Source organism: Pagrus major, chromosome 23 (assembly GCF_040436345.1).
Source record: "Pagrus major chromosome 23, Pma_NU_1.0".
NCBI classification, from domain to species: Eukaryota; Metazoa; Chordata; class Actinopteri; order Spariformes; family Sparidae; genus Pagrus; species Pagrus major.
In genome coordinates this window covers 17,692,759-17,977,986 of record NC_133237.1, presented here as the reverse complement: position 1 = coordinate 17,977,986, position 285,228 = coordinate 17,692,759, and the positions used below count along the sequence as shown (strand labels likewise).

The following is a 285,228-nucleotide window of genomic DNA, read 5'->3' as shown; positions in this document are numbered from 1 at the left end:
CAAGTAGTCACTAAAGAGACCAAAAACATTCACCTGTCTCTAGGTAGCCCCGTAACCCCAAATGTTGGACACACACTTAAACATGGAGGTAGGCAACAATTACTGTAACATTAGAGCAACATTATGTGACCTGTTTTTAAACCTTACAATAACAGCTTCAAAGTCATTTTGATGGTACAGTGTCTTGTAATAGGGTGAATAGTGTCTCTGTCTCAGCCACTCCGCCCCCCCATCACTTATTTCTGCATGTAACCTCAGAGAGAGGTTAGGATCACAACATTACATACATGTTTACTTCAAGATACAAGTTACAAGGGCACCATATCGCACAAAATGCCTGTTTCAGCATGTTTATGCCTTAACATAATCCTCAACCAGGGGCGAAAATCTGATATCAACTTTGGAGGGGACAACTACATGAAATTTTCTGGAGAGCAATTCCTGATGGGGACACAGAAAGCAGTGCTGATATATTTGTGGGACAAATCATATTTTTGTCAGGATTGGGGTGCCGTGTCCATCTTGTCCCCTCTGGGGTTAATGCCTATGTCCTCAACTAACATGACTGCTGTGTCGGCCATAGTCCAAACCCTTTTCTTCAGAGATTTTTCTGTCCTCTTCTGTCCTTAAAGGACACATAAGGACAGCACACGATCACACACAGAATGTAATCTGTATGTATATATTGGGGCACACAGTGTTTCTAATATGACAGACCACAGTGAAACTGCCATCCAGATGTGTCTCCAGACACTGCATTCCCTGTTCTCATACTGTTCTCTGGCTAAATGAGCCAACACGGTTTGCACCGCCTCTGACAACATTGAGCTCCTCTTCAAAGCTCTCACATCTCCTCTTGAAAAATTGACCCTCTCCTTATGGATCCTCGTCCTTAGGCACCTCTCAAACATGCAGACAGACAAATGTTTAGAGGTTAATCATGGTTGAGGGAGTCATGAGTCAGACGTGGGTTATGTTATTGTCTTATGCTCAGTACCACCAGAGAAGACGATGTGGTGGTCTGCCCATGTGACTTCAGTTTTCCCCAGGTAGCAAAAAAACAACCAACTGGCTTCTTTCACAGCGTGACCATCATATGTGGTTCTCCAGTCAGACGTTTGCATTGAGTGCTGCTGTGCCTGAGGTTAAGACATAAACTTGAAACATTACATTAAGAAACAGCTGTTTTACAAGGGACCTCCCACACTATATGATATGAGGGTGATCCTGGAGCTTGATGATGATGCTACCATGGCCTAATGCTTCTTGTACACAGCCTCAGCAGACTGTAGTAACACACTACGTCGCCCCAAAGAGCCTGTATTAAGTGAGATTACAAAGCTCCTCTGTAGAAAAGCGTTGGCAACTCCTTGAAAATTACGATTTAATTGAGGTGGCAGCCTTGAGGGCTATTTCTAAGTGTGTGTGTGTTTGTTGTTTATTGATGAACACAAAAAGGATGAAATGTTTACTCTAGAATTTCCAGTCTACGTTTTTTTTTTTTTTACGAGGATATTTACACAACTTGAGTAGATTCTGTTTGCTTGCTCTCATTATTTTCACCTTCTTGTTTTAGAAGGTGTAATGTTTACTCTATTAACAAAACCCAAGAAAAACACGTCTGTTTGTTAACAGTCTTTGACGCAGCTGAGTTTGTTTGAAGGATGGATTATTTCAACCCATCTGTCAGACCATAATTTCTCTCCAACAAAATCATAATATAATTTTTCTGTCTTTGTATTAACTTTGCACAAGTTTATTTTTGGGTGAGGGCAGTGTATTTTCACTATGAGTATGTCTGTGATTTATGTTTGTGTGTGTAAATGTCACTGTGTGAGTGATTATGTACACGACATCATCTTTCTTTATAGAGCTGTTAACTGATGTTACCGGTGCTTTTCCATCCTGACAAGAATGCACATTTTGAGAAAACAGTGTTGTGTGTGTTTGAAGAACTTCGACTGTGAAAAGCATCTTAAACAAGAGGCTTCACCATCTGGTCTGGGAACTGTTCTGAAGGTGAACCAGAAGGTGCAGAACCAGAGCCTGTAAGATTATAAAGCATCCTCACCACCCAAGGAACAAACTTTGGTGAATGATTGGCACACACATTAGAAAGTTTTGGCCCGGATATCTGTTATCCGGACATCCACTGGCTACACCAGAAGCCCCAAAACATGTGATTGTTGTTGACAGGATGGTGAACTTTGTCGACAAACCTGCATTCCTCTGTTGTATCTTTGCTCTCATCAAACACAATACATGTTTGTACGTGTGAGATGTGCCAAAAAGTAAAACTTTCTCCTCCACATTTCTTTTTTTTTTATAACCTATATCTTTTTAGCACAACCTTTGGAGCACACATCCCTGCATTTCACCACAAACATTAGCTGTGTACATGACAAATAAACTGCTGAATCCTGAAAGCTTGAACCCTTTTGTGTCACTCTGTTAACAGTGCAGTGAGAGGTAGAGCAGATTTTCCTCTCAGGCTTATTTTCATCCCCACACTTGTTATGGTGAAAAGGCATTTGATCTGCTGTAGTAACATCTGACTGAAACAGAAATAAATAGTGCATGTCTGACTTATGCTTTTAGAAAAATGTGAATGAAACTATGACAAACCATTTGCTCAAATGCAATCTGCCTCTTTCAGTTCTTTTGGGTGCAAAAATCCAAGCACAGAGATGGTTAAGAGAGGGTGGATTTTCAGGTGCTGGCGAAAGCAAAAAATCTCAGTTCCAGTGTTTGTGTGCATTCTCAGCTAATGGAAATGGACCAAAATGGGCCTTTGGTTTTGCCCAATCAGACCAGTGTGTGTGTGTGTGCAGAGGGCAGGACTGGACAGTGGGAGTGTATCAAAGAGAATATCGTATATAAGACGTGAGGCGTAGTCGTCCTTTAAGCATCCATCCATCCGTTGATCTGTCCATCAGCTGGTCTCTCTGCTCTCTGTCTGTGCTGCTCAGTTTTTTTGTAACCGGTCTCCTCCATCATGCTGGTCCGAGCTCTACTCCAGACCTCGCTGGTTCTCTGGTTGGCTCAGCAAACTCTGCAAGGCGGTAAGATAAACATAGAATTACACTTCTTGTACACTAAAATCACAGTTTTTCAAACACAATGTCAGTGATGAGGATCATTTTGGTTTTCTTCACTCTTTTTGAAAAAAACATCCAAATCGTGTTTTATTCCTCTACTTGCATCTCATTCTAATTAAGCATTATATACAATCACTAGATCAGAGTTTTCAGATTCATGGAGACTATTAATCTTATTGTAATAATATTTAACTGAGGTTATTGGTTGAAAAAGATCCAATCATCAGGTTAAAAAAAGATAATATTGTTACAGAAACAGAATTAGAAAAATAACATTTTGACATTATTCAAAATGTAAAGCACAGTCACACACATGTAATTATTTTTGGTAGATTTTCATTTCCATAGTTGCTTTGTTACAGTTAGTATATATGCTGTTGTTGTTTGTCATTTTGAGTGACAAATTCACTTCATCACAGAGCTGACACATGTCAAAAGCAGTATGATTTCACCTCTAATGCTCTGATGGATCTCCAGTGACTCCCTCTCACCTACTTGTTAGATATCATGTCTGTGAGACTGAGGGAGAAAAAAAACTGCTGAACTACGTGGGCTCCACATCAGCGATCCCGCCAAATCACTGCGGTTTATATCATCTAATTTCTTTGAATCAAAGGATGGCAGCATGAGAAGGTGGCAGTGGAGAGTAAAATTTGACGACCAATCGTGAGATGAACTAACAGGCTCCACACAGTCGCTCCATGTCATCTCCTCCTCTGTTTGCATCAATGGATATCTGTTCCTCTCTGCTCCTTTCGACCAGTCAGGTTACACTATTCATGAAACACTACAGTGGCAAATGTAATACTTGGTAGTTTGAGATGACTCATATTGTCATGTTTCAGCCTCAACCACATCAACTTAACTCCAAACTAGGCTACTTTTGCAGCAGAAAAAATATTTCTGAAGTATAATTAATCTAATAGACCTCTTTACACCAGAATTTACTCCAAAAAGTGTTCATTTTTGTGGCACATTGCATGTTCACTGTTGAATATTATCTTAAGCGTTTATTATGCGTGCTATACGTGCTTCTGTCTGGTCTGTCTGAGTACAGAGCAGCTCCTTTCCTCAGGCTGTGAGGCTCCTGAACTCATCCTCAACACTTCACCATTAAAAATGTATTACATTATTATTTATCAATTTGTCTGTAATATATTATTTTTGTTTTTTGTGTATATGTAGCTTAAGGAAGTAAAAAAAAAGAAATGTCATTATACTGTCTGCATAATGACAAATTCATCTCGAACCTTGAATTAATCTTAATTATCTGCATTACTGTCATTATTTCCATAGATGGATGTTTATCTGTTACTGCATGAGCCGTTTTAAATTATTTCACATGATAGCTTTTTTAATACTTCTGATTAATTCAACATTGTGTTCAATTTTTCAGGGGTTAAACCTCAGAGTGTGTCCTGGGGGAGAGTACTGCCAGCCCGAGGTAAGTCACAAAGATTTCTAAATGTATTTAACTAGTGTATGTCAGTTTTAATGACTTAGAAAACTGAAGAACAGTATTTCCCCCCTTCATGACCATGTAACTTGTGACTTTTGAATGTTAACTAACTTAGTTTGAAAGTCTGTTTTGGGTTAGTTAGCTTGGAACGTTAGCAACAATAGCTAGGCTACTAGCTAGCTAACAGCAAATCCGCCATTTTGTTTAGTTTGTTGCCACAGAAGTAGGTGTCCTGGTGTTATTAACTCCTGAAAACAACTTCTCTTCTTTTTCTTTCTGTGTTTTGTTTTTTTGTCAGGTGTTGGCATTGGCGTTAAACCAGGAGGTGAGTGGATTTGCTAGCATGTCTTGTAACCATGATACCAAATGATTTAAACTACAAATATAGCTGATGGATATTAAATGGTCTAGCCTTTTCTCAGTTGCAGGTGCCCTCGGAGCACTGGGGAGCCGATATGGCACCAAAGCAATGAAGACCGGAAGTATGTTTAACTTTGTCTGCAATTTTCTGCTCACAGCTTTGTCTTATTTCATCTGAGATAGTAATGTTTGTGTTTTTGCTTTATTCAAATTTAAGTCGGACGTTATCCAGGGGCTCAGCTTGGTGTTGGTAAGTTGTTCTACGCTTGGATCTTTACACACCTACCTGTACTTATGTTGTAGCCAAAAACATGGCTTTAGTTTTATATAGCACAAGTTTTCCAACAGAAAAAGCAATTAATTAAAGTATAAATACAAAATATAAAAGTCCTTTTTTCCATTAATGAGCATTAAACTCCTTGGAGTTCAGTGGGACCATTAAACTTGAAAGAATGATAGTTTTCCAGTCTTGATGCATAGAAACAGTTTGTGTATCTCAAATGCTTGTAGTTTTTGTGAAATGTGCTCTTTTTTGTTTTCACAGGAGGTTACAGAGCTCTTCCATTAGGAGGTAGAGCAGGCCTGAAGCCAGGTGCATATGGAAACCAGGGAGCCTATGGTACATCAATATGACCACTTGTCAAACTCTCACAGCTCACTTGCTTTTGATGATCTTCCCTTGACTACTGATTCGCTTCATGTAGATAAAAAATAATTCACATAATCCTTCCTGTGATTGCAGGGGCTCATCTGGGCACAGGAATGGGTCTAGGGGCTGGACTTACAAATGGACTCGGATTGGGTATGGGCCAGGGACCAAAACGTGGTAAGACTGACATATTAAAGTATCTGCCATAATCCAGTTAATAAATTGTAAAGATATTGATTAAGAATAATCAAGTTTAACCCCGGTATGTGTGGCTGGGTATTGGATCCTTAAAAGCAAAGATAAAATCACGAGCAGAACAAGCAAATGCAGTGGATGGCAGGCAGGAAGATCAGTGGATTGAGTTTTACTCAGGATCAAGGCATCACAAGGAACAGGCAAACACAACAGCAGGATCAAAGAGACGACAGATGACTCGACAAAGACTGAATTAAATACTGGACTTAAATACAAACTAAACTTACAAGGGGGTGAGGTGCAGGTTGAGTGAGGTGCAGGTGAGGGTTGTCAAGAAGAAGTGTAACGTCTGAAGCAAAAAGATGGAGATGGGAATGAGGACAAAACTTACATAAACAGTTGGGTTTCAGCTGCAGAGCTCTTTGTAAATGAAAATGTAATTTATGCTTTTGTGTCTTTGCAGCTTATGGTGCTGGCCTTGGCACTCTGCCTGGTATGTATTCACATGGTTTTGTTCTATGATTTCTTTACATTGTTTGCCCAAATGAGAGTATACACAGTCTCTCTCTGTAAGCGCGCTCTTTGTTCGTTTGTTTGATAAGTCTCAGCTAAGTGGCACTCTGTCATTGTCTGTGAACCTGATATACAGGGCAGATTGCATCTCAGCAAATAAATTATGTGTCCTTGTAAAACAGAGAAAAAGCCCAGAGCACTAGTGATGTAATCTTGAGTGCTGGTCAGATTTATAGATTTGCTCCACCTCCTCTGAACCTGGCTTTTTGTTTCCTTGCCAGGATACGGTGCTTTAGCTGGCATGGGCTACCCTGGAGCCCGACCAGGTAAGTGATGAATCGGGTTTTAACCTCAGAGCCCCATTACTTCCTCAGATTCGTATGCTGAAGAGTATATTCTCATGTTGCATTGTGCTTGCCACAAACACACACTTACGCTGTCAGTCATGTTTTAACAGACTGCACACAAGAGATATCTAAGGATGCTGGGTAGTCTTGCAAAACCATATCTTCTTTAATATAACCATTTGTCCTGTTTCACTGAACTTTGAGCTTGTATTTTATCATCCCCCTTACCTTTACAGAGCTGCTTGTCTTTGCCTAACTACTAAAGACCGTACGCCTGTATGGCCATAGTGTCGGCCAGGGTTTCTCTGTCAGTCAGTATGTGAAGTGAAATCGATGACAGTTCCCTTATCTGCTATCATTAGGAATTGGACTTGGGTATGGCGCTGGACAGAAGGCTAAGGCACAAAAACCTGGTAAAACCTTCACCACAGCAACCTGTGTGGTCTTTGTGTTTGTTAGTCTGCGTCTGTCTTTGTTCTGTGTTGTGTTTGTCTATAACCTCACTGAAGTCGAGTTCATGCCAGCTTTTGTTTGCATGAAATCTCAGCTATCTACTGTAATATTACCATCAGATCCTCCATTTTATTTTGCGTGCAGAGGGTAGATTCACATGCTGATGTTTGACAGTGTTTTTCTAACAGCGTTTTATATGTGTTGCATGATGCATGAGTTGCCCAGCTCTTATTACCACTCTTTCAGTCTGAGGTTAATCAGAGTTAATGAGCGTTGATGGTGTGGAGTACTTAATGCTGCAGTTTGCAAGAGCTGAAGGGGCTACTGGAAAATAGATTATGAAAACTGAATACACACTAACAACTTGATTATAATAATCTTGAGCTTTCAATCAAGTTCTGCAGAATCTTACAAAGAATTTGGGTCACATATTTGATTTATTTGGGCACAAAAGTGAATTTTTCACACACACTGGTTCGCTAAAGTATGCATGTAAAAACTTGATGACTGAAACTGTGCCGTAAAAGCGGAATTATTTCAATCTGTTGGCAAATATCTTTCACTTTTAAAACTTTCACCCTGTTCTGTGGGTTTCTGCTTCCTTGTCTGATCAGTGTTTCACTAAGCTTTGTTTATCTGTTGTCTTTGTCACACACTGACGCTGTCTGAGTCAGCTGTTGTCTTGTCTCTGTGCTGTAACACTGGTGTGTTCTATGGCATTCAACATTTTGTTGTCATGTCATGTTTTATTTGTTGATGTCATTGCTTTGACTCAACGAGAAGTGGCCTCAGTTGTGTCTTTGTCCTCTTACTTCCTAATTATGGTGATGATTCTGTCCTTTGAAACGGGACACATTTCAGGCCATAATGGATTTTTTATTGTGTCCGTATGGTCGTGATTGACCTCCATTCGAGTACTGATTACACTGCTGATGATGTGTTATATTGCATTGAATGCTCTGATACACACATCAATCGAAATACAGATCAGTAAATATGTGCCACTGGCCACCACAGTGTGCCGTTGACCCTCAGAGAAGCACTGTTGTCTCCGAGCCACCAAGAAGTCACGAATGCATGATGATATTTCTCTGCCAGGTGCATCGACAGCAGATTTGGGTGGACCTGAGATGGCCCATCTGGGGCAAACTGTTCAAGATCTGATGAGAGAAAAGAGCAGAGCACTAGGTCCATCGTATGGAAAAGGGGACAAAACTCTTGGACCTGAAATGCCCGGCATGAGGAGAACCAATATACTTGGAATTGGCTTTAGACCTGCTGTACTCCCACCTGGAAGAGAGGTCAAAGGCCTTGATTCAAAACTCAAGCCACCAAGTCTTGGACATATGACACCCTTTGATAAAGACAGTGAAAGTCTTGCTGAGGTAGGAGAAAATCATGACAGTTTGGTCTCATTAAAAAGGGGCACAGCAAGCCATGGAGCCACACTGGGCACTGGAGGTGTAAGACAGCAACTGCCTCTTGAAGATAACATCAGAGGTCTTGGTCATGTTCCTTCACAGGTACAAAGGGCACAAGACTATGATTTATCTCACCAACAAAATCAGTGGGTCAAAAACTGTGGATCCACTCGTGGTTTGTCAGATGTATTGGGAATCAATCGCCATCAAAGTTTAGTGCCGCAGCCTCATGCTGGTAAGGACAGCAAACATCTTGGGCCTGCATCTCCACAAACTCTTCCACAGACTCAAGATGTCAGAGGCAATATATTCTCTCCTCCACAGGGTCAGGCAGCCAGAAACTATTTATCTGCCGTAGCAGAAAGGCAGGGTGTCAAAGACCTTGGGCTTGTGGCTCAAGACACAAGTGTGCCTAGAATCCGTGGGACAATTGCTGTAGACAACAATGGTCGTGGTTCTCTTAATCATCAAGTACAAGGAGGAGGGAACTACGCACCAGTGATCCCAGGTGTAAGTGGAACCCAAAGTTTAGGCGTCCCCTCAGCAGAAGGGCAGGAAGCTAAAGGCTATACTGCTGAGGGAAAGAAGGCAAAACACCTTCCCCATGCTGAACATGAAGGGACAAAGTCTAAACCTCTCAGTGTCCCAGGACAGACTGGGAGGAATACCCAGGCATCAAGTAAGAGCAAAGCTTTGTCTTTACACACCATCACAATGTCTTTTTGTTCATTCTTATCCAATTTTCATTCATATATGTGTGTGTGTAAAACCTGCAAACCTGTAATCAGTTAACACATAACTGATTATTACTGTGCCGGTCAATAATTCTTGTTGTGGCTTTCAGGATCTGCTAATAAGCATGTGCAGTGCATATGATGCTTCATGGTAGTTGTTGTCTCTAAAGGTCATGGGCCAGCAGCTGCAGTGACTACGAGTCTATAAATAGTAAATCCATTAGCCTGTATATGTATTGCTTGGCATGCTGAGTGCTGTCCTTGAACTGTTTCTCCTTTGCATGGATGGAGAATCATAGCAGTAACCAAGAAGTCCTTTCTTTTCAGAGTGATGATTGTTTTTTCTGATATCAATACATAGGCCAGTATACCCACATTTTATGCAATGATCCCTCAAATGGAGCACTTTCTTTTTCTGTTGTAAGATTTGTTTGCTTCTTGGTAACAGGATGGATGGTTCTGATTGTATTAGATCAACAAGCTTGAGATCAGGCTTCATCCAAGACTTTTTCATAACCCAGTTTCATGTGTTGTATGTGAACACTCCTACACTTGTTGTAATTTAGAAGGATTTTGTATGACAAGGATGTCGCATCCTCCTTCAGGAGCTCAGAGTCCTATTGTCAAAAACAATGGCGCATTTCTTTTGTCCTTGGCACATTCGTTTAATGGAGGAGTTTTGTTGTATTCACTGACACCTTCAGCTGTGTATTGTATGGCTCATATGTTTGCTTACACTTGATTCAGGTGGTGAGCTCTTAATGAGTGAGATTTCAGGACAAAGAGTATTAGATCAGAGTTCATGAAGTCATTGTTGGTCCATCTCTTTTTTTTTATCAGCTTGAGGGATGACAGGAAATGGGATGAGAGAGATGGGGATGACATGCAGCAAATGGCCACAGGTTGGACTTGAACCCTGGGCTGCTGCAGCGAGGTCAGGGCCTCCGTACATGGTTCACATGCTCTACCAACTGAGCTATATAGCACTTTTCAGAACATAAATTACAAAGGCTATACAAAAAATGAAGAGGGAAAGAGGGAGATATAAGAGATAGTCAATAAGAAATGAGATGATGAAAGACGGTTCAGCATCTGGTGTTCAGGACAGTCTGTGTCGGATGGAGAAGGTGCTTAGACCCACCCAACCCAGGCAAAGATGTTGACATCTGTTCTGTGTGTGCGTGTCTATTTTTGTTCCACTGTCAGCTGCACATGTTGAACAGTCTGTTAACAGCAAACCTCTTCTGTATATGGAAACACATGAATGAGACAGAATATTATGTCCCATCGTTTAAAATACGATTTCCACTTTGAACCACAAGCAGAGCTGAGCGATTGTTCCTCGTGTTTTTCTCTATAAATATTGGCACTCATATTTTATGTATATGACAGGTGATTTGGCTGAGTGTGTGCTAACTTCCTCCACAGGTTATGGTGGTGGAGCAGGTCTGGGAGCAAGCCTGGGCGCTGGGGGCTATGGAGCAGGTAATGTTGACCACTGACACGTAACACAAGAACAGTTCTTGCTAGCAGATGTAGATGTCGATAGATTTTACACCACCTGTGGTAAAGGATTCCCATGTGCTGCCTGCAGGTTTGGGGCAGGGAGCATACCTGGGTGGTGCAGCTGGGAAACATGGAGGTAAGGACGCACATTTTTCTTCAGTTTTCTTTGTTTTACTTTCAGGTATATTTTCTCATTTTATCACTTTTGCACCATGTCCTAACTTTCTCTCTCTAAATTAAATCTCAGCTGCTGCTGCTCTTGGACAAGGTGAGTATTCCCAGGGTGTTGAGGGATGTCTTCTGTGGAATAATTGTACTGTATCTGTCTCCTTTATAAAGCTTTTCAATCTCAGTTTGATTCTTTATGTCCACAGACTCACTGACTGTATACAAATGTAGAAGCTTGTCTGAGAACACAAACTTATTCGAATCAGGATTTCACTCGGGATGCATCGATTTATCAGCTGAACATTGGCATAGGTCCATATTCGCCTTATTGAGTATCAGCGTATCGGCAAATAAGATGATGGTCACTGATGGATAAATTGTATGACTGAATTTGTACTCTTTCAAAGATAGTTTAATGAAAGGCTCACTGAGTTTAAACTGTTCAGTTATTTTATATATTGAAGATTTCTGTTTCCTTGGCATGAAAGGGCGAATAAATAACAACAAAAACAAAATAAACAATAATGAAAAAAACATCAGCATCATTTTCTCCACCTGAATTTAATCTTGGACGCAGAGGAGTTGATGCGTCGCACAGCAGAAAATCAGCTGTTGCTCAGACTTTGCCTTGAAAACCAACCATTTGCTTTTGAGCTGTGTCTCAGTTCTTCTTCGCCTTTCTTTAAAGGTCACAAGCAAGGCTGTTTCACTCTCCTTCTTGCTGGTGAATAATTGATGGTGCTTTTAAAAAGTAGAAGACAACAACAACAACAGCAGCAACGAAGGATTACTTTAAAACCATTCCAGTCGTCTCCAAATTGTACCCCTGTGGATGTCTTTTCCTCTTGTTTTGTATACAAAGTCAGAAAGTCACAGCATCCACATATTGTTTTTGTAGCAGCTTTCCATTTGACATTTTTCTTCCAAGTTAAATATTGATGTCTTTACAAAAGTAGTGAGAGTCTGGTTTGAATGAAATTGGTTTTGAATGTGTGTTATCACAGGCTATGGTGATGGAGCAACAGGATACCTGGGTGCTGTGCCAGGCAATGGATTTGGTAAGAGGAAACTCCTCAGTACATGCACCGAGAAAGACAGATTATATCAGTCAAATTAAGCACTCTGAGTCACAGAGAGCAACATGGAGGACGATTTAAATTCAGAAGCCAGAACTTGAACCATGAAACGTGAATTGTCTGCCTGCAATGACTGAAGATCATTCTTCATTCTGTTTGGTGTCAGAGGGAATCTGCATCAAAGCCATCACTGACATGAGTGATGATATCCAGTTAAGACAGGCTGATCCTTTGTGCTGTTGAGTGACTTTCTTCGTTCTCTTCTCACTGTAGGTGGAGATGCTGCAAAAGCTTTGTCCACAGGTATTTCACATGCATGATGAAGACTCTCTCGAACATTTCCTTTCCATTTGATACAGTCAGAAATGTTCAAATACAGCACTTGAAAAGATACACTTTGAATTCAGTCTTTACGTGTTAATACAGCTTTTAAATGTTTTAACATACAGCCCCTTCTCTTAACAGGTTATGGGAATGGTTACAGTGATGGCTACGGGGCTGGTGAGTGCCATTTAAAGAAAAACAACAGGGAGGATAGGAGGAGAAGCTCAGTGAATGTAAAGAGCCATTAGCTCACAGTCATAATTAAAATGCTAATTAGAGCTATGTTTCAGGGCTTGGTTACCCTGCAGAGTTAGCTGATGTTGCTGAGAACAAAGCAGGGAAGAGTGGAGGTAACAATTTTTAGGCCTTATAACCTGCTGAAAACCATAACAGGTGATGGCACTAACCTGTAGATGCCTTAAAGGTCTAGTGTTTAAACTGAACTGAACACCCCTCGTCTCACCTAGGGGAGCCCTATGGTGGCTACTAAAGTTGTGAAAAACGTGAAGGGCCCTCTCTAGAGCCAGTGTTGGGTTTGTCCCTTCTGGGCTCCTGTAGAAACATCGCGGTGAAACATGGTGGACTCACTGGAAGATGACCCACTCCCTCTGTATGGCTATGTTCAGACTGCCAGCCCCAAACTGTTTTTTGGCACATCCAGATTTTATCCAGGTTGAAGATATTTAGGAAATCTGGACAGTAAAAACCACATGAAAAGTGTTTTTTGCAAATCAGATCCAAAAAAACATTTGGACGGACGCACTGGTCTCTCATATCAGATTTCAAAGTGTCTGCTCCGCGTCTTGACACTGCAATTGTTTGGAGAACGAGATGATGGATTTCCATTTCTCTTGCTTCTGTTTTGGAAAGCTGCCTAACCAGCATACATAGTGACTCATGCATATGTCTCACTTTAGCAACCCATGCAGATATATTGGTTGGTGCCTTTCAGATCTGGTTTGAGAAACAAATCTGATTTGCCTGCAGTCTGAACATACCCGTAGCTTCAGATGATTATACATCAACGAAAATATAATTAGGAATATTGTGTTCAGTTTCTGCCAAAAGACACCCCTAAAGCGTACACACTGGACCTTTAACCTGCATCGTCTGACAGCTGACCAAATAAGAGGCCGTCAAGGAAACACACTTCCTCTGCTGAACAGCCAGTGTGGTCTTTCATCCACTGGGTGTAGCTATTGTCTCTTATTTATAGAAGCTGACCAGTTGAATCTGGCGGTTTCTGGCTCTTGTAGAAGCTTTTCACACAGTTTCACTGAAAGATGTTAGTCAGTTAATGGATGAACATTATCTTACATGTTTGTTTATGTTTTTTTTGTTTAATATTCCCAGCCCTCAGTACAGGAGGCTATGCTGGACCGGTCCAGGGGGCATATGGTAAGAAATTTACAGACAGAGTTGATACTTTATATTTCTCTAGCTACCATACAGTGGTACAAATAAAATGTATTACATTTAACTGAGAGTGTAAATGCTTTAACTCAGGCTTCACAATCCAATTCATTCTATTAAACATTTAACAAGTGGAAAAGACAACATAAACAAACAACTGTCCTCTTCATAGCTTGCAAAGTTGCAGGCTCTGTACTGGTTTAAGAATACACATGCTGAATTAGAGCTACAGCTCAAAATATCTGACACATTTCAGTCAAACTTTCTATTACTCTATTCCATTACAAATCCTATCAAACCAGCAGATAAGCTGGAGAAAAAACAAACTCCTCCAATTCACCAGCAAGAGCTCTGTATGAGTATATTTTCTGTGATGTTTGAAAGCTTGTCACTGAAGCCCCTCTTGTCATCTTTCAGGCGCACTCGGCGCAGGAGCGCTCGGTGCAGGGGCGCTCGGTGCAGGGGCGCTCGGTGCAGGAGCGCTCGGTGCAGGACTCGAATCAGCTGGTGGCAAATATGGTGAGCAGTGCTGACATGACCTCATCCTTCTGTCACAGTATTAGTCAGGCTTTTGTGAATGTGGCTTTCCACACAAGAGTCAAATTCGAATAAGTGGATAGCACAGAACTGGTTTGTGGCCTGTGCATGTGAAATGGTGAAAATGGAGAAGAAATATGAGTCAGTTTACCCAAATGATTTCTTTTTCCTCTAGGGGGAGGGGCTCCTCAGGTTCCTTATGGTAATGCTCCAGTGATTCCTACTGGACTGGAAGGTACGAGTAAAGTAATGTAATTAATTAATAACTAGAACTTTAGTCGCGTCTGTTTATTGGTGTAGTCCTCAGTCACAGTTTCAAATAAAGAAAGTAAAGTCAACACCTCCAGCCTGAGGCCCTCAGTGCTTAAGTGGAATAAACTCCATGAACTAAATACAAAGAATAAAATTTTGTTACACCACAATAAACCATCCTGTTCATCACAACGTCACAGCTACCAAAACACTTGTTGTCCCTTTAGGTGATGGTGGCTACCCGTATGCTCCTCAGCAGCTTGCTCTCGGAGCTGAAGGCGCCAAAACCGCCAGCAAATACGGTGAGAATGAGGGTGAGAAACTGTGTCTAATGGAAAAAGTGCTGTTCAGTTGTTCAACCAGAAAAGCCCCAGTGAGGTTGGAACCCACAGTAAAACAGATTATAATGATAACTGTGACCAGTGAAAATGTGTGGTATGTGTGTCTATATGATTCATCACTGCTAGGTCAAGTGAAGTCTGAGTATCTACATGTTTTGTGTTGTTTCAGGTGCTGGCGCAGGATATGGAGTTCAGCAAACAGGTGAATTTCCATAACATATCCTTTCACATAATGTGCCATTCGTCACACCAGTATATCACATTGCAATACATGAGCATGACAGTAAGATGTATTTTTAGTACCGGTATGTCTTGCATAATTGAGAAATACACCCGTTTGCACCCTGAAGTCCAAAACACACCAAATCATAACATAAATGTATTTTGTGTTTTTGTTTTTTGTCCAAGTCAACTTCTTTGCTTGTATTTGATAAGGTTACGGTGCACAGCTGGGAGCAACTCATGATGCCTTGGGTAAGCAAGAAACCCGAGACTTCCGCATTTGTGATCAATTTCCAGTTACTGCGCAGTTGCTGGTGACATTATTAGCCATGTCTAGTTGCGTAATAATGACAGTGACAGCACATAATGTACTGCATATTTTGCTGTGCTACAAAATAGCTTTCGTATCTAATCATTGTGTAGTTTTGCATGCGTCTAAATAGTACTGTGCTTTTAAATACATTTTTTTGCTGACTAAAACAAACGAAGCAAAGCTATTTTTGGACTCACTGTTCTTTTCACATGCTCTGAACATGTACTTTAACTTAAATTGCTTCCACACAAAAAGCACAAGTGCATGCATTATGGATTATTTTCCACTTAAGGGTGTAGTGTGTTGGCTGAGTCCTCACATACTGTAAAAGTCAAAGACCTTTGTTGCAAGGTTTGACTTGGCTGTCAAACCTTGTTTTCTTAATGCTGCAGTTTCTCTCTGAGCACATTAATAACATTGAACTGGGTTGATCCTTTCACAGGAGAGCAAGCTGGCAAATACGGTGGAGTGAACGGTGCACTTGGAAATGGATACAAAGGTGAGAATGAAGGGAGGTTTACGATTGGTGTAGTCCAGTTAAAACATCACAAAACTATTTAAAATTCAAAAACAGACTTGTGTTAGTCATCAGCCAATCAAATTCATCTACGTATATTTCCTGATTCATTATACTTGTGTTCTTCCTCCCTGTCCTCTTTGTCTTTAACCAGGCTAATTCAAATGACCTGGACTTCAAGTGGATCATTTCCATAATGCGCTCGGTGTAATGTGTTTTTCAAGCTTCGTGTGTGTTTCTCTCCATTTTGTCCTGTTGTGTTGTCTGTTTTGCCTTGTGTTTTATTTTCCTTAACCCCTTTGTCTTTCTCTGTAAGTGGACATTTGTTATCCATGTCTGTTTGTCTTGTTGGTCCCAAACCTGCGGTGCCCCACCAGTCTTATTTTATAACAACACTGAAAAAAACTTGGTGGTGATTGATGAACATAAATAGATGCAAGAATATTGTCTCTATGTTTTAAAATGAATATTAAAATGGTAATTTTACAGTTTGAATCCAATAAATTATATGTCAAATGATGCTGAATAGAAGCCTCTCAGTTAAAAACATGTTACATAATGGCTACCTGCACACATTGTTCACTTTACTGATGTCAGCAAAGCCTCATCCGTACACAGGAAGTTTTTACCACATCCTTTCTCAAGAAAGCAGCACTGCCTGAGCCAAACCTGAATATTCAAATCAAAACTAAATGTCATAAATGAAACATCAGACACTACGAACAGTTCAGATATTATGCTTTTATTCATGATACACAAACACAAAATAGTAAACACACCAGTAAATGTTATAAATGATTGCATCGATAAAAAAGTGCTACAGAGTGATTACACCAGACATAATGTCTGAATCTACAAATATAGAAGCATGTAAGAAATAAGGTATAAATAAGTCTATGAGTAAAAGGTGCATTGAATATAACATTTTCACAACTGGAAGAACTTTTACATGATCTACTGCATATGTTTTGCCAACTTGTGAAAGTAAAATGGACACTTTATGATGTAAATACACGGATACAGTATATAAAAACAATTGCATCTTGTCTGCCACTGCTTTTATTCAAATTTTGAATATGTTTTGAAACATTTTAACAATACATGTCAGTCATCTAAATCTTTCACTCATCTTTTAAAGTCAAATTAAAGTCTTCACTCCAAATTAAACTGAAACAAAACTGATCATACAAAATATTAGGGACATTTTTCATAATTGAGCTGCAGCTGCTTTGTCAACACATAAAACATTCTTCCTGACCTGACATCCTTTATGCTCACTAGAGATTTAATAGATCAGCGTCATTGATTTACCTGATTAAAAGAGCAATGTTGCTTTGTAAACCTCAGTAAAGCCAAGCATGGGTAATTATATTACATCAAACTTTTCACTCTGGTTTCTCCCTGAGCTTGTTTCGTCCACAAACACACCCATCCCTAACAGGATGGCCTTTGGAACAGGCTGGGCATGACGGGACACATACAGACTCTTCAGACTCGAACTCATAGGTGAGGGTTTGTAGTCAGTGCATGAACCTCCACTCAGGCTCGGAGCACATTTCACGTCAAATTTGTAGAACAGCTTACCATGCTGCAGGACACAGACGTCCTCCCTGACTCCAGCAGACAGAATTTGCTCACATTGTCCCAACAAGTCGTCGTCCCAGCCGCTGTCCTGATCCCACACTTCAAATCTCACGATATGCCCTGCTGACAAATCCTGGGTGCCCATGTCAACGATGGTGCCCCAGTGTGGGTTGTTGTTGTTGTGAATGATAGGAGAACGCCGGACCAGCTGCCCGTTGAATGACACCTTCACATAACCATCCGTGGCTGTGGTGTGGTCTCCCCAAATACCAGCAGCCCGTTGTACAGTTATGACGACCCGTGCCATGCCCTTGCGGGTGGGGCAGCATTCTTGGTTTACAGCTGGGTCATTGTGGCATTGGCAGACGCAGGGATCCCTCGAGTCACTCTTGATGCCGGTCTGACAGCGTTCACTGCAGTTCTTCCACAGGCCTTTCTCCAAAATGTAATGGCTAATGGCCGAGCGCAGGTTCTTTCGGGCAGGGTTGTTAGTAGGCAGTAACTCATGAAGCGATTCCAGGGAATATGAGAATATGTCTGGATTCTGTGCGAGTGTGGTTAGCCATTCCTTGTAGGCCGATGGGTTTTTGTCAGCAGAGAAGAGAAGGTCTGGCTCGGTCGTGTGGCCCCCCTTTATTTCTGTGAACCTGTAGAGGAGAGAGTTGCTTAAAATATTACATTTGGCATTTCTGTTGCTGAAAACTGTCATTTATAAGGGTTTATTCCATCAAAGTATGCAAATGAACAGAAAACGTGGTAAATAGGAGAAAATATTCTATACCTGTCGTTGAAGAGGCCAGAGAAGGATGTCTTGCTTTCAGACTTCTCCATGTCCTTCTGGCAGTGTTTTACTTCAGTTCCAGTTTTTACGGCTTTGACGCTGGCGGACGCCTCAGCTTCCAGGCACATCCCCACCTCGTCCACACTGAGGCCATTTAGGCTTGCTTGGCACTGCCTGATGCTGGTCACCGATTGGACGCTTCCTCCCAACTTCACCTAGAATGATATATTTTAAGACGTGCCGCATTAGCAAATATGGTGTATAATTTTGCCGATGCTGTCATTTTTTACGATGAAATGGCTTTTTCTTTTAATAATTTGATTCACCTTGGTGATGTAATGGGTGCCGAAGTTATCAATCAGTTTGTAAAATCGTTGCTTGTATTCAGGGCTGTAGATTTTGGGGAGTTGTTTCACTGCTTTGCGAAATTCTTTGTGCAACTTGGGAGCGCTGGACACTCGGTAGCTGTTTCCAGTGAGACACCAGACAATAAAAGACAGACCAGCATGAAGCAAATGTATCACAGTATTGGAGTCATTTTCAGAACTAGGCGAGTGTGTAGAGAAATTCCAGTCCTGATGGTCTTACCTGTAGTACTCACAGGACATGCTTTGGCTTGTGAAGCTGAACTTGTCATTCTTAGTTTTTTCTAAGGAGTATTCAGCCAATTTAGAATTGGTACCAGCTAGCATTACCGAGCCGCTTTTTTCAGCTACATCAACATCTAGATTGGCCTTCCAGTTGTTGTCCACAGAAGAGGTGCTGGAAGTGACCAGAGCCTCACTGGATCGGTGGATTGTACTGGCCACTTTCATACTGCAAGAGTGCTGTGCCCTCCAGTCCACCACTGACAGCGGGAGCTTTTGCTTTTTGTTCTCTAGATAGGGGTTGCTACACAGGGTGCATCTCTTGTCCTTGCGTTTCCACAGATTCATGTCGATCACAAAGGCCCCCTTACGTTCCAGTTTGGTGATGTCGAAACCTTCCCCGGCCAAATTGGTGCCTGGAGCAAATTCTGCATCCAAGCACTCTTTGGGTTTCCCCTCCTGGCAAGATTGATACGTGCACTGAGGGAGGGACAGCATGAGACCAGCAAGGACGCAAATGTTCAACAGAAACATGTTGCTGTTAAGTTGGATGATGGATGCAAACTGATGGTTTATCCTGAAAAAGAAACATTTTAGACATGAGAAAGTGAAGCATACACCACTACTACTTGGTTGTTGAACACACCGACTATAAACTAATTGAACATCTCTTTAGTCAATTGTACCAATTTCAAAACTGTCATTTTTGTCTAAGGTCTGGGTAAAAACCTTTCTTTTCAGGGCTTCTCGTTTGTAGACAAAAATATTGTAGACACATTCCTGTTCACTTAATTTGCTGTAGGTGACAAATTACTTTGTGTGTTGGACCCCTCTGCTGCTTTAGATAAAATCAACCACTCTGTTCTCTTAGGCAGTGTCAATCATGCAGTTCATACTCATGATAACATCATGTGGTTTGAGTCTTATCTACACAGTGTACCAGTCTCAAATATAAGTGACGATCTTTATCTTCCTTTGATTCTTTCTCTTGTGGTGTACCTCAAGCTGACATTTTAGGAACTATTTCATTACGCTTTCACTTTGATATACTTTTAAAAAACACGACATGGTCTTTTGCCGACCTTCTATGAAGAAGGAAATGCATTAAACCCGGTTGTTAGACCTCAAAGATATGTATAGAGTTTTGTTGAAGAACACAAACTGTAAATGAAACAAACCTTGCAGGACCATTTTAAGTCTCTTTTCCGTTTCCACAAGAGTGTCAAGTACTGGATGGGCAAAAACGTATACAGCTAAATAAGAGTAAGTTAAAACCCCTTATTTTCCGCTCCTCGGTTGCCTTCAGTGGCCTGTGCCTAAATGTACCAGAAATTTGACAAACTCTTTCAGTATAATACTATTTTCCACATTAGAATTATTGTGAAAATAAAACCATATCTGTCTTTTCAGTTTTTATCTTCTCATATCTTGATTGCTGACTTTCTTACTGTTAGTAAGTCTGTCATTCTTGTCTCGCTTGGGGTTTGTCACATATCTTCTTACTCATAAAAGGAAACCACCATAATACATAATTGATTGTAAGAGTCTTGCATAACTTCTTAAGCACTGCAGGCATTGACACGATTATATCTCAGATCTCTTCTAATCAATCTCTCCTCTTTATTCTACATTCCTAGTCAATATCCAAAGGCAGAAACTCATCTTTTCAGTCAATTGTTATTTTATAAATCCACTCTTAAGACCCATATTTTTATAACGGTTGAGTTACAACAACAATCACAGCTTCATTTATTGCTTTGGCCAACCTTTGTTGTTTTTAAATAGCTCTCACAAATGTGACAAAACTAAACTATCCTAAACTATCACTGGTAGAAACAGTTTATACTAAACTAAGTAGAACTAAACACTATATCAAGCAACAGATGGTTAGTATATTCAGATAAATTGAAAGCATATTTGAGTATGAGCACATCAGCATAGACTCACCTTCGTCTTGCCTGTTCAGGCTGCGTTTGTGAAACTGAGTGAGCGCATGAAGACCAGTGTGTTTAAAAGTATAAGAAACAGGGCGGGAGGTGGTGAGGGGGTGAGGTGACAGTGGTCTCAAAGGCAACAGGGGAAAAAAAGTATCATCGACGTTTAGCAGACCGAGTACTGTGGGGGAGGAGCTGGTGGTCGGTAGATAAACTGAAATAGTTAGTGACAATATGAAAGTCAGGCTGGCTTTCCAGTCAACAACGAACCAGAGACCACAAACCTATCATTTCTCTGAAGTGGTGGTGATGGGCTGTGGCCGTCCTCACTGAGAACAAGTCTGTCACATGAATGATTGATTTTCAAGTGTTATCACGATAAAAGTAACTTAAAAGTTGCATATGATGATAGAATTGGACTGTTTCCACGTAAAAAACTGTGCAGCAAAGAAAATTAATCTAAATAAAAAGATATACAAACAGTCAATAACCATATGAATGAGTATATGACTTTTTTATTTCAGAATAATAAAAGGTAAAACCCAGAAGAAGAAATTAACATATTTGAAATTAACAGAGAAAAACACACTCGATTACAAAATAAGAAGAAACCAATCAATAGCTAAACTGATAAATGCATATATTAAAATCATATATATAACAGCACTAAGGAGATATAAAAATAGTGCAAGAGGAGAAACTGACTATAAAATGCATAAGACATGTATTATATGGTGGCATTACATGTCTAATGTACTCTTAAGCTGTATTGTTCTATTCGTCACTTCTCTGTTCAAAAATCAACAAGGCAGTAATGTGATTAAAATGTATGAAACACGCAAGTACAACATGTTATAATGCCTGCATAGAAACATAAAATGCCAAGATAAAAAGCTGGTAAAATATAATGCAAATAGATGAGGGACTACATATGCTTTGCTGTCCCGTTAAACACCAGGCAGGTGTCTACAGTACATTAAGACCTTTATGATTCAATTATGGAGATATATAAAAATATTGAAACGATGATGCTCTTCTGTCAAATACAAATCTCATTTCGCTTTAAGTCATAAAGACCTTAATATAGATTAAACTGAACACACAAAGTGTAACAGGAATGTTTTCTGATTTAAGTTTGAACCATTTTGTCAGTTCTTCCCAAACTGATGTACCTCTCATCTTTTGTGATCGGTAGAGATTTGATAGGAGGACGATAACAGCATCGGTAAAGCCAAACATGGCTGTTTATATCACAACTATCTCTTGACTCTCTGCACGAAGACTCTGGTTTCTCCCTGAGCTTGTTTCGCCCACAAACACACCCATCTCTAACAGGATGGGCTTTGGAACAGGTCGGGCATGACGGGACACATACAGACTCTTCAGACTCGGATTCATAGGTGAGGGTTTGTAGTCAGTGCACAAATCTCCACCCAGGCTTGGAGCACATTTCACTTCCCATTTGTAGAACAGCGTACCATGCTGCAGGACACAGACCTCCTCTTTGACCTTCTCTGTTGCAGACAGAAATTGCTCACATTTTCCCAACAGGTCATCATCCCAGCCCTCATACCAGATGTTGTCCTGATCCCACACTTCAAGTGTCACTTTATTGCCTGCTGTCAAATCCTGGATGCCCAGGTCAATGGTCATGGCCCAGTGTGGGTTGTTGTTGTTGGGAATGACAGAAGTCCGTTCCATTTGATGGTTGAATGACACCTTCACATAACCATCCGTGGCTGTGGTGTGGTCTCCCCAAAGACCAGAAGCCCGTTGTACAGTTATGATGACCCGCGCCATGCCCTTACGGGTGGGGCAGCAGTCTTGGTTTACATCTCGGTTGTTATGGCATTGGCAGACGCAGGGATCCCTCGAGTCGCTTGTGTGACTCTTGGCCTGACAGTGGTTGCTGCAGTTCATCCACAGGCCTTTCTCCAGGATGTAATGGCTAATGGCCGAGCGCAGGTTCTGGTGGACAGGGTCTTTAGTAGGCAGTAACTCATGCAGTGAGTCCAGGGAATATGAGATGATATCTGGATGCTGTGATAATGTGTTCAGCCATTCCTTGTAGGCTGATGGATCTTTCTTAGCAGAGAAGAGAAGGTCTGGCTCCGTCGTATGCCCGCCCTTTATTTCTGTGAACCTGACGAGGAGAGACAATCAATCAATTAAACCATCAATCATTATTATTATACTGCGTACGAAAGGTGCTATACAAAAAAATTTGCCTTGCCTTCCTTGCCTACTATTATAATATTTATATAGAGCAAGTCAATCAACTGAGCCAGACCAAACATTTGGGCCATGGAGTGCGATCCCACACTGCCGCACAAACCTGCAGCTAAACGCCGCAACACCAGATTTGGTCTGAATCCAGTCTAACTTTCAGGTGTAACTGACCTTGTTGACTTTTGTTGTTCTTAAATTATTTTACATTTTAAAAGCATAGAGTGCTAAAAAAGTGCCCTTCTGTGGGCAACGCCAAAAGAATATTTGAAAACAATCAGTCTTTAATGCTTTCTGAGGCTAATCAACGAATCAACAAGGCAAGATTCAGGATTTGGGACAACTGACCTTAATTCAGGACTGTTTGGAGATTGGAGATGATTTGGAGGAGCTTTTTATATTCCGAATCAATTCTTGCATTTAAGAAACCACAGTTTGGTCTTAACAATGTTGAGGTTAATACATTTTATTTAGAAATGCAGATTATCAGAAAAGGTGACAAAATATATGAGAAAATGTTCCATACCTGTCGTTGAAGAGGCTGGAGAAGGCGGACTTACTGTCCGTCTTGTCAATGTCCTTCTTGCAGTGTTCTGTTTGAGCACTAACTGTAATGTGGACGCTGGCGGACGCCTCAGCTCTCAGGCACATCCCCACCTCTTCCACACTGAGGCCACTCAGGCTGGCCTCGCACTGCTTGATGCTGGTCACAGACTCAACACTTCCTCCCAACTTCACCTGGAATTATATATTTTCACACATAGCTCATTAACAAATGATAATTAGATGTTTGTTTGTTGCATTTCCTTTTGTTACAACCATTCCATCATTTTGGTTCACCTTGGTGATGTAATGGGTGCCGAAGTTATCAATCAGTTTGTAAAATTGTTGCTTGTTGTCAGGGCTGTAGATTTCGGGGAGTTGTTTCACTGCTTTGCGAAATTCTTTGTGCAACCTGGGAGCGCCGGACACTCGGTAGCTGTTTCCAGTGAGACACCAGACAATAAAAGACAGACCAGTATGAAGAAAATGTACAATATTAAATCAAAGTTCATTGATTGTGAGTGTGTAGAGTAAACTTACCTGTAGTACTCACAGGACATGCTTTGGCTTGTGAAGCCGTACTTGTCATTCTTAGTTTTTCCCATAGAGTAATCAGCCAGTTTAGAGTTGGAACCAGCTAGCATCAATGAGCCTCCTCTTTTTCCTACTTTAAGATCTAGATTGACCTGCCAGTTGTTGTCCACAGAAGAGGTGCTGGATTTGACCAGAGCCTCACTGGATCGGTGGACTGTACTGGCCACTTTCATACTGCAAGAGTGCTGTGCCCTCCAGTCCACCACTGACAGCGGGAGCTTTTGCTTTTTGTTCTCTAGATAGGGGTTGCTACACAGGGTGCATCTCTTGTCCTTGCGTTTCCACCGATTCACGTCGATCACAAAGGCCCCCTTACGTTCCAGTTTGGTGATGTCGAAACCTTCCCCGGCCAAATTGGTGCCTGGAGCAAATTCTGCATCCAAGCACTCTTTGGGTTTCCCCTCCTCGCAAGATTGATACGCGCACTGAGGGAGGGACAGCATGAGACCAGCAAGGACGCAAATGTTCAACAGAAACATGTTGCTGCCGATACAAACTGATGGTTTATCCTGAAAAAGAAAATTATTTGTTGATCAAACATAAACATGAACATTACTACACCACTTTAAGCTGCATGTTGGACAGGCCTAAAGTACTATATTACTATATTGCCAGATATAGCCATAATTAACTGCTCTCAATCTACCAGCATTTTCTCCATTTTAAACCTGCCGCTGTTAACCCCTTCTTGAAGAAAACCAGCTGGAGCCCTCTGTTTTAACATATTTTCAACCCATTTCTAAAGCTTAAAGTTATAAAAACCCAAGACTAGCTGAAACCAAGCCACTCAAAAAGATTGTTTCTGCCACATTGCACAAGATTTTTACTCTTCGACAGGAACACAAACCCTATGACTGAGGGAACAGGGAGACTCGGACGTGACCGACGGAGACAGCAGAAGGTGTCACAAGACTAATATTTGGCTGCCTTGCGAGCTAACTAGTCTACTTGTGTGGTAGAAGAATGTAAATAGTAAAAAAAACGCATCACATGACTGCCCCAAATTTTCTACATAAAAAAGAAAACGTAGTAAGGCTGTTAATCAGTCAATATTCTTTCACCTCCATATAGTTTGGCAAATTATGATTAGAACAATGTAAAACGTGATGATCAAGAGAAACAAATTTAATACTTCCAATGATGGCCCAGCCATTTTGCCCTACAACGGCTAATCGCAGTAACGACACTAACTATGAAACTGAGAAAAATGGTTTCAAAGTTTTTGACTGTCCTGCATTAATGCATTATAGTATAAAAGAGGTTATGTTATGTTGCTCATCCCAACTCGTCAAATACTGACACTTTGGATTGTACGTCAGACTCAAAAATCTACTTTAAAAAAAAAAAAAAAAAAAAAATTACAAATAGGACCTTTAAAAGTCGTCTTTTTTTTGTTTGTTTTTTTACCTCACAGCTTTTTCTCAATGGATATAACTATTTTATCTTAGGTTAAATTTCATGTGTTATTGTCAAGCACTGTCTAACATTGTCCTTTAAGGGTGCTTTATTTTAAAAAGTTATTAATATTAATATTACATATAATTATGTTTGATAACCCAATAAGGTTATGTGTGGATAAAGTTTGAGAATATTTCAAAATTAGCAAATCTGTATCGACTCACCTTTGTCTTCTGTGTTCATGCCACAGCTGATTGTCTGCATCCGTATCAGTACTTTTTAAGACAAGCAAGACAGGAAGTGAGGGGCTGTGACAAAAGTGGTCTATGGTCTAAACAGGCCACAAAAACAAGTGGTTTCACACATTAACAACTGCAGACTAATTTTTCTCATAAACAAAAAGAAAAAAAAAAGAACAAAGTTGAGGGCAACATAAAATCACACATAAAGAACTATAACAAACAAAATGTGATTTTTGTAGTTGTATGTAATATGTGCTGAGTCGCTGACATCATGATGATGATACGGACAATGTACAAACAAAATGGAAACAAGGAACAATCAGTACTTTTGAATGCATCAGTTCGCATGTTAAAAGACAAGCAAGACTGGATGTGAAAGGGGCGTGAGGTGTTAGTGGTCTGAAACAGAACAGTGAGAAAAAACACCTGATATGACAGTTTGACTAATGTCATTTCTCTCAGCTATTGCAAAGAAGACTCTGATGCCTTTCCCAAGACTATACCAAACACGATGTGATTTTAGGGTGGTTCAACAGCAAATAAACAGACAAAATAGAGCCATGTGGGACCATTTTAACATATAAAAAGTAAATCTAATACATAATAATAATAATAATAATAATAATAATAATCTCTTATAATAATAAGAGAAGAAAAAAATACAGATAAGGTAAAAAAAATGCATCAATTCATACATTAAAACTGTGTTTTTACCAGGGCAAAGAAGATGTACAAAGCAACACTGCAATTGAAATATAAAATATATATGATGTGTATTCTTCACTCCTCTCTGCTTCTTCTCAACCACCTCTCATTAACATGAAACCTGTGGCTTGTCCACAGCAAAGGGGGTCTTGTTTGTCACAGTCCCACAGAGGTGTGAGAGGTGGAGGTGGTGTGATTCATCCAGCTCCTCAGCAGTCCTGCTGCCTTCAAGTGCTCCTCGGAAACTTCTAACTCCAAGCACATTCATTACTTTTGTGTAGTAATAACAGCAAAATGAATAATGATAGTATTTTTTTTTGTTAGTATTGAAATCAGAAGTCAAGCATTACATAGCACATATGACAGTTAAGCATGGCACTTAAATTGTGACTCATTTATAGACCTGCAGCTTTCAGTGAGCAGTGAGGTTTATTTCAAAATGAGTCACAGTTATTCAAAGGTCTCACAATATAATTTTCTTTCACTGGTATAATCATGCCTTTCACAAAACCCTTACATCTAGGCTTTTCAAAACATTCTTGAAAGGCTGACCTCAATTTTTATTTGTAATCATATTATTAACTACAGAAGGAAAAGACACACTTTGTCTCTGTAATGACCGTATTTGTTTCTAGTTGTGTCTGACAAATAATATTCATGTTCCTTTTGTTTATCATGTGAGCTCAGGTGGTAAATCCAATATTTCCGCCTGTATTGAAGGCAGCTGTAGCTCAGTCAGTGTTGGCATTCACACTGCCGAGTGCAGCCAAGCAGCATGAACCCGGCGTCAGCCAACCACAGGAAGACCGGAAATCACAAGAGTGCGCCTTCAAAATAATTTAAAAAAAAAGTCCTATGTTCACTTTGTGCCTGTTAGTTTGGGTAATTTGGTTAATTGCTAATTTGTTAAAGATCTGCACGATATTGTGCAATACTATGTCTTTTGTAAAAATTAAAAATCACCCATACGAAGAGTACTTGAGTAAAAATCTTAAAGTATCTGATAAGTTAAAGTGAATTAAATATATATTTACGTGTATGCCACGGGTCGACCAATAATTTGATGTGATATTCAGCATTTTTCTGATGATCAGAATCAGTGTTTTTTAATCTGATTGCTGATAAAATATATTGATTTATTTGTTTTTAATTCTGTGATGTAGCATGTTATCTGCAAAGTAACTACTAACTAAAGTTATGAAAAAGTACAGTCGAAAGTACAATATTTTATGGATTGGAAGTGTAAATTAGCAGTAAATGTAAATGTACAGTACTTAGGTAAATGTACTTAGTTACACTCCATCACTGCTATTGGGCCTAGCTTTACAGCACCTTGACTGTTGACATATTTTCCCAGCCTAATATTTAGACTCGAACTTGCCACATTTTAGGGCACAAACACATCTAAGACATATGCAGTATTTATTTAAATGTGGGAACTTTAGAGCAATTAGTGCGCTGAAAAAAAAAAGGCCATTAATGCAGGTTTTATTGTGAAAACAATGACCGGAAGTGCCGCCATGTTCGTTTATGTAGCTTGACACTTCTGTAGAAGCGATGCAGGGGACTTGAGGCCGCCAGGGATTTTCAAGGAATACGGCTAGCCAGAAATAATGGTGGATAATAATAGGATAAAACAGATGTTGAAGAAACTGAGTGCAAGCTTTACGGACCGGGCCGCGTGTGTTTGGAGTCAGCCAGCTCGAGCATCAGCCTCCTCAGCCCTAGTTACAGGACATCGATAGCCGACTGCCCCGGCTTGCTAGCCCGCGGTCCCTTCCGAAAATCTCCGCTCCAGAATCACGGATCTCATTTGTGTGGTGTTTTTAAAAAAAACAACAAAAAAAAACAGCATTACGAAAGCTAGCCAGCATCAGACGGACCTGACCTGAGCATATGCCGACCTTTATGCCTTTCATTGAAGTGAAGGTACGACCTGCTTAGTCCTCTATCGCGGATCTGACCGCTAGGATCGAGCTAGCATCATCTGGAGTCGGATGGACGCGCGGCTCGCACTCAAACACCCGCAGCATCCCCGCACGGGACGCGTTCAAGCCCGTGCCGCTGCACCGGAATGCTAGCCACTGAGGAAGCGGCTTTGACATGACGAGGAGCGCCGTCTCTCGACCGCTCGAGGCTTTTTGGTGCTTCACGGACATTTTTTAGATGCCAAATGTAATGACCGCCCCGAGCTTGCACCATGTACGTGGCTGGCCGTGTCTGTCTCCAGCCTCGCGGATGACACTCGCACCGGTACCGGCGGTTCAGAGCAAACAGCGGCGGCGCGGATACACCGTCGCCGGGCAGTGCTGAGAGACTTGACGTGAGCCTGCTAGCGCCAAGCTAGGAGGCTAACAGCACAATATAGAAAAGAAAAAAACCCTTAACAAATGCCAACACAAATGGTATCCCATAAGGTTTTAGTCGCAATAATCTTACTAAATGTGTATATAGGTGTACAGTCTGTTTTTTACTTATTCGGCGGCGTCCTTTTAACGGGCTTGTTTGCTATGGCATTTTTAAATGGACCCAGGCTGCTGGACTGGGCGAATTCACCTCCACATCTTCAGTTTAACAAGTACGTCCTGACGGGGTACCGGCCCATCTCCTCAGTGCAAGACTGCATCAGGAGCCTGTTCTACCTGCACAATGAACTTGGGAACATATACACTCACGGTGAGTACCACAACCAGCGTGAAGCTGCTTAGTCAGCAGGTGAGGTTTCTGTGTGACTTTGAGTGTTAACACACACCAGTGCAGATACACTGTACCTGCAGGAGGATGCCAAGACCAAGACACATTGCACTAAAAGCCTGGACATTTTGCATGCAGGAAGGCAGGCAGACATGACTTAAAGCTATATATTATGAAAACATTTACATTTTGTGTCTTTGTCAACTAGGCAGAATTAAAATTATTCCCTGTTGTGGTTCATAACAACCCCAATACATAAATCATCCATGGTGGAAAATGACTAATTACATTAATGCAGGTTTACTTGTACATCTTTAAGGCGCTTATGTTACTTCCACTGCATTTTAGAGTCAAATACTGTACTTGCCCACAACACTGTCTGATTGATAACACGTCACAATTAATAGCCTATTAGAGTGAATAATCTGAATCGGCAAAGTAACTAGGAAGTAAATTTATCAAATAAATGTAGTGGAGAGGAAGTATAAAGTAGCAGAAAAAGGAAATACTCAAAGTACCTCAAAATTGTACTTAAGAAGAGTACTTGAGTAAATTGTACTTAGGTTTATTACATCACTGGTTGTTTTTGAGTTTCATTTTTTACTGCGAATGAATATCAGTCCCAAATACCGGTTTTCAGTGTCCTCGTAGATACAAGCCTCAGTTTTTTCATCAAGATCCAGGCGTTATTCCCAGAGAAATTCACGTCGAAAAGCGCCCTATGTTCAAGAAAGTGAGAAAAAGTTCCTGGATCTGTCCCTTTGTCCTGGGCTGAGACACATCCTCCATCCAAGTTTCGTGAAAATCCGAAAGTAGTTTTTGTGTAAACCTGCTGAACCAAACAAAGAAAAGCAGCAAATGCTTTCGTGTGAGAAGCTGTTTGTATCAAGTACTTCTTCTATGTACTCCTGTACTTTTACTTGTAATGGAGTATTATTACACTTGCATTATTATTCATAAATGCTCTCACCACTGCTAATGCACTCAGTCACTTTAAAAGTTTTCCACCAACATGACCCTGGTGATGGCGTAGAGAACTACTTTGAAACCGCTTTTTCTCCGAATTAATGTACCATACGCTGCACATTGTGTGTGTGCCCAATTGGAGAGTGATTTTTGATTATTAATTCAATTAATGGGCCACTAGGGCATATTTTACCAGCCACCACTAACAAGCAGTTTGACGTAAAGATTTGTTTGTTCAACTGAAGTGCATGTAAACGAAATAGCCAGGAGCAGCTTTTTCATCCAGTCCAAAATGTCATGGTTACACAACAATATGCCATTCTTTTAATAGGTTGGCACAGGCCAAAATTAATTGCAGTAATGTGTTAATCTGTGCAGCCAGAGGTGAGACTGATGTGTCAGCTTGTTAGCAATCTGCATGGTGTTATTCTGTTTTCCTACTGATACGATTACACTGCCAATAGCATGACACACAGCAGCGTGCCTTGTTTCCTTCACCCCTCTTCTTACTACCGTCAAATTCATGTAGAAGCACATGTGGTCATCTGTGTGCACGCCGCCAACTTCGTCATTCTGAAGGTCATTATTTCACGGCACTCTAACTGCTCAGCAATCACTGACTAAACTGCAGTAGTGATCATCTGGGAAGTGGTCCTGGAAGTCTTTATTACACTCCAGTGACATCAACCGAGCATGTGACCTCAAATGCACACAAGGAAGTGATTATTAACCTAATGAGTTTTTGTCCAAACCTAGAAGAAAAGATGCAGAGCTGCGCTTGTAACTCAGGTGGAGCATTGTTGTTTTTGTACTGTGTTGTAACATTTCAGCCAAGTTTCATGAGGCTGGTTTGTTTTGCATATCAACTCAAAACATCCTGCCCGCAGCTCAGCACTCAGACGCTCCACCACGTTCATGCTGCGGGCCGTCAGAGAAGATCCTCTCCACTGTGTTCAACCCGGAGTGGAGCAGAGTACGGCCGGTCGGCTCAGGACGAGTGGGGGGAGGAGCAGAGATAACACACTTAAAATAGATGTGTTACAGTAGATGGCATTGCCTGTATCACCTGGCTGGGACGTATGCCTTGACATTGGGAACGGCAGAGCGAGCAAAAAAAAAAGCGAAAGGGTGTGCAATATGCGTGCAGTAGGGTGATAAATGATTGTAACAGCTGTACCGCATGTGGATCGGATTTCAAGGTCCTCTCCCTCGCCTGATAGATCAGCTCAAATTGGAGCTATGTCGACATTCACAATATGTCCTTTCCTGCATGATAATAAGAGCTTAGTGGGACCCATGTCTTTCCCTCACAGGGTAACACTGATACGTTTGTGCCAATCATGTAGGTTTCTGCTCCGCTCCACATTATTCTTGCTGGTGTCTGTGCACACTCAGCATTGTTAGAAGCCTTTCACAGCCACTTGCCTCTTGTACACTGAAAAATAGCGCTCACAGGCCACAGAAGTCCTGAGCTAAATAATCCACCACAATAAAAACACGACATTTTAATTTCGTTTTGACAAAGGTTTCTGTGTTATCTTATCCTGCTTGAGCTGTGGTTTTCATACCAGCATGCACATTACCTAAGGCTTTGTTTTCTCTCAATCACTGGAAGAAGAAATGTCCAACGTTAAGTAATCCTTCAATATATGTAGAGCTGCAATAATTAGTCACTAATCCGATTAGTCGATTGAAAGAACATTAATTGGCAACCAGTTTGATAATTGATTTATTGTTTCCATTATTTTTCAAGCAAAAGTGTTGAACATTTTTTGTTTTCAGCTTCATAAATGTGAGGATTTGCTCCCTTTTTTGTCATCTTTGATAGTCAAATTGTAAAATCCAATGGAGTCTTTGGATTTTTGACTTTTGGTTGGAAAAAAGGAGCAACTTAAAGACGTCACTTTGGGCTCTGGGAAATTGTGATGAGAATTTTTCTTAATTTTTGGATATTCTATTGACTGATTAATCGATTATTCGTGAAAAAAATGGGCGGATTAATCGATGATGAAAATAATGATAATCCCAAAATATATGAATCTGGTCACCGACCATACCACAGTTCCTCCAGCATTTGTTTTTGAAGACATAAGTTGTCCGTGATGTCCTAAAATACACATTTTGCCATCAAAATATGTACTTACAAACAGACAACACTGCAAAGGTAAATTAGATGTATTATTCTACCTTTTTTAGTGCATGTGTTAATTACAGTTGAAACCTAGTAAAACATCCTCTCACAACCTGTGCTGTCTCTGTTTCTCTCTCCAGGCATCCCTTTGGTTTGCTTCCTGGTGCTGCTGCCTCTCAACATTCCCTGGTCTCAGATCAGCGTCACGTGGTTGGGCGTGGTGCACTTCCTGGCCTGCCTATCGCCCCAGCTGGGCTCTGTGCTCTATCACCTCTTCATGAACCACGAGGGAGGGGAGCCGGTCTACCACACCCTCCTCAAACTCGACGTGTGTGGAATCTGCATGATCAACACACTGGGTGAGCAGTCTTGAGTGAGCCGGCTCAGCAGATTTCTTCACCGTTTATCATTTTGCATTCATCGTCAGCCGCCCTCCTGTTATTGCTGGTCTGTTTAGTTTAAGGGTGGAATTTTTCTTTATTGATTGTCAATGATTTACCATGGGAGTGTTTTGCTTGGAGGTGTATCAGTATTGATTTGTCAGAACAAATTTGACTACTGAGTCAACTGGCCAATGCAAACATGATCCAAGTTCTGAAATGAATATTGATCCGTCCATGCTGCCTATATAAGCCTATTAAAAATGACGTGCAATATTTTTCAATTATTTAATAATTTAATAATATATTTAATAAACAGATTGGCCATACTTTACATATTAATCTGATTATAATACAGTAATAATTAACAGTGACATGATGTTTGATGTCTGCAGTTTAAGTCACCATACGAGTTAAGTGCTGGATTTAATGATGCAGCTGCTCCTGCTAATTTAAGGATTTTTTTCCTCAGAGGCAATATTAACCAGCCTAGTTTAGATTTGATAGTGAGTCAGAAAAACCCTCTCTTTGCCAGTTACTTAACTCTAGCAGAGGATAGAAGATTTTGGCCTCCCAATTTTTTAAACTTAGAGTTGCAACTTGTTCATCGACGATAAATATTGTTCAGAGTAGGGAATTCATAAAAAATGAAAATGACATGAAATATATTATGGCAGTTTTCTATGCCATTATTTCCCAATTAATTTATGAGTCCATTCGTCTATAAAATGTCAATTCCAGGTGTCCAAGGTGACGTCTTCAAATTATTTGTCCTGAAACAGTCCAAACAAGGGCCGTATGGTTAATCGAAATATTAAGATATTCATTCAAACCAATCCTGAATCATCACCGCAGAATAATCACAATATGATTTTCTTTTACTCTTTTCTTTTACTTTTTCTTCAATTTACTAAATAATTTATAAAAATTATAAAGTGGTAAAGATCAGCAAATCATGACATTGGCTTGCGTGCGCCTCATGTTCAGTTCCTGCTTTGCTGCATGTTGTCCGGTCTCTCTGTTCCTTTACTCTCCGTTTTTGTACTGTATTATCTAATAAAGTCAAATGCCGCTAATAATTATCTTCAAAATAATTGTCTGTCAACCGACTAATGGCATAATCTACTAATCCATAATCCAATTACATAAAGCGATCTCCCTGCAGACTTAATGATTTTTTCCCCACATTTAAGCAATTTTCCTCTTGTGGAAAGTTTATTAATTCACCGAGTTTCTGTTTCTTAAAAGGCTTTCACATGTCAAGAGCTGAGAACTGTATGCAACGCCATTAGAAGGTGTCTAACCACACTTCAGACAGTTTGACCTCTTCCTGTTGAGGCGTGCACCAGGTGTTGCATTGCTACTGACTCAGGCATCAACACTCTCAACAATCTCTGTGCTAACACTTCTTTGTGTGTTTTACTGTCCAAGGAGCGCTGCCCATCGTCTACAGCACTCTGCTGTGCTACCCGTTCATCCGCACTGTGGCCCTGTTAGTCTACATCCTTCTGTCCAGCCACGCCATCTACTGTGCCGTCACGGCTCGGAGCAGCGTTCGCCGGCTGCGCTCCTTCGCCTGGCAGGCGCTGTTCCGCTTCTCTTTCTTCCTGCTGCGCTGGGTGGGCGTGGGCGGCGGCAGCCCCACCTCACTACGCCACTTCCTCATGATGGACGCGTTGGCTGTGCTGGGCGGGGTCATCAACATCACGCGCATCCCGGAGCGCTTCCGCCCGGGCCTCTTTGACTACTGGTGTAACAGCCACCAGATCATGCATGTACTGGTGGTGGGCTCCATCCTTTACCTGCACTGGGGTGTGCTGGACGACCTGCTGTGGATCAACAGCTACAACTGTCCCTCAGACTGACCCCCCCTACAGCCCCCAGCCCTTCACAAGGAACACTGGGATCTAAGGTTAAAGGACCTCTGGGGGGAGGGGGGTGTCTGGAGAGGGAAGGGGGAGGAGGGGAAATCAGGAGGGACTAATGCTGTGAGGTGAGACGACATTTTGTCCGTGCACGTGTTCACCTCATGCACTCAAACTCAGAATGTTCATATCTTCGTCCATCTTGGTACTTTGTGCAAATGCGGGCAAAAGTATGTCAAGTAACACGCACAAGCATTTTCAGTCGCTCACTTGCCGCAAACATGGACACACAGGTGACACTCACACACACAAACACACACAGCAGAATGGAAATATTTTAAACAGTAAATTTAATGACTGAATATTGAACACTGTAAAGTCTTATGTAAAGGCTCTTGTTAAAGGTCACTGCTGAGTTTAAAGCCTTTACTTAATAATAGAAGTTTAACTTGAGCATTAGCTTGATATGGTTAGTTAAGAAAGTCTGTGGCTAAATGATATCACATGCTCAAGTCCTCTCAGATGTCACTGTTGCTACCTATGCAGCACATCCATATCTCAGCTCATGCACATCACATATAACACACACTCAGACACCCTCACACCTATATTTTTATACTACATGTACATACTGTGAGTGCTGCTCGAGGCACTCATAGAGTTTTCACTACGTCCAACTGACTGAGTTTTACCGGACTGGCTGTTCTGTTCATGTTGTCCTGTTTTCTGCCTCTTTTATGTGTGTGTCTGATTTGTTCTCCCAGTCACAAGAGAATAAGGAAATGAAGGAGGGTGAGGGGGTTCATTCCTGAGTGTGCGAGCATGTTGGCAATGAGTTTACTTGGTTGTAAGAATCAATCGTGCAGTGTTATCGGCTTTTGTTTGCATCTGAGCTCAGTGCCAATGGAATTCAGGCATTTTAATCAGAAAAGAAAGTGCACTCGTTTACAATTTGTGTTGTTCAGTGGCAGAACCGTTGGCCAAACTTTTGCTTATTGGAGTCCTAGTTATTTATTCATGTATGTTTATGACAACCTCCCATTGTCAGGAAGATTGTAACAAGATGAGCTTTTACTGAGAAGTTTTACACTGAAATGCCAACATATGTACATTTGATCTTGATGTACATGTAGCATACAAGATGCACTGAATGTTAAGTTGCCACTTTACAAATGCCAACTTTCAACTTGATTGCAATTGTAAGTCACTCTCTAAACAATTAGATGTAAGTCTGTTTAGAGAAACTTAAGATAAAACCGACGTGCGTTTTGGCACAATATGCACGAAATACTATCATGAAGTATATTATATTTATTATGCTTTTTATTCATTTGTATTTATTTGCTGGCACAGGTAAAAATGTGTTTATGTCAGCTGCCCAGCCAGTTTAAGTTGTTGCTGTGTGGGATCACTGGCTGACAGATCAAGTTAGAGGTCAGAGAAAATCTTTTGTTTCAGTCAAACCATTCAAATCCAGAGGATTAGCTCCTCATTTTTCTCTGCACACACTCTTTTTTTCCAGCGATATTTGATTCCTCAGTCACACAGTACTGTTGTTAAACACGATCAGTCGCGATGCATTGCAATACACTCGGGCTGCAACTATGATACTACTACTATAAATCACCTAAATGTTGAGAGTTTAGTTTGTAAAATGTCAAAAAAATTGAAAATTGCTCATCATAATTTTCCAGAGCCCAATGTGACTTGTTCAAATTGTTCTCTTGTCCAACCAGCAGTCCAAAATCCATATAATCTTCATTTTCTAACAAAGAGGATGAAGAAAAGCAGCAAATCCTCACAAGCTGGAACCAGCAAATGTTTAACTTTTCTGACTGAAAAATGACTGAAACAATTAATCGATGATCAAAATAGTTGGCGATTATTTTTCTTTCGATCAACTCATCGATGTCGTTCACAAAAAAATGTTACGTGAGTTTTAAAACATGTTGATGTTATTACTGTCATTTCTCTGGCTTGAATTGAAATTGTTCTTATATGTTTAGATGTTTACTTGTACACTGATCTCAGACTTTGATGTTTTATAAGGGTCAGTCATTGTTGCCACTTTATGCTTTCTAATTTAGATGCACTATGTTTGCTCTGCAGCTGTATTTGTGTTCTTTGACGGTTACAGGTTGCACTTTTTTAACCCAAATACAGGTTAGACAGTTGTATTTTATTAAGCTGTTCTTGCCAAACTGGAATGAACCTCTTCGCCCTCCTGTCATGTATTAGTAATGTCAATTTTGTGTGAATCTTCATGATTGTTTTGCCACTTTTTTCCTCTGTGGTATTTCAGTCACTACTCTTGAGTAACTGTTGCTCCGTTCCTTCAAGCTCAAGACTAGCGGCTGATGTGCGACTCCTTTTCCAGAGGCAGACTTTACTTTCTTAACGCCATTGCACTTGTTTCCAATGCCAACAGTCGCAGCCGCCCACTGACTAGTTGCCAATCCCGTCACCCCCACTTCATCTTGCCAAATTAGCAGCGTCTGAGGTGTAGCACATCCTCTGCTTCCTGCGCTAACACTGACTCAGAGGTGAAGGGAGGATTTCCCACAGTCTTTATCACATACACTAGCCTCAGACTGCACCCCCCCGACCCCACCCCCGCCCCTCTCGCCTTGATGAAAAGTCAGATGCTGTACGTCTGCTAGTGTCACTCTAACACAGTGAGTTTTACCTGCTATGACCGTGGTACAATGTAAAAGCTGAAACTAATGTATTTTTGGCCACTGAATGAAAACTGAAAAAAATGCATGAAAGTAGCTGAAGTCTCATAGTGTTAGCTAATCGTTCATTGTAGCCATCCACAGGCCATGTCACTCAGATTGAAAATGACTGCGTAGGTAGTGGATTGTAAGGGGGTTCACCACTACAGGAAGATGATCAGAGGCAATACATCACTTTCAAATAAACTGCACTGTTCATCGTTCTCAAAAGGGCTTTGGATTAAAGTAAATTACAATTCTGAAACATATTTAAAGTCCATATAAATAATGTAAATACATGTATGTAGATTATATATACATACAGTGCAAACGATATACCCTGATTCATTTTTGATACACAATATGTTAAATACAGAAAAATATAGGAACAGGATTTTAATGGGAACTTATTGGTTTGCTGATGCTCTCTTTCACAGCCAAAGCAAGTTATGAGAAAGGGAAGCTGACACGGCTCAGTGCGGTGCTCCAGATTAATATCAAAGACGTGTGTTTGCTTAGCTGTGTCCATATGTATGTGAACAACACAGAAAAAAACATGCTGAAATTGGTTTCAGTGCTACTGTAGACTTGTTTGACCTTTTGTGACCCTAACTAAGAATGCTTTTGATCATTTAAATGTAACCACTTTTTTAAGGCGCGCAGGAAAGACATTCGTGACCATCGTGGGGAATCTTGGCGGGCATGTGAATACCTCGTGACTACCACTGGTCTATCTATGCATTATCAGCCGAAGGATACGTAACAGTGAAGTCAATTTGTGTTGTGGTTAAAAACAGCTCTCTGATCCGCTGCGACGGAGGGCTTCGCTCTAACATCCTGGGTCTCCCACTTCTCAGGGTGCCATAACAGTAGCTGTAACATCCGAGACCTGACCTCTGCTGTCTGAAACATGGCTGCGAGACTATGATCTACCTCCACCTGTCCTCTTTGTCCGGTCTGTTCATGCTGTGAACTGGGTAACAGATTGGACAGAAGGGAGAAAGAAGGTGGAAAGGAAGTATTTCTCTGAAAACCATGTTGCAGGAGTGGAACCTGGCCAGAAAATTGTCCGTTTGTCTGTATGTTAAATGAAAAAAAAAAAGAGATGATGTTTGAGTACATCGCTAACAAAACAAAATTCAGTTTTTTTAATATAACACAGGTGCCGGATAGCCTGTTAATGACCTGTTTATAATGGATTACCTGTATTGTTATATACTGATTATTATGATTACTGTTCTTCTGTGGATCCTAATAATGACACTGGTCTATGTGTACAGATAGAGACAAGCCCTTTCCTTTAGGATGAAGGGAGCTTTCTGGAGGGTCTGTCTGTTATTCATATCTGCAATGTCACGGCATTTTTCAAATGACAAAGTGTGGCTCCATCTAGTGGAAGTTCATGCGCACTGATGCAGGCATTACTGTAGCCATACTGCAGGCAAATGAAAATAATTGACAGCTTGTTATACTGTCAGCGCTGGTCCAGATCATGTATGTGTGCCATGTATGTATGAGCTCTCCTGTAGAGCCCATACAAGCATGAGATCCTCGTCAAATTTACTTTCTCCCTCTGCACTGACGGGGCGCTGATTGCATCCCCAGAGTGCCTCGTTATCTGGTCTGTGTGCTTGCAAAGTCATGTGCACGAACCCAGACACACAGTTTGTTCCTGTGCTGTAGTTCACACGTCTGTCCAACATTAATTACCTGTGTAACAGACAGGCTCTCACACTCCTCAGTCTCCAGCAACGATTGTGCAATAAACTGAAGTCTATATTTTTAAAACCGCCTATAGATCATCTCTTTCATCCATGTTTCTTATATTGAGATCTGTGTGTGTGTGTGTGTCTGCTTCTGTACTTCTATGTTTTGATTTGATTTGTACAAGTGGAAAGTGAGGACATTTTGGCAGGTCCTCGCCTCTTCAAACTGCTTTAAGAAGGTTTAGTCTTAGTTTGAGAGTTAAAGTTAGATTAAAGTTAAAGTTTTATCCAATCTCCGGAATAAATGTTAGGGATGTAAGTTTCTTCAAACCGCAGATATGTTGAAACATACATTTGATATGTCGCAACTTTGTTTCTTTATGTCGCAATTTTACGTTTCCTCATGTTCAGTTTTCTGTTTTATGTCGTGACAACACTGTCCTTGTGGACTGATTAGGTTTTGGCACGAAGACCACTTGGTTGTAGTTAGAAAAAGATCATCGTTTGGCTCACTTGGTTCTGTTGCCACAAACATGACTGGTAATTGTCCCAATGTCTCGTCAAAATTATCCAGTGGTTTCACGCTTACAAATGTCGTTACAATGGCTTTGAACGGTGGTCTCTGTCGTGGCAGCCATCCACAGTCAGCTTATATACATGTAATCTGAGTGCTGATGTGAAACATTTACGTTTAAATGTATCCGTGGTTTGCAGAAACAAAATGCCAACATTGACGTTCAGACAGGCTTTATGGCTCTGTTTGGGCTTCTTGGTGTCAGTCAAATTTGGCAACCCGGGGAACTCAGGGATCGAGCTTGTCAGTGTAATATAACAGATAAGATAAAAGTTATAGTTCAGGGTTTGGGATTCAAGTTATTAAATTGGGTTTAGTTTTAGAATCTGTAAGCATCAAAGTTAGCTGTGTGCAGTGTTGATTTAGAGACAGGAAATAAATCAAATAGATAAGAGGCCCTCAAATACTTCAAAGCAATTAGAGAAGTTAAAGTTTTAGATATCTTTCTACAAGTGCAGAGGTACAGTACAGCGCCTGTGTAATAAGGATCGAGTGACCTCATAATGACAGAAAAATGAGAAATTACTTGACCTCACCTCTTCATGGAGAAGATTAGAGCTCGGGTTTAAGATTTTAAAATAGCTCTTTGGCAATTTAGTATTGCTTAAAGTCCATAAGGTTGAGGTACAGATTAAAAATAAGCTAGAACTTGTACAGTACATACCTTCGCCAATACCTCCAAATGCACTGGAGCCTACATTTCCCATAATGCAATAGTGTCTTTTAATAGACCTTCCCTGACTGGTATATGTCCACGTATTTCAAACTTGATGTCCCCGGTTGTCCCAAAGCTGACCCCACAGCCAGAAGACTTCACACAACAGACTGGCTGATTTGGACTCACCATGACTTGTAAACTGATCTGAACCAAAATTGGGTTTAGCATCAGAAAAGGGGAGCATCAAAGTGTAATATTGGTAAGATTAGGAGTAAGGCGATAAATCTAAGGTTATAATCTCCTCACAAATATTGTTTAAAAAGGAGAAGGATCATATATGTTCTGCGCCTTTTCTTCAGTAGACCTTCAATGTGTAATTGCCAAGAATAACTGATGATGAAGCAGTTTTCCAGCTGCCGCATCATGTTGCAGTAAAGGCTGCAGAATATTGTAGCTGCAGCATCACTTTAGGGATGCACATGAGATGCTTTATAACTTCTGTGACCTGGTAATGCCTTTTAACCCATTCAGTGATCACTGCACATTTCAGAAATGCAGTGACTCTGATTATAAGTTGACACCTGAGCAACAACGGCGTGAATCCGCTGTCATTTGTTGGCACCTGTGGCTTGGATTAGACTGAAATACATGTAAGTATGTATCATCCTGACATGTTTACATTAACATAACCTTACAGAAGAACTCATACAGTATACACCGTCTTCCTCTTCATGTCGTCTTTTGCAGATTTTGAACCCCGACACCTCCCACTTCCACCATCATTTGAAACTGTCACTTCCTCCATGTAGTTCTGTGATGTACTTTAACCAACCAACTCTTCTACGTCCTCATTCTGGTGGCAGGGTGTTTGTTGCACCGCTGAAACTCCTTGAGCTGAATCTCCCCCACACGACTACCAGGTAGGCCTCAACATCTGTCTGCGGTTTGTCACACAGTTCGTTTAAACCTATAAGACATCACTGTGGGTATAATTTCTAAATCTATAACAGGTATATGTATAGATAAATAACAGGTAAAGATAATACAACGTCATTGATTTGAATTTAGCATCATCTGATCCTCGTGTTCCACCTGGCTTGAGTTTATCCTGTTTCAAGTTAGTGAATTGCTTCCTACTTTGTACCAGGCGAATGTTTTCCATCACACCAGAGAGAGAAAGTGGTGGAGAGAGATTATTGACATGCATTTAGGCTCCTGATAAAATTACAGCTCACTCTGTAAAAGGTTATTAAATTAGGTGCAGAGCAGCCAGAGAGGTCTTGTGATGCACATGCAGCAAAACTGTTGTACGCTTTGGAGTCTGAGCTTAGGCGCGGCTGCAGATTTCAGGAAGTAAAATCTACAAATGGAGGTAAAGCAAAACATATTCAGTGTTTTTGAATGATGGTGCTGTTGTTGAATAGCTGGAGCTGCTTTTGACTGAAATTCTACACAGTTTGAGGCTTTGTAGAAATCACATTACTCGTGCAACTTTGATTCCTGCGTTGGTAAATGATGCATTTATTTCACGTACTTTAACTTGCAGCTAGCAGATACAGTATATTCTCCAGTATGTATACCTGTGGGAAAATCAATGAGAGCACGAGTGTGTGACAGACAAATTTGGCAAGAGAGAAAGGCTGGTGGTTGCGTTGCTCACTCTAAAGGATGTGGTCTAACTGCTGCTTTGGGACACTCTTCTACCTTTTTAGGTAAACAGCGCGTGCAGCTCAACTGATGACGAATAGCATCTGTGTTCATATTATTGTCTCTTTAATTGTCTTCAACAATCAACAATTATTCAGCGCACAGAATCCAAAATTAAAGAAAGAGAAGGGGGCAGAGTTGCAGACAGTCTAGAGGAAGCAGTTGTGAAAGCTTTTGCTTCCTCTTTTTTTGGCTTTCCTCTGTCGTGTCTTTCAGCTGTTTCGTCAGCTTCGTGTCTGTCAGTTTATTTCCACATTAAATCTAAAAGCATAAACATAAAGGGAGTTGTTACAGGTAAATCTTTATGTAGATGTCTCCAGACTAGAGACTGTTTCAGGCTTCATGCACGCATAAGAGTTTTTCATTCTGAGACATATGCTTTCTTTCCAGTTCACCATGTCCAGGAAGGTTGTGAGGACGAGTAAGTTCCGTCACGTCTTTGGTCAGGGTGTGAAAGCCGACCAATGCTACGATGACATCCGAATCTCCCAGATGACATGGGACAGCAACTTCTGCTCCGTCAACCCCAAATTTGTGGCCATGATTGTGGACGCCAGTGGTGGAGGAGCCTTCATGGTCTTGCCCCTGAGCAAGGTGGGTGCTGCGTGGCTCTTTACATCCTTCTGTCTCTCATTATACCATTTTTGGACATGTTGATGATTTCAAAAGCAAAGTTGGTGTGATATTTTTTTTGTTCAGCAACATGCTTACACTAAAAATTTGAATACTGCCAGCCACAATCACACGTTTAGCTGAATAAGGAAGTTTGATGCTGACTTTGAGTCTCTCTACACGTCACTCGCTCTGCTGTTGAGAAGTTTTCACCATATTAGGAGTTTGTTGTCAGCTCAGTCAGGGCAGGATGTGGCCTCAGCTTGGTTATTCTACAGTCACTTATGGAGCATGTTAGGTGGCTCGAACCTTTTCTTATTGCATTTGATGTGCCTTTAAAGTGGAAAATTACAAACCTTGTGACATTGTTCCTGTTAATTTGAACATCTGAATTTGTCAAAGTATTTGAGCTCAATGGAGCTCACCTGTATGTTCCCTAAGGCTTGTAAATTTAAAGTCATTAAAAAGCCATTAAAAGACATTAAAAAGCCTTGTATTTTATTTAGAAAAGTCTTTAACATTTTCTCCTACCTGCTTAAATAATTATATCATTAGGAATTATTGGGAGATGCTGCTAGTAAGTACTGAAAGAGATTCCAGGAAAGTTGAGACACTGCAAAACAGAAATAATACCACAATATGATGCCAGCAACATGTTTCAAACAAGTTGGGACACGATCAACAAAAGACAGGGAAAGTTGTGTAATGCTCAAAGAACACCTGTTTGGAACATCCCGCAGGTATACAGGTTCATTGGTAACAGGTGATAGTATCATGACTGGGTATGAAAGAGGGATCATCATAAGGCTCAGTCATTCACAAGCGTTCGAGGTCCACCACTTTGTGAAACAAAAACAAATCCTACATGGGCTCAGGAACATGTTGTAAACACAGTTTGTTTGTAAATGATTGCATTCTGTTTTTATTTACATTTTACACACCATCCCAACGTTTTAAGCAATCGGGGTTGTACTTTAATCGTGAAGCAGGTATTAATTTGCATTCTATGTGGTATTAAAAAGGTCTTAAAAGCCCTTGAATTTAACTCGGTGAACCCTGCAGAAACCACATTATCCATGGTCTTATCTCTGATGGAGTACAAAATTCTCAAGGGAACAAAAATTAGTCGCAGGTCCAGTGAGCGTAAAATTGCAGAGAAATGTACTGTGTAGATGTGGTAACACTCATCATGTTTTGAGATAAATAATAGTGCTGTTATGCAATCTTGCATAAGGACCAATAAACGCTTTGAATGTGTTGATAAACTCCAGAAAGTCAGTGAGCTGAAAACGTGCTCGAAAAATGTCTATCCTGAATTTTTCAGTCGATAACACATAAAATGAATGATGCCCTGATGATGCCCTGAGTCAGACATGATGTTTCGAGGGAGAGCAGACTAGATTTTGCCATGGGACTTCCTCTCCTGGCCCTGATCTCCTATCTAACCCAGTTACGAGACATTAAAGAGTAATTGGAGGCATAGCTGTGGAATTTATATCAGCTGACTGTCATCGTCCACCTCCCACCTGAACCAAATCGTCATGTTTTAGACTCCATCATAGTTATGTGTAACCTTCCAGTCCCTTCGCTTCATTTGAGCTGTAGCTGCCTTGTTTCTTTCCACGCTATGGATGAGTTTTGTGCTCATCACCCTTCTTGATGTTTTCCCTCTCTACAGACGGGACGTATCGACATGTCCTACCCCACTGTTTGCGGCCACACAGGACCGGTCCTGGACATCGAGTTTTGTCCTCACAATGACAATATCATTGCCAGTGGCTCTGAGGACTGCAGCGTCATGGTAGGCCTTACTAAATAACGTTACAGCAAACATGATGGAATATTTCAGTTTGATCTTTCAAGCATTTACATGACATTGTACTGTGATGTGTGTGAATTCACTGAATTGTTTACTTGCTAAATAGATCTGGGAGATCCCAGATGGCGGGCTGACCACGTCACTCACAGATCCTGTTGTCAAGCTGGACGGTCACTCCAAACGTGTTGGCATCCTGAGCTGGCACCCCACCGCTCACAATGTGCTGTTGAGTGCAGGTATTACACCCTCATGAGCCTGCTAAGACACACCTGTGACTGGAGCTGAATTTACACGATCTCACAGAGAGTTTCTGGGGGTAGTCTGAAAGTACAACACGGCACAGATGTATTGCCAAGATGTATTGAGACTCACACCTTTGTTGAACAGGAAGTTCTTACAGCACCCACCCACTCTGCTTCACGCTCAACTCTGATCATGTATATCCAGCTGCAGCGGCAGCATGAAGTTGAAAGAAATTGAACTTCCAAATATGGTTTGTGCTGTGTTCATAGGCTATTTGGGTCACAGAGGAGGCCAAACGTGACATTTTCATGTTCATAAATATTGTTGCCAGAGTTATAACGTATCTATATTTATAAAGCTAATAAAATTTTACGAGGTTCTCTAGTCCGAGCGAAGATAGCAAACCTTACCAACATTTATGTATAGATGAATTTTTAGCTGTTAGACTCAACACAATTCATAGTTTATCCTCATTATTTCTGCTTAATAGGTGTTTATTTTAAAAAAAAATTTGTTTTCCTAGGCCAGCTTTTATTTACATTAATTCATTGATTAAGAAGATAGGAAGAAGAAGAAGAGGAAGAACAACAACAACAACAACAACAACAACAAGACATACTTTATTAATCCCCTTAGGGAAATTCAATGTATATCTTTTTATTAAACCACATTATTTGGGTGAAAGTCATATATTGATGTGCTAGACTAGGTTATTGTTATTTCTTTGCCTCATAATCGCCAAAATTTGATACATTTAATGACATTTTCAATTCATTTTTGACCAGCTATCAGGTCAGATCAGGTCTTTTGTCTTCCTCGTCCACCATAGCATCATGTACGGGTGGGTGTGTTTTAGACTCTGCAGCTGCTTTACTTCCTTAGCTGCAAAGAAATGGAGAAATGGGCTTGTTTTGCAGGGGGAGAGATTTGTAGAGTTTCCAAGGCTGCATCTGAAACCTTCTCATACTGACACTTAGGATTTAGAACATGAATATAGCAGAAAACAACTATTTGCTATGTAAAGATTAGTGGAGTAGGGGCCTCCTGAGCAGAGAATGACGTCACACTTCTGTTGTAATACAGGCTTCTCTGATCTTTGTTTTGGTAGCCGGTCTGGCTGCACGTGCGTGTTTGTGTGTGTGAGTCAAATCCTCTTACTTGCCCAATGTACTCGATGGTAACTTCATTCTTTTGTTTATTTCGTTGTGTGTCTAGACAACCCAGTCCTCAGGATAAATCTTGGCAGAGTACGTTTCTGCAAACCACATATATGTTGAAACTTTACATTTCTTTATGATGCAACTTCACAGTTTTCACAGTATACTTATGGTCTGGTAGACACAAAAAAACACCTGGTTAGGGTTAGGAAAACATCGTGTCTTGCAGTCAGTTGACTGCCAACATTTTATCCCGGGCTGGAGGGGCCGCTTTCTGTGTTTCACAACTCTTGCTGAGAACATGAAAGGAGGGGGAGTTGTGGCCGGTTTGTTTTCGGTCTGAGATGCTGGTGCTATAGTGACATCTAGTGGCTGAAAATCAGCATTAATGTCAGTACAGTAATGACAGCATTACCAAATCACTAAAACTGTCTGTGATGATGGTAAACTCTTTACAGCTGAGAGCTACTGGTACTGGGCAATATAGTTGAAAATGTCATGATATGGAAATCACTGAATTATCACCCAGCTCTAACTGCTGATAATAAATAGTGCAAACCTTTGATTTATGGATGTTACAGCTTGTAAGTCCGTGATAAATCGTTATGTGGTACATTCCTAATGTAAATGAGGTTATTTGCATAGCAGAGATCATTGAGTGCATGATTCAGCTCTGTCGAGACTTGTCTGTGTATCCATGGCAGCTATCAGTGCTGTTGTTTATTCCAAACACAGTTGAAACACATAAAATATGCCACTTTGTGTGTAAACACAGAGACTCTGATTGTTTGTTTAATTTAGTACTGATTTATACTGTAGATTAATGAGCCACAGTGAAACTGTGTAACTCTCGTCTCATTCACCACTTTTATCTCATTGTGTCCATGCAGCCTGTGATAACGTGGTGATCCTGTGGAATGTGGCTCGTGGGGAGGAGGTGGTGAGGATCGACACCGTACACACTGATCTCATCTACAGCGCCTGCTGGAACAGGGACGGCTCCAGGATTCTCACCGCCTGCAAGGACAAGATTCTGCGGGTGCTGGACCCACGCAAGGGCACCGTCCTCTTGGTAGGTTTCCAGCTCTTACTGTCACTTCCCTAAAAACACTGCGCCGGTGTCAATGTTACAGTGACTTGACACAATACAAAAATGGCTATCAAAACATCACTGAAATTAGATTTCTCTGCAAACATTTGGACTGACAGTGATGAGGACAGGAACTAAGGATTATTTTCAAGAATGATTGATCTGCTGGTTATTTTGCTAGTTAATAAGTGAATTATAAAAATATCAAATAACACTCAAATCTTCAGCATGCAAGAAAATGTTGTGAAATGAAAAGTTACCTAAACAATTCATTTATCTGAAATAATTCCAGATTAGTTTTCTGTCAACTGAAGAATTGATTAATCGACAAATTGTGTCAGCTCTGATAATGATGTGACAGTTCTAATTTCCTTTAATTTCTGAGCGAGATGTGTTTTCTTTAAGTATGTATAAGAAAAAACAGCTATTATAAAATGCTGCTCGCTCTCATGCTTCACTCTTATTGCTAATGGATTTGTTTGTCTTTCTGCATCTATATCTGCAGCAATTTGGTTAAATTAAGCGGAAAACCTATCTACTTTATAATTATAATCATTAATTTTGTATCATTATTTTCAGCTCTATTGCGTGATACTGATAAGAAGAAGTTGACAAAAAGGACATTTTCATAGTATTAAATCATTCATATTTTACAGTTAAAATGTAAAATATAATAATATATTTTGTTATTATTATGAGTAACTCTGTGTCCACACAGAAAGCTGAATTTGTTTTCAGTGTCTGTAACACCTCCAACTTTGATCCACCTACAGGAGAAGGAGAAGCCTCATGAGGGCTCCAGGCCCATCAGGGCCGTCTTCGTGTCCGAGGGGAAGATCCTCACTACCGGCTTCAGTCGCATGAGTGAGAGACAGGTGGCGCTGTGGGACCCGGTGAGTGTCAACAAACCTGCATGTTCAACTTCAGCAATATTATTTCCTAAATCCATGATCCTTGTTCTTATTTAGTATAGCATTTCTCGACAACATTAAATATTCATTACTAAGTTAAATATTTTGTTAAATTTAGCACTCAAAAACTCAAAATCTGCTTCATCAGGAGTGTGTGGGCGGGGTTAGATCAGATGTGACTAACAGTGGCCTGGCAACGTGAGCAACAATCCTGCCCACGTCAGAGCAGTGAGAAGAGCCCAGACCAAACAACTACAACAGCAGGAACCTAGACATGAAAATTGTAACAACAGGTTTCATCATGGCCTTGAAAGGAAAATCTTGACAGCGGTGCTCACCAAATGTTAGTAATTTGTCACTAGGGAGTTCTTTACTGTGTTCACAACACTGCTGTTACACAACGTCCAGCTTGCAGCACTAAGGGCGTTGTTGCTCTGAAATATCCCACATGAATCCCAATTAAATGAACCCGTGGATTACCTGCAGTCTGCTGTAGAGGCCTCTCTATACAAACATGTTACACTGGATGTAATCAAATGTGTAACTCTGTGGATGTATCTGAATCTCGTTTAACAGAAGAACTTTGGAGAGCCACTGACCCTGCAGGAACTGGACACCAGTAGCGGCGTCCTTCTGCCATTTTTCGACCCAGACACTGGAGTCGTCTACCTCTGTGGCAAGGTTAGATTCAGATGTTGTAATAACTTTTGTTCTGTGTTTGTCTCACCCACACAGACAAACACAGCTGACTCTCATATTTTCCTCACAGGGGGACAGCAGTATCCGCTACTTTGAGATTACAGATGAAGCTCCTTATGTCCACTACCTGTCCATGTACAGCAGCAAGGAGAGCCAGAAGGGGATTGGTTCTATGCCCAAGAGGGGTCTGGAGGTCAACAAATGTGAAATCACCAGGTAGTGGCATTTATGTCTTTATAAACCAAGAAGTAAGTCAGTGTTTTAGCTATGCTAGAGGTGTGGCTCTGTGGATGGCAATGCTGTGGGTCAGTCAGTCAGTTGGTCCAGACTCTGAGATGAATTGCCATGAACGTTTGCACAGATACTCATAATTAATCCTACTTACGATGGGCATCCCGACTTTTCATCGAGCACCAACATCTTGTCAATTAAATTTTTGACCAAACGCTTTCAAAACTAAGACATTCCTGTCAGCCTCAACTGTACTCTTAGTGCGAATTAGCACAAGTTAGCATGCTAACATGCTAAACGTGATGATGAGGACTTTCTAATATTATTGTTTATAGTGCTGCTAACTCAGGAACTTAAAATATAAATAAATATTTATACTTTCAGGTTCTACAAACTTCATGAGAGGAAATGTGAGCCCATAGTCATGACGGTGCCACGCAAGGTACAGTATACACTATATTTAATTTCATCAGTCAGAATTAGTTTGTGGGTTAAGGTTAATTTGTGCATTTCTATCTTTAACTCACTCTTTCCTTTTTTCCTGCACAGTCTGACCTGTTTCAGGAGGATCTGTACCCAGACACCATCGGTCCCGAGCCCTCAGTTGAAGCCGACGAGTGGTTTCAAGGAAAAGATGCCCCGCCTATTTTGATCTCTCTAAAGGACGGGTTTGCAGCGACCACCAAAGCCAAGGAGTTCAAAGTTCACAAGAGTCTCCTGAAGACCACGACCGCCTCTGCTGGGAATCAACAGGACAGCAGCGGGGTGAGACGATTAAAGATTTTTCCTCCACTACATTTGTTTTACTTTGTTTGATAAGGTTTTACATACGAAGATCAACCTAATTTCAAGTTAAATATAAAATATGGTTCCATGGATCTGGATATGTATGGATCTGCTTAATCAAACTCTTCATCACATCCTAATTATGTCTCTCTTTGCGTGTCTGTCCCTCAGGAGGTCCAGTCCTTGAGAAAGGAGGTGAAAGACCTCAAAGCAGCGATAGAGGAGCTGACCAAGCGTGTGAGTGAGCTGGAGAGCAATCATTAAACTAAGAGAAGTTTGGTAAACAAGAAAAATAAAATTAAAAAAAGACCAGAAGTCAAGAGAGAAACAATGGAGTGAAGAAAGACTGTTGTAACTTCTGACTGTAGCGAGACAAAGGGAGGGTTTTAAGACAACAGTTGAAAAAAATGAAATGTCATTTTTCTTTGGCTTGAAGCTTGAATTTGTTTATTTGGTTTGTCTGATCAATTTTAAAAGTCCCTATTTTAATATATGCTTTTAGTTTGAAATAAAGTCTTCTGTATTTTCAAAATATTGTGTTCACTTTTTTTTCACACACATGAAATAAACACGAAACACACTTTTGAATTACACCAGATTTTAATCATTTATACTCATTATTATACAAAATGAGAAACAAACAAAATAAGAGCAACAACGAAAGTCATATAAAATGTTTGAAATGCCGTGGACATTTAAGAATGGATCGTCAGAGAAACAAGTGCACACAGATGCTCCCTGAGGCCTCGCGAGGTGCCTTTGGTCAAAGGTGAGATTTAAACATTAAAGATTGTAGAGAAACAGACAATGCAATATAAACAGAAAGGTGGGTCCAAACAATAAGTAAAACATGAATCACTAGTACATTTATTAAGGCCTGGTGGCTCTTTTATATACTGTATGTTGAGCTTATAGACCTTAGACCTCACAAGTACACTTTCCTCTTTTTAAAACCCTTTTTAATTCTAAGATCACAAAATATTTGATGTATAATTTACAGCTTGTATATCTTTTAATTTCCATTTATTTTTCAAATAGCTTTTGCATAACCTGGCACCTATTTGTGAAACAGCTTTGGAATTGAAAACATCACCAGCATTACTATGAATATGACAAAAAAAAATAAGATCAGTATTCAGTATTTACAGACTTTTCTATTGTCTTCTTTCGGTTTTTATCCCTCATGTTATCTACTTTGTCGCTCCCCTGTCTTTCACCAACTAAATCCCCCTCCCCTCCTTTCTCTCAAACACCAGTCCCCTTCATAAAGCCACTACACGTAGTTTTTATTAGGGGCGGAAGCACTGTTGCTGTAGTACTTTGCGGCTCCACCGGAGCTGCCAGAACCGGGTCTGCTGAAGCAGCAGAGCAGACCTCCAGCAATAAGTAGCAGCACGCCGGCCCCCCAGCCCACAAAGATACACGCTCCCATCTCCTTCTTCTGATTAGCTGGCATTAAAGGGTTGTTGAATGCTTGCACAATATTGTGAGCGGACCAGCTGACGGGGATGATCACCAAGAGGCCGGCCAGCAGCAGGCCTATCCCTGCCACCAGGCTGATCTTGGGTTTGGCGTCCTCGTTCTCAATGCAGGTGGTGAAGTCGGCCCCACAGAACAGGATGAGGAGGCTGAGGCCGCTGAGCATGGCGCTGATGATGGTCATGGCGCGGGCAGCCTGCAGGTCAGAGGCCAACACCAGCAGAGAGTCGTAGTTCTTGCACTGCTGCTGGCCGGTACTCTGCACCACACAGCTCGTCCACAGGCCGTCATGATTGCTCTACTCACAGACAGACAGAAAGAAAAAGAGAGGGTCAGTCATTTTGTCCAGAGGTGGGACGTAGGCAGCACATTTACTCAAGTACTGTAAAAAAACGGACTTTGTTTTAAAAGGTTTTACATACTAAGATCAACTTGATTTACAATGCTTCTACTGTCAGGAAAGACAGTTTTTAAGTTAATACCCCTTTCTATGACACATGCTGTCAGTACACTGCAGAAAAATACACTTTATGTTGGGTTTTACATCCTTGCCATACCTCTCAACTCTCTTCCAATTCATGACTTTTCATTAAAGAGCTTGAAGTTTTTCATTACCTGTGCAGTCACAATGTTGGCTCCTACGAAGGACGACACCTTCCAGCGTGGGACTGCACAACATACGATCACCCCGATCAGGCCGAGGACCCCGAGGGCCACACATACAATCTGAACGCCCTTAGATGCCATCCTGAAAAAAAAGTCAAGATGGAGAGAAGGATCAGAGGCATGAAGCTAATATTTACAACTATTGCTATTATTTGTTCTTGGTCATTTGTAAGGGGAGATGCCTTTTTTTAATTGGTTTTCCCAGTTGACTGTATTTCTGTTTCATTGCACATACATGATTCAGTTATATTAATTTGTACTGTTAACACCCAAGTAGTGCAACTTCAGTGCTGATAAAACTCAACCTGTTTCCCTCATTGGTTAGGGAGGAGGAGCTAATGAATCTCTTTCACAGATCTTAGATGTCTGTTGTTACAATGGTGTAACTGTTGATCTGTGTGGTTTTTTTTTGTAATTGCATAGTTGAACGCACATTCAGACAAACACCCGTTCCCTCTGACAGGCCTTCACAGGATTATTTGGCTTAGGGCTACATTTTAAAGCAAATTCATGTCCTGACAGGCCCTGGGCCCCCTGATCTCCACCCAGGACAGACTCAACCACTCCCTCAGATCTTCTCACTCGGAAAATCTTCCTTAAACTATATTTATTTATTTTAGGATCACTGATTCAACTCCATACAGACAAGAATCAAAGTTTGAGTCGAAAAAGGAAAAAAAAAGAATGATGGAAATTCTTCGCGAGGAAAGTGATGCAGTTTATATACTTTTGATCATGAATCAGAGGATCTTTGATTAATTATAAATATTTAAGTAAATGTTTTAATCCTTAAATACTGTTGCATTATTTTGATAAATGGTGTGTTTTGATATCGGAAAAAGTAAAACAAAAATACCTAAATTAAAACTTGAAAAGACATAAATTCAGGCACAAAAAAAGCGCACATGTGCCTATACTCTCTCTAGACTAGACTGTTAGTTACTGCTAATTATTAATACAATGTGGATAATCTTTTCATGCAAGGAAGACCTTCTCTTTGTTCTTCATCCATACCAACAATTCAAATGATCCTTTACCAGCTGTAAACGTCAAAAAAAAGTCTCATATTATACTTAAAGATGACCATTAAACCCAATTTCCTACACCACAAATTTTGTGAAATAACAAAGGAGCGCCAATAACCCAGTCAGGGTTGGATGGGGTAACTTTGGGTTGAATTTAGACCAGGACAAAAATATCTTACTTTTAAGCATATGTGACTCGCCCCAGATCACAAACTTTCAGAGCAGATTGAACACTGAAAACTAATCTGATGTGGGTCACGGGATTTTGCATAGCAGGATGTTTTGTTCCTGTTCCTGAAAATTCAATAATTTCTGCCTCAAAATGACTGAATATTGCATATAAACATACTTTTTTTTTTTTTAAATTAAGGGGTACATGTGCAGTTTCATCAAACCTTTCTTAAAACAGGGATCACACACATTAAAACATTTACTGAAAAAAAAAGGAATCACAAACATGCTGATGCTTTTTCCTCTCACAGCTGTTTATTTGCACTTTTCCAGATTTTTGCTGGTGCACATAAAAAGGTATTCGACTAATCCTCCAACAATCCTTTCATCCTCTGTCATTTCAAGCTTTTGCAGAATCATAACTCTTTTCAAAGCTCAGGCTGTCCATCTGAATAAAAAGTGGATTAAAAAAACATTACCTTTTATTTAGCGTCCTCTGAACTTCTGAAAAATTAGGTGAGATGTTTCTTGAGGTTCTTCCTTTCTTCCCGCCTGTGCGTTGTTTTGAAGATGCTGTTTTCTGATGTACAAGTTTTATACAGAGGCTGCGTGATAAGATGGGGGGGTATTTGTAGAGGAATGTGAGGTGTAGGGTGGGGTTGAAGTCTAAGGGGGAAGAACACAGGAGGGAAGGACCTCAAGACCAGACTGGACTTGTCCTATACGTCTGTTTCCCTCTCTTTTTCCATCTTAGACCTGCCATGGATCTCAGGAGTTGTTACTTAACACACCTCGATGGATAAACCTCAGAGTTTTCTATAAAAACAAGCTATTATGTGTTAGCATCACTAGTCCAAATTGATCAGAAGACATACACAGGTGCTGTTGTGACTACACTGATGATGTTAAGTGAATCATTTCTTTGCTAAAAATAAGAAAAATGACTCACCTGGAAGACTGAATACTACCTGAGATTCCTTCCCTGCAGATCACAGATAACCCCCCTACACCCGCCTCTGTCGAAACTGATGACGAATGTAGGATGCTGCTTTAGGGAACCGAGACTGATTGGGATTGTGTAAGATTATAGGTTTCATGGATCATATGATGGAAATGAGGAAATGAAAAGGAATGTTGTGAAACTAAATGGCCTCTTTTAACACACAATCACACACAAACAACACTGATGCGTAATATACAGGCATAGATAGATTGTAGTTTGGAAGAGGGTTCAGTGATGGAGAGGCACACTGAGTATTTTTATACAGAGTATACAATAAGATTCAATGTTCAGGGCAGCACAAACTCACACAGCCTATAGGAGAAAAAGTGTTTTCCCTGTTTCTTTGACATTATTATCTCAGATTCTCTGAAAAAATCTGTTCTGTTTCTTCAAATTAACGTGATTGTCATCTCAGAATTATCTCAGAATGTGAAGGAAGTTGCATCTTCGAAGATATTAATCGAATTTCTCTTTGAGATTTTTGTCTTAGCCCCTACTTCCCCCCCCTCAAGAGACTTTCCCCTTTGCCAGGCCACCAGTGGAAGAAAGAGTTTTTTTTAGTGGCTTGCCTGGTTAAATAAAGATCAAAAATAAAATAAGATAAAGATTCTGAATAACAAAATTGGACAGAAGTTATACATGATTAGCTGTGCTTTTGCAATAACATCCTGTAGCACGTAATTGCTTAGAATTAGGAAATCTTATTTGGACAAATTTGTCTACTTGAGCAGAGAGCCAAAGTCTGGAGTTAAATTAAATTTGACCTTTTCATTGCGTTTGCTTAGTGGTGTACTTTGGCTCTGAATGTGTAATGTTGATGCAGATTGCCTACATGATAGCCTTCACATAATATGAAAAAGTTTAATTGATAGCTTAGGCAACGAATGAGGTTGTTCTTACTATTTTGGTACTTCCTCCCGTCAGCTGTTTTATACTGTTCATAATGAATGAGACATCACATTATTTCAGTATAGTGTAATTTAGTCATTCCTATAGCAGCCTCTAAATTGCATAATTCAATTTAATACAGCAGATCAATTTGCAATCGCATGCTTATTTCTTTAAATGCAAGCAATATTTATATATCAGATTTACTGGGGTCATATGATGCGATCTAGACTGCAGTGTTCGTAATTGACTATTTAAAGGGTAACTCCACCAATTCTACACATTAAAGTGTGTTAACAGGTATAACATTTATACAGACATATATAATATTTACCGAATTTACAAGAAGGCCCATATAATTGAAAATTTGTCATAGACAGCTTTTCACAAAGCTTATAAAGTTTCTCCTAACTCACCAACTCACAAAATTGGGTGATTTTATAAGGGAGTCTGGGGAATTTCTCTCGCGCTTCAATTCCTTGCTGTTGTTGACTGTGGTTGATGTGTCTGCTCTGACTAAACTTGCTGGTGTTCAAGTTTGCCATGTGCAAACGTCGTGAACGCACCGTAATGTGTAAAATAGGTGGAGCTACCCTTTAATTCAGTATTGATGTTTTGTAAATGTGCTGCAGGCCTCTGCCATCAGGTGGTGCCTTTAAGTGTGAGTCTTGCAAGTTTGAAGCAGAAGTAGCAGAGCACTTTTTTTCTGTTGTTCATTGCGGTTTAGTGGGCTGTCCTTACACGTTACGTTTCTTGGCCTAACATCCTTTGCTTTTGTTGTGACGTGCAAAAATAAAATGGCAGCAGGTTAAAACTACCTCCCAAAGTCCCCTGACTGTGAAGCTTGTGGTGACGATTGACGACCACCAAATAAATGTAGCAGCAACAATTCAAGTAGTCAAACTGACTGCGACCACACTGAACAAACTGTGCAGCGACTTGGTTGAAATAGCACAAAGTTACATTTTAAGGTCTTACACCGCAATTCTGATTGCAAACACCCGGCGGCGCACTTTGAGCTCTCCCTCCATTGATGCGCCTGGGAAACGACCGGGGGGCGGAGTTCAATTAATGACGGACCAAGCGAGAGTCCAATCAAATGCGACGATTCGGATTCTAAATTCCAGGACGGACCAATCATCTGCTTAGGAACGTGTGCAGCCCTCGTTTTGACTCAGCCTCCTACGTCAGACACTTCGGTAGAAACGGCCCTCTTTTAAAGTTCCTGGGGGAAGAGTGGAGGGACCCGGACAAACCGAAGGAAAAGGGCCAAGATTGAGCTGAAAGGAGAAATATTTACACACTATTCACCCCAGGAGGACTGCCGTTAATCCGAAGATAAGGTTCGGGGACATTTTTTTTTTCCAGTTTTTAACGTATATTACAAAGCTAACATTAGCTACTAGCCGTTCAGTTTGCTGTATGTGTATCTTACGCTACTTGGCTAGTAGCTACCTAGCTTGCTTGCTTAGCTCAATTCATCAAGCTCATTCATTGTTCCAGTCCACTAATATCGCTCGATTAGCTAGTGCGAGGCACTCGTTAGTTGTCGATGTATAGCGCAGCATATATTATGAGTAGCTAACTACTACTGTCCGTCTCTTTTTGTCCCTGTTCTTGAATCTAGGGTGCAACACGGAAAACCAAGGTCTTGACTGCCCGAGAACGTCAGAAAATAAAGAAAATGGCGGAGCCAGACAAATTAAACATCGACTCTATAATTCAGCGTCTCTTGGAAGGTGAGAAGGATTAAACGGCACTATATTTCTATTAATTTAGGTTATATCTTGATGGTAGTGAATGAAATGTGTATTTTATATAGCGGGTATGCCGGGTAAAGTTGGAGGCAGCGTTAGTCACGTTATGTTGTAGTAGCCTACTTAAGATCGCTGTGTTCTCAGACTTGATGGTTGGATTTGGAGGAAAGATTTTAGCCAAACCATCTCTGCTCTGTTAAGATTGTTGAGCTTACGTTATTTGATTGGAAAGAACCATTCAACCCTTTTATCAATTTCTGTTGTCATTAGAGATACGGTGTTACGGCGTTGTTTGCAAATCAAGGTGGGATGGTCGAAGTAGCACGAAAAAGGAGGAACATGATCACACAAAGTCCACCTTGTGAAATGTTTCTGGTTTTTAGCTGTATCCATCAGGTCGATGATGCTGGGCCGAGATTTCACACTCACATTTCAAAATAAGATTAAATGTCCAGTCTGAATTGTTACTGTTACACTGACTTTTTGCAATGTGGAATTGAGGGATTATTACTTATGGATGTTTACATTCATTGGCGATAGCTTACTGTAAGAACAGTTGTAGTCGGTTTTTTATTTTTACCCCATTTGTGTGCCCCTTTCCCACCAGAGCTTCTCAGTTACATTGGAGGACTGTCCCATGTTGGGCTCATTGTTTTGTTGAGGATCTGATTACAATTTACAGCCACAGCCTTCCTCATACTAACTTGTTAATGACTTGTAAAATCAAAGATGCTTTGATTTGCACATGCTCACTCCTAATACTTTGTGAAACTGCTGGTCGGCCATCTCTGCTTCTTCATGGTTGTTTTTAAAGCAAGATATGAACTGCAAGCATAATTTTTTTCCCTACAAAGCAGTGTTGCATGCAGGTTATGTGCTCCTTGTGAAAACGTACATTTCCGTTCATGCATATGTTAGACCATTTCTAAGCCATTTTTATGATGTAGTAGCTGTTAAACATCTTGTTTGTTACTGATTCAGGTGGGACAAAGAAACATGTAACAGCAGACATGGAGTGATTTTGTTATTCAGTTTTGACCTTATAAACCCAACACATGTCTGAAGGCCCACTGTATATAATGTGTGTCGGCAGATTTGTTATGGTCTGAGTTGTGTGTTTGTTTATCTTTAAATTCACATGGTGATTGTGTAAGAGGAGTCCCAAGGACATCAAACAGAAGCATAAATCTCTTCATATCCAGCTGTACAGTTCATCTTCAGAGCACAAGAAATAAGGTTATGACCTCTGTAGTTGTCCTTGCAAGGCTAGTCCACTGGGTGTGGAAATTATTCCTGCTTCACATGTACACTTGTGTGTATCCCCTATGGAAATGCTTTGATAGAGACTTCTTTCTGTTAATGTTTCACAGAAGCAACATCATGTATGTTGGTTAGGTGTCACATTTGTTGGTTCAGGGTCTTTAGGTCTCTAGACATTGTGATCACAAAGAATGCACCTTTAGCCACAGTATTAAAAGATGTTTTGGCCAGTAATTGAGGAATGCTTGGTACAGAGAATTTTCTCAGGCCTAACAACAGTGTTAATAAATATGACCATAGCCCTGTTTGTTTACCTTTTTAAATATAGACCCTGCACGATCAGCCCAGACTGAGCTGGTGGATGTGATTGGGATTATTCACAATTATGCATGTGCAGTCACAGTGCCTCCTGGGAGTTTGACATTGACCGTGGACCCTGCCTTCTGCTGGTGTGTTTTGTACATGGATTGTTATACTTGGGCCGTGATAAGGTTGTCTGCCAAACACAGGGGAAGACAAACAAGCCTGACAGTGGCAGTATTTATATCCTCTTATGTAACTCACTTGACCTTTTTTTGTCAGCCATTGTGGTTTTATTGCTGAGATTAACCACTTGCCAGTAAATATTACTACTGTGTTGGTCTATTTTGTTAATGGCTACAATAGGCGCAAGAATACTTGTCACACTGCAGGTGCTGCATCAAAAGATTGATAAATTACCGACTCTGTGTGGACAACAACCCACCTGCTTGCTGACTGTGTACGAGACCAAACCAATTAAATGTGTTTGGATAATGAGTGGTTTCAATTGGATTACTGTTGAAGATCTAGAGCTAAGTGAACTCTGGGAATGTGTGTTGCTAATAGCATGTCTGAAGATTGTTGCATCACATAAGCTCAGCAGGAACACCCAGCACTGAGTCAGGCGGGCTGGACCAAACCAACTGTTGATTCCAGTTTTCCAACGCTGCTTTTCTGATGTGCTGGTCCAGCTCATTGTTTTCTGTCCCCTGATCAGTGTAGTGGAAAGTCTTTTGTCTGTCGCCCTCATGATGTGCTCACTGTTGCCCACTGGCTATGTGGCTAACTTTGGAGTAAGCTCTGTCAGGGCTTAGCCTTCTGTAATCCTGGTTTAAAGTGACAAGCAGCACTGCAGTATTTATACTACTTTTCACTGTTTAGGGCTTCACTTTTAGTTCCCGCTTCAAGAGTGTCATTATTTATACATCCATTTGTTGGTTTATACTCTGTGGATTAATTGTAGTTAGAGATGGTCAGTAATTATGTTATTTTGACAAATATAAATAATAATTTTTGTCACAGTATGTTGATCCAATATATGACAATTTATCAAAAGCTGCTCTATAAAGACTTGTTTCCACCAAAGTACTTATGGTATAGTACCCTCTGAACCTTGAACTGGCAGTGTTTTGACTCCACTCTTTATTATGGGATCAGTTTACTAGTTACCTCAACAGAAGAGTAACGAATAAACAAGACAGCATGGGGCAGTTTCTATAGGTGCCAACCACAACTTTAGATCATTGAAAACACAAAATTACTGGACAGGGCTGCTTGGTGGAAATGGGGCTTAAAAGTTAACCTGCAGTAAATTGTAAAAGTTTGAGTACCAAATTCTTAACATTTAATTAAATTCTCCTTTTGTAATACAATAAACCATTATTAGACACTACATGTCAATTTGAAATGATAATGAAACTGTAATTGTGTTGTCTCTTAATTCCTGCCCTGGTACATGAACTCAGTCCTGTGTTCACATAGAAAAGTCTGATCAGTCACAAATGTTTGCTTCATGTACACTGTGATTGATGGCTCTGCTACACAGTTGTCATCACAAGCAAAAGTAATTTCACTGCAAAGGCAATTGGCAGGTTTAAGGAAAGAATGCTTGTACCTGCATCCTTACTTGTATGAGTAATGCTCTGGTTTCATGTTATTGTTATTGTTATTATTATTATTATTATTATTATTATTATTATTGTTATTATTAAACTTGGGCTTATGAGGTCAAAGTGAAGGAGATAGGGTAAATGTGTGAAGGAGGTCGACTAAATTTGAAACAGGTTTTAGGTCATTGCCTCATGGTTACAATGTGAAAGTGGTGGTAGTTTTCTGTCAGTGTTTAACTGGATTATCTTGTTCACTGGATTCCTGAGTGATTATGATCTCAGTTGCAATGGTAAGAGTTAAAAAAAAAAGTGTATATATATATATATATTACATTTACATTTGTAAAGATAGTAACACTCCAGAAATCAACACCATAAGTAAAACAAATGTACACGATATAATTTTAATACCACAGTATACCTTGAATACCTTGAAAAGGTAAACCTAACAGCTGTTGTTTCAGCCATAGCTGTGTAGCTTAGCCTCTGAGCTTGCTTCTTGTTTTTCCAGTAGCTGAAAGTACAAATAATAAGGCTACAATTAGTGTTGAATAGAGCTATAGTTCCTGTTATTACTCACCTGTGATCTTTGTCTGGCATTTAAAGGCGTAAGCATTTGTCTATTTATCTGTTGACTGGTTAACACCTGACAACAGAGAAAAACTTGATTCACATGAAGCTTGAAAATGATTAGAGGCAGCTCCGTCTCCACCGTACTACATTACCTGTTCAGCTGGCAGTGGTAGAATTTGTTTGCAAAGAGACTCCTTAATAGTGGGCTTGTACAGTTTGTGTTGGGATCTGCTTTGGCATCAAGCAGTACATGTAGGAATGGGGGTGTGATTGATTCTGTCACTGATGCAAACAAACCAGATTCCAAACTCCATCAGGGGCAGTCTTGCATAATACACACAGGCGCTAAGGTACAGTTGCATGGCATCAGGTCCACACCCTATGGTTGGCCTGCCAGTGTGAAAATATTTTGCTATTAATCACGAACGGTAGCTCTAGTTTGATGTAAATCAATTGAGAACGCCTGTGAGACTAACTTCTTTTTCTTTGGATGGTCGTCTTTCTGTTGCTGTCATCATCACACTCCTACCTTTTCTAGCATTTGAGCCATGACAGCACATATCACTGGAATGTGTCATTTTAAGACAAATGATCTGTCAGGAAAATAAATTGGATTTCTTGTTCAAGTCTTTATCATGTTTGGCGCCTTTCAGTGTGTGGTAAGTGTGAAAAAGCATGACAAGGAGCGACTTGACAAACCTGCTGGATTCGTCTGATAGCATCAGTAAAAGTATGACAAGAACAGAATGTTACCTCCATCATTCCATTATAAATACAGGTTATATTTGATTAAATGTCACAGTACAACCTGTTATTTGGCCTTATTTGGGATTTGAAACAGTGATATTATTACAGCCACCGGCATAGCATTCTTGACAGTGCATACTAAGAGTCCCTAATTGCTTGTTTGCAATGTCTTTGCTGAAGCCACATCAGCTAAAAGGGGAAGTGGGTTTCATGTCTTTCTTCAAGCTCGAGTTTGTACTGCCACCTAAGCAGAAAGACGTGCTTTTGAGGCTGACAACGTTTCCACTGATCAGGTTTTCTCAGCTGCTGCATCTCTGTGCACACTGCACAGGCTCATCTTGTTGTGTTGTGGTTAGAGAAACATTAGAATGGTATCTTGTGTTAGTAACTTGCGATTTCCAAAATTGAAAGCTGAATATATTATGTCTAAATGATGTGGTTACCTGCTGAAGTGGCTGTTAGACTGGACTGCTAACAGAATTTACCAGCATTTGGCTGGTGGGAGGTGTTAACTGCCCAGTCTGGTCGTCTGGCTTAAATCCAAAGATCACGTTTCATTCCGGTGCCTTATGTCCTTCTTCTTCATTCAGTATTTCTAACAGCTCTGAGCATAGGTGTGTCTTTGTGATTTTATTATATCTTACATGAAATGTCTCTCCTTTTTTCTTTCAGTTAAGGGCTCCCGGCCAGGGAAGAATGTCCAGCTGACAGAGGGTGAGATTCGTGGCCTTTGCTTGAAGTCCCGTGAAATCTTCCTGAGCCAGCCAATCCTGCTCGAGCTAGAAGCTCCCCTCAAAATTTGTGGTGAGTTTTAATGTAGGGTCAGTGAGTTTCAATGATGCATCAAGACCTATCATAAAGTCATAAAGAGGTTACACTATAGACTGACTCTTATGCAAGAGAACATGATTTATTACCTGATATTTTGTTCATGATCAACTAAATACTTGGCACACCCGTATCAGTTGATAAGTGTGCACTTTTAGATGCAAAAGCAGCTACACCCAGTAGCTGTGAAAGTATAGTGTTTAAATTACATTCCTCTGCTGCCCTCTGCAGGTGATGTCCATGGTCAGTACTATGATCTGCTCCGGCTGTTTGAATATGGAGGCTTCCCCCCAGAAAGCAACTACCTGTTCCTGGGTGACTACGTAGACAGAGGGAAGCAGTCACTGGAGACCATCTGCCTGCTTCTAGCCTACAAGATAAAATATCCAGAGAACTTTTTCCTGCTGCGTGGAAACCACGAATGCGCCTCTATTAATCGAATCTATGGCTTTTATGACGAGTGTAAGTGCAGACTACTTTAGTTAACAGGAAGAAAGTCAAATCTGTTCTTCTGACTGTTGCACTAAGTGCTCATCTCTCCTTTCGTGTCGATAGGTAAGCGACGGTATAACATTAAGCTGTGGAAGACCTTCACAGACTGCTTCAACTGTTTACCTGTGGCTGCCATTGTAGATGAGAAAATCTTCTGCTGTCATGGAGGTAACCCTTGTTAATATAAGATTTTGTGAGGATTAGATAATACACATTATAGCCGGACTTAACTGGGGGTATGATCTCTCTCCAGGCCTCTCTCCTGATCTGCAGTCTATGGAGCAGATCCGCAGAGTAATGCGACCCACAGACGTGCCTGACCAGGGATTGTTGTGTGACCTGCTGTGGGCTGATCCAGACAAAGATGTGCTGGGCTGGGGTGAAAACGACCGTGGTGTCTCCTTCACATTCGGGGCAGATGTGGTGGCCAAATTTTTGCACAAACACGACATGGACCTAATATGCAGGGCGCACCAGGTAATGTTTAGCCAAGAGGCCTTGTGTCCCTGCTAACTGAAGTGCCGCATTTGTCCTCTTTTAAATTTTGTAGATTTTTTTCACTATAGATAAACAAGAAAGGCAGATGACTATTCAGATATGCTAAAATATAATATGCTGTATAACCAAACATGTCAATAAGAAGTTGAGTGTCATTTAGGCAGTTAAACAAGCTGATTAGCCTTAGTTACTCTGTTCAACCAGCTGGATTAAAACGGCAACAAGCGAGTCACAAACTGACTTGTTCATTTTCTTGCTTCTGTTTTGTTATATGTGGTATTGACAGTCTTATTTCTGTTTTGAGGTGGTAGAAGATGGTTATGAGTTTTTCGCAAAGCGGCAACTCGTCACCTTATTCTCGGCTCCCAACTACTGTGGAGAGTTTGACAATGCCGGTGCCATGATGAGTGTAGATGAGACACTCATGTGCTCCTTCCAGGTGTGTAAAACTGAGCCTGTGTTTTTACAAATGTGTATGTCTGCTGTCAGTCCTTACAGTGTGTCAAAATTAAACAAGAATTTCTGTGTTTCTGTTGCAGATTCTGAAGCCAGCAGATAAGAAATTGTATCCTTATGGCGGAGGGGGAGGAATGGGATCTGGGCGACCGGTCACCCCACCACGAAATTCAGCCAAGTCTGCCAAGGCCAAGAAATAACACCCGCTGGGTCCCCCTCCCACAACCTGCAACCCCCGTCGGCCCAACACTCTTTTTTTCCTCTACCTCCCAAACTTGTTTTTCCTTCGTCACCAAATGGCAGCAAAGCAGACAAGTGTCCAGGGTTCAATCATGTTTTTTCTCTCTACAATTATTTTTGACTCTTTGTTTGGCTGTTTGTGTGCAATTTTTTGCGTGAGTGTGTAAAAAAAAAAAAAAGAAAAAAAGAAAGTGTGATTGACACAAAAGGAATTGCTGTATTCTGTATGTATGTTTTTTTTTTTTTTTTTGTCTTCCTCCTGTACCCTCTGCTCTGTTTTCCTGTCTTTTTGTAGAGGTGGGTTCTTGCCCATCCGTGATGTTTTTTCAAACCCGGGTGCAGGCGAGGAAGGGGGGGGGAGAGAAAGAGGAGCCTTAGCTGTTTATGTTAAGGCCCTGCACTGTTTAATGCTAAACACAAGCTTTTGTACATCCTGTTTCAAAGGTCTGTGTATGTCTGTGTAAAGGGGCGGGCGGGTGGGTGGGATCAAGTTGCACGGTCAAAGGTAACGGCACATACCGCACACACTGGGTGCATAGGTGGATTTATGTGCAGGTGAATCCTTGAATGAAACGGATTCGCAAGGAGATAATAACTTTTTTCTCTTCCCTTTGGAAAACCAATGATTTGAGAATGCGATCATGGATGTGAAATAGTTTTGCTTCTTTTTTTTCTTTTCTTTTTTTTTGTAGATACATGAAACCAACATGGTTTGATTTTATTTGTTTTCCTTTTTCTTGTTTTTTTTTCTTTCTTTCTAGTTCATTGAAAGTTAAAGATGAATAAAATTAACCATTTATTGGAATTATGCCATCACGCTGATCACTTTGTGTTTGCCATTGCTTTGTCATGTTTGTCAGCAACCTTTGCCATGCATCTTGGCTGCGCTTGCCTTTGAGTGGCACCTTGAATTTACAGCACAGCACCTTGATGAGATGTCTTAAGAAAGACTCTCACACTAAAATTTAGAGGCTGGAAAGTGTCATTTAGGTCATTTAAACAAAGGGGCATTTCACATGTTGCTTCAGTGTGATTTAGCCAAAGATGTTCAGTGGAAATTAATTGACTGCAGCAGAGAACCAGATGCTGCCTGTTTTATCACAAAATATATATCCTTGATTAGAGATCTTTTCGATGCAAAATGTTTATTTTTCTCTAATAATTGTTGGGTGATTATGACGTTTAGGAGCAGGAAGCGAACAGCCCTTTCTCCGAGCTTCTGTTGCTCGATGCCTCACTGTTATCACCATGTGTAGTTGACATGTTCCACGAGTAGAGTCCACCATTTATCTGGCATTTAATCTGTATTGAACTTTAACACAGCATACTCAAGATGCAGACGGAGGAGAAAGTGGCTTGTAGGTTTACCATATTCTGCTGTGATCAAAGAAAAAATCTATCAAAGGGAGTTGAGACGGTGAATCATTGCTCTGACCTTTCCAGTTGGAAGTGCTGTAGTCAAGACCACTTCAGCTGTGTCCATCATAAAACAAAGAGTGGGTTTATTTTAATCTAAACCCACGTCAAATGATTGTTACATGCAAGATAAAACTGGGAAAATGAGTGCTAAAGGCAGCTGTGTTTGGATAAAACCAAGTAATGGATCAATTAATGGCCTAGTAGCAGACTGTCCTTTAAACTTGATGGAGAATCTGAGCACAAAATCATCGTTTTACTGTAAGACAGACATAATATACTCAAGATAATCATGTACAGCAAATTCCCAAATGAATCTAGCGTACAGTTTTTGTTTGCAACATCAGGTAATTCCCAAGTGTACAGCAATTAGTAAATAATTTTTTAAGCTTCTTAGATTGCGCTATGTAAATTAGCAAAGATAAAGCACTCGCATCGCTTGTGACAGCACTTCTGCTTTCCTTTCATCTGCTCGCTGTTGAAATAAGCATAAAGAGCCATAGACGGAGATAATTTCACTCTCAGTATTATAAATGATGAAAGTGGATCCTGTAACAACTGTGAACCCCTCAAACCACGTAGTCACCGTGAATGAAATCAAATTCTGTGACATTTTGCTTGTTTATGCAGCTTTTTTTTTTAAAAATAGGGAGTATCTCTTTTACCACTTAATGTCACAAATGTAAGCTCAGCTGGCAAACAGGGTTCCCCCAGTGAAAGCAGTCCAGCACAGGCTGTTAAAACTGGTGAAAAATATCTCTTTCTACAGTGTTTCAGGGTATCTCACTGCCCATTTCTAATAATCCAAACGTAATATTTCCCCCCCTGTTACATAATTGCTGTGTCTGGTTTTATTTGTCTGCTGTTTGTCCTCATTCTTCAGCCCTCTGTCCAAGTAGGAACACATGTGACCGCAGCTCTCCACATTGCACAGACAGTAAATATTGGTCCAAGTTGAGTGTAGGTGCACAAGCGTGTACTTAAGCAGAGGGTGGGGAAGCTGGAATTCAGCCATCGACCTGCCCAGCCTTTCTCCCTCCACTTTCTCAGCAAGAGGTTTTTCAACTCAGTACCTCAGAATATAATTTTGTTTTTAAAAATAAAATCAATGTAGGTAAGCTATATTCAAGAATCCTGCTTGGCTTTCTAACAATTTGCATACTCATAACTGCATTGGATATATTGTGTGGGAGAGGGCAGGTACAAAAAAAAAAAAAAAAAATCATCAGACCCCATTGTGCGCTCATGTTCAATTCACATCCAGTTAGATCAACTCAGGAAGTGAAATTTAAATTCAAACAAACGGTATGAGGAAATCGTGTTTATATTCATATACTAAGAAAAACACACCATTATCCCAAGTCAGAGGACTTGCAGTTTATGTTCACATTTTAAGGTGGCTAAATTAGAGTGAGTTGAACCTAACCTTGAGATGCTGCTGAGCCCATGGGGGGAGGGGGACAATGTTCAGAGCGATCTGGTGCTTTGAAGGTCATTTCTTTTGATTTGTAAATCATACAGACCTGCCTTCTGTGGATGAAGTTATGTTGAATGCAATCTGAAAATGTACAGAAATGTATGGTATTAATTAATAGGACGATAAATATTAATACAAGGCTTGAGAGCTGTGATGTTGCAGAGACCATCTCCAATGGAGACAGTGTCTTCAACAATACAAGTGGCTCCTGTAAGAGATAATATAGTGTCGAAACATTATGGAACTTATAGATCTGTCTTCTAATTAAGTGGCCCAATAAAGGCCGCTTTCATTCCCATTTTCATAGCTGTACAAACCTCTGCTTATAACATTTTTTTAATCGTTTAACTCTATATTTACTGTTAGTACCTCTAAGAATCTGCTCATTTATTACTTTTTTTTTGTTCATATTGTTTTTACTGACAAATTTAACGCTAGATTCTGCAAGCTTATTAGTGTAGGATTTTTTTAATCAATCAGGGATGTTTTGCACCATGCACTGTCGCTGGGTAGATATGAAATTATTAGATTATTACAATTAAGAAAAACAGAACTTAACTGTATTTTTTAATTTGTATTTCATTTCTTTTCAAATCAGTCACAAACTGTCTCTGTTACAAGGTAGAAATAAAACATAGAATTTGTATATTTGTGTCTGGTTTTCTTTCTGACTGCAGTGTGGGAAAAGACTCATGCAGTGGCACTGGGAGTGTAGTACTGTAATTTTTACACGTCTTTTCTGCCTTCAGGCGGATTTGTTCTCCTTTTCTTTTTTTTTGCGTAGGCTGGCTTCACTGTCTATCAAACATTCCTGCGTGAGTCAGTAGCATGGGTGGCCTCTTTTTTTTTTTTTTTTCCTGTGTGTGTATTTACTTATTTATTTATTAGATGTCACCTGGCTCAGACAGCACACAAACACTTTACCATATCAAAAAGAGCCTTTCATTTGGCCATGTAAGAGTGAACTTGTTTATGTGAAACAAATATGAAGACAACACAATCTTTCTTCATCCACGCCTCCAGCCTCTTCCTTCCTCTTCTTCTGTTTTTAAACTGGGGCTACGGTTGGGCAGCACGGGTTGCTTCCCTCTCTGTGTCTATCTTTGAGGCCTTTATCGTTTCCCCTTTGCTTATCTTTTATGTTTTTTTTGTCACTTGCTGGGCTAAAAAGTGTGAAGCACGCTGGGAGTGCGGTGAGAACATTTCAGAGGCAATGAGCCATAACAACTGTGTTAAAAAACATGTAAAGTGGTTACTCGAAATTGGACCGCAGTCTACAGTAGAAATAGAGAACAGATGATATTTATGAGTTTACGGTTTACAGTGTTTTCTGGTGATACAATTTCTGAGTCTAATCCAAATTGTTTTCTCTCCTGTGTCAATGGATTGAGAAGTGGTGGAAAAAGTTTTCCTAGGATGATCTAAGTTCCTTACATTTTTTTCATCTGTGAAGACAGATAAAAAAAAAGTTTGGGCAGGAGAAAATTTATATATTTTTTGTAAGGCTCATTGAAGTTATTGTCTTTGTAATAGTTATTTTGACCATGAGAGGCTGTAAAAAATGTTTGTTTCACACGCATGACAAAAAAGATTCTCCTGAAAAAAAAGTGTTCACGTGTTTTCACAGACGGAAAAAAAAATCAGAAACACAGGAGATAAAATCAATTTAAATCAGTCTTAGAAAATGTGTCACCAGAAAAAAAAACCTTCACTCCCCCTCAGGCCTTCCGTATGAGTTATTATGTACACTGAAAGGAAGCTGTAGAAATCACTAACAGCAACAGTTGTGTAAAAAACATTTAACAGCCCTCGTTCCTGATGAAACACCGGATGGCGGGTTATTTGCCACACCTGCAACATTCAGATCAGGTGGCTGAGTGGTGCTTGTGATGGTCCTGTAGATTTATGACGATGCAGCCTGATGTCCTCCACAGTGGAGTCGCCACCTGTCAGTCCATAAATAATCCTCTTGATTTATGAATCAGACTTATGTGTGAATCTTCATCAGACTGCGACGTCAAATCTCAAAAAATAAAAAGCTGAACATTAGCATGGATGGTGTGAACAGGCTATATAAATGTATGAACAGCTAAAAATATACAATTCTAGAGTAACTAGATGCTGACAGGAGAGCCTGATTAATGTGCTCACAAGGGTGAAGGTTTTGAAGGGTGCAAGCGACTACCTTCTGGGCTAAGGAGAGGAAGGATAGACTCATTAATAACTATTAACTGGATCATAATCTGTAATGGATTGATTTCTTCAGCCACATGAAATCTCTCAGCAGAGCCTTTGTGGTGACAGAGTGATGTTTTACGATGTTTTGTGGGAGCTTAATCGCCTCGACGCCCTTAAATAAAATATGCAGTAACACTGCTGTGGATTGTTTTCCAGCTGGGCATCTTGATTTCCAAAACATTTCAACACTCAAGTTATTGGCAAGATCCCAGTCCTTCCTTGGCAGCTCTGGATGAATATCCCTTGAGGGTGGAGCAATTTGAACAGTTTTATTGGTAAATTAATGAGTATGGATGTGATTCGTACATATTAAAATGAATGAGTATGGATGTAGTCTGTGCATCTTAAAATAGATTTGCAAAAAGATAGACTAGTTTAAATCAGGGCTGCGCAAAGTGGGGTCCACAGGCCAAAGTTGGCCTGTCATTAAGTTAAATTTGGCCCTCCAGATGATACCATTTTGCATCTTTACAATACAAAAAAATACAATACAACAGGTGCTAGTTTTTGGCCTGTGGCCCCATTAAGTTTCACTTTCGCAACAACTTTAATGTCTATTTTCAAAGGAACGTCAGCACCTATCAACCTGGACTTTGACACAATGGCTTCCAAAGGTAAATTTGTTATTTAGTGATCGAAAAGTGAGTGTCAGATATCAAAGATTTGTATTTCAAACAGTGTGGGAGATAATGTGGTGATGGTGTAAACACACACAATGTAAACACAACCCAAAACTTTCAAATTGATTGATTGGCTATTTAATAAATGCACTAACGCTATAAAGACCCTCAATATCTTATTAGTGTTTTTGATGTTGTAAAGCCCTAAAGTGTTATTCAAAGTTTTATGACGTAACAAACAAACAAACAAAAAACCCTTGTCCTTTTAACGTGGACCACACTGTGATTTCAGCTATGAATCTTCCATTACTCATTAAAACTGGCTTATTATAAAAGCTCATTGCTTAATCCTTGATTACAGCCTGTAATTTGTAATAAATTGTCCATCCAAAATTAAATTATATCCCTCCAAAACACTTACGCAAGATCTTCATTTAGTCACTAATTAAAATGTTATGTAAATAAAAACTTCTTTACAAGCCAAGTATGGAAAATAGTTGGAAATAAGAAGAAACAAGTCCCGCTGTCTTGGGTTATATGTGTATTAATGTGTATTTTGAATGGCTTAAAATTAATACACACTTTTAAAATCTCTATATGATATAGTTAAGACTCTCACAAATAAATAGAAAGCATCCCCATGAAGAGCAGAAGCAATATACATTTTTAAATGTTATCATTTATCTCCTTTACTTCCATAAAACGTGCTGCCATTTTGGAAAAAAGATGTGCTCTGTTGGCCTCACTTTTGTCTGTGGCATCGCTAGAAAGCACAGGATGTGCTTTTCACAGTACATTAGGACTCAGATTGACTGCAAGGTATTTGAATTCAGTGTCATGTCTCCCGCAGAGGACAAAAATGAATGGCCGGGTCTCCGGGGCCGCAGAGCTGCACGGGTGAGGCATTTTGTGAGAGGCTTTCCAGCACCAACATAGTAAACCCAAACCCACGGTCCCGCCCACAACGGTCTGACCAATCAGAGAGCCGAAAACACTGTGCTGGGTTTGATTTGCTAAATTGACCTTGACCTCAGCGAATAGCGCAGCGCGGGGGCGTGGCCAAAAATAGTTTGGTTGCACCGGACATTGCCCATCAACTTTTGCTACTAGATGAACGTTGTGCAAAGCTAGCTAGCAAGCTACATAACATATAGGCCTACAATTTCAGCTAATTTGTCGTCGTGCATGGTGCATTTCTGTTTTTGTAATTTAGTCTGGGATTTTCAGTCGTCAACAATTCAACAATTTCTAGAAGTGACGAGGAGACTCCATTTTCGTACGCGGCCGGGGTCCCCCAGCAAGACGGCGGAAAGCTAGCTGGTTATGTTGCTAGGCTAACTTTCCCTGCCAGGCGAACGGGAGCCGGAGCAAGCGAGTAGCTTGCGATAAATTGTCTATTCGACGATACTTTCGTTGACTACTAAAGACTCCCAGGTACGTTTTCGAAATCCTCATTACCAGTATGCATCATTGTGAGATTATATCGCTGCACAGGTCGGCTCATGGTACCTGAATTTCATCAACAATCTGATGCAGTCATGTTAGCTACGTTAGCTGCAGACCGCCAGTGCTACCATAGTGTTAGCTTCCTCACTCCTCAGCTGATAAGCTAGCGCATTTCACCAGCAAGCTGATATGCTAAGCTAATATGCTTGTGAAACTAACGGGATCCCAGTGACATCCTTAACTTAAACCCAACGTTGCATTTACTGGTTATTGTAAACAAAGGATACAGATAGAGACCAGGTTGCAATACGGGCTTGTGGGCCAACTTTAGCAAGTGATCAAGTAACTATCGTTAATGTTATGCCGATGTTATGTCACTCGCTCACTGGATCAGCTGGCATGCACAACTCATGATGATTGTAGTTTGTTGTTGTTGTTGTTGTTGTTGACACAGCGTTATTTTGACCCTGTGATCGCAGCATGCTGATGGTGGGAGGCAATGGACGGATGCACTAGAATGAGTGTGAAGGAGCTGTGTGAGACCGATGACCTGGCCACCGGTTTGGTGCTGGACCCTCTTCTGGGTTTCAGCACACACAAAATGAACATCAGGTAACCTGTCATTCAAGAAAAGCCAGGTCGCGCCCTTTCACTGTAATCGAGCCGAATTAACACTTTCACATCAGTGTTTAAACATTTTTTTTTTTTTTTTGCTTTCAGAAATGTGCAGTATTTTTCTTGCCTTTTCTGTTCTGCAAATTTGTATGTTTAATTCGACATTGATGACCATGTCATGACACCCAGACCTGTCCTTAAAGTGTCTTGTTAACTAACACATAAGACAAACATTTCTTCACCCAGAGGGATAATGTGTAAATAGCAGAAGATTACTGTCCTGTATCTACAGGTCACATGTGTAGTGTAACACAGTTCTTGCTCAGGGTCAGCTGCATTTACAATTTAAGTTGTTGTATTGGAAAATATAGGTTAACTCACCACAACAATTGAACTGCACATATTGTAATAATACTGTGATATTGTGTGTTGATTTTTTATTTTTTATTTTTAACCTTAACTGCAGATTGATTTAGTTGTTTTCATGAGCTTAGGTTCTCTGAGCATATCAAGTAATAGAATATTTTTTCAGTATATCGTGTCCTCTTTTGATCATGCCAAGAAGTGTTAAGGAACAAGCCTGAACACAAAAATGTAACATGATTTAAAGCATACATGGAGATGTAGTCAGTAAATCTATATCTAAAAATCCAGATATAAAATAACATTTTACATGCGTGCCTTAGACCAACACCGACTGTGATTAGACTGTCCTGTAACCTTTTCTGCTCTTCTTATATGCCGTCATCTGCCTTTCTGTTTTAGTCCCCCACCAGAGATCCGGCGATGGGGAAATCTCAAAGAGACCCTGATGCGCTTTCAGCGTACGCATGACTTCAACGCTACGTTTGAGGCGCTGACAGTCGGTGAACTGGCTGGTGACTACTTTAATGCTTTGGGAAGCCATCGTCAGGAGCTGCTGAGGCAACATGTAAGATGATGTTGACAGATTAGTATGAATAAAATAATATAACAAAAAACCTCATAGATTTCTCCCTCTCTTAATATCTGTGCATAGAAACCTACAGTTGATTCTTGAATTTGTCACTTGAACACAAACTAAACCATCTATGATGTCTGCAGGTGTATCGCTACCTCAGTGCCTTCCTGTTGGATAGCGGTATCAAGATCGAGTCCTGCGACAGATACTCCTCAGAGACCAATGGAGCGAAGATAACCTCAACAAGACACTGGTAATCCCTCACACTCTTAACATTGTATTTCTCAAGGCTGCATGTAGCTGTACTGAGTGCTGTATGTCCTGGACCTTTTTTTTTTTTTGAGAGTGGATATGTGACGCTTGAATTGTTCCTCCGTAGGTTTGTAGGAGAGCGGGTGGAGGTCCTGCTGGGCTGCATAGCAGAGCTGAGCCCCGCTGACAGTGCTGTGCTGAGGGCAGGAGTCAACGACTTCAGTGTGATGTATTCCACACGCAAACGCTGCGCTCAGCTCTGGCTCGGGCCTGCAGCTTTTATTAACCATGGTGAGTTTGTGTGCATTCATGACTCATTCTTTTCAACACACACAAATTTTCATAGCTGATAGGAGCACCGCCTGTGAGCTTTATCAGCATAACATTGTCACCTGCCAGGAGTAAATCTTTAAAGGCACAGTTTGTGATTCAAATGTCAACAAAACGTAATCCGAATACCAAGAGATTAGAAGCTGCTGCTGTTCAGCAATAAGCCATTTTTTTCTAATAATGTTGATTACTTTCATACTATGGTGCATTGAGGTATATAGTTTCAATTACGATTATTTATCACGATACTGGAATTTCTAACTTCGATACAATACCTTGAAAAATAGCGATATTCGATACCACAGGGGAAATTGCCACAACATTGAGGGAATAAAATTTCAGATTTTTATTAAAATGTAAATAAATATAAAATGTGTACTGTATGTGAAGCACAATAGCATCTCAGTTTATTTACTTCTGGGGGAGGTGGGATGATGTAGGCACTACAGCAGTGCATGTGTCAAGAGAGGATAGCAAAAAAACACAACTAGTACTGGAGTATCGACACGGCAAAAAATGAGTATTAAAACTATTTCAAATATATATTTTGATCCTTTTGACAACACTACCGCAGATACTTCTGAATCACCTTTAACAGACATAGAGAATCAGTGTTTATGTTCATTGAACAGAATCCAGACACATCATACAATCCATCTTGTTTAGTTATTTTTCTCCATGAGTGTGATGCTTTATGTCGGACTGTTTCGTTAGCATAACTCCTCTCAACACAATTGATTTATTTGGTAATTTATGTTAATTGATAAATTTATTCGTTGATTGAGAGAAAATGAGTCTAATAATCATTAAAACAAAAAGTGGTTCCCGCTTCTGAAATGTGAATATTTGCTGATTTTCAGCGTCTTATATGATAATAAGTTGAATGTTTTGGGGAGTTAATTCATCGGTTGAACAAAACAGGACATTAAAGCAAGCCCTCTGGGAAATTGTGATGAATAATGAATTAATCACCAAAAAAAAAAAAAAAGCACAAGCACAGTGATCTGTGTCAGCACGGTGTGAACTGAATTGTAATGTGTCCAAAAAGTCCAATAAAATTATAGATTACAGTTCATTCTTCGGTCCACTCAGAGCGCAGTTTCTGACAAGATCTCTTAACACTCTTTGAGAGTTAATCAGCTTATCCTTTGAGCCTTTGCAAAATGAATTCAGCACAAGCAAGCCGATCAACAAAAGGTCGAGTCCTTTATTCACTGTTGTGATTGAATTAATAACTTAGTCTTTTATCTTTTTGTTTTTCTCTCTTTATTTATCCTTCCTCGATTGAAGACTGCAAACCAAACTGCAAGGTAATCTGCGATATTTATTCATTACTTGTATGAAAAAAAAATGAACAAATTGAAATTGAAGTGTAACTCTGACAGATCTTACATCATATTGCACAATCAAGTTGAGTTAATCGTATTGAAATTTTGCATGTTGAAAGTAGTATTTTAGTTGCAGAATAACACCTGCTCTATGTGTATCCCATGGGCCAACCAACCTTTTGTCTTTGTCTTTTGCTGTGTTTTTTCACCCGCCCAGTTTGTCCCTGGTGAGAAGAATATCGCTTGTGTTGAAGTGATTCGACCCATCTCACCTGGGGAGGAGATCACCTGTTACTATGGCGCCAGCTTTTTTGGGGAAGGAAATGAAATGTGTGAATGCTGCACCTGTGAAAGGTGTGTCCATCATTTGATCAGACAGTGTCTTTATCACGGCTTGGTATATTTTCCTCAAAACTGAAGATTTTGTTATGAAAAAACTAGCAGATGTTTCAACTAAAATTTGTAATTTTAACTATTCTTCAGGAACGGCGAGGGGCACTTCAAACATCGAGGGAAGCAGCCTGAATGTGAAGAAACAAAGGACCCTGTGGGCCAAAAGTACAGACTGAGAGAGAGATATCTTCGTCATCACAGAGAGAAGAGTCACTTTCCTGCAAGGCCGATAATACCAGGATTACACTCAGGTATCTTTAAAGGTAACCACTTTAGGATTTTCTCTGAAATGGTCTTTTGTCAAAATACTAGTAGTAATCACTAGCACAGCAGTGACAAAATGTCTAAGTTCTGTTAAATGAAAGTAACAAAATAAATATTGGAAGTCTGTTAATTCAGACAGAAAATTGTCATAGCTGGATCTTAAAATCCCTCTCAGCACCGCAGAAGTGGCTCAAGACGCACTAACAGGAATATTAGCTGCACAAGGCAATTATACAGCAATAATGTCAAGAATAACAGCTCGTAATGTTAAAAGCTCAACAGTTCACTCATCACTTCAGTGGTTGTTAAATGCACCATCAAATTGAAAGCCCTAAGGACAACCAATTCTGCTTATTTGTTAAGGACCACTCCGCTCAAAATGTGTACAGACCTTGCTGGAAATCCAGCTTTAAAACAGCCGTACGTCAAGATTAAGTCAACAAAATACCTGTTTAATATACTTTTTGTAAAAAGTCTGATGACGCAGATGACTTCAACATTATAACTTTAACATTAGACCCACAACACAGAGCTTGATGGTCGAAGATTTAAGAATATTCACTATGATTTTGAAATTGTTACTACAAATGTTTTTCTATTTTTACTACTATGTGCAAACAATTATGGTGAAGCTTTAATCATATTGATGGCATCATTGCAGAAAAGCACAAGGTTTTTCTATGTATAAAACATGATGGGATTCAGTGACCTTTTAACTGAATTGAAAACATTGAAACATTATCTGCCTCGGAAAAATCATTTCCACCAATCAAGTCCAGCGGACGTCTCTCTGTACTGTGTTAGACCTGAAATAAGATCAGGCTCATGCAGTCAGGCAGCTCTTAATGAACAGTTTTGTCTCACTCTTTGGAAATGACTGTGTCTATATATGTCTGTGTCCACCATAGCCTGTTCAAGCACATGTTTGAAATATGATCTACAGGTACACCGGGCCTGTTTTAGAAGGCAGATTGTGTTACTTGTTGACATTAGGATTCAAATATCAAGAAATCTCCAATGTTCACTGAAATAGCTTACGTAGTTGGTATGTAATATTAAGGGACTTCTGTTTACTTTTGTTTTTATTAGTTTTTTTAGGACGGTACAACAAATTCAGCACTTTATGTAGCATGTGTATGTGTAACCACAGAAAATCAAGGGATTTCACATGTAGGCTATAAAATAATTTGATGACATCTCTCTGTTTTATTTTTGTCAAATTGCTTGTAAAGTTTATTCATTTAAAGCTTTGATGCCAAACAATAATGTATAAATAATCTGAATCATCAAAGTAACTAGTAACTTTAGTTATCAAATTATTTAAGTGGAGGATAAAGTACAATATTTGCCTCTAAAATGTAATGGAGTGGATGCATCAAGTAACAGAAAATGGAAATATGTAAATACAGAATGAGTACTTCAGAAACAGTACTTGACTAAATTGTACTAAGATACATTTCATCGTTATTCAACATTTTTTTCTGCAAAATTTATATTGTATCCCAATATATATGTCATCCTTGATTACTAATGAAAAGATATCTGCCGATTCCTAATCACCACCATTTGTAATATGTCCCACTGTTGCATGATTGGTAAAGAGAAAATGTCCTAATGCTGACTGAAAATATTACACCATCAGTGTCGTCTTTGTACACTCTGAACACTTTTATCCCTCGCCTTTTGTCAAGCATGAAGTGCTTTGTTAGCACCACAGGCAACCTCTCCAACTCATTAAACTGCTTTCACTAAGTTTTATCTGTTCAGTAATTTACTGAACAGATAAAACTTAGTGAAAGCAGTTTAATGAGTTGGTCATCTGAATCACATTTTTTGTGATGTTTTATCGCAACTACAGGAACTATTTTTGATGATTACATACAATAAAATTTCAGTGTTTCCATTGTGTAAATAAGCTTTATTTCCATGCACTGCTTATGTTGATTAAACATTCACATTAGCAAAAGAGGTGCTTTTGTATACAGCAGCCGCAAGTTTAACTGCTTCTTTGTTGTTGTCTTTCCTTTATAGCCATCCCTTCAAGGAATTCCTTTACCCAGCAGATGAGGAGAAATGCCTTGAAGAACAGAAAATTTTGTCAAACAAAGAAGTGGAGACGAGACAAGCACAGACTATCAGGAAAGCACCCATTGAATTCCTCCACAGCCAAACAGTGTAGGACAATTCCTCATTTGTCCCAAGTTACTCTGAGGGACCTTAGAATCAAAGTACGGCGCCACTCTGTGGATTTCTTACTCAATTGTAAGGATCCAAAAAGCGAAGAAAGAGCCTTGCTTCAACAGTTGGAGGAAGTGAAGCTGAACAGTAACGGGCTGAGTGAACGGAATTCGACTGGCGAAGAAAATAGCAAAAGTGACGTGAACTTGACGCCTTTGACTCTAAATTCATCCATGTCTACTCGTCAGAAAAGTAGACCTGCGGCAGGTAGTGCAGGCCTTAATGGAAAGTCTGTTAAAGTTGTGGATGGACTGGCAGTTCAGAGGAGGACTTCTTCGAGAGAAAGAAACATGGTTAAAACCCCGATCACACATCAAACAGGGTCCAGAAAAACAGCCAACACTACAACTGTTTGTCAGCCTGTTGAAATTGACAATAACTGCAATGCAGTAAAACATGAGACGATGAAGAAAGCAACAGCAGAGACGAATAAGAAGGCACCAGCAGACGGTAAAAACAACAAGTGCAGCACCATTGAATCCTGCGTCAAAGACACGACTCAAAATCCAGCTGCTGAACAAACCAACAAGTGCAGCGGCATTGAATCCAGCAGCACCGACACGGCTCAAAATCCAGCTGCAGAACAGTCGGAGCTCAAGCCCACCGGAGCTTCATCCCTGTTAGAAGTTTGTCAGAGTGTCACCGATAGATTGCAGAAAGCTGGGGACAATCGACTAATATCACTGAAGCAATACCTTACAGTCAGCTTAACAAGGTTATCAGTGCCACAAAGCATAGTAGCAGAAAAGGCCTCTCAAGACAAGAAAGGAAGTGTTACGCTAAAAGGAAGGAGCAGGCAGGCGCATAGACCAGCGCCTCTGAGAGTACAGGCAGAAAGAAGAGTGTCCAGATCTCAGCAGAAGCAGGGAGGGAGTTCAGAGACCTGCACAGCTGAAGGTAACAGAGGGGTGAGGGAGATGTTTTTCAAGGCTGTAGATAAAGTAAATTTAAGGAAGCGACAAGCAAGTGAATCTGTTGGTGATTTCTCCCACAGGGAGAAAGGGGCGACTGACAAGGTTATCGAAATACAAACCGTGTCAGAAGGAAAAGATGATTTACAAGAGGAGCAGCAAGACATTGTAAAAGGCAAAATTGAAGGGCAGGAAGAAAAGAGAAATGCAGCATTTAAAGTTTTGGAATGTAAAAGTAACAAAGCTCTAGAAGAGGTTAAAGAGTCTGAATGTAAAGAAGAGCCCAGTGAAAAACCCAGAGGGCAAAATAACAAGCAGGGTGCTAGAAATGAAGTCAAAGATGCATGTAAGGAGGAGGGAGTTGTTAAGCTATCAGAACAAAAAGGAAAGAGTGTGATTAAACAGCCAGGGAGTAGGCATGAAGAAGATATTGTCATAAAGCAAGCAAAGGTTCTGCTATCTGATATTTTAAGAAGAGATAAATCCTTAATAGATGAAAGATTACATGCAGATATTGTAGGACGAGGGTTTTGTACCTTGGCCTCCAAAGAAATGCAGAGTGCCGAGGAGGAAGAAGAAGAGACTGAAATAAATGGAGGCAGGTACCAGTGTTCGGTGCAGAGGAGGATTATGAGACGACGAAAGATGAGGCCGAGAGCAGCAAAAACAAAAGCAGAAGGTAAGCAAAGCACCAAGGGACACTTAGGCAAAGACGTTCCAGCTCCAGCAAAGACGGAGCTGAGTAAGGACACTTCGCAGCTTCAGTCACCACAGGGACATAATAACCCACCGGCTACCTGCTTCAACCCACTACCTCATAAGTCACAAATTTCAGAAAAAGCCACAACTAATCTGTATTCAGACACCACTCCGCAGGCACACATACAGTCCAACATACCTCTGAAGAAACGTACATTTCGCAGTTCTGTGGAAATAGACTCTGATCAAGTTCTGAATTCTGCTTCAGATCAAGTTCCTAAAGAACTCACTGAATTAAATTCATCCGCAGAGGTGAGCCAGGGTCTTGGTACGTGTTCAGAGGACAGTAGCAAAGTGAAAAGAGATGTTAAAGGTAGAGTGAGGAGAACAGAAATCCAGAGGTTGACCCCCAAAAGGATCACAACCTTTAACCGAGTGCTTCGGTCCCGAGCTAATGAAGTTCAGCGAAGCCATTTATTGAGGAAAGTTCAAAAGAGTAAATTAGGGAGGAAAGAGGATGAAATCGACAATAGTGAGACACTAGAGTGCGATAAGCTTCCAGAGGACAAACAAGCCGAGGATCCTGCTGAAATCCGAGAGCAGTGTGGTAAAAATGCAAGTCCAAATGAATCTCAAACAGATGATGAGGTGGAAACCTTAATCCAGCAAAGTGTTTTGGAGGAGACTAAGCCTGAAACTGATTTTAAGATTCGTTTTAAGAGGAGGAGAGGGAGAGTGTGGGAGATGCAAAGAGCAGAAGATATGGCATTAAAGATAGAAAAGAGAGAGGAGTTGGTGGCATGTGATCCTTTTAAAGCCATCATGGATTCTGTATCAGTTTTAAATATGGAGATGGAGGCAGCTCAGGCTCATGTGCACGCTAGTAGGAAGTCAAAGAACAGGTTGCATCGTTTGAAAAGAAGAGGTGAGAGGCTTTGTGAAGCAAGGCATGTCAAGGTGGTCCCCCCTGACGGAAAGTCAGGAAAAGAACCTGGACCCAGTGAAACAGCTGATGACAAAGTAGAAATGAAAGAAAAGCTTGATGGAGAACTTCAGGATGGAGTCAAGCTACTGGCAGAAAAAATCGAGGGTCATAGAAATGATGGTGATGTGTTGTCAGCAGTAGGGCAAGAAACCAAAATTGAAGATCGTTTAAAGAATTGCTGCTTGTTTGAAAGTGGGTCACAACAGAAACTGCAGCCTGAATATGATTCAAATGGTCTTCCATTACCAGTCCTTAAACTACGCAGAAAGGTAGAGGATATTTGGGAGGTAGACAGCAAAGAGGAGCTTAGACAAGCTGAACTTAAAGTGGAGCCTGATGTTAAGAAAGAGATGAAGGGTCACATTTTTGTGAAACAAACAAAAGGATGTCTTGATTTCAGCAAGCTGAAAGAAGAGTGCCCATCTTCGCTGAGAGTGAACAGCAACTCAGCCCTGCTGAAAGCAGAACCGCCTCCATTTTCCTTATCTCTGTCACCACTGTCTCTGTCTTCCCCTCTTAATGACAATAAAACTGAAGTGATATCTTCAGCTGCACATACAGTCATTGAAAGGCCAGAGATGAACAGCGGAGGAAGGAAACCGAGGCACAAAATGGAGAGAACGCGCAAGTGTGGGCCTGTAGAAACACCCACCACTTGTCTTAGTCACACTCTCCAACAAATTGACAACAGTCTCTCGAAGCTCTCTGAGGGCTTGTGCTCATCTCAGACTTTGGAAAAGCCAACAGCTTGTTCTGGTGCTTCTAATTCTGTCATCCAGCCTCCGTCCCAGTCTCCTCCATTCACAACTGCAGATAACATGCTGTCCGGTGAGCCCAGCTTCACAAACTGCTGTGATGATATTCTGGACTTTCAGTGTCTCAACTTTGAGGGGTATTACCAGCCACAGAATATACTTCCATCCTCCCCATCAGATTTGTGTTCACTGGATCCACCCACAGATCCTTTCAGCAGCCCGCTCTCGCACAGCCCAGCTGACACATGGACCACTGAAACGCCATACCTTGGCCCTCCCAGTCCAGGAAATAATTTTACCAGTGAGGATCTGCAGTTTTTTCCAGGTCTAATTTCTTCCAAAAGTGACTCTGTTCCTCTGGAATGTGAAGCGAGGGATACCTCCAAAGACAGACACCCATCCAACCCGAGTTTCAGTTTTTCAGCTCTTGGCAACTCTGACTTGGCTGCTAGAGATCGGATTATAAATAAAAATCCAGGAATGAGGCTGCCTAGAGAAGACCTCAAACCTCAGCCCATGTCGGTAGTTGGCAAGCCTCGTTTTTTTGGTGCAACGTCATCTTCTGTTACACCTGAAACTCCTGCTGCTTTAGCCCAGCCCCCCTTAAACATCAAGCCGAGCACCAGTCAGTTAAAAGCCCAGCCCCAGTCAAACCTTAGGACCCAGGGCCCCTTCCATCGTGTGTCCATTCCCAGTAAACCCCAGCCTTTTGTAAGTAGTCAGCCAAACGCAGTCAGAGGAGTGCCCCAGAGTTGCTTGACGAAACCTGTCCCAGCACCTCAAATGCCCAACAAATTACTCTCTCCTCAGCTCTTCACTGTGAGAACTCCCAATCATCCTGACAACCCCTTCAAATTCCACGAGAAAACCTCTACAGTTATTCACAGGGTGTTAAAGTTTCAGGGGGGCAACCCAAGTCAGAATTTGTATAGTGCACCTTGTAGAGACACCATGGCTGCTGGCAGCCCGACCATCACATCCAGAACACTTGGTCCAAAACAAGGCGATTTCGAGAAGAAACTCGGTGTTAGTGCAGACAGTCATCATAAAAGCAACATCTCGCTTCAAGGGTTTGGAAAGGATGTTGGCCATCTAATTTCCCCGAACAACCCCAGCAGGTCCAGCCCTCATTTCAACAAAACAAACTCCTCTTTCCCTCAGTCTCTCAGTAAAAGTAAGATGTCATCTGACAAACATGAAAGTGTCGACATGACATACAGAAATCATTCAGTGCTGCAAAGACCCTACTTTCCCTCCAAAATGTCTGACGGTTATCCCCAAGACAAGATTTTAAGACAGGATAAATCCACCACGCCGACCTCAGACAAGCACCAGCCATGTTACACCCAGCAAGACCCTTTTGATTTTAGCTTTGGCTCCTCTCTTTCGCCCATTTCTCAGCACAACAGCCCCCAAGTGATCCACAGTACACCTCCTGGTACACCAGCACCAGCAAACAAGAGTCAGTCCTCAGCCTCTTTTCCTTATGGCTATCAGGGTCCTCCATACGTACTAAACTTCAGTGGCGATCATTCGTTGACCCTAGGGCTCAGGGACGGGGCTGAGGGTTATTCTGGATTAGGCTCAACAAACTACACCTACCACTGCCTGATGGAGCCTTCGGGCACCCAAGGGCGGCTGGTTCTCGAGCCCTGTGGACCTCAGCTATCTAACCCAGCATCTTTTTCCTTGGGTGGGTTTTCAGGGCTCAAAGGGCAGGACGACCATTGCAGGAAGGACATGCAGCAACAGTGTCAGCCTGGAGACCACCATCAAGGGCCACCACACTATGGACCTGCTACCACATCTCACTCCATGGGTCCTACAAAACCCAAGAGAGTGAGGCTAGTGGTGACGGACGGCACAGTAGACTTAGATCTCCAGTACTCGGATTGATTTATCCCCACCAGTGTCACTGGATCCAAGAATACATTTGGAGGGGGGTGGGGGGTGGGGGGGTTATAAAGTGTCTGCCACAAGATGTTTTTGTAAACACTGTAATTCATAGTCTACCAGTTATTAAAGCCCGCTGACTGATTGACATTTTTCTAAATCATTATTTTGATGGACTGTTAATGTATAAATTACTTGTACAGGGTTTTATGTAAAGCGGGCGTGTTTTAACTACTGTATGATTTTAAAATTAAAAATCCACTACAATTTGCTGAGAATACCAAATTAAAAATGCATAAAGAGAACAAAGCATTAATATATTTGTGACTAGGAGTTTGAACTAATACGCCCTGTAAACATAGAAAACCCTTTTACTGTACTGTAACATAGCTGTATGAATTTTCTATACCACGTATGGCAGTAGAGACAGGAGCACCATGATTGGTCGCTGGTACTTGTATTGGTTTAAAAAGGCAGCTTTGTGCCTCGGTCTTTGATATGTTCTTGTGACTTTTTGAAGCACCTGTTAAAACAATCCACCCTCGTTTTTATACTCACGGTAAGCTCTTTTCTCACGTTGTGTGTGTTAAATCTGCGTGCGAGTGTGTGCATGCATTTGGCAGGCAGGTCTCGAGGGATCAAAGTAAAGGTGTGTTATCGTACCTGATTGTGTGACTGTTGCTCTACCAAAATGTAGTAAGCTCATTAGTCATTAGTGCATCAATGAACGGTTTGTGCATGAACAGTAAGGTGATTTCCGACCCTGACACAATATATATTCTGAGTGAAGACATACCTATGTGAATGAGTGAGTGGGAGAAACTGCAATATTGCTTTTTCAGGCCAGTTAAGGCACAACATGAGAACTTTTTAATGAGATTGGATGTTAAAGAGAAACATTGAGATATTACCATGTTACATTAAGAAAATTGACAATCTTCCGACAGAGTAACTAACTTTTGTCATTTCTTGGCCTTTTATTTTGCAAAGGTGTTAATGATTATTATACAGAAAGAACAGAAGGAAAATTTGTTCATCAACATCAATAGTTACAGTGTCTGTTATTTTGTTGTTGGAGCTACACATGTTTATATTGTAAGCAGAGTTATTTGCTGTCGGTTGTGAAGTCACATGAGCACTCCCCTCATGTCGTGATGTACTGTATGTTAAACCCTTTTGACATCGATGGGGAGGAGTGTTCAGTGTGACTGCACAGCCCTACATTACTACCATGAAAATGTACTGTCTTGATATGGAAAGGCCAATTATTTATTTTAATATCCTCATCCTGGAAATGGTGCTTTAATGTAATTTATATTTCACATTGATTGTTCAAACTATTAAATGTTTTTTATTATTATTTAATGGGACAAAATGCTGAGCTAAATATTTACATTGAGAATTTAATTTCAGAGCCTTTTGACATCTTATCCAGTTTTTCAGTTGTTACAGGTAAAACTTTCTCTGTCTCTTTTCTAATTGGCAGTTAGTCTTACTGAAAGTCTGCTGTAGAAATGTACAAATGTAGCCTATATAATTAAAGACGCTTAATTCTTTTTTGTATTTTCTCTCTTTGACTCTTACTTGATTTTAATTGTGTGCGTTTGTGTGGATGAAATTTTGCTTTAAAGCGTTGTGAGGACATTTCCCTCACAACTTCAAAGAGGTGTTTGAAGGTAATGTTAGAATAAGGTTTAGTTAGGGTAAGGATTAAGGTTAGGTATTTTTTTCATCAGCATCCATGCGTTATTCCCTGAGAAATTAACAAAAATGTTGAAAAACACCCTTTCTCAAAATGTTAAAGAAAGTGAGAAATACAATTCCTGGATCCGTCCCTTTATTCTGATCCATGTGGAAAGTTAACGGGGTCTATTCTGAGTCCAATCCTGCATCTAAAGCCCTTTTCACACAGAGATTCTGCATTATCGCCGCCTTTCAGTGACATCCGTTAAGTAGTTTTTGTGTAATCCTGCTGACAGTCCAACCAACAAATGGAGACGTGAAAACGTAATCTCCTTGATGGAAGTAATTATAAATCCATTAGTGGTATAACTCTTTCAGTTGTATCAGATCTGATTGATTAAGACATCCATTTCACTACTTGTACTACTTCTGAAGGCTGTGAAGTATTAATTACTTCCACTTTCTGCCCAACTATATTGACATACCTTTCTAGATAGATAGGCAAATATAGAAACGATAAAATGCTTAAGTAGCTATAAAATAAAATACTGAGGTAGAAGAGAAAAGGTAAGAGGAACATAAGGTGCGAGAGGATATAGACTACTTCTTGGAATTACTCATTTTTAATACAAAATATAATCAACTAAAAAGTGACGATGTATTATGGATTGTGCTACCCAGTAGTGCATAAAATAGTTAGAATTAAACCCACCTTTACAAGCAGCAACATGAAAGTGATGCTTACACATTAATCCATCGATAAGCCGTTAATATATGATTCTGAAAGGGGCCTTTTTGCATCATAAATACTTTTAATTTTGGTACTTTGAGTATTATTTAATGCTGATACACTGTGGCACTGGTACTTGTGCAACTGTTAAATAGACACTAAGATGAAACGTCTACATTTGAGCTTTTTTGTTGCCTTACATATTTATAAGCTACAGTGAAGACAGCAGAGAAAGTTGTTTACACCTGTCGGTTAAGATTTTCTTCTGTTTGGCTTCATCGTCTGTCTCCTGCTCTAATATATTCCTCTGGTTGATTTCAAAGCTCGGGGCAAGGGCTCATCCTCCTGGTGTAGAGCTCAGTCTTTCCCTCCTTCCTCTCTACCTGTGCTTTCATCCTACCTAACCAGCATTTGTGTTCTTCCCCTCGATCCCCGCCTCTCCTCCAGCGTATGACCCACTTCTGCTTTTCTTTCCAGCTCTCAGCAGCAGCAGAGCAGTTAATTCTGTTGCCAAGTATAACAGTTTTCTCATAATGAGGACGGAAAGAGAGGGAGGGATAATCCCTTATAGTAGTGAGGGAAGGTCTTGGAGATGGTTCAGTTAAATACCAGGAAAAAAAACTGACACACAGGATAAATATTTAAAACACAGTGTTTCTCTGCTGTCATAACAGAGTACACTGGTTTATGCTGCTTTGATTTATGCATCCATTAATTCGGCTGCAGTTTATCAAAATATGACTTTTAACCAGTGGTGGAAGATCCACTCAGCCTTAAGTATTAATGTTGAAGTAAAAGCACTGTAAAAGTAGAGAAATATATACAGTTATATTAAAATGAATACACTTGTGGGGGGTGTGGGCCCCTGTAAAGAGAATCCACTGGTGTAATCTTTAAGTAAGATATACTTTATTGTCCCCTTTGGCAAACTTTCATCTCCAGAGACATCCAACCATCAAACAAGCCAAATGTGTTGTATTTTTTAAATGTTTTATCATGTTTGTTCTGTGGATGTAAAACGTTATTAACATGATGAGAAACTAGAGGCAACAGCTGTCCCATAATTACCAGCTGCGACGGCGAGGCAGGTAATGTTTTCACCTCCTGAGTCAGTGCGTCATCGTTTCAAAATGTGGTCCTGGTCGCACCTTTTGTAGTAGAAATACCACAAAATCGCTTTTGAGTACTCTGCCAGGTGTTTATATGTCTGTCTGTCTGTCTATAGTGTCACAACTGTGCGGGATGCAGTCATGAAACCTTACAGGTGTGTAGTTGAGATCAAATGAAGGCCGGGATTTACCTGGTCTGATGTCATAATGATGTCATGACTTCATCAACATCATGACAGGCACCACGGCTGGTGCGATCTCAAGATGGTCTCCGCTGGAGTAAAAAGTAGAGTATGCGCCCCTCTGAAAATGAAGAGTAGAAGTGTAAAGTATAACTGAATGGAAATAATAAAAGTACCTCAGAATTGTATTGAAGTACTACCAGTCCTTCTTGAGCAGACTCCCTCTATAGATATAAAAGACTCAGTCTAAGGTTGCAAAAACACAACAATTCTTAGTTTCAGGTGCTTATACAGGAATGAAAACATAATAGTTTACATTTCTGCCCCTAAATGCCTCTAAATCCTACACACCGGACCTTTAACCTCATCTACAGCGTAGATGAGAACCACATGTGTTCATGAAGCCACATGGCTCCTTGCTCCCCATGTTCAGGACTCTTGGGAGATCATGAGATATGAGTGTTACACGGCAGAGGTAGCCGTGTGAAATGGCTGACTGTTTTGATTTTTTTCTATAGTGCTGTGCTGGAACAAGCAGCAGCAGCAGCAGCGGTAGCAGTGCAGTCACCCTCCTGGTGAAAGAGCAATGAAACACAAATGGTGTGTATCCCCCGCTAAAATGAGAAGAGAGGAAAACACACTGAGAGAAGAGAGAGCTTTAGAAAGGTGCACTGCCATCGCACATTATTTCCCAGGTGACAGGTGGCAGAGGCTCCAAATGACTGGCGACTGGCTGAGGTGTCAGTGCATTAGTGTAAATTATGACTGTAACAAAACCCTGTGTGTCTGACGGAGGGGGCTGAATAAATATGTCAGCTGCACAAGCAGGGATATTGCTCTTATCATTATTATGGCCATCTTTCTTTATTAAGTCTGCTATTAAGGCGACTCCCCCGTCTCTTTGTACTCGCTAAAGTCGTGTGTGGGGCTTTTGATGAAGCACAGCAATCGCTTTTAGCTTAGCGCGCTTGCTTGCTTGCTTACTGTCAATTAATACTGTTGGTCCAGCTGGAGCCTAATGAACAAAACCCACTACAACACACCCTCCCCTCACAACATACACTCAATCAGTCAGAGCAGTAGCGCTGGCAGATGCAGCCTGACTAATCAATGCAAACTTAATTTAAAGAAACCAATAGATCAGATGGTGTAATACTTTTAATACTGTGTGCGAAAGTTACCTCGGTATGAGTCACTGGCTGAGTGAAGAGGTGGTCAGCCCCCGCTGTGTGAGGTTTCATTTCATTCACCTACATTTCTAAATGCCCAGCTTGGAGCTAATGGATGAAATGTTAATGAGAGAAAATACAGTGAGGGATGGTGATTTTTATAGTTATTAATGTCAGCATCAAGAGCTGAGATGACAGGGTCGATGCAACCTTGAGTGGAAGAACAGACTGCCTCACGATGCCTGAGATATATGATGCCATGACAGGACATCTGCTTCACCTGTTTTAACACTGTGAAACAGACAGTGTGTTATCTTTAGTCCAGGTGCAGGGTGGCAGATTCAGTGAGAAAAAAACAGGTTATATTTAGAGCTAAAAGGGTTAGCTGATCAATCAGTTAGACGATTGATAGCAAGCTAAAATGCCCAATATTTGATTGTTCCAGCTTCCTGATTGTGATATTTCTGCTTTGGATTTTGGACTATTGGAGCTATAACATCTCGGGCTCCTTGATGGACATTTTTCACTGTTTTCTAATGTTTCTTTAATTTCTTTAAATGTATTGATTAATTGAGAAAATAATTGCTAGCTAACCCAGACACATCAAACCGACATCGAAGACCTATTAGCGATGAAGGCTGACTATTGCGCCGCCTCACATCACCTGTGTCTCAGCCAAAAAGCTGCACTTGAACACACCGCAACGACTACAGCCGACGGCCAACTAGCTTGTACATGTTGTGTCTGCGTGAGGGGAAATACCTCTTCATACCACCCATAGATTTATAAGAAACTAAATAAATAATAGATTCACCAGGTAGCGGTAGTGTTACAGCAATGATTGGCGTGGCGTGGTGTGAGCTAGCTGCGACCGTCAGCTTTGTCAATACTTTAAAAATACGTTAATTTATCTGCCCCCACCACTACCAGCCAGCCAATCCCAAGAAGGAAGTAATGATATGATGACTGAAAAGCTAGAAAAGCAAAAAAAAAGTAGTTGCAAATGGCACTGGCGAAGAGGCAGAGGAGAAAAATAAGGAGAAACCGCACTTAATGGGTGAAATCATGGATACTACAGTGAAGGCTCAATGGGTCCTCCCTTTTTTTTCTCTGTTTCTCTTCTTATGCAATGATTCGTTTCGCTGAACAGCCAATCGAACCACGGCCAATTGTGTTTGCTTAATCAACCAAAAGGTTACCAACGGACCAGCAGACTGGTGCCAACGATGTGGGACACACCACTACAACTAGCGCAACAGGCGCTCACTGATGGCCCTGATATTGGTGTGTCAGGGCCCCGAAAGTCAACATTTCAACCCAACAGGGTTTTTGTCAGGACAATGTAAAACATAAATTGACAAGTGGTGCAAAAACAAATAGGAGAACACAATGACGTTTAATAGATCTCCAGTTCCCCAGAAATGCAACTATTATATTGGATTTAAAAGATGACCTGCAGCAGACAAATTCTGGAAAATGTTTGGGTAAAATAAAAACCAACATCAGGCGAGATTTACGTGAAATGCTTGTCAAAACGCACACCGAGACCCCGGAGAAAAAGGCAAATAAATGGCTTCAAAAGTCAATCTGATAAATATTTTCCAGTGTGATGCAGGAGAGCTTGCCATCTTAGATTCTGAACCAGAGATATTTTGACGTGCAGTGTAGCACCCGTCAACACAGCTGTAACCAGACAGCTTTCCGCAGAGGGAATTTCTCCGGCAGATGTTCTTTTTTTTGGCATTTCTGGAGCTCGGGGATCTCACTCGAATAATCCGCCAAAGCTCCTGACTAACCGAGTGTCAAGACAAGCCAGCACAGACTTTATATTCATCACCCTGAGCAACAAGAGGGAGATCTGACTGCTGGAAAAACATCTGTTTTCTCTGTGATCATTGCCATTAGACACAACCACGATGACCCCCACCTCCTCATCCCCAACTATTAAAGGGGTGTTAACTCATCAAAGGCTATGAGGAGAGTTTGACATGCTTCACTCACCAATGATTGGCATTATGGAGTTGATTTCTAATTGCTATTCAGTTCAGCTCGTCAGGCTCCCTCTCCACCCACAGTCCTCTCACCCCCCTCTATGTATGGTAATAAGCATTGCAGCAGTGGCTTCCCTCATCCTCTTATACACATCTCTTTCATTCCTTATTCATATTTCTGTGTGTGTGTGTGTGAGAGCGAGAGGAAGAGGAAGGGAATACACATGTCACTGCTGCAGATGCTGCTCTGTATCTTAGACATGAATACAATCACTGGATTACAGGAGGAATCCGTTAAAAGAGATTTTTTTTTTTTCTCTAATTGATGTGTGTGGTTTTGTTGTTGATATTGCGTGGTAATCTCTTGTGTGTGTGTGTGTGTGTGTGTGTGTGTGTGTGTGTGTGTGTGTGTGTGTGTGTTTGGCGTGCATATCTCTGCACCGTTGGGTGGATCCCACTCAGTTCTGTGGTGGTTTCAGCTCCCCGAGAAGGGAAAAAAACCCAGAGTTTTCACAGCTAAGAGTCTAACTCCAAAACATCAAAGACAGAGAGAGAGAGAGAGATAAAGGGTGGGAGGGGTATGCCCTGTATCCGGGTAATGATGGAGGAGAGAGAGATGGAGGGAGGAGGAGGGGGGACAAAAAAGAGACAGAGGTATGGGAGGGAGCGTGAGGGAGAGAAACCAACCAACCAGTAGAAGGAGAGCGAAGGAAGAGAGGAAGAGAGGGAGAGAGAGAGAGGGGGACTCTGAACACGCTGAGGGGAGGGAGGAGGGAGGATAGTGAGCGAGGGATGGGGAGATTGCCGGACCGAGCGGATAGAAGTGTTACTACAGAGCTGCCGCTGCTGGAAGACGGGCTGGGAGCCGAGGATAATGCTCCATCCCTCAGCGTACGGCGACACGCCGGACACCTTGTAATTTCTCGTGGTGGCAGCGGCTGTGGAGGAGGAGGGTCTTCATTGTTGCAGCAGTGATTGTCTTTTCTTTTTGTTTTTTTCTTACACCAGTCTTCTTCATCATCTTCCTGCTCGCCCCTCCTCACTCCTTGTTCCTCTGCAACTGGCAACTGCTGGGCTCCCCCTCCTCTCTTTTTTTTTTACTTCTGTCCCTTTTTCCTCCAGAAGAGGGATTTCTGTATTTCATCAGGGATTGTAGAAGACAGTAAGAATGTTTTCTGTCTTTTCTGCATTTCTTTTCTTCTCCTCTCTTAAGGAGACATGCATGGAGATGGACAGGGGGTGCATGGCAGAGCGGAGGAGAGAACAATTTTATGTTTGTGGAGTCAAAAGGGTGTGTGTGTGTGTGTGTGTGTGTGTGTGTGTGCAGCAGGGGGGAGGTGGGAGGAGGTTTGCATGTTCAAGTTTACTGCAATGATGTGAAACATGAATTCCACGCTCACATGGCAGTCTGGGCGTGCGAGGAAGATATGCAGCAGTTGCACAAAATAAACACCCGAAATGAGAATAAAACGAAGCGAGGAAAGCGAAGCGGCTGTGAGAGGATCTGCTGAGGGATGCACAGACACAAGGAAACCAAACGGTGTTTGGCAACGGATTACTCCTTGATGCCAGCAGATGAATACAGTATCCCAGGTTTACGGGGAGGCAGGAGAAGAGGGGTCGAGAGAGAGAAAGTAGGAGAATAAAGAGAGGTTGGACACATCTGAGGGAATCAGAGAGTGTTTGTGGCATCATCAGTAAAACAGAGATAAAGGTAGATGTATGAAAAACGCTTCTGATCAGCTCTTGGATTCATCATAGTGTCAAACTGATAATCCCTCCCACATACATTTGCATGCCTGCCAAGGATTGCAGCTCACTGCTCAGTGTTCACATTCAAAGGCTTAACCAGTGCATAAAATCACCTAGTGAATCCCACTTTGGCTGCCCTGACATATCGACTGTAGCGTGTAAGGCAGGGCATGCATGGGCGAACATGAGCGCAGATGCACCTTAATGCATGTGTGGACACGGGGACAGATGTAGATGTAAGTGTTTTGCCATATGCATTAAACAGCAGATGAGTCTGATAGCGGATATTGAAACTGATGTCCTCTCACTTGAGCTGCCGCCTCTACAAGAAAAGGGTCACCCCGCCAGCAGGGAACATGTGTTTGCTCTGCCCCTGTCATTATCTCTCCACTTGAGTTTAGTCTATCTATAGATGCCTTTGTCTCTATTGAACACAGCCCACAGTTAGGTGATGGCAGGTCACCTTACAGGGCACATAATTGCACACTTGCAGTGTAACACAGAGCGGCAAGGAGGATCTCAGCATAATATAGCAGGAAAGTTAAACCGGGAATAACTTGGAGGTGTCGTTGGAGGTGTTCAAGCGCGAGAGACGTGACTGTGTGTTCAGGTTCGGCTTCACAGAGATTTGTACAATGGCATACGCCAAGCACATCACCCACACACACAGTCATAGTAACTCACACATGCACATGCACGTTCATGCTCTGTATGTGATGTGTCGCCTCGGGGACGTTGAGGTCGAGGATGGCAGAGCGGATCATCAGAGAAGACAGCCAACATTACACACCAAGAGCGCGATTTGTAACAGTGAGAACTTTGAACGCCGCCATCAGCGCGCTAATGGTGGAGGAGCATATAGCCTGTGTTGATGTATGAAAGTGAAGTGCTTTCGACGGCGTCTAGTGATTATTCTGTTAAGTGTTGGTGCTACAGATGCATGACTCAGTCTTTGCTTTGAGTGGTGCTCTAAGTTCAAACGCACTCATCACATACCGATGTCAAGGAGTCGCTACACGCTAACTTACCAGCTCTCTTGCTTTCAATGGTCGTATAAAATAAAGAGTCTCAGTCTGCCAGAGATGGCGGTGGAGGCTGGAATACAAGTCTTTTTAACTTTGTTGGCTAATTAATTCATGCTACTCATCACAGAAATGGGATTGCTTTGCGACAAACATCGTTTACCTCATGTCTGACTGCTGTAATTCACTTTCCATTGTGTTGTGGTAAACAGATAACATTGTGTTTTTTTATATATGGGCCTAATTAACATAGTCTCATTTTGTTCATGGTTAGCTACAGGCTAACCACCGCTGTAGTCCCTTTCCCTAACCGTTTGCATTTTGCTAGCCACAGAAGCCAACAGAAAATGTAGAATGAAAGCTATTAAGATCCTGTGGTGTTTGTTTCAACTCCTTATGGTGTTGAAAGCCAACTGTAGTCGACCAAAAGATAGCTAAATCGTCTTTCCCGTCCAGATGAAATGGCATTTCGAGAGTATCTAGCTTCTGTCATTAACGTTAACAACCGAGTCGCCTAATAGGCTACATGCTATATAGACATATCTGCAATACATGTTTATGACTTCCATGTTAGGAGGTGGATGGGATGGTGGTGGAGTTAGGTGTCAAGGCACTGACCAAGCCAGTGACCACAGCTCAAGACTGTGTTTCAACATCTGTAAATTCTTAACTAGTGGATATTTTTATTTCCAGCCCTGTTTTGTGGTGAACCAAAGCAGGTATTTCAGGCCAAAAACAATATATTCCTTACCCTCATCAAGTGGTCTTTGTGGCTAAACCCAACCAGACCACAAGCATGGTGTTAAACGTCAAGTTTCAACATTGCCTATCCATGATTGGCTGAAATGTCCATTGCCGCCATTTATTGATGTGATTGGGTTGACGCTAAATAATGGTGGCAGCGATCGAGAGATAGCAATATCTGTCAGGGACAGAGACAAAGCCCATCATATGCTCCATTTGGACCTAGTTGCTTAAAGCAGTCTACCATAAAAAGCCAAGCACAGAACACGGAGCTGTCACAGATATTACTGTCCTCAAACTGAGTAGGCTAATTCTAGCCAGCGGGCCTGTAACCCGGGTAGGAAAAAGGTTTGAGACACACAAGACACACAAACAAGTCAAACTTTTTGGCTTCACCGAGCAGCTCTCATAGGAATGAACGGGGCTCCACCTCTGACGCTGTATCCGGTTCTCTTATACGTCCATGATCTTAACGCATTAAAAGTTGAAGATTGATTGATGGGTGGATGTCATCCACAGGAAGAAAACATGAAAGTTGATTTTTTTTTGGATACACATATTACGGAATGCACAATATGACTGTGGACGTGAGGGTTAAAAAGTTAGTTTCATTTCATCTCGACTTTAATGAATTAGTCAGTTCGGTTAAAGCTGTTTCTTCTCTGTCAAACCAGTTTGACATTGGACAACCGGCTGTTCCTTTTTCCTCGAACCGGGCCCATTTGTGTCATGTTTGATGCCTGTGAATGATGCGAGAAACAGACAAAAATCTGATTCAAGCAGGAGTGTGTCAGCGTCGAGAGGTTCACAGGTTCCAGTTCGACTCCCTGGGAGCTCAATTATTTTGGCCTGTGAAAGTCGAGTTGATCTGGTCCAACAGGCCGATGCAGCCACAGTTGGGTGCTGATTAACTGTCGTCATGTTGTTTGTACTTCAGATGTTGTTTGACACAAACAGAGTCAAGGTCCAGCAAACCCCTATGATTTGCCACCCGATGAGATGAATTAACATTCAGCCCATATTAGCGGGGAAAGACCATTAATTCCTTTGTGATCGGAGAGTGTTATGGAACGCCACACTTAGGTTTCACTAACCACACAGAGGACAGAGCGCACAGTTGACATTTCCACCCGTGCAGTTCCCTCCTCGGGGCCCAAGGGACCAAAATCTCTCCCCGCCACTCATTCAGTTTAGCAAAGCTTGGCAAAAAGAGGATTTATCAACACACTGGGGCAGAGCTTACCTGTCTAAAAGAAGAAAAACTGGCTTTGACAAGGATACATGTTTATTCATTGTTACTTGATTTTTGTTAATTATTTTGAGCCGTGTTCATTCAGAATCCTCTTCCACAGGGGTTTGGAGAAAGAGGAGGGAAACACTGAATCTTTTGGACTGATTATCCCTCTGTTCAGTGCTGACAACTTGTCAAAGTCTCGTAGTCAGAGCCTCATTTTCTCAGAGGTTTTGTCGCCGTTATTGTTTTCAGTCTCTCGCCTGCTATATTTGCCCAAGTGCAGGGAGTGGAGCTTAACTTTTCTTTTCAATATTTGCCACATTGCTCAGGGGGGGATGTAGTTCATAACTCCAGATTTAGCCATCTCGTTTACTCTCTCACTCCTCCGTCTCTTTTTTTTCCTATCTCACTCATTCCTTTTCTCTCTCTTGCCGGCAGTAAACGACTGATCTGGGACAGACAGGCCTCCCCTGCGCTCTGTCCTACTTCAGCGTTGTCCTCTCTCTTGTTTCTACTTATTCCTTTCCCTCTGTCGTTTACCTCTATCCACCTATCTCTCAGCGAGTCACCCTGTCTCAGTCTCTATTAATCATTTCACCGTCTGTGACTGTTTCATCATACCAGAGTGATGGTTCTGTCTGGTGTTAATAGGCTGTCAGGGTGTTTGGGAGACAGAGGCGCCGTCATTACCAACCATACATTTTTCTCTACCTGGGCTGATGTAGAAAATTGATGCTCGTCTGCCATGAAACACCTCTCCTTTCATTCGAAGAGAGAGATAATGTCAAGAGAAAGAAAATGCTGTGTTATGAGTTGAAAATCAGCCAAGGAAATTCAGTTTCAATCTCTGATAGCAGAAGGCACTCATTGCTTTGCTGGACCTCAATAAAACAGCTTGTTTCATAATGTGATGTCTTTTGTGCCTGCTTTTGTTCAGAGTGTTTTGTTGTCTCTAAAGGTGCTAGTGCAACGATGGCTACCACTTCTCTGCTAACTGGAGCTCGAATAATAAATTCATTTGGAAAGCCAGAATTATGGTTTATTGGAAGATAAGTAAAGTCAGGGTTAATATATCATTTCTATTTAGTTTTATTCCCAGGACAATTTACTATCATATTTGCCGTTACTGTCTGTTTCATATTGTTCTAATCTAAAATATCCTGCCGTGTTCTACCCTGTATCGATCACACATTTCTAATAACCAAATTTAAGAGTGTCTGCAGCCATAGTGACTCTGTGAAGCCGGCTAACTCACACTGGTGTTGCTAGATGCTGTCATTTGAATGCTAACATGCTCACAGTGACGATACAAGAGAGCAGCCACACGTCACTTTGCTGTCGCCACAACGACTGCGCCTCTGTTTGCGTGAAAAGAAACGCTCTTAAAGTGTGGCCGCCAGATTGAAGCAGCTAGCAGCGACAATCCTAAAAGCAGCGGTGTTGCATTTTTCATGTTAAACAATAAAAAATCCCAAATGTTATGATTATATTTACTATTATATTTACCCCAAAGAGCGTAGGTCATCGACAGAGGGGATGAAAGTTGTAAACCATGAGACCCGGCCAGTCACTACGTGTACGTCTGTGTCAGATGAATCAGATTCAGATGAGGGAAAACAATACATAAAATACGTTAAAAGAGCATGGACAGATATTTAAACACACACAGTTATCACTATTAGCAGCTTGAGTTTACACATCAATATAATTTTAATGCTAACTGGGATCACACGGAGAAGATAACCAGACATTTTACTCGAATTTAAGGCAGAGCGGAGACACAAAGAAGTAGTGGTTATGTGTTGTAGTGTTGTTTATTTGCAACAAGAACACAGATGCTGGTTGTGTGTCTCTGTTAGTGTGTATATTTGTTCCTGTCTCCTGGCTTTGGTTCCCGAGGGGAAACCCCCCATCCCCACTATCACCGCCACACACACACATTCTCACTGTATCTATACCATTCATCTCGAATGCCACGTCACTTTCCCTCTCTCGTTTTCTCCCACCTCGTCTCCTCACAGACGCATCACATCTGTCCAGATGCAAAGACTCCATTCATGGTCATTAGAGGGGAGGATGGAGGGGGGCTGGGGGAGGGGGGTTCTGAGGGCTCTGGCCAGACCACTCATGCATCATGAATTCACTCTCAGTTTATTAGGGCTAATTGCGCCATTGAGAGGCGGAGAGGGTGGGTAGAGAGGGGCTTAGAGTTCTCCCAACAGTCACCGCTGCATCATCAAAGTGGGGTTGCTATATTTAGCAGCAGCAGCAGATGCATGGTAGCAGTGAGGCAGTGCTGGCCTGGGATGATGATCAGAGTGTAGGGTGGGGTGTGATTGTGTGTGTGTTTGTGCACAATTGAAGGCAGGATCTGATGCTGCATTCATGTCCTGTGGGAAAGACAGTACATATGAGCTTCTTACATGAAAGTCCTGTTGTTGTTGTTGTTTTGGCGCAAATGTTGCACAGAGTCAAAAATGTGATGTTTTCATCACTAAAAACATCTGACAAATGCTATTAAGAGCTTGAGTGAATTTTGCTCTGATGGATTTATAAAGCAAAGAGTAATTTGCAGTATGAACTTGAACTCCTCAATTTTGATTTCTTTCCGTGGCCTCAAATGAGATCAATCACGCAAACACTTCCATGTTTTATGCTGGAAATCCTAAATTTGTTCTCACTGTTATTCCCATGAGCCTCGAGAGCAGCTCACAGGCTGATAGGATCATGAGCAGCGCTCAAAGAGTATCCAACCAAAGCGAGTTTCATTTTCTTTTTATCTGTGAGACGCTTATTTGATTAAACCACACAGTGAAATGTCTAAGATCTGCGTGAGCTGAGGACGACGTTGTGACATAGACTCAAATCAAATAATGTTTGGTTGGGAGCTGGTCTTGTTTGGCAATGTGTACTGTACTTCCAAACAGATGTTAATGAAGAATGAGTATCCTGCTCCATATTACTTATTTAATATGATGATTTCATATTTTACCACTCTATTTTTTATTTCACATGTATTCTACCCTTTCATTTGTCATTTAACGTGCATTTCGATTTTTGTTAAGTCTCAGTCAGGAGTTTAAGTTGTCCATATGCTTAAATAGATGTCAACTAGCTCATCAGTTCAGTCCAGGACCTTTCAGGATTTCTCCTGACGTAACTGTCACTGTTTGTGACTCGACGCTTCGTGCAAACTCAAATCGGTGTCAGGTTTGCTACTTGTGATTGAAAGGTGTCGAGCTGCATTGCCTTGTTTTTGTCACAGCGTGCTGGGGAAACAGCTGCAGCTGATGGAAAATACAGCCTGCGTAGTTAAGCTTTTGACTCTACATTTTCTCATGTAGTGATTAGCTTGGATGAAAAACAGTTTAATATTTTCTCTCCCTTCTATCGGTGCAACCTCTTTAAATAACAGTATTATATCTCAATTTGTTAATGCATCTATTAAAAAAGAGAAAAGCCTAATTCAATTCACCTCCAAAGAGCTGCAGCCCTCTGCTTTCCATAATGCATTACAGTCTTGTTCAAACAGTAACTGATCTGTCATCAAGATGCAATGTGTTATTTTTGGTTTCCATGCTGATTCTGCCTCTCAGCCTGCCTCCTCCTCCACCAGTGAACCTGTCATGGACAGCAGTGTGTGTCGGTGTGCGTGTGCTCGCACCTTATCCTCTTGTTTATGTGTGTTGGTTTGCACCAGCAGTAGGCAGTAGTGGGTGTTTTAAAGTTTATAGGAGATGATGAATCGGCGATGTTCGGGGCCAGGGAAGGTTTGGGCGTCTTGCTGCATTAATAATGGAAGCACAGCTGGCAGTATTTATAGTAACAATGGAAGAGGGCCATGGCAGCGTGAATGGGAGGTGATATATGAGATACAGTACATCCTGCCAGCTCTCGCCTGGACATCAGACTGTGTGAGTTCCCTCACGGTAGGCAGTGCTGGATGTGAAATTGGCTGACGGAGGGGGGGATCTGATGGTGACATGTGCACACACACACATTCACTATAACATACTCAACGATACGTTTGCACACAATACAACACAAGTCTCTCTGATCTCTGCGATGTTAGGGTGCTGACGATGAGAAAGTCGTTGAGGTTGTCAGTCTAAGCTGGAGAAGGATAACAAGTAGAAGAGAGGGGCAACACGAAGCCGGAAATGGAGGGGGGGGAATGCATGGATGGAGGCAAAGGAGATATGGGATATAGGAGTCGTTTGATGTGAAGCCATATTGATTGGCCTACATAGCGTAGATTAAAACAGCGGGCACGTGATGGCTTCCCCCCTCTGCGATTGGACTTTACAAAGTCTGATTGAATCTGTGGCTCGCAGTTGTCCCTCAGCTTCTTTTGTTACATTTCTTTTACGTTCAAGCCAGATTAGAAGACACAGATGACAGCTGCGCATCAAAGTCCCATTGGATTACTGAAGGCAAAGACAAGGAGGTGAACCTTTCTGTGCACACAAGACAGCAGGGATGTGAGCAAATAAAGGACGCTGATATCAGGCAACAACTGTACAGTGCCATGAGACATAATGTGTCACACACTCAGCTCTTTGACTAATCATGTAAGAGCTCAGACCCTTTACCTGAAGGTCCAGTGTGTAGGATTTAGGGGATATGTTGGCAGAAATGGATTTAATACCCCTTTCACACACTCGCTCAACTATGGCTTTTGTCTTTAATCTGTATAATCCACACATGCTGCTGCATCAGTTGATTTAGTCAGGGTCCCCTAAAAGGGACAGACAACAAGACGTATTTTAGCCACCTACAAGTCCCACCTAAAACAAATATATATCCATTTAAGTTATAATTAAGCCAAATTTTGAACATTTTTGGTGCTTTACATCGCCGTCAGACAGCCGCGTAATACTGCGCGGGGCAGGCACAACGCTGCTTGTACCTAGAAATACAGGCGTTATATGGTGGAGGAAATGTAGTGCGAAAGGAAAGGACCGTCTAAGTGCATAATCAGCTGAACATAGTTAAATTATTAAGTAAAAGAACTCATTTTGCAGAAATGGCTTCTTTGATGTTGTATTATACGTTTAAAATATTATATTATAGAATTCCTATTACTGATACATTAATGTGTAAGAAGCCTTAAAGCTTTAATATTTCCCCCTGTATGTAGTGAAATATAACGTGGCATAAAAATCTGAAGGTTTTACTTAAATATAGTACTTGAGAAGATATACTAAGCTGATTGTCTCTCATGAGAAAAGAGAATTGTGCAGCTTATTTGACAAATCTTGGGTGATATCACATTGACATTGTTGTTGTTGACTCAGTGTTGATGATAAACTGACATAATATGGAAATATGGAAGTATAGAGTGGTAGTACATGTGTATTTGGGATGCTGCATCAGTCAAAGGAAATAGATTTTCCTTTCAAAGGCTTTGAAAAGTGGAACCCCAGACCCTCCTGAAAGAAGTGCTGATTCAGCTGCTGCTGAACTGCAGGGAGCTAAAAAAAAACCTCCCTTCATTTGGTCGAATAAGGATTTTTCAAACCATGACAGCTTTGTCCAGCTCGTGGCCGTCTGCTCGCTCTACCACTTTTTGTGAGAGTGTCGAGCGAGTGTGCATCACAGCTCTCATCATGTCTCCTGGTTCGAGGTGTTTAATTCCAACCGCTGGCCTTTAAGTTGTGTCAGAGCTGCACGCTCATCACAAGCCGGGCTTTGGTCCAGTCCCAGCGGGTCGACATCAAAACTTGCACTGCTACGCCGACTCTGCTGACGGTTGGTACTTTCTGACAGGACTTCAAAGGACGTTGTTCTGAAGAGAAAAACAGAAATCCAGCAGACTCTCGTGAATGTGAACCAGTGAGACATGTGATGCTGTAGAAAACAAAAAGGACGACCTGGAGGTTGCCACATGGTCAGGCTCCCATTTGGCGCCCGCGGCCGTGAAACAGCATCCACCTTTAATATTTCACAGCCCCTCGTATGTTCAGGCAGTCTCCTCCCCTACAGCTACTCCCATTCTGGCTTATTTATTCATGAGCCCCCCATGCGCTGCCAACTAATAGCCCCAACTTGGCCCGCAGTCCGGCCCTAGATAGCAGCAAGTGGGTCCTGTCACTCTGAGCTGAGCCACCGCTCCAGCTCTGCAGCCACACATGAGACATGAGTCTGTGTGATTTAGGATATTACTCAGCCCTCTGAAACAGGCAGCATATACTGTATAGCTGCTGGCAGAAAACAAGTACAGATTCTGAGCAGTCCCACAGAGATTTATAGACGATGACGAATAAAGCTAATTAATTAGCAGGCTATTTGAATGAGATCTCAGCACTCTGGCTCCCCAGCTGATTGACTGTCTTCCTCTCTTCTGTTGAGAATAAAGAAGCTTAAACAAACGGCGTGGCCGCTTACATGCGTGCAGAGAAACACTGTTTGTGCTTGTACATGAATGCTTTATTATAAAGTGAAGTGATTAGTCAGTTATGCCACTTTTTTTTGTAGTTTTGGCTTCTCATTTGTGAGGATTTGCTTTTTTTTTCTTTCATGGGATTGTTAATTGAATACGTTTGAGCTGAACCAGATGTTTAAAGATGTGACTCTGGCCTCTCTGAAATTTTGAAGTGTTATTTTTCTGACATTAAGTGGGAGAAAATGATTAATCAAACATAATTGCCCTATTTTTAAGTGACAGTGTGCGTTCTTGCAATAAAATACACAGTATTTGGCTGTCATCCATCACTGCATTGCATCAGCTCTCTACCCTAACCCTTCACAGACTTCTATCAGTGTAATCATGTGATGCGTACACGCTTGAGCTCTCTAGATATTATACAATTACATAACTTGTACTTACTGTACTTCCTATGATACCTCCATGTACATGCATCTCACACAAACATACAACATGAGAGCGATTTGACTGACTCATCGTCAGAACAAATGTTGACACTGACGCATGCACTTGCTAACCTGGCAGCCTTCACGCCTGTAACTTCACCACCATCCTCTCCACCTCCTGATATAAAAGTCACGTCATAAACAAGTAATGTGAACGTGATATTACATGTATTGCCAATATGGTACATAGCAAATGTCATGTACAAATGTGAACGTATCAGTGGTTTGCAAAAATGTTAACTTCCACCATTTTATCCTAGCAGCTGGGCTGGATTTGACCTATATACTCTTACATTTTCTGTCTTAACAGGGTCTATAAGATAGTATCCTATAAAGCAAGTGATCTCTGAGAAATTCAATGTAAATGCACCACTTTGGGAATCCTAGAAGGATTCAGGAGCTTCTCATTCTTGACTGAAGCTTGTTGCTCAGTCTCAGCTTTGTGTGCGGTTCTGACATTCATCAGCTGTCAAGACTTGACAGGTCCTTGTAAACAACCAAACCTCTGTTTGATCAATAGCAAATGAGCAATCCTCTGGCTCGAGGGACATCAGCAACCTTGTAATAACATTTGTTTACAGAATGATATCACAGTTGACCTTTTGCAGTCCACAAAGGGGAAACAGAATAGAAGCTTTACGGCAGCAGATGAGAAGAGAAATCTTACTAATGCAAATTTTTCTGATTTGACTGGCCAGCCTTCCAGCAACATTTAATTAAACTGATCTTAATAGTCTGGAAAATCAATGTGTTGTGAGGCAAGGTTCGGTCCCCTGAGATAAACACCATGTTGGACCACAGGGAAATAGGCTATGAGGTCACTCTTACCCCTAAGGAAGAATTCACACGCTGATTTTCTTTCTTGTGTTTTTATGTAGTTTCGTACACCCACTCACATCTTCACTATAATCCACTGTTGTCTATATATAGGGAGCCCTGCGGGCTTTTGTTTTATTGCTTCTCCCCAACACGTCTCTAAATCCGCTTCCTGTACTACAGTAGTTTCTTTTGATGCTCCAAAATCAGAGAGGCAGAATTGGATAGATGTCTTTGGGCTTACTGTCGGTGTGAAAGCTTTTTGATTTCTTGTAAGCATGAATGTCTTGGTGGCTGATAGGAGGTTGGAGTGTTTTGGCCTTGGTTTACATTACAAGATGGTTTAAAGTAAGTGTATAGCCTTTGAAGATTTTTGAAAGTAGGAGGACAGGTTTTTAAGAGATGACAAAGTTGGCCTGTTGGCCCATCACATTTTAGCAAAATGGACTGCATGACATGACATGACATTTTTTAGTTTTTACTTATACAGTGAAATATTTCGACATCTGAAAGATGGATTGGCTAGATGGATGGAAGACATATGTGGTTCTCCGATGATGAATCCAAAAAGGAATAACTTCAGTGATGTCTTGACATTATCTTTAGTGCCAGCTTCATTTCAAAAGTTCATTTTGTTTTAACACCAAATATCTGAAAAACTAAAGACGTTCCTATCTTACCTTGCGAGGCAGCTTGCTCCGCTGGAAGTGCTCTCCTACTCTTGATCTGATAGACTGTGATAGAGAGACGGTTAATCCACTGACCTGCCAAGTATTTTCAGAGGGTGTCTGCCCTTTTCCAAACTGTTTCTAATGACGACTGCCCAGACAGGTGTAACAAACCATCTGGTGTGTCAGGTTAACTCCCATCAGCCTCAGCTGTACTTTGTGTTGCCCAGTGCAACCCAATCGCCAAAATAGATGTCGGCAATGTACGTTTCTGCAAACCACAGATATGTTGAAACTTTTCTTTATCTTTCAACTTGACGTTTCTTTAGGTTCAATTATCAATGCTGTGTTTGGCCTGCTTAGGTTTACACACAAAAAACACTTGGTTATGGTTGGGAAAAGCTCATGTTTTGTCTTAAAGTTGGTAAACATTATTCCTGCTTAGCATTAGCATGTCAGCACTATTATTGTGAGCATGTTAATGCGCTGACGTTAGCTTAAATCTAATCACCACTGTATGAGTACGGCCTCACAGAGCTACTAGCATGGTTGTTAGTGTACCTGTTGGCACGCTGAGAGTAGATGTGATGGACGAGTGAGCGTTGGGTGCACAGACGGGTGATTCTGGGACACCAAATGGGCTGGTGCTCTTTTTGGAGGTGTCCTGGGCCTCATTCTTTGAAATGTGTGACTCTCAAACTCAAACCAGGTTTCTCCACCGGCGCTCACCCTAGTTTAATAGCACTAGGGATGGTTACATCAGAATGTGCGTAGAAGAGATGGCTTCATTCTCCTTCGCTCGAGCTCCCCTGGGTCCCTGCAGTTTAGATCGACATTTTCTGTGATGTACAGCTCCCGTGTGGACGCCTTAGTGCCGGAGGATGATTACATATGTGCACAATTGACCAGAGGGTCAAAGATTGCACACATTATTAGCCTTTATCTATCTGCATTCACAGCTCCATGAGGATTGTGTGGTGAATCTATATGCCTGTGCTTACACACACAAACACACAGGATGTACATGTGGTGTCCATTAGTGCACATCAGAGTGCTATTTTGTGTGTCGATGTCAAACAAGGAGGGAGGGAAATTGGCCGTTCCAGTTTAGTGGCAGGAAAGTGGGGCGATCTGTTCTTTGGAAGTTTCCCAGTGAAATTTCCTGGGGACCAAGACACTGAAAATATCTATCTATATACAAGCTATGTCCTACATAAAAGAGACGGTGAACCAGAGAAAGAGAGAGACAGAGAGGAAGAGAGGGAGTGAGAGAGCACATGAAGATACATGTGTGTTGAGAGAGATAAAAACAAAAGAGAGAGAGAGCAGGAGGTTAAATGTCAATGTGCTGGTGCGATATCAGTCTTTTGATGGCATCACACAGACCTCTGACAGATTGAAGCTTAGTAAAACCAGGTCAAGACTCCAGCAAGTCACCCAGCAAAGTTACCTAATTTTCCCTGCTACTTCCGTCACATTAAAAACTCCTCAAGTCGAAGTAGAAATGCTGCCTCATAACCCCGTTTTTCTCTCCGCTCAGCGTCTCCTGGCACCAGCAGCTGGTTCAAGGGCGTGATCGTTTCTATGAAACAGGATTTATTTGGATTAAATTTACACCTGGCAACTGTGTCTTGAGTTAACAAACGGGGATCAAATCCATCTTCCCCTTGCCAAAACACAGATTTGTTAAACATGCCACTTCCTCCTGTGAGCTTTGCGTCTTTTTAAAACAGATGTTAAATGGCTCATCTCACTTGTTCCCCATCCATGAATATCTTAACATTTCCTTTCTGACAAGTGTGTTACCACCCGAGCCGCCTGCCACGTTTCATCTGTTGATTTTAGCTTCAGTGCACATTGGGTAAATTTACAACTGCAACTCACATGCACAACAATGCACGATGAATGTTAAACGGGGGATAAAAGTTGTGATGTGTATATTGTTTCTTTGTCTTTTTTTAATGCTTACACACAGACGGACTAAATGTAATTTAAATGATGTCAGCCTGTCAGTCAACGTCACACTGGTTGGTGGTGCTCATTGGTTCGAGCACAAAATAAATCCATGAGAAATCCATAAATGTGTCTCATATATTTTAACAAACTGCCAGCAGAGCAACAATGGGTGACCAAAATAGTGTCCCACATCGGTGGGTGATTAAAATTCAGAAATAACATTACTGTACTCACAACACAGCTGCATATAAAACACATCATAAGAGGCAAGAATGACAATCAGTGAGTGCATAACACACTGCTGTGCCTTAAATCTGAGAGTCAACAACAAACACTACTGAAAGTGACACTGCTGAGAGAACAGATAAATATAAAAGCTGTCAGATGTTCGCGAGCCTGCAAATGAATCTACAGGAAATGTTCCAAGGCAGGAGCACGCAATCAAACATCACACTGCTGGAAAAATAAATAGTTTTCCATCTCCAAATGCCCCTTAACTCTCAGCTCTGTATAGCTTAGCACAGATGTTAAGCTCAGGAGATCAATAATTAATAACATAATTAAATGAAATAAGCTTATATTGTTTCTTGCCAAGACTCTCGTATGCAGCCAGTTAGCTTAGCCTAACACAAAGGCTAAGCTAACTGGGGAAGGAAGCAGTTAGCTCCGTCCAGAGGTAACAAAAGAAGCTTAGTGTGGTAACATTTCCTCCAGAAAAGAAACAAAGTCAAGAGTAAGTTAACATGTGTGATGATACTATTTAGTTTTACTATTAGCACTTCACAGAGTGTAGTGATGAGTCCTAAAACCTGGAAATCAGTTAGCATTTTTCCACTTCCGGTTCCCTCGTCTCAGAGTCAATGGGTTTCTTTAATGGGTTTTCACTTAAATGCCTGAAATAAGGTCTGTGGTTACCACAGGCTTAAGATTTTTTTTTTTTTGCCCCAGTTGTATTACGACATTAATCATTAAATGTCTCACAAATGAAATGTAAACCGCTGTCCTGCCATCGAGAGCTACTGTGACTGCATGGAAAGGTTTTGAGAAGAGGAACGATGAGCTAAAGTAAAGCTAGCTAGGGCAGACAAGCCCAGGGTTAGCTCTGACAAGCTTCACAACTACCTGTAACTTCATCAGTGTTGACTGGGAGATGCAGTCCAGCGTACTCCTTTCTCCAGCGCTGGCACAGTGACGATACAAAATGTGGAAATAGGACCAGCTATGAGAGACTAGTGTGCTTCTCACTCTGAGCCTCTATCTGGCACATGTCAGACAAGCTAACGCAATGCGCCAGAGCTCATTCAGTCAATCGTGCGCTGTTTTTCCCCCCCTCATTATTAACCAGTTATTTACCGGTTAATAGGTGTCAGGCTGTCGAAAGCAAAATTAACCTAAACTGACATCCCTAGTAAAAAATATCATGCACTCTGCTCTTTGCGGTGCACATTTTTAATTTGAAATCGGACGGGGTTTTCTTACCTTCCTAGCGGAGCTGACATGTCTGATTGCTCCGCGAGGTGCAGGGTAAGCAGGGTTAATATAGTTTTAAGTTTTCCGAGCTGACTGAATGTGTTAATGATGTGACCTGAAACTGAAACAGCTCTCCTAGGAGAATAGCGAGAGATAAAGATTTATGACGGCGAGATATGAAGCGGAGGAGATGATTATCACTTGTTGGCATTAGGCAATATCTAATCTCTCCATCGCCCTCTTCATCTTCGCTCAGATAGACACACATAAGCTCACACACACAGCATTCATTATGAAGGTCTTTTATGTGTGAGTCATGACTTTTCTCTTGGGAACTGATTATCACTTTCTCTCATAATTTTCACTCTGTCCTGACCTGTTCCGGCTTAATTGACGGTGAGTGATTCTCTCAAAAGTTAGGAATCAGCCTGTCAGCCCCACGTTCATTTTCTGCGCTCCATCCCTCGGGATCAACCAATATCGTGCTAATATCAAGCTTGAAAAATCTGAATAGATAACTAAGAATGCGTGACAAATAGCTCCGTCACGCCAGCCACTTTGAGAAGGCCGATGATCACAGCGTGCTGTGGGCGGATTTTACTCAACAACGTGTCAATCTGCAAAACCTACAGTTAAAAACTAACCTCCACCTGCTTTAAGGAGCTCCTCACCGTACAATAAAATTAATTAGGGCTTTCAGTGGAGCGTTTTGAGCATCTTGTAAAAGCCGCTTCAGAGCCTTTTCAAACTCCACAAAAATGCTGAATGCCTTTCCATTTTTTGGCATGACAAAGTGGAAACGGGCCAAATCACAATACAGTGAATATCAATACTAGCTCTGGCTCTGGCAACTTCAGCCAAAAAATGTTGGCGGTGGTATCATAGAACGACCCCATCTTCATCTGCTGCTCTGCACCATCCAGCCCTGTGACTTCCCACCTGTGATTTCACAGCCACCTCTCACATTCAGCTCCTGTCCTCGTTGTTCTCCATCACTATATCTCTGCTGGTTTTTTTCCCCCCGTCCTCATTTTACTTTCTCTAATACTTCCTCTCTCTCCTCAAACCATGTGTGTCAGTTTCTTGTTTCTCTGGCACCTTTTGCAATGTGCTCCCCTCTCTCCCCAGCTAACCCCTCATATTTTTAGCCATGCTTACAGCGTCATTAATAACTATTCGATTGATTGATATGAAATTTTTACACAGACATTCGGGGTCCCCAGAGGACAAATCCTACTGACTTTGGGCATCTTCTGACATTTCCTTGAGCACTAAGATATTCAGGTTCCTCAGAGGATTCATCCTAATTACTTTGCTCATCCCCTGATTTATTTCTCCAGCAGAAACACAAGTTTTACATTCATATTTTTAAGCAACGTATTGAAACAGCAATTCGAGGGATTGACATGACATTTTGTACTTTCATTCATGGTCCCCAGAAGACAAATCCGACTGACTTTGCAGCTTCTGACCTTTCCTTGAGCACCATCATGAGGTTGACATTTGTAATCCAGAGGTAAAATATCTTGACAATTATCCCCTGATTGTTCCTGCAGCACCAACATGAGCTTTATATTCACATTCCCCAGATGATTCATCCTAATGCTTTTGCAGAGCCTCCGACTTTTCCTTTAATGCTTTCAGCAGGTAAAGCTTTCATGAAGCGCAATATTGCAACAGCTACGTGATGGGTTTGCAGCTATTGGATGGATTGCCATGAAATACAGATGTGCAGGTTCCTCAGAGGATACATCCTAATGACTTTGGCAATCCTGATTGTTCCCACAGCACCGGCTTGAGCTTTACATTAATATTTTTGAGCAACGCATTTCAACAACTATTCAATGGATTGATATGAAATTTTGTACAGACATTCGTGGTCCCCCATGGACAAATCCATCTGACTTTGGGCATGTTCTGACCTTTCCTGTAGCACCATCATGAGGTTGAAATTGGTGTTTCAGAGGGAAATATCCTGACAATTATTGGATGGCTTGCCATGAAATTTCTCTCAAGATATTCAAGTTCTCCAGATGATTCCTCTTTTTCCTGGAGTGCCTTTGGCAGTTTAAAAGTTTTTACTCATATTGGGCAATATTGCAACAGCTACATGATGGATTGCAGGAAATATTGTGCTTTGTTTTAGAGGGAAATATTTTGACAACTTTCGGATGGATCACCACGTAAGATATTCAGGTTCCTCCGAGGATACATCCTAATGATATACAGTATCTCACCAACATATCTCAACAACTGGATGGATTGCCTTGAAACTTGGCTCACACATTGATGGCCCCCTCAGGATTACCTGTAATAATTTATTGATCCTTTAACCTTTCCACTAGCACCAGCATCAGGATATATTATTTATTTGTCCAACACTTTGGTTTATGACCTTATATCTTCTAAACGACTGAATAGTAACCGTGATAACTGCTAATTAGTAAGAAATACCATGCTGGCACACTAAGGATATGTTAGCATTGAGCTTTTAGTCTTGTTTGTGATGTGCCTTCTTTCACCTTGATAAATCGCTCGCATTGTTTTTGCCTTCCTGTCTTCTTCATCTGTGTTGTCTTCTCTCTCTCTCTAATCACACCCCTCTGCCTTCTCCTTCGTCCTCTTCCCTCTCCTTCCTCTCTGGCTTCCCCTATCTTTGATTACTCAGCACTATGCAAAAATATGGATCGCTCACTTCCATTATATTATCATATCTTCTTTAGGTACCTCTCCCTGGTTGGTCAGCTTTCTGACGAGACTGTACGAACCATGCTACTATTCTCCCTCCATTGTCTCGGTGCCCTTGTCTCTTTTATTCATCAATTTCCCTCCAACAATGTGGTTTCCAGCCCTCTTCTCCTCCCCTGTCATCTCCTCTCTCTTTCCCTCTCTGTTCAGCCTCCTCTAGTTTCTCTCTCCCTCTTGTTCTCTGTATACGCTCTTCTTTTTTTGCTTTAATAACGTCATTTTTCTACCATTCCTCCAGCAGTTCGCTAAATTATCAGAAACAGCTTTATATAAGAGGTCTCATTAATTTTCATTTAGATTTAAGGGAGGCTTTTTAACCTTTTCTGAAGCTCTAAAAATGCAATTTATATAGCAGAAGCAGCTTAATAATAGGAGTCCAGTTCACAATCATTTATGTTTCTATTTGCTCAAGTGCTATAATTAAATACTTACATTTTATGCAACTTTATTTTTCACATCCTGCATTATTTGCTCCACTATATTTTTCATGGTTACTATTTACTACTCCAGACGAAGGGATTTTACATGCAAAACATAGGATGAGATCACAGAATAAGATATATTGTAGAAATATGTCTACAATACAAGTAAGTGTGATATTTAAAATGCCACAGATTTATACAGCGTTAATGATAAAATATGAAGTAATAACAATGGTTATTAATCCTTTGGCTGGAGTGTCACAAGTCTGTATCCTCAGAGTTTTTGTCTACATCAGTGGGTGATACAATCTGGATGTCGTGTCTGCTAAACTTCTACAGTTTGCTGCACACTCGTCTGCCATTTCCACAGTGAACAGCTGTTTTCCGTCTAATGGGCGTTCCAAAAGTCGGAGGCAGAAACGCTACCAGAAGGTCAGTGTTTGTAACAACCATCCCAACACTGAGTGTGTTTGTTAGTGTGAGAAGAGAGCAGAAGTCAAAAAGAGCGAGAGGAATGACGTAGATCCTCCACATGAGTCATTTAACTTCACTTTCGAGCCTAAAATTGTGTTTTTGTGAGATCAAATGAAGGATTGTGGCAAAATTTCCAATTATCTGTAGAGCAGTTTCATTTTTATTTTAGGTGTTGCCTCCAAGTGGCACAAAATAGACAAATATCACTCCACTGGCATCAAATAAACGAGACTTGATTCAAGACATTTCTTGGAGAAAGTTGTGATATAGAGAGTTGTAATACTCTCCCTCACTGTCATGCTTCAAGTTTTCAAGAGGAATAACTATCAGCTTATTTGGCCGTTGAAACGAATAATCTTTGTAATATGTGTGGTCCCTTTTCCTTTCATTTTCTTTTGGCACTTCTTCATTTTTTGTTCTCCCTTCCTGCTTCCTGTCGAAATGGACAACCAGTAGTTTTATCTCAGTGTCCCACGAGGAAGGCCCTGACATTATGTCTCACACTTCTGTTGCCTTCACAACATGGTTCTGACGCCCCTCTGTCTCTCAGCTGTCTCATCACACACACACACACACACACACACACACACACACACACACACACACACACACACACACACACACACAGAGCCAATTTTCAATTTATAGCCGCCTCATTATTCTGTACTTGATATTCATTTGAAATAAAATGAAAACAAACAGCATCTTAATATTGATCTTTTTTCCAGAAGAATAGATGAATGTTTAAATGAGAAAATGTCATTTATGATTTAGTTTCAGACACTTTTTTGTTTTTTGTTTGCATGGTCGTCTGGTGGAATCCGACTCAATCACCAGAATAAATCTTGCTAATGACGCTCTGCCACCCACGGATATGTTGCAACTTTACTTTTCTTTAGGCTTTAATTTTTAATCTTATATTGTGACAACGCAATGCTTATGATCTGGTTAGGTTTAGGCACAAAAAACCACTTGTTTGGAAAAGATCAAGTTTTGGCGTAAAATACCTTCTCTGGTCACCACAAACATGGCTGGAGATGACCAGAGTTTTGTTGCCAATCAATACAAATGTTGAAATGCAGTCTTGGACTGCGATCGCTGGCTTGGCAGCCTTCTCGCCCGTAACTCCACCTTCTCTGATATAACTCTATAGAATGTAAGTATGGTGTGTATGATGCGTACAAATGTGAATGTATCTGTGGTTTGCAGAAACGTTACCTGCCAACATTTGATCCCGGCGACTGCGAAATCTAGAGCGAGTGTTTGGTTTGTCCTTTCTGGGCCACTGTAGAACATGGTGGACTCCGTGGAAGAAAACATACTAAAGAAATTATTATATTATATTTCCCCCCATAGGTACTCTTAACCCCCCTAAATCCTACACACTGGACCTTTTAATGTGGTAGAGAAGAACTATAAACTAGCAAGTAAAGCAAAAAAAAAAACAAGAAACTCTACTTTGCAGTTACTTTCTGATCAGATGTTTATTTGGTGTTACTCAAGCTCTCTCTGCTGATTGGTCAGTCCTCTGGTGGGAATCTGAGTGTCGTCTCTCCGTCGCCATTTATTATTCTGCTGTTCGGTTCTGTGTGGAGCTGTCCAGAATGTAGTGGTGCTGAAAATCCTGAAACAGCACGCAGAGCCAACCAGGAGCCACCAGGGACAGATCTTGCTCAGCTTGTACTTGAACGCAGCGCTGCATCACTGATGCTCTGAAGTGGCTTCTCGGGGCTCTCAGGGGTAATGGCAAGAGCAAAAGAGTGTATAGTTGATCATATGAAGAACTGTTGTCCATTACAAGTGTCTATATATCAGATGTGCAGCGATGAATTAGTTTACTGAGGATTGAGTTTGCTTCAAGGAGCTGAATCAGTAAGAACTGATATTTAGTTTCATCTCTGCCTTAACGAACTAAATGACAAAATCATTTCATGATATGTGTTTCAGTTGCAAAATCGGGTAATTCAATTATTAAAGGATACTGACTAAGTTTCAGCTCTCAGTCGCTTCAGTGTAAAGAGACTTAAAGTTGAAGGTCCTTGTTGATTTAAACCGACAATAACACAGTGCTGGACATGATGACCTATGTACAGTTGCTTTTTCTATTGGGTCCATTGGTTTTCTGTTGCTGTAACAGTTTGTCCTGACAGAAGTGCTAGAAGGTTATAGAATTGTTAAAATGAAAAGGTTTATCCTCTAAAATCGTTTATTTTGTCTTACGATTGTGATACTTTTGACTGAAGATGTCACTGGGAGAGCTTTTGAAATGTCCAAAATCGAAAAGAATTCATTTTTGGGTCAAAGAAGTCCTCGCCCAATAGATTTTGATGTTTCTTGTATAAGAGTTGTTGCCAAAGCTACAAGTTTAGAGGTCACCAAGATACAGAAGCTGTGGTTACATCACTTTTCTTATGGAAAAACTTTTCATATTGAAATCATTGTGATTACAGATTCCAGCTTAACTTTACATGGATGCTAAATAAGATGAGTGTTTACATGCCCCAAAGCATTTAATCAGAATATGCGCAAAGTGCTGTCACCTGCTGTTAAGCATCTAATCTGGGAAATATAACAGAAGAAGAAGAAAAAAAAAGTTGTTTTTTTAATTTAATTTAATCTTATTTTAAGAAAATCGAGCGCAAATAATACAGAGACGAAAACAAACAAAACAAAAGAACAACAAGGGATTCCTGTTGTAGTTGAAGCATTATTATCACAACAAGGAATACATTAAAACTGTACTCACACATACACAAATACAGGCACATATCTACACACGCCTACATGTACCTTGTACATATAGATTTATTGATACTCCCACACACTGTAGTGGCTGACACAGACAAAACGAAATAGATTTATACAAATAAATGTTTACATCCATTCGACCTATGGACTTCGAAGGAATCAATTCTGACTCCGGCCTCACCATCAGTCAAAACAACAAAGTTGTGTCAGCCGGTCCAGCTCTGCAACGTCACCTTAGAGAGAATTTAATGTCTACCTGTCCATGGTTGTGGTCGTATGAATAGACAGGTGAACACAGAGATATTTGATATAATTTCTCTCAAGTCAAAAATATCAGATGTTTGTCGGAGGTATTTATTTTCAATGTTTCAAAAAAAATAGGATTTCAGTAATGCTGCTTCTCATAGTTGTACACAGAGCTAACTTACATACTATTCTGTAGTAGTATTCTCTACAGTAGGACTTATCACAGTGGTGCTCTCCTTCCGTTATAGTATCGCACTACCCGCCATTGTTACCCGCCATCAGACACTGAAAGCTTCTGTGGGTAAATCTCGAGTTTAACAGCACAGGCAGGATGTCTGAATGCCTGGCGAGAGCCTGGAAGCTGAAAATTACCAGCACAAGTGGGTTCATTTATAGATGAGGTATGAATGGTATGTCAGCATGTGGTGAGGGTTAGAAGTACTGCATGTCTGTAACTGAAGCAGTCTGTTCCCATAGAGACCAGAGTTTGTTAGAGTGATGTGGTATTGAGGCTCGGCTACAGCCTCACCTCTTCTTTGTCTGTTTTAACATGTCTTCTCTCTCTACCTCCCATCGCAGTGTCTCTCTGGGAATGATGGTGTTGCCACTGGTGCCGCCCTCTTTGTCGCCATGACGATGCCGTTCAGCCCCCTGTCCAGCGACGAGGAGCAACAAAGGATGCTGGGAAACAATCGACATCTCTATCCAGGGGCAGAGGACGAGGAAGAGGAGGAGGAAGAGGAGGAGGAGGAAATGGAAGAGGATGAGCGTGACGAGGACCAGGAGGAGGAGGAGAATGGCGAGCTGGAGGGCGAAGAGGATGAGGATGAGGAGGAGATGGTTGAGGAGGTCAGGCGAGGAGGCCTGTCGCGGGGGGGCAGGGGTGAGGGACACAGGCAGTCAGCCAAACTGGCTGGACGACCCACCGGGGACAGACAGATCCGGCCAGGGAACCCTGGACACACCACAAACCCCTATTCGTCTAACCCCGGACCAACACACCAACAGCCAGCCAATCACATACAGCAGCAGCAGCAGCAGCAGCAGCAGAGGAGGCTGAAGGAGCGCAGCTCCAGCTCAGCGCCATCTGAGGACACCCACATTGCCATGATGGTGTTTCGCATCGGCATCCCAGACATAAAGCAAACGGTCAGTGCTGTTAACACACAAAAACAACCACAACATCATGGCAACTGTCCCTGACAAGGTCACACCCCCACTCTGCTCTTGTCCCATTTGTTTGAGCAGCTCAGCCTTTCTTAACACAGTCATGATCAATGAAACCATAATTATTAGTTATCACCACTTCAAGAACAAAAGCTCCCTGTATCACTCAGAAATTCTGACTTCTGAGTTCAAATGCAACTCGCCCTGACCTCTTTAGGAGCTGCCATTGTTGTTTTCAGATGAGCAGTCCCTTTTCTCTTGCTTTATATCTAAACCTCGCCTGTAAATCTGTCTACGAGCACTTCTATTGCTCGCTAATTAACACGTCATATCTTGTTTAATCTGCAGAAAAACAGTGTAAAAATTGCAATTGGCAGCTGGCAGCTGTTTGTAGCTGTAATGGTGTCGATCTTCTCATCCAACTCTTGGAAGAAAGCAAAGTATTTCCTAAAATGTTGACCTATTCCTTTAACATACAGTGTGTCAAAACATTCCTGAAGTAAGACGAAACTCTCTTTAAATGGCTCTGTTTGACGTCATATTTGTCACCCTGCTCAGAATACGTGGGTAAAACAAATGTGTCAGTGGATTGATTTCTTGTTCGAGAGTCGAAAGCTTTGTTCGAAAGTCTGAAAAGCTTTCACCTTCACTTTAAAAATGTTGCAGCAAGGAAACCTTCTCAACACCTTGAAGTGGACGGTGTGTCTGGGCCCCGGTGCCCCTTCATCTCATAGTCTGTCCATGGGTGTGTGACAGCACGTGTGGTCAGTTTGGTCGAAACCTGCGACGCAACGCTCCAGAAACACGTCAACTCTCAGAGGTTTGGGCGTTTTGTGTCGATTAGATTCTCTCTCTCTCTCTCACTGCATCACCAGCGGAAAACTGAGCGAAGCGCAAATACTTGTCAGCAAAGTGACTGATCTGAGGGGGTGAGAGAGACTTTCAAGGTGACCCAGCTTCAGAGAAAAGAGAGGCAGGGAGACAGCGAGAGGGAGAGAGAGAAAGACAGCCAAATTGCACACTAGAGCATCCCGATAAGAATATATGTGAGCATGAATTTGATTTTAAAAACACTGCCAGCCAGAGAGACAGAGTCAAAGAGAGGGAAGTTGAAGTGAAGTGAAGAGGAGAGGGTAACAGAGGGTGAAAGCGCCGCCTCTGGCTTATTAATGCCACCGAGCTTTTAAATGGTGCGATAAAGCTTGGCGTGAAGTGACCTTTTTCGGTGTGACTGGTTTTAGGAGGGTTGTCCAGAATCATGACGGACCGATCCGCCATCGCTCTCCATATCCCAGTCTTCCATCACATCTGCGCGAACCCTTCCACCAGAAGTGTGTCGAAATTGGCTTCACGGGCTAAAAGATGCAGCTGCCTCCGTGTACTGTATGCCAGACAGATGTCAGACACCCAGGCATGTTTTTTGCTGCCTTTCCTCTCCCTTCTGTGTTTTTCTCATGAGTGATCTGTGAATCATGAGCTGTTACTCAATCGTATAGATAATTGAATTACGAAGGAGAGGGAATCTGGTTTGCGAGGGACCGGGGCTGCATCCAAGTGTGTGTGTTTTTGTGCAGAAGAAGAAGAAGAAGAGGAAGAAAACGGAGGAGCGGAGAAAAAAGAGAGTGCATCTTTGCTCACTGCCAGATTAAAGCTGAACCAGACGGCCTTTTGTGTTTGACAAACAGAAGTTCGCGCTCCTCAGACATTAGCGCTCCGTCCTCTCCTTTCTATTGATGTGAAGGCTTTATAAATCATCAGCAAGTATGAAAACAGCAAATGAAATAAATGTATTTGTGAGTGCCTCTGTGTGTCTGTGTGTGTCCATATTTTATATTTACCATCCCAGTGCACTATAAATGCCTCGCTCAACGCTTCTTCCTCCCTCTTGGTGCCGTGTGATTTATTATTGATCTGTGCATGGGTGTTTTCAGCAGTGTGTGTGTGCTCGATTCAGTGTTTTCAAACCCAACCATAAATAATTCACAACTCCCTTTTTATTCGAACAAATCGGCATCAAAGTTTAATTGTGATAAGAGGGATAAATGGGGATACTTGGGAGGAGAATACTTGCTCAAAGTTGGGGTCAAAACCTCAGAAATCGTTTGAGGGTCATTACGCTGACGTAGAAATAGATGGAGGCAGAATGTGGCACGTACAAATGGGTTGTTTGAAAGCAGAGGTAGAATTAGGTGGAGTTGGTAAGAGCATGCAGATAAAGGTAAGTGGAGGTAGACACAGATAGAGGCAGATCAAAGTAGATTGATGTAGAAGGAAGGTAACTGAGGAGGAGATAAAGGTAGATGGAAGAAGACAGACTGAGATTTAGATGGATAACGTGAAGCAGACAGAAATAGACAAAGGTGGAATAAGATTGAAGTATGTAGAAATAGAAAAGGGTTTATTTGATGATTGATGTGGACTTTTCAAGCTTACTTGAAGGCATATTTTATGCTGACATTCTGTATCTTTAGATTTAACCGGGGTAAATCAGAGTAATTCACTCTGTAAATGAAAATTTGAGCCTTTGAAGGATGAACCCCCCCCCCCCCCCCCCCACGTACTCCAAACCCACAATATAACTCATGATTAATGGGAATTAATTCAAGACCTCACAGATATTCGGTGAAGTGAAACATTTGTCAATTTTACTTGTTAAGAAGTGTGACAAAAAATGAAGGCCCCACTGGACTATCAATGCCGTTACAGATCAGTTAATAGAATAAAATACAAAGACCACATTGGCAAAGAATTAATTCAGTCACCGTGGGAGGACAAATCCAGCATTTAACAGGAAAGATTTTTATGCAAATCGCAAAAAAGGTGGAAATGAAATAATGAATATGTATATTTTTTTTAAAGTTACATTAAAAAATCAGTGCTGAAGGTTTTAACCACAAGCCAACTTTATTTGCAACATTTTCAACATTAATTGATTATATGCTAATTCAGCAGAGGTGGCAAAAGTACACACGTTCTTTACTGAGGTAGAAGTGAAGATACTTAAAAAGTAGCAGTATCCCTCTGAAGGACATTTCTGGAGTTGTGCAAGGTAAAGATAAGAATCAGCTGGATTTGTCCGAGCTGTTCCTAAACGCACCAGAAAGCTGAGTGTCATTCCCTGGACGTCACATACCCACATTTTGGGGTTGACACTAACACGCCTTTTCTCCCCATTCCAGTCTCCCTTTCTGTCTGTCTCCGTCTTGTTACGTCTTTTACGTTGTCACGTCTCACTACGTTTGCAATGCGTGATACACGCCGACAGGTTGAGATCGAAGTATGGAAGCTGTTTTGGAAATGTGAGGAGTTGAAAGCACAGCTATTTGTGTTCAAATGTAGGGAGTAGAAGTAAAAAGTTGTCAGAAAAATATATACTCAAGTACAGATACCTGGAAAATCTACTTAAGTAAAGTACTTATACTCTCAAGATTGACTAGTATAAACATGACTTGTGGATTCATTACACTATCAGAAAATATCGATCCTTTCCTCCAGTCAAAACGGGTAACAATGATCCAATACATGAGTTTAACTGTATAATAATTTAAAAAATCTTCTTCTTCTCATCTTTTATTGATCCGCTTTATATTTTTCTTCTTTCTTCTGCCCACGTGTATGAATTAAGTAGCTCCATCACATCAGACGTGCAGATAAACATAAAAACAACCTTATAGACTTCCTGCCGAGATGTACTGACTCTCCATATACTGTCTTGCTCCCCAAGGTCACGAGAGTTATTCCACCATCACTGTGACATTTACTCTCTCTCTCTCTCTCTCCTCGTGTCCTGACTCAGCCTCCTCAGGCCATTTGTCACTTTGCTGCTCTCATTCGCACCATTCAGAGTGAAAGCCTCTGATTTTCTCCACTTTTTTTCCCCCTCTGGGTCATCTCCTGTCCTCCTCCTCCTCCTCCTCCATCTCCTCCTCCTCTCACTGGTGTTGGGTAATATCCCTTTACACTCCCAGTACATTAGGTCTGTTCTACATGTCAGCTAATTCACCCTCAATAAACTCTAATTGCTCGTTAATTGTGTTGTAATGAGACGAGGGAGTGACTGTAGCACGCAAATGCAAATGTTATGAATTGAGGGAGGAGGATTTGGTGACGAAAGAGAACACACACGCGCGTGCACACACACACGCACACACAGAAGATACAGCTGTATACCTGTGTTCGATATTCACCAATCAGTGGTTTGCCTCTCTGAAGTGATTCAATTTGATGCAGTTTGATTAACTTTACCATCACTGATTGACTTTGATATGGCAATTTATGTTATGGTTCCAGTGGGACTGCTGCACATTAGTTTGATACTGATATTTGACATAAAAAAAAGGTATTCTGATAATGATATATCACCTAATACTCTATATTTTCTTACGTTTTAAAGATATTATCACCAATTATTTTTGAGAAGAGAAGAGTTGTGATTAGGATACTTCTCTCTGATCCCACTTCCTGTCACTCTTCTCTGTTCCATCAAATAAAACCATGAAAAGAAAAAAGAAGATTGAAAAAAAGTAATTCCTCAGTAAAAGTAACGATAACATGTTAATATATTACTTTGGTAAAAGAGAAGGTCATTCATATGAATGGTACTTAAATAAAATAATCTGATATTGACTGCAGGCAAGTATCAAAAGTAATTTGCTGCTCTGATGCAGCATGTGATCTGCAGAGTAACAAGTAACTGAAGTTTTGAAATAAATGTAGTCAAAAGTACAATATTTGACTTCAAAATGAAGTGCAGTGGATGTATAAAGAAGCAGAAAATCGAAATGGAAGTGCCTTAAATGTTTTTCTTAAATACAATCCTTGAGTAAATGAACTTAGTCACGTTCCCTCACTGGGAGCAGGATATTTTGGTACAAAGAAAAGCGACGTTGTTGAATGCAGGAAAGTGAGAAAACACAGAAAGAGGCTTGGAATTGAAATCTTTTTCTGTGTTTTTCTCTGCCTCTATTTGTGCACAGATTGAACAGATGGGCTCGTCTTTTCTTCATATATTCTGATTTTGTGGATATTTTGTGAGACGCTAATGCCCTCTGACCTTTGTCAAGAGGTCAGTGTTTCCCCTGAGCCCTCAGAGGAAACATCTGCTGCCTCCCCTAAGTGGAATATACCTTTACTGCTTTAAATCTGAGCCGTACAAGTCTACTGGGGAGATCTCTCTCAAGTCACTGTCAATCAAGACGGCGCTGCTGGTGCATTGACGGGGAAAGTGAGAGATCAGTCTACTACATTTGTCAACAGGGGATCTGGGCCATTGCTTCATGTAGGGAAAATCTTTAGTAGTTCGTTGTAATGGGTCAAAGAGAAACTCAGCTGGATGGATTCAATCGTCTCATGCAGGAAGGAGGGAAGCAGATCAGGGCGCGTGGTGGAAAGTTATTTTGCAGCGTGACAGCTCATGTTCTGTCCTATTTTATCTGTTGAAGGTCAATGCACTTCAGCATACTGAAACTGTGTTGAAGAAAACTTCTTATACAACCCTCAGTGAAGTCGGTGAGAACTACTTTGGTGATGTGCGGGTCAACTGATGTCTAGAAACGGGGGCTACATGTGGTTGAAATGTTTTCAAGAGATGGCACATACAGCTTTTATTTAAACAGAATCTGAAGGACTTTACTGCTGTAGTGACGTGTTTGAGTTCTTTTTATTATGAGTATTTTTATGATACTTCAAGTACCTGAAGTAATCCTTACGTACTCCTACTCAAGCAATATTTTCAATGAGTTTTACTCTAACTGGAGTATTTTAACAGTGTGGTATTAGTTCTTTGACTTACAGTTAGGGTTGCAGCGGTATACTGTGGTATGAAAATGGATCATCATCATACCGCAAAACTATGGTATTGAATTCTACCATATTAGTATTATTTGAATAAAAAATATTTGAAGGTTCAAGGTTATTTGTCATATATACAGAGCATACAATACGCTGTGCAGTGATGTGCACTTCAGGCCCCTCAGTGATTAGCTTAAAGCTGGAAATAGAAAAAGATGTTAAAAGAAAAAATATATATAAAAAGATAAAATATGCATACATGTTTATACATATTTCAAGTTTATGTCACGTATCATGTCTGTAAGGACATAATATTTCATGAAATTATAATAAAGCGTTCGTTTAATCAAAAAATCCTTCTGTTTTCGTTCCGCCAAGGGTCTTTGTTACTGATGATAATATTTATAATCACTGTGGTTATCATACCGTTGAATCCCTACTTACAATTCAACAAACAGTTGGCTCCTTCTCCTTGGCTCCTCCAGGTTTGTAGTTTCTCCTGGATATATGCTTACGATCTGGAACTTGGCTGTGGGCTACACCACCACTGCCAAAACGTTGACCCCTCGAAATGTCCTGAACACAGCAAAATAGGGAAATACAGGCAGTGGGCGGAGTCTCTACAGATACACGCTTGTAATGGGTCATAAGTGATGAGGGATTTTACTTGCATGAGTCTACACATTGTCTTTTATAGCACAATCCTACTCATTCTGCCTTTAAGCAAATTATATGAATACACTAAAAATAATGCCTTTTCTGAATAATGAATCCAGTCTATGATTATGGATTTGTTTGAAATAAGATGTGATCTAAAAACAAGTCCTCATGTCTTACTGAAATGTTGCTTGTTGGATGATTGTCTCTTATATTAAGAGTAATAAGATATTCTGACTAGAAATTAGACAAAGACACAGTGTTCTTCTTCCACTGCTGCCAGTGAACACTGTTTTTGTGATTTGCATGTCAAAAGAGGACTATATTTGGTTGAAAGTTTTTTTTAGAGGTCTTAGTTTTCATCTAACGGCATTTTCACGACCAGATTTCAACATTTTGTGGGCTGCTTTACATCGATATACTATCATCGAAATGAAAACTGTGTAGTGACACTGCTGAGGAGGATCTCTGAGTTGTGCTGTGCTTGTGGACCTGTGTGCTCCGCGCTGATCCTTCCTCTTCCACTGATGAACAAAAAACACTGGTCCATTAACTCAGTGACAGTCAGATCTGTGGATGCACAAGTTGTGGATATGATTCTGTCACCGCAGGAGGTCAAGGCAGTTTTGTCTGCAGGTTTATTGGATTGTCAAACTCACGAGCATGCAGTCACGACGGCATTCGCTTGCCAAGTGCATTAAGCAGCGTGACACAAATGAGTTTATCTCCGCTGTTTGACTTGAGCAGAATTCTTGCAAACTCTCATGTAAGAGCAGCAGCCCCTCGGGCAGGATCCGGCCTCACAGACACTTCCACACGAAAACACAGAAAGCACACAAGGACACACACATACACACAATATTACAGCGCCTAGTAAATATATGCAGACTTTACATACAGTGACAGTGTCCACCGTGTCTCTCTACAGCTGTGTAGGGGTCGTATGATCATGAGAGGGTGAGCCTCAAAGGTGAACAGAGTGACTGAGGTAATAGAGAGAGAATGATGGGAGGAGGATAAGAGGGAGTGCAGCATGGGTGACTGAGCGAAAGACAACGGGGACAATGGAGAACAAGAGAAGGGATGACAGGAATGCTTAAAGGACATTAATTTGCTCTTCTTCTGAACTGCTGCAGAGAAGAAGGGGGTGGTTGGAGTGGTTGAGGGAGACCGAGAGCGAGAAAAGAGATATGAGAGGAAGTTGACTTAAATGGCGACATGGCTGGCATGTGTGTGTCTGTGAGTGTGTGTGTGTGTGTGTGTGTGTGTGTTTGGTGGGGGGTTATTTCCCCATAGATCTCATTAAAGGCTTCTAGTCCCTCCTGCACTTGGCCTGCGGAAAAAGGCCAGAGGGACAGAGATAGAGAGAGGTAGATACAGAGAGAGAGAGCAGGCTCTCAGCGACTCTTATTTCTGCATAGATAAGTGACAGAGCTGTTACAGAAAGATGGCTGGAGAGGGAAGGAGGAGGGAGGATAAGATAGAGATAGGCAGGAGAAGATAAAGAGCAGCACGGACAGAGTGAGTGGGCGTATGTGAGTGGGAAAGTGTGATCACAGCTTTAGGAGGCAAGACAGAATTTTTGGTTCTGCATAATGATAAAACCACAAGAGAAACAGAAGGGTTTTAAGCTGCGTTAAGATATTAATGTGAAATCTGTAAATCATATAAAAGTCTACAGGCTATATAAAAGGTGTGACATTAAGTGCATGTATGCGTGACTAGTATCACAGTTAAGATTGGGTTTTTGCTATATCCTGGAAATGTCATGCCAATGTACAGAGATGATGAAAGAAGTATTTAGATCCTTTAATAAAAGTATCAGCACCACGGTGTTAATAATGTAATTAAAGGGTAACTCCACCAATTCTACACATTAAAGTGTGTTCACAGGTCTCGAGGAGTACTACTGCATATGCGAAAAAAGTAGTATAAAGCCTTTTGTGGCGCCAGAGGAAGCTGCATGTGATCTGGTGATTGCTTCAAGTGATGTCGCTCAGTGGCTAAGTTGCATTGTGGGTAATGTAGGCACCGTGTTTTTAAAAGGAAGAAAAATGAGTAGAATGAAAAAGGTGATATCTCTGGTTGTGCTGTACTGATTTGGATCAAGTGTCCAGCAGTGTTATATGAGTGCAATGCCGACGAGTGGACTGCTTTGCAAAACCTGTCGCCAGCATTACCCACAATGCAACTTAGCTACAGAGACATTGCTGGAGGCAATTTATCAGATTACATGCAGCTTCCTCTGGCACAACAAAAGATTTTATACTACTTTTCTCACATATGCAGTAGTTCTCCCCAAGACCTGTAAACACACTTTAATGTGTAAAATTAGTGGCAGCCAAAAGCCAGTATTTTGGCTTCTCTGTCATGTGTTCAGGTACATCATCAACTCATCAACAAGTTATTTACAGTTCTTCAGGGAAAATAAAATATCACGCTACATATTGGATGATTAACATGCTGCAAACAGAAGGCCTGGCTTTGCAGAGCAGGATTTGTGTTGAAACTTGTTCTCCGTTCCCAATGATCAGATGGAGAAGCTGAATCCTGCAGGGTGGTAAATGCAGCAGAGAGTTCTGGCAGCGAGAACTGTGTTCAAGCTCAGAAATGAGTAGCTGAGATGATGAGGAGTGAGGATACACCTGCAGAGCAATGATCACAAACCTGGGTACTTTTTATGTGCTTTTCTTGTGTGCTTCTAGAAGGACAATCACTTTTACTTTTGATAATAAAAGTAGGTTTAGCTGAAAGTACTAATGGAGGACTCTTGCCTGAAAAGGTGTTTTTACACTTTTACTTCCACCACTTAAAGGGGAACTTACCAATTTTACACATCAAAGCATGTTTACACGTCGAGGTTTGGGGAGTGCTACTGCATGTGTGGAAAAAAGTACTATAAAGTTGCATTGTGGGTAATGTAGACACGAGCAGTCACATAACACTGTTGGACTCATTATGGAGAGTTTTATAAAAATCGATGCAGCAGAGCCGGAGATATCACCTTTTTTATTCCACACATTCGTTTTTCCTTTAAAACCTGGTGCCTACATTACCCACAATGCAACTTAGCCACTGAGTGACATCACTGGAGGCATTACATGCAGCTTCTTCTGGAGCCACAAGAGGCTTTTTACTAGTTTTTCACATATGAAGTTGTACACCTCAAGACTTTCACACACTTTAATGTGTGAAATTGGTGGAGTTACCCTTTAATTACAGTGAGTACCAGTTGCTATCTCAAAAATCATCTTGGCATTTATGTTTTGACACTGAAACACTATCGTCATTCTACACAGACATGGTCCAAACCAACAGTTCAGAAGCCATTTGGTCTCATCAGATCACACACAAAGCTCTTTGACCACTGGAGGGCACCACAAACATTGGAGGCTTAAATCAAGTTTCAGGGCTGTCTGTGACTGTCTAGCTATGATTTTAATGAAGCACAGTGCACAGGCTGCATTGCTAACAGTACAAATATGACAGTGTGAAAACTGTTAATAGTGCTAAGTTGCATTTCGCAGGCCTGATTGGGATGAGGAATTTGATTTGCTCTAATTGGCTGCTGGAGGATCAATCACATTCCTGGAGGTATATAGATCAATAAGCAGCATGGCTGCCTCAGTAAAACCTCCAACTATCTGAAGCTTCTTAGGCCGAAAGCAAAGTTATTAGAGACATTTGAATCTTCGCTACTTTATGATAATTATCAGTGTTTTATAATTGGCTGACTGTGGGAATATTCCTCATGCGAGATAACTGAATCCTTAACCTTCATTCCCTCCTGCTGCGATTCTGATTCATTTTAGACTGTGTTTGCCTTCATCCTTTACTGGGGCTGTAAGTGCATCTGTGTAGGCTTGTGAGTGCATTTGCCCGAGTGTGTCTGTGTGTGTGTCTGTGTGTCTGTGTGTGTGTGTGAAGCCTAATCAAATACAAGCAGACACACCTTTTCGTCCTCTTTCGCTCTCACACTCAAAGTCTTAGACAGTCCCCTCGCTTTTACTCTGCTGTCTTTCGCCATGCTGCCCTAACACACACACACACGCACGCACGCGCACACACGCACACCCTCCCAGTACCCCATCTCCTAGGGAACACAGGGATGTCTCTATGGCAACAAGCAGCTTGCTCCACTAATGAACCGGTTGCCGTGGCGACCGGGTTGGCTGTGCGAGAACGGAGACACAGTGGATAAAACAGAGGGAGAAAATGTGATGTTACTCCTCTGCACAAAACCCCCGTGCAGGGTTTTTATCTCTCATTGTGGCACACGCACATGCATGCATGCATGCAAACACACAGAGGGGAAGACACGTGTGTGTGTGTGAAAAGATTAAGATGACAATGAAAGTGGCTGTGACTGAGCGAGTCTTGAGCCCGTGCAGTAATGTAGTTAGATGCAAGGATCCTTGCAGCTGGCTGCACTGTGCACGGCCCAATCATCCTGCTGCTGCTGCCTCAAGGTCAGGGAACAACCCAACTCCACTCTGAGGGAGGAGAGAGAGAGAGAGAGAGAGAGAGAGAGAGAGAGAGAGCAGTGCCAAAAACCTTCTGTCAGCCATCTGTGTAGTGACTTACGTCCCACTTTGCTGACTGAGCCTGTGAGCCATTATGCATTTGGCCATTCACGACCCCGCCAGAGACACTCAAAGCTGCACCAAACAGCCATTCACATCCTATGTGCTGACTGAGGCCACTGGGAATCACCCACTTTACTCCGGCGCTGTCGCCCCCTGCTGGTGCAGATGGGAAACAGCCTCCGTGTGCTGCAGTCAGTCAGGTTTGAGCAGTTACTGTACTGCCACAGGATGGGTGCCCTCTACAAGAGGTCATGAGATGATTAATGGGACAGAAAATAAGGAGGATATTCTGCCGAACAAAATGTATTATATGTTTTTCCTAGACTTCTCTTCGTCCATTGGTGAAAAAAATGGTAGTTTTTTTTACTTAACGATATAATATGTAAGAATTCTGCATTAAAATGTCTAAAAAAGCCCAACTAGTAGCATATTTTGGTGAGTTTTGTATAAACTATCTAAAATGTTTCCAACAATGTTCAAACCCAGAGAAATCTTAATTTTACTCGATCGATTCGGTTCCCTGCTGCTACGACCTCCTGGCTGGAGTCAGAGGCGAGGATGGAAGTCAGTGAATGAGATTAAACTTAACACGAATAAGACTTTAAAACATTACCATGTCTGTGTACATTTGTCACGTCAGATAGATCTTCATCAGCAATGTTGGTCGTTGGTTGCTCACCACCAACGAAGTAAGGCTGACTGTGGGATCATTTTTGTTTTTTGGCCCCAACAGCCAGATAACTTTACTGTACATTAGCCGTAAGGTCATTTTTATTCTTTCACGTTTAGGGATTTCCAGTTTAAAAATAATCACTGCTTATGAACTTAAAGTTGAACCACGTCTACTTCTGTCTCTCCCACAGAAATGTTTGCGGTTTAACCCAGACGCCACAGTGTGGAAGGCCAAGCAGCAGGTGCTGTGCTCCCTGACCGAATCTCTTCGGGACGTCTTGAACTATGGTCTGTTCCAGCCCGCCACGGACGGACATGATGCCAAGTTCCTGGAGGAGGAGAGGCTCCTCAGAGAGTACCCACAGTCCTTTGAGAAAGGGGTACCATATTTAGAGGTACGACTCAGCCCAGCTTTTTTTAGGCTGCATCTACTCTACCTGGTCCTTGTGTTATTCAAGGCAGATCAGGTTATAAAAAATCCCAGTTTATGAATGAAGTTTGATACACACTTCATAGAGGAGTGTCACAGAGCTGCTCAGCAACATCCACTAATCTCTTATCCAGTCTGTACAGTCGCCTTCCTTTCAAGCTAAATTATGGCCCAGTGGAGGCTCTAAACTGAAGCCAGACCATCTCTTTCACAAGTCTTGTCTTCTGTGAAGTAGAAGTGGAGGTTTGTAAAGCAAACCAGATAAAGCTCCTCTGTACAATGAATTTGCAGGCCCCATTTTGTGAATCTAGGCCAAAAGCTATGAGAATTAAGGACAAACGCTCTCTGTGTTCGGATTAACTCTTCATTTCCTTTCTCTTTTTCTCTCTGGGGTTTAGTTTCGATACAAGACCAGGGTGTACAAACAGACCAATCTGGATGAGAAGCAACTGGCCAAACTGCACACAAAGGTATGAAACCCATTTGTCCTGAAGTCGGGTCTCTGAGGCAGAAAGAGTTTTATCTGTTCTCCGTAAAACAGCAGCACTTTTTCTCCGCATGCAGGCCAGCCTGAAGAAATTCATGGATTATATCCAAACCAGCGCTGTGGACAAAATGATCAAGTTTATAGACAAAGGCCTCGATCCAAACTTCCAGGACTCTGACACCGGCGGTAAGCAGTACTACGGAGCCAAAAACACCCGTCATCAACCCACATTCAGCATTTTAATCAGCTCATGTCACTTCATCCAATGACACATCTTTCTATCATATATCCAATAATGATAACAATTACTGAGTTACTGTGTGTTGCAATTTGAAGGAACAAATAACAAAAAAAGTCATAAAAGAAACAAGCAACAGACTTAAAACTAAGAGCAAAGTACATCAAGACAATGAATTCACAAGTCTTCAGTAACAGGACAAGTGCAATGAGTGGGAGGAAGGATGTATGCAACTTGTCCGCATGAGCGAGCGAGTGAGCTGCTGATAGTTTTATGAGTTGGAGAACACAAGAAAAGGAGGCAGTTTGAGTAATAAGCCTTATTAAGAAAAGGCTACGGTTGTATGCAGAAGACTAACCAGTGCTCTCATATGGTAAAATGGCTTAAAACAAGAAAGTTACAAAATGATTAAAATGACTGAATAAACCTTTTTGTGTCCTTAAGTTTAACATCGCTGCGTAACGGTCAACCTAAGTTTTTTGGACTTTGCGCTAAAAAGCAGCAGCTTTTTTACTTAATTAAGTAACTGCTACAGCGGTACTAGGGGAGTTAAGTGGCAAAAACCTTTTAAAAATAAAAAGTAAAACCTTAAGATTAATCATAAAAGTGACAGTTGTGATCCTTGCAGTACCTTCTGTTCTTCGTCAAGGAGGTTATGTTTTACCGGTGGTCGTTTGTTTGTTTCTTTTGTTGGTTGTTTTATCAGCAGGATGAGACAAAAACAAATCAACGGATATCCATAAAACTTGGATAGAAGATGGGTCTCAGCCAAGAATAGACCCCATGAACTTTTGGTGCAGCTCTGATTAAAAGGACGATTTAATTTTTTTTTTCTCGCTTTCTTTAACATTCCGACATTTTCAATATTTTAGTCAATGCTAATGCTGTTTTTTATCTACGAGTGAGTACAATTTGATGTGGATCCTAGATCTGGTGAGCTTAGTTATGGGTGGAGGTATGAGTTTGAGTGCCTTTCTACTTGTTAATGCAGAGAACGAGTCCAGACTAAAGGGTGCACAGAATACTAAACGACAGAAAGTTTGATTCAGTTGAAGAAATCTTGTCTGCATAATGTTGTTTACTTGCTTGTTAAGTGATTCAGAGGGTTAGTGACAGGAACTGCCTCCAAATGTCTGACAGATTGTTTGGGTTGGCAAATAATATGTTTTATTCTAGGAGCCAAATAAAGATTTTTCTTTAAGGCCCCTATAAATTTAAAAGTACAATTATTTAAAAAAAAGTTTGATTTCACATCTCATTTCATCCATCATCCATATGTACTGTACAAACATATCTCCACCCGCATACCGTCAAATCTCCTCCTTCATCTCTCACTCTCCTCACTGGATTGTTCTGTCTGTCAGTCAAATATATGAACTTGTGCTTGAGATTCAACACCCCAAACCACCTCCTCTCAGCCGCAGGAGCACACTTGTGTCCAGCAGCTTCATGACCCGTGGTTCTGCTGTAAAAACTTGACCTTTAAACTCTCTGCAAATAACAAGCCTCCCCCTCTCCGTCTACTGCTCTCAGCTCTGCAGTATGTTGGCCTAACACTTTGTCAAGAATCTGCGCCAGTGCTGTTTACAATTTGGTGGCTTTTCCCAGATCCTGTTAGTGCTCAGGGGGCGCAGCAGACGGCTCATTTACAGTTTGAGTGTGCTGCTCCGTGTCGCTCCAGCCACTCTGGGAGCAAGTGTCAAAACACAACACACAGCCTGTCATCACGGGTGTGAAGCACACTTCCGCTTCAGAACACCGGGGGGCAACAGAGAGCCCTGATGAGCCCCTTTACTATGATACTGTACACACATCATACTGGAAAGACAGTGCACACACACCTTACGCTTTGAGAAGGGTGTGATTCTGGACACAAATTTTAATGATACCAGCAAAAATCAATGGTTGAAAATGACTTGATCATTTTAAATCTGGATAGATACATATATTTATATCATCATATTAATAACTTTGACACAATAACAACTTACGTTTGCTGTAAAGATTTTTGTTTTGTTTTGGCTGAGCACCAGAAATTATATACTATAAAAAGCTGTACGATCAAAAAATCTACAGCAAAATGGTTTCCTCCTCTTTCTAGATTGTTGGGTCATGTCAAGATGTTCTGACGGTTATAGTCCAGGAACTATAAGGCCTTCAGTATTGGGTCAATAGCCTAAAACGCTGTTCTGGGACGCAGAGATCCCCACCATTGTCACACATTTCACATTTGTCCTGCTTGTCTTTCTGAAGCTCTTTCTTCATGCCCTCCTGCTCAGCAGAACAATCACACTGAGTACCTTCAATAGGACATAAAGTTATTCTACCATATTCAGCGTGGCTTCTGTCAGTGGGGGCTCACTCCCATCTCTGCCAAGGGAGCTGCTTAATGGGCATCCCCTAAGTCGTCCTGACATGTTAACTTCACAGGAAGTGCAGCTGAAACATTTCCCCCCAAATTATTTGTACCTGAGATCTACAGAAGCTGTTCGCAGATAAAAGCCCTCAGTCGTTTTCCCCTTCGCCAAAAACTCTCTTGTCGTCATGGCAGCTAGCGCTCAGTTTCCTGTTTTTACTGGGAGCACTCTGAATGCTTTTATTCTTCTTGGTGCCATTGAACTCTCTTTCGCTGAAGAACTTCAAGTGTGCTAAGAGCGGTTAAAGGCGTTGTGACACAGCGCTGCTTTTATTTTGAAATATTTCCATTGAGTTTCTTTGTTGCTTTATTTAACGTCAGGGTAATTGGAAACATATCAATGCGCTGCGAGGGAAAACGGCTTTGGCAATTACTGGGAAGCTAACGTTGTGCTTGTGGGACGAAGCCAATCTCTGTGGGTGACATTGCAGGATGCTTTACAGTTGGTTGAATTGTCTCAGGGTTGAATAATCTCTCTAAATTCTTCCTTCACACCCACGTGCTGAGGATTTTATTAATTAAACCAAATGCAAATAATTGATTTTCTATTAAAGCGGTAATTGTCAGCACTGTTTAGTGACTTCAGTGACTTTTATTCTTTTAAAAAGGCGTCTAGCGAAAGACCTTCTGGACATAGCGACCTAAACTCCTCTCCGCTGTCGATAGTCACTAATATTTCTGAGACGAGTGAGTATGCTGTCATGTGGCTGTGGCTGTCTGAACTGACTGTGTTCAGTGAGTTGAAGAGGGCAGCAGCACTTCAGTCCATCAGCGATCACTTATCCCCGTTGTTTTTCCGTGAAACTCCTTCTCCTTTGTTTCTGGGCCTGTTCTCAATTATTTAACTTGACTATTAAAGTTTTATTTCTCCTAAAATACAGAGTTTAGGGGGATGAGGTTGCTACAGGCTGTGGATCCTCTCGTCCTCTCAATCAGTCCCACAGCCTGAACAACAGCCCTCATAAAATGGTTTTGTAAATCAGAGATGACAGCAGCATGGTAATGATCCGTCCATTACAAAAGTCATGCCCAGGTTCCTTTCCTGAAGCACAACTCAAGGTTTTCAAAATCATCCAGCCAATAGAAATCAGCATAAATGGAGGACGTCTTAGAAAAAAATACATCCCTTACTTCCTCGTAGACAGGAAAGCAAAACAAAATCATTACTCACACACCAAACAAAGTGTGTCCTCTTCTGGAGCGGCAATTTGTTGATGAATGAATTAGCAACCTAACAAGCTGAAGTAAGATGGTGGACATGATGAACATCATAATGGCTTCATATCTGAATATTAGCTGCAGTTTCACCACTGTTTAGCCTAATTACAGCCAATGAGCTTCTATCTACCATGCCTGAACACTACCTTGTTTATAATATATTTGAAAAAGTGGAATTTTTGATAATTAGTAGCACCATTGAGCAACGTTTTTATAGAGTATCGTGTAGGTGTTGAATCAATGGTGGCAGTACTGCAGAAAGAAGCAATGAATGCACCAAGAACGGCAGTGAAGAAGAAGACTGCAAGCTAGTCCAGATGAGACTAAACAGTGTTGGATTTAAAAGAAGCAGAGGTTTATGGTATGGCCTTTTGGTGAGAATCACTGAATGTGAACATAAGTTTTCATTGCAGGAAAACTCCACAGGGTGTCTGCTGCAACTAACTTTGGAGCTTGTCAACAAACACATTAGCTGCTATCAGCGGATTTACCGCTGTGAACCTGACACCAAGATGTCTGCCTGAAAATATGATTGGCTTGGAATACAAACAGATTCCAGAGAAGGAGACACTATTTTTTAGAGTTTAATCTGTCTGATTACTGCATGAGAAAGCTGCTGTTTTTCAAGAATATAACCTCAAAGCAAGGACGGAAGTGTTTAACTGTTATAAGACTATAAATAGTTGGAACGTATTGTTGAAAGTTTCCCCACAGAGTATCTAAGCAGCCCCCCTTGGAGCAAACAATCTGGCGACAGCCTCCCCAAATAATATGACTTTCAGACTCCTGCTCAAGAACAATCCTTCTTACAATAAATTAAAAACTTTATTTGATTCTCCTTGTGTGTGTCTGCCAGAGACTCCTCTGTCCCTGGCGGTGCAGTGTGAGCCGGGCGGAGGTGAGTCCATCCGGGTCCTGGTGGATGGCGGGGCTCACATCGACTTCCGCGCCAAAGACGGGCTCACATCGATACACAAGGCTGTTCGAGGCCACCGCCATACAGCCCTGCTGGTAAACACTCTCACATGTATAGAAATGCTGTTATAATGAGTTTCCATTATCATGCCATAAAAGGAAGAAAAACCTATACCAGGGTGTAAATCTGCAACATGGATACTTACTGATGCAGTATTATCTTCATTTGTGTTACTGTGCGAGCAAACAAGCTGAAGACGGAATAAACAGTCCCTCAGACTCAGCAATCCACTCCCACGTACACAGAAAATCAACATGGAGAAAAAAATCTATTATTCTATTCAACCGGAGAGGAAAATTACATTAAAATACAGATTGCCTGGTTTAAAGGTGTGCGACACGTTTACATTTTAGGCATTTGTCCAGAATCTCAGCTCCCAAACGTTTACCTGTAGACGGGACGCTCATTCAGGGGGAGATAATTGTGCGTTACATTGTCAGAGTCCATGTTTTCCACAAAGGAAAGAAACAGCTGCTAAAGATTTATAGCAGACGCTGACTGCATACGTAATGCTCTCCAGCCCGAGGTGCCGCGTGACCTCTCTGAACCTCTGTTTTCCCATCCTGATATAAAATTCCATGAATATTCCTCGTCTTGAAATTGGAAACCGCCTTAATATTTTATTTGTCCTTGCTGCTCTTTTATTGTAGTGTTGTTCGCTCATAAAAGACATCCTTATACTGCATCCAGTATTAGAGAAAGGCCTGTAAATGACGTTTAGCTTCTCTGCTGTCTTTCTGCAGGTCCTGTTGTCTCTGGGTGCATCTCCGGACTATAAGGACCGGCGAGGGCTGACGCCACTCTATCACACTGTGCTGACAGGGGGGGAGACCTCCTGCTGTGAAACACTCCTTTTCCACCGCGCCAAACTGGGCATCAGGGATGAGAACGGCTGGGACGAGACACATCAGGTACACGTTTGGGCATCATTTGAGTCCCATAAGACTATAAGACACTTGCCAGAGGGGTTTTAAGGAGATTTTTGATAAAGAAATTAATAAGTAATGTGGATTTAAAAGTATTTCATTTGTCAAGATCTTCATCAGGTTAATTTCCAACATGTGAAAATGAAATAGTGTTAATGTAAACTGGACATTTTCACAAGTGACTGGCTGTTCTCACCGAGGAATGAAAATTGTACACTTTCACATATGAGTTACACACAGTACATTCATATGTGATTAGCTTTTTTCTTAATTGTGCATACAGTTAATTCTGCACTAAATAAACAGCTAAACTTTAGTCAGAGGGTGCTCGGGGCAAAATCTTTCAATCTAATGAGGTCAGTGACCTAATTTGTGTCTATTTAGGGATGTCATATGACAGCGACAGAAAAGAAGTCCTGCCTCGGGATGTTTGGGGTTTTTGGTTTTCTCTTGCTTGTTTTGCACAAATGTGCATGCATCATGATTAAAAATGCGTCAGTGTCATCTGTGTTCCAGTTTCTGCGTATGTACAAGCGTCTGTGTCCACGTCAAAAACCGTTCATGCCATGAAACACCTCTCATCTTTCACCTTGGACACCTTTCACCCTCCATCCCACCCACCCTGCTTCTGTGGCCACATGTTCCTGCAGTGAAGTGGACAGAAAATGAAAGGTATCACAGCCTCTCCGTCTCAGTGCGATCACCCACTCACACTTCATCAGCGTCTGTCTCTCCAGCTCTTCTGTCGCCGCTCGTGTCCTCAGTCTTAATCTGTCTGTGTGTGTGTGTTGAGTGGGATCTGACACATAAATGTAGCGTTGACGCTGAGATTTTTGGATTGACACTTTTCACAGGATCAATTCGACACTGATACAAATGAGGTTGTTTTATGTTTGTTCTCAGTCCTATTCAGGCAGAGGTTTTTGTGCCATATTAAGTAAAAGCATAATCATATTTCACTGTAGAATTAAAAAGATTTCCACTTAAATTAGTGATTTTTTTGGTCCTTGGCCTTATTTTTTTCTATTAGCTTTACCTAGTTGCTAGCATCGAGTGTATTTCAATTATTACTGTGCGTAGCGAGTCAAGTCTGAAGTAATTTGATCTGTAAACCATGATTGTTTTTTACTTATTTCAAACCTGTGAACACTTATCAGAGCCTACTTATTTTTACTTATTTCAACTTGAGTTTTCTTGTCAAATTTCATCCTGCTGTTGTCATTTTCTCCTCAAATTCAGTGTTAATTTCTTGTATTTTAGCTTTCCTTTTGTTGCCGTGGGCTACTTATATAATAATAATAGATAATAATAGATGAGGTGAAGGTGAATCCACTGAATACATTATTTCCTTATATCATGTTCACTGCCAAGCTTAAATTATCGGCCCCTACCGAAGGATAAAATGGGAGCCTACGCTGACTTAGTCATTCTTTAAAAGGAAGAGGTGGTCTTACTATAATTACCTGCAGTTTAATGTAATATGATGTAATATGTACCCTGCAAATTGGTCATCATCTATTGTTAAGTTGTTGACCTAAATTTTGTTCAAAAAGTCCTGATATTTGATTGCATAGGAGAGCTGCCAACCAATCAGAAATGAGGATTTAATGATGGTATGACTGAGTCATCTTGTGGTTAAATAATAAGTCATAGTTATGATGTTCCTGTACGCGTGTGTCAATACGATTATTGTTATTATTGGATCTCACTTGTATCCTCTCGCTGTTTTCTCGCCCTCTGAGTTTGGAGGTGGCGTTGATTAAATGTGATGTCACTTTATAACTGTCACCTTGTTCCTCTCTCTGTGTCACCGTCTCGTCTTCATCCTTGTTTGCTCCTCCGCCTCTCTGTTCTCTTTATTAATCAACCACATAAATCCTTCTTCTTTTTATTCTTTGGAACATCTTCCTTTTCTCTCCCTCTTTCTGTCTCTCGTCCACGATCTGTTCATCCTCACTCAGGCCTGTCAGAATGGAAACTCACAGCATCTGGAGCACCTCCTCTTCTACGGGGCGGACTCTTCCTCCCAGAATGCCTCTGGAAACACTGCCTTGCACATCTGTGCTTTATACAACAAGGTAGGAACTCTTTTTCATGGAGCTCAAATGTCAGATTGTGTAGAGCGGAGAAAAATGTTACGATCAAACACCTTCAATCTTTGAACATGCAGTTTAACAAGGTGAATCTTTACTGTTGCTAAATAATTGATTCATCTTGTTTTTTTAAGTTCAGCATCCTCAACCTGAACCTGAAAACAGGCTAATTCCTTAATTACTCTTGAAATATGTATCTTCTTAGCTAAAAGGAAGAAATCTGAGCAATCTGAAAACATAAAACTGTCTACGAATTTTTATTTTCCTTGAAGATAAAAGCAGAAACGTAATGTACTCAAAAGAGAGAGAATACTGTGCTTTCTGAAGCCAATGCATGCGTGCGAACAAATTACATACATTTCTACATTGAGCATACCATTTATATTTTACGATTTATGTAATGCTGTTCGTTGCAGGAAAGCTGTGCGCGAATTCTGCTCTACCGGGGAGCAAATAAAGACACAAAGAACAACAGTGGGCAGACCCCCTTTCAGGTAATGGCTGAGTGCCTGGCTGGGTAATTACGCGTGCTGGGTGGTTGTATGGTTTAGTGTCTTATTAAGTTAACGTAGCAGAAAGTGCCAGGGCCTAATTTCACTTTAAACCATTACTGTGCTGCGATGCACACAGAGGTCCCAGGCGGCAGGATCGCATGTGACCCTTTAATCTGGATACATTAACTCTGTCAGTGCAGAAAAACGCCAGCTGAGACAATCTGTTGTGTTTGTGTGAGTGAGAGCGAAACCAAGAGAGCAGACAACAGGGAGAAAGCTTTGAAATGTTCTGGATTGTGTGCTGACCTGTGTGGTGTGTTAAAATCAGGTCAAAAGCATTTGTGCACAAACAAATGTTCTCATGTGAAAGTAAAGTATGTGAACTCATTCATTTTCATTTTCTACAAACTGGGTGACTGAGAATCTTTATGGTCACTTAGCTGCAATGTTACATGGAAGCAGAATTTTAATTACAGATGTAAAAATGTACTGAATAAACATAAAAACTGAACCCAAACGAACATATCAACAAAGAAATTAACCACTGAAACAACGGATTATCAATCTTTTTCAGCATCAGGGGAATGTGATCTGTTTATTTATATTAAGTATGATTTCAAACAGCCACAGACACGGATCTGGTTTCCATCATTTGTGAATTTTGTATGAAATGTCATTTGCTAAACATGTCTGTGTTTCCACGTGTGTTTTTTATCAGGTTGCCGTTATGTCCGGCCATTTCGAGCTGGGAGAGATCATCAAAAACCACCGGGATACAGATGTGGGTAAGTAGCTTTTTTGACTTTTTTTAAGCCAGTTTGGATCATTTAACGTCCCGTAATATTAGACATTAGAACCTGACTGATACCTGACTGTCAATTTTGGGGAGTAAAAACAAAACCTCAAAAGTGGTTACAAAGATATGTAATGGTTTGTTTTGATTTATGGTCCTTATTTTGGATCTGTGATGTCTTTGCTCCACCTTGTGTTTTTATTTTTGTGCCTAGTGAGTAAGATATAAGCTTAATCTTTATTTTTGTATGTATTTTTTATTTTAATCCCCCCCTATTTTAATTTTTTTTCCATTTGCTTCTTTTTGCATTTTTTTCTGTAAAAAAAAAAAGGAAAAGGAATAATATTGACGCATATCGGACAACGTGGCGCTGATACAACTCTGATATTTGTGAAAGGGCCAATATCATCTGATAACAGTGGCCAGCTGATATATCCATCAGGCTCTACTAGAGATGCATGTAAAACACAACAGCATGTAGTAACTGAAAGTATAAAGAAACAAAGATTTGCTTATGTTGAGGACGACGATGTGCAAAATAAGAAACTGATATAATGCTCCCCTTTATCTCTTCTGCCTCACATTCCAGTTCCCTTTGTGGAGTCGCCAAAGTACGCCCCCCAGAGGCGGGAGAGCAACCGAACGCTGACAATCCCCCACCCTCACCCCTTCCTCCGGGCCAACAGCGACAGCAGCATGAACCTGCCGGATTGGATGGCAGTGCCCAACGCCCCGGGGACTAACATCGTCTCAGTGCAGGTGTGTATGTGTGTGTGCAACACAGTCCTCATCAGCAGATATTAAATCCTTCCATGTTTACTGACAAGTTGAGGTCACAAACTGATTATTGACATTTGGAACAGCAGTTGGTGAAACAATCTCACCCTCAAAATCCATGAAGTAGCTGTTTGACCCTTTGAAAAGACTTTAAAGTTACTCCCTAGTGAACAAAAATAACTTACATGATGTTGTCGATACTAACTCTACTAATCGGTTTGAAAACACAAACTGCTCCTGAATGTCATCCACATTTAATGCATCACATGTAGATTTTAATACATCCATACCTGCCAAAACGTGGCTGTAAAAAAGAGGCAGAATTTCCTGGGGAATCTGCAAATGGCCTTCACCACAGATTAATAGATAAATACAAGGCTGTCAAAGTGACTTTTCAATTGTCTTGAATTCATAGCTCACATAATTCACTACAAAAAGGCATATCAACATAAAGGCAAAAAATATCTTTAAATGCAAACATTGTGAGAGAGTGTGTTTTGAAGAGCCGTCATTGCCAGATGTGCAAAGGAAAAAAAAGAGGAAGGATGAAATGATGCAGGACTACAGTCTGCAGAGAGGCAAATGTCATTGAAGGGGAAAGACTTGCACCAAGTTGAGTGAAATGTAAGAAGCGGATTTCATTTCTGCCCCTGTTTTCAACCCTTTTTTGCAGATTATTCAGTTTAAAGGCTATAAATTGTGACATGTAACCATTAGACATTGTTGTTGGCGGGACATTGTGTGAGAGGATGCTGGCTGTCAGAGCCAAAGTAACACATTGTTTTATTATTTTATCAGCAACTTGACAGAAAAATCACCAGTACCGATAACAGAAAAATGTGGAACATCACCAGGCCAAAAATCGGTCTATGCTTAGTTAGCAGGTGTGGTTACATCGACAATCAATTGCTGAAGCGAATGTAGTAACACTGTTTGCAATAATCTCCAACAAAGGGAAGCTAAACAAAGTGCACAATAGCAAGTGGCAGACATACAATAAGCCTATTTTCTAATACTCAAACCCATGTGGTAGAACTGAATGTTTCTCGTGATTTCTTCCAAACTGTCCAAGCTGTTGTGGACGTGATGTGCTGCTTGTTTTATTCTGCCCTGGATGTGTCTGAGTGGGAGGTTTTATCCACTTAGTATTCATCCGCTGCAAGTATTTTATTTGCCTGGCCACGAAATTTGTTTTAATGTTTCGTGCCTCCAAACCTGCTTGGATTTGGATTTCTGTTGATGTGTCTGAACGGCTGCATCCACCGGGTACACTTCAACACTTCATAAACAAATTATACATTTGAGCGACACCATACGATGTAATGGGTGACCTCTGTCAACCTCTGCTGGTGAAGAGATCTCACTGCAGCAGCTGTTACCTGTGTGCTTGTGTTATCGTTTTTATGTGCCGTGTAGCAGAAAATAAATCATGAAGTCACAGCCATCTTCTTTAGGATGTGTGTTCCTGTTGAGTGACAGCCTATAAATGTTAAACATCATGCACTAAAGCTGCATAATTTATGAGACATTTACAGCACGTGTTTTATTATATGATTAATGTTTGATTAATGCTGATGTTATCATCTGTAAACATTATGTGCTCTTAACAGCACAGTCGATGGCATGAGAAGAGTTTTTACAATGAATTATAGATATGCAAGTCGGAGAAAGAAGAAGATAGAGTTGTTAACATAGAGGTGCCACAATCACTCGATTAAAGAATTATTCAATCCAAATAAAATCCCATTCATTATCTCAGTCATTTTTCAAGCCAAAATGTCAAACATGCTGGTTCCAGCTACTTAAAAGTGAGAATTTGCTGGTTTTCTTTATCATTTATGTCCAAAAATAAAGAGTTTTGGACTGATGTTTGGGCAGCGATCTGGAGACATCAAGCTGGGCTCTGGGAAATTGTGATGAGCTTTTTTTCACATTTTCTGACATTTTATAGATTAAACAATTCATTGATTAATTTTGAAATCCTCTATTAACCAAAATATTTGTTTGTTGTAGCCCAGGTTGACGTAGATTGAAGGTAATATAATAGATATAATAGAAAAATGTGAAAATGCAAAACTGCTTCATCAAAAAAACATCACAGATACTTAAAATAAAAAACAAAGACAACATCCACAAAAGCATTTGCTGTAATCACAACTATATCATACACAGAATGTTGTATGTAGCTACAATAACGTGAGATTATCATATGTATAAGTACTGTATACATGTTCTGATATACTGTAACATAAACATCTTTCATTCCTTTTCTCCCTGCCTGTCTCTCACAGGGCTATAAGCATACAGGAACCTTGCGGAGCTCCAGCAGTCCCAGAGGGGCGAGGACGCGTTCCCCGTCCAGAGGGAGGATCGGGGACAAGGAGGACAGGAGCAGACAGAGTCGGAGACAGGGGTAAGTGGGAGAAAAGCTGATGACTGACAAGATACTATGCAAAATATATTAGAATACTATAAGTTCATCTAAGATGGTCAAAGTACTTGAGACTTTCTACAAGGTGTATGCAGGTCCAAGGTGTATGCAGTCATTCACAGTTTTTAAAGTGAATTACCAGAGTCAAAGTCTTAAAGGATAAGTTCGCCTAATTGTCTACTCAACAAAATGCCAATGGAAAAAGTGTAATGATACTTTTTTGGATCACATAGTTGGATGTATCGTTCAGTGGCCGATGTTTTCATGGAAAATGGTGACTTTTCTTTAAAATATTCATGAAAAATAGAAATTCTACCAAAATCCAGTAAAAACAGTTGTGTCTCATTCAACCTGTATAGGACGACATTTCTGCATTGATTTTGAGTCAATGGATCAAATGACCTGGAAGCTATTGAAAAAAATGTGTCCCTATGCAAAGTGAATGGGGTGGATAAGAGGTGAAAGTGTCAGGACCAAAATTGTTCGTCCAGGGAGTGTTTAGGAGCATGTTTTGGGCCGTTCGGAGCGTGCTGGCACCTCTCTGTTAGGACATTTTTTCGGATCTGGGGTCAGGGTTGGAGGCAGGCTTGTTAACTGAATGGGAAGGATCAGAGGTGTCAGGGGCAAAATTTTTCAATTGTTCCTCCAAGAAGTGTTTAGGAGCACGTTTCAGGTCATTTGGAGTCGGCTCGCACCCATTTGTACGGAAAGTTTTTTCGGCTCTGGGGTCAGGGTTTGGTTGGAGGCAGGCTTGTTAAGTGAATGAGATGGATCAGAGGTGAAATTTGACGAAGTGTCAGGGCCAAATTTCACAAATTACAGCTCGTATGGAGCCATTTTATGATTTTGTTTGTCTTTTTGTTCCCATCTACTTCAGTTGTTTAGGAGAATGCTGCAACACTGTTCCGCTGTTAAGGATTTTTTTTTGGACTAAAGTCGACTTTCCAATTTTTATTTTTGTTTAAATTTATTCTTAATTGGGTTATAAAAGTGGTTTTAGAGAAATTGTTTTGTAGGGTGATTTAGGGTTATTCTAAGATCTGTAATAACTCACAATACAACGATTCTTCTCAACCAAAAACCAAAACATCAAATTTTTTATTTGCAAAATTGTTTTCATAACTTCTGATAACTCAGTTTATGTGAATGTGCAGATCTACAGAGGTCATGATTTAAAATCACTGGACTATTCAGGCAAAATCCTAGAAAACTGACATAAAGTTTTAAAGATCAAATATTAAATATTACATTCAAATATTCCAACAAAATGAGCATAGTCACCTGTACCTGTAGGGAGCTTTTGAGTTTTTAAACTGCAGTCCCAAATCATCCGCCCCGCCGTCTGCCCCCTCCCACCCAGGCCTGCCCCTGCCAGCACAGCCGGACAAACTGCAGGCCAGCGGAGACGCCTCTACAGCGCCGTCCCAGGACGAGTCTTTGTAGCCACTCGGTCACACTCTGCCCAGGGAGAACGAGAAATCAGCTTCAATAAGGGAGACAGGGTCAAAGGTCAGTCTATGTGCTCTCTCATGTCAGGATGCTCACTGTGTATATGTGTGTGTGCTGGAGCATAATACTGTATTTTGTCCTCCATGTGATTTCAAAGTGTCTGTCTGGTCGGGGGTTTGTGTTGACGCTTACACCTGGTACTAACATGACACAAACCTTCAGAGGTGTGTGTAAAAAAACGTGTACTTTAAATGAATCTCCACGTGAAGCGGACGGGCAACTTTAACACCCACACGCATGTAGAAATGAACCAAAGAAACATTCAGAAACATGCAAAGAAACATCACAGGTACCTTTAAAAGACACAAGTGTAAGAGGAGGTTATTTACAGTACACCTTCTCTGTTTGGGGCTTTGGCATCGCCCCAAGTAGTTCCTTATATAATCTGCTGACTGCAGGGGTTTGACAATTTCAGAGTTAAGATTTAATTAGCAGCTTTTAAGCTAACACTGTTTAGCTTACTGATAAAGTACTTTGGACATAAAGTGAGTTAGAGTGTTTAGTTTATCTACCCGAGATTAACTACTGTGACACTGAAAAATATCCAGTGACCATAACACTGTAGCTAATACTTTCATCTGACACTAAACCACTGGTTTATTAAGGTGGTGTGGCTAATGTGCAAACAAACAAATCCCTACGACGCATCAGGGCATAAGATGCTATGATGTAGGATTGACAGGTCTGGGACAGTGAAAAAATATTTTTTCCACATATGCAGTAGCATTACCCAAGGCCTGTAAACACACTTTAATGTGTAAAATTGGTGTAATTGACAGATTTGAGAAAAAAATGTGTTGACTAGCACGGCAAACCAATTGCCAGAATAAATGTTGGTGAAGTATGTTCCGCAAATTATGGATATGTTGACATTTGACATTATTTTACGCTGCAACTTTGCATTTCTTTAGGTTTCAATTTTATGTTGTGACAACACTTCATTTTTGGTCTGGTTAGGTTTAGACACAAAAACGACTTGGTTAGGGTTTGGAAACCAATCATGTTTTGGTTCACCTGGTTCTGTCTTCACAAACATGGCTGGAAAACATTACAACATCTCGTCAAAAATATCCAGTTTTGTTGCCACAGGAACAGCTGAAAAATGTCCCGACATCTCATCTAATGTATCCGGTGATTTAGCACTTACAAATGTTGAAGTGCCGTCTCGAACCCTGGTGTCCAGCTCACCTAGCTGTAAGGCCACTGCCTGCCGACAGGGCTGACTTTTAATAAACAACACTGATAATCTTGCTTACAAAAAGCCTGATGAGAGATGCATGTTAACACCAGGTGTAAAGGGGATCTTTTGGTCTCATAGACGGATCAGCACCCAGGCCAGGTTCAACCCAAGTGTCCTTAGATGAGTCTGTAAAATGGTCCTGTCCTAACATGAGTGTAAGGTCTCTATATATGTTTGTATTTAATGTCTGCAGGTATGAATATGTGTGTGTTTGTGAGTGAGTCTAAGGTGTTGCCAGGTATGTATGTCTTGGTGAGTATGTAGGAGGTTTGCATGTGTGTGTCCACATGATTTCCTTTCTGTCTGTATAATGTTGTCGTCTTTTTGTGTGTGTTCATTTCTCATTGGTGTCTGTGTGTGTTGGTGCGTGTCGCGTTGCCTTTTCCTGACACGCTGCTCTTTCTTGCCACCCCCCCTCTAGTGTTGAGTGTTGGCGAGGGCGGGTACTGGGAGGGGACGGTCAGGGGTCGCACAGGCTGGTTCCCCTCCGACTGTGTGGAGGAAGTGATGCTTCGAAGCCAAGACAACCGATCAGGTGAAGTCACACACACGCACAGAAACCCAGTGTCGCCACAAGGGTAAAAAACACCTTTTGTGTTTTTAACTAATTCCAAGTCTCTTACATCAGCCAGATGATGAATTAAGATGCTGGTTTATGTATATATCTATTTCTTGGCTGGATGCAGTAATTTCCTAAAATACCCGCTGGTTGTCTGGGCACCTCATGGTGACGACACATTTAGTAAGTCACCGATCTGAGCCAAGAAAATAGTCGGGTACACACCCCCCCTCAGAATCACGATGTGTCCTTTTGACACTTCACTTTTTGTACATGCTAAACAAACAAGGTGTAACTTGTTAATTAGAGTGATTCAGAGGTGCTGCTAGCTCGCTGTTCCCTCTGGTTTCTAGTGTTTATGCTAAGCTAATCCAATCAGCTGCTGACTGTAGCTTTATATTCACCATACAGACATGAGAGTGGTATCAATCTTCTCACCTAACTCTCAACAAGACAGCGAATAAGGGTAAATGTTTAACTATTGCTATGAGTTCTGTATTAAAATGGCAAAAAATAATAAAAATCACATCTTCTCCAAGCCTAAAGTGACATCTTCAAAATTCTTATTTTGTTCGATCGACAGTCAAAAACCAAAAGCTGTTAAATGTTCAACGGTTTAAAGGAAAGAATATCAAATCCTCATATTTCAGTTCACATTTTCTGTAAGCCAATCTAAGTATCAGAAATTTTTTTTAAATTATCTTCAGAATGTGAAGAAATAAGAAAGACATTCTGACGTCATCTCAAAGACTTGTATTCGTGTCCATGTATCATGTTTTGTGTTGCAGCAATATCTATTGAAGTTAGCATGCTAACCAGCTAGCCCCCAGCCACATTAATTTCCACAATTATCCATAATCGCCCTTAATAATCCGTTGTGATATTGATACCTGTGTCCGCTCCACCACTCACAAGTCCTGTCAATGAGAAGACGACAAACTTCTCCTACAGCATCAGAACAGCCGTAGGTACATGCAGCTGTTACGCAAGGCCGCGCCTAAACAATCATGGCGGGAGTATCTCAATCACCATTATTAAACGTCAGACGGATGATCAATGATTAATCTATGGAGCTCATGTTAAATCAGACTTTACAAAGTGCTTCACAATTCAGGATCAAATGAGAAGATCACAGTGAGCAGCTCCCATGTAAATTAAAAGACTAATAAAAGTCATCACTCATAAATAATTTAAAATTAAGATTATAAATGAGCCTCAGAGTGACATTTACTGAACGCTGTGTAGACAGCAAAGTAACACAATCAGTGAGACTGGCAAACAACCTAAACAAGCAGTGTTTTTAGTCTTAGGTTACGATTAATGTGTGGGAATGGGCTAATGTAAAGGACAGACTCCCCTGTGATGATAATATATTATTATAATCACAGTTATGCTAATGTCGCTGGGACTCTGTGTTTCAGAGAGCCGTGGAGAACGAGCCAAAAGGCTGTTTCGCCATTACACTGTGGGATCCTATGACAGCTTTGACGCTCCCAGGTAAGAGTCGCTTTGACGCTTGTCGTCACCAATCACTACACCTTTGGATTAAGGAGTAAAAATGAATAAGAGGCCCTGCTTCGGCTCACAGGGTTAGAGGTTGGATTCATTTAGTGTAAGGTCACAAAAGAGTGGTAGTTCACCTGCCAGAGGGGTATTTGAGCCGAACACAGAGGCACTTTAGGGCACTTGGGGTGATGCTTCAGTGCCTGTTTGGTGTGACATTAGCAGCAGTGTGACGCATGCAAGTATCCCATTAAAATACCGACACATCCCGGTGAACAAAAGTCTAAGAAGAGAGCAGTTTGACTTTCAGGTTATTGCTCTACAGGACAGATCCGCTGAGATGGTATCAGTGCCTTGCTAAAGAGCATGACGCAACATCCCTCCTCAAACCGAGCTGTCGACCTTTTCATCGTGACCCCTCTGCTTCAGTGTTTAGACACGTAGCACATGTTGTTTGTACAGTAACATACTGTATACATCAATTCAGATCGGGTGATTCATCTCGTGATTCATATGTTCCAGTGGTGCTTTGATTTGTGCGATGCGATGTGCTGTGAGTGATTCATGCAGTCGGATGTCGATGTGTGAGGGTTCACTGCCTCGGGTCTAGAAGCTGATCCGCCTGCTTTCAGACTGGAGTCATCCTCGAGGCGCGGGTTTACCAGCCGTGTTTTGACTTGCTGGTTCTGCTGAGTTTAACCTGGGCAGACGGGCAGATTTTTTGTCATATCGGTGTTTTAAAGTAACTTCCTTCTTTTTATGTCTCTGAGGTGCAAAGCTGCGTTGCCAGGCTGCAGTTTTTAGGTGGGCTGAACTCGTCGGTGATGGCGAAGGCGCTTTCAGACCACTCCGATGACTAAGTCTGAAACGTCTTTGTGTTCACAGATATTATACAATCACCCGATCATCATTACTGCCCTTGGTGACCAACTTTCTGAACTGATGCATATGTAGCACTGCATCATGGGAGTAACCACAGAAAATCTTTAAGAAGCAGCTGAGATCTTTGACTTTTCATAGAAGGTCATTGTGCTTCTTGCGCAGATACAGACCTCATCAGCATGACAATGACACCTGTTTCTATCCAGCTTCCTGAGCGTAGACGGAGCAGAAACTTGGCTGGAACTTCTGTTGACGCCTGGGTAGTGGGAAACTCTCCTGTATTGACTCAGGGCGTGTGACGTCTCCTCATTAACTCAGCCTAATATAGTGTCATTCCCTTTAATGCCTTGCGTCTGCATCATGGCGAGCTCAGCGTCGCTTTGAGGCAAACTCATTTCAGTGTCCGTGGCTTGGACTGAGCAAAGAGAGAGTTATTTACATAGAAATAAAGCCATTATCAATCACATGTATTATTTACATGAATCCAGCCGCTCTCTCTCTCTTTCCCAGTTTTTTTCCTTCTCTCCCTCGTCATCATTCTTTATCATTCCTCAACTTTCCCTTCGTGCTTTCCTCTCCGCGCTCCTCCCTCGCACATGCACACGGTATCATTTATTATTAACACGTTTTTCATCAACAGTGACATTTCATGAGAGCGACGCGCTCAGCCATGCAAACTCACACACATGTTTGTGCACACACGACAACACACACATCATGGATAATTAAAGCCATGTGCCGCAGCACAGACCGAGCCGGAGACGATTTGTTTGGCCAGGCAGGCAGGCATGGCTGACTCAGAGCCGCCCTCACATGGGCATACTTTCACAGCCTTTATCACTACATGTAATATCTCACCTATCCCTCCTTTCAACCCTCTATATTTGGCCACATCTTCTGACCATCTCTGCATCCCTCCCTCGCTTTCTATTCATCACTGTATTACTAACCCCCCTGTACTTTTTAATTTTCTTTCTATCACCCTCTCTCCCCTGTGGTGTCTCCATCTGGAGGTCAGACAGTGAAGGGCACTCTAAAGGGAGAGGATGGTTGGAGAGGGGGATGAAGAGCTTGGGCGAAGGAAGAAAAGCGTCTTTGTTTGCAAATGGGTGAAAAGAGACATATGCTTCTTTTTTTTGTGTGTGTGCAAGCAACGTGGGGTCAAGGCAGGCTAGACAAAAGTGTGAGGAAGGATGCCCTCTGTGCATGGTTTCATTTCCTTCAGTCTGTCTGTGAAGACCAAAGCAAGACCAATATGAAATTCGAAGGCTTATGTGACACTGATTATTTTTTATTAGGGATAGTAATGACAGTTGGTCCAGACTGAAATCTAACAAAAAGGATCAGATGGATGGCCAATACCAAAATTTGTACATTAATGGTTACCAGACAAATCCTAATGATCCTTTTTATCTGATGCCATCAGGTCAGGAAGTGCTAACATGCTAAAAAGGGATGCTGAACACGGTGGGCTAAACACCGTACTGACTGTAAGCATGCAAGGATTGTAACTGTTAGAGCGCTAGCATGCTGATGTTAACGTTTAGCTCAAAGCGCAGCTGTTCCTAAGACTAGTCTCACACAGCCGCTAGCCCAGCTGTTGACCTTTAGTCTCGTTTACTTTATTTTCAGATAAAATTACCATTACCACACACGTCTGTAAAATATAGCTACTCTGTGCCTCTTCCAAAGTGATGTGTTTTGCAAAGAGAGAAGAAGCCTCTGATACAGCAAGTTCATTAAAAAACAAAATTCTCTTTGGAGCCAATTATTTATTTGGGTGATAGCTAAATTCACTTTTGATAAATGAAACCACAGACATCCACGTGTCCCTGGTGGATCACTGATTCCCTTTGCCCCACACGAACACATAAGGATTTGATTATGTGCGACACTGATGAGGTTTCACAGCACAAATCACTGTTTTAAAGACAGACACATATAGATTTTTGATTTCTATTTTAATGAATCAAAAACAACAACAACAACAACAAACAACTGTTGCCATTTTAATGGGATGGAGACATAAGTGTAGCAATGTCTGGCTCCAACCTGGAGGATTTTTCTCTGTAATATCGGTCAACGGCTGATCATTTCTGACACAAAACATTACACCAGTGTAAATATATTAAGCAGGCAGTGTTGCAAAACGGTCACAAAACATTTGGTTACATGATGAAGCCTGACAACACAGCAAAACAGGCAATTCAAATAATAATGTTTGAATTTACATACAAGTTGATTTAATATTAAAAACAACACATCTATCGTACTCACTACAAGGCTTTGGAGTTGTTCAGTGTTGCATACAGTTTGAGAAACACTTAATTTGAAAGATGATATTTTACCAAGTCTACTCGCAGCTCATCCACAAACCACACACAGAAAGGCTGGTTCAGGAAAAGATCATACTTTCATGTCATGTAACATCAGTTTCCTCGGTACGTCATATACCTGCGTTACGTGAGTTACATCTTTACATACATCGACTTACTCAGGTAACATAACTTAAAAGCAAATGACTCCTGAGTCTTGGCCGGGGGCGAAGTCCTGTGTATGACCTCATCAGCCTCCAGCTGGTGGCTGAGAGAGCTCAGCACACTGTAACCAAAGAAAACTCTTTAATTGCAGTTTTTGGTTCTGTTTGGTTGTAACTTACTGTAGTTGTGTTCATATTAAAGACTTGCAGCGTCTCAATTTGCTTCTGATATCCTATTTGCAACATGTTGCTTTATGCTGCAATGTGTTGTTAAACAAGTTTTTAAAAAAGATTTATACAAATTTTGTGTACTTTGTTGCGAAGCGCATATTGCTGAGTCTTCTGACTAACATAGGAGCATATACTGACATATATTACACTAATTATATGTTCTTATTTTACAGCATTTGGTTGTAAAGCAGCATTTCTACTTTTGCTGTTGTAGCTGCATTTGCTCGAAGTTAAGCTTTGAACTAGCTCACAAAACACATGTACTGTACCACACTGCTGTTTACAATAAGAGATGAAAGCTATAAGCTGATTGCCACCGATGCACTCAGTAACTCTACACAGTCTGTACTTGCAGCTGCTCCTTCTAGCCCGTATGAGACAATGTTTTAGCCAACAGTGGGTCAAATAAGGACAAGTGAGTTTGGAGCAGAGCGGCAGGACGCCCTGCTGAACACTGCTGTGGTGTTTTGTGGTGTGCATGCATCGCCCCTCGCTGGTGCATAGGTAACACAAAGATTGATTTGATTGATTTTTCACTGTTTTGACAGAAATTCATTGAAAGAGATGTGTGTTCAGGTTTGGCTTTGGCGTGATGCACGTACACACATTTAGTAACACGGGGGCCCATCAGCAGACATGCAGATACACATAAGTACACAATCATGTCACCTTCTGTTTGCTCCATCGCTCCCTCCCCCTTCTCTCTCTCTCTCTCTCTCTTTATTCTCTCTCTCTCTCGCCACACATGCATGCACACACAAACACGCGTACTGTACACAGGATCACAGCGGTATAGCCTGACATGCAGGGAGGGAAACAAAAAGGCAGCGATGTGAGAGGAGAGGGGACAAGAGCTGTGATCGTCCTCGAATGCGGAGGGAGAGGGAGAGACGGAGAGAGGGAAGGAAGGAGGGAGGGTGGGCAAGTCGACGGAGGACAGCTTCGACATACGTGGAAGGAGGCTCTGACTAAGAGATGATGTGAGTGCCTATTCGAGAGGATCTCAACCTCTCTCTCTCTCTCTCCTTCTCCTCCTCCTCTTCCTCCTTCCGCCACTCACCCGCCAGCTGTTTCTCTGTCCTCTCTCCTCTTCCTGTCTGCGTCGATGCGTCTCCTCCTTCCCCCTCCTCTTTCCCTCGCTCTACCCTCTCATTCATGCTTTGTTTACAGCAAATGTGAGAAGATAGTGTGTGTGTGTGTGTGTGTGTGTCAGAGAGCCAGAAAAAAAAAAAAAAAAAAGTGGGTGGGTGAGGTTAGTTAAGTGTGATTTAAAGGCACGTGGGGTCAGTAACAGCAGGGGAAGGACGGCAGCAGGAAGTCACATTTCTCCTCGACATCAGCTTCTGTCGGCGTATTTCTTTGTAATATCACATAATAATAATTTGACTTATCATTTATCATCGTGTCACAGCTCGACAGTGATACCTGCTCGGTCATTTAAACTTCAAGACCCTCCTATCAGTCACTTTGAATGATTCACTTTTGATGGGGCTGACTTATCTCGTCTGTTTTTTTATGAATGGGGAGTCATGAGAGGGATTCACAGGCAGAGCTGATACTATACATATAAACCATAGGAGGTGAGGAGGATGTGGCAAGAGGAAGAGAGAGAGTGCATGTGGTGGTTGTGCACGAGTTGATCACATGAACGCATGCATGTGTGTGTGTGTGTGTTTGTGTGTGTGTTTGTGCATGAACCCCCCCCCTGCAAGCAAACCCAATCACCTCTCACTCCTTCTCTCTCTAAATTACCTCATTTCTCTCTCTCCTTTTTTTTTGAAGCCACCTTATTCCCCCTCCCTCTGCCCCTGCTCCTCTTCTCTCTCTCTCTCCCTCTCTCTCTTTCTCTCTCTCTCTCTCCCTGTGTCGCAGTCACAATGAACCATCTCCATCTCTCTCTCTCCCATTCCTCCTCTCTCTCCGTCTTAAGTATGAAGGGGCTGGGAGAGCTCGGCCCTCTCCCTTTCCCTTCTTCCATCTCTCTCTCCTCCTCTTCTTCCTCCTCTCCTCCTCCTCCTCCTCCTATCTCGCGGCTCGCGCTCACTGCTGTCTCGCTGGAAGACGAGAAGGAGAAGGAGCAGGAGAAGGAGGAGGAGGAGAGGGAGGGGAGGAAATGGCGATGGGGGCATGCGGCGAGGAGGATCTCTCCCTCTCCCTCTCCCTCTCTTCTTCCTGGCCGTCGCTCGGCCCTGTGAATAGGAGCGTCTGGTTCATTTACAGGTACCTGCCATGGTTTTTTATACCCCCCTACCCTCCCCTCCTCTCTCTCTTTCTCTCTCTCTCTCTCTCTCTCTGGGGGGGGAGGTGGAGGGAGAGATGCATGCATGTGGACATCATGGATGGCAGGGCAGGATCGATTAGATAGACTGACAGATGTTGCAATGCATGCTTGCAGACGGATGTGTTTGATTCTGTGTCTCAATGTGAGTGAGTGTGTGTGTGTGTGTGTGTGTGTGATGTATGTGTGTGAAGACGGACGAGAGCTGGTGCTGCTGCACAGCCCGGTGTATGAGCAGTGCAGCCGTCCTGTGTTTCTCTGTGCGAACATGTGTGTGTGTGTCGTTTTCTCTCTCTCTCTCCGCTTTGAGTCGCTCTCTGAACAAACGTCCTCCAGCAATGCTGCACCGGCACAAGTGATGCTCGTTGCTTTTTTTTTTTTTTTTTACTGATGTGCAGATTGACTGCGTGTTTGTGTGCATGCACGCCTGTGTCTGCGTGTGTGTGTGAGTGTGTGTTTGTGTGTATGGATGGTGTGTATGCTGCTGTCCATTAAAAACACAAAAGGTATGGCGGGGAAAATTTCTCTTCCTCTGCTGGATAGTTGATCGCATGTGTCCTGTGTGGTGTGTGACATGTTTCTGTATGTTTACCAGTGTGTGTGTGTGTGTGTGTGTGTGTGTGAGACAGAGAGAGAGAGAGAGAGAGAGAGAGAGAGAGAGAGAGAGAGAGAGAGAGAGAGAGACTGCCGACAAATTGGAAACAGCGCATGGTGAGGGAGTTTTAACGATGCAGCATGCATGACAAGTTCCAGCTTCTTTCTGACACCTCTACGGAAGCCTGCTTGGCCAAACCTTTTCAATGCCTTGGCTCCTTATGTACGCAGTACGCAGAGACACATCGTACGCTGTGCCGGATTGTCCAACTCACTCGCTTGCGACTAAGATAGTGATTACAACAGTGGTCCACTAATACTGACAGGCACTATCAGTTCAGTGGCTGGATGCAGTGTTGTTCTCTCTGAAGACGATGGCCGAGCCTCTCATAGAGGCAAAATAATGGTGTGACAAGTTTTTAAGTTGGTCTCCTGGTAATTGCTCTTAAACCCTCAGCAAAGTCTAAATTGAAGTGATAAACTGGGACAAGTTTAAAGATACCCAAGTTTAACAAGTACGTTATGGACACCTGGAAAATGGTCTTAACGTTTAAGATCAGTTTTTATGTAATATTCTGCGATTAACAGCATTTAAATCAGGAGAGGCTTAAAGGTGCAGTATGTAGTTTTGGGGAAGAACTTTTAATCAGAGAAGAAAGATCTTTATTGACTGTTTATTAATGCCTCTCTTTTTATGAATAAACAGAAAAGACAAACTGACATTAAAGGACGTGGGCGGTTTATTCAGTTAGTTTGAATTTCTTCTCCAAAACTACATAGTGCCCCTTTAATACAAGTGAACAAGTATGTACTGATTGATTTGAAGATTAGAAATGTGAATAGTCTTTGGCATTTAGACTCCATCTTAACGTGATCGTATTTTAAAGGAGCAATGAAGCTGTGCGTGGTAAGAGGAGTCTACACACAGGTGATGGTGGTGGTGGTGAGCTCAGTGGGCATCCAGGTGAGCTCTGACCCAGGCCGTTGATTCGGTGAACTGACAGCACCAGAGAGGAGAACAGGTTTAAAGTTTGGCAGCAATGAACATTATTGGCTTTAGAAGATTGTGGCATAATCTGGTTGGTCAAACTGAAAGAGTAAGCACCCATGGTCAGCTGATCATGAAGGCAGCGGGAGAAGACACTGATGTAGACCTACCTAAATATGACCTGGTCGTGTGATACGTCTCAGCTTTTCAAGTTGAAGAGGATCGCCAGTTGACCATCGCACGGTGGATCTGGGGACAATGGGGGTTTGTAAGGATGCAGCGCTTGTGAACACACAAAGGCTGCATTTCTCCACTGCACTCGGAGGAACATTCAGTCTAGAGACTTCAAAAGGTTCCAGCCACTGAATTGGGACGCGGCTAATGACACTTTAAAGTTGATGAAATCCTCGATGACAGCAAAGCCTGAGTTAGTTGCAGGCGCCGGTTGGATGGGATTCAAGGGATAACTGCTAGAACTGAGTGGACGCACGACCACACACAGACGCGGTGAGGGAATGTAGGATAAGTAGTACGACATTGACACCAACTCTTTGTGAGAAAGACACTTTGTAGAAGAGTTGCCACAATGATTTGTTTTACAAATGACTTGGCTTTGATTGTGCATCCTCAAAGTTTTTAGCAGGGATATTCTGCATTTTCTGCTGCGCTGGTGTCACGTCTCAATATTTGGTCATTCTGATGAGATTAAAAGACCATTACCTCAGAGTTTATCATGGGCCCTAGTGATGGATGTAATAGTTCCTCAAGTGTTGTTTTTGAGCCATTCAATCCATCAGTCCTCCAAATAAAGGCTGCATAAGTCTTGGAGACGTCATATTGCAATCCAATATATTTAGCCTGGGCAGAGCTGCTGTCCATGAAATTAAACTAACGTCAGCCGGGGAACAAGTGCAAAAATATGATCTGCTGTTAAAGGTAAAGTTGAATTTCCATGGAGTGACTTGTTGCTTGCGTTGCCTGCGGCGAGAGGGCAGGCTAACAGCGACAGGGGAATTTAACGCATTACTTTGTACCTAAATCCCAATAGTAATCTACTCCCACTCCTCGGTCCTACCTTCAGATCTGTGTGAATGTGTTTGTATGTACAGTATGTGCTCATTTATCCACTCGGTCCCTCTTGGGCTGGGCAGCAGAGATGAACAGAAGAGGACAAGAATAACAAAGAGACAGAGCCTTGGCAGAGACAGAGAGGCTCTTACAGCCTGTGGAGAGCATCATGCACTCAATAGGCTGAATGAAAAAGATCATTAGGGGGGAAATGTGATTAGAAAAAAAATGAGTAAAAGTTTGGAGAACGAGGGGAGGAAGCCAGTACAGAGAGAGGTATGGAGTAGTCGGGGCCATTACGATGTAAAAAGAAGAAAAGCCAGTGAAGAGAGAAAGAGAGAGGGAGGAACAGATGGAGTGGGCTGGGACTATTTCGGTGCACGATGGGATTATCAGCATGTGGTTACAGTATGTTACAGCTGACACGGTGTATATATACCTCTGTGACTCACTGACTGACTGAATGGCTGTTTGGATGGTCTTTTCATTCATAAGAAGACAAGAGTCCACGAGAGGCCAGCAGTCCTTACGCCAAAGTGATTTAAACTGAAGTAGCCGAGCCTCCGAGTATGTGACGTGTCTGATTTCTCATGCGAGTAAAACGAGATAAGCCTCTTGTTATGGGTGCAAACAACCGACTGAGAAACTGCTCTGAGCTCACAGTTTAGACCGCTAGCTGTACTGCTAACTGAGCTAAGTAGGTAGCGGCAGCTACAGTTAGCAGCAGTTAGCGATTACTCTGATATCTGTTTGTCTTGAGTCTGAATCAACATGGCGAATTCTTACATGTTGCACCTTTCAAGTATCAGGAGAAAAGGTACTCGTATTGCAGAAAATTGGCGACTACAACCAATATATTATTATTATTACATTATTAGATTATTATTACTGGAGCATTATTGCATTAGTAACATGTCACTGTTGTAACAGCTTGAGGAGGAGTAAGTTTAAAGTGGAAATAGACAACTTTTTCTAGCGTTTCCCTGTGATATTACAGTTTGTCGCTGTCACAAAAGGAGCATTAGCAACATGGCTACCGCTAGCAGCATGGCTACTGTTCAAAGCAAAAAACGTAAAACATCCGGTTGGATTAATAAGTAAGCAGGTTTTGTTACTTACTGATTCAGTAGGAAAAAAATGACGGTTTTGAACCGTCTCGAGTCCCAGGGGTTAGAGGAAGCACATATCAGCAGGGGAACAGACTTTGACACAACATCGGAGCGTTCTCCATTGACTGAATGCCCGTGCGCTCACTCTTGTTTTACCCCGGTATCTATCACTCTCCCTATACTCCTTCTTTGCCTCCTACTGTACATCAGTGGGGCTCTTTTTCTTTTGCAGTGAGTTTCCACACTTATTCCAGTTATTCCACCATTACCTGGGGATAGAGACCGGGGAAAACAATGTCTCTTGCTGTATTGGTTGTGCTTCCTTTGTACCATAATTTGACCTCCATTTTTCTGGGATAAATCCAGATGGAATAGCAAAGTGAAAGCGAGGTTTATGGGAAACCAATCTATACGTGGATGGTGTCATTTTCTACAGCCATTACTCTGTGCAATCAGTATTTACTTCAGAATGATAAGTTAAAGCAAAAGTTGTCAATTGCAAATTTAACTACTTTTTTTTCCTTCAAATTTTTTTTTGCCATAATTTGTCATCATCTTAACATCTGAGATTTAATGCCTACTAGACGGTTGTTGCTTGCATGTCACAAGGATTTAATTGCTCAGACTCACCAAGTGTAAAACTGTGCATTTGACAAATAGACACTTGGACGTCTTTGTTTCCAGCCAGTCAGAGTCGGACTGAGAATAAAATTCAGCTCTTGCAATTTTTATCTGGACTGGCCCCATTTCCCCCAACAAACAGTTTAGGCTCAGCAATAGATATCAAGTGAGAAATAGAGATGAACGCAACTATCAAATCAGGCCCGGTGCTACACGAGCTAGCACTAGCAATATTGACTGTTGGTAGGTTGTGGTGTCAGCGGCCTCCTCTTCTTGCCTCTGCTGTCCACTGGAATCAGCCTGCTGCTCATCTGTCCACACTCTTCCGTCCTCCTCTTCACTTGGCACTGGAGGACTGTTAATGTTGTCACTGCAGCTAGCAGGATTTGGGTTTGGCATCGGTAATGCTGTTTTTGAATAATAAATGTAATAACTTAAAAAATGTTGCGGCATCAGCCTTGAAATTTTCATTTTTTATTTTTCTCTCTGACCTTTGTCGCTCACCTTTTCATCCGTTTAATTTGTAGTTTTGATTCAAACCTGGCTCTTTCTGTCTTGATTTAATTAAATTATTTCCCGCTTGACCTGATATTACGTGGATGGGTGGATTTACTTAACGGGGTGTGGGAGGTGGCGATAGTCAGCACTAATTCCTGCACCTGCCTTAGGTAGCCTATTGATAGTTTTGGCGACCGTGTAACCCCAAATCAGATGGGCTGATCAGGATACAGGGTGATTTATTGGTCATTATACAACAGAGGGTTGAGAGATTCATGAGATGGAAGTGTGTCGAACAGTTTGATCTGAGATGTTGTGGTAGAGCCAGTTCTCTGTAAAGATGTGAGCACAGCAGTCTTCAATCTTCTGTTCCAGCCTGAATCCAGTTTCATCCGTTTCTTTTTCTTTGACCAGACATTAGCCAGGAACAGCCTTAAGTCCAAGATGGGCTAGCTTGGCTCCCATCCAGGACCTGTTTCCTATCCTCCCTAGGGCAGTCTGACAATGGTCGTAAGGTGGAGTGGCCACTTAATCCAAATGCTGCACTTTTTATCTGCAACAAAAACAAAAAGTATTGCAACATTTGAAGGAGCTACCAGCTGCTACATTTGCATGTGCCATCAATGCCATGGCCAACTTTTTTTCTCTCTGATTTGCTGGTGGTGACCGTCGGACCGGCCCATCTGGCATTTGCCAGAATTGCCGGTCTGATCCTGCAGTTAAGGAGTTCAGTTCAGTGGTCCCATAATTTGAGGTTGGGCCCCTCCAAAAGGGTGACAAAAAATGTTTATAATTTCTTTGACTTTTCTTTGCTTTTTTGTGAATTGTTGGATACTTTAACAGTTACTTAAATCAAATAATCTGACCGGTTTAGAGGGAAAACGTCTCAACAGCTCATGGACACTGGAGGCTTCAACTAGACACAAGGAGTCAGACGTCAAAAATGTTGGGAGCCACTGGTTTCATCTTTAACAATGCATCATATTCTTTAAGCTTTATAGCGTACCATTACATGGCTTGGCTCTGGTGTTGACCGATCCAGGCAAGTTTCCCTGCGTCCACTTCTCTCTGTTGCTGAGGCAACAGGCAGCGCCATCATACTGTATATAGCATCTCTTGTTCACTGAGGTTCTGGGCTCGCTGTCAAAAACATACAGCAGAGAAATAATAAAAACATATGAAGAAGAAAATAATAATAAAAAAGGTCATCAGAGGGGGACACAGGTCATGGGAAGCAGAGGAGAGGTGTGGTGTGGTTGGGATTTCTGGATTGTAAAACTTGACTTTCCAATCATTGTCTCCATTTATTAAGGCAGAGGGTGAACGTAGACATGCAAGGAAGTACAGCAGCTGACCTCCTTGTCATCTGTCTTCCATTTCTGTTTTATTTCTAACTCTCCCGCTCTCTGTTTTCCTCTCTGCTAGTGACTATATAATCAAGGAGAAGACGGTGCTTCTGCAGAAAAAGGACAGCGAGGGCTTCGGCTTTGTGCTGAGAGGAGCCAAAGGTAAGAAATGTGAAACAAGCACAAACACCCTGCCCTGCAATCCCACTCAGTGAGTGTGTTTACATGTACCCCAGTATCCTGGTTATGTTTTGTGCATGTGAACAGTTTATCCCAGTTTCAGAAACCTGGATATACTACCTTGAGTACTCAGATGATCAGAAAGCTAGATGCCAGTTTTTCATGTTTCATGTGAACATGATAATATAATCAAAAATAGGATAAGACTCAAAACCAGGATACTAACGCACATGTAATTGCACTTACTGAGTTGGGTGTGGTAGTTCTTGTCATGTGCAATGCTAATGTGTCCTCTTATTTTCATGGTGTCTCCAGCTCAGACTCCTATCGAGGAGTTCACTCCCACCCCGGCCTTCCCTGCCCTGCAGTACCTGGAGTCAGTGGACGAGGGAGGCGTCGCCTGGAGAGCCGGCCTCAGGATGGGGGATTTCTTGATCGAAGTACTGCCATGATTTACGGCTGCATTATGATTTAGACTTGAAAGCACTCGTCGTGTTACTAAACTCAATAACACTTACCTGTACCTGTACCATCCCAGGTCAATGGTCAGAACGTGGTGAAGGTCGGTCACCGGCAGGTCGTCAACATGATCCGGCAAGGTGGCAACAGCCTCATGGTTAAGGTTGTAATGGTAACTCGCAACCCCGACATGGACGAAGGTACGAGGAAGAAAAGTAAGAGTCTATCTCGTGCACCCTGGGCCAGTGGCAATTGTAGAGTCTAGACAATGACAATGACAAAAAAATGCACAAAATCTAAATAGTTTTTTAATTTCCAATGTTCACATAAGTTGAATCTTAACATTAAACATCTGAACATTTAAAATCTAAATGAATAATTAAAGAAATTCAACATTCCCAAATTGTAACTAAGCCACACTGTAAGGTTGCTGATCATCTTGTGCCGTTATGGGAAATTTAAGGGGATTCATAGTCTTCAGTGGCCATCGTGGGACCTTTTTCAATTTTTTTCTCAAGTGGGCCCCAAAATTTTGCCTCTGCTGGGTGAATGCTGGTGGTAACTGTACCTCACTCTCCAACAGCCTGACTTACTTTTCGTTTGTTCCTTCCCCTCCAGTCCCACAGCAGAGTAAGAGGCTGAGCACCCCGGCTATCGCCCTACGATCCAAATCCATGACTTCAGAACTGGAGGAGATGGGTAAGAAATTGGCTTTGATAAACTTTTGGGGGGTTAAAAAGAAACAGGCAGACAGGGAGATGTTGATAAATAAGGAGAATGCATTAAAGTTCAAGAGAAGGAAAACAAGTTAGTGGGAGAAAATAGATTGAGGTGATGGGGAATGATAGAAACGGTGTGAAACCAGAGAGTTGGGGGCTGCTATAGATGCTCAAAGTGTGAAGGGGAGTTGAGTTGGGCTAAATTTAGACAGTAAGAAAGTGGCGAGGGAGATAGCGTAGTTACTCTGTGACAGGAAGAAGAAGAAGAAGAAGATTGGCTACCGCCGTGGATGACGGTCTCAATGCATTTCACTGTTCTTTCAGAGGTTCCACACTGTCACTTCCAGCACTACACCCACTACAGGTAACCCCACCAAGAAAAAGTGTCGCCATCCACCCTGTGATCCCTCTCTCACTGCCCGCCTCTCTTACCTCTTACCCCCTTGCACCTCCCCACTGCTCCCTGGCCCCCCCACGGCTTTAACCCCACCGCCCACAGAGCAGTCTACCAGCCCCTCTGCTCAATGCACACTCACACATACACAGACGCTCGGGAAGTATTTGTTGCCAAGGTAACACTGCAGGGGAATGAGCGTCACCTGAGAAGAGTTTTCCGGGTGGCACAAACATCATCGCGAAGTGTCTGGTCTTCGTGTTTTAGTGAGCGAGTTGCTAAATATTTCACTTTTAAGTCGATGTCTTTTATCCATTTGAAAACGTTTTTTAATTAATTTGGAAGAAATCACACCCAGGATAAAATTATTGAGATGAGTAATTTTTGAGGAAAAAAAAAACAAACAAAAAAAACAACAACTTTGTTCCAGGTCTGTTGCTATGGTAACAGCATTATGTGTGGCTATGCTTATGCCATCTCTATTTGAGGCAAAATAGTGGGAGGAGAGTGCACGGTGAGGGTCAACGCCCCCATTTGCAGATCAGAACGCTGGCCGGCGTTTGATTGGTGGTTATCCTCCGAACAATTATGGTGTTTGCTGATGACATGCGGAGCTGCTGAAGGAGAGAGGGGATCTGCAGGGCCTCATCGGCTGGTCTCAGATGTGGTTTCAGCACTTTCTCGTACAGACGTCATGACTTATTTATATGGTTCTATACAGTATGAGCTTTTGAACAATAATGTTGCAGCAAACAAATACTTGTAGCTCTGTTGCTATGTGAAGATCTATAGTGGAGTAATGGCATCCTTAGCTTCTCTGTTCTTTGCATGTGAGTCCCTACCATTGACATATATAAAGATGGATGACAAGAGTGAAACCAAAACATCTCAACTGCCCCTTGGTAGCCTGCTGCAGGGGAGGTCATAAATCCTGCCCCTCCCTGGTAACAGACAGGACATGGGCCAGACTTAAATCTACTATAGTACACATCAAATGCATTATTCCCAAAGATTGATTCTGTCATTTTAGTTCATTCTTATTAAGTTGATGTACGTTCAAGAATGTAAATTTTTCTGATTAATTAGTTATTTAAAGCTATAAAAGGGGGTTAGATTTATCATAATTGACAGATGAGCCCTGCTCGCAATTAGAGCCCGATATATATTTATGTACCATATATGTTGTCTGATGTGAGACGATTTGAAAAATGTTTTTATAAATGCATTATGTATGTATCTTTGCCACATTTTATGGGTCACTGCAAAAAATGTGAGTTTATGTATACAATCTGTGTCCTATATACAAATATTGGCCGACATTGAATCTATATATCGATATCTCAATGTTTTTTTTACTCCTTTAGCTCTACTGCTCCACCACTCAATCACTACTGTGCAGACTCTGCCGCCAAATGATATCAGCAGTGCAATATAGCAGCGCTAGTATCCAGGACATTTTGGCCTAATTTTGTACAATGGCGTGAAGCTGTCCATCTTTATATATGTCAAAGGTCCCTTCCTGTAAACTGTGAAACCTTCCTGAATTTATAAAGAGACAATTGAAACATCAAATTTAAGCTTCCTAGAGCTTGTTTTTACTTTATGTTTAATATCGTAAGCAAGAGAGCTAGCAAACAAATATTTATGGAAGATATAGAAGTAGTTCCTTACCAAGCTGAATATGTTACGGGAAAAACTGCATGTAAAGCCAGAATATTTTCAAATCCAACTCAACCCAACCAGAATTGGTGGTTGTTGGAACAGTGGAAAGATTAACCAAAACTGCTGTGGTGAGTTTTTGGTGAATTTTGTTTCTGTCAAGTTTGAATGAAATGTATTTTGCGGTGATCTGTGAGGTGAAACTACTGCTTTTGTCAATGGAGTCTGGTGGCTTTGAAGAGTACTGTGTCTGTTGTGTTGGATTTGTTTTGGTCTGAGATGCTGCTGATCTGAACTGGTGACGCCAGCAACTACAATGAGTCCTGCCATGCTGCTTTAAGTCTGGATCTGACTTTATCGTGAGCGTAGAAATCAGCTCTATGCTTTTTTCCTCCCTCGTCTCTTCCCCTCACCTGCCTTCTCTCTGTGGTGTGACCTCACCTGACCAGCACAAAGCATGAGCACCCAGTCTGACACACAGGTTGCAGTTTCCTTAACCCCCAACCCACATCCCTCCTACTGTACCTCCACTAGTTGCCATACACTATTATCTTACCATTAGCACTAGTGATACAGTATGCACTATCTCAATACATAGAATATCACTTCAACAAACTTAAAGGTGCTCCAGTTCCTAAACATCAGTAACCACATTTCGATCTGGTTCGATATTGGTAGGGACATCTGCTAAATTGATTTATGGCAAGAAAACGTGACAGTTCTCTTCTTCTATCACAAATTGATCAAAACGCAACCTCCTCTGCAAACAGACGCCATCGTGTTTAGAGTAAACGTGGTCATTATTTTGAGAGAAATGGCAATAACAATAATAATAATGTTGCTGTTTTAAAACTGTGTAGGCCAGTTGCCTCAATGTCATCATACCAAGGTTTTGAAATCAATAGAAGTGATTTACAGATGTAAAGGTGCCACAGCACTGCAGCTAAATCAGCCAGGCTGATATTAGCTCATTAGCGATGTATCATGTTAGTGTACATGTTGGCCGATGAGAAAAAAAAAGAAGAAAAAAAAGACTCAACCTGCCGAACTAGGATTCAGGTCATTTAGAGGCAGCGTCACAATTACAGTTTGTCAACCAAAGAGAATTTACAAGTTGATTTCTCAGCTGTGAAATAAGGCTGCACAATTGATTGAAATATTATCCAAATCGCAGAAGCTGTCGAGCAATTTTCTGATAAAGGTAAAATGTGTGACAAATCAGCATTATGATGAAGTACTGTGGAACTGCAGAGATGGCCTGAAAGAAAACATGTTTGTTTGGTACAGATCCCAACAAATGTCACATCGTTTTTTTCCAGTGAAAATGAAAATTTTGATGCAAAAATGAGCATTTCTGCTAATTGTGACTCATATTGCAATCATAATATCTGTCAGAATAAAAATGAAAAAATGATTTTTTTCATCATGTTGTGCAGCCTCACATTGAAATGTTCCACTTACTATATTTCAGGTCACAATTCTTCTTAAAAAGTCTAATCCAAGGGATCTGTATCAATATTGTGTGTTTATGTTAAAATTATTATTGACCCAAAGTCCTAAATATCGATATCAGTATCAACCTCAAAAATCTCAGTATGGTCGGGCTATACACAGTAAAATCCTAAACTTTTTAATGAAAGATTCAGTTTGAATCAATATAAAGTGTATTCATCAATAAATATCCCAAGTTCCATTAGATTTGTGTGCCTAATTGGTAGTCAGACACCTTACAACCTAGCTCCTCTTTGCTTTTGCCTCCTTCTGGATCAAGGTGACAGGAGTACAATGTGTGACGCAGCCATGTCAGGCTCTGCCATATGCTTATTCTAATGCATTAGAATTCATTTAGCTGTGACGCCTAATAAACTGTCTCACCTCTGCGATTGGTGCAGTGTCCCAGTTCACCTAGAAGTCATGCTGCAAGATAACAAGGACATTAGAATGGAAATGATCCTGCAGTGCACTTAAGTCTGCAAATTGTTGTTTTCCCGACATTTCATTTCAGGTGTTGTTTCAATATGTTTGGACATGTGTTTCGGCAAAACTGTGGCTCATTTTTGGAAGGATTTGTGCAGTGCGCTTGTAAATAAGAGATGAGATGAGTTCAAAACTCTTGTGCTTGGTTTACCATCGGACATTAAAATTTAATTTCTGTTTGATTAAGCTCAATAAACTACACATTATGAAATTGAACAGCTTCAGTATGGCAGATAACCCTATCCCTATTCAGTTCACACACACAAGCTCACTCACACCAGTGGATGCAAACACTAAAGGGTCATCTTTTATTCCTCCTCTTTACTCCTCTATGGACTTGTCCCTTTACTGTTCACTGGTTTAACCACTAACTCCTACTTTTCTTTGTCTCCTTTCTCCTCAATTCACTGCTGACGGGATCCTAACAATTTAACAGTGGAGAGAGGTGGGAGTCAGCTTCACACTAATATCGCATTTGTGTGTGTGTTTTGAAGTGTGTCAGAGAGAGTAACACAAAGCAGCATACTGTATGTGTGTACAGCATATTTACTGTAACATAAGTGTAAAAACTTCAGCTGTCTTAAAGCGTGGGTGTGATGTGCGTTCTATTACATCGAAGCTCGGAAAGCCTGGCGAGGTGACTCAGTTTGTCAGGCTCCGGGGGAATATGATTAGTATTCACTGTAACAACGCTATCGCACTTTCACTCCTGCCAAAACTTAAGTCTCCTTTTGTCCTCCTTCCAGCTGCTACCCCTTGGAAAAAAAAATCAGGTATGCTCTGGTACACTCTCGCTTAAGGCATTGTATTTATGTCCGTCCAAAATGACTTGGCACTCACCGCTCAGTCACTTATTGGGGCTTATTCTGAGTTTCTTTTCTTGTAGAATTCGAATCCTCACAAGTTACAGAGAAGAAGAGGACAGTCTATCAGATGGCTTTGAGTAAGGGAGCTCATGTTTGTCAGTGGATGTTTCCTGAATCTCTTCCTCTCTTTCTCACCCACCTTCATCAAGTGTGTCCCTTTCCACACATTGTTTCTGTCATTTTGTTGCTGTCCATTTTTCTGTTTCATTGCTGTTTGTCTCTTTCTCTCTCCGTTCCTTTCCGTCTCTCTTTCTGTCTCTTTCTCTCCCTTTTTTTTCCTCTCAGATAAACTAGATGAAATTCTTGCAGCAGCTCAGCAGACAATCAGCACCAATGAGGCGCCGGGGACACGGGGACAGGGGCCAAAAAGAGACAGGGGGCGAAGTTTCTATGGCAATGAGGTGTGTATTGTGAAACATGCTTCCGTATATTTACCAGTGGCCTGACTTAGCCACTTAGCTCCACGGCTAGCTGAGCTACTTGTTCACAGCAGCTAGTCGCTACTGTCAAAGACAGCTACAGCAAAGAGTAGCAAGTCCATTATACTGAGCAGCAGTAAGCGGTTATGCTGCCCCCTATGGTTTTGGGGCTGCATTTAAATCTGGCCATTTCTTACACCTTTAAATGTGGTTTAGGCAATATTTTTGACCATAACAGTGAATCAGTCATGCGGTGGGTTCCCTCTTAGGTCCTAAAACACTGTACTTTTGTACTGTAGAATTTGAGTCTCATTTTTCTCCTCTCCCTGTCATTCGCATACTCCTTTTTGCCATTTCAGCCAAACTACGGGGATCAGTCCGGGATGGGGATGATGTCGTCGGGGCTGGGCCTCGGCTATGACCGTGGCCAGTTCACCTCAGGTCACGGCCCACCGCACGGTATGCTGCGGCAGAAATCCATCGGTGAGGCTGTCTGTTTTTTCTGTCTGCCCCTCCATCCGCCTGTCTGTCTGTCCTCTGGACCAGTGGAGGTCTACACTGTGCTGACCTGTTTGTCTGTAGCCAACAATGTCTTGTCTGTGGCCAAAAATGTGCGCACTTCGCATCTGTATCTGTAGCTGATTGTACGTTATACACTCACCTGTTTGAGTTACTATACTTGTATTATAGAAATAAGATGCTTATTTGTCTTCTACTCACCCTACTACTATTTGTTATATGCAGTTGTGCCACTAATCTCCTTGTTTATCCTGATGGCTTATTTTCTGGTTTGTTGCTTACTAAGGCTTTGCTAACTCTCCCCCTGAATTAGTAACGGGCTCTCTGGTGACCAACAAAACAAATACTGTTGTGTGATGCTGCCCAGTTGCTCTTGTTTGTGGAATATATAGCACTAACTGACTTACCTACTAACAGATAAGATCTGAGGACAGACTTGCTGACAGGTAGACGGGCGGGCAGATTTAGACAGACACTCTCATAAATTACCCTCAGCTTTCTTTTTTCTGGCTCCATTTCCTCTCTACTCTTATTCGCCCCAGAACTTTTCTTCTTCTCTTAATCTAACTCTACACCATCTGTACCATCTGCAAATCTCTATTTCATCCCAATTTGTTTTTTCTTCATCTGTGAATGCTGTACTGCAGGGGTGCCTGAGGAGGAGAAGCAGTTCCTGCATCCTCCGGCCATGAAGTTTGCTCGTAGTCTGTCGGTGCCTGGCCCAGACGACATCCCTCCTCCTCCCACTACAGCTCCACCAGACCCTCCGTTCTCCTCTGCTCCGCCACTAGGTTGGAGAACGAAGACATCCCAGCAGCCCTCTGTCTCCGTGTCCCAGTCAACATCCACCTCTGCACACTACCAGCCCTACTCCCAGTCAGTGCACTTCACCCATGGGGGCAGAGAGAGGGCTGGTGGTTCTAGCACTGGCCCCAGTGGTGGAGCGGTGGACCACACAACCCCATATGCACATGCTGCTGCCCATACTGCTCAAAGCAGGACTGCATCGCGGAAGGTTGCCTACACTGGGGAGCCTGTTGGAGCTGGCATAGGGGCTGGTGGAGGGGCCAAGGCAGCAGGTCTTAGGAGAGGCTATAGCACCGCTGTCCCCCCATCCAGCATTGCCACTGTGATGCCCCAGCAACAACAGACCACCCAGAGTCAACCCCAGCGAGCAGACCGCAGTGCAGCTGGGGCCGGAGCAGGCGGTCCTAAAGGAGGGGCCCGGAGAGGTAAGGGCCCTCTGGTCAAGCAATCCAAGGTAGAGGACCTGCGCATGAGCCAGGGAACACTAGGGGACAAAGGCTCAGTGGAGAAAAGCTCCATACCCATCCCCACCATTATCGTCAAGGCCCCTTCAACCAGCAGCAGTGGACGCAGCAGCCAGGGCAGCAGTGTGGAGGCAGATGCTCCTGCATCAGGGGAGACAGATGATGCCAAAACACCCCATGGTCCTCCTCCCTCCACCCCTGCTCCACAGCCCCCTGCCCCACCTTCCATCCCAGCACCACCGCCTCCATCTTTGCCTTCCATGCGAGCCCAGGATAACCTGGACTATACCAGCCAGTTTGGGGCTGCAATTGTTGGTGCAGCTCGTCGAGACAGGGAACGGTTTATCGAAGCCCGCAGAAAGAGTGCCTCCTTATTCATGTCTGCTGAGGAAGACGTGAGTCTTGAAAGAGTGAGTGATGGAATAGGAGGCGTATCGAGGACTCAGGTGTCACAGCAACAGCTTAGCACACAGGCTGAAAGTTCATCAACACGGCTGCGTCCGTCCAAGTCTATTGACGAGGGCATGTTCTCTGGTGACACTTTTATCCATCACACCCGCAGTATGCCTCCAGCCTTTGGCTTACCTGAGTACTCCTCACATGCCCTGGACTATCAGCCTAAGTCTGTGCCTACTGACTTATACACAGCAGCGGGCAGGCAGCAAGCACCCTCCACCACCACCTTCATTCACCCTCTCACAGGAAAGGCTCTTGACCCCACATCGCCACTCGGGCTAGCCCTGGCTGCCAGAGAGCGTGCTCTGAGGGATGACAGTAGGTTACGAAGGGGAGCAGAGCACCACTTCACTCGCCAGATGTCGAGTGTGGTGTTCCCTACGTCTGTTGCCACCACTCAGCCTGTGTCTTCCGCTGGCCAGTCCTCCAGCTCCTCCTATCTCGTCACCTCGTCTTCTCTGGCTGCCACGACGGCCACTGTAGGTCGTCCACCCTCACCCAGAATCCTCAGAGGAGTAGGGAGTGTGTGGAGCGAGGAAGGTAGTGGAGGAGAGAGGGAGCGGGAAGGTGGTGGGGCTCGTGAGGGGCTAAGAGTTCGTTTCTCTGAGGACAAAACGGTCCACACACACCACTACCAGTCTCAGCCCTATCAGCCAACCTACAAGGAGAGGGAGCGGGAGAGGTCGAGGGAACGGGAGAGGGAGCTGTCCAGAGAAAGAGAAAGGGACAAAGAGAGAGAGGGTTACATGAGGAGGGCAGAGCAGGCTGCTGCCAGTGCGGCAGCCGCTGAAAGCTCTGCTCTGCAAGCATCCCAGTCTCAACAGCCTCGTAGGCCCTCTTTTCTCAGGATGGAAAGTCAGGCTGATGCCTATGTCTTGTCCCTCACCCCTCCCTCTCCTCCACCTACCAGTACTCAGCAGACAGCGAGCACTACTGGGAGCACTGGCAGTGGTATGATGGTTCTTCCTCCCCCTGCCCCCTCAGTTGATGCGGATGATGAGTTTGTCTATGCTGACCCCCTCCCACCTCCATTAGAGTTTGCGAATAGCTTCGACAGGGGAATAGGGAGAATATCAGGGTACTCACAACACGGGATGGTGGCCAACAGCCATGCCTCCCGCCAACAACAGGTCCCACCCCCTCCACCCCCTCCACCTCCACCACCGCCACCACCTCCTCCACCCCCCCAAAAAGAACCATTTGTAAGCGGGTTTCCTGCTCATACACCCCTGCCCTCACCTCAGGCCGGGGACTCCACTGCCTCCAGCCTCACGTCGTATGATAGTGAGGTGGCTAACCTGACTCAGTCTGCTCCCTCCCCATCCCAAACGTCGCCCAACCCCCAACATCCTCCTTCGCCCTCTACCCTGCAGCCAACCTCGGGACCTCCACCTCCCCCATCTGTCTCACCACCGCCTCCTCCTGGATCCTATCATAGACCCTTTTCTATGTCCCACCCTCACCACCTTTACAACAGCTCTCACACTCCTGGGCGGTCTTCCCCCACACCTCCCCCTCACACAGTCGCTCCTCCCCCAGCCTACCGTGGTCCGTCAGCGCCCTCCTCCACTGCTGCCACTTCTGCTCTACATAGGAGCACTGCCTCACATGCCACGACCGCTAGCTGTGCCGCTACAACCACCACTGCTGCCACCACAACAAGCACCTCCACTCAGCTCTACCATGAGCGAACACACACCACACATACATCCTCCACCTCCATCATGGGCAGTCGCAGGATAGGGGAGCACCACCGCCCTCCCCCTGCTACCAAGAAAGGAGAGTCGCAGGAGACAGTAGTGGACTCTGGGATTGAGGAGCTGGACAGCCGCAGCAGTAGTGACCACCACCTGGACAGCATCCTGGCTCTAAGTGGAGCCAGGGACAGGCTGGACCGAGGGGAGAGAGGAGGTGGGGCTGGAGGACGGATGGGAGGGGGGGTTGGGACAGGGGAATCAGAAAAGGGAGGAGATTTTCTGGAGTCTTACATGAGCTACTTGGATGGACAAACTTTTGAGATGCAAAATGCCACGGCAGCAGCCTCCACCTACCCCAAATCCAACAGGTTCAGAGAGGGAGGTCGCTCCAGTGATCTACACAGACAGACCAGCACTGCGCCTGCTTCCTACCACTCCCACAGACGAAGGGACGAGCCGGAAGAGGAGGAGGTTGAGGAGGGAGTGACAGAGGATGAAAGTGGCCAGGATGGGTATGGGATGAGGGACATGCAGAATTTGGGTCGTCCCATTTCACCATACTTTGACCGTCCACGCACTCCTGAGATGAAGCCTCATTGGAGCGAGGGGCAGATGAGCGGTGATGGCCAATCCGGGACACTTTTAGAGGGGAAGAAGGTTTACCCACCCGCATCCAGTATGAAGCCCAGCATCATAAATGAGCTGAGCAGCAAACTGCAGCAAAGAGGCAAGGAAAGCTGGAGCAGCCAGAGAACACTGAGCAGACACAGGTACACATTCGTGACAACTCTATTTTTCATTGCACAGCATGAACTACATTTGTTTTTGTTGTTGGTGCACAGCATTGTCATTCTACTCACCTGTGTGAATGTATCAGTATGCCACCTGTGAGTTCTTTATCTCCCATAATTGATGTTCGAACCTTCTGTGAAAAACCGTACTGCCTTTTTATGTCTGTGTAAGTGTTGTCAACTGTGTAAACCTCTCTTTTATTTCTGGCTTTTTCCATGTGTTTCTCTCAGAAGCAGAAACAGGTAATAGAGCCACTTCCAAACTCATTTATATCTGTCAGGAAGAACATAAAACTTTGACACCTGCTTGAATTTACTGCCTGTTTTGAGACAGTAAGGAAGGGGAGAAAAAAGCTTGTTAAACTTGAAACGTCTCAACTAATAACCAATCGTACACAATCAAGATGTTGAAAGAATATACGAATTTTAATCCACAGGTTCTTAAATTTCTTAGTTTTACCAAGATTTCCCTCAAAGGGACAGTTCACCCCAAAATCAAAAATACATATTTTTCTCATACCTGTAGTGCCTTTTATTTAACGGTACTGTTTTTTTTGAGTTGCTGAGTTTTGGGAATATCAGCCATAGAGATGTCTTCTTTTCTTCAGATATAATCAAACTAGATGGCACTTGGATTGTTGTGCTCATGACAGCATGGATGCAAACCTTACTCCTCTTTCAGTTAGCTCTCTCCCTCAGTTAGCTTAATTAATTGGCCCTTTGTCTATAAATATATGCACACTTATGTGGCGATATGGTTGGGAAGTGTATTTTGGAAGAAAGAAAATAGCTCCTACATGAATCTGCTTACAACAAGGTCTGTGGATTATCTTGAGTAACCAGATCATGATTTCTGGGGAGAGATATTGCTCTCCAGACATCTCTACAGTTGCTTTAAAACTCAGCAATTCACACCAAAACAATCAAGATGGATAAATAGCACTACAGGTAGAAGGAAAAATATGTATTTTTGATATTGGGGTGAACTGTCCCTTTAATGTGTTTGCATTTTCATCTTATTGTTTTCTGTGATGCCTTTCTCTTGTAACAATTTCTCTTGCTCTCTTTTACAGATTTTCAGAAGACTCAGCCTCAGCTCTGAGCCCCCCTTCAGCTCGATCACAATCACCATCTCCAATCTCCTTATCGCAACCAGCGTTATCCCCGTCCCCTACCCCTGTGTCCCAGTACCCCAATTGGGGTCGATCCCCATCTCCTCAGCCTCCAATTGCTGCTCAGCCTCCACGTTCCCATTCCCCACTGTCCCCGACATCTTACTCCCCTTACCCCACCTCCCCCAAACACAGACCTGTCTACCGGACCAAAGCCCTAGAATTCCAGTTCATCCCCAGTCGCGAGTCCCGTAAAGCAGAATCACACATACTCCAGCGTAGGCGAGCACCCAGCCCCCTCATCTCCCCATCAGAGAGGCCGAAGCTGGGTCCACCGCGGCCATCATCTCTTCCCCTTCTCCCCACCACACCCCTATACAGTGCCATCTACGACCTCCGAGGTTCAATCACCCCACCATCACCGGGGAACCCTCTTGGAGACCCATACTTCTCCCCCTCTCCTCCCCTGTTTGCCCCCTCTGGTGCCCCTCCACCTCAAAACTCCACCTTAGTTGTTTCCAGATCGCTTTCTCCAACTCACTTCCTGTCTGGGACTTCTTCTCCACCCCTGCACCCTCTCCCTCCGCCTCCCTGCCTGAGTTACCCTCATCTACCGCCTCCTTCCCCTACGAAGCCTTTTGCCTCCAAGCCGCTACCCTACTGGACCAAGTATGACGTTGCAGACTGGCTAGGATACCTGAACCTGGGTGAGCACAGAGAGCGTTTCCTGGACAACGAGATTGATGGCACCCACCTTCCCTCCCTAACAAAGGACGACTATCTGGATTTGGGTGTGACACGTGTAGGCCACCGCATGAACATAGAGCGGGCCCTGAGGACCGTAATGGACAGGTATGGCTGCAACTGTACAGGCTCAACATGACTGACCACTAATTTATTAGATTGGAAGAGTTGCAAAAGACAGTCAGCACAGATGCTCCTTAAATTTGTTCTGGCAGGACTAACTCAATTATTTGGAATATTTACAATTGTTACATGCATTTCTTTTTCATTTTTCAAAACTTTTCACAAAGTTATTTTTACCAACAAGCGGCTAAACCCAACAGTTAATCTCAGATCAAAATGCGTTAATACAACCAACACACTTCATGCACATCTGAGGACCAACTCTCTATACTGCATGAATTGTGCTCCCTTACAGTACCCCATTGTACTGCTGTAAATAGTACCAGCAGCAAGAAGTATTTTAGCCACCTAGAAAATGTTTGCTATATTTTGAATATTTTTGGCGCATTGAGTACAGTGCTCTGCCTCCTGCTGGCATTAGGCACTGCTTCTCCACACAGGTGGAGAGCAGACGGTGAATAGATTTTGGTGGCCAAAGGTCAGAGGTCAAGGTCACTGTGACCTCACAAAACACATCTCAAGAATTCATATGATAATTAGGATAAATTTTGACATGGAGCGGCAAAAAAAAAAGTGTCGTGGAGGCAAAAAACTGCGTTGCGGTAATTCTAGTTTCTCTATTTCTCCATCAACTAGTTGGGCTATTGTCGCAACCAATGTCTCATATGTAAAATCTGTTGTCAGTCATTAAAAGTGTGACAACCAACGTTTTGCCAGTCTAATCTGTCATGTAGTGAGCCACCATACTATCCTAATGAACAAATAATTCTTTCTCACTTTAAATAGCATGAGTCACACAAGAGAATTAATCACAATATAGTACAAAAAACACTATTCATTATCATTTCACTTGTATCCTATGTTTGCTCTTCTGTCCCCAGGCTGTCCAGCAGCCCATTTCCTATTTCTGTACTCTCACCTCGGGATGGACAGACTGAGAGGAGGAGGGACGACGGGAGTCGGAGCTGAGGTTGCAAGCGCAGAAGCAGAATGAGAGAGAGAGAGAGAGAGAGGAAGAAGGAGGGGTTGGAGTCAATGAGGGAGGAAGACACAACTGCTGCTATCCATGGTGGATTCATACAACAAATGAGGGGGGAACAGATTTCACACAGAGAGCGACAGAAAGAGGGAGTCAAATCCCAAAGGGAGATGGAAACACAGGGACGGAAAAAGGGCTGACGATCCAGAAACACACCGGCTGGCGCTCCCCAGTTGTGGCGGGCTGATTTACACGAGTACACTCCCCCCACATGCATGCACGGTCACACCAAACAACAAACAAACACACTTTCATACCAAGACACTATGGCTACAGCAGATATTAAGAGTGGAGAAAAGTGATGAACCAAATACTTGAGAGGAACAATCAAAAGCCAGTTAGATTTTTTGTTGTTGTCGAGAATTGAAGAAGGGTGTCCATCATCGTGCAGCCATCTTGTTTTAGTCCTCTTACCCCTCAGCCGGCTGGTTAAATCTGTTCAGGTTTGAGAGTGAAATTTACCAAGAATACAATTTAGAGTGCAATGAATGAGACACCCTCCCTGTGTGAGTGGATGTTAAGTTTTAAAAGTGAGTATTTGAGGTTGAATGGGGGTGAATGTCTGCAGTAGTGAGGCTTTGTTTGTCTGGTGAAAGCAGGATGACGCAGGGCAGTATATCATGACAGCTTCCACGTTTTTTCAGAGGAGATAAGTGCGTAGATGGAGAACTTGCATCCTTGGTTCAGGCCGAGGAGGCTGGCTGTGTGTTTGGCTTTGATTGGTTTTGTCTTGTTTTTACCTCACCACCTGTAGGGCTCCGTCCTCACTGCAGGTCCTGTGATCAGGATCATATGTGTTTCTCTATAGCTCTTTATCATCTTAAGTCTTATAATGACATATATACAGACTGGTCACTGTATCACGAATTTGTAGCAAAAATAAGTGCCCAGACCAACAAAAAAAAAAAGAAAAAAAAAAAGAAACACACTGATACGCACTCACAGGCACCCGAGATACTACTATACATGCCTGCATGCATACACCAACATGTAGACACACACATACACACAAGCACTTACAAGTGATTGTGTTAGAGTTCATGGGACACCTTATATATAGACACACACTATATGTTTGGATCCAAGATGTACTTATACAAGAGGAGACAGACTGTGATTTCAACTGTTAGACGGGATACGTGACAATGTGAAGAGAAATCTCCCCGAGGATTTTATTTACCGGTAAAGACTTCCTCAGCGTCGAGGCAACTGTTGTACACCAATTCAGACCCTCCGTCCCAAGGGAAGACTGGACTGGAGAGGGGAGGGGAAGAGGAAAAACTGCCATTTTCTTGCTCTTTCCCACCCAATCCCCCCTGCTCCTTCCAGGAGTGGCCCCCCTCTCTCTCGACAAAATCCAGGAGGAAACAAGTGACAACGGGATCTGAGAGAAACGCTTATATCAAGTTTTAATACTATGATTGTTCTTACAATTTTTAAACTTTAAATGGGAATACTGGAATACTGATATTGATATGAAGAGATTTATTGTTACTATTTATCATTACTATCATCGTCCTTACTGTTATTATAGATTCAGAGAGTTCCTGGTTTCAGCCGTTGGCGGCTGAGACGGTGCAGTCAGTGTATTTTCTGACTGTAGTGAAGATAATCGTGCTGGTTATATATATAAATATATGTATATGTAGGTATTTTTGAACTGAAAGATGCATTTTATCTCTTGCACGGTACCCTTAACATTGCTTCTGTGTGAAAGGAAGCATTGCAACTTAATGTGAAGCACATTTTAGAATCACTTCCTTTTACTTTCTCTTCTCCGCTTTTATTTTGTCACACTAAAAAAAGCTTTAATCAAAATTACATGTTGACCGTAATCGATATAAAATATGATTTTCTCACTCTTTTACAAGATTGTTGCCACTTAATTATGCAGATGCTGGAAATGTAGCAGCTGTTGCTCTGCCCACAATACAAATAAGTGAAAATTATATATCACTGTATTTATAGTGACACATTTTTTTCCAATCCCAGATAACAGCCATGCCCTTTTGATGGATCACATCCACAGAGTCTTTTTCCATCTATTGCACTAAAGTCCTTTCATTTCCCCATTAGCTTCCACTGCACATTTACATCCCATTACAACCTCAGTCCTGCTTTTCTCACTGTTGCTGAGATCAACTATAAGGGCTCTCTCATGACCTCTCTACCTTGAACAACACTTCACCTCTCCTGCTGCTTTTCGAGTCCTCGAACACATATCAAACGTGCGTTTTTACATCGGGGGCGTCGACGGGGAGTTTCCCCTCCTCCCGGCCCTGCTATGCTCAGTCTGTTTTTGCAAAAAGATAAATGAGTTTTCATAGATCATGTCGCTCAAAGTGCACACACACACACACACACACTACAAATGTGAACAAGCAAAGGTCACTGAGGATTGACTGATTTGTCTGTGTAGTTGCATTTTACTGGTGGTCAAGGAGAGATTATGTTTGAGTGCAAGGGAAATAGCAATAAGGACGATGAAAATAATGGTCATCTAATTATGGTTTAAGATGTAAAAAAAAAAAAAAGTCTCAAAAGTTCTAAAGAATCTCTGTCTTCCAAATAATGTTTAACATGAAAAGGTACAATGTATTTATTTAACCGTTCTGCTTTCTATACAGTTCGACCCATTCTCTGTATCTGCCCCCTTCCACTGTTAATAACCTGACGGTATCAACAGTCTGTTTTTCGCTCGACATTTACATCTCCTCGTTTGTACAAAGCACCTTCTGCACTCGCTGACATGTGCCAGTGTGCTAACAGCTCATTGTTTATGACCAGCATATTATGCAATGACCCTATTTCCATTAGCAACTGTGGCTTTTCACATTTACGTTTAGAGGTTTTGAAGTAATTTTCAGCCAGAAAGGGGCAGTTTCTGAAAGCAATGAACGAGCAGAATGTGACCAACTTGACTCCACAGCCAGATTCTACTTGTTCCTATCAGGTCTCTAACAAGTTTTCTAGTGTAAATAGGGCCAATTAATAACTTTGGATAAGAAATTTTGACAACATCTCTTGCTGATACAGTGATGTTTTCGTTTTAATCATTTCTTTGCATTTAGAAGTTATAATCGAGAGTGACGGCTCGTCGCCGCTGTCAGGAGAAAAAGTAAGATCTGAGGGAATCGGTTTGACTCTATAGAAAGCATTTCTTTTTCCTTTAAGAGATCTTTTAAAAAATGAGAATATGAACTGATGAAAGGTAACTTACAGAATATATATGTATATGTGATACGCATATACACACATTCATATAAACCTATATGAATTTCAAATGTTTTAAGAGATAATAAATTGTTAGAATTATAATAAAGATACAGAAACAAAGTTCTAATTTATGTTTTTGTTTATTTCTTGAATGAAAAATATTTCATTTTCATCTCAACACTCATATTCACCCTTTGGAGCGTTCTACTTTATTTATTTTCTATCCCTGGTTCACTTTAATGGACCAAACTATCATTGCCAAGCAAGTAGTTCTCTATGTGTCATGTGAATTATGGCATGTAATTGAGAGTTTGATTTCAAATGTATTTATTTTTTTACATAAAAACTTGTAGGTTCTAATAATCTTCTGCTCAGTGTTATAGTAATGCTAAAACAATACATCCTTCCACATGTAAAAAGTAATGAGCACATGTACTCAAGTACTGCGCTTAAATACAATTTTGAGGTATTTGTATTCCCATTTTCTGCCACTTTACACCTCAGATGGAAATACTATACCACACTAGTTATCCAATAGCTTTAGTTACTAGTTACTTTACAGACCCAGACAAAAAAACAAAAAATATAATCAACAAATGCATTACATTTTAAAGATGAGACTTTGTTGAACCCTGGGAACAACTTCACAAGCTACCCAGTAATATAGAGCACTTAAAATTGTCTGCCTTTGTCAGTTGTAATCCGTGTTGTAAAAAGTACTCAATCTACTGATACTTGAATAAAAGTTACTATATCGTGCTAATGTATGATTTGTGGAAAACTGAAACTCACCCATACGAATAATCAGGTAAAAGCCTTAAATGATGATATTATGTAACAAAAGTTTTTTCCTGGGAATAAATGTACTATCAATAGTGCAAGTAAATTAAACATACATTTACATGTATGTATAAACTGTATACTTGCGTGTTGACTTGGCATTAGAGGCAGTATGCAATCTGCAAAGTAACTAGTCACTTAAGTTGTAAAATAAGTGTAGAGTAAAATGAACACTCGCTTCAGAGTGGAGTGATAGTATAAAGTAGCATAAAACTGAAATACTCCAGAACAATTTTGAGATACTTGTACTTTACTCAAGTTCAGTATTTGAGAAAATGTACTTAAAAGTATGTAATTACATATCTATGTGCATGTACATACTGAATCTCGGCCTGACCAATTATTGGATCCAATATTCAGCATTTTTCTTTTTTTACTGTTCATCTGCATCAGGGGGTTTTATATATATATATATATATTTGATTGCCTATAAATGAATTTAAAAATGCAGTACTTCAGCTCTGATGCAACCTGCAAGGTAACGCGTGACTAATGTTATCAAATGAATATAGTGGAGTAAAAAAAAAGTGCATTTACCTTCAAAATGTAGTGGTGTAGAAGGATAAAGTTGAAGAAAATGTAAATACTCAAGTAAATTATAAGTATTTCTACTTTGAAGAAGTAGTTTGTTCTTTATACTGTATGTTGTCTAACATGGACAATGTAAACAGCAACCTTTTTAATCACATATCACAAGGCAAATAATATGCATTTAACACTAAAGTTTTTTAAAAAAATGACTTTATTTACATAGTGTCAATATGTCAACAAGACAGAACTGTTTACATCACGTATGGGTCAAAGGTGCACATTCACCCTCTGGACGACCAGAAAAATTATCTGTCAGGTCCGTGTTATCTAAAAGGTTGGGCACCCCTGTTGTTGGTCCCCCTTTTGCCGCCAAAACAGCTTTGACCCGTAAAGGCATGGACTCCACAACACCTCTGAAGGTGTGCTGTGGTATCTGGCTCCAAGATGTTAGCAGCAGATCCTTTAAGTCCTGTAAGTTGCAAGGTGGGGCCTCCATGGATTGGACTCGTTTGTCCAGCACATCCCACAGATGCTCGATTGGATTGAGATCTGAGGAGTTTGGAGGCCAAGTCAACACCTTGAACTCGTCGTTGTGTTCCTCAAACCACTCCAGAACCACTTTTGCTGTGTGGCAGGGTGCGTTATCCCGCTGAAAGACGCCACTGCCATTAGGGAACACCGTTTCTATAAAGGGGTGTACTTGGTCTGCAAGAATGTTTAGGTAGGTGGTATGTGTCAAAGCAACATCCAAATGGATGGCGGGACCCAATGTTTCCCAGCAGAACATTGCCCAAAGCATCACACTGCCTCTGACAGTACCTCCTGTTGCCATCTCTTTCTCAGTTAAGCGACACACACGCACCTGGCCATCCACATCATGCAAAAGAAAACGTGCTTCGTCGGACCAGACCACCCTCTTCCACTGCTCTGCGGTCCAGTTCTGATGCTCTTGTGCCCACTGTAACCGCTTTCTGCGGAGGACAGTGGTCAGCGTCTGCAGTCCGAGCGGTCTGCGGCTTCGCACCCCCATACGCAGCAAGCTGCGATGCACTGTGTGTTCCGACACCTTTCTATCAGAACCAGCGTTAATTTTTTCTGCAATTTGTGCTACAGTAGCTTTTCTGTGGGATCGGACAACACGGGCTAGCCTTCGCTCCCCACGCGCATCAATGAGCCTTGGGCGCCCGTGACCCTGTCGTCGGTTCACTGGTTGTCCTTCCTTAAACCATTTTTGGTAAGTACTAACCACTGCAGACCGGGAACACCCAACAAGACCTGCAGTTTCAGAGATGCTGTGGCCCAATTGTCTAGCCATTACTATTTGGCCCTTGTTAAAGTCGCTCAGATCCTTACACTTGCCCATTTTTCCTGCTTCCAACACAACAACTTCTAGGACAAAATGTTTACTTGCTGCTTAATATATCAGACACACTGAAGCAGATGGTGTTTGCCGGAGGTACCGTACCTGAATAACAGGAACACAGCAGTTAGGAAAATAATTCGAAAAGCATAATTATAAAGACTACAAGGTTCAAAACATGTTTCAAGCAATAGTCTCCTCAGACTCTGCCTTGTCAGGGGCAGAGCTGCACTTCTGTCAACACCAATTCTCAGAGCCCAGTGCTATACATCACAAGAGATAATAATTTAGTGGCTGCTATTCAAGGCCAAAAGATGTGATGACACAAACCTGATTCACAGCTTAAATCTTCACCTTCTTCAAGACCTGAAATAACAAAAGCAAGAATTAATGTGTTGTTATAATTCAAATTTTTGACCGTCATTGGTTTGTCTTCTCCTCAGAAACTCTGGCTTGTCAGGGCCAAAGATGCACTTTTATCTCCATACAGACTCAGAGCCCAGTGCAAGTCATCAGGGGAGAGGAACAGCTAAATAAATCCTCACGTCACTACAATAAACATCCCTTAAACTTACAGTGTTGACTTTCAACAAAGACATATTGTGGCAAGATGGATCCTATCTGTCCCAAGTTCTGCTTAATTTAAACATTTTACATCTAATGTCCTCTGCACAAGTACCTGTATGCCGTTATATTTAATTGGACTCATGAGTGTACAATCATGAGTGTTCATCGCCCTCCAGTGGCCATTGTTCAAAACTACACCTTTGGCAATTATGAAAAATGAATTTACATTTTTCATCAAAAGATTTCTAAATACTGTCTGCCTTTACAGCTGGTAGACTTGATTAGAGCATTTATAACTATGAGAAAACATTTACATACCTTTAAGACTCAAGCTGAGTCTAGTCAGCGTGGCTTCATGTGTTGAAGGGGGCCTGAAAGGACAAAAGTTATGTGTTATTGTGTTGTCATGATCAGACCCTTTGACCGTCATTGGTTTATTTTCTCCTCAGAAACTCTGGCTTGTCAGGGCCAAAGATGCACTTTTGTCTTCATACAGACTCAGAGCCCAGTGCAAGTCATCAGGGGAGAGGGACAGCTAAATCCACACTATCGTTTTAGATTATAGTATACACCGATCAGCCACAACATTAAAACCACTGACAGGTGACGTGAATAACATTCACAATGCCATGTTCTGCTGTGAAACCTTGGGTGCTGGCATTCATGTGAATGACATCTGACACGCACCACCCATCCAAACACTGTTGTGGACCAAGTACACCCCCTCATCACAACAACACTACCCGATGGCAGTGGCCCCCCAGCAGGACAATGTGCCCTGACACACCGCAAACACTGCTCAGGAACAGCTCGAGGAACACAATAAAGGGCCCCGAGGTGTTGACTGGGCCTCCAAATTCCCCAGATCCCAATCTGATCGAGCATCTGTAAGACGTGCTGGAGCAGGTCTGATCCATGGAGGCCCCACCCCCCAACATACAGGACCCAGAGGACCCACTATAAAACGCCCTGGTGATAGACATAATGTTATGCCTGATTGATGTAGATAGCCTATGTATGAGAACTGGCCTGTAACTATGTATGGACATTAAATAACAAATTTGAGGTACAGTGTATATGGTAAATTCCAAATGTTTATGCCTATGATATTGCACATTATGACTGGTATATCAAAGAGTTATAATGATTATAAACCATGAGACAGCAAAACAGAAAGACTGCCATCTCTCTACTGAAGTCCACCACCTCCTTTGTCTTATAGTAATCAGCTGATATAATATTACCATTACCGGACAAAATATCAACAATGATAACTGAGTTTTCTTATATACTGTACATTTTTTACTCACTATTTTGAAGGTGAATCTGTCTTTACAGATGCAGTAACCTGGTCTGACCAGCAGATGATGTTTGCCAGAGGACCCATACCTGGAAAAACAGGAACACAGCAGTCAGGAAAATAATTCAAAAAGCATAATTATAAAGACTACAAGGTTCAAGCAATAATCTCCTCAGGCTCTGCCTTGTCAGGGGCAGAGCTGCACTTCTGTCAACACCAATTCTCAGAGCCCAGTGCTATACATCACAAGAGATAATAATTTAGTGGCTGCTATTCAAGGCCAAAAGATGTGATGACACAAACCTGATGTACAGCTTACATCTTCACCTTCTTCAAGACCTGAAATAACAAAAGCAAGAATTAATGTGTTGTTATAATTCAAATTTTTGCCCATCGTTGGTTTGTTTTCTCCTCAGAAACTCTGGCTTGTCAGGGCCAAAGATGCACTTTTATCTCCATACAGACTCAGAGCCCAGTGCAAGTCATCAGGGGAGAGGAACAGCTAAATAAATCCTCACGTCACTACAATAAACATCTCTTAAACTTACAGTGTTGACTTTCAACAAAGACGTATTGTGGCAAGATGCAGCCTCTCTGTCCCACCCAAAGAATCCCATGAACACCACGAACAAGGGCTTGTTAAGTCTGCTTTGAGCGCAAGACCCCAATTTCTATACAGCACTATCTACAATTCTGCTTAATTTAAACATTTTACTTCTAATGTCCTCTGCACAAGTACCTGTATGCCGTTATATTTAATTGGACTCATGAGTGTACAATCATGAGTGTTCATCACCCTCCAGTGGCCATTGTTCAAAACTACACCTTTGTCAATTATGAAAAAGGAATTTAAGTTATTCATCAAAAGTTTTCTAAATACTGTCTGCCTTTACAGCTGGTAGAGGTGATTAGAGCAACTATAACTATGAGAAAAAAAATCTTTTACATACCTTTAAGACTCAAGCCGAGTCTAGTCAGCGTGGCTTCATGTGTTGAAGGGGGCCTGAAAGGACAAAAGTTATGTGTTATTGCGTTGTCATGATCAGACCCTTTGACCGTCATTGGTTTACTTTCTCCTCAGAAACTCTGGCTTGTCAGGGCCAAAGATGCACTTTTGTCTTCATACAGACTCAGAGCCCAGTGCAAGTCATCAGGGGAGAGGGACGGTTAAATCCACACTATCGTTTTAGATTATAGTATACACCGATCAGCCACAACATTAAAACCACTGACAGGTGACGTGAATAACATTCACAATGCCATGTTCTGCTGGGAAACCTTGGGTGCTGGCATTCATGTGAATGACACTTGACACGCACCACCCATCAAAACACTGTTGAGGACCAAGTACACCCCCTCATCACAACACTACTACCCGATGGCAGTGGTCCCCAGCACGACAATGTGCCCTGACACACCGCAAACACTGTTCAGGAACAGCTCGAGGAACACAATAAAAGGGCCCAAGGTGTTGCCCGGGCCTCCAAATTCCCCAGATCCCAATCTGATCGAGCATCTGTAAGACGTGCTGGAGCAGGTCTGATCCATGGAGGCCCCACCCCCCAACATACAGGACCCAGAGGACCCACTATAAAATGCCCTGGTGCCAGACACCACAGGACACCCTCAGAGGTCTTAAGTCCATGGCTTGACAGGTCAGAGCTGTTTTGACTGCACAAGGGGAACCTTCACAATATTAGGCAGGTGGTCATAATGTTATGCCTGATCGGTGTATGAAATAACCATGAGATCATACCAGGGAAGTTCATGTTAAAAAAGCAGGCGACAACCAAACCCCTCTGAGACAGATGTGTAGATTTAGATGAACACTATGACTACATGATAAGATGTTATACTTGAAACTGACGACCTGAGCGAGTAGCCACCTGTTGTAGCTGAAGTTCTGAGGCAAGATAACACCAACAAAAATCACATGACCATACTAAACAGGTCCTCACAAATACCATGGTGTGCTGCTGGCTTTAATTAAATATAGGGCTAACATGAGGCAGGTCTTTATTTATACCATGGGACAATGTTGTGCAGCAGTTCAAGTGCAAAGTAGGAAATGAAACAAATATAAATTATCAAAAAGATGTTAATCCAAAATATATGATGGCAGTGGCCCCCCCAGCAGGACAATGTGCCCCGACACACCGCAAACACTGCTCAGGAACAGCTCGAGGAACACAAAGGGCCGAGGTACTGACTGGGCCTCCAAATTCCCCAGATCCCAATCTGATCGAGCATCTGTAAGACGTGCAGGAGCAGGTCTGATCCATGGAGGCCCCATCCCCCAACATACAGGACCCAGAGGACCCACTATAAAACGCCCTGGTGCCAGACATAATGTTATGCCTGATCGGTGTAGATAGCCTACGTATGAGAACTGGCCTGTAACTATGTATGGACAAAATATCAACAATGATAACCGAGTTTTCTTATATACTGTACATTTTTTACTCACTATTTTGAAGGTGAGTCTGTCTTTACAGATGCAGTAACCTGGTCTGACCAGCAGATGATGTTTGCCAGAGGACCCATACCTGGAAAAACAGGAACACAGCAGTCAGGAAAATAATTCAAAAAGCATAATTATAAAGACTACAAGGTTCAAGCAATAATCTCCTCAGACTCTGCCTTGTCAGGGGCAGAGCTGCACTTCTGTCAACACCAATTCTCAGAGCCCAGTGCTATACATCACAAGAGATAGTTTAGTGGCTGCTATTCAAGGCCAAAAGATGTGATGACACAAACCTGATGCACAGCTTACATCTTCACCTTCTTCAAGATCTGAAATAACAAAAGCAAGAATTAATGTGTTGTTATAATTCAAATTTTTGCCCATCGTTGGTTTGTTTTCTCCTCAGAAACTCTGGCTTGTCAGGGCCAAAGATGCACTTTTATCTCCATACAGACTCAGAGCCCAGTGCAAGTCATCAGGGGAGAGGAACAGCTAAATAAGTCCACACTTCACTACAATAAACATCTCTTAAACTTACAGTGTCAACTTTCAACAAAGACGTATTGTGGCAAGATGCAGCCTCTCTGTCCCACCCAAAGAATCCCATGAACACCATGAACAAGGGCTTGTTAAGTCTGCTTTGAGCGCAAGACCACAATTTCTATACAGCACTTTACACTTCTGCTTAAAAATGAAATAACCATATGACCATACCAGCAAAGTTAAAGTTACACAATCAATCAACTATGTTTTGATGCTGCTTACCTTGTGATTTCTGACTACCTGTAGCTCATCTCCCTGTTAGCTACCATGCTAATGTAACCTGAAGCCTTACCACGTGGAGATAGGCCCACTGTGCACTGACTGCCCGGCTATTCCTGCTGCAGATGCATGCGAGGGCAGCTGGCAGTAACAGGCGGAAACCAAACCCCATTGACAAAATCGCGAAGTTTAACGTTGCCTTGCTCGACACCAGACAACACGAGTACAATAAGTGGCCACATGCTTCGAGTCGTAGCCACACATCACTGTGTTAAGTTCGGCATACAAGTTATCCACCGAAGTCGGCGTATATTTCAACATAAACCAACAAACTTTCACAAACGGCGTTGTTTGTTAGTGCTCGTTAACCAAACCGAATCACGCTTATTGTACAGTCTGAGTAGAAGTTAGCATTAGCTTAAATCAGCTGACGGGGAATTCATGTTTTTAATCATTCACAAATCCCAATTGAGGTACGTTGTGGTAGTTGATATGTAAGCAGTTATTAGTACGACAATCTACTAACACTTATTTTATATTTATCACAAAAACAAACTTCACAGCGTGAGCTTACCGGGTTCGCCTGCAGCAGACAGCAGTCAGCAGCTCACTGACCGCTGCTAGCTAGTGCCGCTTCCTTGTCTTCTCCATAATGGCGGTTGTCAGTCAGCTTAAGCGCATCACCGCCTCCTGCTGGACTGGAGGGGAATTGGACGCAGCAAATTAAAATCTGAAATCTCTCTCCATTTCATTTTTAAAAACAGAAAAATTTAATAATCGTCAGGACAGTTGTGTCGTGGACTTATCCACTGATTATTTGTTTTCAGTACAAGCAAGTACAAGTGTTGAAAATCAAGGCAAACACAAAAGCATTGTAATACTTCTAGCTACAAGACAACACACAAGATAGTAGCAACGCAATGGCAACTCTGCTGATGACAATCTTTAAAATTAAACTATAATAATAATTAGATAGAAGTGTAGATGTACATAAACACTGTGAATACATGATAGGCGATGACTTAAAACAGACGACCTGACAGTGTATCGACCTGTCAAAACTGATGTGTCAGCACACAGGCCCTCACACATACCAAGGAGGTTTCCTGCTGGCTGTGGCTGCATGATAGAGTAACAAAATCATATTGTGATTATTTTTATATTGCAATATTATTCACGATTACTGGGAATGATCATTTTTGCATCACATAATTTTCCTTTTCACTGAAAAAACGATTAAAATCATGATGATGTGACATTTGTTGTCTGTAGCAAACAAGAATTAACAGTATTAGTAGGCCAGGGTTAGGGTTAGGGTAATAATATAATATAATATAGAATTTTGCTTATACCAAATGAAATAATAAAATCAGCATGAAGTAGATGAGATGTAATGTTTGAGTGCCAGAGGATTAACTGATTTACTGTGGCATTCTGTGGTGCATTGTAGCGATAACAGTCTACTGCTGAAGGTGCTGACCTGATGTGTGACCATCACATCGTGTCCACAACACTCCAGCACCCTCTACTCTGACACCACTAACAAAGAATCCACCACCTCCCGGACAGAACCGGCCTTCCTGATAAGCCTGTTGATTCTGTTGGCGTTGCTGACCCTGACCCTGCCGCCCCAGCACACAACAGCCTCTGTGTTCTTAGCCCAACAATGACCATTACAGTACAAAATATCAACAATGATAGCAGGACGTTTACTTTTGTACTGCACATGTTTGACTCACTATTTTCAAGGTTTGCTGTCTTTGCAGATGCAGGAACAAGGTTCGACCAGCAGATGTCATCATATTAAATGTCAAGCGCTCCAAAACAATCAATCATTTTAAACACAACTACATGTGGTTTAGCACTTTGTAAAGCTTTCTCTCCAGTCAACCATTTTCACTGAATGGCTGAGGACATGCTTTGAAAAGCCTCTTATGAAGCCTGGTGTCATTCAGCCTATTCTACATGAATCTGTAGATGAACACTACAGCAGGTTTCACAGTAAAATACTGTAATTATGCTTTGCAATGCATGATGGGTAATTATTTGGGATTTTACAGTAAGGTGCTGTTCATGCAGTAATTTAGCAATAACATATTGTAGTTTTACAAGAAGGTACACATCCTAACATGCTGAAAGGCTAACAACAAGCTAACAGGCTAAGAGCCTAACAGGCTAACATTCTAACAAAAGGGTAACATGCTAACATACTTACAACAGGCTAAGAGACCTACAAATGGTCCAACAAGGTATAGATTCTAACAACAGGCTAACATGCTAACAGGGTAATATGCTAGTAAATAATTACGGTTGGATTAATGCAAAAACACAGTACATTGCACTAATGTTACTATAAATGAACTGGAAAAGTGCACATTTACAAAAGCCACAACTGCTAATTACAGTATAATAATGTAATTTAACATCAAAAGACACTTTTTACAGTAAAATTGTGTCAAATTACTGAAGAAACACAATAGATGAAAAGATTTTTTTGCAGATTGGATTTCCACATTTGCACTTTTCTTGGTATGATATGAATACGGGATCATGATTTTGGTGCAAGGACTATGAAATATCTTTACACTGAGACAATATTTTCTATATGTGTAGAAAGGAATGTAAATATGTTTTTACATCAATGCATTTTTAACAAAGTAAACATATGGCTACTTAAACACTTCAGGATTATTCAGAGTCTTTATTTGAATAACTGACTAGAATAAAGAAGGCTGCACTAAAATATCTTTTGTTTCCTCTTGGACTTTACACTTAACCACGACATGGTGTATCTGTACTTCATTCACATGACAGAGACGTTATTCTACTTGTTGACATCATCTGTCTCTCATTGCTATCATCATTTTAATCACAGGATCTTACTGTGTCGTCATGATACCTGTCTACTATCTTTACAGATTTGATTATAGGATTACTCACGTGGGATTAATGTTCTTTGAGAGCAGGTTGTAGCTGGGGCGTAAACATTGCGACGTATAACAGCTGTGTATTTACATGACATGTTCTGGCAAGGCAACGTTTCACAAGTTCAACATAGCATGAAGCGAGAGAGCTCTTGTATGGGGTCTCTGACTTCAAAGAATTTCTGACTTTAACACACACACACACACACACACACACACACACACACACACACACACACAGGCACGTACACACCGGATGTGTCCTCCAGCTGTGGAGGCAGGCCTACCAAACTATCCCGAGGGAATGTTGAAGGGAGGAAAGAGGGGGTATAGAGACAAGCACAGAGGGATGGAGTTTCCCTTATCTGGTCATGCTGCTTCACACTTCTTTGATAAATAGTAAAACACTGTTAATGGACCAATTAACACGCACACAAATACGTGCACAGACTCCGGCTGGGTGACTCAGTTATTGTCTGATTCACCTCACACAATAAAACACTTCACTGACACTACTGTGAGGGTAAAAGAGAGAGAGAGAGATCTCCAACAAGTGGTGAAGTACAAAGAACAAGAGACTAAGGTCCCTGCAGCTGTTTTAGAGGGAGAGAGAGAGAGAGAGAGAGAGACTATGTGAGAGAGGGAGGGTGGGAGTGTGTGAGGGAGGAAAAAAAAAAAAAAAGAAGCCAACTCATCTGACACAAACAGTGGGCCAAAGAAAGGGGAAGAGCAGGAGCAGCACTGTCCAGAACGAGTGGAAAATCAAAGTTGGAGAAGTGTAAAAGAGGACAGGACGGAGAGAAAAAGAGCCCGAGAGTCTGCACAAAGATTGAACTGGGGGGAAAAAAAGAAGAACAAAAGAAGAAAAAAGGGGGTTGAAGCAGAGAGGGCCCCAACATTTCAAAAGAGGTAAGAAACTTTGAGCGGTTTGTTCGCCGTCCATGGCTGAAGAGCTGCATTTCAGTGAGATCTGATGGAGTGACCGAGCTCCTATTTCTGCTCTGTGTGTTCATTTGTTACTATATATTTCCTCTATGCAATGTGTGTGTGGTGAGTTATGTGTGACAGATGAAATGGGGACAGGGGGAGGAGTGTGTGTGTGTGTGTGTGCCAGAGAGGGTGCAGGATACAGGGGTGAAAGAGTTGCTTGGTTGGACACTCCTCTGATTCAAAAGGAGCTTCAGGTTTGTTAGTTGTTGTGAAGTTTTTACGTGTAAAGTTCGAGTTTTACGTGCTGGAAGGATTACTGGTTCGCTTCAGGACTTTTTTGGAAACTGGGGGGGGGGAACAAATTTCCTGTCAGACCTGCCAAGAGATTATAAAAAGTTTGCAGGACGCATGGTGGAATTAGATCTGTGCTGGTAGGTGGTAAGTTATACAGTTTAATCTGTGTTGTACTTATAGGATGAAGTAGTATGCAAATGCGAGTAGTCGAGACATATTTTGACACACTAAACTTGGGGATATGCCTCACAAATGTCAGAGACGACACAGAGACACAGATGGAAGTTACAGTCCGGCTTTTCTAACAACATTTGTATTTATTTTCTAAAGGGGCACTATGTAGTTTTTGGAGAAGAAATTCAAACTCTAATGAGGTAATAATACAACCTCCGAAATACTTTTTTACTTTTGTCCATAATTGAATAAAAAAACTGTTCTCAGAGGAAACTAAGGTCCCCAGAACACTGTTTGAAGCTAGAAAGGTGGCAGGGTCCGCCACATATAAACTGTGGTGTTCTTTCAGGTCAGTGTGTTTGTTTAAATTGTTCAACCATAAGGAAAAGAAAATCGGTTAATGAGGATCTTTTTCTCCTGATTACAATTTATTCCATAAAACTACGTAGTTCACCTTTGAGTGGGTGTTTAAATTGATTATTAAGTCTATGTAATCCTGTTTGAAAGGCCTGAGGAGCCATCAAATTCATTCCATTAGACATGGAGTTGCACAACATATTTGCACATGGATATAATGCCTGTAAAGAGCATGAAATCATATTTGAGCGGCAGGCTGAGCTGCATAGATTTGTGCACTTTCAGGGTAAATCTTATATACAGTTGGAAGTGAAAGGTGTAGTTAAAACTCGCAGGAATGCACCAAATTATTTGACATTAGCAGAGACAGCTGAGATCCTCCACCCCCACATTTCTCTGAAAAACTCAGGCAGAGCTATACCCCGAAGAGAATTAGTCAGCAAGGCGACAGGAAGTAGAGGTCAAAGGTTAAAAGGGAGACAATTCATTATTTTTCTGACCCCTTGCAGATGTCAGGGTTGTGTAATCCACCAGACCCTCAGTGGTAGAGACACGACAGAAGCGAGCAAAAAGCAAGAGTCAGGCAGGGAGAGGCATGACATTACGCTCTTTGTGGAGCATGTGATGCCCCGTGAACAGCAGAATGTGGAGGAAAATCATTGAATCTAATTGTGCGCCTCGCAGAGCCACGGGGAGCGATGGCTGCAGGGAGGAAAAACAGGCAAGACATGAAGGCTGCGTCTGGGTGGAGTTCAGCTCAGTTTGAAACACCAGAAGGCAAAACTGCTTTGTGCCTAAATATTTAACTGGAAAAGTTTCTTTTTTAGAAGTGCAGGAACATTCAGAGATCACAAACACTGAGTGTGGATCGCTTGATTTTGAGTCACGCAGAAGCACAGCACACAACTTATTAAGCTTTTCTGTCACCTCTTGCGATGTGTGCTCATGTCTTTTGTTGATTACAGTTTCTCATTACAATGATAAAAGAGTGGACAAGGCTACCAGCATGGGAAGAAAGTGGATGCGAATGATAGGATGTGCTAACCTTTACCCTCGGTTTATTTTAGGATAGCTCATGTTACAAGGCTGGGAATGCTGGGACAGGATACTCCATGCTCGCAGATGTTATTACGGCGTACGAGACGCTGCCTCGATTTACTGTACACCCCTGGTTCAAATTAACTGTACACATCAACTTCCAACAGCTACTGCAAGCCTTTAATGGGTTTACAGAGCCTCCATTATACGACTCAGGCACTGACACATCCCACACCTGTTGTATATGTTCACATTAATAATGACAAGAGTGCAGCAGCCATTTATCTGAGGGGATGTCAAATGTGTTTATATTATAGCAGTGATTCCCAGCTAGATGCACTTCTGCAGTGGCCGGGCAGCGTATGAGAAGATTGTGGAACAGCTCATGTAATTTGATAGAATAGAAATGATGATTTGATTAAAAAATGTCTCCATATATTGTGTCAGCCATAACACCTGAACGCTACAAGGTGCACTAAGAGGGTCTGAAACTAAACACTTAATAGAAAGCTAAAACTAATGGATTACCATTTAAAATAGCCAAAGCAATGGATAAATGGTTGAAATCAATAAAATAGAAATTTTAAGTTTAAATACTAAGTTTAAATACTAGGGTTTTATCAATTCACGGGTACTTGAGTTCATCTGACAGGGCTCAGGTGGCTCGGCTGACAAAAAAAAGTTTGAGACGATTTTTACTGGTGGTTTTGCACACAGTTTTAAAGCTGTTTCACAGTGTAGCCTCGGTGACGAGATAATCACACGAGAATAAAATATTTAATAAAAAGCTTGCACATCGTCTGAATGGGATCACTTGTGCTGAACCGAAATGTAACATCATGGTTGAGATCGTCCCTCAAGAAAGGCTCATTTTTAAATGTCTGACTTAGATAACATTTCATTTTTCATACTGTAGCTACAAAGCCCCAAAGCTTTCATTAGCTGCACGTGGAAGGCAGAAAGGTCAGCGTGGGGATTAAAAGGCAGAGTGATACTGTACTCTAAACTAATCCTGTGCTCCTTACTCTTTCAGAGAACAGGATGTCAACGCTTCCCTCAGAAAACAGCTCCGAAGATGCCAACAATCGCAGCTTCTGGATGGTAAGATTGTGTGTGTGTGTTTGTCTGTTAATAAGACCCATGGCTTTTCCCTTGGTCTCTCAAGTCTCAATGACCTTACCGTTAAGAGACAGACTAAACAGTTTTGTCTGTCAGGCTACATATCAGTGTGAACAAGGCTGTGCCCTCACTTTTGAATGTGAACAGTAACCATTGTACACTCAGAATGCCCCTCTTGGGTTAACTGCTTCCCGGGAAGGTTTCTGTGATAATGCTCAGCTCATTAGGTGTTTGATTGTCTGTGTTTGCTCGATAAAGTAGACTGTATAGCACAGGGGTCGTGTCTCTAGGGATCCAGGACAAGTTTTTTTCAATTTTCACTGCTCTCTCTAACATCATTATTCTGCTACAGTACTGCATGGTGTTTTCATTTGTAGCATCTTCTGCTGCATACAGAAAAGTTTCAGGATGAACTAATGGCAGCTCCTATACAGATTACATTAAAGATTTTATAAGTTGAAATTCTGCAATAAAATGACCAGACCTTTGTTATATATTTTGTTGAGCTGTGTACTTTGGTTGTCTCTCGCTATAACTTACGAAAGACAGTTGGAGAGTAAGTAAGAAGTCGGTGGACGAGACTAACGTAACGTCAATAAAACTTTAAAACATTATATTTCTGAGTCACCTCAGATGGATTTTCAGAAATGGTGGTTGTTTAATGGTGTGTTCACCACCCGCGAAGTCACTTTGACCGCAGAATCATTTGTGTTTCTTCATGTAACTCGTGCAAGTGCTCATTCGCCCTAAACAGCCAGATTACTTTACTGTAAATTAGCTGTAAATTAGCGAGCAACATGACTCAGTGTGTGTGTGTCTGTGTTTCAATTCAGGTTAACCTCTCACTGAACTCAGCACTTACCACACTGACAACACTGGCTTTCTCTCTTCTTTTCCCCTCTTGTCTCTGTAACATTACATTCATGAGGTAAAGTACATTTCCCCTCCAGCTCCAGTCAACAGTCAACATCTCAGTGCATAAACACCCGACAGTGGAGGTCCCCTCTGCGGATCGCTGCTGCAGTCAGGTTGATAAACACAAGAAAACATAAATCCTCTTTTGTATTCTAAAAGTTTAAAAGTAATCTCTGACTTCTTCTTCTCACTGATAAGACTCCAGTGTTAGTTAGTTTTTGTTCAGAGTTAGGTTGCCTGTTTCCCCTGTTCTTTCCCCTGTAAGCCAAAAAGCATTTTTCCCACAACCATTAAATAAGATCTCAACCAAAATGTCTCATAAAATTACATTCAAAGAAAAATCCCACAAAAATTTGAGACAGTAGTCAATAAACTTGGTGAACTTCAACTGCAGAACAATGAATGCTGAGTTCAAATCCAGGACCGAGTTTATGGAGGGGATGGCTTTCATTCATCGCTCTAATCGGGACAGAATAAAGAAAAGAGATGAAAAAGAAAAAATAATTAACATCAAATAAAGTATAAATATTTAACATAATTGTATTCCTTTTCTTTTTTACAAATTACTATAAATCATCTGAATCTTCTATACTCCAATTCAGCACCGGTCACAAACATATTATTTTACTTTTCCATTTTGTAAATTGTCCTGCGCTCTTGTTTACATGGCACAGATCTGTTTTGGCACCGTGTTTTAAAGCTCTAAACACTTCCAACTTTCAAAGTGCCTGACTTCCCTAATGTGAGTGTGCTACCGCTTTAATATTGGCTTTGTCTCCCGTTGGCCTCGATGGGCTGCCCCACTTTCATCTCTCCCCTCCTGTAATTTTGGCAGCCTCCTGTTGTGCTGGATGTCTTTCCAGTCCAGTTCCTGTCTGTGTCATCCTGCCGCCGTGCTCAAAGCCTGTCTGTCATTATACTGCCAACCTAAGCTCTTTTGTTTTGTATTTGCAATGTCACCACCACTTCAAGAGGATTGCAATAAAGGTGAATTCTGTGGAGTATACAAGTGTAGTACTCGTACTAATAGATATGCCGCGGTGTACACTTTGGACTCAGTCCTGGGTCCCATAGCACACTATTACTGTCCTCTTTACTGTCTACAGATTATATAGAGACATGCTGTGATCACTGACATGGAACTGGACTCCCGTGTTTTTGTCTTTCAAACCACTGTTCTCCAAATGATGTACACTGGTGTGCCATGAGGCATGTCCAGGTGTGCCGTGGGATTTTGTATACCCACAGATTATTATTGTAATATACAACAAATAATGATTGAGATTTGGATTTACTATGTCAGATCTGCCATATCATACCTACCCCCACTGTGGGTAGTGTCTTGCTCTCGTCTATCATCTCCTCCAAAACAATTTTGTGCTGCAGTCACACTGTGGTCGTAGTTATCCAGCTAGTTACTGCGTGTTCGTTTCTTTCCTGTTCATGGCGGGTGGCAACCAGCGTTAAGGTGCATGACCACCACCTACTATGACGCTGAAATAATGGAAAGACACTGAAGTAATTGAATTTTTCACACGATAACTGCTTACGACTCATGCTCTACAGGCTTTCAAATCGGCTGCGTATTGTAAATGTTTTTCTGGACTGATTGGTCTCTTTATTTCTGTAAGACAAACATTTCTGTCAGGCGTCAGGCTCTTAATCTATTGTTTTTAAGCCGTGATGTGTCTTGTGAAAAGGAAATGTTTTGTTTAGTGCATTGATGTTTGGTTTAAAAGCACTTTGGAAGGACATGAACTTAAAAGCTGGCATCAATATAGTTTACTTCTACCATTGCTGCTGCTATTAATACTACTCCTGTCACTGCCATGACGGCTACTTAAGTACTGCTGCTACAACATTTAGTATTACTGTAACTGCTCCTACTATCACTGCTACTATCCTTTACACTACTACTGCATCGATACTTTTTACTGTGATCATTAGCAGCTCGATAACTGCTAATATTCCCGTTCCTGATGCTGCTACTTCTGCCAGCAGTTCCCAGCCTTCTCTCTGTGCACTGACACGCTTCAGAGAGCAGATAGGATCCGTTAAATATGTGAAATGTGATTTTTTTTTTCAATGGACGACCGTGGCCATTTTCCTTTACCGCAGTATCTTGTTGCTTGGACAGATTCTCTAGTAGCGGATTTGCATCTGCCTCAGAGATTGGCCGACTGGGTCTCTGCAGCGTCGCCGCTGGCCTCAAACTGGATTCCTCAGCTGTTTCTGTTTAACTCTCAGACGAGTGAGGAGAGTCAGTGCAAACCACAACAGAGGCAGAAAGAAAGAAAGTAAGGAAAAGAGAGGGAGAAACGGGGATGGGGGGCGGCACTGATGAGAAGCACCCCGACTGATTCTGATTAAGGCAAAAGGAAACTACAGTGTTTCATTAAAGGCACACAGGGGGCTGTGATTGCTTTTTGTGAAGGTTGTCAGTGTGGAAATAAATCACTTTTACATTCGGGGTGCACGCTGCGTACACACTGTATTCTGACTCCTTATCACTTTAAATCATGTGACGACCAGGTGACGCCTGAAAGGTGAAACACACATATCTACATATACTTGCATTGCTGCGAGCACTAACTAAATGTTTTGACAGTGAAAGACTTAACTGTTTGACCTTTCTGATGCACCTGCATTTAATTAACCACTAATTAAGAGTCCCATTAGGATCGAGCACCATGCTAATTATTTGTAAGGAACAAAGATTTAGGTCTTCGGTTGAATAGTCTGACAAACGCAAGTCACTGTGGGAAGCAGAAGTCTGAGTAATTCTTCAGAGTAGTTTGCGCTCTGAAGAATGAAATATCATCTTACAGATGAGTTTGCCAAAGAAAAATAAGAGCGCTGTGGCTTGTAATATCAACTGTGCACTAGGTACTGTGAGTAACGTAGTAAAAGATAAGTTCACCCCAAAAGGAAAATTCAGTCATGATCTACTCACATTCAAGCTGAGGGAAAGTCGGGTGAAGTTTCACAGTCGACAAAACCTTTCTGGAGCTTTTTTTCTCCTAAACAGCTGAGGTAGATGGGACCTAGATGACCCACTTCAGATGGGGCACACGCTAATGCTTTTAGCTCAGCAGCTACAGTGAAGATTTCTCCTCAAAAAAAGTGCTCACAACGTGTTTTCAAATCAGGGCTGGGATTTCAGGGCTTCCGGGGACTTTAGATTACGCTGGATGAGCTGTATCGAGCAATTTTTTGTGTTTTCTGGTTGTTTAAAACAAGTCTCTTTCCATTGGCATGAGGGTGAGCACACTTTCAGAAAAGAAGGTTTACATTCCTGCCTTTAGGGGTACATCAGCTTGTCACTGGGGCTATACCCTTAAGGTACAGCTTTTGTACCCTTGGTACTTATTTTTTACCCTTGTGGTTTGTTTGTTCCTTAAAGAGAAAAACACGGTTCATTTATGCACCTTTTTGGCCTTCAAAAGGTGCACATAGTTACCTTGAGCCCTCGGGGCTACATTAGTGTAGATTGTACCTTGGGGGATATTAATGCACTCTTGCTGTTCCCCTATTTCTGACAGTGTGGATAATGACCAGATTTTCATTTCTGGGTGAACTTCAGGTGAAGCGTATATGAAAAGCATGCAGACGTGTGCCTGATTAGTCTGATATAGATCCCTAATGGAAGATTCAGACATTTTGACTTGACATATCAGAAAAAGCACAGGTGTAACTAATGATATTAACAATGCTCTCCTTGTAAGCCATGACAGTGAGTCAGCACGCACGACAGCAGCAGATGGAACTCCTTAATTGATGTTATTAGTTACACTTTTGTTTGACAAGTGAAAATGTCATCCATGAGAAAGTTCGGCTCCTTCTCGCTCACATATTTTTAAATTTATGGTATTTACGATAAGTGCATTGCCTCATATGATTTAACGCAACAAGACACCGTATTGGGTTTCCAGAAAACTTGCGACCAGCTGTCTTAATGTGTCAGTGAGTAACAGAAAGAGTCTGACAGAAAGCGAAAAAGAGAGAAGGAGTGAGTGCTGAGTAGGAGGCTGACGGCGGCTGCCAGGAAAATTGCAGAGAGATTTCCAAATACCACATCTACAAACAACACATTTGCTTCAGATATGTTATTACACTCAAGGCCTTGCCTCTGCTGCCCTCTTGTTCTCCCTCTCCGTCTGGCTTTTTATGGCTCCGGCCTTGTCCTCATGTCCAGCAACCACACCCCGCGCTGCTGCCGGCATTAGACTTTACCACAGGAAACTTAATGCCAGTAAAGTGTCACTTGTGGCACGTGGAGGTTGACCTGAGACGGCTGCGGCAGTGTCACAGCTGTGAAAGGAGATGAGGATGCAAGCTGGAGCTTTTTATGACTCACTGACCAGAGACTGAGACACAGACCGACGGTGACTGATTAACGTTAAAGAGGTAGAAAAAGAAATGGTATGAGTGGTGCTAATAGACTTTTCACATGGTGGGATACTGTGACATGTCAAACGCAGGTGTAACTGACAACATTATCAATGGCTGCATTCCATTTAGCTGTTCCAGTTCAAGGATTTGCTCATGCTGGTCAACTGGCACAACTTACAGGGAACACCTAAATGAAACAGAGGAGTAATCAAAGGACACCTAATGATAGATGGTGTTAGTACTTGCAGCAGCAGAGTAGCAGTCGATTGTGTAGTTGTAATAGTATCAATAATACTCACATTAGTAGTGCAGCTATCCATAGTAACAGAGCAGTATATAGTAGTAGTAGTAGTAGTAAGAGTAGGAGAGCTGGATGGGACCGTTTCAGTGTTCAGTTTTAGTTTTTAATTTAGTTTGTCTAAATCAGTTTATGGCCTTCATGCTGGTGCCACTCTGCCAGGAATAAACTGTGAGCAGATGTACAATTTTGCTTTCTCTGGCATGGAAATGGTGACACTAAAAGTCTGTTTTGAATACTGGCTAAAATATTGGCCACTTTCGGCTTTTTCAATCCAAAAAGAAAAGACAGTAATGGCATATTAGTATCAGGGCTATCAGGGCTATCAGCCACTATCAGGCAGCACTCAGCTGCACCTCGCTCCGCCCCTCTGTTTATGTTGTGTTAACGGTAGCTCCTCTCTCTTTCTGACCTGGCAGCCTGGGAACTATCAACGCACCGTAAAGCGCACAGAGGACTCCTTCCAGGCCTGTAATGACATTGTGGCGTGTTTCCAAGAGAGAGCTCGCGTGGAGAGACAGTACGCCCAGCAGCTCAGTGAATGGAGTAACAAGTGGAAGCCAGTCGTGGACTCCAGTGAGTACTGTAGATGCAACCCCAGCTAGATGTGTCAACAAACTGTGATAATAAGATCTCTTTTTTGTGATAAGAGGTGGTAACCTTCTTGTTTTGATTTGCTGTTTCATATCATGAATATTGTTCTAAAGTACAAAAGAAAATCCCAGGAATTTATGATTTTGTCGTCCTCCTCCCTCAGGTCCTCTATATGGATCTCTGATGAAGGCCTGGCAGTGCTTTCTTTCCTCCGCTGACCGACTGGCCTCCTTACATGCCTCCATCTGTCGCTCTCTGGTGTCGGAGGATGGAGACCGGGTCAGGACCTGGCAGAAGGACACCTTCCACAAGAAGTTATTTGGAGGTTTCAAGGAGTCCCAGGACATTGAGACGGGCTTTATACGTGCTCAGAAACCTTGGGCCAAACGACTTAAAAAGGTCTGAATTTTTCAGATTCGAAAGCCAGACTCTGTGGGGTATTTTTTTCCATCGGATTGTACTAATGATTACAAGCTGTAGCCTCAAACGCTGATATAATGATGAATCCAGGCTTCACTTCTGGATGACAGAGTTATATTCAGAGATGTAAAATGCCAGTGCACCTGTTAAAGTCAAACAGAAATTTTATTTATTTATTTTTTTGTCCTTTGAGAAATAAAATCAGTAACCAGAAGGAAAAATAATTATTTTAGATTCTTAGGTACTCATCTACATAGATGGAGACCTTGGTTAAATCTTGCATAAAGCAGTAACGTCAGTGTTTTATCATAGGCAAAGCAGACAGTCACACTGAGCCAGACAGCAGCCTGCTACAAAAGGGCCACAGACTGAACAACCCATAATAGCTTTCCTGCTAGAGTCTCCTTCTTATTTGAATTATAAACATGAGCACACATCTTGTCCTGCACCTTAGCTTATTATAAAAGCACCCAAGCAAACGCTCCACAGGGAAAAGTGCATCACTGATGTCGGTTTGCAGGATAGTTAGCTAATTAGCGGCTCAGCTGCAGCAAATTAAACAGAAAATGTCACTTTGGTCCGTTTAGAGGCTGGTGTAGTCTTTACTCTTCAATACCACTAACAACACACTGTCTGCCAATGACATGTTTGCTTTGTGTCTGGTTCACTACAGTGAAACACTCTGGCAGCCAATCAAACACAGACACAGCAAGCCGAGATGAAAAGGAGCCTTTCTGATATTTCCCGGAAAGACTTTTTCTTGCCTTTTCTTCCCTCACAGTTGTATCCACGCACCAGTCAGGATGCTGTTCCTGTGTAATGGCACTAAAATAATGCTCAGAGCATTTTTTGCAGAACATAATGATGTGACGGAGAGGTTGAGCTGTAACCGTTGTATATATAAAATGTCTTCACCTTGTCACTTTATCCTGTTAGACATTCGTGTAAAATTGTCATATCTATCACATCAATTGTCAAGATGTGTTTTGTTAGGTCACAGTGACCTTTGACCACCAAAATCTAATCAGTCCTCCCTACCAAGTGGACGTTTGTGCCAAATTTGAAGAAATTCTCTCACAACGTTCCCTTAAAGGCATTAAAAACTGTTCTTAATCACTTTCTTGCTATGGGCTTGATGCACCATTTTCTGCTAAAGTTAGAGCAGTGTATATAATTACGAAGGAGACACTTTAAGAAATCCAAAATGAATGTTTTTTTCTTGCCTATTTTATTTTTAGATGTCTTTTGTATTCAAAATAAGTGATAGTGATGTCTTAAAACAGATTATACGGATAGTTTGATAGGTTTGTTTCGGCTTTGTGAAGATTAAACTGGATGCAACCTAAAATAAGGTGCTAAATGTTCCTCACAGTCCAAATTTAGACTGCTGCTTGTCAAGCGCTTTCAAAGTGAACTAAACATCATGTTTTTTTCCACCACAACTTCCTAATCCACATTAATTCAGATCCACACATCCCTTCAGTACAGCTGCAGTCCGCTACTATAGTCACGACACATCGGTGTTTGTTTTGGGAGCATCTGTCGCATTCCCAACTCACATTTCACCATCTAGTTCGGGACTTTAAGCACGAAACTCCGTCTAAACAGTTTCTCTAATGCATTTAAAAGTAATGAGCCTCTTGAATCGAGGTTTTTCTGTGGTTTAAAAGCAGCTAAGGACAAGAGGACATTAATCATACGAAGAACTACATATTTGGTTTAAAAATATACAGGAGCCCCTTCAGGGAATCAATACTTCATACACACTGAGAGTGGCTGCAGCATCACAAATGGGCACTCATTAAGTAAATGGCCTCAATTCAAGATCCAAATTTAGACCACAGAGACCTAATGCACTGTTATTTTACTTTAGTTATCAGCAAGATGCTCTTTCAAAGTCAGGTGCATCTTAAGTTTTAAAAAAATAAATAGCTGTACACGTGCAATTGACTTTGAGTGAAAAGTCCACGTAGACAGACACACCTTCGTTATCCATCCACAGCTGCAGATAATAAGTAATGTTTTGATTTGTCTACAGCTGGATAAAGCCAGGCGTGCGTACCACAAAGTGAGCCGTAAGGAGCAGGCAGCCAGGGAGCGGGAGGCGCACGCTCAGGGAAACCCGGACGTCGCCATCGACAAACAGAAGAAGATCCAGGAGGAGAGAGAGCTGGCTCAACAGGAGGCCGAGAAGGTGAGCAACATGTTTCATCCCGTCAAGACCACTAGCAGAGCAGTGTTTTTGCGCAACGTCATTAACCAATGACTCCTAAAACACACAAACTGCGGTCTCCTGGAAGAAAGTCATGTGTTTGACCCATCTATGGTGAAGCCTCCATCAGCTGACTTCCTCCTTTGCCCTTGTCATAATCACTACGGCTACTAGAGGTCACCAATAATGTAAAAGAATCAGTTGTTTTAACCCCCTTAAACAATCGACCAGGGGCTGTTTTTGCAAGTGGATCCCAAAGTTGTTTTGTACTTCATGCACATACAACCACTCACAACCATGCAAAGCATTTTCCTGCCGCCTGTCTCGGGCTGTCTCACAGATTGACAATCTGTGGCGCCAAGAAACTAGCCCGACGCGCCAGGCCAAACTACCTCCCAGATGGTTTTGTGTAACAAACCCATCTGGGAGGTTGCCGTCATAAACTGTTGGGAAAAGGGCAGACATTTTCAAAAAATACTTGGCAGGTGATCGGACAAACCATCTGTCTGTCACCATCAAGGCTAACTTTAAAAAGGTCCAATTTGTTAGAAAGTTGATTTTTGAGTCTCATTCCAAACCTGTCAAATACTGACGCTTTCAGATTGTGGGTCAGGTCAGCCGCCATCCCATGGTGTCACTATTTGACGAGTTGGGAATGAAACTCAAAAATCAACTTCTTACAAATTGGACATTTAACCAATCAGATCAACAGTAGGAGAGCACTGCAGGCGAAGCCCATTGGTAAATCATACTCTTGCTGAAGCCAGTGGAGAGTGAAAACCTTCAGTGTTGTCATTATTTTAATGAAATACAAACAAAGTGATGCCAACAAAAGGCATTTCATATTTAGCTGTCATTGTAGTTTTAGTTTAACCATAAGTCAGGGGTTAGGTTAAGAGACTACAAATACCAATAGGCATCTGGAAGGCTCTGGCTTAGGTTATCTAATACCAGATATGGAGAAGATTGAGGGAGAAGTGTATGAAAGTAAACAAGAAAACAAACAGATTAATAAACTAAACGTGTCCCTGTTGTTTACAGGTTCGAGCCCGCTATGAGAAAGTCCTCGAGGAGGTGAACCGCTACGCTCCGCGCTACATGGAGGAGATGGAGTCCATCTTTGACCAATCGCAGGACGAGGAGCGCAAGAGGATTGTCTTTCTTAAACAGGCCTTCCTCTCCATCCACAAACACCTGGACATTACCAACAACGAGAGGTGAACAGCAGTGCTTTGCATGTGTATGAGTTGGTGGAATAGATTTTTTTTAACTAGTGTTTTCTCCATCGGTGTGTTTAGAGCTAAGCATGTTAAAATCAAAAACTTGACTTAACTCAGTCCTGATTAACTGCTGTTGCACTACCTGTGGCACCTGATTGTTTGTTAGTGACTCACATCTTCTCTGATAAAGGAAATAATAGCTAAGACAGCAAGTTAATTACTTTATAAAATCTTCAGGGGCCACAGGGGGATATCGGGTACATGAGAAAAATGATATACTCTGCTTAATTTGTTGGTTTACACTTTACCTAAAATGTTCTGGATGGCAGTGCAAGCGGATTATCTGCCAGTTGGAAATTTTAACAAATTTAGTAACAGTAACCATCAGAGAGACATCAGCAGGCTGAATTAAAATGAATGCCACGTCATTAAGTATACAGCTGCCCCAGCAAATATTCAACCTCCTGCAGTCCTGCACGCTGTGTTTATTATATCATGCTCAGATTACGATGCACTGTAAAGCCTTATGAGGAACCACTTCAAGGAAATTGTTACCATTAGGCTGACTGGCTGACGTTTTAATGTAGAAAATAACATTGAATCAACAATGAAAACATTTAAACTGACAGCAGAAGCACTGAAAGAGTTTGTAGTGTCTGTTTAAATACAGGGTCTGAAGTTTAAGCTCTGCGGACAGTTCACTTCTTAGTTTGTATGTAAATGCTGAAAGTAGTTGAGCTAACAGTTGAATAGTAAACAGGGGAACTGGATGAAAGCAGCCGCGCAAGAAAAATTGTCTCAAGCATTCAGGAGAACACATTTCAGGGAAGGTGGACCCAAATGCATGAGATGGCAGGCAGGAAATGCAATGGATGAGGTTTAATTGGATCACGGCAACAGCAGGAACAGGCAAACACAGAGACAACATCAAGGAAACAGAAGAGCAGCATAACAGAAACTGAACAGATGACTAAACAAGAGACTGGACTTAAATGCAAATTAAACTAACGAGGGGATGAGGTGGAGAAACACAGGTGAGGGAAATGAATGGGAAAACACTAAAAACAGGGAAGGGGCTGATTGGCTGGAAAAGCAGGAAAAACACTGGAAGGAGGGAAGGGCTAATGAGGGAGATTCAAGACAGGTGTGGAGGGAAAATCAGGTTGACGAGGAGCACAAGAAAACAGGACACTGGAAAAAAAAGGGCACAAGACATCACAAAACCCAGAAGACACATAAAAACACACATACAATGAAATTAAAATGACGGGACCATGACATGTAGACTTTTGTAAGGAATTATTAACTAATGGGACACAGGTGAGTACAGGAAGTGAAAAATAACATTCCAGGAAATTACCAAACCAAAATCCAAACCATGACACGCCAGACGAAGCTAAACTGTGTGTGCTGTAAATAATAAAAGTGTAAGACAGGAGGTGAAATATCAGTTGAAGGTAAATTTGACGATGGATTACAGGTCTGTATTGTTCGTCTGTAAAATATGTCTCAGTCTCATTTTAGGTTGTCGTTTTTATTTCCCACCACTCGTTTAGTGTGAGGGCCGTGTATAATGAGCTCCACAACACGCTGATGGCCATCGATGAGCACGAGGACCTCCGCTGGTGGAAAAACACCCACGGGCCCGGCATGCCCACCGACTGGCCTCACTTCCAGGTAGTTCAGAATACGTCCATCTCCGACCTTTCCTATTACTCAAATCGATGTGAAGTTCTCGTTTTAATTCTAATCATTTTGTTCAAATGTTTGTCAGGAATGGACGCCCGAGAAGAAACCAAATAAAGGGAAGAAAGAAGTAGAAAAGAAAGCAACAATAGAGAGGAGGTGAGTAAATGTGTTTCAAAGGAAATTGTTCTGTGCAGGTTAGTTTTTACAAAGATCTGAAGCCGTGTTGCTGTTGTACAGCTGATCAAACATCCATCTGTCTCTTCTTTTCGCCTCTCTGTCTCTTGCTCTTCCTCTAGTACGATGATTGGAGGAGTGAGAGTAAGAGCTCTGTATGATTATGTTGGCCAGGAGACAGACGAGCTGTCATTTAAAGCAGGTAAACACAAACACGTACATGCTACAAAACTAACTGAACTGTATCCCCCCGTCTGAAACACTTTGTTTTAGCTCCTGTCTCTTTAAGGCCCCCTTCCAAATACTCAGTCTCCTCTGATTGGTCAGCTCACACACGCCTGAGCCAGCACCGCTAACAATAACAGAGCAGCAGTCTTACTTGCCAAACTAGCTGCCAGGCATACATTATGCAAATGTGTGACATGATGATGTAGTGAGATGTCACAAAGTCACGGATTTAAAGGTGGGACTACTGACGAGGCGTTCAGGAGCAGTGTATTCTGAGGGAGAGAGGAGCTTCTCTTGGTTTTTAGTACTTTTTTAATGCCTATTTTTCAGTATTTTCAAAATACTTTCTACATTTTTATTACAAAAAAGAAATGTCTGTCTCCCTACAGGTGAGGAGTTTTTGAAGATCGAAGATGAGGACGATCAGGGTTGGTGTCGGGGGATGAAGGACGACGGCTGGGAGGGGCTTTACCCGGCCAACTATGTCGAGGTGGTTTAGTTATTGCATCTAGACTGAAAGTGAAATATCTTGTTACATCACGTGCTTCATTTCACTATGTGAAGTCACAGCCTGGTTTGACATCTAAATGCCAGAAACATAAAACCAATGCTGTAAAGAACTAGTAGCTGTTAGCCAAAGATCTGGTCTGTGATGGGAGAATGATCATGTTTAGGTTGATATTTTAGCTTAAAGAGATTTTAAAAAGCTACCCAGGTTGTGGAATCTCTTGAAGGATTTGGACAAATGTTTTAATATATACAGTATACCTACGACACCTATTCAAGCCATATGATAAACAATGCTTTAATGAAAGAAATGTAAAAAATGCTGCTTGTAAGGTACGCTGTATAACTAGCCACTTGGTGCTGAAAGTACATTACAGGAGTGTTTTTTTCTTTGAGCTGTTTTATTTTCTTCTGCACCTCAACACATCGCTATTAAAATGCTCACAAAGCCTCTCAACATATGAAGAAAGTGACGCTGATACTGTGATTATGATTAATCCGAAGCAGCCGTACGAGTGGCGTCAGTCTGGTAAATGTAGATAGTTACATGATCTGTATTTCTCTGCTGTTTTTGTGGTTTAAAGGAACAGTACATGTTTTTTTAGGAATATGGTTGTTGGCTGTCAAATTCACCCTGGGATGTGAAGATTGACATCAGTACATAGGGGACTGTTAGCTTTGCAGCATCAACACACATTCCTGGAGCTCCACAGCTACCTTTTTTCTGAACAACTTACGGTGTGATACTTATGGGAAAAGGTTTTGCCTGCATTGACAGGCCCAGAGAAATTTCAGCGGACCCTGTAGTTCCCCTGAACTCTGGAACTATGGAGATTTTTATGATATAATCGTTTTGGTTTTCTGGCCCATAACCGTTTGGTTCACTCTCATCTCCCTCATCAATGTCATTTTTGGCAAAGACTCTCCTGCTCAGCACTAAATGATAGACAGACACAGTTACTGGAGACACAATCTCTAGTAACTGTTAACACAAAAGGCCATTACAAAGGTCAAAGTTCATTAAAGTATCTGTTTTCTTCTGTTTCTAATCAGGGACATCTGCATTTACATTTCCCTCAGGCGTTGTTTGAGAGTAATTCAGCTCAAAGAGAGTAAACGCTGGACATTAATCAGGTGGCCAGAAACACAACACCGAATGAAAACTAATGTTGCTCCATATCCGCTGGATGTGTAAACGGATTCCTATCAAGTTTACATATTGGATTTAAAAGATAGGATCATGTTGGTGTTGTGGTCGCAGCCTCCAAGTGGTCAGAAAATCAGTTATTGCAGGTTTAAATACAAAAAACAAGGCGTTGTTGTTAAAGGAATGGTTTATGTGCAGTGTACAAGATGTATTTAATCACCAGTAACTGCCAAACTGACCTGGTGACTGCAGGTATTCTCAGACGTCCTCGTGAAAACAAACTTTCGTGACAATTTTTAGTTTTCTAGCTAACAAAATGTATATTATTACTATTTTTTTAATTAAATCAACTATATCACTTCTGTTTTGTCAGTAACATACTACAAACTTTATCTCCTTATACAACCCTTTTAAAAATTATAAAATAAACAAATCTTGACTTGTGATTGGCTGGCAGGTTCCTGTCATAATAAACTAGCAAAATACTTCAACTGAACGGGTGCATTAAAGGTGCAATATGTAAGAACTGGCCACCTGTCAAACTGGTACTCAAAACAAATAGCGGGCAGCACATAACCGAGTAGCTAACTGCTGCTAGCTGTAGCTGCCGTTAGCGAGTTAGCTCAGTTAGCCATGCCGCTAGCGTTCCGACTGGGAGCTTAGAGACGAGGGTAGCGTTGGTGTTTACACCATTAGCGCAGGAGTTTTGGACCTGGACAGGCCGAGGCTAGCTGGTTAGCATGCTAACTTCAGTGGATATCTCTTAACACAATACATAGCCAAAAACTGATGTCAGAACTGCTATTTCTTCACATACTGTTGATAAGTTTTGAACATTTTCAACTAAAATTATTACATATTGCTCTCTTAAGCTGCAGATAATTAAGACAACAATATTTATTCATGCTACATCACAAACATTAAAAATCAATTAACGTTTAATCATAACCTTCATGATTTGGTAAGAGGCTGTGGTATAAACACAATAATGCACTCTGAGGTGCTGAAAAAAGAGAATAATGGACTTGGCAGAGGAAATGGTATAGCCTCCACTCCATTGATTATTTTCTTGTAGTTGGATACCTTATTGCAGGTTATCACAAAACAAGGTGTTTATTATGTGAAAATCAGACAGCTTTGGAGTTCTGCAGATTGGGGTAGTTTAGGCACAGGAGGAATAGAGCTTGTCTGGTAATTGCAGAGTTGGTGGTTCAATCCTGCGCTGAACCTTAAAATTGCTGCTGATGGCAGCTCCACCACTATCAAACTGTGTAAGTGGGTGAATGAGAGGAAAATTGTATAGCTAACTTTGGAAAGTGCAGTCCATTTATCTGCTTTTTCAATTTTCATGGAGGGAGGCTGTGAGTTTCTCCCTGTTGCCAGTCTTTGTAAAAACCTGCGACCCATTACCTGCAAACATCTCACGGCCAAACTGATCTTCATTTTGGGACTAAATTAAGATTATCTAAGCATCTAGATGCTTTTGGCAAACAGGGCCCAGGTCTAAACATGTAACAGATGTAAAGCTGTTTCTGCGCAGACTGTTGAAACATGAAAGACATGACAGAGACATGAAACTGATGTTTTTCTTCTTCATCAGATTCTCAGTTTGACGCCAAAACATTCAAATTCTTAACATGTGACTGTTCCTTTAAGATAAGTCCTGGGGAACAAATAGTTTTCCTTTCTGTCTGTTTATCTGATCATCTTTTACTATAATGTATGACACTTATCATGGAGAGCATCTTTACCAAAGTAAGGAAACAAACTTCCAGAAACTGCTGGGTGTGCCTTGCTCCTGTCCTTAGCCTTCCTTGCTATCCGTGTATGTGCTGCGTGTCTTTATTTGTCATGTAAAAACTATGCTTTTGGAAATCTTTTGGAAATAAAATGAAACTGTTACACAACAGAAGAAATACGGTCTGATTTAAGATGGAAAGAATGAATGTGTGTGTGGGAGCGAGAGGGATTGATGTTGTATAAGTGTGTGTTTGAGTTTGTGAATCACTATGCCATCATCCTCTGTAGTCCTGAAGTCCTGCCTGTGGATGTCATAACATGTACAGAGTTGTCAGATGTGAGACACACACACTCACACTCACACACACATACACACACACACACACACACACACACACACACACACACACACACACACACACACACACACACACACTTACTAGACAGTCACTTATAAGCCTTGTGCCTGTGTCAGGAGAGCTGTGTCCAGGTCAAACGCTGCTCTTTATCTTGGTGATGCCACCACAGAGTCTGATGCAGCCTGACATCAACACGTGGCCATCAGCCAAGCACACTGTCCCACACCAGTGTTTGTGTTTGAGCCAGCCGATAGCAAGAAGTGCAATGATAAATCCTGGTATATTGTTACACTCACACGAGCACACACACACTGTGAGTGAGTTCTGCAGTAAATACAAGCAGACAGGAGAATGTAGGAATGTCTGTTTCCACAGGAGTAATGGAGATAATGATGTCATCCTGGAAGGAATTTCCTCACCTGATGACAGTCTCCTTGCTTGTAGCGGCTGTAGGCTAATCCGTAATCACAAAGACGGGCTCAGCTGAGCTCTGACAACCTTCCCTTTGCTGCCGTTAGCAGATCTGACAAAGAACTGTAAGCTTGTAAAGACGAACAAAGCAGGTGCTTTACGACTGGTTTGTTGATCTGTTTCAGTGGTAAGTAGTCAGAATATTTTTTTATAGAAAATAAAGCACCAGTACAAGTAAAGTAAAGTTTAAAGTGACTTAAAAACACAATTACTGATTCTATGACCACTTGGTATGATTCATTTGGAGTCGTCTATATTGCCACCTAAGGGCTATAGTTGTCTCTTTAGCTGCTAAACTTAATGAACATTTTGTAGTTATATCCTCTTGTGCCACATTTACTCTCTACTTCCTCCCTTTGTCTGTTTCCCTGCCCTTTTTCTGTGTACACTTGCGTCATTTGTTAATCACTCTCTGTGTATTTAAGCCTGTGTTTTCCTCACACTCTTTGTTTGTTCGTCTGTTATGATATCCCCACTTCAGTCCTCATGTTCCTCATGTTCCTCATGTTCCTCGTGTTCGTCATGTTCCTGCCTGTGTTCTCAGTGCTCCTTTGGTTTGGTTTTTTTGTACTTCTTTATTTCTTGAATTTGTCTCTGCCTGCTTCTTGTGCTAAGTTCTGCCTGCCTTTTTGTTTCTTGTTGTTTGTATTTTTGTATTTTGTATTTTGTATTTGTACATCAGCACATTAAAGCTCGACTTTTGTCCCTTACCTGCCTGTCGTTGTCTTTGCATTTCGGTGCTTACCTTTTTGCCAAACTCTGACAGCTAGCTGTTTATGTCTGTATTGTACTGTGGGATTTTTGATCTTTTCCCATAAATTAGCTGCCTGCTGAGGCAGAACATGTCGCTATGAAGGTGCTGAAAGTGAAAGGTTTTGGACCGCACAGCTGAATAATGAGCTGAAACTCACTATAAAGCTCTGTAAAGGCAAGGGGAGCTGCATAGTTGAGTGATAGTTCTCTATAAATATCACTACAAGTGACCACTTTCACATTGCACCATTGTTTCCCATTGCCATTTATCCTTATTATATATTTGTATATTCTCACTACATTTATTATCTCAGTAAACAGTTATAGTAAGTTTATGGTCTCAATCTCTAGTTTCAAGTCATCTTCAATACAGCAAGATGTTCATTTTGTATAATTATGTCGCATTAAGAGTAGACAGAATACAATGTTTGGCAGTTTGTAGTTAATACACGATTCATTGATTGATTGATTTACGGGACTGGGCTGCTAATATTTGAAGCTAACTTCCAGGATTTCTTGCAATTGAGAGGCTCCATGATCCGCCATTGCTTTAAAAAATGGTCCATTGGAGTAAACGGAGACGTGACTCTCTCTAATCAACGGCTCTGGGTGTGTCCCCGGGTTCTCAGTCCGATCCAATCAGCATATCCTCCCCAGCTCCACCCTCTTGTCCAAATATGGTGACTTCTGGCTCCAAAACACCAAGATGGCTGTGCTAGACTTGAGACTCTGTTTTTTGTTTTTAAATTACACATCCAGCAGCGAGGAAGAACAGCTAACATCAACAAAACACAAGAGTTGATAATAATAAGTCAGCGTTTTTATAAGATAGTCATATGAAGAAGTCAGGTTAATAAATATAACAAAGAGCCGCTGTGGCTTTCATAGATCATATCTGGTGCTCCTGTGTCACGACACAAAGTAATAGTTGGTCACTGTAAGGTACAAACAGGCAGCTTCGCCCGTAACAATCCATCAAAAAAAGGCTCGCCATTGAACAAACCCCTCGTGACACCTAAAAATGCACTTTAGTCAGAGAGGTGGCACAAAGGCCAGAGGCAGTGGTCGACTGGCAAGTGGGAAAATGTCACTTTGTCATGAGTCATCCTTCAGCTTGTTTTCAACAAGCGGAAGAGTACATTTATGAGGAATGACAAACCACGTCCATGACCTGAGTGCTTGTTTCCTGCGGTGAGGTGTTCTGCCAGTTCTGTAACTGTGTAGACTGTATTTTGTCTTGGCTTTAGTCCACCGATCCCTTAAAAGAAAAAGGTTATTACCAGTAAATACTCTGCCAATCCCTGCGAGAGATCACACTCATTTTAATTTCATTCCTGGCGGAAGAGGTGAGTCTTTGGAGATGAAACTGACTCTCGTTGATATCTCCATGAATAAAAATTATGTAAACAAAACATGATAAGATGTGAATGTCACGAACTTTCCAGATATTTATTCGGCAGCTTCACCTTTGGGCCACTTTACACACAACACAAGAGGCTTAAAGATTGTGGTGCAGAAATTTGATCTGCATCGAGGGCTTAACGTCTTTTTCTGTCACATTAGAAGAAGAGCTGAAGGGTAGCAGGTTGTTTTTATGCCTCAGTCGTTTTACAAGGGAACCGTGAAACAGTGAGAGCAATGCTTAAAGAAAAGGATTCTCAGCAATTTACATCTCGCACCAAACCTCTTTCAGTCCTGACATGCTCCGCTGCTGGTGCTAACATCTATTTTCTTTTCAGAGCAAACTGGTCGCCCACACCAAACTCCAGCCTGAACTCTGCTCATTTACATTCATTAGCTGGAGCTCATCTCATACTGTAGGTGCAATGTAAACACACACCCATTAACAGATGCTTGTTTGTCAGCACAATAATGAGAGGAAACAGCTCATTTGCATGCTAATAGCCTCATGATATTCAATTTGATGCCACAGAGCTCTCAAATACAAACTGCTCGACGGTTTTAGCTCTTGATCGTGAGGTCAGCATGTGCAGGAGTGTTGACCCCTTCCATTCATTTACAACATCCAACCTTCTGATTGCTTTCTGAACCCAAAACATATAATCTTGATGTTGCTCGATCATCAGTGGCTGCACCACTTCTCCATCACTTTTTCTTGCTCCCGGGTGCAGACCTTGACGCTCGATTGCCACCCTGATCTCCAGCAGAGGGTGCTAAAAGATCAGCAGCTCAACCCTCAGCAGGCCTGTCTTGAGGAGAAATATGCATGCTGGGGTGGCAGCATAATGGGAAAATGTCTTTATTCCCTCATCTCTCATGCGGTGACAGGCAGAACTTTAGGTTGCCATGGAGAGAGCTGCTGAAACAGGGGCCATAATTAACAGCGCCACAGAACTCGGTTCAATGACTCATTACATTTCGAGAAGTTAATGAGGAAATCACATAGCTCCTCGAAGGCAAATGACTCTGTATGTGTATAATGTGTACGTATGATAAATGTCACATCACGAGGTGAGTGTTACTGTACACAGCTGCAGCCAGTTCTGCCGGGCTAATGATGAGCATGTGATCTTCCCCCGTGCAGTCTAGTCGATAACTGAAGATGTGTGTGTGTGTGTGTGTGTGTGAGACTGTGTGTGTATGTGTGTGCGTGCATGCTTGGGTGGGTGCATTAGTACGTGTGTGTATGAGAGTGTGTTGAGGGAATGACTCACCTCCTTGTCAGGCAGACACAAAACATATGAAAATTTTCTCAGGCTGTCAAACACACACACACACACATACAGGCACACCTATACTCCCCAGCTCCTTGCTCCAGATGTACTGTGCCGCCTCTCTCTCCCTCCCCTCTGTCTCTTTCCCCTTGCTCTTCATAAGCCCCGGCTGCCCTGGGGAGGCTCCTGTCACAGCTAAGGGCCAACAACGGGCCTGCTCGGGGGTTTACAGAGCAGCTGAGAACACAGGAAAAGCCGCCCAACCACCTGTAGACCTGCCAAGAGCACTTAAGCACAAACCGTCTCTCACAATTTGTCTCAAGGATGTCTGGAAAATCCCACTTGACTCTCTTGCTTAAACAACACTAAGGCCACCGGCGGGGGACGCTCCCCTTGGAGAGGCAAGGTAGCAGCCACAATGGCAAAAGGTGTAAGGAGGGCTCAGCGAGCGGGGCCTACAACCCTCAGGAGCTCATCAGCACCAAGCAACAGGGTCAACCGAGGGAACGGAGGTAAGACCGCCTCTCTTGGCATCTGCATGTATAAGCATGCTTTTCATTTTAAACTGCCCAAAAATAATGAGCAATCAAGAAAATGGTTATTCTCGCATTTCAATTAGCCTAATTAAAGAGAGGGCAGCGGGCTACTCAGAAGAATGGCAAGCACTACAGTACAGTGTGTATTCGTAGGTGTGTGTGTGTGTGTGAAAGAGAGAGAGAGAGACTCAGAGGGGTTCAGCTGGAACACTGCATCAGCAGTCAGAATGAGAAATTAACCATTTGCTTTCTTTCCTTCACAGCCTGGAGCAGATACACAATCTGGTCAGCGTACCGGCTGCCAGAGAAGATTCAGAGTCACACAGCGTCTCCATCAATCTATCATCAATCATTCATATCCCGGATTCTGGGGCCTGAATTGTTAAGTTTGGATGTTTAAGTAATATTAATGCCAAATATGCACCAAAAAACTCTACATGACCTCTTCGAGATACGTTCATTTACATATTCATGTGTTTTTTTCATGGTATGGATGTGAAGGAGGTGCCGGCAGTGAAAGAGTTAAGCGTAAGTTCAGCATCCAGCCTGACAGTGAGAGCCAGATGGTCATGTAGAGCACTTACAGTGACATGGGCCTACACAGCTCCCCCTGCTGGAACACACACACACACACACACACACACACACACACACACACACACACACACACACACACACACAGACAGAAACACACAGGAACATCACGAGCAGATTACAGCGCCTGTGATTCCCAGGTCATTTACCCATCTCCCCCCGCCCTCCTTCAACACTTCTCCCTTCCCTCACTTCCTCGCTCCTCCTCTTTTCATTTCCCTCGGTCTCAGTCTGATGGCCAGAGTTAATTGGTTGCTGTCTAATTGCTGCTCATTAGCTTGAGTAACCAAACATGTGAGGCGTAGCGAACAAAACCTTCCTCCAGCTCTCGCTCCACGCTGTTTTTTTATGTTGGGTTTTTTTTTTTGGCAATTCCCATTCCAAGACATCCTCACCGCTCTCCTCCTCCTCCTCCTCCTCCTCTTCCTCCTCTGTGGCTTTATGTGCATTACCTGCCTTTTTTTGTCGCACCATCCTTCACTTTGTCGCTTCACTCACCCTGAACTGGCAAACATCTGAAAGACAGAGATGAGAGATGAGTTCAATGACAATCCACAACACAGAAAACACAGAACACAGAAAATTTTACATCGGACATTTTTTATGCTGGTTTTCTACACTGTGCTGTCAATGTCAAAACCTTTGCTGTGAAATCATCTGCACACACATAAAGGAGCTGGCATATGTATTTTTTACACACATCCTAGAAATCCTCATAATGCATGCAAACACCCACCCACATGTGCAGACACACACATCAGAGAGGCCAGCCTCCTCGCCCACACCCGTTGGCATTTGGCAGGTTCTCTATATTTGGGTAGCACCCCTCCCATGAGCCCCTGCCTTCTCAGCTCCCCTCCCTATTTAATCTATCTTAGAAAAACCTCAGGGGTTTAATTCCTCTCTCAAGGCAAAGTGCTTTGCTGGCATGGCAGCCAAATCCATACACAAGGAGTGCATCAAGCTTTAAAGTGGACATCTCAACAGCGGAGCAGTTTAGTCGGAGTGACATGAAATATAGACCATAGTGTGTCACTGTAGAACAAGAAAGAAAGAACAAAAATTGGTCCAGGGCTGCTGCTGCTGCAGTCCTCGGGGGCTTCTGAGGACTGTGGTGAGAAACACTGGAAAGAGTGAGGAGAATTACACAATAAAACGCACACACACACATACACAGACAGACACACACCCACTCGCAAACCTTGTGATATGCCAAGAAAATTATTTACTACTCAAGAGCAGGCCCTAAATGATTAGATTAGTCTCCTGGCTCTGTGGCTCCTGTAGCGCCAAGAGACAGGATGGGATGAGACATTACTAACGTTGGAGGTACAGCAAAAGAAATGACGGACCAGTAAATATGATAAGTGAGAAAAAAAAACGAAGAAAGACTGCACATCTCAAAATAGCACTAAAATCAACTTCAGCAACCGCCAGCATAGCCTGCAGTGAGTCAGACCCTTTTCTCCCACCATACAATCTGACGTTTGCAGCCCCCAAATACTCATAACCGAGACCAAATCAATCACTGAGACGAAAATATACACCGTCCAGTCAGAGAATAAGCAGCGTGATTGTGAGAAGAAGGCACGCTGAGCTACTAAAGTGACTGAGCCCCCAAAGAGAGAAGAGTTTGGTAGGCGAATAAACAAATTATGGAAATGCTAAAATTCCAGGATAAAGCATCAACTGCCCCCTTCAGATCTTTCTTCAAACAGCTTTCAGGAGCTCAGGAACTCAGTGCCGCCTCACCAACTGTTCTTCTAAAAGTAAAATGTCTACTTGGACTTTGGGCAAAATTCAACAATGCAAGCCAGGTTGTCCCGACGCATCACACAGAACACCCAGTTCTACAAAAAGCACAGACTTCGACGGAGCATGCAGCTTCCCTCCCTTGACCTCAGAAGTAGCAGCTTGTGTAAGACTCTTCTTAAAGCCTCGGCCACTAGCTCCTTCCACTGGGGTTCACCAGAGGACGTTGCGGTTCCTGACCTGAACACAAACAGCATACGGGGCCTGTCCAAACTGCTCCAGGCTAAGGGCAGGGAGGTCGGAAAAACCCCCAAAGAGCCTGACCGAGAGACTCGACTGACCTCGTGAAGTTTGCTGGAGGTGCTCTCTCAGCTGGACACTGTAACTGTGCTGGCTGGTGAGAGGAGAAGTCTTGCTTTAAAAAAAACATCAACACAAAACAAAACAAAACAAAGAAAGCAAGAAAAATGAATAGATTCTGTAAAAGGGAGCAAATGGAATCCTCTGATGACAAATTAAAGTGGGTGATGGCAGTGGCTGATGGGTGAGGGGGAGTCACGACAAAGACAATGAAGAGCAATAGAGGAGAGAGAGGGAGAGAGACAGATAGAGAAGTGGGCGATTGGTCCTGTGAGGGAGTTGTCATGGTAACAAGTGATCATGATGAGGTTGAGAATGATCAGAGACGACTTTTGGAAAGAAAGTGCAAACACATACAGACGACACATAATCTTATTAGACATGAAATGCCAATACACAACAGCGTTACGTAAGAGTTGGCAACATGTGACGGGGAGAAATTCAAGGAGTTTTTCGGTCACATTTTTAAAACTTTAGATTTAATGAACAACCGTTTAATTTACAATGCATTATGCTGAAGTACAGCGAATCAACTCTCAAGAGAAATATAGCTTTATTAAATAATCAAAGGCATTTTTTTAATTAAGTGGGTTTTGCTGCTCTTATATGTGAAATGATATGGCCGCATATCCAATATAAATGTATACATTAATGTATTTTGTCTGATATTAAGTCACAGGTTGCATGCATGCCTCTCTGAACTCGGTCTTCAAGGTCCCATTTGACCTATCGTATGCACCGACTTGGCTTCGAGCACTCGCACCAAAATTCACTGCAGATTTCATGAATTTTAGGCCAAGATGTTTCCCTTCTTTTACATTATGGATGCCGCATACATCCATTAAAAAATACAAAATCCCTAAAAAATGCCAAACCATCGCTAACAGAAAAATGTATAGACCACTAATTTACAACAGCAAAATGGTTTGGGCAATAGTATAATATTACAGTATGTTTTTTGCTTAACATATCGTCAATTAAAGCAGCTGTAAGTGTTATTTTCTCATTAAAATAAGTGTTAAATAGCTCTATATTCCAACAGTAATCACAGTTATAGAGTCAGTTTTGTTTGGTCAGTAACTCATGTCTCTCTCCTCCTCCCACTCATGCAGTAAAAGGGAAAATACATTTTCCGGTATCCCTGCCCACTTTATCCAATCAGGACAGAGAACTCCATAAAGAGGCGGTCCTGTCTGCTCTTGAACATGCAGAGAAACAGGATCTTCCTGTTTACCGACAATGGTGGAACAAGGAAAGCATTTTGGCCAGAGTCTTCTACGAGGCTAGGCGGATATATTGCTAAAGCTGTTAGCGAGTTGGCACAAGAATGGAAGAGAAAGTGATGCCAAAACTACGAGCTAGCTTGACAGCGGTGAGTACTAACAATAGCCATGTTCAATGTTCATGTTCAATATGATAATAGGTGTCTTCTTACATGTGAATGAGACGTGATGTACTTGTAGTTTGCTGTGGGTGTGTGCTTTGTGCTAATCGTGTTAGCACAAAGCACACAGAGCAGTAACAGCAGCCTGTCCTATTGTTTTGCCACTAGACTTAGTTTGGCAGAAGATAAATTCTACCCATGTTGTGCTTTGTTGGTGCTGCTGAGAAAGTAAAACTTAGTGAGCTACGGGCAACTTTGAACGTCTGTCCCCTTTGGCAAGACAAGACAGAGCAGACACACAAAGACACTACTTTGTGAGTGATGCCTGCGCTGGTCTCCTCTGTCTTACCTTGCTAAGAGGGACAACCCATTTCTTCTCCTGGTGAGAGACTTGGTTTTGAGTCTGGGAACATGGCTGAATTATGGATGAAAACTTTACTGCAGACAAGTTTACCTAATCGACAGATGCAACTGGTTGAGCGGATTGGCTGTCTTTTAATTAGTCTCAACAGGTTATTGGTCTCTGAGCAATAACATTGGTAAATATTATTATCAGCTCCAAAGATGAGAACAGGTGACAAGCCTACAGAGACAAGGCTCGAGTCAGAGAAGATTTCTGGCTCTGTTGCTTACTTGTGTTGGGTTGGTGGCAGCTGGACCTTGAAAAACTGATAGCCAGAGCTCAGATAATAAAGACTCTCTTGCAAACATTCATATTGGCTTTAGTTGTCCCACACAATACAATGTGTGGTCATGGATCTTTGTGCAGAGGCTACTGTCTCTATTATATGCCAATCAGTGTTCAGTAGCCTAACTACACAGCATTGTTAGCCACATACAATAAAAAGAGGCAGGATCCTGCGCACACAGACCTACGGAGGACCAGAACCTCTCCCCACTGACCCTGCTGAGGTGATGTAATGGACGATAATAAACTACAACGAGTCCCTGAGCTGATGTCACCCAACACACGAGATGCATGTGAATGGTGATTTGAGCAACCCTGGATTGCAGCGCCAGCTTGAGTTGCAGATTGCAGTTGTGTCATCACCATCACTTTTTAAAAGCATAATTTGTCGAAAATGTGCCGAAGAATAGCTGGAACGAAGAAAGGCTAACCAACAAATGTGTTTAAATGAATTCTGAGCCGCTATTATGCAGTGATTAGCTACTCAGCCTCTCACGATCCCCTCATTACATTGCCTAAAATTGCATGAAGACCCTTTAAAAATGTTTGTTTCATCTGAGTGCCCTCATGTCCCCAACACTTTTCAACACAAAGTGAACCCTTTTGTTGCAGAGGTTCTTTATCTTGCTGCTCGAAACCACATTCTTCAGAAACCTCCCGGTGCAACTAAATTACTGATTATCCTTGGAACTGAACATGGAGAAATGTCAGTGCAAGGTTTGGCTCCTTTTATTTTGACAACGAATACAAACTGTATTTTTTCCACATTTTTTGCACTTAAAAGTGTAAATGGTAAAGATTTCTACAGCAAATGGAAAATGCACAATCTTGTTAATCAACCTTGTGTCACCAGCAAAAGACTTCCTGCAGATCTCTTCACAGCCCTAAAGCAGTATTATTAATAATTAGACAATACAATACTTGTCAATAATCAGTTCTGACTGATTGGTCAACCTAATAAAACAACACTGTCAAAACCGCAATCAGTGGTGGTTAGCCAGCAGTAAATATGTGAGCAGATTAGCTCACAGGCGTTAGTGCTAGCTCTACTTCCACATTGGTTAAGTGCCTTGCCTTGCAGGCTGTAGCAGTCAAAATATCTCTCAAATGGAAATATTGTCCTAAAATGACATCAAGCCTGGGGATCAGTGCTGTTTTTTGGCTTTTACAGGATAGGACAGCTTAAACAGTCAGACAGGAAAGAGAGAGGGGGAGACATGCAGCAAAGGGCCACAGGCTGGAGTCAAACCTCGACTACTGCTGTTGAGGGAACCAGGTGAACTATATTGGTGCACTGGATCAGTGCTGTTTTAAGGATAAACTCAAGGTCTCCTCCCTTGATATTGGTACTTAACCCACAGGCTTCTTGGAGGGTTTGAAATGGACAGTCTCAAGCTAGAGGGAGAAGCATCTCCACAAGACGGCTGTTAGCATTAGGTGATGACAGGACACCGAGGGTTGCGTTAAAGGCTAATCCTTAATCGATGTCAGCATGAGATAGACGCTGTGCTACCCCTCACGGGCAATTAACACATCTAATATGATTTGTCGCCAGCACCTGTCCAGCTTTTAGATTTGTAAAAGTCACCTTTGGGCTATTTCATATCTGAAACATTTTGTACTTAATGGCTGAATTTCATGGCATGTTTTTCATGTTACTGTGATTCAGTAGCACTTAGCTATTTAAGGCTTTTTATCTCATTACCCTCTTGAGTGTCTCAGACTCCCCAAACTAAAGAGCACCAGAGGGACACCATTTTTCACACCCGAGCAGCGCTCCTCGCGCACCGCTTTTTGACGGTTCTGCTTTTATCAACAACATTTCCGGAGCGGAGAATGATTCAAGACTCATGAAAAGATGCTATGATGCGGTCGATGTGATACATTTTTAGGTACAAACCTCGGAGGAAACATTCTTTTACATTTGGCAAATACACTTCTAAGAAATTTTGTGACTTTGCACTTGATGTTATTCCTAAAACCATTCTTATCGAGTCAACAGCCATGGTTTTAGTCACACTTAATCTCTTTCTCTGTTGGCTCTTCTCCCCTCCAGCGTCTCTCGGTCTACTTTCTTTAATATGTCTGCACATGTGTGATGTTTAGATGCATGTACTCTAAGTGCTCTATCGCATGCATGTGTTGAGGCAATCGCCTGAGTGTGTTTTGTGTGCACTTGAAGGAGTGGATAATTTGCCCCACATAAGAGATATTGTCAGAGGTTGTTTTGGAGGAAACAAGGACCCTGGTTTGACAGGAGCTGCTGCCGCCAGCCGAGCTTTTAGTTGTTTAACTCCTCTCCTCTCCTCTCCTCTCCTCTCCTCTCCTCTCCTCTCCTCTCCTCTCCTCTCCTCTCCTCTCCCTTTTTCGCTCTCTATGCGTCCGTCCTCTTCTGTTGTGTGTCTCTGCCGCTCTCTGTGCTCTGCTGTGACAGCTAACAGAGGTCACTGTTTACTCTCATTTATCAGTCAATCATCGCCCGCTGCAGGGTTCCAAACACGGCTATTTTTCCATCCTACATCCCTCTTTCATCATTACTGCTTCCGCAACGATGACAAAGACAATGAGATGTAATTATGGGGTGTTAATTCATGAAATTTTGCAGGACAGTAGCTGCTCAACATCCTCCTGGATCCATACGACTCACGTATGTTTTACAATCTGCAAATATCGGTGCTTTTTTCTGATTATTCCGTTCATGTAACATTTATCTATCCATGGTGCCCTTCCTGAGGTTTCCTCCATCCCTTATCTGCATCAACGGTCTGTGTCCAATCCTGCTTAATTTCTCAGACACGTGACGACTGACAATATATTATATTTATCTGTGTGACAAGTTATTAGTATTGGGGCTTAGAAGACAGTATCATGTGTACAGCGAATAAATCATTATACAAACGCACTCTCCAGATATTATTTTGTCCATTCAGTTAAATTATTAGATACAAGGAGTGACAAGACGTTATTATTTCATCAGTGTGATAAAATCTTTGATGTAGAGCACCGAACAGTTAGCAGGAACATTAGTCTTGAAAGCTCCCTTTTTAAGCGTTGGATTTCAAATGTTTTTCCAAAGTCTCTGTCTTGATCTTTGCTTGCCATTATCATAATAAAAAGCACAAGATCACATTTTTATTCACTTAAGCGAAGGTAATTCAAGTGCCCCTCCATCCTCATTTACCCAAACCCATTTGACGCACGTAATTAGCATTTTTATGAATAAATAGCAGTTTGATCGGGTGAATTTTTTTTACTTTTTTTTTTTTTTAGAAATGCTGCATTTAGAATATTTCTGAGCCGAATGCATGTAGACGATCCAAACGTGGATGTTCTCTGTGCTCTGCGGTCCATTAGGTGTTGTTTGGGCAAAGTCTGAGAAAATGATTAATTCATCAGTGTGCTGTCTTTAAATATGAAGGTGCCTGCCTCTACCTTGACAGAAGAACTCACAGTAGGAAGCCCTTATTTTTTGACTAAAAATAATCACAAGCTTCCTGTTTAACCTGTGCAGTTAAAGGTGCACTGTGTTGTTTTGGGGGAAGACATTTTAATCCGAAGAGAAAGATCTTCATGGCCTAAAGAAACTAAATAAACAAACTCTTCATTTTCATGACTGAATAAAAACAAATTACCTTCACGGACAACACAATTTCATACTGTTTTACTTTGTTTATATTTGGCGGACCCTGCCACCTTCAAACAGTTTTCTGGGGACATTATTTTTCTCTGAGAACAGCTTGTTTATTAATTTATGGAGAAAATACATATCTCAGAGTTTGTATTTTTACCTCATTAATATTGTAAATATTACATTACTCCAAAACTACATTGTGCCCCTTTAAACAACAGGACATACAGTAGTTTGAGGGAGAAATAGCAGCAGTGACAGGATGTGTGAGAAACGAGGGAAGGCCATCACTGAAAGTCGATCATTTCCAAACTCAGCCATACATCACACACAGAGAACAAGAATCAAGAGCACACAGTGTTCGCCATGTTAATTTATCATGGCAGCAGGCCCATATGCAATGAACATCTTGAGGGGCAGAGGGATGACTTGTCTTACATAACCGCTAAAGTTGGCACCGTCTCAGCAGCAGGCGGAGTGGAAACCTTAAAGCAAGGGGTTCAAACATGTTTTCAACACATTAATCCGGAGGGGAACATTCCCGTTAGGCCGCAGACCATCTTCTGATTATCTTATCTAATACATTTGATGAGTCATTTGTTGATGGATGTGATTTGATTTGATTCCCATTGCGTTCTCTCGCCGCTTAATGTACAAATTCAATCATGATCCAATTACAGTTTTCGGTAACACTTTACAGTAAGGTACATAAAAATGTGAGTAGTTACTAAGGGGCGGTTAAGGAATGAATCAGGAACAATTTATTGGTTAATGAATCATTAATGAGAAATTCCTGAACAACTGTGATTGGAGGACTATATTGCAGATAATGCTGATTTACTGGAGAACAGACAGAGATACGACATTAGTGAATATAGTATCATTAATATATTCACTTAAAGGTACACAAAAACATTAATTAATGATTAAGTAATTAGTAACTAATAAGTCTGTTGGGTAACTACTCAATATGATGTCTCACTTGACTTAAAGGTACACAAAAACAGTAATTAATGATTAAGTAATTAGTAATTATTGAGTCTTCACTAGTTTTTGCCAATCAGCAGGTGGCTGATAGTTAATCAGGAAGAACTCATGAAGAAAGTTGTCAGTATGTTGTTTCACAGATATTTATGAACTAATCATTACCTAATGATTCATTAATAAAGTAAATCCTAGTCTGTTCTCCAGTAACTCATCATATAGTCCTCAAATCACAGTTATTCAGGTATTATTCCTCAGTACCTTATTGTGAAGTGTTAGCCTGTGTTTCTTCATTTTGTTGGTCCCTTATGAGAATAAATCAAGGACCCTCAATCGCGCCCCTGCTGAACACCACTTTAAAAATAACCACCTTGATACAACGTCTTAATCTGTTCCCGTCAGACCACGGAGGGTCCTCATTACACTGCCGCTGTTGTTACCATAAAACAGAGAAACATTTTTACGTTCCTCCCCTCTCTCCTCATATGAGGCCTGCAGGAATATCATAATCCAATCAGGACTCCAGTAAGACTGTGTCTCATTCTAACTAGATCATGGCCTCCGTATACCTCAGCTGCTCTTCTCGTTGAGGTTTCCATGGTTCACACACACACACACACACGAGCCGTGTCCTTCTTTTCGCTCTGAGCCGAACAACATGGGCCCTCCACTCCATCTCTGCTCTCCAACACTTCCTCCTCACACTCCCCCATCCTCAGCTGCACCCCAAACTCCTCTCATCTCAGGGACGCTGTCATAAAACCAGGTAACATTTTATGTGCCCCCCTCCCTCGCTCCCTCGCTCCCTCGCTCCCTCAACCCACCCACTACAACCACCACCACCACCTCTCCAGGGGCATCTGCAGGAGTATTATTATCTAATCACATCTTTAATAAGACCAAACAACATCCTGGGTCCTTTTAACCCACCTATGTACCCTCCAGGCTGAGAGTGGCCATTACCCTCCACGCCATCCACGCCAGCGCCCCCCCCCCCCATGGGTTTCACACAAACACACCAGCACACACACCAACTCGCATCTCTACACGCCCCACATACATCAGTATGTCTTTAACATTGGCCGGGCTGTACAGGCAGTGAGAGGAGAGACACAGTATTAGTATTCAGAGCACAGGGAGGAAAAAAAAGGGAGGGAGCGAGCAGCCGAGTGAGAGAGAGGGAGAGAGAGGGAGGGAGGGGATAGTGAAACAGAGAGGAGGAAAAAACACAAGGAGGGGGGAAAAATATAAGAGAAGAATACAGGAAACGGGAGGGAAAGAGGGGAGGGCAGAGATATCATATTGTTCATTTCTCCCTCTCAGTCTGCCATCCCGGTTGCGGGGTTTATTGCTCGGTGCGTCTTGGAGAGAAGCGAGAGAGGAGAGAGGAGGGGGTGGACAGAGCGAAAGAGGGCGGAATGCCCCTTTACAAGCGTCGCATCTGACTAAAACAGCGGAGGAGCCCGTGAATCGGACAGAGAGGGAGACAGTGCTTTCTGCAACGCCAAGGTAGGCAGACATTCCCTTTGTGTTAGTCCGGTGGCCAGCATGCATTCGGGTCCGGTGGTATCTGCGAGGCGTGCGTTATTCGCATCATACCTCCTTTGATCCCGCATCCCGCACTGGGCTCTGCTGAATGTGCCCTAAATCCAGCAGCATGTGTCTGTTTGCCATTAATATTTAATGTATATTATTCGTGCATCACCCCGGCTCCTCCATATCGCATTCTGCCATTAGTAGGTATGTGTTCCGAGCATATAGTGGGATGCATGTTGTGCGTGGAGGCTGTACTATCCTGTAGGAACAGAGAGCAGGCTCCTATCTGTATTACAAGTGTATCAATGGCTGACGATGGTGATTTAACTTTTTTTTTTTTTTCTCCAAGCAAACGCTATTAGATGTGAGGCGATCAGACAGTGGGGTGCGCGCACGAGCACGCAGAAAACACACAGAAGACAGGTTGACGTGCGTAAGACGTGCGTAATTCCCCCTCCACCCACACCCCCTTCACCCCACCCACCCCTCTCCTCTCCCCCCCCCCCCCTCAATATCAAAGGCACAGTTGCTCTGGCTTCTCACCACAGAGAACCATATTTATGCAAATGGACACACACACACACACAAAAATCCCCAACGCACAGAGACACACTGACTCACCGACTCTGACATAGCAGTAGGTGAAAAATGAAGTGAGGGCGGACGTTGTCTCTCTCTCTGTGTGTGTGTGTGTGTGTGTGTGTGATCACACTCCCTGTCTGTAAATAGGTCCCACTCTGCAGCTACACTGGCTGTGCAAGAGACAGGAAGAGCAGCACCGATATCCCAGGGTTCCTGGCCCGCCACTTGCTCTCTATTTCCTGTCCCGAGTTATAGATAATTTAGACACTGGCAGCTTCAGCAGGCCCAGAGTGGTAGAAAGCTGTGAGAGCGTGAACAGCAACCTTTGATATGTGTGAATGTGGGATAGAAATAGGTAGAGATAAAAGGAGACAGAGTCTGCCTGGTTGTGAACGGGTGTTTGATTGCATGTTTATAGAGATATATGGTCTTAAGCAGTTATTAAGGCCCCCTCTCCCCCACCTCGTGTTATTTATTTGCTGAAAGGGTGTCCAGGAGCTATTATAGGACGGGCTAAATTGGAACAACCTCGAGGCTGAGGCTCAGGAAAGCTATTACCTCTAGTCAATAGACATTAATATCCCCGTGCTCAATCTTGGCCTCATACGGTGCCATCTCTGTCCCGGCTCTACTGGAGTAACCAAAAAGATGTGTTGTAGTAGCCCTATCTGTTTACCCCTGTGCATCAATCCGTCACAGTCGAATGAGCAGAGAGGAGCGATGATAGCATTGTCTCCGGTAGACATCGCCGTGGCCTCGAAAGGAAGTGATGCAAGACAAAAAGGAGGATATGCCAGCTCCGGTGGAGAGAGGTCACGACCTCTATGAATCAGGGATAGTCCTGACGAATGGCGGATGATCTAAGGGTACATGAGTACATCGATTTGAGATGGTACACAACATGATACGGCCCAGCAGGGTACGGCAGAGCAGACAGCATCAAAGTCTGGAACAGAGAGGAGCAGGTCACAGGGCAAAGTCGCCGGTCTGTAGCGCACAGCAGTCTGGGAACGACACATCGTGCCGCTCATGAAAAAACTGGCGTAAAGGCACAGACATTGGAAGTGTGAAACTCGCTTAAACACTTAAGCAAATTTGCAGACTTTAAACAAAGAGCGACAACAAAAGCAGTCGTGGCAAGGATGAGAGGTTCAATTAGAGATGACTTCCAGGTACAGATGAAAACAAAAGACAGAGCGTGGCGGCGGATAGGGGGACTTGAAAGCAGGTTCAATGAGATCCGACTGAAACATCCTATTAGGTATATCCAATGGATTAGTCTCCTTTGTCTACAGAAGCGTTATGTTCTCACACAAAAAAGGGTCTGACTGTTCTCAGTTCAATTTTGCAATTATGAAGGTGTTCGGTTTCTCCCCATAAAAATAGTTTTGAGCGATACACACTGTAATTCTTATTAGTCCCAGCTTAATAAAAAGAGACGGGAAGACTGAAAGGGATTTTTATGAAACGTGAATAAGGATATCTTAAATCTTCCTCATTATTCAGGGATCTCGAGAACCTCAACATAATACTTCCACTACTGTTTCCTCTGCCACAACTAATAATATTGATTTATTTCTTTCTGAACTGGGAAAAGCTAAAAATTGATGTACTTTATTCAGCCGAAAGACAAATATATCATTTGACTGGAAAATGAAATGCCGAATGATGATATGGGGTTGCAACAGATCACAGGTTTGTGGTAAGCATCTGAATGTCGTCTACTTCTTATTCAGCAGACAGCAGCGTTTCAAATGCCTTATCACTGTAATTCCCAAACCCAGCTGAGGTGTGTGATTCATCCCTCAGAGACAGATCTCACATACAGATTTCAGTCGCACTCTCCAACATGATCCTTGTTACTGAAAAACCGCCCCCCCTGGGTTTTAGCAAATTCACATTCGCCCTGCTCCAGGATTTTTTGTTTGTTTGCGGCTGTTTTTCGCCGGAATATTCTGAGCAGCCGAGTAAAACCGCTGGAATTCTCCTATGAGGAGTGCAGAGCCGAAATATAAGAAATGCAACATCCCGAAAAAAGAGTGAGGGATTGAATTCAATATTAGATAAATATTTATCGGTGTATGCCCCAGCAGTGTCGAGTTTATTTCCTCACATTCTGGATGTGCTTCCCCACTCTAATTTGTATTGGATTTGTTGGGTTCTTCTTCTTCTCGGCTCTCCGGGCACCTGAGGGCGGCTCCGAATCTGTCCCTTCTGTGCAAATACGAGAATGATCCCTTCATTATGAGGGGATACAAACATAAACGCCTCATCTGCTTCATCGCCTATAAGCTAGATTGAGGATGTAACGGCTGGACTGAGTCATTAAAAATGAGACGTTTAGCTGATGCTCTTATCTTTAGTGATTAGCAGGAGGGGCCAGCCGGGGGGCTCTTGGTCAAGGACAGCTGTTGAGGGTTGAACTGGCAGCCGTCTATTAACTGGTCCTACTTTCTGATCCAACTGGCCTTTGTTCCCTAGATCTAACTCGTGATCTGATCGGACAGCTTCTCCCATGATTGCACGCTGATCTCCTCCGGTCCCCCTTTTTATTCTTGATTGGATAAGACCTCCGTATACGGATCCTCCTTTCTCCGTCGCGTGATTAGACTGTGACCTTGCATGCCGTCCTGTCTCCTCTGTCCAATCGGACAGTGACCTTACTGGTCGACTGGTCTGTGTTGTGGTGTATCCGTTCCCTGAGAGTATTGATCCCAGGCAGAACAGCAGTCAATGGAGCGTCTGTGGGAGGTTTAGTGTTGCTCTGTTCACTACAGTAGGAATGTGCGTTTCTGGGCATGGCACTATCAGAGAGGAATGATTCGTCGAAGGCGTGTGTATCTGTGAATAACAAGGCCCTGCAAATATTTTGCTTGTAGTAAATTGTGTCCCGAAACCCTTGATTACCATTGTTGCTGTGTCACCCTCGCCGCCAGCTTCCTATGTGTTGTTTCTGCCGTTCTCTGCTCCATTTTTTTCCCCTCCCTCTTTATCTGTCTCGCCACCAATTTAATGTCAGCATCTCTTTTATCCCTCTCTCTCTCTCCGTCTCCCTCTCGCTACACAATCGTTCTTTCTGTCTGTCCGTCTCTTCCATTTCTTCTTCGCCTCTCCCTCTCTCCTGATGCTCTCACTGGCATTTGAGGCGGCCAGTTTTGTGCCAGACAGCCATTCCTCAGATTGAGATATCCTGGGTTTTAAAGTCACTCAGACAGATTTACTATCTTAATGGGAGAGAGTGGCGGGGGGCAAGAGGAGGGCTGGTGCACGATGTTGGGTCGGGATGGCGTTTTGATTCACTAATTTTGGAGTCCCTTCTACAATAGGCTGAGCCGGAGATGGACAGATAAATAGACTCCGCATTATCTGAGTTTCCTTCAGACTGACAGACTACCCTAATGTGACAATCATCTCCTCAAAAGAGACAGAGACAGAGGGCGAACAAGAGAGGAAAAGTGTGTTCCTGTCTTCAAGAGGAGACTCGAAAGCGAGCGAGTGGAAGGATTTCTTGTTTCTGATCTTGTTCGGAGTGAAATATGTCTTTGCCTAATGCGGTGATTGATTGATGGGTGGGAGACAGATGGACACATAAGGAGCACTTTGCTAGGGAGGCGCCACTCAATACACAAAGACTGACATTGACATTTTACAGAACAACATACATCAAATGATCAATAGTCCTTCCTCTGTCCAACTAGGCACCTTGCTTGAGAAATAGGTCCACCGCTCCACAAGGACAGAACAGCCTGGTGGAAAAGTGAGCTGACCTCTCACCATGAACATTGTTTTGCCAGTGATTTATTTTCCAGCCCAGCCTGCTCTGCTTCTTAGAAGAATTTCGGCGAGACATACTCAATGCCAAGGGTTTTTTTTATTTCTGTATTATTAGACACAACTTTGCATACATTCTCCCCAGTCAGTGTCCCTGGAGACTCACAGACTCTGAGAAACTGGAGTTTGGGCATTGACCTGCTTTTATTTAGACAGAATGAGTTCAAAAATAAAGACGGTGTGCAAAGGAAGTCTAGTTTCTCTGGGATGAAAGGACAAGGAGCGAACACATTAAACAGTCAGACTTAATACATCTAATTATACCTCCGTCTGATGTTTTAGGAGATCTTGTAGTCCGCAGACCTATTAATTGATTGATTTGTTGTGTTTCAGGTGATGTAGGAGAGCTTCAAAAGAGTCTCCGCAAATCTGACAGTGGCTTCTAGTCCGTGCGGATGTGTTGGAGGGAGCACGGACACAACAGACGCATCCCACCGTTTACTGATGGAGCTAGATGACTAAGCGCTCAACTCTGTTCCCAACTTACAGCGGAGACAAAAAACCATTTGTCTGCAGGCTCCTGTTTCTAGTCTTGGAAGCATTAGGAAAATAACAAGCTAAAGGTTATGCACGCACTGCAGGCATAACTCCACTTTCCTCAGCCAAATCTGTTTGTAAAGAAAATTATACATGTGGAGTGTCTCCGCTCTGGCTCGCAAATTCAACATGGCCCAGAACATCGAGAGTCCAGTTCAATAAAGGTAAAACACACAAACCATGGCTTTATGACATTATTAAAGCTAATGAAATGCTTTAATTTGGATTTTTGCTTCATTTTAATGGATCCGTGTAGTAAAATGTGGAGCCAAATCTGAGGTAGTCGATGAATCCTCCAGGCAGTAGATTGAATGTGTTGAGTAATTTGGATGAATCTAACCTATCATTACAAATAAAAGAGAAACCAGTACTCTGTCTCCTTCACCCTCACAGTGTTGGAGTTCCTTCAGCATATTTGTGTTTTAGGGACTCAAAACAAGAGAGCTTATAATTATCTAGATTGCTCTGTAATTGTAGTAAGGAGTGTTTTACTTTGAAATAGTATGCAGATTTTCAGGATGACTAACCCACTGGTCAATTTCCGACACCAGAATCCTCCCTGTATCATCACGAGATTGCTGACAATAGAGCTCTCTGAAATTAAATAGGCACCCTGTCGAGTGAGCACTCAAGCATTTGGAATTATGAATTGGAGTCTGAAGATTGACATTTAAGTAAAAGAAACTCAAAATCGAGCTTTTAGTGCTGTATGTAGTGTGTCCAGTTATACATTTTTACATTACAGTCGCTGTAGCCAAGTTTGTTTTATATGATTTTAGCTACGCAAAGGTACCCATCATTTACCTCCTTCACCTCCCAGATAAAGAGTCAAAGCTACAATTTTCTAGCTTGCAAGTCAAAACTAGGTTAAATCCGTGCCATATTCAAATTTCTATAAAGTGATCTTTTTGATATCAGCATGGAATTGAATGAAATGTAATGCGAAGGGATTGCTCGTGGTGCCCAACCCACTGTGAATCAACACCAAACTCAACACCATTCGCAACTCCCTGCAGCTTTTTAATTCAGGCCCAAAGTACTTTTTGTACCTCAAGGGGTAGGTTAAAGCTTATTAACTAAATGGTATAGGTCTTTTAGCCACACGCAGACTGTTATTTACCCCGGAGCCCTCTGCTACCAGTCCTATACAATTAATGGAAATGGAAATTAATTTGTGCTCCTCAAAGCGTTAAAATTGTAATGTTTGAGAAAGGACGCAGCAATATGCCGTGCCAGACATTACACTCTGGTAAATTAGGATGACCCACGGAGCTTTATAGTATTTCTCCCAAACAAAAGAAAATGTAAAATAACCAGCAGTGAGGTCTGTGGTTTGTGGTCGCAGCAGAGGGCTCACCAGTGTGGCGGATACTTAGGTAAACGTTATGTAAGACAATGTGTTTTTTCATATTATTGGTGAACCTTTGCGGTAAATGTTGCCAATCTTAACACAAATCTGCCAAATTTAAGCAATGTGATGTACTTGCAACAGGATTACCTTTTCTGACTTCTTACACGATGCCAGTTGCCTAGTATCACTCTTCATCGTGTACGCTAAAGTAATATGATTTAGCAGCGGAGCCAATGATCTATCAGGGACACACTGATGGTTTTGGCATCAGTGTTCTCACTTAATGGTTAAGGTGACCAATCTGCCAAAAAACTTGATTTGTACACTTTTATGTCCTTACACTCACGTTGCCAGTTTCTCTTCCTTTATCTCTTCCAGGGAAAGTGAGAGGGGTGGGTGTCGCTCAGTCACACATGGGCACATCAGGCTGGTCTCTGTGATCCAGACCAAGACACCCTGCAGGCCCCCTCCCGTTCTTCCTTTATTGACGCTGCCCCCCTCCGCTCCCTCTGCCTCCTCCTTGTAAAAGGTGGACGGGCCGACACTCTACTTACCCGAGCGCCGTCCGATAGGTGAGGGCGGCGAGGGCTGGACTGTCATTGGCTGACTGCTGGTGAGAGTGCGATGCGGATTGGAGGATGTCGGGGGACTGGGATGAAGACCTGTGTAAGAAGGCGCTGGTGTTGGTGGAAGAGCTATGCTTCAACTCCCCGAGAGGTTACAGCCAGAGTGAACGCTGCGAGGAGTTCAGCTACCTGCTGAGAGGTCGTAACAGACATCCGGACCCAGGTAACTGACTGAAGATTTTAAAAGTGATATGAGTATATAGGAAGCTTTTCTTCTGTTTATGCTCAAAGAATTCAAAATAAGGAGTTCACAATCACGCCAGGGGCTTTCGGGAGGCACCGAAATCACGTACGCCTTGAGTTTCGTCTTAAAAATGTCAGCGGAGAGAGAACATTTGGTTTAAACTGGGGGCGATTCCAGAGCATTGGAGCTGCCACCACAAAGGCACAATCTCCCTTACCCGCTAGCCTTGTGGATCAGTTAAAAACAGTTTGGAGCTAAGAGTACGAGAGTTGGAGTAAGAACAGAGAAGTTAGGAAATGTACAGAGGTGCCAGCCCATGTATAGTTTTCAAACAGATAGAAGAACAGCTTGAAATCGAACCTGTATTTGACAGGCAGCCAGTGCGGGATCGTGTCAGGCTGATGACCCCGAACCTGCGAAAAATCTTGCAAGAGTGATCATTTTTACTCAAGTTATGATCTTTCCTTAAGCCTTATCAAGTGTTTTATTGCCTACGATTACTACGATTACTTGCTAGCACTGACTGCAGTTCAGGTATGCTCGTAGCAGAGCAATGCTAACCCGCTGATGTCAACATTTACCATCCTGCATTAGTGTGCTAGCATGCTGACATTTGTACACAGTGTACAGCTGAGGCTGGAGGGATTGTAGTTAGTTTTGCAGGTATTTGGTCATAAACCAAAGCGTTTTGACATGATGATGGCACTAACTGAAGAGTCAGGGGATCGCAAAGTGATTACAGTTCGTCCCGGGGGGAGCGTGAATGTCAGCACAACATTTCATGGCAATCCATCGAATAGCCATACAAATATAGCCACCCTGCCTGAAAGCAATACTTCACCCAAAAGCTACCCTCCTAATATCAAAGTCTTACCCTCATGTTGATTTGAATGGTAGCTAGTACGTGTTGATAGTTTACTTCTTAACACGCAGAATGTCAGCTCAAATGTACTCCAATATCAATGTGTTCAAACATCCGCTGAAGCCTCTCAAACATCGCCTGTAGAATAAAGCACCTCATCCGTCCGTATTATGAGTCTTTTCCATCATTTAAAACAGCTAAAATTGGCTTAGCGTTTGGACCATCGCTGCTGTACTCTGTGAAATACGAACTCAACAGACACCTTTCAAGCCTACATGGGGGCGAGTCTTTGATACTGAAAAGATTTGGGGAATTGCTTTATGGGACTCATCACTCGCTCAAAAGGAATTCATTGAATTTTTCTCACCCATTATGGTTTGAATCAAGCTTTAACACCCTGACAAGAACAAAAAATCTAGATCTGATGCTTCAAATATGGTGTGTTTTGTCATGAAAGTGCTCTCAGTCAGGATATTATCCATAGGAAGTTTCAGTTTGCGTTGTCAATTGCAGCAGCAGGTGATGTTGGTGAATGTTAAGAGGAGTGCTTATGTTCAAAGATAGTTAGAGGTACTGTGCACTCAGGACCACAAACCATGAAATATTCATCTGCAAGTTTGAACGGTACAAGTCCATCCCGTTCCTTTCACGAGCCCCAAAAGAGTCTCCACAGAATCCTACATTTGTTATCTCAGAGCTGGATTACCGATGATTTTTTTTTTTTTTTAAGTAAACTGAGTAGGTGCATCACGCTGCACCCTGGAGTGTATTGTGTGCAGAGTATTGTATGTGGGTTCTCATTGAAGCATTTGGAAGTGCAATGCGCTGTTATGCAGATTAGCGTGGAATGGATATCTGTGGCTCAGTGTAGATTAGCCTGGATTGGCTGCATGTTGCCTCTGGAGATTTGGACGGCTCTGTGAAGAAATGTCACGGCATGGTTTTAGGCGTTGGCCTCCTCGCTTACCAGCTGTGATTTTTCGGTGTTTGCTGACGGAAGTCTCCGAGCCCTCCGAGGACCGCGACCGCCGAAAGCTGTCAGCGAATGGCTTGTGTAAGCAGCAGAGATGTGTTTGATGTGGAGCGATGTAGGAGTCCCAGCGGGCTTGCATCAGTCGCTGATTGACAAGGAGTCTCAGTCCCGCTTCACGGTACACATCTGAGGCCTCCTACCCGCCCACCTACCTGCCCGCTGACTTTCTTTTATTACGCTTTGCGGATTAGCGATGGATCTATGGCAGGATCACACTCCAGGAAGGTATAGCCACTGCCCCAAAGAGAGACAAATGGAGGAGAGTGGTTTGGCCCTGACAGTCCCTGTGCACGTTTGATCACAGCCGTGTCTTATCAGTGCACCCTGATCTTCCAACCACACACAACCTACTCCTCTGCCGCCTTGCTTTGTTTTTCCCCATCTAGATCAATACATTAACCTTTCTTATCCTTAAACCCCTCCCCTCTTTAGGTTTCGCTCTAAATCATTGTCAGCTTGTTTTCCTCCATCTCTCTGTTCCTGCGCTCCTTCTCCCTCAACCAGTGCCTCTTTGGTTTCGACTCTTTCACACATGACGTGGTAGTTGCATCGACTTTATCAACCCCACTCCCTCCCTCCTTCCTCCTCCTTCTCCGAGGGAATGAAAAGGGGGAATAAACCCAGTCAGCTTATATGTCTGTTTCAACATGTGCACCAATCTGTTTTCAACCTTCTCCCTGTCTATCCCGGCCCTGCCGGCCATTCTGTGGTTTGGATCGTTTTTCCTTTCACTCCATTCTCCTTCATCACTACTGTCCTTTCTTTCGTGATCTCTTCCTACCTTCCCGTGCCCTCTTTTACTCTCCTCCCGCTCCATCACTATCCTCCCGTCTCCAGATTTCCATCGTCATGTTGCTCTCTCTTCCTCCTTTCTCTCCCATTCCATCCCTTGTTCATCAATTCCCACCCCGTCGTGTTCTCCGCTGAGACGGATCGATGTCCCCTCGCCCATCCCCCACCTCCGCAGCCCCCCAATCATATCTTTTGAACAAGTGCTGATTAATGACATACACAGACTGATGAATAATTCACCAAAGAGCGAGCGAAGGAAGGAGAGGCAGCGGAGGGGAGGGTGGAGAGAAGGTAGGGGTGACGAACAAAGAGACAGTTGCTGAGGAGAGGAATAAAGTCAAAGCGTGCAGAGGCAGACAGCATGGGAAAAGAAATGACAGCGAGGAATGAGGGGTGTTTGAGGGGATTATATAGAGGAGAAAGCGAAAGAGAAAGAGGGAGGGCGGGTAGAGACAGAAGGCAAACTGAATTCCAGAAGATGTACCCCAGGGCTGGAGGATTGGCTGCTGTTGTCTTGTTTTCACTCATTTGCTCTCAGTCTTGTTGCCAGCCTGTTACAGATAAAATTGCATTCTCTTTTGTGTGATTTAACAGTGTCTATGTCTTTGTCATGCCCATAAAGACACTTTGAATGGAAGCAAATTAAAGGAAGACTTGGTTTAAGAAAAAGCAGGCCTGTGTGTGGATCTGGTGGTGGTGGTGGGGGGGGTTTGGGCAACATTTTCCTCTGGCGCTGTTCTACACAAAGGTGATGTTTGGCCTGCCCGCAGACAGGAAGGATTGTTAATTGGTGGCCCTCTGGTCTGGATGGAGTCCAAGATGGCGAGAGGCAAACAGTCCAGTTAGATGCTGCAAGGTGGGGAAGCATACACGGTTAGCGAAATCTTCACACTGTGTCATAATGAGTCTTCTTGGTCTACTTACAACCCATTAATATTCATGTTTAGAGCTCTGGGCCTATAGTTCATTTTGGGCTCTGATTGGTCCTTTTGTCAAGGCAGTCATCAGACTGGAAACATGCTATTTATAAAGAGACTTCAAATGGATCAGGATAATTATAAATATTCATTGTATATTTAGTCTATTTATTATAAATATTCATGGGTTATTTATTTACAAATTTATGAATTCATCATGAATTTGTTGTATCATAGGCTCCGACACGTGCACTTGTGCAGGTCTAAACAAAACTACAAAAGTTTCCGAGTTCTGGAGCCGATGTCGACTCTCCTCTATTTCTACTCTCTTTGACGTTGGCTGCTGCCGGAGCTGTCCGACAGTCCAGTGCTGAAGCTGTGCTTTTCTTTTATTTGTACACTTTTTCATCCGGATGAGTCATACTCCACCATCCCCGACACACACATCCTCTATCCCCCCATATGCACACCCCCACCCACCCCTCAGACACAGTCCTTGAGCCTTCACAGATTAAAAAGCTAATAACCGTGAGGAAATGCTCGATGACATTGCATAGAGACATCACTGTAGATGTTTCTCTTCTACCTGTTAAAGCTTCTGTTTCTCATCTCTCTACCTTCTTCACCCTCCCCTCCCGTCTCCCTCTGGTCCCCTGTAGAGATCTCTGTCAGTCTGCTGTCCGTCATCGTGACATTCTGTGGCATCGTCCTCCTCTCCGTCTCCCTCTTTGTCTCCTGGAAGCTCTGCTGGCTGCCATGGCGGGACAAGGAGGGCGGAGGCCTGAGCCTGACATCGGGGTTACTGCCAGGAAGCGCCGGCGTCGGAAGCCTCGGAGGCACCGGCGGCTCGTCGCTTTTACCGCCGCTGCTGCAGAGGAAGGAGGGCCAATCCTCGTCCTCGCTCTACCCCTCCTTGGGCCAGCACCACCCCCACTTCTCTGACCTGGTGGGGCTGGAGAGGGGGGAGGTCGGGGGTGTGGTTGGGGGACCGCATGAGACCCAGGAGCACTCCTACCTGGATATGGACTCCTACCCCAACAATGCCGGTGAGAGAGCGAGAGAGCAAGCTCACAGTCATCTCTTAATCCCAGTAATGTAATGCCTCAGTCAATAACTTCTCATTTTGATATACCTACAGAACACTGAATGTAATACAGTTACCTACATACAGAGGATCATTCATCAGTGCAGCAACAGTGTGATGAATACTGATCATGATTGTATTTATATAAATGGGTTTTCTTTCAGTCGTGCTACATTCAAGGACTATTAGTTTTTTTTATCTTTCTGGCTTAGTCTCTTATCACACATACTTAGTTATGCAGGTCATTTAAGAGAGAGGCACCCTGCAACGCAAAAGAGGAAGGATGTGTTTCGTTTGTCCCTTCGGGGCTACCGTAGTAACATGGCGGTGCAGTAGGCATGGGACCATATCAAAATTTCATGTCATGGTTATCCTCGCCCGGTACTTCCCAAACTTTTTCTACAGAACCGCAACTTCAGTTTGACATGTCACTGATGAAGCTAGATATGAAACAAGTCTCCTTTATAGAGGAAGCATTAAAAGTGTCACTGCATCATGCATCTCAAACTTAAACAGCAGTTTCATAAAGCCACTCCGTTCTGCAAGTAGTTTTTCTTTTTACTCTATTTTCTGAAGAAATCAACAGGCTTCTCTTTGTGTTAAGGATGTGTAGTCTCCAAGTGGCATCTTACTGTAACTTGTTTGGCTTCATACTGTCAGAGGCTGATATCTTAAGACACACAACACACTGCGGTCTCTCCGCATTACTCACAATTGTACTGGTGAAGCCGAAGAAGATATGCCTTGTCATATTTCCTTTTCTTTGTTTTGGTCTTGTTTGGTAGCCTTGCCGTGCCACCCCTGTTATCTCCGCCCCCCCAGTGTGGGAGCCACCGTAGCCAAAATAGGCTTAAAACTCTTATAATTACACAAGAACATAGTGGAATCACTTTACCTTACATTTTGCATTTCGTTAAGAAACAAATATTTTGATTGTCTTTGTGAAAAACTGTGGCGGTCGTTGAGACTATAGTGCAAAGTGGGGCTGTCGGTTCGCGAGGCAGACACCCTCCTCTGGCAGGTTCTGCAGGCTGGCACCTCGTCTCTCGTTCATTCTTTAGATTGGTATTGATAGTTTTTCCATACATCCGACTGACAAGCTGTGCCTTCAGTCATGGTGACAGGCTTAGGATTTTGGACTCTCTGGAAGATGTGGGCTACCTCTTGTGGCTTTTCGAAATAAATCAGGAAATCAATATAGCACTTATCGAGCTAGACAGCTTTTTCAAGGCGCTCATGTGAGGATATTCATAATTATCCTGATTAACGATTACTCCAATGATGGCAATACATTAAATTCAACTTATACTGAATGTTTTTTGCCGCTATCTCCGTTAAAATCTTGAATTGTCCCATCCCTATCGTGCAACATGTAGGACTCCGTAGAAGGGGAACCACTCCCTCTGTAGGTATATAAGGCTCAGTCTAAGGTAATGAAAACACAAGGTTTATTAGGTGATTATAATGAAAACATAATTATGAATACTATATTCCTAGACACTGGACCTTTAACGTTGCTACGTAAGCATGCAGTGGCTCCAGACATTCACCTGGGGGAAAATAACTAATCTCTGTCAGCTCTGCTCTGGTGTCTGAAAACCCCTGAGAAAATCTCCCTCTTTAGCTGCTAAATGCTCGTCCTCCTTCACCAGCTAGTTGTATCAGAGCGTGTTTGCAGAAAACAGCTGCCTGATTCCACTGAACACAAGGCTGATGTGAGCAGTGAAACTGAACCAAACAGCAAACGTGCCATGAAACAAAAACAATGAGCTTTAAAGCTCGCTAGAGCTGCCGAGTTGGCTCGTGATTCTGTGTGGGTTTGTAACTGCAGGCAACATCGCACACAGTCATTTGATTTAATCTTCAGATGTGAAAAATGAATTCACAAATTTGAGCTGCAGCCATTCGTCGATAGACAGGAAGCTAATCGACAAATTATCTTCAATTATTTTCAAAATTTATTTATCATTTTCAGTCATTCTTCAGAAATAAGACATCAGACATTTGATGGTTTCAGCTTCTCAGATGGGAAAACTGCTCTTCTTTGTCTTACATTAGTATTTTGTACTGTTGCTCGTCACCTTGAGCTCAAGAATTCCTTTTATTTCTAATTTTTTCATTTTTCCGAACAATTAAAATAAAGATAATCATTAATTGCAGCGTTAATTAAACAAATACATAAAAAGGCATTGGGTAAGGTAGCGCTGGTTGTTGGAATCAGACAGTTAAGCTCAACGGGAACCCAAATAAGCAGCAATCACAACAGGAAGCACTTTTCACAATAAGATAGAAGCTGTTATAAACTGATGTCAGAGAGGTATTTGATCAACCAGCTCAGGTAACTGCTACGAGTTCTCAATCTGCTGCTGTATTTACATTGGCTGTCAGAGCTGGTGCATGTTGTTCATCATTATTCAGAGTCAAATGTTTGCTGGCTGCCTTTATTGCAGCTGGATGTACCTCCTTTCATATCCTTCTGTTGTTTATGCCCTTCATGCTGCCTCATGTTGTGCTTTTATAAATACGTCTGCTCACTCCTTCCTTTCTCTCTGCTGATAAATCACTCTGTTGAATCAATACAATACAATCGATGCGATCAATGGAGCCGACCCTGCATTACAAAAACCCCCCTATGCATAAGCCTCTAAGGCCACACTAGCTCTCACAAAACAGACGTGTGAGTCATTAAGGCTTGTTTTTTTTCTCCGTTTTCTCACTCTGTTAGGAACTCTGAAGCTGAGTCAGACGTCTCCAGATGTCCCCAACTCAGAGGTTGGAGCCCAGCCCCATAAAGACCTGCCCAACGCTCATTCCCAGCAGCAGGTCACCTCACGGTCAGTACCGGCTTTATGAGCGTACTCGATGTGTGTATGGGTTCAAAACAGTATGCATTTTATATATTTCTTATTTAAGTGGAGCAGGTGGCGGTTGTGTGTTTTTGCTGTTGAACTCAGAGATGTAGTGGCGGAGACAAACAGAAGCTAATCTTTGCCTACAGCTAGTGATCATTAAAGAAAAATTGACTGGAAAACAAACGATTAGAAATTAAGGAAAAAAGCTTTAACATAATGTTTTTGTAACCACACTGGTAAAGACCTTGCTGGTTGGCAACCCAATCACCAGAATAAATGTTAGCTAAGAGCGCTTCTGTAAAACCACAGATAAGCTAAAACTGAACTTTTCTTTATGCTGCACGTCTGTTTAGGTTGCATTTTCTTTTTCTCTGTTGTCACAACGCTGTGCTCGGCTCTGCTTAGCTGTAGGCACAAAAACCAATTGGTTGGGGTTAGGAAAACATGGTTTGGCTTAAAATACCTGTTTTGGTCGCCACGATCTCAGATGGAGATGGTCTGACTTCCCATGAAAAGTTGTCAGCTTTGGTCACCACAAAAATGATTGAAATGTCCGCAAGTTTTCTAAGAAAAACACCCATTTTTGAGGCTACAAAAATAAAGTAAATATCCCCAGGTGTCCACTTGTGTTACTTGAACTGCGGTCGGCTGTTTTGCAGCCTTGGCTCTAATAACAGACAATAACCGAGAGCTATAGATATGAACTCTGCAAAAACAGAAACGACACCAGCAAGCCATTTAGCTTCTTGTAACAGATATCTTTAGTGTCTTTTTGTGGTTTTTACTCCAGAAGCACCTTCATCACACACGTAGCCTTGATTTGATTACACTTGTACCTCTTTCACACTGGACTAAAAACCCACTGACACCCGCTAACATCTGGCTTTTTCGCTTCAATGGGAATAGGGTACAAGCTTTCATATCCAGGTCAAATGACTCTGCAGTAGTCACCAGTATTTATCAGCTCAGACAGTGATGGAAACATGCCACCAGAACGCATGGAGTATGAAAGAGAGACTGAAGTATAAGATATGAAAAATTACCCACCGTAACGTTGTCGCTTCCGGTTTTCCGGCACATTGGTGATGTCGAACATGACACACCAGAAAGAAATAGAAAAAGGGAAACTCATCTCAGCAGTGGGAGAGGAGTCAACCGCCTATTTTTAGCACTCGCATTTAAAAAACCTGCACACACACACTCATCGTGGTGTAGAAATGTTCATACTATGATGCATGCATGTGTAGAAAAGGTGTGTAAACTCGCATGCTTATAAAAACAGTGCATGCACCCACCACTGCGTCCCTGATTAAGCTGCTGAATCACACTGTTGCAGAGCATCTTTTCCTGGTGTGTGTGTGTGTGTTTGTGTGTGTGTTTGTGTGTGTGCTGTGTTCAGTTTAATATTCACCCTCTGAGCTCTTATGTGTCTGTTTAGGCCCAAGCCCATGACTCACCAGCTCTCCAGTCCGGATTTCCACGCTGAGGAGAAGGAGCAGGTAACCTGCATTGGGCAGATCAAACCGGAGCTCTACAGACCCAAAGGCGACCAGGGAGAAGGTAAACAGGGCGACAACTGCGGCAAGATCAGCTTCCTCCTGCGCTACGCCTTCAAGTAAGTCTGCGAGTTTACACTGAAACGGCTTGCTTCCTCTGTCGCTGTCTTCTTATGTTAAAAAGTGTAACATCAATAAGTGTTTGTGACAATAATACTAAGGTGATGCTGCACCAGCGTCTGTCGGGAGCTCCATTGACTTGCTTTCTGGCAAAATGCACACCTCCTGCTTTGATCAAAATTGATTAAAACACAAAACTTTTCTGTGGCTCAAATAGTGTTTTGCTCAATTTTTTAAATATTTGAATCGTCAGAACTGTTACCCCCAGATCTATTGGGCCCGTTTGCTTCCCCTCCCGGCCACAACATGGTCGCCTGAGCTAATTATGACCATTCTAGGTAACGCTGGTGGTTCCACGCCACGTTTCAGAAGCCTTCCAGAAGTGTCTCTGGGCTCTGCTTCATGGAGAATAAGTGCCAAGTCTATTTTCGACAGAAGCCACGTCTAACTGCACAGAGCCAGACAGGAAGTCAGACACAGGAACGGCACAGAGCGTCTGGCCAATTTTCAAAGCAAAACACCATATGCAGACTCTGGACTGTGCTTCATCTCACTACATAAACATTAAAGGGAAATTCTGGTAGGCTGGAAGGCCGTGACACAGCTGCAATGGCTGCAATGTAATCCTTTGGGGCAACAGATTCCCAAATCTTTGGTTAGTATGAATCATTTACACACCTGAACATGTAAATATGGGGCCCAGGTATAAAAATACTGAAAGTCTACTTTAACTATACAGCCTAATAACACATGGTAGAAGCACGGAAATCAGGGGGAAAATGACAAAATCAACACAAACTGAGCAAGTCAACAATATGAGGCAGGCATGACACTTCTGAGTACTCCTTGTGGGGTCTGAAGCTGCATGGAGGATGGATTAAAACCGCGTCACAATGCAAGGTCGGTGGAATCAAAGTGTGACGTGTCACCACAATCCACCACAGAGTATGAAAGCATTATATGAGATGATACATGTGGACCTGGAGAAATGTCTTTAACTTTAAATACCTTAAAGCAACTAAAAAACACAAGACTTAAGAGTTTTCAGCCATGCTAACTGCTCAGAGATGCTAACATGCTCATAGTCAGACACCCTGTTGTTTATCCGGTATACTGTTTATCCTGTTCACCCTCTTGAGTGTTAGCGTGCCAACATTTACTAATTAGTACTAAACAGCGTTTAAAACTGAAAGGTAAAACAATGAATAAATAAATTCTGCATTGTGTGGATGCTTGTGATAGCAGTGCACATTTCGGAAAATTTTGACCTTAAATAATTATACCTGAGACGTTGTTTGATGAATCTGACACTGAGTTTCACTTGTCTCTCCGGCGAACGTCGATGCATCTGTTTGTGGCACCGCTTTGATCGTAGCGGTGGGCGTGCAGCTCTTCAAACACGAAGTCAGGGGGCTGCAAACATACACTGGTTTTTGCTGAATTTCTTCATGGCGGAGAACAGAGAGAGGGTGCTCCTTGGGAAAATATCTTTCAGCGTGTTTGTCCTCTTCAGCGGACGCAGAAAGAAAAACCTCTAACTCGAGTCGAAAATTGAGCGTCTTGGGCTTCAGCGGCAGCTCACATACCACTAGCCTGAGATGCGAGAGGCTAATTGTTGTCTCGACTGTGGTCTCGTTTGTTTACGAAAATCATACTGAAATATTCATGTTTAAAAATAGGAAAGTGGTGTCATTAAACATACAGCAGCGTCGGTGTCTTTCATGCACTGTGTGGCACAGATTGCTGTAGTTACTTTCCTTTTTGCTCCTTTGACAATTCTCTTGAATATTCTCTTCTGGAGAACTGAGCACGTAATTGTTGGATGCCATGCTGTGAGGACTGGATGTGGGTGCACTGTTAGTCAAGGTGGTTGCGGGTTCTTGCGAGTGTGCAGCTCGCTTGTTTGGCCCGTCTGCGGCTCAGCTGGCAGCCTCCTCCATTTCTGCCCTGCCCCGACATGTAGAAACATTACAACGGGCGAAAGTGCTGATGGTCAGAAAAGAAAGGGAGCGAGAGGCCGTTTGAGTCATGAATTATATATGGCGAGCCACTTTAAACAGCAGCCCCTGTCAACACATAATAACACCAGACTGTGTTATAGCTTGAGTTACAGATACAGAGAATTAGCAAGGGAGTTGGCTGGAGAGGAGGGTTAATGATGAAAACCATTCATGTGTCCCCTTTCTCCCATTTATAAAGTCACAAGATAATTTATGTCACGCTGTAGTCGCCTGTCATTACACACCGGAGGGAAATTGTTTAAGCGAAGGGAGTAGAAGACGCAAGTTTATTTGTGTAGCACCTTTCAAAGTGCTTTACATAAGACAGGCTGGCATGAATTAATGAATTAATTCAGAGAGGGAGTGACTGAGGAGCGGAGAAGAAGAAAGGCTCGAGATGTAGCTGTAAGACGGGCGTGTGGGCATGTGTGCATACACAGATGCAGAGGTGCGTTAGCGCTGGAGCTGTGATAAGATTGGTATGTTAATGTGTGAGACCCCTCTGTTCGGAGTGTAACAGTCGGAACAACAATGCCAATCTTCCTCAGATCCTCTGGGAAAGGCATTTCTATTGACAATCCCATTAAAAGCTGACACATTTCCACTGTGGGAATAACAGCTAGCTTTCGGGGCATTGTCTGCCAGGAATAAGGCTGTGAATTTCCCTCTCTGCCGGAGCAGTAATAGGTATACTCTCTGCACCATGCCTCATGGATTGTGTATAAACCTTGGTTTTGGTTCAAGCCCACGTCTTGTTCTGTAATAAGACACGTGAGCGCAGGAAAACCTGCAACAAGAAATGCAGGCAAATTCACCATGAGCCGAGAGGGGCGGGTCTGTTTTTGTTCACACGCCTTCTGTCATTTCCAGTCATTGTGTGTCTGAGTGTCGCTCTGAGCCACTGGCTAATGTGTCTCTCGCACAACTCATCCTGGATTAAAGATTATTAGGATTATTACATTAGATGCATGTTCGAATTGGTCAGGGTTTTCTCGTTAAAATATTTATCTGGCTGAGCTGCGAATGTGATTTCCTCCAGCAATTTGCCCCGTATGTCATCTCCATGATTTGATGTGATTGCAGAGTGGGCATGTTTATCCGATTGCCTTAATTAGATGTGATTCAGAGGTAAACACGTGTCTGGATTGGACACGGTTGTATTGTCACCAAAGCGTGTCTTATTCATGATTGGTACACATGGACAGAAGACATTATCGCCGCCGGGGTCACTGCTGGCATTTGCCCTGTTTATCCTTCCACAGCCCCAAAGTTCATGCTGCTCTCCTAAAGCAGCTAATGAAGTGCTGACACACTGGTTAACACGGGGAGACACAGTCTAACGAGGTCTGATTAAAGGCCTCCGAGCCGTCTTCATCTTCTCCTGGTAATTAAATACATAATAAACGGCGCGTGAGACGCAGCCATGACTGTGGATGGAGCATGTAAAGACGTGTGTGTTATGTGTGCTCACGTGTGTGTTTATGCCGTGTCTGGTTTTACCTCTATTTGCCATCTGTAAACATTTTTTATGCCAGAAAATATTCTAGAAAATAAAGCAAAAGCGTATTATAAAATATTCTCGTCACATTGAGCTTGAGACAATAAAATGCATCTTAAAGCCTAAAAGAGTTTGATTTATCATTACTAAAGCTGAAAGAATTAGTTGCTTAACTGATGAGCAGAGTGGAGGCAAAATATTGTGCGACAATTATGATATATAATTAATCGTTAAAGTCATTTATTAAGTTAACATTCCCAAAAAATCCACTGACCCCAGTGAGTCACATTTGCTTTTCCCTGTTTTATGCCAAAATAATCTGATTATCTTCTGGATCTGGGGCATCAGAAGGACGAAAGACATTAGAAGATTTAACCTTGGGCTCAATGACACTGTGATGGACACTTACCACTACTTAACATTAATTGAGAAAATAATTAGAAAAGTACTGGCTAATGAAAATAATTAATGCGGAGACCAGACACTATTATAGTCGGCTGCCTTAAAGATGCAATATGTAAGAACTGGCTAACTGGCAAATTCATGCTCCAAACAAACAGGGGAACAGAATGTCACCAGAGAAACCCTGTGTAGCTGCTGTTAGCTTAGTTAGCCATGCAGCTAGCGGTCCGGACTGGGAGCTCGGCGCACTGAGGGAGTGTTTGTCTTTACATCGTTAGCGCAGGAGCTTTGGCAGGGGCTAATATGAAATACGTTGGCCGTTTTTCCATTAGAAAAGCCTTTCAACCACTGACATGGTATATGTGCGACGCTACATCAGAGTAGGGAACATTAGGAGTTAAAAGAACAGACAAAGTAAACACCAAAAATACTGGAGTGATGAACTTAATAACACAAAAAATGACTTTGTTTTAACTGAGTAGCTCCCATCTGTCACTATTCAACATCTGGCCAAACAAAATCAACCCAAAATCCAACTAATAATAATTAGGCTAGTAAATGTTTATGTATTTTTTAAATCACCAATAACCAGTATTTAAATCAAATACTTTTCTCTCCTACTATTATTTTGTAGCTTATTTTGATATATTTGATAGAAAGTATTTGTAATCTGTAACAAGATACTTTTTAATGTATTTGTTTTGCCCATCTCTTAATCTCTCTCATTTTTTAATGGTTAAATGCTTAACTTTCATTTTGCTCGTGAACCTGCAATATAAAGTCTACTTGTTTGTGACCCCTCGTTGCTGAATGCAGATTATTTAATTTGAATAACTCCGAGCCCTTGAGAGGTAAAAACTCTTTCATATTTAAGGGGAGAAAAAAAAAATCCCCCAAATTAACATAATATTGCGCAGCGGTATGTTTTTTGTATTATTTTGGACCGTATCAATTATCTGGCGACCCCTTAGATTAATCTCAGGACGATTAAAATGTACACGTGTTCAAATGGTCGAACTGAGAGGCCAACAACAGCGTGGCTTTGTTTATTTGTTTGTTTTCCTGTGCATTAACTACTCTGTATGTGTGTGTGTAGAATCCGGGCTGCTGTGTTGAGGATTATTAATGAGCTCGGCGTTGGCCGCGCTCGCTCACTGGCTCTACATCTGTGCTTACTGTTCATTAAGCATCGCTGATATTGCAAACCATGATACAGCTGCAGGGATGAAACACAAACACACGCATGCACACACCAACACACGCATGCTATTTCGGCGATTCCTTGCTTCGGAGACACAGATCCTCCCACGCCATTATGTGCGCATAAATCCTGCACAGGTGTGTGTTTGTGTGTGGGCGGGTTGATCCTGTCTGGGTCTTGTGGAGTATTTGTCTAAATTTGTGCGACCCCTGCATTTTTTATGAGCGTGTGAAAGTTTAATGGCGTCGTGTGTGTGTGTGTGTGTGTGTGTGTGTGTGTGTTGCAGTACGGAGCAGTTGGTGGTGAAGATCCTGAAAGCTCTGGACCTGCCAGCGAAGGATGCCAACGGCTTCTCTGACCCATACGTGAAGATCTACCTACTGCCAGACAGGAAGAAGAAATTCCAGACCAAGGTGATTCCCACTCCCACGACTCTCGCACACAAACTGTCTTTGCGCTGCGGAAAGAAAACAAAAATCCCTCAAACATTTCATTATCAGGTCTGCCTGTTTCCTGCTCCTCTTATGACCCAGCCTTCCCACGGGGGAATCTTTACAGTTTCACTAATGTAATCTAATCTAATCTGCGACATCATTTATTCAAGATAATGTGCTTCAGACTATTACAGGGCGCCGCTACTCAGCTCCCGTGTTATTCTGGTGTTTGAGGACAGTTGAGTCAATATTTGAGTACGTTTCAGGATGTTCTGTACCGGGAAGGAAATGTACCCTTAGCCCTCAAAAAATTCCTCCTCGCTTCTAATTTATTCTCTGTGGAGAAGCTCAAGACTTATGTGCTCAGTGGCCTCACAAATGTGAGCTGTAGATCTCAGTTTTTTGGTCCATAAATATCACCAGTACTTTGATACAGATATGGGAGAAATTCAGAAGCAGGAAGGGTCAGGTATGATATTTGACCATATGTCAGTGACCCTGCCACCTTTCTAGCTTCAAACAGTGTTCTGGGGACCTTATTTTCCTTGTTTATTCAGTTATGGACAAAAATAAATATTTCTGATTGATAATTAATATTGTAACTATTATAATTCTGAGTTTGAATTTCATCTGGGTCGTCAGTGAGCGTTCATGGCTCTAGTCGGTGCGGTGTGTTGCGTTGAGCCTGTAGAATCGGATAATTGCACAAAAAGATAAACGTAAAAAGAAAAGGGATAGCCCCGTGAGCCTGTCGCTGTAGCATCCATGATTTCAACCATTTAGCACAGTTTTACCTCATTTCTCCTCTGCCTCTTCGCCTCTTCAGACATTTTTTCGATAAGAAGCGTCTATACTAGTGAGTGAAAAAAAAAAATGCTGCTTGATCATCAACGGTTTGTATATCACACGGGCACAGGATGTTCAAGCTTGTTGGCCGCCCGCTGTGGTCTTTGCGGTGTGTGCAAGTGCAGCTTTTTGGCATCGCAACAGTCGGCCTTCATCTGAGCTAGTTCTTTGATGTCACTTTTGCGTGTCAGGGCCTTTAGAGATAAGATGAGGTGCTCGGACATCCAGGATGGAGCTTGGAGTAAAGCCGTTGCTCCCTTGGCGGTGCTTAGGGCATCTGATTAGTATATCTCCTGGGTGCCACACTTTGAAAGTCGCCCCGGGTAGGGAGGAAACCTCAGGGCAGAGTCAGAACCTCGCTGGAGGGATTACATATCTCATCTGGCCTGGGAACGCATCGAGGATCTCTCAGGAGGAGATGGAGGAGAGAAGGACGTTTTGAATACTCGGATTAGCCTGGTGCCGCCGCGATCTGACCCCAGATAAGCGGAAGAAAATGGATGGATTGAAATGGATATCGTCATATTTGATTTTGTTGCCCAGTCCTAGCAGAATAATTCAAAATATCTACGTATCATGTGACATAAAAGAGCCTAAAAATATAGCTTTTCTTGTTATTTAGAGTCCATATCGCCCGGCTCTACTACTGCAGAGTACGTGAAGTAAGCGTTTAGTGATAGTGAGGCTGTACCAGTTTGAAATTTCTCCCCTTTGTGTGATTGTCTCCTGTATATAACAAAAGCCCTTTCAGCTGTTGAAAAGTGTGAATGCTTCAGTCATTTGCATAATACTGCTCGTCTTTTGTGCGGGGTGTAGATGATTGTTTCATTTCAATCACATCCTCATTAACATGGGATTTTTACACCTCTCATATTTTGCCACGCTTTCATCCCTCCGACTAATTTCCAAAAAAGAAACAGACCTCACCTTCGAGTAGATGTTCGGGCTTTTGTGTGCCTGGTTTTCTAAAGGCATGCCGTCTCCATCATCATGTTAAATCCAAAGCTAACAAGTAATCATCAAGTGCTAATAAGCCTGAGTGACAGACCCACTCATGCAGCAACAAAAGTTGAAACTGGAAAATCGAGTGTGTGTCACATTTTAATTATCGCGGGCTTTATTGCATGACAGCGTTTATATCAAATGCTTTCATAGCAAATAAATCCAAACAGTGAATCAACAAATAGGAAGAAATTCTGTGTCGGGGATTAAAGACGTATTCACAAATGTCGTCCGCAACGTGTTAAAATATGATGAGCAGGAAATTATAGCCGCTCCGTCAGACTGCATTCTCTGATTTGAAAGGATCTGTTTAATTTGACTCGTTATAGAGGTGACAGATGGAAAAGGCAGTAAACACAACATACAGTCCAAATAAGAAGCTTGAAATAAATGTAGTTACCTGTAGGAAATGTGTCCTGAGCATTTAAAAGAAAGAAATCTTGTACCTTGTTGGATTTTTAAGATTTACTTTTAGGACTTTATTTCATATCAGCAGCATTGATTAGATTCTCCATCCCAAGAGTAAAGGTGAAATTCACTTTTCTCCCCCCGGCTGAGGAACAAGGTCGGCCAGTGTGGAAGAGGTTAATTATGTTGCTCAAGCACATTTCAGCAGGTGTGGCCACAAACCCCCTTGAGAATAAACTCATGATGTGTCTTGTTTTTTGTAGATCAATTTGAAAACACTTACATTTACATTTAATAATGTCTGTTTTGCCGCTTTCAGCATAATGCGATTCATCCTGCAGGCATTTAATCAAAGCTTCTCGGGTAGAGCATCTGTGAGTTAAAAAAAAAATCAAAAAAAAAAAAAAAAAAGCATTTGCCACACAGGAAGGGATGACTTTTATGTTTCCAATTTGTTTTTGGATAAAAACAGAAGAAGAACTGGATCACTTTGCAGGAGCAGGGAACAGGCAGGAAAACAAAATAAAACTAAAAAATACGGCTCGCTATGAATCCTCAAAAGTAATGAGAAAGATTCAGTGCAGGAAACATGGTAGCAATGACAGCTCAGTGAGTTAAAAGAAAAGGAAGAAGAAGAAACAAGGATCTTTTCGATGACTGCTGCCAAAGACAAGTGTTTTTACCAAATAAGTCCAGTTTTTTGCCACTTTCATAAGTATAGTTTTTACATATGAGCCTTTTGCCTCGATGGATACATTTAACAGCCAAAAACATTCATCATACGTTCTTCTGAAGTCCAGAATCCTCAGTGACTTCCATATTCTGCTGGTATGAAAAACATCCAGTTTGTTCGGTTAGAAAAATAGAGCCGCGCCTTGTAAAACAGGTAGAAAATGTACTTTGTTGTGCAGCGGATGGAGTATTTTTCTTACGAGCAGAACACAGAGGTCTTTGAGGATTCTGGACGCATCTTCAGAACAGCCTTAAGTGTTGTCAAACAACCCTGCTGGGTTTTTTAAAAATCAGCTTGGAAGTTGTCTTTGAGGAAAAACTCGATTCATGTGCGTGACTGGAATGCAATCGTCAACGGTTACATGAGAGACACAGACTGACTGCGGCAAGGACGTAAATTTGGTGACGCTTTAGATTATGGTACACAAATTACTGTGTAATTTTTCAGTGTTGGCAGGGAATCAACTGGGAACCTATACAGAGACAGATATAAGTGAAACAGACAGGTTGAGGTAAAAGGACTTTACTAATAACCAGGGCTGTCACAGTATCAGATTTTTACTACGTGATTATTGTGGCCTAAAGACAGTAGATAATATTATCGTGATATCCATAGATTTTTTTTTAAATGCTGTCAAATTCATCTTAAACAGTTTTTTTTGTTGGAATACAAAGAATTTAACAGAGGGCGGTAAATAAACCTACTGGATAATACGATGTTTTAAAGAAGTGCATGAGTGCGAACTTAAAACTGTTTACTTGGTAACAAGGCACTAGAAATGGGGAAAACTTTGTTCATATTGCACGGAAATGAGTTATCAGTATACTTAAAATCATGATGTATTAATAAAATATTCAGAGAGTAGTCCCATGTTAACCCCCTTTTCACTGTGATTATAGTGTTGTCAAAGGCTACTCAGGCCATAAAATTAAGTTGTTGTTTGTTCCCACCTTCTTCCCTGTAGTAATTACTTATAGTACCTTCTACTTACCCAGTAAATATTTAATTGTTACTGCTTACACAATAATAATAAGCTACCTATACTGTAGCTGTGAGCTGTAATGTAAATTCTCTACACTCTGTCTCTCTCTCAGGTCCACAGAAAGACCTTGAACCCAGTGTTCAATGAGACGTTTCAGTTCGGCGTGCCGCTGAATGAGCTACATTCCAGGAAGCTGCATTTCTCTGTGTACGACTTCGACCGCTTCTCCAGACACGACCTGATCGGCCAGGTAGTGGTGGACAACCTGCTGGACTTCAGCGAGGGCAGCGGGGACAAGCCCGTCTGGAGGGACATCGTGGAGGGCACCGCGGTAAGGACGGGGCTCTGCTGCAGAAATAACCCAGAATCATCACATTCATTTGGAGGAGATGGCCCCGAAAGATGAAATTTGAATGAGCCTTGCGGCGATATCAGACCGTCGCAGTGGAAAATTATGGGCCAAGGCTGTGATAGATAGGAGAGAACGAGGAACGGAGCTTATCAAACATATAACACGGGTGACAGTTTCAATTCTAGTATTAAAATGAATCTGAATTACAGCTTGGAAGAGAGAGAAAATGAATGTAAGATAAAAATTTACAAAAACTGCACGGCAGGAATCAAATGGCAAGGATAAACACAGTGAGACATGAAAATGTGAGTGCATATGAGAAGTTAATAGAAATATGTGGATACACGTCTCAGAATCAAAAACTCTTCATTTTATGAATTATATTTAATTTACAGATATAGAGAAACAGCTAAACAACGCGCAGGCTTTGATATGTGTTGGACAGTCTTGGCACCGCTTCCTATCACAGCAGAGGTGACTATGGAAGCAGAGAAAGGCCAAAAATGAATGAATAACTTAACCATTACTTAATCCCCCTTTTTTTTATCGGAATACATTTTTAAAGTAATCCTTGGTAATTGGTGCGTCATATCATTCATTCATGAAGATCTAGGTTATCGACACTCTAATGCCAACTTACGTCACGCTTCTAAAGCCTTGAAAGTGCCGCAGTTGCATCAGTTATTATGAATCTTTGTTATTTTTACGCTAGTTTCACCGAACACCAGAAGTATCACCTGTAGTCATTCCCCCCAGTACACTGTAAAATCTGATAAAATGACTTAATTTGAAAGAAAATTGAAAATTACCAAGTAGACTAATAATTTTAGGTCGTTAAAACTTTCAGCTCATATTATTTAAATGTAATAGCCTACTTTACTTGGTAATACTGAAGTAATGGGCTTCCTGAGGGTTTCCTGAATTTTTAAAGTCGAGTTGACTTTTAAAATTTTGCAGTGTAACCTCCCTGGAAACTGAATTTGAAAGGAATTAACTGAAATATTTAACTAATGTCTGTCTGAATTTATGCAGTTTATATTCCTGACTTTTCTAAAAAAAAAAAAGTCATTTAAATTTCCGGAAGTTGAAAGACAAGATCGAACGCTCATATCCACCAAGTTGAATTCAAATTTCTGAAAAGTCACGTCGAGTGGGAATATCAAACTGCTCAGATTGGATTGGTGAAATTCAGACACTGAAATTAGAAATGTGAAAAATATAAAAAAAAACAGAATAATCAGGCTACCGGAGATAATGAACCGAGCTTTAATGGAACCAATCACACCTCTGTACTACACTGTTATGTTAGTCAGATGTGCAAACGGAAAATCTGGAGATGAAAAAAGTTTTTTAAATTGCAAAAACTTTAAATGACTTTCAGGAAATTACAGGGATGGGAATTCAAACCGTGTAAATTCATTTGCTTTGGGAAATAAAATTGCATCAGCACGTCCTAATTATCTTGTGGTGTTTTCAGCGTCGTGATGGATTCAAATGATTGACTCAAAGAAGCATCTGCGTAGTCATCTGCTGTCTGAAGATCATATACTCTTACTGTATTCAGAGGATGCACAGAAATTGCGCAGGCTGGATTAATTCAGAGTCAGTTTATGTAAAAAAACAGCACAAGAGAGCCCAGATAGATTACTGGAAAGGCACCGCTGGCCACATCCAAACTTTTTATCACGCAGCGGCCAAGTAGATTTATATGAAATATTCATAGACGGCTATTAGCAAATTAGATGGAGCGGAGTCTTAAAATTTTTTTGGCATGGATGTTTCATTTATTAAATAAGTTTAAAGCATCAGCCTCTCAGCGTATTTCAATGTTTCACCCGGAGAAGTATTGATTAGTGAGTCTCAAAGCCACTGAGGAGTCGTCATGCCACAGTGTGACCTGAATACCACCGGTGTCATTACCGCGGTGCCACTGAGACCACAGGCAGCGAGAAGATCAGTAGATGGGAGCGAGGGCAGAGATATAAAAAGCCTGGAGAATCGTCACCTCTACTTAACACTTTCCTCCACTCGGGGACATCGACAGATTGGCATATGATTCATTTACAGTGACGGCACTTCCCCTCTGCCTAAACACTCTGCCTGTCCACATTAGGACGCCTGCTGTCAGCCGCCGTCAGTCACAGATGTAGCTCTTTTCTGGCCACAAACAATCATCGCAAACTAGAGGATATCTGTCAGTTAGTGTTTTTCCTCTCTGTTGCTGGAGCCATGTGTGTGTGTGATCACAGTGTCCCTGCTCCCCATCTGATCCCTGTCTCTTTGTGTGTGTGTGTGTGTGTGTGGGACCTACAGGAGAAAGCTGATCTCGGGGAGCTTAATTTCTCGCTGTGTTACCTGCCCACTGCAGGCAGGCTCACTGCTACAGTCATCAAGGCCACCAACCTCAAAGCCATGGATCTGACTGGCTTCTCAGGTAAAGGATTAACACACACACACACACCCACACACACATCATGCTGCTGCGAGACCTCCTGCGAGCGGTCTGACTGGAAACTCATTAAAAGGAAAAATATGACAGAAAACAGCTTTAACACTGTCTGAATAACTGGCTACTGGTGATGCATGTTGCTGTCGTGAGGTTTATGTCTTATTCTGGGGGAAAACATGCAGAACTACAATGGCAGAGAGTGCATACCTCCGCCAAAGACCAACAGTCCCCTTTAAGTCAATCAAGATGAATACAATATCAAATAAAGCATTTTTAAATCAGCTTAATCTGGATTTTTATTCAGAGCCGCATCAAATTGTACTCATTGATATCAACCACCTAAATACACCTGTTTTTTTTTTTTTATCAAGATCAATGCATTAGAAATGAACAAAAATGTCAAAAAATGCATTATCTTGCAATGTTAAAGAAAGTGAGAAAACATTCCTGGATCCGTCCCTTTATCCAGATCTGCACCAACAGTTATTGGGGTCTATTCTGGGCTGAGACACATCCTCCATCCAAGTTTTGTGGGAATCTGCTCAGTAGTTTTTGTGTAATCCTGCTGACAAACCAACCAATCAACAAAAAAACGAATTGACATGGACGAAAACATAACCTTCTTGCCGGAGGTAGTTACTGGCATGAAACTTAGAGTGTCTTGGAATAAAAGAGCAACTTCTCTGTCATTTAGCACTAAATGAAGAAGCACAGTTTTCTCCACCAACAGCAGCCTCCATGGACCAGAATGCAATGCAGCTGCAGGATACAGTATGTTGCATTTCTACTGAGGGATGCGACCCGTCGTTTTCTGTTGTTTTTTTGTTTTGTCTCATGCTTTTGCTTTCTTTACCATTACTGTCCCCTCACCCTGCAAGTAAAACCAACAGGTCTGTGCCCAAAAGTTTTTTCAGTTATACATTTTTCAAAACCTACTAAATCACTAACTGAAGTAGAAATAGATGAAGCATGTTACGGGAAAGTGCCAAGAAGTAAATTACCATCAACTCCTGAGGTGCATCGAGCATCACCAGATTGATAGTTTCTGAGAATCTGAGGGTAGATTTTTCCTTCAAGAAGTGGAGGTAGAGTTAATACATTATGCACACATCACCTGAAGCCCTAAAATCATTTGCTACAAACACAACAACCAGTAAAAAATTGTCACAATGTGTTTCAGCTGCAGGTGCAACACCAATTATGTCGCAGAAATCGTCAAAAAGAGCAATAGTTTTTACCCATGAGACTCAAATTGGATTGCTAATGCTAATACTGAATTAACGAAGGTATTTGTTATATTGTTTTAGTCTTTACTTATCCTTCACTTAAAGAGTCGGATGATTGCAATGTCCTCTCACATTAAATGAGATCTCAGATGATAATGACCGCATCCTGTTGTTATTGCCCGCGCCGTGCTCCCAAGATGATTGCCGGGAAGATGCTTAAAAATGCAGCATAAACATGGAGTCGTGGATGTGTGTGTGTGTGTGTGTGTGTGTGTGTGTGTGTGTGTGTGTGTGTGTGTGTGTGTGTGTGTGTGTGTGTGTGTGTGTGTGATTCCCCTGGCTGCTGTCAGCGCGCCGCACATGTTGAATGGATAACTGGAGTGATTCAACCTGTGCTGCTTTTCTACCTTTGTGTTCTTAATCCAGCTTTGCCAAGGTGACTTGATTTTCATGCCTTTTATGTGTTACAGACGCGGATACCTGTGAGCATGATACCGAACAGCGTTTGCGGGAGTCCCGCCTTATCTCTTTCTCTCTGCTTCCTCCCCCCTCTGTCTTTCTCATTCGCTGCTTTTCATCCCACCTCCGTCCCCCTCTCTCCTTCCCCCATCCATACCCCTCTCTCCTGTCTCTCCTGCAGACCCGTACGTGAAGGCCTCTCTGATCTGTGACGGGCGAAGGCTAAAAAAGAGGAAGACCTCTATTAAGAAGAACACGCTGAACCCCACGTACAACGAGGCGCTGGTGTTTGACATTCCCAATGAAAATATAGAAAGTGTATCCGTCATCATCGCGGTGATGGACTACGACTGGTGAGCAGGCCGAGGCGTTATCATAGAGATGGAACCAGTGATTGCTGTGAAGTGTGCTGCTTATTGAATGTTAGTTTGCACATGCAGCGTAATGTTTGCTGTTACTCTGAGGCTGTCGCATTTCGATTGGTGTTGCGGCTGTGTTGAACATGATGAGGGGCCTCCTCGTGAGTCAGCCTCCTGGTGGACGCTCCCTGTTTTACATAGACGGGCACCTCATGAATAAGCATGATTTATGCTAATGGTGAAGGAAGAAGTGTAACCCTGCCAGTGTTTGACTGTCTGCCGCTCGCAGCAACACTTGGCTGGTTGATGTGTTTGTGTATACATGCACCGCCTCCCTATTATGTAGTCTGCCCTCCGTTTGGCATCTCCATAGGTGTGTGCTTTTGTATGTTTGTGCTCGTGCCTGCTCCCCCGCTGACATTAAGCTTTTATGCGGGGTTGTGTGTATTTGTAAGCTGCTATTCAATATCCTTCATGAGTCGCTGTACTCTTTTCCCAGTACTCAAGGTTGATAAATGAGACTCTCTTTGCCTGTTTCTTACAAGCCCTGTCTCCCTCTCTCTCCCCCTGCTTTATTGCATCCTCGCTCTCTCCCTTTCTCCACCCCCCCTTTCCCCTCTCTGTTCTCTCTCTCGCTCTCTGTCTCCCTCGTCCTTGCTTCCATCCCTTTGCCGCGTGTCAGTATTGGTCATAACGAGGTTATAGGGATGTGTCGTGTGGGCAGCGAAGCTGAAGGTCCAGGGAGGGAGCACTGGGCAGCCATGCTGGCCAATCCGCGCAAACCAATAGAGCACTGGCATCAGCTTGTGGAGGTAATGAGCATATGATCATGTGTGTTCATGTGTGTGTGACTGTGTATGTGTGCATGAATGAGTATGATCTCATACAACATATGTTACGTTCACTTCTGCTACTCGTTCTGGGCCTGATAACCAAAATGACAATATTATCATTAGAAATAGTAACGGGAGCGGCGGTAGGTGGAGAATAGCAGCAGTGGGAGTAGTGATAGAAGAAGAGTAACAGTAGAGCAGCAGTGATACAATTATTTTAGTATTTTACTCATGAAAAATAAGCAACATTAAAAAATAGCCCATCACAAGTGAATGGCTCACAGGAGTAACAGGAGCAAAATGCACTTCATTAGAAATCAATTCATCAGCTCGTCATGAAGCTCTGCTGAAGCCTGATAATGACCCGTTCATTTGAATCAGATGTGTTGGGGCAGGGAAACGTCAAACACACGCAGGGCAGGAGGCCCCCAGGACCAGGATTAAAGATTAAATGTACCAAATAAGCAGAATGGGTCATAATTTGGAGCAAATTTTAAATATTTTATGTAGTATTGGGTAATTAATCTATAGCAATCTGTATCAGCATCCTCCAATGTTTCTCTTTAATGCCTCCATGGCTTCAACCAGCGTTGCCAGATGTACAATTATAAGCCTATTTACGATAAATTTGCCATCTGTACGTTGTGTTTCTAATTTCCTGGCATGATCAGTATAGCCAAATATGGATCCTACGTCTTACCTGACCTATTCCCACCCAGTCATACAGTTGTCACTACAGTTGTTTTTTGTTTTTTTTTACAGAGATGATGACATTGATGTCACTCTCATATTTGTAGCTATGGTAAATATGAAGCTAACGCCAGCAGCATAGGCCTGGTTAGCTTTTTTTTTTTTACTTTCTTTGGAACAAATGAGATTAATATATTGATTATATAAGCTTTAGAGGTGCTAGTAGGATAATTTTATTTTCTTTGGACTGGCTAGCTGTTTTCCTCGATTTCTGGTTTTTAATGCTAAGCTAAGCAAACCGGCTGCTGGCTGTAGCTTTTGTCATGTTTTAGACATGTTCAAGACACCAAGGCAGGCCGGTTGAAAATAAAATGTTATATTGACGCAAAGCCAAAAAAAGTCCAAAAAACAATGGAAGGCAACAAAAGCAAGAAATCAAGAGCAAAAGCAAAACAACAAACCAGGATAATATAAAGCAGCGAGCCGGGGAATCGATGTGAAAATGCAGACTAACCAACAAAGTATGAGGGGGGAAAATGAATTAAATACACTGAGGTGAACAGGATAAAAGGTAGGAAAAAGACAGAGACTGGAAGTGTAAAACAAAAGATGACACATCGTGAGAGTCTTTCAACATAAAACAGAAAAAAAAACTAAACCAACCCAAAACCATGACAGCTTTATATTTACCGCACTTAGAGTGTTTCCATCTTTTTTCCAACTCTAGGCAAGAAAGTGAGTCAGCAAAGTTCCCAAAATCCCTTTAGGTACAGGACTTAAGTGAACATATTTAGTAGCTTTCCACCTCTAAGCACAGTAGTAATAATAGTATTAAGTAGTGGTGCACTAGCATAACAGTAGGCTCATAGTGGTAATAGCAGCGGGAAGAAGCATATAATATCATATTAAAATTTCATTTATTTCAACTGGATGTATGAAAAAGTGATTCTTTTTGTCATGAAGTATTCATAAAAGCAAAATCTCTTTTTCCCCGCAGGAAAAAGCAATTGGCACATTTGTGTCGAAGACTGCTACAGCATCCTCCCCTAAGCCGCACATCGTGGTGGACAGTCCTCACTCCGACTAAAACTGTGAGCTTCTCCTGCTTTAGATTGACATGTGCTATATATATATAAATACATTCATCTTATCCGCATGCTCTCATACGTGGGATTGTTTTCTAGGCGGCAGTGTGTCGGTATTCCACACATTCCAGTGCGTCCTGGATTTAAGACGGGACGCGCTGTGCTGGAATCTTAAATCCACGTTCCGTGCAGCGGATGCTCTCAAGTCAGATTTACACAGGAAACTGAACGAGTGTTTAAAAGCATGACCTAACTGTGAGTGTGTGATAAAGTGGAGGCTGCCGAGCTGTCAGAGGAAGGAGCTCTAAGGCAGAAGCATCTGTATAATCTAGATGTTATGGGTTATGTAATGCATCTCCCCCCTCCTCCCCCCAAACTTACAGTGCTGCATACTGTTTATATATTCTCTCGCCCCCCTACTGTCTCTCTCTTGCCTAATCCGCCTCTTCTCCCTTATTCCCTGTTTCCTCAGGTCATTATCATCTCTCCAGCTCCAGACTTTCCTTTCTTTCCTCTCATCTGTGAATAATTCTCTCCATCAAAGAAAGAGAGACGCGGAGACACTGCTAGTGTCCGACTGCTAGTGCTGTTTTGCTCCTGCTAATGAATCCTCCAAGTCCTGTGCTTTCTTAACCAAGCCGGGGGAACAAAAAAAAAACAAACAAAAAAACAACATCCATCACGAGCTACACTTTGAGCATCAAGACTACACATTTTACAAACACACGCAGACACAAAGTGGACCAGTAGGACTGATAATCGGGTGTAAATTTGGGATCTAGCAAGGGGAACGCACACGCATAACTCACACACACATACACGAATACACACAGAGTTTGTAGTATGTGCGTAGTTCATGTGTGCTTCAGATTAGTGTAGTGTTTCATCTAGGAGGAGTGTGATGTGACAAACTTTTCTCTCTTGAAATCAAAAAAAAAGAACAAAAAAAAGAAAAAAGAAAGCCATCCTAGAATGGTCATTTCAACCAGGACCAAAGGTTCATGCCCTTGTACAGACTCTAAAAGAAGAAAATCACTATGTCGATATTTTTCTTTGCAACATTGGTGTACAGTATACGCCGTACTGTATGGGGAAAACATCTCTCGTTGTACTTAGCAGGACAAAACATCCGAGGTGGATTCTCCCGGCCATTTTGGACGCCTCCTCGAGGCACCGTACCCTCCTGTTTCAGACTTTACTCGCTTATTTTCCCCAGTGGAAAGACGACAAAGCGTCCAGTGGTCTTTATTGATGTCAGAGGAGTGAAAAATGAGGACTGACTCATTGGTTTAAGCATGTTAAGCAACTTTGAAATGTGTCCCTCTCCCTCATGCTTTTTGTCACAGTCCTCATGGTGCTCATCAGTATCAGTTTTTTATTATTTTTTTATTGTTTGACATACATGTAACCATCGGAGAAGGAGTTTATCATGCCATTTTTTACACTCCACCGAGGATGCGATGGTGCGAGCTTCTGAGAGATGTGGACTAGTCGGTCGGCTAGTTGACTTTTCCTAACACGGGACTACACGGGTTTAACGAAACCTGAGTTTAGGATCGGACCAGCATCTGTTTGGATTGCACTCGCTGGAGGATGTATTCCACAGGGAAGGATATCACCACTCCACTTTATTTTTCTACCATTCCAGGACTTTTTTTTTCTTTCCTTTTCTCAAGAAGACATCCAGCTTCGACCGAGAAAACTATTATCTTCCACGTCATCATCCCTGACAAGACTCTAGAAGGACACACACGTCCGTGTTGCTTTTATTAGTGTGTGTTTCCGTGTTTGTGGGCGTGTTTGTTTTGTATTCGTGCGCGTCTGTGTGTGTGTGTATGCCTGTGTGTCACTGTGACCTTGTGTGTGACACGTTCCTGTGCTCACCGCCTCCCCTCGTCCTTTTTTCTGTCTTCGCCTCCCTCACTCCCCCCAAAAATCCCGGCATCCACCGACTGAAACGCTCGTCTCGGGAGCCAAACGTGTCTTCTGTCCCTTGTCTTTAAGAGGAGCCATTACTTGTGTGTGTGTGTGCGTTTGTGTGTGCGAGGATGTGTGTGCGTACTATACGTGCCTCATTGCACTAGGTGGGGAAACACTGTCTTTCATAGACATTAGTTTGTATTGTCTATGTCGTCTCTGAAATCAGCTGCCAATCATTCAACCCTCCTCTCCTCTCTAACCCTTTGCCTGATGTAAGTAACTGTGTTGATCGTGTACTTCTTTCAGTAATTTGTGTACTGTATGTCCGAGGGGAAAAAAAAAACAGAAGGCACAGTGGTTGAAAAATTAAATCGTTGGGTGTGTTTTGATTAAATTTACGAGAGGAAGAAAAAAATGAAGGAAGAGAAAAAAAAAAAAACCCATCTGAGGCTCATTTGTTACGGCCTACAGATCATGACAAATTTAGATCCCCTGAAAGCAAGACAACAGGGAGGAGGAGGTGTTGTGAGAAAAAAAAACAAACAAACAAACAAGCGCCTGGAATTTCTGCACTTCCTGTGTAAACCGATACAGACTTATAAAGCCATGTCTGTCAACGCTACTACGACTACTACCGTAACCTCAGCAAAACAACAGTACAACACCTCACTACAGCTACTTGTATTGCTACCGTTGCCATCTCTCTCTCACCCTCTCTCTCTCTCTCTCTCTCTCTCTCTCGCACACACACACACACACTTTTAACCGAGTGTGTGTGTGTTATTCAGGGGGAGGGATCCAGTTTCTTTCTCTTTGCCTTTGGATCAGGGTGTGCTCGATCGGGTGTGGCGACACATTCGCATCATATCGGCGAGTATTGAGCGCGGGGGATTATTGACCAGCTTGTATAAGTAGATATGGTATTGATCCATCGGTCTCGAGGCCCCATAACTCTCTCTTTCCCAGCCTCTCTCTCTCTGCTTGTGTCTACCCTATTTAGCCCCTTGTGATGGATTACAGAACCCATAGTGGAACCAGCACATTCTCTCATTCGCTTCCTCCCTCCCCCTTTTCCTTTCTGTTTCTGTCTGTCTGATTACTGTCTGATTACTCATTCTCTCCTCCAGCAACCCTTACCTTTTACTCCCGCTCCACTCCTAACCTTCACCTATCCATTCCTCGCTCTATTTTTTCTCTTCTCCCCCACCTTCCCGCTCCCTCTCTCGCAATCTCGCATCCCTCCATCTTGCCCTCTTTCTTTTTTTCCGTGTATGACACCCCCCTCTATTCTCTCTCTCTCTCTGTCTCTCGCTGTCTTCTCGTGTTAGTGCAGTTCTGAATGGTCATGGGGAAACATGTTTGCATGCTTATATTAACATGAATGATGTCAACTTGATGCAATGAAAAATTATATAAGTGATGCTTTAAGCAAAATCTGACAATGAACTTGATACTAATACTACTAATGACGACTTAATGGAGACCTAGCAATTGTTTAATCTCTGTGGTCAAAAACAACGATGATGAAGTAACATTGTTTATGCTGTATTTATCTTTCTCGAATTGGTATTCTTTCTTTTTTTTGATTTTCAATTGTTTTTTTTTTATATTTAATTTACTCAAGAGGTTTACTTTTTTATTGGTTAAAGCTGAGAATTTGAGTGAGGGGTTCAGTCAGGGCGATTGTTTCAGTCAGGACAGCTGTACCGGGTCGCAGGATTTAGGTGAATGTGTAAGTAACAGTGTGGCTGAAGCAATGATAATGGAAATAAAGGATATGTATCATCCAGCTTCGTGTTTTCTGACTTCTTTTTAATCCACGGGAGGGAGAGGAGGTGGTGAAGCTGCTGTCACACATCCCAGGCAGTGTGCTAAATATATAAAATGCAAGGCCCCGGGGATTTCAGATGTACACAGTCTATATTTGACTCGGGGCCTGGAGAGGTAAGACGCTCTACCTGGACAGAAGCAGCCTGAACTTTTCTGAGCTCTCTGACTTTTCTGCTGTGCATTACGTTGTGCGTAATTATTCAGCCACTTTGTCATGAATTCTTTATTGTGGCCGCGTTTTGCCTAAATGCAAAATGGAGCACGGCTGCCCGGCCCTGTGTGCCTCTCTCCATCTGGCCTCCCTACTTCTCTTCTGTCTGCCTTTATTTTTAAAACACTCATATTATTTGTCATGTGGTTATTATCTCCCGTTAAAGCGAAGACACACACCAGCGGCAATCGGCAAAAACGCCAGCGCTTCGGCAGAGAGAGCAGGGAGAGGAGGAAGACCGAGCTCAGATGTGCATGGGTATGACAGAGAAGGAGGAGTGGGAGAGGATTAAACAAATGAAGGAGGATGAAGAGCGGGAGAATGCCAGTGAGGAGGAGGAGAAAGGAGGAGGAGGAATGGGAAAAACCTGGAGAAGAGAGGGGGATAGCTGCATGCAGGATGTGTGTAGTGGGAACAGGAGGTGGAGGAGGATAGCTGTATATAGACACACTCATCATGGGGCACCTGCAGCACACTGACAGCGTTCACAGTTCAAGAAGAGCGAGATGCACACACACACACACTCACACGTGCACGCACACATGTGACGACGCACCAGTTAGCACAGCTTTAATGCTGTAGACTGTTGAGAGAGAAAAGTGGGAGGAGGGGCTGAGAGGGGGGGTGCTGTCTCCATGGCAACGTTCCCACCGTGCAAAAAAAAAAAAAAAAAAAAAAAAAAATCATTTAGTCGGAAAGACATTTCACTCAGTTCAGTGAGCTGAAAGAGGCAGAGAGGGAGGGGGAGCAAGTTAGAGACTGGAGGAGGTTTGTGTGTGTAATACAGAGCTGTTTGCATCACACTGGATGGATTCGTCTAAAGTAAGCTGACAGTAAGGCATTAGCTCTTATTGCTAATATATCTGATTATTATACATAATGATAATGAATCCCCTTGCATCATTAAAGATGAATGCACTAGCTCTGGGTGATACTTTGCTATTGCAGTCGTGTTGACAGGACCATCTGCGTGTATCTGAATCTTACGTGACATGTCAAAATTCGCTTCGTACCACGACCACTTACGCGCCGAGAAACCTTTCGTGACAGGGCCCCCAAACTTGTGTTTTCTCGTCTTGAAAGCGCAGCGCAAAGGGACTCCCGACCTTTTTATAAGACCGCTTATTATGCCACGTACACAGTTTTTAACATTTTATTTTCCAACACTATAAATAATACCCTGAACCTTTCAAAATAATGAATTCAAAGAATGCATGCAAGTGGAAACCTCAACCGGTAGAGGAGTATTAAAGTAGCTTGCCTCTGCAGGGGGAAAGTGAATTAATACGGGAGCCGGGCCCCAGGATGTGACCTTCTCTCTAAACTGTTTTCATGGAAGAACTTCTGTGAAACATCCTTAAACATTACATTGTGTGCTTTCGTGGCTTCGAATGAGGAATGACTCATTTTCTTTACAAACTGAGTAAAAGAATCAAGTTTTTTTCAATTTTAATCTTAAGAGAAAGATCTTCATTGCCTGATTTTTTTTGCCTGAACACACTATCTGCGTTTTGATGTATGAACAAACAAACAGACCTTTCACAACACAATTTCATACTGTTTTACTTTGCTTATATTTGGCGGACCCTGCCACCTTTCTACGTTTAAAAAGTGTTCTGGGGACCTTATTTTCCTCTGACAACAGCTTGTTTATTCACTTAAGGAGAAGATAAATATTTCTGAGTGTGTATTATCACCTCATTGATATTGTAAACATTAAAATTCTGAGTTTGAATTTCTTCTCCTAAACTACAAAGTGCCCCTTTAATGAATGGAAGTATAAAGAACTGACTAAGCTTTCAAGGCTTCAAATGAGAAATGCCAAAGAGGAATTTTCTTTACAAAGTAAAAGAATGCAGTTTAAGGAATGAAGGTTGAGTTTTATCCTTTTCATAACTCTGCACAGCACCGGTGTCAAACTCAATAGTAAAAGCCCCAGAGACTGGCAGACGAGGGTACTATCACAGCATCCCAAATGCTCTGGATAGTTGTGGTAACCCATTTGTGTGGATGTCAGTGTATCAGCATGCTGGCTGTGATTACCTGTTGTGAGAAGACCATCTGGCCCTCAGCGTCCCAGCTGGGTACCGCGGTCAGGAGACGGATTGTCTTTACCACGCCACCTGGACCTCGCAGACATGGAACGGCGAGGCACCGACCATATTTCTCATTCATATTTTATCATGTCATTCTCGGACCAAACAAAAAAACAAAATGGGAAAAAAAAAAAATATCGTCTGGTTTTCCAGAGAGCCGGCTTTCTGTAATTGCTTGGCAACTACGAGCACTGTGTGCGTTGAAGTTCAAAGCAGCGAGACACACAGTATATCCCTCTGAGCAGCAGAAAGCATCAGAGTTGCAAAGTAAAAGGGTGCCTACGCATGCACATTCACACACACACACACACACACACATTCACGAACCGTTCTGTCAGTTTAATTTGGCCACGTAGCTCAGTCAGAATAAAAAGCTCTGTGGGTGGTAGAGGGGTAATGTTTGCATCTAAGGGGTAGCCTTGGGCATAAACCCTCCCTCAGATGAACTTTTCTTCGGGCTCCAGATGTGGCCCTGTTTGCTGACGCCCCAAATGGAAAAGCCTCTTGAGCCCACAGCTTGTTGCCCTCCCAAGAATTTGGGTTAAATTGATATGGAGCATTGTTTCTGTGGGAGGTTTTGAGTTTGATGAGCTCTGAAACCCTTCGCTGAACGCTGTGCTGAGCTGACTGGCTGCCAGTGCCACAGGGGACGAGATGCTATTGTTGGACCCACACACACACACACACACGCACACACACAAAATGCACCGATGTGTTACAACTACAGGTTAGCCTCTGGTGTATTGTGCCGATCTGACAGCGGGTTAGCGTGCTGATAGCTGCTGTGGTAATTACGTTTCTTGTTTTCAGATCTGAGATTTTGGGGGAGATTTGCAAGTGTTGGGTTACATGAAAACAAAAACAGGATACAGGAAACATGCAAACCAGCTAAACCTGACAACCACATTCAGTGTTTCAAGTCAAATCACGATTATGTTCCTTTGAATATTATCAAGAGAATGTTTAGACGGTACAGAGCATGACGGTTATCGTCCCTGAGATCTTTCCTTAGTCTAAAAATGTGACACATTCTATAGATTTACCATCTCAAGGCTTTCTGACGCCCAGTGAAGAAAAGGCCCTTTAAGTCACAATATGTAACCTTGGCTCTCTTGCACAGAGCCAGCATCTGCTCTCCTTAGTGCGGATATTTGCTGCCATCTCCTGGAGATCTGGTTCAACAGCACTTAAAAATGTCCAGCATTGTTGCAGAGAGCTCTGTTTCAGACAGAAAAGAAGAATTCACTTGACCAAGACTGCGGGCAAAAGATTCCTAGTTATAAATGACTGTTCGTTATCTGACTACAGCGGGCAGAGTGACGCTTTTTGCACAAGTCATTCAGTTAAGGGAACTTTGTAGTAGTAATACAGAAGCCCTGAGAGGCGAGTGAAAAAAACAATGTCAGGAGCTTCAATAGAAAGCTATTTTTCTATCTGTTCTTCAATCATAAACACAGAAGAGAAAACAATACAATACTAAGCTCCAGGAAGTATTTTGACAGGAAATCTGTACATTTCTGATGACATATAAGTCAACTAACTTCAGATTTGTGAAGCCTCACGTCTCTCGTTTTACGTTTTAAGATTTAATCAAATGGACACATCTTGCACGATTTTTTTTGAAGTGCATGTTTCAAACTTTCAGTGTGCTCACTGCAAGAAACATGCTGAAGGTTAATATTCAGGAGGGGCTGGAGTCTGGCAGGTCTTCTAGCAGCATCGACTCTGCTGCTGTTCACGCGGTGCCTGGAACATGTTCAGCTTTATGATTAAAATCTCTCCCATCCCGACCGACTATCAGACCTGCCCCGGCTCCACGGTTTAATCAAACATGTTTGATTTTTATCGGACAAATCTGAACATGATCTTGAGCCGACTGTGTGATGCGGGTGCTTTCACACACAGGATTTTCAGATTTTTACTGTACTCTCAAAGAAGGCTGTCTGTTGGCCCGCTGCTCTCTCTGCCTCAGGATAGCCATTAGATGGATTTGAGGCAGATACAATAACAGATGACCTTTCTCATGACTGGCGGAGCGCTCGCAAGGAGTGAGGTGAAGAGGTTTTGGCCAGGATAATATTCAGTGATGGCCTCATGCCTTCAGTGAGGCCACGTGAGACTCTAGGGGATGCATTTGTTTTGCAGGTAGCTCAGCAGGAATGCAGCCACAGATTCTGAATAAACCGAACTCCTCTGGACGCACAAGAATAAATAGAAAGCTTAGTTTTGCCTAAGAATATCAGGCTGTCGTCTTAATTAGGTGCAGTCGGGCTGTCAGAATTTGTAATTTGGCCTATTTTTTAACAATTGTTATCCAAAAACTGTGCCAATCCGAGGTACCTGCATTTTTCTTGAGTCTTTTGTTTTCCTGCTACTTTCCACTTTGACCCCTCTATGTTTCAGAGAGAAATACTGTACTTTTTACTTCAAGATAATCATCTGACATATATATATAGTTATTATTTTTGCATACAAAGAGCACAATACAAACAAAGAATAATACACATAAAACACATTATAAAATATAATGTTTTCTACTAAATTAAACCACCAAAAAGTTTATACAAACACAACTTAGATTGAAAGAAAATTGATAAATTGGCAAATATTTTATTAGATATATATTAAGGTTTCACTGATTTTATTTTTTAATATTTTGTTTTATTATTTTTAATAATTTGGACTGGTCAAAACATACACCACCCCATTGATTTGAAAAGACATTATTTACACCCTGGAGGCATGTGGTCAAACTTCAGACGGGCTGTGTGCTAACGCCTTTAGCTTAGCAGCTACAGTAAAGAATTTACCTTGGAAAAGGGTGTAAATAGCATCTTTGTTGAATACATACATATCTTGTAAGTGTAACTGCACAACTTGGGTGCCCCATTTTGTGTTTTTTGTGATGCCTTATATTTTCCTCTGTATCTCGCATAGATTTGATGTATAATAAGCCATTTTAATTGCCTCGGTAAACAAATGAGTTTTCCTCACCTTACCTGTGCGATGATAATACGTTGGCGACCAACATGAGCTTGACCCGAAGGGGGCAGCACTCCACCCCGGGGCGTGACGACGAAGAAGATGGTCGTGACGTCACATTTGTGGGCGGGTCTGCTTGTCACTTCCGGCAAAAATACAACAAATACATCCATGTTATGCTAGCAGTGCTGTAGAGTGACGAGTTCAAGCTAATTCAAGCTGATTTTCATGCTGTATTTGTGTTCAACTGATCCTGCGTTTCGACTGACGGCAGCATACCACCAGGTCCGTCCGCATCACTTTCTAGCAAGATGGCGGTTGGCTAGTTCAGGTTATTTTCCACCATGTTAGCTTAAACCGCTTATTGACGTTCATGCTACATTGCTAGCACTAAATGAAAGCTCTGTGCAGCTCAGTTGTTTTAGCTGTTCTGAATGCTTTTACTTTCGTTTGCATGCTTTTTAGCTTACCGGGCCACTGAAGTGGGCTGATACTGTCAGTCAGGGATGATTGTTTTGATTTAGTATTGAGTTAGGTTGGATAATATCAACTTCTTAGCCAGGCTAGCCAAATAGCACATCACTTTAGCTAGCTAACTTCTTATTTTCTCAGCAGAACTTGAGGCAACACACAGGGCTTGTTAGCTAGAATTGTAATGGTAATCGCAATATTGTCAAGTGCAATACCCATATCGCAAGAAGCTGCAATCTTTTGGTAAAGAAGAAACTGAAAGAGACTGTAGTACTGTACAGGTGCTACACATCTTGTTCTCTACATGTAAGAAAACATGTGTGTTTGGTATAGACCCAAACAAGTGTCACACTCACATCATCATGATTTTATTAGTTTTTTCATTGGAAATGAATATTTTCATTCCCACTAGTCGTGAATCATAGTGCAATAGCAGTATTCGTCAAAAAGAATTGCAATTGTAATTTCTTTTTTTACCATATCGTGCAGCCTAAGTGCTTCTTTTAATAGGAGTTCAGCTTTTATAGTGGTTCATTGTCGCTTTTTTCTCACCAGCGTAATATGTCGGATGAATGTTGCAGGAATAAGAGCGGATCGATTGTTGAAAGTGTCCTTTATCTACATGTGTGATGCTTTATGTACATGTTATTATTAACGGATAGAGAAAAGTAACCAAAGCAAAGTCACGTTACGACTTGAATGTGTTTCTCTGTATCCTACTATAATGGCACCTACCAATATAATTGCAGTTTTTCAGAGCAATAAGTAGTTTTGAGCCTTTGAATGCTTTTTAAAGAAACACACAATGTATGAACTTTACCTGAAATGAATGTAAAGTTCTTGGTCCTGCAGTAGATTAGCCATGGAGGTCTCTCACATAATTAAGTTACATCTGTCCCCTCTTCTTGTCCAGATCCATGGTGGCAGGCTCGGCACTCATGGAACCGTCCACTAAGCCTGGGACCAACCAGGTGGCTGATGTGGTGTTTGTCATCGAAGGGACGGCAAATCTTGGACCTTACTTTGAATCTTTAAGGAAAAATTACATACTTCCAGCTATTGAGTAAGAGTGCTAAAAGACCCCTCATTTGCTAAATTATTCCTTTATTATTAATGTTCTTATGTCTAAAAGCCTCTATTGGTTTCTTTTTTTTCCTGTAGATATTTCAATGGAGGGCCCCCAGCAGAAACAGATTTTGGTGGAGATGTGAGTGTTTTTTATGTTTGAATTCACATTCTTTGGGGCAAAGTTTTTAGAGAATAATTGTTCGGGAAAACATTTTTTTAATATTGCTAATACAAACATTCCCCTGTTTCATTTGTCCTTCTAGTATGGAGGGACACAGTATGGTCTTGTGGTGTTCAACACAGTGGACTGCGCTCCAGAGTCATATGTCCAGTGTCACGCACCAACCAGCTCTGCCTTTGAGTTTGTTTCGTGGATCGACAGCATCCAGTGAGTGATTATTACAAATTTGACATTCTCGTGGATTCTTATTGCCTTTTTTCTCATAACAGAGATAAATGATACAGTACTGTATGTTTTTGCAAATATTTAATTATCGTGTTTTTTCCACCAAGGTTTATGGGAGGTGGAGCAGAAAGCTGTAGTCTGATTGCAGAGGGACTCTCTGTGGCCTTGCAGCTCTTTGATGACTTTAAGAAGATGAGGGAGCAAATGTAAGTAAAGTAAAATCACTTTACTATTGCTCCTGTTTGGTCATTATAAAGTAATTAAATCTTTGGTAGCGTGTGGGGAAAGACCCGTGTTAATGGACAACATTGTTGTCATTTTTTATGCTTGGTAATGGCAAAGTACTGCCTCAGTGATGTAGCTCAGCCCATAAATGGCAAGTACACCATTAAAATACACACGTTGAGTCTTATTTTAAGCAGCTGTAAACAAATTTACAGACTGCACTTTGGCTTCTTGAAGTGGCAACTGAGTGATGAAGCCAACATGGATGTGTTTGACCTGTAGCTCCTCTGGTGCCCTCCATAGTCTGGTCATAATAAACAAAATATCCTCCAAATTCTTGCATTGAATGTGAGTTTTTTGAAAAAACTCCTCAATAACTTAACAAATCAATCAGTAATTTATTCCTACAGGGGCGCTGTCAGTGATGGAAATCTCAACTCTTTGCTTTCTCTCTGTCTAACTTTGCCAGAGGTCAAACCCACAAGGTGTGTGTGCTGCTGTGTAACTCTCCTCCATATCTGCTTCCTGCTGTGGAGAGTGTCAGCTATACCGGCTGCACAGCAGACAACTTGGTCAAAATCATCAGAGATGTGAGTTATCACTGATATTGCAACTTATACACAACTTATTTGTGTCATAATCTTTGTCACAATTATCCTTTGAATGAAGCTATATCAATGATATTTGTATATGACTCACTGAAAAAAGCAAAGGGAACGTGTTTTACTGAATATGTTTCTTCTTCATATTTCTTCTCAGAGAGGAATTCACTTCTCAGTGGTGGCTCCTCGGAAACTGCCCGCACTAAGAGCTTTGTTTGAGCGAGCGTCTCCAGTTGGAGGTGCAGTTGAACCCCATCCAGACTACAGTCAGGACCCCTTCCACATGGTCCTTGTCAGAGGCATCTCGCTTCCTGGTGAGAGACATCTTTTAACAGCTTGTTTTCTGTGAGCTCAGACAACTCTGTCCAAATCACTTCAAATGTCTTCTGAAAGAAATAGATTTGCATTAGACTGTGAGGGTAATTTTAACAATACTTACTGTATGATTGTAGCCCTTCAGTTTGAAATCTCATCTTATCCTGAATAAGCACATTTTTTGTGGTTACAGTAAATTTCTTCATCAATGCCATTAACAGTGAACATTATCACGAAACCCTACAGCTGGCAGTAGATACTTGCTTCACAACCCAGAAGTTATGCCCTGCAAAAAACAGCGTTTGCGAGTAGCTGGTGAAGATGTTGAATGTTTAGCAGCTGAAAAGACATTTTTTTTAAGGAGTTAGTGAAGACCAAACCACAGAAAACAGGGGTCTGTGTTATGGACTTGTATCCTGTCCAAATGAAAGCTGTTGTTGCTCTGTGTCTGCTGGACGGACAGGTTAGCCATAAAAACTTTACTAGGAGATACCAGTCCCTCTTCCAGCTTGTACATCCTCTATTCTTCCTCTCCTCGCATCTTAGTCCCTCCCCTATGAGGTCACAATATGGATCTCAATATGGTGATTGATTTCCAGGTCACGGGTAGGAGACGAGGAGACAAAAATAATAATACATACTACATAAATAATTCCCAACTTCCTGACATTATGGAGACAGAGACAGGCACACACCTTCTCAGACAGTTTTGGAATGCTGGTACAGTATAAAATTGTTTATAATCAACAATAGTGCAGTTCAGGTTTACAGTTTCTCAGTTGTAGCAGCTGCATTCTTGTAAGCTTCTTATCTCCAGACACACCTTTGATAGGATGTTACACCACTTTCTCTTTTCTTTTTTTTTTTGCATTCGTCAGCACTGGCAGATGACAAGAGTAAAGCCGGCATTAATGTTATCTCTTTCCATGCATCGCTGTGGTGCTAAATTCCTTTCCTATTATTGCATTTTCTTTGAGATACCTCCTCTACCAGCAGCACATTTTCCTCCAGTCTGATATTGCTTTTGTTTAATTCTGGCCAGTTTCTTATAATCACATCTTTACTAGTATAGTTGCAAGATATGAATTTCTAATTTCACATGTGTTGATGTCTTTTGGAGATATTAAAAATTTCACTCATTTCCACTGTAAGATGATGTTATGGATCATGAGAAGTCATTCTTTAGTTTGCCGTAGTTAAAGCTGTTGTAAATAACAACTTTATGAGCTATTCATAATGGTTATTCCTGCACTTTTCTGTGAGTAGGAGTGAATTCCTTGTTAAATATGTCTTTTCTTTCACTTTTAGCAAAGCACTACACTATTTTACTCCCACCGTGGGAGTAAATGCGCATCTTAGAACTGTGTAAAAACTCTAAGCTCATCCCACTGTCTGTCTCCAGTTTCCTTAGGTGGAGGACCCGGGCCGCTCAAACCTGTCCTCCCTCCTCAGCCGCTGCCTGTCAGTCAACCTCTTGGTGGAGCTTCACAGGCCCCTCCACCCATTAACACAGCCCACCCTTATCAGGTAATGGGGACAGCAGCCACACAGCGTAAGGCTGCCTGGAGACTAATTCCTGCCGCCTGCTTTTGGCTCCGTTTCAGACAGCGGTGTTTATGTTCTTTCCCCTAAAACGTTTTCACCCGCATTGTCTTCCTTTAATCTGCTCACTGACAGAATCCCCCCCCCATGACTGCTGCTCAGGTGGCTGCACAGATGGCCGTGGAGGCAGCCAACAACCAGAAGAGTCGTTGTGAGTTACTGGTGGACTCTGTGGGCCTTTGTGAACAATTTATGTTAGCTGAGCTTTTTAGTCTCTTAAGTCTGACTGTTGAATATTAAAGTAAGACAGATTTTTTGCTCTCATCTTGAGGGATCTATAATAACAGGATCTTTAGATTACTAATAATTAAAGTTACCAAAAATAAGTGTAAAGGTCAGAATGGATTTTTCAAGCAATGTTCTGTATCTGTTTTCTTATGTTCCCGCTCCTTCCTCCAGTCCCAGGAATGGTCAGTCAAGGTGCTCCGTTCACCAGTCAGCCAACCATCCCATCAGTCCCCGGGGTGAAGCTCAATCAGCCCAGCATATCAACGGTCACTACAGCAACGCAGCCCATGATGCCACAGCAACAAGTTACTCCAAATCAGCAGCAGCCAGTCCCGCCCCCAGGACAGCCTGTACCCAATCAGCAGCCGCAGGCCCCGCCTCAGCAGCAACCCACACCGAATCAGTCCGCGGCGCCTTCAGCACAGCCCAACATGGTGAGTTATGATAATCAAAATAAAACCAGCAACACCTTTACCACTGGGGTTTTCCACTTCAGCAGCTTAGTGACCTGTATATCCAGTTACAGTCCATTTCCAATATGGCAAACACAGCAATTACGTGAATAGTTCAGCTTTTTGGAAGATACACATATGTGCGTTTGTGCCAAGAGTGAGATGAAAAGATCGATACCACTCTAATAACTGTCTGTTAAATAAAAGGCCAGCAGGTGATTAGCTTAGCCTAGCACAAAGAATGGAAGTGGGTTTTTTTTAGTTAAGGTCTTTTTTGGTGGGGTTATGTAAGCAGAGACTTAAGGAAGTCACTGTGCCTGGCCAAGAAACACTCTGGTAAATTATTAACCGCAAAACAATATTTGTCCTTTTTACACTTTTGTTTCTGTACAGATTAAACAAACGAGATATAACTTGTTAATTAGTTAGTTGTAAGCCAAGTTCAGACCCAAGATTCACAACGAGACAAAAACATTTTATTATTTTTAGTTTTAATTCTTAGGCTCTGAATACTTCTCCCACCACAGTGTTTGTCAATTTTGAACACAGTCAAAATGGGAGGGCTCAACACAAGTCACCAGCAGTAGGGAAACATGGGTTGAACATGTCACCTTTTGGATAGCTTGTTTCTGATTGGTCACTGGCTCCTTTAATGCTACATTTTTGCTGTTACCTCTTATTTGATTTGTAGTTCCTTGCTGTAAGTTTATCGTAGCCACCCTTCAGTGGTGTTTGAATAACGTCACGGCACCCAACTGAGGACTTCATTTGCTTTTCTCACCCTGCTGTAAACACTATCAATGTTTAAGCCATATTGATATTTTCAAATGTAAGTTAGAAATAATGCAACCAAGACTTTAATCTGCGACGCTGTGGCACCAGCAGCCTGGGGCTGAATTTGCAGACGAACACACTGTCTGAAGTCTAATATCAAAATGAATTTTAAATGTTAGCGCTACTAACAGATCAAAACCACACACACGGCGTTCCCTTTTCCCTGGAAATCATTGTGGGTACAGTCATTGTTTTTGTCTGTTTTCCAGTTCATTCATTAATTCTTTCTTAAGTAGTAAAACATGCTTTGGTTAATATAATTCAATTTTCTAAAATTAGCCAAATCTAATAGTTTATGACGATCTAGTTCAGTCAGCTCGACAAAAATACATGTTTTATATTAGTAAATCTATGAAATCATCTACTAGTCCCTGTGTTCTTCCCCCTCTGAATTCACAAGTATTTCTGACTCTGACTTAACCACATGTAATCTTCTCCACCTCTATCTTCCTGACAGCCTGGTGTGTCTGGACCTCAAGTCAATGCAAATCCGATTGGACAGCAGCAAGGTGTGGCCAATAAGATTATAGCGTGGACCGGTGTTCTGGAGTGGCAAGAGGTAACGCTCAGTAAAGTGTGAATGACTTACAGTACTAACAACTGAATCTGAACTGGTCTTTTTTCCCCACACAAAACTAGCATAAAGGATTAAAAAGTGAAAGCCGTCCTAGTTCAGTGGTTTCCAACGTTAGTCCGGAGACATGTACTTATTTGCTTTCATGGCGAGAATTAGATGAGGAGATTGTTAAATATACGGATACAGTCAGCAGCTGGTTAGCTTGGGTTAGCATAAATACTGGAAACATGCAAAAATAGCAGGCTTAGCTTAGGCCAAATAAAACAAAGTGTACATATGAGCACATGTAGAGTTCATGTTATTAAACTCTTTTATCTTATTTTTTTTTAAAAAAACTTTGGTATCTGTGTTTGGAAGTTGTAGCTTTGTTTTTGGTGGGAACAAGTTGTGGTTGTCAGGGGTTTATGTGAACGTGTTTTTTCTCAGTGTGGCGTGGTTTTGCAGGACGTAGCGGTGCACCCTTCGGCGAGCTCTGTCCCCATCACAGCCCGTGCTCTGACCGCATGTTGTTTTTCAATAATTAGTGTTTTTGACCTCACTCTATGTGCAGAAATAGTGACGGTCTGCCTTCCAAACACATTTGGAGAAGTATTGTCCCAGAAATCCTTGAAAGGGCAAGCCTTTAGGCAATAGAGTATGAAGCTGCACAAAGACTGATTACACACACAAGTCGCGCTGGATGAATGGATCTTGTACTTGACTTTCATATGGCCAATATTCAAAGCTGTTTCCACCTTTTTCTTGTCTATATGCTAAGATAAGCTGACCGGCTTCAGTTTCTATGTGTTCTGCACAGATAGGAGCATGGTATCGATCTGCTCTGCAAGAGGGAATAAGTGTGTTTCCCAAAAATATCTAATTGTTGGTTTAGTAAAGTTGCTGGCCTGATATCCCAGCTGCAAATCGGTCTGTATTAGACAGTTGGAATTAAATCCAGCAGGACCTGATCACCGAACTTGTGATCATCACCACTGTCTAAGACCTATCACTGTTGTAAGTCTTAATAACCACCTGTCATTGATTGTTCTACGGTATGATTAATTGCACATCATTTCACCGTCCTACAACAATTTGTTGAGCCCAAGGTCAAATCGATTTAGTTTACAGTGGCAGTGCTGAGCCAGGAAAAAGGATGTTAATGGCTTTTATGCCACAGACGGGAGGCCTTCAAGTGTTTGTGTTTGGTGGACGGACTCGGATCAATCACCTGTATCGACTCCAGTCTCGTCCTCCCTCTTCTGTTTGTCAAAATTATCTAAGTCAGTTAAATGGGCAGGAATAAAAGTGTGAGCATGTGCAGCTGCAAACAACCTGAGTGGACAGATTAGGAGCATGAAGCATTGCTCTTAATCTGCCATTTCCACCTCCAGCTCACTCATTAAGCTTTCAACTCTGTAAGTGATTCTCCTCTGGAGTAGTCTGTAATGTTGCGGAGAATTACACTACAGACACTGAAACTCATTTGAAGAAATGGTTGTTGATAAAAACTCTCAAAGGGATGCCAGCACACTTGGCTGGCTCTTGCTTTGAGGACAGTGTTATCAATATGGTTCCTTCTGTTTTGGCTGAATTTCAATCCATTAATTCTTGAAAGATTTTGTTGTCTGAAACAAGGACTCTTCAGATTGGTTATGCTAACATTATTTTTTTAATCCACCACTAATTTAAGGTAGATGTAGGATTGTTTAATAGCTGTCTACATCTTTCATTCCCTGGAAATGAACGACCCATTTGTCTGCACAGAAAGTCGAGCACAATACATTTGTAATGGATAGCATAGGGACTACAGAGGGTCTGACTAATATGTGATTGATTGATCATTGATCCTGTATTGATGTCCTGAAGATGAAGAGTGCTGGCTTCCCCCAGTGGGGTTGCCATATCGATGCGCTTAGAAAGTACTTCTTTTTTTTCTTTCACTCTTGACATTTTGCAAAGGAACAGGTTATCTGCAGGTCTTTAAAAGTCCATCCATCCATCCATTTTTAATTGCTTGTCCTGATTGGGGTCACGATGGCAGAAAGGGTGAGCAGGGCTGCCCACATCTCCTTTTTTTTTCTCTGCAGTATCTTCCAACTGCTCCAAGGCCAGCTGGAAGATATAATCCCCCAGCATGCCCTGGGTCTTCCCTTTTGTGTTCAGCAGTTGTTTTTTTCCCAGAGATGGTTGGAAGGAATCCTTAGCTGAGACTTAAAAACACCTGACCCTCCTCAGCTGCACCTCCTTCACTTTGATTGAACAGATCAAGCAAATTCATGTAGGTTCGGACCCAAAAACAGCTATCCAGGTGGCGTTCACTGACAAAACAATGATTCCCCTCCCTGTTGTGTCCTCCCTACACCGCTAAACAATCCCTGATTTGGTGTGAATGAGGCCTAACTTCCACCTACTGTCAATCCTGTTGGACACACGAGCACAGCTGCTCTCTCCGTTGGAAATAATGGGCTTATAATGGGCGAGTGTGAACACAGCCCTCGCCAGGAGTTTAATGGCTACCAATGGATCACAACAGCCACCGATGCACCCTGTGATCAGGCAGTTCCTCTGCCCTTATAAGACATTTAGTAAACACATGTAGACGAAAGAAAAAGCAAATTTCCATTGAATTAAGTGTGAAAAAGTGAAAATGTCGCCTGAATCTGAGCTTGGACATTCATTTGGAGTCTCCTTTTATCACCAGCATTGATGAGTTTCATGAGAAAACAGTCATATAATTAAGTTTACAGCTCAAAAAACATGTTGAAGTGTGCAGCACCTCTTTAAGGGGCGGTTGTAGCTCAGGAGGTGGAGCGGGTCGTAGTGATCGGAAGGTCGCTGGTTCGAATCTCCGGCTCCCCCGGCTGCATGTCGAATCCTTGAGCACCTTGCATGGCAGCCTCTGCCATCAGTGTATGAATGTGTGTGTGAATGGGTGAATGTGACAGGTGTTGTAAAGCGCTTTGAGCGGTCAGTAGACTGGAAAAGCGCTATAGAAATGCAAGTCTATTTACCATTTAAGCCTTCTTCCTCTTCCTTCGCTGGAGCATGCAGCATATTATGTTACAAGCCTCCTGTAGATGCGTCGAAGAATTCCAAGCAATTGGCAGGAGTGTGTGTTGCCTCACCTGCTTGCACGTGCGTCCTTGTGTGCATGCACAAGACAAACAAAACTCAAATAACTCTTCAGCTTAATTCTTGTCTAAACCGACTAGATTTTAGTCCTGTATTTTGGAGTTATGTATTTACATTATCCCAAGTGTTTTCAATAACCTTCAAACCCAGAGAAAACGACAACAACTTCCATGATCCCACACTACTTCCATTTTTTGTTTTGATTGAGAGACCCTCTGTGGTGTGTTTTAAATGTCATTTTATCCTGTCCTTGTACCCGTACTGTAATGTAAACTTTTAGATATTTGAGTACCTTGTTGAATTGAAAAGAAAAGTATTATTTTTCATGTGCTCCTCAAGGTGTTCTTCATACTTGAATTCTAACGATGCACTACTTTTTGTGTCTCTCCTATCTCACTGTATTATTCCCCACAGAAGCCTAAACCCTCTTCCATGGACTCAACCACCAAACTCACGCGTTCTCTGCCATGTCAGGTGCACGTTAACCAAGGGGAAAATCTGTGAGTATCCAATTAAACCACTTTTATCTGTTGTAAAAAGTGGGCTTTTTGTACTCACTGCTCAACGCTGCCGTTGTGTGTCTAACCAGAAACACAGACCAGTGGCCACAGAAGCTCATCATGCAGCTGATTCCACAGCAGCTACTGGTGAGACCGCTTTTTGGCCGGCTTTTATTTTTGAGTGTGAAAGTGTTGTGTTGACTCTTTTTTATGAATGGTGCATAACTAAGTCTTTCTTTGCCCATTCTTTCCGTAGACAACCTTAGGTCACCTCTTCCGAAACTCTCGAATGGTTCAGTTTCTGTTCACCAACAAAGACATGGAGTCGCTGAAAGGGCTGTACCGCATTATGACCAGTGGTTTTGTAAGTTCTTTAAGCACTCTACCTTTCCCTGAGCCTAAAACTTGTTTTTTCTGGCTCGTCCCCAAACCCATCCATCATTCAGTGCACCTCAATACATTTTCCCTGAGTGGCAAGTGAGTGCAGGTCCCTCCTCTGTCCACTAGTTCATGAGGCTGAGTTGCAGTGTTGCACTATAGACTCTAGAGGGGGTTCCAGGCCATACATTTAGTCACTGTCAGGCAAGATAATGTGATTTTAAACATGCTTTGCAGACAAAATCTTGTGTTGTTTAGTCTTGATTCAGTACCATTAGCGTAATTATAGTGGTTTTGTCAGTGTGGTGCATTGTTAGTCAGGTAATACCAGTGAGAAATAGTAGAGGCTTTAATAGAATCAGTCCAGCTGAGCTCTGCCTCTTTGCCTGAATTTGATTTACAGCCCAGAGAAAGCACAGAACGAATCAAGTTAAAACTATTTGGATTCAATTTTTAAAACCGATATGTTTGATTGGGCAAAAGAGCTCAGGAGTAGGTTATGTCCCCGAGCTCGTGCCCATCCTATAATTACGCCAGAGTCCCTTATCAAGGTCTTAATCTGCCCTGTGACCCTCCCTGCAGGCCGGCTGCGTCCACTTCCCCCACACGACGTCGCCCTGTGAAGTGCGGGTGCTAATGCTGCTCTACTCATCCAAGAAGAGAATATTCATGGGCCTCATCCCTAACGACCAGAGCGGCTTCGTTAACGGCATCCGGCAAGTCATCACCAACCACAAGCAGGTCCAGCAGCACAGAGCGGTGAGTGGAGCCAGTGGGGAGAGAGGAAGGTTTATGTGTGGTGTGGTGTGGGGAGGGGGGGACCAAAAGGCAGTGATAATGAGAAGGCATTATTGAGGAGCACCCGGGAATTGAGGTGCATTGTTTACGGCATTAAGGTGCATTGTTATTGACATTTCATTTAAGCGAGCCCAGTATCTTCACAGCAGCCACTAACGTCTCTCTTTCTAGCAGCGGCTAATGGGGCTAGCAGTAGCTAAATTCCTACTGCAACATTAGCTCACTGTTGCACTCACACCTTTTTATTCCTGCTGAAGTCAAGTAGACTGTACTGTACCTTGTGTATGTAAATGAAAACAACAAAAACATGAGAGATATCTCAATGTAAAACAGTCCTGTACAACAGCACCTTTGACTATGACTTCAGGGTAAACAAAGGATTACATTATCACCACAAACTGAGCATTATAAATGTTGCAAAGGTAGAATTTGTTTCTGAGCTGTTGTATTGAATTGCAATAGATTGTGTAGGCGCACCTTATAAAGTGACCACTGAGTGTATATCAATGAAAATAAGTTTTTTGTCTAAACTACAGCACCCAAAACAATCTTAAAGCTTAAATTTGTCTCTGTTTTTACCTAGTACATCTATTGGATTAAATCAGATTAGATTGATTTATTATTGTCCATCTCAGTGGAAATTCCCCTTTGGCTTCTCCCAAAGTGCATAAAGGTATATGCACTACACATAACACAGCATACCATTAAATATATTCTTATGTGTTCCCACTGACCTTTGGGATGCTGAGTCGAAGGCCAGATGGTAGCAAGTCAAACTCAGTTCAGTGGGTATGAGATATCTACACTTATCTAAACTCAAGTTGTTTTTGTGACTTGCCAGTCACCTTCCCTGCAGTGTTGACAATTTTAGAGAGCTTGTTTTTGCTCTTTACTTTAAAAAAAATAATCGGCAGATTAATCAATACTGTAGTAATTATAAGTTCCAGCCCTAGCCCTATTAGACCTTTCTTGTTTTACAATACCCGTGCAGTGTAAAGTCATCACAGCAGTTAAAAATACACTCATGTTACTTTGTCAGCTGATGGCATTTCACTCTACTGAATATTCAAAATACAAAACAGAATATTCACACTTACTGCTCCGCCATCTTTGCTATATTATGAAAAAATGTGGAAAGTCGTGGATTTCAGCTTTAAACAAAGAACAACTGGGGTAGATATGAATTTTTCAGCTCGGCCTCCCCAGATGTTAACATTACATGAGCCACGCTGTAGGAGAAGCTGTCCGTGCGTACCTTTAGGGGACAGGAGAAGGATATCTGGAGACAACGAGCCCCCTCCCTCCAGCCTCTGTACTGAAGGTAGACTAGCTCTTTTCTCCGACTTCATCACAGGCAACAAACACTGTTGCCTTGTTGACATGACATGAAAATTTCACTTCCCGTCTTTGTTCATCTTCATCCCTGGAGACAGGGGTGATTTTAAAATGTGTCTTCTGGATTAGCCGTCTTTTCCATCACAGGGCTCTACTCCAGCTTTTGGCATCCAGTAAAGGGTGGTGGGGGGGGTGCTGCATCCCTCTGAAACAATGCAGCATCCAGTCACAGAGAAGCAGTATGTCTCCATTAAAAATTGAGCCTGTTGTCCCGTTTACATGACTTCGATTACATTTCTCCTCGCAGTTTGCTGTCATCAGCGGCGATAACGTTTGTTTATCCACCCTGCTAATTTTATGTCTTCGCAAAAGCGCGTTGGCTCTATATGTAACTCGAAGCAGCGTGTGTGTATGAGCATCGGGGCATTTAGAGAAGGCAGAAGACATGAAATTGTAATGAAGATTTTTTTTTTCTGCCTCTTGTGTATCATCACATATTCAGTGCTGCATTGCTAATAGGGAAGCGCTACAGCAATCTTAACGTAATTAAAATTTCAATTTGGACCAGTAGTTAAGGTTTCTCTGCGCAAAGCCCTGGAGTGGCATTCTTCGGGAACGAGATTGCAGCGTGTTCTGTTTACAGCCAAGACAAAACTGAATGTTTTTACCCTGAAAAGAGTGATGCAGGCCCTAAATCGCGATCCGGGATTTTACAGGTTACTGGGTTAAAGACAGGAGATAAATCACCACGAGGAGAAGAGAGGAAGAGGCAGCCGATTTGTTAGTTCCCTCAAAAGACCTAAAGCTGTGTGCTGCACTGTTATTGTTGGTCAGAAAACACAGCATGCATTAGCGCAATCCCAGGGTGATTTGTCCCGATTCAGCAAGATGGATGGGTGAATGTGTTTTTTTTTTTTTTCCATCACGCTATTTTTTATCTGAGTCTGTAGTTAATAATTTGTGCCTAAAGAAGGGATGAAACACCTTTTATTCCTCCCTGTCTCTCCCTCACAAAAGCCACCACAGCTCAGTTTCACATTTTGCCTTTTTAAGCTTTTTTTTTCTTCCTTTTTACAGAACCGTGCAATTAAATGTGAAATAGAGTCAGAGTTTTGAAGGAGCACTGTGCAGATTTTGGGGAAAAGGAAAGATTTTCACTGACGGATTGTTTTATTTATGCCTAAAACCAACTAAATATGTGAACTTTCTTTTCATGAATGAATACACTGAATAAACCTGTGGACCCTGCCACCTTTCTAGCTTCAAACAGTGTTCTGGGGACCTTATTTTCCTCTGAGAACAGCTTCTTTATTCACTTATGTAAAAATTACACATTTCTGAGTTTGCATTATTACGTCATTAATATTGTAAATATTAAAATCCTGGGTTTGAATATATTTTTGAACCTTACAGGTGTGTTTCCAGAATCTGTCGCCAAGTAAAGCAACAGGTTGCTCTTTTTTTTCTTTTTTTTTACTCGCCGTTTAAACACAGGATGGATATTGTATACGACTTTATTCACTCCAGATTTTACGAGCAGCTTTAGTCATCAAGCTTCAGTTTGTTTTAAACTGTGAAATCCAAAATAGCAAACACCTCAGCAGGTGGTGCTTGAAGTTAAATCTCCACTGGTGTATCATCACATCCTTGTTTGTGTTTGCTTACTTACCATCTGCACACTCTCGAACAAAGGCAGTGAATATTTGGTTTTAACCCAACACTCTCAGGGCTGTTAGCACAGCAAACATCCATTACATGCACAAAATATGTTGACTGGAGATATTATAGATTCATTATGACGATACAAACATCAGAATTTATACATGTATTTATTCAGAAGAAGGCTGGTCAGTTTGCTCTTCATGTTCAAGTGATGTGGGATGAGATCCACAGTCCGAGTTTCATGCAAAAATCCAGAGTTTGATTTGCCTTACTTACTTAATTTCACAAAACAATCACTGAGGGTTTTGTCTTCTGTCACTCACATTGAAGGGTCTCTTCAGCTTTGGAGACCTTCTTACTACATTACTGAATGAGTACTCACTACACACAAGTTACATACACAAAGCAGTGGTTACAAATTAAGAAAACACGATCACAAGTATCATTCAAAGTGCTTAAGAACACCATTAAAAACTCTTTCCAACTCATTCTGTTTGTAAGGAGGACTTTGAGTAAGTGCACTGAGGTGCCAGGTGCAGTGAGGAGCTTGCACATATACAATGTCACCACAGTTAAGTGCATACAGAATGGTAGATGAAACAATGGTCTTTTTAATAGTGGAAGAAAAATATGTTTCCTGAAAGAAATTCAAATCTTTAATTCGCCTGTTCGGACTTGACAGTTTCTCAGTCTCAGTTTTTTGTTTTTCGCTTTTTTCAGCTGTTGTTAGACTCCCATCTGGATTTGTAAAGACCATTGGTTTTATTTCCTGACAACTGTCATTTACTTTTTAAAAATTCCTCTTGAGAAAGATTTTTAGTTTTTTGTCTTTGTTTTACAACAGCATCTTGATTGATCATGTTCAACAATGAACAACAAAAGATAGAAGTTCACTTATAAAGTTCAGCTTCTGAAATCTGTCCCAATATCACTCTCTTTCCAAATAAATCAATAAGGATCTCTGCTACCGGTCAGTTGATCGTCTTCCCACACACAGGAAGTGTCAGGAAGTGATACCTGACTGCTGGAGGTGTAGTCTTTGAAATGGCAGGTAGGAGTGGGTTTGTGAAGAGGAAAAAAATATATAAATACTGGGAGATAGCTGATCCTGCTTTTAATTTCAATGATAGAAACTGAAAGCTCATTTCGATCGATAATCAATTTGAGAATCGAAATTGTGACACCTCCCTGTCTGTAACGCTGCGTTGTGTTTTCATGGTGCAAATGGAGAAATTCATAAGCTACTTCAAGTCCGACTGTCCCCAGGGGCATTTCCAAATTGAGGCAATTAAAATCGTGGATTGCGATTAAATAGATCATGATTTTTATTATTTTGTTTTTGTTTGGGTTTTTTTTTTTGCCAGATTACCCACCACTAACCGATCCTTAAAGTTAAACTCACACATTAGACACACATGTGGAACTCATCCAACAAATGCACAAACATGTAGGACTGACCTGATTTGGGGATTAGACCTTTGGTGTTGAATGCATTTTCTGTAGAGCTATTTAAAATCTAAAAAGACCTTTTAAAACTAAAGATGACAGAGAGGAAAGAGGAAAAACAAAGTATCTATACTGGGTAACTTCAAGGTGTTAATGAGTGCAGAGGTGAAGCGGAACAGTGGTGCAGAAGAGTGCCTGCTGACTCCATAAATAAAACTGATAAAACGTTCTATTCTTATGTATGAGGCTGTTAGAAAACTTATTGCTGTTTCACTGTGTCTCTAAGCAGCAGCTGGGCGGTGGAGGTGGTCCGATGCAGGCCGGTCAACTCGCCCCCAACCAGAACTTCCTCAACAGGCCGCCTGGCCCCATCCCTGTCTCCCACGGCAACGTCCAACAGCAGGTAAATAAACCCACTCGGTGCTGGCATGTCCGCCTGTGTCTCCACACCGGCTCTCCTCTCACGTGGCCTGTTGTCAACACCTTTACTGCTCCGGTGCCCGCTGAATTCTGCATGCCTTACTGGTAACCCTTTCCTCCACTGTCCTCCTTTTTTTTCCCTCACACTTCCACCATTCTCCCCCACTCCTCCTTCTCTTTGATCTGTCCTGTGTCCAGTCTGTGGTGGTGGGCATGCCCCCTGTTAGTCAGGTCTCTATGATGGAGGAGCAGCAGAGGCAGAACAACATGGTGAGACCTGCAGTAGCCTCTCAACATTCAAGAAACATGTGTTCAGGGTATTGATTGGTTCTTAGCTGAAATTTGAAGTGCTGTAAAGTATTATATCATTATTCAGTGACAGATTTTAGTTGCATAGATCAGCACACAGCAGATGTATCAGTACAGTGTATATTTTCCACCACAGGGTTATATACTGCACCAGTGTGCCTGATACTCAGCACTTTTCAACTTATCTTTCTTGCAGTTAGTTTAGATCAAGAAAAAACAATTTCAACTTTTTTAAATTAAATTCAAATGTATTATAAGTTGCACCTAAATGGAGTTGGGAGCACCAGTGGGAAAAGTTAGTCTGGAGCACTAAAGCTGCTTTTTTTTAATTGAATTTAAATGATGTTCCAGTCTTTCCTGTCATTTTTCACATGTTTAGGAATACTGTATTAAACATGTACAAAAATCACATTAACACGCACACTGTCACTCCCATCCCACTGCTCAGCATCACGCTGGTGGACAATTTCCTCTCAGCATGTGTTGGCTTGTGTTCCTCTTGCAGCATGACATTGAGGAACAAAAAACATATTTCATTGACAACTTGCATGCATAAGTTTGTAGTGAGCATGAGGTGACATGTACAAAACCAACAGAAAGGACAGACTTTGTCCTTTCCTGTTTATCCTTAAAGACTGCAGGTCACCCTCTGATAATCAAGTCTAAGTATGATCTGGCAGGACTCGCCTACTTGCCAGAATTTTGCAGTTATTGCAAGTGTAAAAAAGTTAACCCCAACTACAGGAAATCTACAGGGATAATCCTTGTATTCTCATCAAATAACCGGTCCATAATTGTCGGTCTTCTTGTATGATATGAATGTGGTGTAAAACATCTTAAACTCTCCTTTTAGATGACAATGAGAGCAGCCGGACCAGCCAACCAACAGCCGCCAGTCAGCGGCGCTCCACCCAACCAGGTCGCACAAAGCGGACAAGGCCAGCCCCAGGGTCCCGTCCTCCGCCTCTCAAACCCAGGAGCCAATCCACAGCTCCGCAGTCTCCTCCTCAGCCAACAGCAGCCGGTGAGAGCGCAACAAATGTTTTTGTGAATCAAACACATGTCTCATTGGTTATTAAGTGACTGTAAGTGCTGTTCTTGTCGAGGTTGACGTGGCTCTTCTGTCTCTGTGTCTTTGCAGCAGGGTGGAGTGTCTCACATGTCAGGAATGATGCCTCACCAGGGTTTAGGGCAGCAACTGGTCCATCCCACACCAGGAGGGGGGGCTCAAATGCAGGGCCAGTGGAGGCAGCCCTTGGCAGGTCAGCAAGCACCCCCAACAGAGGTGGAAGGAGTTCAGACATTAGACTCAAGTAGACATGAAACTTGAGGATATAGATCTGGAAATGTACTCATTGCAAGTTAATATCTAAAAGGCAGGCCCAAACAGAATCTGCAGATTTCTTTGGTGGTGATCCAGAATGAAAATATTTAGCACAATGTTTTTTTATTTTACAACATTCATTTGAAATAACAAAGACTGTTTTTGAGGGGAAAAAAAGCAAACATAATACTTAAAAACAACCTAAAATGACTTCTACAAGACTGAAATAAATATTCAGTAGATTTTAGTTGGACCTTTTTGGAATTTGAGATTTTATTCCATCATCAACATGAGGGACTTCAGATCTCCACCTCAGGTAGTCCACCACGTGCTGACACACTTTACACAACAGCACTCTTTGCCCGATCCCTCGCAGTTATCCATGTTGACAAATGTCCCCACCCCCGCCTCAGTTCCTCTGCAGTAAACCTAATTTTTGACATATTGTCACGCCGCGCCACTAACTTTGATCTTAAAGCTAACCGAAAACAACACTTGACTGTCATAAACATGCACAAGGGGGTGGAGAGGTGTTAATGCTGAGTTTTAGAAGCAGCATCCCTGTTTGTTTAAAATCTGCAGTAAATCTGCAGAGGTGTCGTCAGAGTCCTGCCAGCGCAGATTTTGGATGTGCCTGCTAAAAGAATTTCTAAACACTCGCGTTGCTAGAAAAGTCCCAGGAGTCGAGTCCTTTTTTTGGTTCAACGCAACTGCAGCATCAGACATCCAAAGATGGAGACTGAAAGGCCTTAAAGAGCAGTTGTGTTTTAATTTCTTTTTATCATACTTACATGCCTTTTCTACATTACTACACACTATCTTCCAAGCATACAGAACTTTTTTGTTCATTTTTTACCATCCATCCAAAACAATCCACATAATCCTTGTCTATGTTTACTCATCATGTGCTGCTCAGGTTTGATTTTCTGACAAAACAGCACAGGAATATGTTTAGTCATTTACATTAAGACTTAAAAAATCCCAGACTTTTGAGGCGGTGCATCCATGCACGACTTAAATATTATTGTACATGACAGTTGATGTTCGGCTACGTCAATTTCTTTATTATTATTTATTTATTTATTATATTTAGAAAGTAGCTTGTGACAGAAAGTTAAAGATTAAAGGAACAGTTCACCCAAAAATGACCTCACCTGTATTTCCATTGGCATGAGGGTGAGTTGATAATGACTGACTCTTCATTTTTGGGTGAACTTTAACCTTTTAAAACCTGATAGCACTTGTATCTTTTACCTATCACTATCTTCCTCTCTCTCTCTCCACCCGGCTCCCTAACTCCCAACCCTGTGTGCAGGTCAGATCCTGATGTCTGGAGGTCAAAGAGGCACTGTACCGCAGCCCGGGATGCCCCAAGTCTCCAGTGTGATGGAGGATGAAATCCTCATGGACCTTATCTGAGTGAACATTGTGGACTCAGGAGCTCTGAAACTGAAAAAAAGATTTGAAACTGTAAAAAAACTAAGATCTGAATCTGAAAAGATAAAACATGCGACTGAAAGAAATAGGATCCCAAATATCAAAACATATGAAAGTGAAAAATGAAAATAAATGATTTATTCAAAAGAATTACCAGAGTTGATCATAATTATTTTTAACCTGAAAAAACTTTTTGTACATTTATTTTTATTTTGAATACGTTGATGTATTTTTCAAAATTCAAGATCAAAACTTGAAATTTCAGTTTCAAATTTTACTTTTTCAAGTACAAAACATTTGACCCCGATTTAGCTCCATACTTGAGCACATACATCAACTCTGTTGCTTTATTACAAATATTCGACATAATTAAGAGACGAATCATGAGTAGTTTCTTCTTCTTCTCCTGTTTCTACGGCACTGAGCAGCTGAAGTTAATTTGGGGCAGACAATGCAAGCATTCGTTTTTCATGAGAATGGTCAAACCGACGGCACGCTAATCCTGGATGAAGCCAAACCAAACAACTATGTTACGCTTCTGGAAACTCCTTTTCTATAAGTTTTGCATTTTATCTGAAATAGTGTTATTTTTTCTGTTAGATTTCTTTTTTATTATTATTGACAAAGTTGTTTTATGAGGATTCAATAAAATGATGATGCATAGATGACTGAAGATGTTGATCATCCTTGCTGCTGATGCCTGCACGTGATGCTGCTGTGCTGATGACGGCCAGCCAAAGTCTCCACAGTCCTGCTTCCTCCTGTGTGAATGCAGCTTGGACCCTTAAGGTGAGAGAGAGACTGAAATAGACACGGTAATAGATAGTTCAGTGTCTTTTTCTGCCAAATAGTGTCACAGTGTTAATTTTAACTACTCCAATATGTCGTGGAACCATAGAGAGTCCCCTTGTGCCAAGTAGTCCTACCAGATGGCATCAGTTGGCCATGATTCCCTTGGCATAACGTACAATGAGGCTGACCGCATGCGCACATGGCAGAGACTCCACATATATGCCCACAGTCTGTTTTCTAAACGTGCATTCATGTGCACAAATGATGCGTGCAAGTTAAATCCTGCTCACCGACGGCACTCTCCTGTCATGTACCTGATAGTGACAGGTGTGCTGAAGCTGCAGAGTCGAGCCGGCCGTGCACGAGCACGAGACACACACGTGAACTTCTCTCAACCTCGCACGTACGTTCCTGACGCATTCACGTATCAATTTGTGCAGGGTTTTTTTTTCTTTTTTTACACGCTCGGACATTGTGTACACACACACATGCACACACTCACTAACAGGAAGTGATGTCAGTCCCTGTCACCTGGGAGACAGAGACGGTTGCTAAGATACCGTGACAGTGGGTTCTTGTTTCTGAGCTTTTCCTCGGCCCCGCTTTCTCATGGACTCACACAGATAGACACTAGTCCCTCAGTGGCTGGTGTTCATCCCTCCCATCCCTTAATCAGTGGCCGGCCCTCGGAGCCCGGCTTAGCTTCACTCTCTCTCTCTCTGTCTCTGTCTCTCTCTCTCACTGATGCTCTCTCCATCTCCATCTATCTGCCTCTATCTCACTATCGAGCTATTAGCGCCTGCCTGAGCTCACAAGTTTTTCAGTATCACTTTTATTAACAGCAAAAATGTCCATATGATGAAGTGCAAGGGTAAATACGGTGGTGACTAAAATGACCTCCAATCATGCAACGCAATCATGTCATTCTGCAAACAAGGGTGCTGCCACTGTGGTGTGACATCAGAAAACTGCTCCCTCATGAAGTCGAGACATTGAACTTCGATTGATTTAAAAGTAACTGTCACTTTAAATCTTGTACGGCTTGGCAATAATATGAAAAAAATCAGAATTATTTTCCTCTGTCATCAAGATTTAGGTCATAGATGAGGCAAAGTAGCCCATGTCATTCTCTCAAGCCATTTCATCCATCTTCTCCCAGTGGATCCACAGAAGTACCGTGAAATGTACCATTGCCTCAGACATCGAATGATGGTGGATGTAAGATGACAAAGAGTGGGAACAGGCGCTCTGTTTTAAGTTTTATGTGAATGATAAGAGGGTTGTCCTACATGACCTCTGGCATTAAAGCCTTCTCAAAGTCTGTGGATGTGATCCTGGACAGGATCCACAGTTTTACTGATGGGGACAACGATGGAGCAACCTTGCAGCGGGTTTCTGTAGAGAACATCCTGCCTGCTCTAATCTCCAGTGATGCTCTGGTAGTGGATTTCTGAAAGATCAAATCATACTATCTGATCTACATCCATATGTCTTTGACAGAGCTGCCGACAGGTCTCCATCTGGCAGTGAGTTGGATCAGGTCCGATAGATGGAGCTGGTAAACCTGAATGTGCTGTGACTGAGAGTGAGCAGGGAATGTGTGGCTGAAGTCCCTGTTCAGGACGGCCTTGCCTCTCGTTCCCAGAGGGATTTTTCTTTCATTCTTGAGGAGTATGGAAGAATTGAAACTGAATGGCTAATGTTCAAAGCCTCCATTGTGGAGGCAGCTGTCTACATGTGCTTTGTGGGCTTGGAGATCGTGCCCCCCTGGGGTGTCATGTGGGGGTTGCTGGGGAATATGGGGATGCAGGGCTGTTCAAAGCCATCTGGGCCTTGTACAACCAGAGAAATATAGAGAGCATGTTTTCTATGGGTAATGGGCTCTGCCAAGATTCTCTCACAAATGTCAGACTTTTATTATTGTCTCTGAATTAGAAGAAAGGCATCATTGTAATATGAAGAGTGAATCAAGCTGCTGGGCTACAAGTGCTGCTCTTTCTGTTTCTTGAGGCAGTAAAAAAAAGTTCACATTTCCATAATTCTGGGTCAAATGGTCAAACAGAACAAACCTTATGAAAACCGAAACTTCCCAATTGAATCTTGCTAACGCAGATACAATGTAGATATTCCACCACAACTCAGTAAGTGTGCCAAGAATGTTTGAGCCTCACAATAGTACTTCGAACTTCACTGACTTCTCAAACCTCACTTCAGATCAGGTTTGCAAGTGTGAAATTTTAAGATGATTTTGTGTAATGTCATGAATATTTTTGAGATGCCGTAGATTTCTCATAATCAGCAACTATCTTCTCTGGAGATCAAGGCAAATTGTATTATCATCAGGAGGACATTCCCACATGTCACATACAGTAAACTAGAACTCCAGTCTTTAATATAGTGTTCAGGTTCTGTATATAAACTGCTAAAATCATAATGTATTATTTTTTATTATCACTAGAAAATACTCTATAAGGATCATTGACTGTCTAAAATATGGACCAAGTTTCTGAGTCTGAAAAGTGAAGCCAACATGGAAGTGCCTTAAACCTGCGTTCTTTCTATTGGCCAGCAGGGGGCGACTCCACTGGTTACAAACAGGAGTCTGATTGTATGTGAGCTTATGAGAAAATGACCCTACTTCTCACCTGATTAACTACCTCAGTAAACAGTCTCCTAATGCGTTCATGGTCTCAATTACAAGTTTTACGTCTTCTTCAATACAGCGTGATGTTCATCTTGTACATTTTAGTCAGATTTGGTGTAAAATAGACGATATATGAGGGTGCGCTTTAGGACGTGGCTACCACAGTGTGTCCTTCATTTATTGGTTTATTTAAAGCAGACACAGTGTATAATAAATGTATTACATCAGATAAAACACAGTGCTGTCCCTGAGCACGTATGCAATGCACATATAATAACATAAAAATGATAAACAAACAAAATAAATACACCTGGAGGACAGAGTCAGCAAGACTGTCAGTCTGATCCAACCAGGATATCGTCCCCAGCTTTCCCCTCTGGTCCAAGTATGGTCACCTGTGGCTCCAAAAAAACAAGATGGCGTCGGCCATAGTGTGGCCAGTGGCTGACGTCACAGTAGTTTATGACTTTGACACAGAAATGGACTCTGAAAAAAGTAAAATGTGTAGGTCTGACGAAATAACTCCTGGAATTAAACATCTCAATATGAAGCTTCTAAGTATGGGAATTTCCTTTTTATGTGCCTCATAAAGATTAATGACATTTGCATTAAAGAATGTGATTAAACACATTAACCTTAGCCATTACGTCCCCTGACACATCCCTCCATATGACCAAGTCCGAGCTGTGCGACTGCTCTACGCTGCACGGCCGTCAGCTTCAGAGCAGCAGTGGCCTAAAATTAAAAGGTATTTGTTGGGCGTCCATGTTGTCACCACGAGGACGGATGCACTGGACCGGTTTAAGGGGCAGTTAGGCGAGGCTATGGGCTCGAGATGAAGCTTATACAGCCTGGTGGCAGGAGCGCCGCTCAGCATAATGGGGTTTATAGGCCTGGGGGCAGAGTTTGTTTTACGCCCTGCCGGAGGAGGTGTTGACAGGAGCCAGCGATGGAGGAGCAGGAGAGACGCTCTTATTATTAAGCCTTGCCACACGGAGAGTGAATGTGTTGTGACGGTCGTGGTGGTGGATGAGTTTAGCTGCACGTGGAGAGATTAGAAGGAATGGTGCGGGTCAGAGGAGCATATAACACCCAAAATTGGATTTGTCTTCGGGGCTGCTGGTTGAGGTCCACTTGGCCTGGGTGTGG

The 285,228-nt window shown here is 42.0% G+C and overlaps 11 protein-coding genes, 1 long non-coding RNA gene and 8 other non-coding genes across 27 annotated transcripts; 8 read left to right on the top strand and 12 right to left on the bottom strand.

The window, feature by feature from the left end:
• Positions 1 to 16,619: 16,619 nt before the first annotated feature.
• LOC141019526 (perforin-1-like) lies at positions 16,620 to 19,420 on the bottom strand. The gene is made up of 4 exons (XM_073494471.1): positions 18,852 to 19,420; positions 18,590 to 18,728; positions 18,264 to 18,478; positions 16,620 to 18,129 (listed from the first exon to the last, which is right to left on the bottom strand). The coding sequence occupies exons 1-4, from the start codon at positions 19,382 to 19,384 to the stop codon at positions 17,265 to 17,267; spliced, it is 1,752 nt and encodes a 583-aa protein (XP_073350572.1). The 5' UTR covers positions 19,385 to 19,420; the 3' UTR covers positions 16,620 to 17,264.
• Positions 19,421 to 21,307: 1,887 nt separating this feature from the next.
• On the bottom strand, positions 21,308 to 24,639 carry LOC141019883 (perforin-1-like). Its single transcript, XM_073494909.1, has 4 exons — positions 24,094 to 24,639; positions 23,851 to 23,989; positions 23,537 to 23,748; positions 21,308 to 22,927 (listed from the first exon to the last, which is right to left on the bottom strand). Exons 1-4 carry the CDS (start codon positions 24,624 to 24,626, stop codon positions 22,030 to 22,032), a joined length of 1,782 nt encoding a protein of 593 aa, XP_073351010.1. The 5' UTR covers positions 24,627 to 24,639; the 3' UTR covers positions 21,308 to 22,029.
• Positions 24,640 to 28,987: 4,348 nt separating this feature from the next.
• paqr4a (progestin and adipoQ receptor family member IVa) lies at positions 28,988 to 34,528 on the top strand. The gene is made up of 3 exons (XM_073495175.1): positions 28,988 to 29,168; positions 32,424 to 32,642; positions 34,095 to 34,528. The coding sequence occupies exons 1-3, from the start codon at positions 29,003 to 29,005 to the stop codon at positions 34,526 to 34,528; spliced, it is 819 nt and encodes a 272-aa protein (XP_073351276.1). The 5' UTR covers positions 28,988 to 29,002.
• A 6,486-nt stretch (positions 34,529 to 41,014) lies between these two features.
• Positions 41,015 to 49,967, top strand: coro1a (coronin, actin binding protein, 1A). 2 transcript variants are annotated; one of them, XM_073495077.1, is made up of 11 exons: positions 41,015 to 41,100; positions 42,278 to 42,481; positions 44,178 to 44,300; positions 44,425 to 44,554; positions 46,609 to 46,790; positions 47,582 to 47,701; positions 48,296 to 48,400; positions 48,489 to 48,634; positions 49,034 to 49,091; positions 49,199 to 49,414; positions 49,607 to 49,967. In XM_073495077.1, the coding sequence occupies exons 2-11, from the start codon at positions 42,284 to 42,286 to the stop codon at positions 49,697 to 49,699; spliced, it is 1,371 nt and encodes a 456-aa protein (XP_073351178.1). In that variant the 5' UTR covers positions 41,015 to 41,100; positions 42,278 to 42,283; the 3' UTR covers positions 49,700 to 49,967. The 2 variants fall into 2 exon arrangements, with proteins under 2 accessions (XP_073351178.1, XP_073351179.1); XM_073495078.1 differs by lacking the exon at positions 41,015 to 41,100 and adding an exon at positions 42,163 to 42,181.
• Positions 49,968 to 50,676: 709 nt separating this feature from the next.
• cldni (claudin i) lies at positions 50,677 to 53,289 on the bottom strand. Its single transcript, XM_073494599.1, has 3 exons — positions 53,256 to 53,289; positions 51,530 to 51,662; positions 50,677 to 51,212 (listed from the first exon to the last, which is right to left on the bottom strand). Exons 2-3 carry the CDS (start codon positions 51,659 to 51,661, stop codon positions 50,709 to 50,711), a joined length of 636 nt encoding a protein of 211 aa, XP_073350700.1. The 5' UTR covers position 51,662; positions 53,256 to 53,289; the 3' UTR covers positions 50,677 to 50,708.
• Positions 53,290 to 55,868: 2,579 nt separating this feature from the next.
• ppp1caa (protein phosphatase 1, catalytic subunit, alpha isozyme a) lies at positions 55,869 to 63,591 on the top strand. The gene is made up of 8 exons (XM_073493872.1): positions 55,869 to 56,010; positions 56,295 to 56,406; positions 61,587 to 61,718; positions 61,974 to 62,204; positions 62,298 to 62,402; positions 62,488 to 62,711; positions 63,037 to 63,171; positions 63,272 to 63,591. Exons 2-8 carry the CDS (start codon positions 56,352 to 56,354, stop codon positions 63,386 to 63,388), a joined length of 999 nt encoding a protein of 332 aa, XP_073349973.1. The 5' UTR covers positions 55,869 to 56,010; positions 56,295 to 56,351; the 3' UTR covers positions 63,389 to 63,591.
• Positions 63,592 to 70,267: 6,676 nt separating this feature from the next.
• On the top strand, positions 70,268 to 83,784 carry kmt5c (lysine methyltransferase 5C). 3 transcript variants are annotated; one of them, XM_073494085.1, is made up of 10 exons: positions 70,268 to 70,613; positions 71,105 to 71,237; positions 72,006 to 72,171; positions 72,324 to 72,433; positions 72,560 to 72,723; positions 74,053 to 74,072; positions 74,308 to 74,444; positions 74,574 to 74,746; positions 76,779 to 78,575; positions 79,981 to 80,066. In XM_073494085.1, exons 2-10 carry the CDS (start codon positions 71,125 to 71,127, stop codon positions 79,986 to 79,988), a joined length of 2,688 nt encoding a protein of 895 aa, XP_073350186.1. In that variant the 5' UTR covers positions 70,268 to 70,613; positions 71,105 to 71,124; the 3' UTR covers positions 79,989 to 80,066. The 3 variants fall into 3 exon arrangements, with proteins under 3 accessions (XP_073350186.1, XP_073350185.1, XP_073350184.1); XM_073494084.1 differs by having other exon boundaries at positions 70,270 to 70,613; positions 74,574 to 74,734; positions 76,779 to 83,784; XM_073494083.1 differs by having other exon boundaries at positions 70,270 to 70,613; positions 76,779 to 83,784.
• Positions 83,785 to 112,895: 29,111 nt separating this feature from the next.
• On the top strand, positions 112,896 to 169,676 carry shank1 (SH3 and multiple ankyrin repeat domains 1). Its single transcript, XM_073494656.1, has 27 exons — positions 112,896 to 113,414; positions 125,329 to 125,532; positions 125,966 to 126,037; positions 126,132 to 126,240; positions 130,783 to 130,937; positions 131,646 to 131,813; positions 133,790 to 133,906; positions 134,338 to 134,415; positions 135,134 to 135,200; positions 135,798 to 135,967; positions 138,277 to 138,398; positions 139,777 to 139,925; positions 141,587 to 141,700; positions 143,146 to 143,221; positions 155,401 to 155,483; positions 155,817 to 155,941; positions 156,040 to 156,175; positions 156,579 to 156,659; positions 161,146 to 161,154; positions 161,456 to 161,482; positions 161,596 to 161,652; positions 161,861 to 161,976; positions 162,354 to 162,477; positions 163,161 to 164,922; positions 164,953 to 166,707; positions 167,802 to 168,692; positions 169,589 to 169,676. The coding sequence occupies exons 1-27, from the start codon at positions 112,896 to 112,898 to the stop codon at positions 169,674 to 169,676; spliced, it is 7,374 nt and encodes a 2,457-aa protein (XP_073350757.1).
• Positions 169,677 to 174,533: 4,857 nt separating this feature from the next.
• Positions 174,534 to 181,424, bottom strand: LOC141018910 (uncharacterized). Its single transcript, XR_012180755.1, has 9 exons — positions 181,361 to 181,424; positions 180,318 to 180,353; positions 180,028 to 180,106; positions 178,511 to 178,563; positions 177,864 to 177,899; positions 177,571 to 177,649; positions 176,579 to 176,631; positions 176,024 to 176,059; positions 174,534 to 175,798 (listed from the first exon to the last, which is right to left on the bottom strand). It is a non-coding gene; the product is annotated as an uncharacterized lncRNA (long non-coding RNA).
• On the bottom strand, positions 175,886 to 175,975 carry LOC141020298 (small nucleolar RNA SNORD88). Its single transcript, XR_012180825.1, has one exon. It is a non-coding gene; the product is annotated as a small nucleolar RNA SNORD88 (small nucleolar RNA).
• On the bottom strand, positions 176,126 to 176,217 carry LOC141020291 (small nucleolar RNA SNORD88). Its single transcript, XR_012180818.1, has one exon. It is a non-coding gene; the product is annotated as a small nucleolar RNA SNORD88 (small nucleolar RNA).
• Positions 176,699 to 176,790, bottom strand: LOC141020293 (small nucleolar RNA SNORD88). The gene has a single exon (XR_012180820.1). It is a non-coding gene; the product is annotated as a small nucleolar RNA SNORD88 (small nucleolar RNA).
• Positions 177,726 to 177,815, bottom strand: LOC141020297 (small nucleolar RNA SNORD88). The gene has a single exon (XR_012180824.1). It is a non-coding gene; the product is annotated as a small nucleolar RNA SNORD88 (small nucleolar RNA).
• Positions 177,966 to 178,057, bottom strand: LOC141020295 (small nucleolar RNA SNORD88). Its single transcript, XR_012180822.1, has one exon. It is a non-coding gene; the product is annotated as a small nucleolar RNA SNORD88 (small nucleolar RNA).
• LOC141020292 (small nucleolar RNA SNORD88) lies at positions 178,631 to 178,722 on the bottom strand. The gene has a single exon (XR_012180819.1). It is a non-coding gene; the product is annotated as a small nucleolar RNA SNORD88 (small nucleolar RNA).
• On the bottom strand, positions 180,183 to 180,272 carry LOC141020296 (small nucleolar RNA SNORD88). Its single transcript, XR_012180823.1, has one exon. It is a non-coding gene; the product is annotated as a small nucleolar RNA SNORD88 (small nucleolar RNA).
• Positions 180,420 to 180,511, bottom strand: LOC141020294 (small nucleolar RNA SNORD88). The gene has a single exon (XR_012180821.1). It is a non-coding gene; the product is annotated as a small nucleolar RNA SNORD88 (small nucleolar RNA).
• Positions 181,425 to 184,455: 3,031 nt separating the features above from the next.
• LOC141019638 (protein kinase C and casein kinase substrate in neurons protein 3) lies at positions 184,456 to 203,334 on the top strand. Its single transcript, XM_073494618.1, has 10 exons — positions 184,456 to 184,619; positions 187,537 to 187,604; positions 193,647 to 193,803; positions 193,985 to 194,220; positions 196,280 to 196,435; positions 197,495 to 197,670; positions 199,230 to 199,350; positions 199,448 to 199,518; positions 199,659 to 199,738; positions 200,154 to 203,334. Exons 2-10 carry the CDS (start codon positions 187,545 to 187,547, stop codon positions 200,261 to 200,263), a joined length of 1,167 nt encoding a protein of 388 aa, XP_073350719.1. The 5' UTR covers positions 184,456 to 184,619; positions 187,537 to 187,544; the 3' UTR covers positions 200,264 to 203,334.
• Positions 203,335 to 223,624: 20,290 nt separating this feature from the next.
• On the top strand, positions 223,625 to 253,032 carry syt3 (synaptotagmin III). The gene is made up of 11 exons (XM_073493591.1): positions 223,625 to 223,992; positions 225,558 to 225,968; positions 230,253 to 230,639; positions 233,403 to 233,511; positions 234,968 to 235,144; positions 240,533 to 240,659; positions 244,764 to 244,982; positions 247,317 to 247,437; positions 249,319 to 249,490; positions 250,179 to 250,308; positions 252,017 to 253,032. The coding sequence occupies exons 2-11, from the start codon at positions 225,818 to 225,820 to the stop codon at positions 252,104 to 252,106; spliced, it is 1,683 nt and encodes a 560-aa protein (XP_073349692.1). The 5' UTR covers positions 223,625 to 223,992; positions 225,558 to 225,817; the 3' UTR covers positions 252,107 to 253,032.
• An 8,272-nt stretch (positions 253,033 to 261,304) lies between these two features.
• Positions 261,305 to 281,306, top strand: med25 (mediator complex subunit 25). 5 transcript variants are annotated; one of them, XM_073494964.1, is made up of 20 exons: positions 261,341 to 261,428; positions 262,528 to 262,677; positions 262,776 to 262,821; positions 262,946 to 263,070; positions 263,196 to 263,294; positions 263,783 to 263,903; positions 264,073 to 264,229; positions 265,633 to 265,757; positions 265,908 to 265,983; positions 266,232 to 266,494; positions 267,804 to 267,905; positions 271,452 to 271,534; positions 271,624 to 271,681; positions 271,791 to 271,898; positions 272,495 to 272,671; positions 277,440 to 277,556; positions 277,772 to 277,843; positions 278,736 to 278,906; positions 279,024 to 279,144; positions 280,522 to 280,709. In XM_073494964.1, exons 2-20 carry the CDS (start codon positions 262,532 to 262,534, stop codon positions 280,623 to 280,625), a joined length of 2,271 nt encoding a protein of 756 aa, XP_073351065.1. In that variant the 5' UTR covers positions 261,341 to 261,428; positions 262,528 to 262,531; the 3' UTR covers positions 280,626 to 280,709. The 5 variants fall into 5 exon arrangements, with proteins under 5 accessions (XP_073351067.1, XP_073351065.1, XP_073351064.1 ...); XM_073494963.1 differs by having other exon boundaries at positions 271,449 to 271,534; positions 277,443 to 277,556; XM_073494962.1 differs by having other exon boundaries at positions 271,449 to 271,534.
• Positions 281,307 to 285,228: the final 3,922 nt, after the last annotated feature.

Bases quoted from the DNA above. Each gene is read 5' to 3' on its own strand.
- med25 (XM_073494962.1), top strand. From the start codon at position 262,532: ATGGTGGCAGGCTCGGCACTCATGGAACCGTCCACTAAGCCTGGGACC. The intron at 266,495-267,803 runs GTGAGTTATGAT...TCTTCCTGACAG, and splicing joins CTTCAGCACAGCCCAACATG to CCTGGTGTGTCTGGACCTCA. The intron at 278,907-279,023 runs GTGAGAGCGCAA...GTGTCTTTGCAG, and splicing joins TCCTCAGCCAACAGCAGCCG to CAGGGTGGAGTGTCTCACAT.
- ppp1caa (XM_073493872.1), top strand. From the start codon at position 56,352: ATGGCGGAGCCAGACAAATTAAACATCGACTCTATAATTCAGCGTCTC. The intron at 62,403-62,487 runs GTAACCCTTGTT...ATCTCTCTCCAG, and splicing joins AATCTTCTGCTGTCATGGAG to GCCTCTCTCCTGATCTGCAG. The intron at 62,712-63,036 runs GTAATGTTTAGC...TTCTGTTTTGAG, and splicing joins TAATATGCAGGGCGCACCAG to GTGGTAGAAGATGGTTATGA.
- LOC141019526 (XM_073494471.1), bottom strand. From the start codon at position 19,384: ATGTTTCTGTTGAACATTTGCGTCCTTGCTGGTCTCATGCTGTCCCTC. The intron at 18,729-18,851 runs GTAAGACCATCA...CACTGGAAACAG, and splicing joins ATGTCCTGTGAGTACTACAG to CTACCGAGTGTCCAGCGCTC. The intron at 18,479-18,589 runs GTGAATCAAATT...ATATCATTCTAG, and splicing joins GCACCCATTACATCACCAAG to GTGAAGTTGGGAGGAAGCGT.
- shank1 (XM_073494656.1), top strand. From the start codon at position 112,896: ATGACGATGCCGTTCAGCCCCCTGTCCAGCGACGAGGAGCAACAAAGG. The intron at 135,968-138,276 runs GTGTGTATGTGT...TGTCTCTCACAG, and splicing joins CTAACATCGTCTCAGTGCAG to GGCTATAAGCATACAGGAAC. The intron at 168,693-169,588 runs GTATGGCTGCAA...TTCTGTCCCCAG, and splicing joins CTGAGGACCGTAATGGACAG to GCTGTCCAGCAGCCCATTTC.
- syt3 (XM_073493591.1), top strand. From the start codon at position 225,818: ATGTCGGGGGACTGGGATGAAGACCTGTGTAAGAAGGCGCTGGTGTTG. The intron at 233,512-234,967 runs GTCAGTACCGGC...GTGTCTGTTTAG, and splicing joins CAGCAGCAGGTCACCTCACG to GCCCAAGCCCATGACTCACC. The intron at 247,438-249,318 runs GTAAAGGATTAA...TCTCTCCTGCAG, and splicing joins GGATCTGACTGGCTTCTCAG to ACCCGTACGTGAAGGCCTCT.
- coro1a (XM_073495077.1), top strand. From the start codon at position 42,284: ATGTCCAGGAAGGTTGTGAGGACGAGTAAGTTCCGTCACGTCTTTGGT. The intron at 47,702-48,295 runs GTGAGTGTCAAC...CTCGTTTAACAG, and splicing joins AGGTGGCGCTGTGGGACCCG to AAGAACTTTGGAGAGCCACT. The intron at 48,401-48,488 runs GTTAGATTCAGA...TTTTCCTCACAG, and splicing joins TCGTCTACCTCTGTGGCAAG to GGGGACAGCAGTATCCGCTA.
- cldni (XM_073494599.1), bottom strand. From the start codon at position 51,661: ATGGCATCTAAGGGCGTTCAGATTGTATGTGTGGCCCTCGGGGTCCTC. The intron at 51,213-51,529 runs GTAATGAAAAAC...GTCTGTGAGTAG, and splicing joins CCAACATTGTGACTGCACAG to AGCAATCATGACGGCCTGTG.
- LOC141019638 (XM_073494618.1), top strand. From the start codon at position 187,545: ATGTCAACGCTTCCCTCAGAAAACAGCTCCGAAGATGCCAACAATCGC. The intron at 197,671-199,229 runs GTGAACAGCAGT...CCACTCGTTTAG, and splicing joins GACATTACCAACAACGAGAG to TGTGAGGGCCGTGTATAATG. The intron at 199,519-199,658 runs GTGAGTAAATGT...CTCTTCCTCTAG, and splicing joins AAAGCAACAATAGAGAGGAG to TACGATGATTGGAGGAGTGA.
- kmt5c (XM_073494083.1), top strand. From the start codon at position 71,125: ATGGACGGATGCACTAGAATGAGTGTGAAGGAGCTGTGTGAGACCGAT. The intron at 74,073-74,307 runs GTAATCTGCGAT...TCACCCGCCCAG, and splicing joins ACTGCAAACCAAACTGCAAG to TTTGTCCCTGGTGAGAAGAA. The intron at 74,747-76,778 runs GTAACCACTTTA...TTTCCTTTATAG, and splicing joins ACACTCAGGTATCTTTAAAG to CCATCCCTTCAAGGAATTCC.
- paqr4a (XM_073495175.1), top strand. From the start codon at position 29,003: ATGGCATTTTTAAATGGACCCAGGCTGCTGGACTGGGCGAATTCACCT. The intron at 29,169-32,423 runs GTGAGTACCACA...TTCTCTCTCCAG, and splicing joins TGGGAACATATACACTCACG to GCATCCCTTTGGTTTGCTTC. The intron at 32,643-34,094 runs GTGAGCAGTCTT...TTACTGTCCAAG, and splicing joins CTGCATGATCAACACACTGG to GAGCGCTGCCCATCGTCTAC.
- LOC141019883 (XM_073494909.1), bottom strand. From the start codon at position 24,626: ATGTTTCTGTTGAACATTTGCGTCCTTGCTGGTCTCATGCTGTCCCTC. The intron at 23,749-23,850 runs GTGAACCAAAAT...ATATAATTCCAG, and splicing joins GCACCCATTACATCACCAAG to GTGAAGTTGGGAGGAAGTGT. The intron at 22,928-23,536 runs GTATGGAACATT...TCTCCTCGTCAG, and splicing joins TCCAGCCTCTTCAACGACAG to GTTCACAGAAATAAAGGGCG.